The sequence below is a fragment of the Cinclus cinclus genome, chromosome 1 (genome assembly GCF_963662255.1).
Source record: "Cinclus cinclus chromosome 1, bCinCin1.1, whole genome shotgun sequence".
Lineage (NCBI taxonomy): Eukaryota > Metazoa > Chordata > Aves > Passeriformes > Cinclidae > Cinclus > Cinclus cinclus.
This window is the reverse complement of record NC_085046.1, coordinates 117,183,054-117,427,209: the sequence shown is the minus strand read 5'-3', so window position 1 is coordinate 117,427,209 and position 244,156 is coordinate 117,183,054. Positions and strand designations below refer to the sequence as shown.

Sequence of the window (244,156 nt, the reverse complement as noted above, 5' to 3'; positions counted from 1 at the left end):
CTGCATCAGCTTCTGCATGAAGCTTTGTGCAACTGGAAATTAGACTATCAAATAACAACTAACTCTCCAGATTTCCACTGATAATTTTATTCCAAAATCACAAATATGAAGATGTGAAGCTTTTTATGGGAAGCAGGGCAAAAGCCCTTCTTAGGGCAAGTAGAAATTGGCCACCAGAACGCTCTGGTTGGAATGCAGCAGTATTATAAAGATTTAAGGGCGTGCATGGAGTCTGTGCCATTAGAAAGGGGGAATGGGCTGCTGCAGAATGCATGTCAAATCCGGGCAGAACAGAATCCATATTATGTATTACTTGGTAACAGTCAGTATATGCTGCTACTGTTGGTTCACATCATAATCTCCTTTGCTGGTGCCAGGCAATAGATTTCACCAATTTTCCTTCTCCCATTTCATTTGAAAGTCACATGAAATTTAAATTAATGTAATGTTACAAATTGCATACAAAACAATGTTTTTTTTCTACATTTGATAGGTAGCATGAATAAGTTTGCATGATGAACATTTGTTTATTTTTTTCATAAGTAGTATTTAGAAAGATCTATTTCATCAATTGTTTCCACAAATGGACATTCATGCATACAGACATAATAAAGTGACAAGAAAACAAAAATATAACTGAAAATTGAATTATAAAGCAATTTAAGCGTTGAATTTATTTGCTGTTTGGGAGTATAGATTCACATTGTACAGTTTTTCCTCATCTTGCAATAAATCAGGCACTTGTAATGCAAATAGTATTGATGTGCAGTGTATTAGTATTAATTCTGACTTCTAACAAATTAAAGTAAATTCTTCCATTATCTGGGAATTGATTATTTGGCTACAGATGCAATGACATGTCATTTGCCAACAGATCATCTATCTCAAAATCACAGCAAGACAAGCAATCTTTCGCCAAATTAAGCTTTTTGGGACTGTTCTCAATTCTTTGTAGTCTGCAGAAATGTCAGCCTTTGTATTGGGGTTTTACACTCACTCTGTCTTTTAAGACATGGCTTTCTACTTATTTTGTGTAGTCAGAAGATAGGTGTGAAAGTAAAACCTCCTGCATAGAACTAAGCACACATCACGGTTTTTCCTGGTTTTAGGTGTTCTAAAAAACATGCTGCCTTGCAGGTTTTGATCAATTTGAAGACTAGTACATTTGTCAGATTTTACACATTTCAGTATGAAATTTCTTACTTAAGAATTATATTAACAAACATTCTGAGTCCAAGGTATGATGAAACATTATAAAAGCTGCTTATTTTCTTAGGCCTATGCTTGTATAAAAGCAGTCTACAAATTCCTAGTCATGTAATTTAATCTAGAAAACTGCTGACATGGTATTGATTTATGTATATTTAACTGATGTTCTAACACGACTAGAGGGTGCTCTCCATAATCCCAGCTCAGCAAAGCATGTAAGAACACGTTTAAAATTAAGTGTATGCTTTGTACCACTAACACTGTATGCCACTTAACCCATATTTTTACCACAATTTCTGCTATGTTTATCTTGTATCATAAATATATTACATAAATATTAGACATATGTAATATATTCCATACATACATTACATATCACTCTTTTATATATTTCAATGTGCTACTCATATATTCCAATGAATATATTTCAGTGAGATTTTAAAACTAGATTTTCTAAAATGAAACAGTTTTTGAATTACATAGTATCTGAGTAATTCCTTACATAATGCTGATTTATACCACGTAGGTCAATTTTTATGATACAGATGATGTGGTCTAATGGGGGCTGACTCCAAAAGGGGCACTCCCATTGCTAGTTACATATCTGCACCTTGAACCAACTGTGCTGTTTGGCTGGTCCCACGTTTTCTTGGGGGAGAGGAAGGGGGGGAGGGGGGGGGGGGGAGTGAGGCTAAGAGTAATTTTTTGCCAGCTTAATGCTCTAAAACTCTCTTGGCTTACCCTAGATGTGAGCATCAGTCCTGGTAGGAGCAAACAGCCAGGAGGAGTGAGATGGAGGGGCATGGCCTCTCTGCACAGCAGGATCTAGTTTAGCACAACACGTATTAGCAAAATGTGTGTTTTAAAACCACATTTCCAGTATGCTCCACACCATTATGGGTCTCAGCCTCTGTGTTTTACTGCACTAATCCCTGCTTCCCCACCCCCTCTTCCATTCAGCTTTTAAAACATGAGTCTTGCCTCTAATTAACTGCAAAGCTGCTTTTAAGAAATTGATCAAAAATGTTCTCCTAATACTCAGACTCCCTTTTATCTAAATGTAAAATTTTATCAGAGCTAATCCTTTTAGTATGCCCTTGTCTTACAAGAACAATTTTCTTTCATTTGGTCAAGACAAAGGAGTTCAGGAATTTCTGTAAACTAATCCATCACTTTGTTGTATTTTTGTTGACATATTGGCAATATTCCTTCCAGTTTAAATTGCATTAAGCACATAGAAATTTAGCGAGTTGTAAATGTGACAGGATGCCAGTTACCTTTTCACAATTGTTAAAAACAAAATGTCTAGCAAAAAATAAACCTAAATAAAAGCGGAGCTAGTCTTTTGGAAGTAATGAAATCTTTTCACTGCATTTGCTCAGGTAGTTAATGGGAAGACTGGCAGAATGACAGATGTTTTTCCAGACTTGCAGGAGAAGTCAGGATAATGCTAACCCTGACACATTCTTTCCTTCACAAAGAAATGTCAGGATGCTACATGGTGGAAAAACTAGAGCAGCTTCAAATATTTAATTCTCATACTTCTGTTCCTGAATGAGATTACTTTCTACTGTTGTAGGTTTTGACAGAAGAGCAATTCCACTAATGAGCTGAAAAGGAAGGAAAAAAAAAAAAAGAAAATCCTGATTAATTCCTGAAGCAAGCTCAAATTTAAAGCAAAAATGGAGGCAGTATACTTAAGCATTTTTTGAAAAGAAAAATAACTGCTTGGAATATAATGAAGTAATTTTATTTGAATACTAATTAGTATGCAGTTTTGCTACTAATCTGATCCTCTGAATGAGATTGTTAATTCTAATAGTAGTTAATATTTATTTCAACGTAAATCTTTTGTGAGGGAATAATTGCATACAACAGCCCTTTAATAAAAATAAAATTGAATAGAAAAAAAAGCCAAAATGCAAGAGGAATATAGGTGTAAGAGAAAGACTGTAGGTTCCTGTATGTAGTCATCCAAATTATGAGAAGTGCAAATGCTGCAAGTTACTCCAATTCCCATTTCTGATTTGTTTCATACACCAAAGGGAGACTGTTGCTAAAGTGTCCTTTTGTTGCTAGAGACTTTTCATTAATTTTAGCATATATAAAAAAGCATCTAGTCTACATTTTCATACAAATATGCTTCTGCTTACAAGCAGAGTATACTGAAACAAGGGAGTGTGCTCATCTTTAATACAACCAGACATAAATTAAAATGTTCTTTGTCTGAAGAAATTCTAGTGTTACTGCCAGCACTGGTCCTATAAAAACCAGGACCAGTTAAAGTTCATGCTTGATTTATTTATTTTTTAAGCAGGAATTGCATTAGCTGCTTCTTCTGTGGGCTCATTTCTCTACACAACATTCTGCAGAAATAATTCAGTGGAAAGCCCCTTCTGCCCTAGAAGAAGGAAGGACGCCAAGAAAGGTCTAAATTTTGATCTATAAAGAACAAAGTGCTTTCCTTTGATTTTTAACAGCACAACACAATGAGATAAATAAAACACTGCTGCTTCAGCCTAGCTGGTAAGCAGCAACTTTAGCTCATTATTTAATTTCTCTCAGTATTTGATAGTCTCAATTTTAATATTACATGACATCTTTAGTATATATCAATAAGCCAGTAAAGGATCAGCTGTAACATTGGTAGTCTTTTGAACTTAAACGTGACTTCCAAATCCAAACCTAACTCTAATGCCTAATTATGGAGAAATTTTTAAAAAATAAAAGTCAAAAATGCTTTAGAATATCCTTGCAAAGACTGTGCTAAAAATTACACCTTCATGTAAAGAAATTTAGAAAGGATGTGCAATTTTAATGAGGTACTAGGGCAGTATATAAAACATTTAAAAAACACTACCAAACAAAATCAAAATAAATCATTAGATTATCTAAAGATAGAATGGGAGATTAATGCTCTACAGTTTATCGTGGGGGTTACCAGGTACTGTACACTGAGTAGCATGTTAAGAAATTATTCAGATGGTGAATGAGCAATGAATTTGTTACATCTGTTCATAGGAGTCCAAACCCACCTCCATTAGCAAAATAAAAAGCTGCGAATTTTCAGATTCTAATAACACCATTAAACTTGAAAGCTGCACCTCAGAAAATGCACCTGGGGTTCTCATATCCTCCCACTCGGATATTAAAAATATTTTGCACATCAGCTGTTATTAATCATGTAAAAATGACACAAAGAGAAGCTTTCTCCACAGGCTTATGCTGACACCAACACCCTTAGTCAATTAAACTGTAGTGTGAGGATTTTTTGTCCAGGTAACTGTAATCATTGAAAAACCAGAACTACAGTGGCTGAGACCAGTTAAGCTGTGTGCACTCTAGCTAAGGCTTTTTAGAAGTGTATTTAGAAAGAATGATTCCAAATATCTTCAGTGGGGTTAGAAAAAGCTTGCTTTGAACCCATATTAAACTTGTGACAGTCTTTAGCTGTGTTTAGAACTGACTTTTGTTAGCCTGTTTCCACAGTCAGTCCTGTTTCTGGAGGCTATAACTTGTCAGTGAAACTTCAGTCTTAAATTAAGCATAGAGGATGATTCTTACAGCTGGAAGCAAATTAAAACTTGAAATGCTCTGGGATCACTCTTCAACTTTCTGCTCCAGCTTGCTGATTTTGGCTTAGAGTTGGTACATATCTATTAGCCACTGTCAGTTCAGTGAAACTGAAGTTATTACAAATACTGAAAATATTCTGAACAGGTTTCAATATAACATTTAAAATACCAGAAACTGAAGCAAAAACAAACAAGCAGTCTGCCCAGACAAGTCAAACCGACTTTATCTGCCTCTCCAGCTCAGTGACAAAACCTGTAGCTAATGGGAACACAGCACACTTAGGTGACTTAGCTTCTCTTTGCTGACACTGTCCTTTTCCATGGCCCACCCTGACACTGCCATAAACACCATCACATAATCCCACTTCATCTGATTGACTTCACAGACACTAGCTGAAGCACACTTAAATTAGGAGAAAGGTTACACCATGTTCCTTCCTTTCAGAGAAGAGAAAGGCAACCTCAAAGAACAACTTGAAGGGCCTGCTGTCTTTTCCTTAATAATTGACTAGGAAATTAGCCTTAGGCAACTGTTCTCCACGTTAAGCCTCTAAAGTTAGGAATGATGAACCTGGGCCATGGAAAAGATAAAGCTACTGCAATATGGGTGCAAAAAAATGACATTCCCAGAGGAGTTAGCATGAGTTGACAGGATATACTAAATACCATTCTTCAGATCTCTTCCAGGTCTTAGACTAACGCATTCATAGAATTTTTACTGCTGAGCTGTTTTGAGAGCAGCATGCTTATTAAAACTGCAGATGACAGAGAGCCAAGAAAGTCTGGAAGTATACTGAAGGACAGGACCAGTATTCAATCTTGACCAACCAAAAAAATGGGTTGAGGAAATCACAATAATACACTCAGGCAAAGGCAAGTGCAAGTTATTGCACTCAGGAAGAATGAACACACTGAGGGGATGAAAGTTCTGCAGAAAACATCCAGGGTACAGGGGATGTCAAAACAAAGAGGAAACAAGATTGTTGTATTGCCCAACAATTCAAAGAAGCCCAGTGCAGACCCAGGGCTAGGCAGAGGGGACACACCAAATAGGGAGAGAAGTACATTTCAACTGAGCTGCCAGGTGTCTGACATTCCTATGGAAATATACAGTATTCACTCAGAAAATAACTCTGGGTAGAAAAAAAAAAATCTGGTCATGTGCCAAAGAAATGCCAAAAACTACATCTAGAAATTAAGTTACTGGGGATGTAACAAACGAGGAGACTTTTTACTTGTCTACAGAATAACCCTGATTTTTAGACCACATAACACCTTCAGGTAAGAAGAAAAGTTAAGGTGTCTTGTGCTTGTTTTGATCGTGTACCTGTGCAAATAAATATTTCCTCTGTTCTTAGGATGTTTTCAAAGTACAAGCACATTATGCCTTTGACAATCTCTACTTTCCATTTTGTACAGAGAACAAGGGGAAAGCATCCTCTCCTGCTCACTGTTCAGTTCTGCTAGTGTTAGCTGGGTGTGCCCCAGAGAGGCACTCTGTGCCATGCTGCTAACTTTGCAGAACGTCTTGCTGGAGTACCTGTGTGATTTCATCTTCTTTTCACAGTAACCAGGAAACTAAACTGACTCTGATTTTGTGATCTTCCATCTCTCCAGTATCACAAGTGCTGTTCTTTGTAATAAATGTGGCCATCAGTAATGCTTCTTCCTTGCTAGAAGCAAGCACCCTGAAAATAATCATGATCGGCAAAAGCCATTAACTGCAAATGTGATAAGAAACACTGGAACATTGGTAATGCTCCCTAAATGTGAATATTCTAATTAATAGCTGTATCTGCAATGATGAATTCACAAGACACAGGGCTTACAATGCTGAACTATGGCACCTCACGATATCCTATGATGCATTTAAGACATGCACCACCATGGTAGTCAAAGAAGTCCATGGTTGAAGTTAAATTCAAACAAAATGCTCTGAATAAACACTTTGGTGTTGTTATACCTCTAAGACAAAAAACAATAAAACCCTCTTTCCTTTTCTACAGGCTCTTAGCTTGTGGCAAATGAAGACAACAGACAGAATTGGCAGGATGTAAGTCACAGAATATGTATTCTTTTTGCAACAAATGTATTTAGGCTGAAAATATGTGACTTACACCATAATTTTAAGACTTTGTCTGTCATCCTGAGATAAGGTTGGGGGTTGGAACTAGATGATATTTAGGGTCCCTTCCAACCCAAATCATTCTATGATTCTCTAAGAGTCTTCCTTGTAAATTCACTCAAGGAATCAACATCGACCTAATATTCATAACTTTAGTATTTATTAAAAAAGAGCAGTTTGTGTCCTGAGAATATCACACTTACGGAAACAGTTACAGCCTGGAAAAATCTATGCTTACTTCATAATAAAATATTTCACTTTCCTTAAAGGTGTTTATGTAACATTAATTAGAGATCAAAGATATTCTGAAGGACAACACTGGTTATGTTATTTAAAGCTATACTGTCTCAGACTGAAAATTAAAGTGTCCTTAAAGAACTAATTTCAAAAAATCAGATGGAAAGTATGCAGAGCTGATAGGAATGACAAAACACACTATCAATAATTTTCACTTATAGCTTGACCATATAGGACTGAAATATATGCTACTTGTGTTATGCTAATAAGAATATATTTTTCCCTAAAATATTACATATTTTTTATTAATTGAATTTCAGATTGACTAGAATAAAAATCCATTCTACCCAAGTACAGAAAACAAATTCATTAACAGTAGAAAAAAGTAATTTTGAAAAATTATTGGGAGAGGTAAATCCTGACACCAGTGAAGCTGGTGGGGTTCTATCAGCAACTCAAATGCAATGCTGATTTAATGCAACCAAGCTAAATATGAGTAAACTATCAAAGAATGCAGAAGAAAACCTGGAATGTTTTAATTACTAGGAAAAAAAAAACCCAAAAAATGCTAAGTATGTGATTTTACTTAGAACTGCCATGTTCTTATTGTATCTTGAACTATTGCATGCATGCATGATAAAATCATACTGAGAACGCTTGTGAGATTTTTATTTTTTAAAAAAGGGGAAAAATAGCTGGAAAAAGCTCTTAAGACACAGCATTTGATCCTCACGTGTCCATATGTTCTTCTGGCTACCCATGAGACAAGATGAGATTACAGTTCTGCAAAAGAATGAGGCGCATTCAACTTCACAACTCAAGGTGAAATGGCCATCAGTTCACATCTATAAAACTACTTGCTTCTAGAACTAGTTCAAACAGATGAAAATCCTCCGTACAAACCACCTATTCTTTCCAAATGGGTTCCTCCAAAGTTGTGTCATTGCCTATAAATAACCACTGTCATGTGAAATCTAAACCTTTCTGCTAGTAACCAAGCAGTGAGAAGAACAATGTATTATGCAAAATTAAATCATATGAATCATTTTGCAAAATCTGATTCTTAAGTGGGTACAGGCACATCATACATTACTCAAAGAAACGTTCCCTTACCTATCATGCTATATTTAGGACTTTTTTAATGATGGAGAAATAAAAAAGAGAAAGGATGAAAAAAAAAGCAGTTGCAGAGACAAAGGGAGGCTCAGTCCTAAAAAAAAAAAAAAAAACCAACAAAAACCAAACAACAAAGTTTATTTCTAGGTGTCGCAGCTAATGTGATGTACATAGATATGGATAAGTAGATCATATAATGAATAATTCCTTTTCGCCCTTAAAGGGCAATTCCTGGAATTCTGTGGCTTGCAGGAACCTATTTTTTTTTTTACATTAACAGAAATTGCATGGTTTTACCTCTTTGTCTTTCAAAAAATCCCACCTCTCCCCACTCTAAAAATGGACCACAAGGGCTCAAATGCAAATACTAACTCCCCAGCATATTACATTTGACAAATGATGCATTTTGAAACAAAATGATACTTCCATGTTTGATTTTTTAAGCAGCTGCCCAAACTGGGTGTTCAAGGCCCAACTGTACTGACCGGTGCCCAGCCTTCCGCAGGAACAGCCACAGAATCCAGATCTGGCTGCGGTGACACCACAGTCCCCTCAGTGCTGCTCCCGCAGAGTCAGGGCACAGCCTGTGGGAATGGGGAACTGAGGGCTGGTGGACACAGAATATTCTGAGTTGGAAGGGATCCTCATAGTCCAACTCCTGTCCCTGCACAGCAGGACCATCCACAAGAGCCACCACGTGGCTAAGAGCACTGTCGAAACACTTCTTGAAACATCAGGCTGAGGCTGTGACCAATTTCCTGCGGTGCCTATCCCAGTGCCCAACCACTCTTTGGGTGAAGAGCCTTCTCCCAGTATCTGACCTAAACCTCCACGGACACAACCCCAAGCCGTTCCTTTGGGAATGACAAGTTATGACACGGGGGTTATGGCTCAAACCCCTATTTACCCCCTGTCTGACCCAGGGGTTCCAGGTTCCCTTGGGTCCCACCCAAACTGTGCTGTGCCTTGGCTACTGTGCCCAGTTTTGGGCCCATCAGTTCAGGAAGGATATTGGGGCAAGTCCAGAGAGGGGATATGGAGCAGCTGAAGAGTCTGGAGCACAGATCTTAAGAGGAGCAGCTGACAGAGCTGGGGGTGTTCAGGGCACTGGGAGAGAAGGAGCCTCATGGGTGACATTACAGCTCTTAACAGCCCCCCCCAAATGAGGCTGTAGCCAGGTGGGGGTCGGCCTCTTCCCCCATACAACCAACGAGAAGATGAGAGGACATAGCCTTAAGCTGCATCATAGGATGTTCAGTTTGGACATTAGGAAGAACTTCGTCACAGAAAAGATGACTAGGTACTGGAAAAGGCTGACCAGGGAAGCAGTGAAGTTACCGTCCTTGGAAGCGTTTAAGGAGAGACTGGACGTGGTACTTCGTGCCACAGTCTAGTAGATACGGTGGTGCGTGGTCACAGGTTGGACTCGATGACCTCTGAGGCCTTCCCCAGCCTCATCTGTTCCGCGACCCAGTGACTAACAGAGGAGCGGAGGGAGGGAAGGAGGGCGGTGCCGCCCCCCGCCCCTGCCAAGGCGCGAGGGGGAGGGCGCAGGGCGCATGCGCGCGGCGCGCGGGGCCCGCCGAGCCGCCCCTGCCTGGTGCGCGCGGACGGGGAGAGTGTGGGCAGCGGTGACGTTATGACGCCGCTCTGCGCGTGTCGCCAGCCGCGCGACCCACGCACGGTCCGCCGGGCTCGTGCCTGCTCCTCCAGCCGGGCCGCCGCGCGCGGGCGGGGCGGAGGCGCCATCCCTCCTCCTCCTCCTCCTCCTCCTTTGCTCCGTTCTCCTCCTCCTCCCCCTCCTCCTCCCCGGGTCCCCTCTCTGACGGCCCGGCCCCTTCCCCTCGGTAGAGCAGCGCCTCCTCCTCCTCCTTCTTCTCCTCCCGCTCCCGGCTGTGCCGGACAATAGGGACGAGCGCGGCGCGTGTCTCCCCCAGCGCGGCCCCCGGCCCTCCATGCGCGGCGCCGGGCAGCGGGGCTGACAGCGGCTCCCGCCGGCGGCAGCGCGCCTGAGGGAGGGAGCGGCGGCGGCCGCGGGCTGCGGGCCGGGACTCGCCGCCCCGGGCGCTGACAGAACCGTCCCGCTCCGCCGCCTCCCCCTCGCTCCCGCCGGCGGCTCCCGCCGGGCTTTGGCGGCGGCGAAGCACAAAGGCGCGGGGCCCGGCGCGGCCCGGCCCGGCCCCCCGGGGGGCGCGGGGGCGGCGAGGAGGCGCCGGGCCCCCGCGGGGCTTCGCCGCCGGTCCTTCCCCGCTGCGGCGAGCCCTGCGCGGGCAGGTGCGGCGGGCGAGGCCGCTGCCCCGCGGCGGGCCGGCGCACGGAGGCTTCGTCAATGGAAGTATGTTACCAGCTGCCCGTGCTGCCGCTGGACAGGCCGGTGCCGCAGCACGTCCTCAGCCGCAGAGGGGCCATCAGCTTCAGCTCCAGCTCCGCGCTCTTCGGCTGCCCCAACCCCCGGCAGCTCTCGCAGGTAGGCACTGCCGTTGGGTCCGCCGCCCTTGTCCGCCTGCCCCCGAATACTGGCGGCGGTGGCGGCGAGAAGATGCAGCGTTTAATATTTTTATGACTGGTTATTGCCGAGGTTATTTATTTAGCATCGCTTGCGATGCGAGCGGTGAACTCCGTGGGGTTTATTTCCACAGCCAGTGGGTTATTTGCTTCTCCTGTAATTTTTAAGCTAGGGCTGTTTTTTAAGTCTTTTATTAGCTTGGGCTTTTTTGGGGGGGGTCCAGATTTCCTACGGGGTTGGAAGAAGCTGCAGCGACTTTACTGAAATGGTGAACATGCACTGCAGTGTTTTATTTGGGATGCTCTGCTTTTTCTCCCTCCAACTATTGAGGCTTGGCAATTTGTCTAGAAGGAGACAAAGATCCTTGGCTTTTTCGTTTTCACGGTATTGTTCCCAGCCCATATTACATCAGTCACAGTGTGAACTGTACTGTATTTTGTTTCATCTGATCGTGTTGGAAATACTGTGAAAAAGGTCATTATAACTATCAGGACAAAAGACAGGTTTTTCTTGTGAACACTGCCCTAAATTTCTGGATATGCATTAGTATGGTTTCCCAGCACCCAGTGATAAAATTATATTCTGGCGGAAGTCTCTGGAGAAAATCTGGAATTATGGTGGATAGCATATGTTTTGGTGGGGAGTCAGCCCGTTTTGGCTTCGAGGGATTTCATATGTCGAGATTGAAAGGTCTGTTTAAGTGCTGTGAAGTATGTTGTCCTTACAAAAGATGTTGTCTTTGCATGTGTAATGGTAATTTTTTGTTCTGTCCATTTTTGGTGTATCTTATTAAGTCATTCTGCTTCATGGCTTGTCGTGCTACACATATGTCTTTGTAGAAAGTACAGAGCTGCCAGTTGCTTTTGGCTTTGTCCCCTGTTTGGTAGCAGTGGAGCTCTGTGTATGTGTGAACATTAGGCACATGTATGTTTGGACAGGAAAAATCAACAAAATACTCTGTTAATGATCAGGAACTTGAATGCATGTGGAAATAATTATTAGCAAGCAAATGAAGATGAACATATGTTGACAATGCTTCCTTCCCTGAGTAGAAAGGTAATAATTGACAAAAACTTTGGTTTTATGGTAAATTAATTTGCCATGTAGCAACCGGGTTAGGGTATTTTCCATTTGTACTGTTTGTTCTGAGCTGTACTTGGTGATGGTGACTTTTCCATATGTATAAGTCGTCTTGAAAATCCAACCTAATATAGCACGCTTTGTTCTGTGCAGATAAGAGTCTCCCTTGTTTGAAGCATTCCTGGTTTTCTGAAAAGGAGTAGGCAAAATGGTCATGGTGATACACTGTATTCCTTTCTTTATGTTCTCCAGAACAGGTGATGCATGAAGTGCATGCAAGATTACCAAATTAGATCTGGTGTTGACATTTAAATTGTCTTTTTCTCTTACTTTCAAGCTGCTCAATGGAGTCCTTATTTTCTGACCAATATGATGCAGCTATATTAGTGAGTTCCGAGAAGAGGTACTTGAATAACTTGTAAAAAGGGAAACTATATGTGCTTGAGCAAGTATTTTCTCTGCATAAACCAACAAATAACTAAGTTTTGGCATTAATAAAAAGGAATTAGGATATTTAAGTGAGGAAGCTGTTGCTGTTATCAGACATCTGATTAGAGTGCAGCTTTTCCTTTTTTCCCCCTTTCCCTGAAGTCTCCTGCAAACAATAGGATGCAAATAGATGGACTAAGAAACATGACCAGTGAGATTAGTGATTCTGTGTAACTCCTGAACTTAAAAATCTCTTGTAAGACATTCCTGTTTCATTCCTGTCCAAAGAGAGGTGAACCCCTAGCAGTTTGTAATTTTCAGTCTTCTGCTCCAGCTAGCTTTGAGCTGTAGGAGTAACACTGGAGATGTGTACCCAAGGAGCTGGTATCTACAGCCAGCATTTTACAACTAATATGCATTTAGCAGTTTTCTAGAAAAATGTAAGGTCTTGAAAATTACATGCCCACTTAGAGATTAAAAGTGACATGGTTGAGTCATAAGATGTTTTAGGCTTATCCTTTCAGCAGGAAGGTATTTTACATAGGAAACATACATGAGATAAATGCACACTACGTTAGAGATACCATTTAATTGGAAAGTCCTAAGCAGGATATTTATCCAAATATTTATCCTTTAATTTATTAAGTATAATTTCAATTTTGTTAAAGTTTCTCTACATGGGCTCAAAATGGGCCATATGTTGTTTTTTTAAAGCTGAAATAAAGTGATGCTGGAAATGACCTCGAGGATTCTGGTCTACTCCTCTCAGCCTCAGGAAGGATAAATCGTGCTTGCAGCATTATTGGCAGATGTTTGTCTAATCTGTTTGCTTAATCTCTTTTTTCAGATATAGTATTATGAGATGTAGTGAGTTGACATTAACTCATTATTGCTGAAGGTTAAAAGCCCTGACATTGGGCACGTGTTATTACTGCTTCCTCTGTGCCCTCTCTGATGCTTGTCAGGTGTTAGCTCATTCAGTTCACTAAGACAGCAGAAAACTAACACAAACAGGAAACTTGGTAACTTCCTGCCATCACTTTGACTAAAACAGCTTTATTGAAGTTTGTCAGTACTGACTTAAAGGAAAAGATGGTACCACTAGGCTTTTGAAAGTCATAAAAGCTTTAAATAATAGAAATTATGCAATCTCACTTGTCAGCTGTTCTTAATAGTTCTTAACTGTTCTTGTCATAAAAGAATTATTTCTTAATACTGAAGCTAAAGTCTTCCTTGTGGTGATCTGCATCTTTTACTATACCCAGTAAATGCAGAGGAAGGCTTTTTCCATTTCCCTTGTTGTTTTCTTTTATGTATTAATTATTTCCCTATAGTCTTAATTGTTGTTAATGTTTAAGTTTTTACAACAAAAATAATAAAGGTAACATCTAGAGGTTATTTGTGGTATTTATTCAGGTTCAAGTCCAGTCAGGTGAAAAGCTGCTGTTGTATGGGTATATACAAACGTTTCAGTTAATAATAATCTTTAAATAAGAAATAATTTTAAGTGCTAGTGTTAAAAGCTGTTTTTAAGGGTGATTGAATGTATAAGTGTTGAAATTACCAGGACATTTCACACTGATGAGATTTGAATTTAGGTTCACTGTGAGAACGGGTGAATGTTAACTAGCACCTTGGCTCATACATTCAGGGTGTTCATTCCATATACTGCAAAATTATGTTTTTCAAATTAAAGCTGAGTTTTCAGAGAAGAATTTTTGATTTAGTGCCTTAGCTAGTTTTTAACTTGGGTTGTTAATAGCAGTAAAAAAGTTTCTGTACTTAGTGCAAAAATTCTTAGTCTTCATTTTTCTGAATAAGGGTTTATAATCAAAACCATTTCACAAATGTGGCTGTGAGCTACTTTTAGATTGTCCTGTGTTGCACTCCCCCTCACCCCATGTTGAATTGACATAAACATATCACAAATGAGTAAGAAAACTTTGGCCTAACCTACTATTTCTGACTCATTTCCATCTCTCTACTTTGTAACTGGTTCTGCAGCCTCTTCAGTTCTTCCAGAAATGGCATCAATGGTATCTAGTAGCAGTGTCTAAATAGAAGTAAAGATCTAGCTTTAGCCTTTCTGTCTTTAAATGTTTGAAATTGATGATGATAAAGGTGTCTCCTAGTGATGAAATTGCATGAAGAGGGAATGGAGCAAGTAATAGAAGACTCCATTTGAATCTCAGAAATGTAGGCGCCATCTCCACCTGAAGTACCAAGTACTACTGTGTACCAGGCAGTGCCATGTCCTGCTACCTGGTATTTGACAGCCCAGTTCATGATCCTTCTTCATTGCATCTCCATGTCATGCCTTTAAGCAATGTAGCGTCAGACTCGGTGACTCTCATACCTGAAAAATAGATTGTGGATCACATATGTGGAATCCTAGATTTGGGGGGATGAAGTGAGGGGAGAAGTCACTAAGAGCAGCTGGAAATATACAGCATTGGTTGTTTCTTCAGTGAAAGGTGTGTACTTCCTCTTTCCCAACATTAGCAAAGTGCTTAGGTCACCTTTTGCTGTGTATTTTTTCTTGTCACTGTCACCTGATGTGATCCAAATGTGTTTTGCTCTGCACTTAGCATGATAAATTAAAAGATGCATTTGAGAGGTGTATTTATATGGTCTAGACGTAGACATTGGTCTTTAATCCCATGGTTGCACCTTTTTGCTGAGAAGTGTTGGCATGACCTATTTTTCCCTTGCAGCTGCTCATTTCTACTCCTGCGTCTTCCTCTTAGTTATGTCAACTTCTTTTTTCTTTTTTTCTTTTGATCAGGTTATTTTTCAGCCTTGGCTGACTCATAGTACAGTTTCATAAATGATTGTGACTGTTAGTAAGGAGGAAGCAGCACACCACATTGCTAGACCAGGAGTAACGAGCAGTGGAGAAGCAGAAGGAATGCCTTACATTGGCCCTACTACTGAATGCAAAACCTTGCCCTAAACTCCTTTCTTTTCTCATCCACCATTTTTCATAACTTTACTTCTATACCTTTCTTAATCCTTTTCATCAGTGCTTCTCATTTGCTGGCTCTTTCATTAGATTTCTCATGCCATTTCCTGTATCTCTACTGCATGAATTATTAACGAGTTAAAATAATGAAATAATTTTCATGTTGTGATTCCTAGCCTCTGGAATTAATTCTGTGTTGCTGCTATGCTTGCCATTCCCTTCATCTTGTATTTATTGTGTCTGGTTGCTGAGATTGCATCTATTCATATGAGAGGGAGAGACTGACGCTGACTCTGTGCACAGCACAGACAAGTTCTGATTGAGGCTTTCATACACTACAGTAATTTTATGTGGCAGTTCATTTTTAAAATGCCCTGAGTTTTATGACCAATTAACTTTTTCATATGTTCCAGTGTAAAGCAGTGTTGGTACATCATTCAGCAAAAAGGTCATAGCAGCTTATTTCATGGCCTATAATTGTCTGTGTAAGATCTAAACAGAATAATAGTTTGAAGTCCCCATTAGTTAGATTGTCTTAAGTCACTAGAAGTCAATTCTTCTTTGTCCAGATTGTGTAATAGTATGTTTTGTGCTTTGTATGAACCTCAATTTTTAGATGCTATCTTTAAAGAGAAATTGATTTGAAAAGAGAGATTATAGCTATGTGCCCAAGTTGGGAAACAATAATTTTAACCATAAAACAATTTTACAAGGAGCCAGCATTAGTATATGAATATTCAATATTGTATATGAGCTAATTATGCAGTAATAACATGCAAATAACAAGTTGTTGGAATTTGGAGTGTTTTCTGTGGGTGTCTGTTTCAGCAGCTTTCCTGAAAAAGCCCCTATTTGCTAGGTAAGTCTGTTTTTCTAGGTTGCTTGAGAAAAGCAACAGTATCCAAACTTGGTGAATTCTGAGTCAGTAAGTTCAGTTTTGAGTTAATAACATCATACAAATAACATAGCTTTTCTCACATGTCTGTTCTACTGTTTTGGCATGTGGAAAACAATGCTGAGGACATCTGCATTGTGAATCTTTATTTCTTCAGTTCTTCCATTTTCTGAAAAGCCTACAGTTGAAAAATGTGCTGGTAATAGAATGGTGATTTGTTAGAACAGTTCTCCATCGTGTCAGTGTCTGTTGGCTTCTTGTTTTCTTGTGTTTCCCTCGTCCCTCAGTATCTGCAACTTTTTACTGGTTCTCTGCTAAAATTGTAGATTTCTACATCTACTCAGTAATTTTCTTGTATCAAAGAAGATTCAGATTCATGACTGAATTTCCAAGTCAGGCTTATGGTTCACATATAATAAACACCTTTTGATTTGGACTAAACCTGTTAACCTGTTGTATTCACTTTCATTCACTGCACTTGGCATGGGACTAATGAGTAGTTTGACAGCTCAAAAATTAGTTAAGTGGTTTGCTTTTTTTTTTCTAACATGTGTCAGTATTTTCCACATGAATTTATACAGTTGTGTGTCTGAGATACAAATTCATGTGTCTTCTGATTGAAGGAAATGTAGTGTGTTCCACTGGAATGTCTTTTCATTGTAAATGAAGGTGTGACGGTGGACATGCTAAAAATTTGAGTCTTAATCTCAGTAATCATACTACATAAAGCATTTAGTGCAAATAATCTTTTGTGTGCAGTCACAGCTGAATGAAATGTTCAGTTCTGCTTGAAAAAAAGTCTTATATAAGCAAACACAAATGCATGGTGTGGGCATGCACATGCATGTAGTGTCTTACAAGAAGCATGTGTCTAGGACCAGGAATTGAACACAGACCTCTCAAGTTTTAGTTCAGAGTTATGTACAGAATCCTCGCAGGAAACCTTGAAAGAGTTTGAGTTTCATCAGATTTGAAGTTTTCTTCAGTTTGTTCTGATTATGTCATTAACAAGTAACTGCAGTGTAAATAAGCACCCTGTGTAATCCAGCAAGGCAGCCTGCCAAAGACAAAATATCTTATTATAAAAATGCAGTTCTGGGAAACTAGATTTAGGGGTTAGTTGGAGTGTTGTTTATTTGTATGTTTGCGTCCTGGCTGTATTGTAAGGAATTTGTAGCCAAATATTTTGTTTTCTTTCTGGTTGAAAATAAATTTGTGGCTGTTATCTTGCTTTCCCTGCCCTCCTTCCTTCCATACCCTGAGAATTTTTTGCTTCTATTACAGAAGCCTGGCTCTGGTTTTCCTCCCACTTCCCCCCTCTTTGTACACCTTTGATATGGCAGTCTGATTTATTATCTTCCTGACCACACTCCCACAATAATTATAATTAGAGATCCCTGGAGTCTGCTTTTTATCGCAAGGTAGAGGGTGAATTCTTTTCTCAACTCTTAGCTGAAGTTGTGAAGGAGCCAAGATTTGCAGTAGGCCTTCTTTCTCTGTCTGCATGAGCATCAGAAAGAGTATGCAGCAATGAGAATATTAAAGAAAGGTCTGTATTAGTAGAATATTTTACTGTTTCTTACTTACTTTCCTTTCTTTCAGATGAGATATGTGGAAAGAAAGACACTGTTTCCTTTACCAGTCATAGGGATTTTTTTCCTGTTTCTCCCCCCATGACAGACATAGCTGGAGGCTACTCTAACTAATAAAACTGGATATTTAATACATGTGAAATACAGTCTGTTGCCCCCTTTAGGGCAAGGGGTCAATTCTATCCCATGGGGTAAAGAAAAACCAAAGGAAAATATGCAGAAACCTATCCCAAAGCTGTGAGGGGAAAAAGTTACAATGGGAACTCTGAGTCTTCATTAGGTGGATCAGCCTTGGAACAGAAAGGATTTAGCAACTCTGTGTGAAGAAGTTTCTGTATGATGTGATGGTTCTTAGTTGTCTTAAGAATGGAGGTACATATGGTGTTGGGATGATAGCAAGCAAGTAATTTCCTCAGGGACTTAGTTATACCTAGATCAGAAAAAGTGAACACTCTCACAAAAAAATACTTGGATTAGCATAGTCTGGTGGTGGAGGAACTGTAGCTGTCATGACAGGAGTGGCACTGGCCTGTGTTATTTCTTGCTTAGTGTTTGTAGCTAATACACCCCATGTATTGATGCTGTAGTTGATGGCATGCTGAGGAGGAGGTTTCATGTTTAGTCAGGCATGAACTTGCACTTCCATTTTCTTAAACTTTCCAGTAAAGTTCAGGTGTCACAGTAATCTCCTGAAATGTGTATATGTGGCAGGGGTGTGTCTTATCAGTGGTGCCTTGTCTTTTCTTTTGCAACGGTAAAGTACTATAACCAGTTTTCAAAAAGCCTGCAATACTTAAATTTCTTTGATTATTACCTGTGCAATTTTAGACTTCAGGGGCAATAATTGAGCTTTTTCTGGTGTTTGGCAAAGAAAAATCTGTAGTTTTTTATAGCTGCATACATAGTGTGAAAGTTCTAAATAATAAATAGCTATATATGGCTAGTAAATGTTAGGGGTTTTTTATGTTCTTGTTTATTATGAGATCTAGACTCTACATTTGTTATGGAGTTCTGCCATTGCTCTGTTTCTTCTGTTGTGAAGTTTGAGCTATGTTTCTTTTAGCATGCTGATAATAGGAATTTCTGCACTTTCCACTGAATTTATACTTAATAAGCTCTTCCTAACTTGTTTTCATTTGGTCAAAATAAACTGATTACATTTTTGTCCAGATAAAGCACTTAAGTATTTAGGTCACAAATTGGCAGATGAAATGGTAAACTTTTACTGCCTGAATTAAAAACAACAAATAATCTTGAGATTTTAACCTTGAGAAGCTCATAATGTCTCAAATATTTTAAAAAAATTGTTGTCCCCTCAGTGTTTTTTCCTTCTCCTTTCAAAAAGGGTAGTGATTGTCCTCTGCATCTAGTCCTTCTGCTTATATCTTTCTCAATTCAGATTATTGCAGGAGTTTTGCAACCTACTGTAAGTGAAGACTAGAAGTCAAACCTAGAAAATTTCAGTTACTAAATTCCTGAAGTTTTGTGTTGGGCTTGTACTTTGTGATCTGTCTTGACTTTCAGGCTCTTTTAAGGAGGAGAATGGCTTCATCTCCATAACGGTGTTAAATGGCTGAAGCTATGGTTACCCTGTGTTTATGCTTTTCTTGTGATATTATGATGTTATTTTTGCCATGCCCTTCCATCTTAAGTTGAAGCCTGAAGGGATTTTTTTTCCTTTTTTGTTTGTTTTAATCAAAGGCCTTTGGTTAAAATTCTCTACCTATCACCTTTTGATACAATAGACTGTAAGTGAAACAAACAGCTGTGCACTACAAGGCTAATCCATTTTCACGAGCTTTTTAGGAAAGATGATTTGAGAGGATTAGTCAAGGAGCTATTATTCATGATTGACTGAATAAATAGGAAAGACAATTAGGACTAATGAAGTTTAAGACATTTCTCATAATTCTTAATATTGTTGTATTTATATGAGAACACAGGAAAGAAGCTACATGCTGAACAATATGATTTTGTTGGAAGCAATTTGTTAGTCAGGAGATCAAATTTTTCTCTTATGTGTGGGTGATACAGGGTCTGGTTAAGGTAGGAGAGGAGGAAAAAGGTTGATAAGGCTAAAAAATACATCTTAAGCTCGTTTCTTGGTGTAATAATCTGTGTTACAGAAGGTTTTTGTTTCTGACACTCCTGAAATTAAGATTGTTAATGTTAAGTGCAATGACTTTTGTGTTCAATGTGTCTTGAAAAACAGGAGGGCAGTTTTTTTAATTCTGCCTTGACACGTTGTAATGCTGTGCTTGGTACTTGGAGAGGCTTTGTGGTTGATGATTATTGTTGACAGGAGCCATAGTTTTTATTACTAATATTATTTTAAATGGAAATTCTTTTTCAGGTAAGAGTTTTATTTAATGTCTGCAGTCATAGTTCCAGGGTGCTTTTGGTGTTAAATGTAAGCAGTATTGCTTGCACAGTAATTGCTTTTAGCTGCCTATCTTTACTCCTGCTCTAGTGCTGACAGTTGCACTCTTCTGACCCTGTGGAAAGCTGGTTTGCTGAGCTGCAGCAGCAGAAAGCCCTTTAATTTTTGTAGCAGTAATTTTCTGCTCATTTGTCTCTCCCTGGTTTTCTTGCAGGGTCTGAGGAGTGTTTGCTGCAAGGGAAGGAGCAGGGATATGCAGGCAGAGGCCACCCAGTGTGTGGCAACACTGACTCAAGTTGTTTCCATTGCAGTTGGAGGAATGTCCAGAACAGCTGAACTGTGTGGAATTGTTTCACTTTCTCGGCAAACAAGAGTGGGCTGATTGATACCATGGTGTTTTCCAAATTAACTAATGTGCTGTATTCAGGTATTTAGTATTTCCAAAGAGGCGTTGTGCACCCTGTGTCTTTTATATGTTATTATTATTCACACGGCTTCAAAATCTGTAATTTCATCTCTATTACCTGAGTCCATGATTCTGTGTGTTTCAGATATTAGATAGACTTGACTTGATAGCACATTTTAAAAGGACTCTTGATAGCTTTTGAACAAATGCTTGATTAAGTACATTTAAGTCCAAAGAACCTATATTCTTTTTTACGTGTAAAACATCTGATTTCAAAATTTGGGTTATTGGACTTCAAAATGTGAAAATTTTTAGTTTTCTTGTCTGTATGAGTAGTGATTTAGAAATAATATACAAATGAAAGGTTGTTTTAGTGCGAAATTGAATGTGTCTTTCCTCTGCATATTTTTAATGAAAAGTAGCTATGGTTGCTACAGTTTATAAATGAAGTGTGTGAGAACATGGGGCTTAATCCTGTCATTTGTCTTTGGAGAATTGTTTAGCATACTTAAAAGGCTTGCTAGTGTGTGTTTGTATGTGGGAGTTTGTGTGTATATATAAATATATAGATATATATGAAAATGTGGTAACTGAATAAGTATATGGCAGGTGCTGCATAGATTCAGAAAAGTGTAAAAACCAGTATTCATTGTAGCATTTCCTTCCATGTTGGTTTTTGTGCATCAAGTCACGAGACAAAATAATATCCTAAAGTTAACAATTTTGGGAATATTTGTTGCTCGCACTTGAACTTTCTAAATAAGAAATTTTTACTTATTAGATTGCTAGCCTTTATCATTTATAGTGAGGTTTTAGAAGCTTTTGGTCAGAATGACACATTAGTTTTACAGTTGGGAATGCTTCAGGATGATGTCAGGTAACTGTTGGGATTCTTCTTAGTCCTTTTGGTTTTCCTGTTTCCAGGTTACATGTTGTTAGATATCTCCTTCAAACTTTTCAGAGTTTGCCCTGAAGCATATCTTATGCCAAGGGCAGTCATACCATAATAGCTGTTCTTTATGTTACTGAGTTGCCAAGTCAAACAAATCTGGATTGACTGTGTACGTGTGTGTGCAGTTGTTCAGCCATCCATTTCTGCTGAATTTAGTAGAGCACACAGTATGCTGATTATGTTGATTGGCAGAATTATTTTGAATCGTGTCCTGAGATGCATTCAGTCCTATGGAGGTATTTGTGTGTGGGTTCATTAGGGGCCTGTGGGGAACTCAAGCCCTGGCCTAGGAGTAGTGCCTTGAGTGAGTTGGGATGCCTTATGCCATCTGCCCAGCGCAGCACCAGGAGAGCATTCCTGGAAACTGTGAACAGGAGATAAAATAGGCCGTACTGCTGATATGTTTGCTGGGTCATGATAGAAGAGAAAAAGCTGCAGCAGTAAATCTATTAGCTTCATTTCACGCATGCTGGCATTTGAGAAGAGAATGGATCCATAGCAGTTGATGGCTCCTCAGTTGAAGTATTACTTGAGGATGGAAGAGGTGATGTGCATGGATCTCCTCTCCTACTGGTTCTTCATATCTGCTGTAGAAGCTACCTCATGAAGGTTATGCCTGAAATTTCCTTTGTAGTACTTGTGATAGCAAAGACTGAGGACTGACAAAAGGCAGTATGAGAGATGTGCCACCAGTGCCTTTTGAGGTTTGTTCCCCTTGGGAGAAGGTGAAGATCATAATTGTGTGGTGTGTGTGATAGCAGAATATTATCCCTGCATGAGATTGTTGTGAAAACAATGTGGTCTTGTTGAATGCATGCGTTGATCTGCATTTGTTTCATCCATTGTATCTTCTCCCCTCTGCTGCCTGCTTTGTAGCACTGCTTTCTTTGTGTTCCTACATGGTGGCTTATGCCCAGATACAGCCTCTCAGAAACCTTCTGTGAAAGTTTTACGTGTCTTTATGAGGCCCGGTGCTTCACTTCACTCTAAAAGTGCCAATGAAAATGTTTGGTAAATAAAGAAGATGGATCTGTTGTAAAAATATAGATTGTTTTATAGAGTAATATGTATAATTTCCATACATGTTAATATGTAAAAAGGTTTTAAGCAAGTCTCCGCTCTTTAGGGCTTCCACTGATCAATACTTTGGGAAACAGGAGGAAGTCCCTCTTGTCAGGAAGAGAAAGCTGTGAGCTTTCAAGTCTTCTACAGACACCTTGGGGGGGCGGGGGGGTGTGTATGTTATGTAATGGTGGTGTATGCTTTGATCCCTGCTTCTTGTGACCCAGTATTCTTTGCAGGTGGGTATGGGCTGTACCACTAATTCTCTGCAGGGAATGAAAAAAAGATTGCATGCAGGGTATGGCAGCGCCTACACAATAGAGGCCTCCAGTGAGGCAGTAGTTGCTGAGTTACAGTTTCCAACATTGAGCTTGCTTCTCGGTTGCTTCTTCAGCACCTCTGTATTCATTTTCTTGTCTGTGTTGAAACCATATAGTAGCCTCTAGCACTTTCAGAGCAGTGTGACAGATTTTACTCTTCTGTTCCAGTTGTCTTTTAGGCCTCCCTTGGATCCTCACAAGGATGTGAACTTCTTCACATGTGTCTGGTCCATGGTGTTTTCTTATAGGTCCTGTTGTTATCTGTGCCTTTGGTTTGGGCCCCTGTGCTGCTGCCTTGTCTTGAATTCCAGCAGATCCAGGACTGCTGCCTGCATGCAGCTGGGTTAAAGGGGCCATAATAATTCACCAGCAGCTTCAGCAGTCCTGCTTCTGAATGACAGCTGACTTTGGGTAGGTGCATGTGTGACCAATGTGCTCTGACTATGGAGTGACAGCATCTTGCAGAGTGTGGTTGTTGAAATACATAGTAATTTGGGAGGATGGGTAGTTTTTTAAGTGAAAATTCCTTAGTGCATTCAAGAATGTAATGTTTGGGTTAAACAAAGGTGGGAGATTTGCAGTTTGCAAGGCAGATGAAATGGTTTTGTAGTTAAAATAGATAATTAGTGATTATGTTCTTTAGTTTTCTGTTTTGCAGGTCTAAACCTTATGTATCTAAATAGTTTTTTTTCAGTTTGCATTTCTGAGCTAGCTAGTTGCACTTGGCTGAAATGTGCATGGGTTGTGTGCATTTTAAGTCTTTCTCAGTACTATTCTGAAAAATAATGCTACAATAAAATTAGAAGTCAAAATACTGTTAAATCTGTTCTGTGACTGAAAAATTGTACAAGAGTTGTAGATGAGATAAGGGACTTAGTTTTCTCTACCCTAAAAGCAGTGACCTCTCATGTCCTGTGTCATCTGGTTGAAAGGCACTGCTGAAGTGTCCATCTTCTCCAGTTTTCTGTTCTAACCTCAGCTATGCAGACACATATGGGTGCATCCTGTCACTTAGACGTTTTTGGAATCTCTTCTCTTTCATAAGTTCCCTTTCCTTGTCTTAATGGCTCTCCTATGGGCTCTTTTGTCTACTGTAGAAAATGACAGTTCTGCTCTTATACTTTTGAGGGAAAGAGGGACTCGTGCTTCGGGAAGAAGAGACTGGTTAGTCTGTAATCCTTGATTTGATGCTGCTGTTTGAGATGGGAAAGGGTTGAGAATGAAGGCAAATGCTTAGGAATCTGAGCATGTAAATGGGGGCCCAGAACCAGTAATACAGAATTGCTGGTGCAGATAGTGCAATAGGCATTAGTTCTGGACTCTTTGGTATTGCTTTCACTTTTAACTGCAATGTATTGCTTTTTCACTGAATGAAATTAATGTGTTTAGGCTTATTTGTGAAAAATCGCTCTGTTGGGTAAGGACATGTCTTTGATGATAGCTTTTTAGTGCTTTGTCTCCAAGATTTATTTAGGCCTCCAGCAGCAATCATGGGTTATTCTGGTTACTGGGAATGTTTTTTGCTGTGGAGAGCAACATGATATCTTCTTCTGTTTTAGACTAGAAAGCATCTCTGGTTTTAAAACAAAATGTTTTCTTAGTATTCCATACACATTAAAATGCTGTTGGCATGATAAGCAACTGCATTTATCTTTCATGAATGTTCACCTTCCTGAGTATATTTCAAGTCAACTTATTTTTGACTTATTAGTAATCATTTTGAGGACAAGACTGCCAAACTGCTTGTTTTTAAGGTTCTCAGGCAGTGTTTGAATGAAACTAGCTAGTGGACAAATGTGTAAGGTCTGTGCTTGATAATGCTTCATTATGTGTGTGAAAACTCCAATAATTTGTCCTTCTTATTCACAAGATGAAGCGCATAAATTTAGCATCTCCTACTTTCTTGTCTAAGAATGCTGGTTTGTCTTTTTTTTTTTTTTTTTTAGCTTCACAGCTTCAACTAGAATTCATGAAGCAAACATGGTATTTAGAAGTGTGAGCTGTACTTTTTGATATTAAAAACACAGAGGTAAAATATTTCAACAGCAGTGGGAAGGAGAAAAAAACCTGAATGTGTAAAACTAGTAGGAAGGCCAGGCAAAAGGCATAGCTGAGTGTGTCATTTAAAAGGAAAAAAAAATAGGTGTGGAAGAGCATTTTCATGGGTAGATGTTTCAAGTATTTGAGATAAGAGATCCTGTATAGTGGTGTTGAAGAACTACGCATTCTTTGCTCTTGTTCTTTGATTCATTCTAAGAGTACAGAGGTGGCTCAAGTGCAGCCCTCTGGTTTCTGCTGGCAGTAGTAAAGGGACAGACAAGGTTATTTATTAATTGTCTCTGTCAGGCACACACTTCAACAAGAAATTAAAATATGGTATTAAAATATGGTATATGTGAATAGACATGCTTTGAAATTAAGAATTTTCAGGTTTGCTACTTTAAATTGTCTTACAATAAATTGTCTTACAAAAAGGTACCTTCTTAAAGATGATTAAGGAGTTTTAAGTATTCCAAGAGCAGCTCTTGAGGCTATGAGGCACAAATTAATTCTAATTAGCCCATGGTGGAATGTGTCATTGAGGTTTTTAAAACCTGTTCTATATGGTAGATATACCAGCATGTTTTTCGAGATGTTTCACCATGTTAAAATCCACACACCACCTGGAGCATTCTTCTTTAAATTGCCAGTCTGCTTTGTGATGTGTATCTCCAAATCCAGCTGACAACTCAAAGTGTCTGAACATCTGCAGTGACCACATTACATAAATGTGCTGGCACTGCTGTCGGTTCCTCCCACGCATTCAAATGAAGCTGGTATGGATGTACTGTATCTTTTTAATCAGCTTTGTCCGGCCATCTAGGTGATTTGTCTTTGGAAATGATGTCAGTTACTTAAGCGTTTATGGTATCTCATATACAGCCAAGGAAAGTGCAGTTATAAGAAATTGAGCAGGAAGAATGAAAGCTGAATGAGCTGGTGATTAAGGCCTTTTCTGGCAGATGAGATCTACAAGATGTTTTTAGTGTTGTCTCTTTCTGAAAACTGTTTTCAGGGTATGCAGGTACGTGAAAAAAATAGTTTTTTTCTGAAGTGAACTTCTAGGTGTTTTTGGTGGTGTCTGTTATTTGTTGTTTGGAGAAGTGAAGTAACTGATTTTATAGGCAATACTGTCTCTGTTGGTGTTGTCTGGTGTGTAAGTATAGCTGTGCAGTGAACGTTTACAAAGCAGCCCTCCAGAAATTGTATCTGGACTGACAAATGTTGCAACTTTAAGTTTTTGGGTTTTTTTTAACTAAGAGTTTCCAAGGTTACATAAACTAGTTAAATGCTTTCCTTAGAAGTTAAATACCACTTATATAGTAAGATGAATACATTATATTTGCAGATAATGATTTAAATAATTTGATTTAAAAAATGCTTTGTGTATCATGGCAAATAAAAATTATTTCTGTATCCTATTGCCTTCATTCAAATACAATAGGTGCAACATCATAACTGCAGCTATTGGAATTTACCTTTTTTTGTGCCTAGGCTTTTATTCATAGTAGTTGAGGTGATAGTTTTTATCCAGTTGCTCATTTTTTAGCTTTCATTCAAGCTTGCATGTTCAGTAACTTAATACTTGAGGTAAAATTCTCAGTATTTCTGTTACAATTAACTTTTGTCAGGTTTTTTTTTTTAATTAGTGAAAAAAGTGGAGGTGTATCGCCATTAAATTACAAACTCTGATAGATGCTGTGTCAGAAAATTAATGGGTGATTATTATGTTTTCAAATGTTTTGTGCTTTTTAAAATAAGTTTTCATCTTAGCCATTCTGTTGTGGCCAAGTAAATTATTCTGATATCATTTTGGCATGGGTTGGTGCTATTCCTGAAAGCAGGCCCTTGATAGGAGATTTCTAAGAGACTTTAAGGATCTTCACTTTTGGGGGTGGCCGGGGAATGGAAAGAGCCTCACTAATTAATACCTGACTACATTTTTTCTGTATTGTAATGAAAATCTTTTTGTGGGTATTAATGATGTCAGTTCCATCAGCACACAGAGTGTTCTTTTGCCAGCACAATGAAGAGCCTAATGTCAAGTCATCACACACCTTCAGAATCTGGCAGCCTTGACATCTTGGAGGCCTTCATTGTGTCATATGAGTTCAGCTGTGGGCTGTTGATGGTTGCTGAAATCTTAGACAGGAGTGTGAGAGAAAAAAAAAAAATAGATGTCCTACTTGAGTGGGATTTTGTAGTTTTAAATGGCAACTATATCAAGATATTAAAGATAGTTTTATCAGTTTTGTTAAAAATTATACTGTCTTTATAGGTACTGAATTATCCTTTTATATCAACACATATAATGGCCATGCTACTTCACTGGTAATAATTGATTTGCCTTTTTAGAGGTATTATAGTTCTTTGATTTGCAAAGCTCAGGATACAAATCTGTGTAATACTTGGCATTCTGCTTTTTTTTAATATTTTTTTCTCTCTTGATTTGGTAATCTATTCATACTTTATTGTTGAATGCTTTTTTGTAGCTTACATGTCAGTATTGACCATAGATAGAAAAAAGTATCCTAGAAAGCAGGATTACCTCCCTCCCAGCTGTTTGTCTGTATGTCCTCCAACCCACCCCATAATTTTTTCAGAAACATGTATTAGCATCAAATATACCAAATTATTATTATTAGCAGGACTGTTTTCACTTCAAGGCACATCACTGGTATGGCATCAATTTGGTCTGATGGAGTTTGACACCACCTGCATTTTGGAAAGAAAAGGTCTCTTACCTACATTGAAATCCTGCATGTGCATACCAAGGAAATGAGTCACCTGGTATTATTCTCTGTCGGAGAGAGGGGTTTGGAATCAGAGCAGCATCCTGCACACGTGTAGCAGGCTTTGACATGAACAGATTTAGCACATGGAGGCAGTTCCCATATTCTTAAGCTCAGAGGCTGTTCTAGACTTCGTAGTATCAAATGATCTCAGTGCCCAGAACTTGCTTATAGTCTCAGCATGATACCAAGTTGCCTTCTGAAGGATTTTCATATGTCTGGCACTTCAGATTGATAAATACAGGAAAATCAGATGGTTACTTTTAAAAAACTTTACCCAAACTGTGCTGTTGTGCTGTTGCATATGCATGCCAAAATGGCAACTCAGAGGTGAAAAAAGCTTGCTGCTTGTTGAGGGAGGAAAGAGTATGCCTAACTTCACTTCTGGTTCCCTGTTGGTGTGAGCTTTGGAGCCCAGGTTTCTTCTGGATTAAGGTGGTGGTGATGCTTAGCTCTGACCTGCAGGTAGTTAATTGTCCTCAGCTAAAGGAAAGTCCATGAATGTTGTCTTTCCCTTTCTTAAAATACACATGCTGTTGACATTTATAGATTTAGAAATTCAGTCACTTCTCCCAGCTGCTGCAAAGAGGCAAGTTACTTTTCTGGCTTTGCAGAATGCTTGCTCCTCATTTTTCAGAAGTTCTTGTGCCTCACTACAAGCCAGAAATGGGCTTCCCCTGCTTCAACAATGATGCAAATTCAGATGTGGTTCCTTGAAAATTATATTTCTGTCTCAAAGATTTGTTCAGACCTATCATCTCCTTTTTTTCCTGTCTTAAGAGCAAACAAAAATAAGTCATGTTGGTGTTAAGCTTTCTCTCCTACTTTTAGTCTTATCCTCAGTGTAGCAAAGAGGCTTTCTGTTCAGTTATTCATTGGGTCTCTTACATTTCACCCTTTATGTTTTAAATAATAAAAATACTGTCAATTATGGAAATCACCACCCTTTTAGTTTTAAAGGGAGATTATCAAACTGTGGCACATGATTTATACATAGTTGTTAGGATGAAAAAATAGCAAAGTAATCCATCAGGGGAGTTTGTTAGAATGTATTTTAGGTATAAAATGTCTAAGAAAAATTGAAGCAAATAAGTATCCTGTGATATTTACTTAGAGAGTAAAAGCTATATTCCTCTTTTAAGGGGTTTGTGATGTAATTTAAATTATGGAGAGGAAGGGGTTGGGTGTTGCTAAGCTACTTGCTTAATATCACTATAGAATTCCATTTTATATGGAGTGAATACCATGAAAATATTGTGAGACTTTCCAGTAATCTCATTTGCCAGTGTAAGGTAGCTTATTGTCCCTTCATGTGGTTTTGTGGGGGATATTGTTGTGACCTTTTTAACTTTGCATTTAAAGACATTTTTTAGATTCTAGTTGTCTTTTTTTTTTCCTACACAAAAATGGAAAAGTATTAACATATAAAAGTACTGCTTGATGCAAATGAAAATTTATCCTGTGCATTTCACATATAGACGCTGCTTTTCAAACAGTATTTTTCTGTAATACAATAATAGACTTGGCTTTCTAACCCTTATGGAAGTTACAATTCTGATTTCAAAGCTGTGTTTTTGTGGTCTTCCAACATTACTTGCAGAAAATATTTTTTTTCCTCCAGTTCCTCATTTCAGGAGCCTTGCATTTGTATGAGCTTGTCCCACTCCTCCACAACATGTCTGGATTGAGAAAGAGGTGGAATAATATATATTGCCTTAGGACAAGCTATATTTTAGTGAAAGGCTGAAAGGTGTAGAGCTGAAGGGCAGCAAGCCTCCTGTACCATGTGCCCTTTCCCATCCAGGAAAGGAGATCTGTTTATTAGTCATACTTCTGCTTCTCCAGTGTTGAGTGTTACATTGAAACCCATTTTGCAGAATTTGGAATGAAGATATGACGATGTCCATGCCCTGAGTTGCCAGTCAGTGCCAGCCCTGGCTGTTGTAGCCCGTGCAGCTTTGCAATCTCTCAGTTCAAGGTGGGCTGGAAGTACTTACCTGAGGTAATCTTGTACCACTAAAAACAAGCCATAACCTGAGGATGAGAGGCATCAGTTTTTCAGATAAATGGTGCTGTACCTGGGGATTTTTAAGACATCAAGAAATTACTTTTATTAAAAAAAGGAAACTTAAGTAATGTTTAGTCTCATTTCAATTGTTATAAAGGAGGTGGCTCTCAAGCACTCTGCAGTGCTCTTGTGGCTAACCTGTCCAAATCTTTGTACAGTGTTCGATTTTCAGGATCAAAGGCATTTTGGCATGAGCTGTGCACTTGAAAACTTACTCTGATCATTAAAGACAGATTGTTTATGGCTAATTACCTGCTAACACTTATCCCTGATTACTACATTACTTAAATCCCTAGCAGGCATTGTGTGCCTAGAGGAAACTGCTTCAGTCTACGTCTAAGACCACAGTTTGAAAAAAATTTTATTGAACTACAGGGTTTGTAGATAACAGAAACAGCCAATCCAGTGTTGAAAGTTAAGTTGTTCCTGGAAAAGTGTAAGTATCTCAGGTATAGAGATAAAAATACATCAGTTTACAGAACTGCCTTAATTCTTTTTGCATTGTACTGTTTTCTGGAAAAAGTTTGTACTCACTGTTTAAGAATGATTGCTTTAAATTCGTTTATTTGGTTCCAGCTTACATGCTGAGTGTATTTGTATATGTCTATATAAAGATTTATTTCTATATTGCTCATGATACATTTTAAATGTGTTAATTTTTGAAACAGATTTTTGTTTTCTATAATTAGAAATTATGAGTTATGTATGTACTTTATATCCTAAAACATCTGAAGTGGTCTCTTAGATTATTTTAGAGTTTTAAATTTCTCTCAAGTTGAGGTATGTTATGACCAATAGTTTCATAGTTTGGTTGTTGGTTTGGTTTTTTTCTGGGTTTTTCTGGTTTGACTGTCTTTTGTGTTTTGTTTTGTTTTGTTTTTCTCCAATTGAAGTAAAACAGAAGAGCTGTGAAATAAGTTCTCTTCCCTTTTGGATGTAAGTCTAAAGACAATCACAGCATTTAGGAAATAAGCATTTCAATTGCCTCTGCAATCCATGTTAACATCCTTACATGAATGCATTGTGAGATTTTAGGGTTTTTTTATGTTTTACAGGAAATCTTTGTCCTTTATTGCTAAAAATGCACTTGCTTTTGTTGAGAAAAGTGTTTTAACCATACCTTGTGTTTTTGTCTGAGAAGAATGTGAAGGATTGGATGTATTTAAAAATGCCACTCTGGAGAAAAAGATACTTCTTATACTTCCATCTTGTAATTGCTTATTAGTATGGACCTGTACATCATGATTGCATGCTTCTCATTTGTTGTATGCTTGATGTGAGATCTTGCAGCCTGATTTACACTCTTCCTCTCCTCCACCCACTCTCAAAAGAGGGAGATGCTTAGGCTGAGGAGCCATGCTTATGTGTAGGCCATATGTGATTAAAAAAACCTAAAGAATACAATTCTAGCAGTATTAAATTAACATCATAAGAACTGATGTTTGGGCTCTGATCTTGATGCTGGGCTGGAGTTTGAGAATGGAATCATAGCATTGGTTGGGATGGAAGGGGCCGTAGTTCCATCCCCTCTGCCAGGGAAGGGACACCTTCCACTAGAGCAGGTCACTCAGAGCCTTATTTGACCTGGCCTTGAATAGTCCCAGGGTTGGGGCATCCACAACTTCCCTCTGCAGCAGTGCTCTGATAGTTTTGATTAATTCTTTAGAGAAGCCACTCAAAAAATTAATTCTTCCTTTGGAGTTTGAGCCCTTTGCAGTATGTGAAGCCTGTTGCCATTTCATACCTTCCACTTTTTAACTAAAGGAGTATGACTTAGTTATGGGAGCAACAACTTATGTGCATAAATTAACTTGGGAACGCTGTGAAAAAACAGAATGCACTCTTACTCTGGGTCTATTAAACAACAGCGAGTATATGCTGTAGGAGAATTGCTAGTAATCTTTTTTTAAAATATTTTTTGAGGTGAGTTTAAAATTGCAGGCATCATAAGTATGGATTATAATAAACTGACTGTTTTGGCTAATGATTTGTTGCCAAGTATACCTTCAATGCAGGATATTTTCCAAAATGTTTGTATTGCTTGTGTAGAAGGACATTTCTGAAACTTCCTTGAAAGACATAAAAACTACTTAATAGAAATATTTGTGTATCTCAAAGCAGAATGAAAAGTTCAGTGTTGAAAACAAATTGATTATTTTTAAGATTTGAGAATTTTTTGCTCTTCACAGTTTGGAAAGTAAGTGAAAGACCGAGAGTTGGGATTTTCACTCGTGATTTCAAGGAGTTCTCTGGTGTGGTAGGTGGTTGGACTTAACTGAGGCTAATGGATTAGCCACAGTATGTGCTACCTTTCTTTTCCTGTTCTCCTACACTATCTGGTGGAATATGATGCAAAATAGGGGACAGCAGAATGACAGTGAATTGTTTGGGAAAATTTTGATTAGAGGCATGAGGACAATTTGTAATTTTGTGTAGGAAACAATAAGGAAGCTATTGAGGTAATTTTGATGGAGGTATGCTGATTTATAGCATGGGAAATGAGGTTCTGTTGTGTGTGTCACAGGTTGGCTCCCCATGGCACCTCCAAAAACCAAGAGATCTTGAACTACAGGCTGGGTTGCATTTCTTTCTATATTTCTTAGCTACATGTTTGGGAGTAGTCTTTTGCACTTCCAGTACTGTTCCCTTTAGGAGCAATAACATCCATATTCATTGACTTATTCTAAAGCAAAAAATGGTTTTAATGTTTTCTACTCTTCTTTTGTTCTGCATGATCATCTCTATTTCCATGAGTCTTAAAATTCTGTCAAAATGAGAAAGGCTTTAATTATATTGAGGTCTTGTGTCTGCCTTCCATCATACTGGGAGAGGTAACTGACAGCAGATCCTCCTTTCCCCTGGAGAACGGGGCGTGGGGCGCTGTGCGCCTCTTGATCTGTGAACACTCAGCTCTGGCATAATGATGAGAAGCCTGGAATTTTGCTGCATCTCATATCTCATACCTCATTTTCCAAATGTGTTTCAGGGGTTGCTTATCTAACTTAATTGTTTTGTCCTTCTCCTCCTTTCCAAAAGTTCCTCTGTAAAATTAGTTCACTACATTAATAAGTTAATTATGATCCAATATAACAAATTTTACTGCCTAAATCATATAACATTAAAGAAATTGTCTTGATATTTTTAGTTTGTTGTGCAGATAGCACAAGTTTAGTCCTGGAGATAGTCCTGTAGCAAGATGAAATGGCTTCTTGCAGAATAATGGTTGATTAGTGGTGTGGATGATTAGTGATGCCAAATTTAAAGACAACACTGGGATCTAGTATTAAAAATGTGCATGATTTCCACATACATGAAATACAGACTGCACTACTGGTCATGATTCTTGGTTAAAATGTAAGGTTTTGTCATTAGCTTGTGTGCAAACAGCAAATATAGCAAGTGGACTAAACCCCAGACTTCAAATAACAAATTCACCCAGAGTAGCTATCTGTTGCTTCAATTAGATACAGCTTCAAAGTATATGCTAAGATTTTTCCACTACAGCTTTTTATCTCTTCCACAAGTTCAGCATGCCCTATACAGATGCTTAATTTGTATGCTGGGCCCTGTGATAAAGCTATTTCTGTCGATGAGATTCCAAAATTGTAGGCACTGATGTCAATGCAGATGAGGTTAGCCTAATTTGGTCAAGAGAGGGCTACGCCATGCAAAATCTTCTTTACATGGGCACATAAAGGCCAGTGCCAAGACTGACAGGTGTCCAGTGGGTGGCAAGGAGCTTCGATGATAAACATTCTTCTTGGTACTGCTACAATTCTTACTTCTTTAAGAAACAATGTAATAATTATGTAGCTGTTTTCAGCATCCTGCAGGTTAACTAAGTAAAATAGAAATGGAACATAATTTTACAAATTAAAATCTTTTAAATCCTGTTGAAATAACTTATTTTCTATGCTTAATTCAATTTCTATTTAGTGTTACAATCTTGACAATGAAAGTAGCGTCTTCTTATCTTCAAAAATGGCATAATAAATTCAGAGGTGTACTTCTGTGAAATCTATTTAGAGAAATTACTTGAAAGTGGTTTTTAATTGTAGGAGGTCTTGGAATGTTGCAAATATGATAAAGTACACACTCAGGTTGAATAATGAGGAGTGTGTACAAGAATACAGGACTTGACAGAAGGCTGTAGTAGGATATTAGTTGTAGTTGGAGAACTCCCTAGATTTTCTCCTCTAACTTTCCACCTTTTCTTTTCTGTGTCAATGTGTCAGCAGTGAAGTGTATCAAAAAATGTATTAATCTATTAATAGAACACTTTCTTTGTATGCTTATTTCCATACCTTCTTCCATGCCTCCCCTAACAGGATTGCAATTATACATTGTTTTTTGCCTTGGAATTTTTTTATATCAGTTTTGAGCTTATAATTCTTCTGTTCCTTTGTCAGCTACTTCTTTCTTAGGACTGACCTTTTAGGAAAAAACCAAACAAAACCAAATCCTCTTTCCTTATGTTTCTTATACTGACATCTCTTTAATGGAAAGCTGAGTCTTTTTGGTGTATTTCAGTCTCAAACGCAGTAGTCTTTTTTAGTGCAACATCTGCAGACATGAGGTACAACACTACTGAAAAGCTCTCTCTGTTTCAGGTTCAGCTTTATCTGTATTGGGTGAGAATCTGAACTAAGTAGATTTGGATTTTGATGAAAAATGTTTGGGTGCTTGGATTGCTGGCACCCACATGCTGACAGAATATTCATGTAAGGCAATAACTACGTTTTTAAAGCTGTGTAAATGTCTATAAAACATAAAATTTGCATGAAAATACATTTATTAAACTTCATTAGCAAGTTTTAAAATAATTTGCTGTAAGAAATCTGCATTGGCTACAGGTCAGAGAATGAGGATTTAAAAGTATGTGAAAAAGGGTTGTGTTGGTAGCCCAATAAAATGAAAGGTGGGAAGATGGCAATAATATATTATGGCCTGGAAAGTGAGGTAAGGTGTTGAAATGGCAGATGTGTGGAATGGGGAAAACTAGGGTTTTCAGCTTACTGTCTCATTAGAGCTTCTTCCAGTTTAAGGGGAAGGGGTTCAGGTGAAGTTGGTGTACCTACCAAAATCAGTTGAAATTGGTCAGTTTATCCTTAACTGGAAAACTAAAAGCATTTTTGGTTATGGTGGTCAAGCACATTCTGAAATAAGTGTTTAATGTGGATGCATCTCTAGATGAATTGCCTTTAGGATGAACATTGAAGCAGAAACTGTTAACTGCTGTGGCTTGGGTTTGTATACAGTGTGTGTGGAGTTTTTGTTGTTGGGTATTTGTTTGTTTTGGGTTTTTTGTTAGTTTCAGTTTGGGTTTTCTTTAAGCTTGAAATGTTAGTGTTTGTTATTTTGAGGTGAAAGAAGTTGAATGTAGTTGGTCAATCTTTTCTGTATTCATATACTATGATACCATGTATGGCTTCTTTTGTGCTTTGCCTTTTTGTGATCTTACTTTCACATCCTTTTTTCTTCATAAACTCTGTGATGATTTGAAGTTAATTATTATTTTCATTTAGTATCATATTGTAAGTTAAATAGAATATTGATTTGTGAATTTGACAGCAAATGGTTTAACCAGTTGTAGTGTTTGTCCTCTGTAGTTCTTTAGTTACTTTAATGGGAATAATCAAAATAGAATGAAAGCCAGACTATTTATTTCAGATGTTCTGTTGCTGTCTCTGCTTAATTTGTGAAAGTAAATCTTCCAGCTTTCCCCTTGAAATTTAATCTTTTTTGACAAGCTAATATTTTTGTGTGATGGCTAGCGAGGAAACAAAAACAAAGATGATTTTATTACTGCCTTTCTAATATTTAACATACTGTTGAAGCTTTAGCCTATGCTGGTGTGCCTAGGGGGTTGCTGAAATGTGTTGGGTTTCGCTTTGTTTCTTTTTTCCCTGTGGTAATTGTTAATTTTTTAAAAGTGAGATTTGAAAATTGAAAATCCTTGCTTAAAGTAAATGGTAGCTGTGTTGCCTGGGGCATCTCAGTAAGCATGAATATTTTAATTTTGTGTAAACTGTTCTTTAAATGCTTTCTACAGGGTGAATTGAAGTGTGCATGAAGGGGTTAAAGGTAGCTTTTAGCAGTGCTGGATTAGGAAAAACTTGCTAGACGAGAACCAGGCAGGAAGACATTACTCTAGGCTTAGAGAAAGGTGAACCCTCATAGCTATGGGAGTACCCATCACTTAGTCAAATAGAGGCTCTTAGTTGTTACTATAAATGTTATTTATTTCCTTTTGCTTTTCACGTGTGAATGAGACAGAAGCCCAGGGAGCAAGGGAAGAGGAACATCTCGCATTGTACCCTGCTTCTGGGCCTTTTAGCCTTCATTTATTGCACTGCATTGCTCTATTCTCTGAGTTCATGTGCTGGACAGACACATCTGTAGAAATTAATACATGAGCTGCTGTGTGGGGAAGGCCCTGAGTGCTTCCTGTGCTCCCCCTTTCCACACACACACACACACACTTCTGGAGGCTCTGAAGAATCGCGGGTGAGCTAGTAGTGTTCACATAAGTATAAAAGTTATTGGGAAAGCTTCTGTCCAAGGCAGAAAGCTTGAACCTTCAATTTAGAAGACAGACTTGTTGTGTCCTTTTTGTCTTCTATTGATAATTTGTAAAGAATTGTAAGATACAACTTATGTGACTTTAAGTTCTGTAATTTTCTTTGCTGGTTGTTGTGATGTGTTGACAGTGTTGCTGTGCCTTTCTATGAGATTGTAAACTCAATGTTTTTTATTTAGATTCCCATTTAAATATAGCACAGTAAGATGATCTTTCACTGTTCAAAGGATATGCTTTAGAAATAGAACATAATTATTTTATTCCAAAGTCTAAAACATTGGTAGCTTTTCTTGTCACACATAACTGTTCAACTGTTCTCACTTACATAGCTGGGTTGCCTGCAATATGTGAAGTACGTGGGAATTGAAATTACTGTTTATTTGCTTCCAGCATACCATTCAGTCTTGGCTGAAGGTGTATTTAATAGTGAAACATAGTAACTTGGAGCAGCTAAAAATCAACTTCTTGTATCTCAGTTTCAGAATAGTCTACCTTTAATGAGTGGGTTGCAGTCTTGAGACCCTGGTGGAACTTTGTCTTGTAACAAAAGTACAGTTCTTTAAGTCTTTTAAATCAGAGATGAGGGCATTTGTATTGAACCCTAAAATTGGCCCAGTTTCTTGCTGTGAGTGAGCAGGTGGCAGTACCTGCCAGCAGGTGTGGGCAGATCAGTCCTGATTCACCATCCATACAAATGCTAATATGTTCTCTGTCCAAGGTGATAAGACTCGCTACATCCAAGGGTTAAAAAAGAGTATTTCCTAAAAAGTAAACGAGAAATACACATGTCAACTTTGTCCTAACTTTTTCGTACTTTTTTTATTTGTTTCTTTAAAGAGGCTTTGAAAAAGATGGTATATAACTTCTTTCCAAAAATCTCTTCTCTAGACAGCAGCAGAAATCTTAGTTCTGTGAATTTAAACAAAGGCTTAAAATGCCATAGTAAGTAAATGTTCTTTGAAGATGTGTGTCTGAATAAATCAGAGGAAGAAAATTGTATTTTAGTGATGGGATTTGTTTTACCTAAAACAGTAATTTCAGAGTTTCTGCATTTAAATGACCTAAATTGGATTGTTTGTCACTGAGCCAGTTTATACCATATAACACCTTTTCTTATGAAAACGCATCTATCTAAAGAGCTGAAGTTCATGATATGACAGAGACACTGAGTGTTCAAAGTTGTATTGCAAAATAATAATTTTAAAAAGAAATAAACTATTTCAAGGTGTTTAATCTATGCACAGAAGCTAAAAAAGTGTTCTTATATACCCCTCAACTACAATATGTATGTTTTTGCCTTTTTCAGTGTTACATGTCCATTTCTGTTAACCTGCAAAATCATGATGTTGAGCAAATAAGAGGAAAGATATAATACACCCAACAGAAAAATGCAGTGTTTAATAATATGCTTTTTTGGACAAAGATTTAAATGATTTGTTTTTAAAATACAGACTACTTCTTACCTCTTTTAGAAATAAAGGACACATAGCATGATCCTGATAGTTTTCTGTTACTATGTTGCAGTAGCAATAGAAAATTCACAGAATGGGTGATTGTACAGAAATGCTAGTTGTTGACTTCCTTTATTCATTGGGATTATATATTTTCTAAGGGGGAGGTTTCTTTCCTTTTCTGTCTTGCTGAGGGCTGAAATGGAAGATTTGTAAAACTGATAACTGGTTTTTAAGGGTATAGTTTCTCCCCTCTGGATCCATAGCTATCCTTGACTTTCAAAGTTCATGTTTTGGAGTTCTCACCTCTTGGTTAAGATCAAGCAGCCTTTTGATTTTGGTTGCAATGAGTTAGGCAGTTGTAATGGTGATTTATATATGGAGTCATGGTCCTGAAGGTGAATTTTGCTAAGTTTCTTGATTTTCATATTTGCTTATGGCTGGCTAGCTGATATGTAGCTGTATGTTTGTCAATGAGTCACTGTCCCTGGCATTATTCAGAAGATGTGTAGATATGGCATTTAGGGACATGGATTAGTGGTGGACTTGGCAGTTCTGGGTTAGCAGTTGGACTTGATGTTCTTAAAGGTCTTTTCCAAGCGAAATGATTCTATGATTTTGTTAATAAACAGCTAGAGTAATTGGAATCTTGTACCTAGTTGCAACTAACATGACAAATCTTTTGAATAAGTAGCTGAATTTGAAGTAAAATGCTTAGATAACATTTTAAATTAAGATATGAATAGAAGTAGCATTTGTAAAAGCTGGTCATTGTATATACATTATGAAATTCTAGAAGTTCTGCTCTCAGAACTCAGTATCTATAAAAATAATAGTGACTTTTCTTCCTTTTTTCCCTTGAATGCAGTGTTTAGTGGTTGGGTTGGGCTGCAGCGGTAGCTACCCACACTTGTTACAAGAATACTCATATATTACCATTTAATTATTTTTTTTCAGTGAAGTCTGCTGGAGAGGGAGATCACACATGATATATAATGAGACAGGGAGAAAAGCAAAGACAAGATGGAAATGAGTTGTGGTTTTTTTCCCACTGTGTGCTGATGAATTTGTAAATGACAGGCTTATTCCTCTACTGTCATTACCTGCTGTTAATATAGTAAAGTTCCCAGACTGGTTCACAGCAAGTAATAGGTCAGTCAGGAGTGTATCCTAGAAATCAGTGTGCACAAGCCTCTGTTCTGTAAGGAGGTGTTTGAAGGGCAAAGGAGACTCCATGGGGATTTCTTTTCTGGGCCAGGTGTGCAAGTGCATGCACATAGAAATCAGGTCATTCTGGCAAATAGGAGTGATATGCAACAGGCCTCCAACTTTAGCATAAAAAGTCAGTGATGGAGATCTACAAAGCCCTGCTGTATTTAAAATGGAGCATCATTTAAGACCCAGTTTTGTTACTGAAATCTGGTGCTCTTGCTTCAACTCTGGATTTTTTGTAGGTGTAGGCATTACTGAAATGTTTTTTTTTTGGGGGGGATTGGAGCATTTAAAGACACTTCTGCACAAACAGAAGTTACTAAGCTTTGTAAGGCAGCCCTGAGTCATTCCTCAGGGCTGATGAACTTCAGGAAAATAAATAAAAATAGAAAAATATTGGAACAGATATGTATTAGAAATATACAAGTAAAATTGGGATCCTGTACTTGGTGCTTCAAATACAGAGTATGTGATAGGAAATAATGGTTTTCCACATGGAGCCTTGCAGATCTCTAGGAGTGTATGTGGAAAATAATTGGAGCCTTACAAATTATCATGGTGTGTTAATTGGGGAACTACTTTGAATGGGTAGGAGCTGGTCCCTTGTGATGGCTGTTTCCCGATGAGAGCAAACTGGTAACTTCAGCAAATTCCTTGGTGGAATCTTTGTATCAACTGTTGCAAAACCCCAACTGTTTTCTGCTGCATTGATAACACACGCTTGTCTTACCAGGAATAACACAGAGATGTTCGTTCAGTAAATGCAAAAATTGTGGCAAAACATGCCTTTGACTGCTTGAATGCATCTGCATATCATTGTGCTGCATATGCAATGCTGCATATCATCAAGTGTACATTGAAGACTTTGGGGGTGTTTGTTTCTTTAGAAAGGGTAAGAGACAGCAATTGCACTTGGACATGTGAGCTGATGGTAAGGAGAGAGGAATAGGTAATGACTATGTGAATGTTCAGGACTGTAAATCTTGCCTTACCAAACATGGTATGTCTGCAGACATCAAGAAAATGGGTTTTAGAAAAACTGGAAAAGAATCTGTTAGAAAGCTGTAAAGAAAAAGAGAAGAAAGTAGATGAAACAGCATTAGCAACTTCCCCAATTTTTAAAAAATACAATGCAATATGCGATAGCTATTCTTTTTGGTGTGCTTCTTAGTTTCAAGATGAAGCTGAGACTGATGGGTGATGTCCACAGCTCAAGGGTCCCTGCAGTCCCTGGAACTGAGGGAGTATAACAGGGAGTATGTTAACACAGAGGGAATTTAGTATTACCTCATTTTTATGTTGCCTTCTGGCTGTGGGTTTACCATACTTGTTAATAACCATAAATAATTTCTTCCACGTATTTGTAAAACATGATTTCTTTCACTTTCACCATGGAATTATTAGTGGGGTTATTCAAAGCAGTACTTTCCCCAGAAGAAGCGCTTTAGCTTTTGTTGATTTCTTAAACTTCTCATGCAAACCAGTGCATTTTCTGATCTTAATGCTGTCTCCAAATTCAGAATTGTATTGCCAAAACATGCCAAAACAATCTCTACATTTTCAAGCCATAATTAAAATGAATAATGGTGTAGTGGTGCTTAAAAGGTGTTCAAATACTTTTATTTCTGTGTTCTCATATTAAACTTATGCATGAGACAGTTTTAAGAAAACTTTCAGTAAGAGAAGGCTTCTTTAATTAAATCACTTAATTGTGGAAGACAAAAGAGGAAAGGGTGATCACTTTGTATATCTCTGTTTGCTAAGATAACGTTTTATATCTGAAATTGGTGGAAGGAAGTGTTGCTCCACGCACCTGGGGCATGACTGTGCACACACTCCAAGAGCATCTTCATGTGTTTTGAGATGGGGAAACAGAAGACTTGTCAGGGATTGGTAATAGTGATGACAGAGAGGAATGCTTGACATTTCAAAGACTATAAGGCTATTTATGCTGGAGTTTTATTCAGAGGAGAGTTCCATCTTGAAGCAAATCACCTCATTGTTCCTGTTTGCTGTGCCCATTTGGTTGTTTTCTGGAGTGGTTTTGGTATATGCTAGCCAGGCTTCTTCCAAAAGAAATTAACATTTCACTCATTGTGTGCACCAAATGTGCCCTAACCCTCAATAGGGTGGTAGAGGTTTGATGAGTTACTGGGTCATTTTTTGGCAGCTTTGAACCTCTTGTAGTAGAGTCTCTTGCAGGAAGTTGGAGTAAATATGGCCTGCAAAAAAAATTAAAACTCCTGGGCTTCATACAGAATAGGTGTAAAGATCCAAGCAGCAGCTGTGTTTTAATCTGCTCCAGTTGTGCCACATTGTAATGCAAATATAGCCTGATGCCATTTATTGTGTTTTTGTTTTTTTAAAGAAACATCAGACTAGTGGTGATTAATTGTCAGGGTGTTTTAACCTTGTCAGCTGTTCAGAGGTGGTAATGTTTTTAAATATATATTTTTTTACAGTTTGTATTTTATACAGAAGTTAACAGCTCTTTAGAGAAGTGCTGCATTCATTAAGTGAGATAGCACAAGGCCCATTCTAATATTCTTGATTTTGGGTTTGATCTGACTGGCTTTCTGGGGCATGGAGACAGGGCATAAATTAAATGGTTGGAATGTAATGGTTCTGTAGGGATTCACAGGTTGTGCTGAGACCATGATTATCGCTTAAAAGACGTCATAAATATTTGGACTCATGATATAAAATAACAAAGAGCCCTATCCCACTTAAAAAATCTTAATTCAGTGAACATGCACTGTAGTATGTGTCCCCTTTTCCTGTGGAGGGGAGGAAATTAGTTTCTTAATGTTAAAAAACCCCACTCCTGTGGTGATCTGTGCTAACGTTTGTGTTTTGTGCACATACTGGAATTTGCAATTGATGTTTTGCAAAAGAAAAAAAAAATGGAAGAGCAGACTCTCCATATAATTTTGCTTTCAGTTATTCAGCTTCATCCTTTTTAAACTCCTCATTATCCTACACTGTTCATTTTTCTCCCCCACTGTAGCTCCTTTTTTTCCAAAGTATTTGAGATTCCTTTGTATTTCTGAAATGAAACACTTTTGTCAGTTTAAAATGACAGGCTGCACCAAGCATGTAGGACCACTTTTGCTGCACAATCAGTGTTCTCGGAGGAAATTAGACTGTTTTCCAACCCTGGAAAGGGCTAGGGAGGCTGTAGCCAGGTTCAACCCTTGGAGCAGTAAATGAAAGCCCCATGCCAGATCAGGCATGAGTGGGAATGGCTAGAAAGACAGTATGAAGGATGGCCTGGTATTTAGTGGACAAAAGAAGTTAGACAATGACCATTGGTTTGAACAATTGCACGTATTTGGTGCATTAACCTTCATTAACACTATTTACAGTACATTGCTATAAAAGCAATTTTGAAATATGTTTTGAAGCTCAATTCTTAGCAGTTCTCCAGGTGACAGAGATAAAAGGAACTTGTGAATATCACAAGTGGTGGAATCTGCTGGAAACAGACTCTTCACAGCATTTGAAGGAAGGGCAGTATCCTGCCTTAGCTCTGGTGTTTTGACTACTGGAGTTTGATCCTATTGTCTGGCACACATTGCTGTATTTAAAAATGATGAAAGGATGTAATCGTGGTTTTACATTTCCTTTAGCATTTCTGTGGGATTTAGCAAGGTTTTACTAATTGGCATGTCCTCTGGTTGTAAAACTTGCTTGTTGAGTCCAGCGTTGGCAGCGAGAGGAGTGGGGCAGAGCACATTGCAGGGGCTGTCAGGTGACAGCTGTCGCCTGCCTTGTGCCTCGCTGCTGTGCCCTGCTGCTTTCAGCACTGGCGGCCATCGGGGGGAGATTATGCTTCAGGTATTTGGGGTGATCCAATGGGAATTGCATTGATCTGGTGTTTAGCTCTGATCCTTATCAAATGGATTACTTCTAAGGTAGGCCATTTTTAAAATCTGTTTTGACTAACTGGCTTTATAAGTAGTCTGAGAGAAAACAAGTCATTAAGAATTTCACAAGTGCTTATTTTTCCTTTTTAAATCTAATCCGTCTTGGAAACATCATTTGCCATTCAAGATTGTGTTTCTTAAGTGTTCTTACATGATTTTGTATCTCTTGACTTTTGCTTGCCTTGAAGTGGGAAGGAGTATGTTTGTAGCAGTGCCAGTTAGGAGACTGAAAGAAAAGGATCTGAAATGGCTTCTGAATGGCAGGAGTTGGCTTGTCCCTGTTACTAACAGATTTTCAATTTTTATAGCACTTTAAAGCCTTTGTGAAAATAAGGAAAAACAATTTTAAACATAGTGAGAATAGTACAAATTAGTGTATTTTGCTTCCTGGACAGGATATCCTTTTTGTATTGTTGATTTCAGAGTTGCAGGAGTGGAAATACCAGTTTTGTTTGCTTATGTGAAATACCTGCTTTACTTAATTTGTAGCCTTTCCATTTGAGATCCCTATGTTTTGAAAAATGCATGCTAATGTTAGGATCAAGTTTTTACTCTCTCATTCCAAGCAATCTAAGTATCCTCATAACGGATATTTGTGCTAGTAAATATAGGTGAAATTGGTGTCTGGAGATGAGACCAGGCTCCTCTCAGCATAGTTTGCTGCATAATCTAGAATTAATTCCAAAAGGAGGGATAAATTTAAGTGTAGGATTATGAAGGAGAGCCAGAATCACTGGAGAGAATGAAGGAAACTGAAAAAAAAAAGTTCCTGCATTTACAGATAGATGATTTTGTTGTTGTTGCTGATACACACTTCTAAAATGTTTGTACAATTTACAGGAGAATCTGAACAAGCATGAATTTGAGTTTGTTGTGAAAACAAGCTTTGCCAGGCATCCATGCCTGTACTCTTCAGTCATTGCCAATAGCATGTTTCTAAATTTATTAAATGCAAAAATGGTCAGGCTTAGTTGCTAGCACTTGTGACAACTTTTGTCACATCAAGAAAAAAACCAGGATACCCAGTGGATGTTCGCTTGTGACTGAAGGTAGATTGTATGTGTTTACAGCCTGTGTGCTGGACCAGTACATCATCTGCATTTTACTGGTATTTTGTTGAACTGCTGGCTTTTTGGAACTTGACATAACAAATGCGTTCAAGGATTATGTTTAGTGCAGTTTGGTCAGAGATTGTTTTAAGGTGGGGAAAAATAGGAATTCCAGGTAGCTGACATAATACAGGCATAAAATCCCTTGCTATTTATGATTGTGTTTCTACATGTGCTAGTGGTGGTTTCTTTTGAAGAATTAATACTTTTGTGTTCATCCTATTGCCTATTTTGCCATTTCTATTGAGTCTTTCTGCTATTCTGACTTAGTTTCCTTAGGCAATACCCCTGTGTGTTACTGTCCTCACTTAAACCAATTGCTTGTGGGTTTTTGGTCTTTCTTTCTGATCAATTCTCAAGCTTTTATTTTGTATATTTTATGTTGATAAAGCTTTGGATAAATCTTATGCTGCATGATATGCATCTGAGGTATATAAGAAAAAAGAGCTTACAAATGCTTGTGAGATGTATGTGTCACTAACAATGATAACTATCATTCAAATGATAGCCAAGTTCAAAAATGGCTGCCATCTGTCTTGGGAGGTGATCATGTGAAATAGCTTAATATGGAAGAAAACATTAAAATTAACACATTTGACTATTTGAAGGAAAGGTGTGGTTCTTATTGCTGATTAAATTTCAGGAAGGCAGTATTAATGATTTATTTTACTGATGGCTTGATAAACTTTCAGGGTAAGTTTTTAACTGCAGCAGTGTTTTTAAATAATTGTAGGACCATTTTGCAGTGGCTTAACCTGAATTCAACCTGAGTGTCAATTTAAGTGCTTGTAAAAGAGCATTTTTCTGTGCTTTAGTGAGTTAAAAGCTTGATGGTACCTTTTAGAAAACTGTGAATCTTAGCATGGAACTTCTAAATACTTGGAATAAATCTAAGATACATGACAGTTTTGCTTTCGAAATCTAATAATAGTTGGAGAAATAAAATCTTAACTAGTTTGTCATTCCCAAGACTTCCAGTTCATAAGCTGTCTTATGATCTTGAATGCTTTCCAAGTGTGTACGTTTGAGGCAGCATAACCAGTACATTGCAGTTGCCATGGTATAACAACTTCTCCACATGTCTTCAGAGCAATTGAGACTAATGCTCTGATAGTTCAGCAAAGAGCTTGGACTGGAAAGTCAGGTGGGTAAAAACACCTGCTTGGCTGTGTTGCTCTCTGTCCTCTGTCTTTTCTTTCCCAGCTTCTGAATAAACAATTGTGTAGCAAAATGAGGGTTGTGTAGTCCATCAAAAAGCATGGATGGTTCTTTCTGATGGGTGGTACAGAATTTTGAAGGCCAACAGCTCTAGCAAGTTTTGTTAGAGAATGAGACCAGGAGTTGTTTTGCTAGGCAGTCCACAAGACGGCCTTTGCCAAAATGTAGTGCCCAGCAGCAATGCTGCTGCTGGGCTCTCAACAAGATTGGGAAGTGCATGTGATAAAACTGATACATCAATGGAAACATTTCTGTTTGACACAAACAGCAGCAGGTGCTCCGTTTCCAAGTGGTACATGCAAATGCTTGTACTCCCAAGCATCACTGAAGCGGTTTCCCTTTGAAGATGTATCTGTGTACTATTTTGACATGTTGTTCCCATTGCATGGTCTTTAATAGCTTTCTATACTCTGTGAAGAGATGTTCAGAGAGATCTGACTTAAATCTAAGTTCTGGTAGATACTCCCTCTGCATGTTTTTGCAGAGTCCTTGTATCAGTGTTGTTCTTAGAGGAATAATGGATCTTCCAATTCCGTTTGAACTTCTTCCATTCCCTTGACATAAATATGTCTAAAAATATAAGAAAAAAAGAAGCTTTTTTATGGTATTGCCCTTTGGAAGAAGAAATATACTGTAGTGTGAAACTGAAGTTTAAGGTGAGGCGTTGAAAGTGGAAGTCCAGTATAAACAATCCTTTCCAGTCATCTTTCTGACATCCATCTTCACTGCTGAAGCAAAACAGCTCACCCAGTTCAGGTGGCTGTACTCATACCTGGGAAGGAGCAGAGCAGTTGAGAACCTCACCTAATCATTTGAGGAATTTGTTGAATCATTTAGGGTACATCACAATCCCATCAACCAAGTTGCCTTTGTGCTTGGAAACGCCTAAACACAAACATATTAGGGCTGTCTTGTCTTTGAGCATTAGTAATTCTGTCTGCTTGCTGGAATGATGCTTATTTATTTGATATTTGTACTGAGGGTCAATATTGTTATTAACAGGTACAAATCTTCAGGTAGACTGAAGAGGTGGCACAGAGATATTTATAAATGAATTTTTACACAAAACAAGTTAAAAATATTGACAATAACATGACAACAAGTAATATTTCAAGGTGCCAGAAGCCAGTCTTAATCCATGAAGATTTCTAATCCAAGGTGTCTGTAGGGTGATTCAGTGTGTGCTATGGTTGTCTCAACTGTATAAGTAAGGTATATTTTTAGGATGAGTCTTGGTTTCTTGGCATAGGCTACAGAGAGTGGGCCTTTGAGTAGCAATGAGGAGGGTGGCATTTTTGGTCATCAACAAAGGTAAAATCCTGCTGATTAAATTATTTGAATGGTTGAGTGCTTTGCAGTAACTTTAGTTCTTCAAGACACGTTTGCCTTCCTTCTTATGAATTTGCTGTCTGTCAGATCATATCGCAGTAAAAGCTGAAGCATTAAATCTGTTTTTTTCTGTTTGCTGGGTTTAAGTAGTGGAATCTGGGCAGTATATCTTAAAGAGCCACACAACAGAGTATTTTAAATTACTTCTCTCTTTCCGCCTTTTTCCCTGCATTTTTCTAGAGTACTGTAGAGGGTAGAATAACAAATGCACTGACAGTATTATTTGAAGTGGGGAAATAGGTGGTGCACCACAACCTGCAGTAGAGTGTGTCTGTTTTGTATTTGCAGGGTAAGCTGACACAAAGCAATCCATGTCTGAATGAGTGCAATATTATTTGTTTATTTATCACAAGTTGCTAAAAAACCTCTGTGCCGTTAGCTTTGTCCTTTGTCTCTGCCCACCACAGTGCTCAACTCTGTACTTCACTTGTTTGCCAGGTCTAAAGATATAAGATCTGACCGCTCATCACCCACCCAGCATCTGCTGGTGGAACTTGCTAATACGTGTTTTCCTCTTACCTATTTTTTTTTAACAAATTTCAATGAATAAGTATCTTTGAGACCTCAGTCCTCTTAGCAGAATTAGCTGAAATTGTCCTACTATTTGTGTAGTATTGCTAGTGAATATAATCAGTTGTCTCTGTTTTTCCTTAAAGAACCAAACTTTCTAAAGTAATTTTACTAGATTTGATTGTTTCAAATATATCCTTGCAGAGCAAAATCACTTGTCTGTATAAGCAACTACAGTATGTTTTTAAAAATGTGTTTTATTTGATAGCATACATGGTTGCACTACTTTATATATACTGCTTTATTTACAATATTTTATTTTAGGTTGCAAGTAATATTTTAGAATCGACATATCAAAAGGATTTATTTTTCAGTAAATTTTTGTGTATTGTTTTCTTTCTTGGAGACTAATGCTCCAGTTGTACGTGGGTCTTGTAGCTACGTGTGCTTAGGTTTCTCCAGTATTAGATTACAGAACTGTACTGGACATGTCCAGAAATCTGTGATAGACAGGTGCAAATTGCAAGTTAGCACTAAATTACATCACTGATTGTGCCTCGTCAGTGAGATGAAATGTTCCAGGCTATGGAAAATATATTCCGCTGAGATTTTCTGAAACTCAGAGGCAAGTTTAATGGAAAACATTGAAAATGTTAGTGAGAAGTCAGCATCATTTTCTGGCTGATGAGTTGTATTTTTGCCTTTCCCATTAGGACAGGCATAATGCTGTGAGAAACACTGTACCAACACATATTGAGGAATTATTTGCATAGTTTATGATCTTCCAAGGAAGTATAGAACAAAAGCTAAGACAACATATAAGTTCTGTACAGGGAATTCTTCCTTTTAGTCTTTACAACAGCTGTTATTCTTGGACCACATTTGGAGCTAGGTCTTTTGGTCACTTCTGTAATTGCGTTATCTTTTGAACTTGCATGTTTTCAGGCTGTTGTCTTTCCATGAGGTAGTGTTGTTCCTGGTGCACAGACGAAAAAATGGATGACTGTGTTTGTCACCAGTTCTGAAGTTCTCAAAGTCATGTGGTGACTCTTGGTGGCATCAAGGACTTCACTGTCCTCCGTGTAAGAAAGAAGTGTGGTGTACAGAGAAAGGTCATAGGAGTTTCTAATGTGCACCTCCCACAAAAAAAATCTCATTTCTGTAACGAACGAATGTTCTGAACTGTCAAAATGGAGGTCTGATTGTGAAGGTGAGCCTCTAATCCTGGGATTAACAAGTAACATTAATGAAGGCCTTAGGAAGGGACAGAAGATGGTCAAAGTACAACAAAGCCAAAATGTGAGGCTGGGTGCTAGGTGGAGTCATACTTTGCAGACTGTGTGATGCCAGTGAGGACACTCCTCTGGTTTTCAGCTGTTGGAGAATCAGTTCACCACTTTATGGGAGAATTCCTGGATTTTTCTACAGCAGTAGCTGAATATGTATGAAATACATGTGTCCCATGTAGATAAGAAATGCAGCTTATGTGGGAGTATCTCAGTGTTGTACATGGATAACTTTATGACTCTTCTGAACTTTTATCATCAAATTTGAAATACTACTTTCTGGCTTTCTCTGAAATACCTTTATGTGTAGCATCTTACCTCAGTGATATCTTGCTTTGCCTACAGAATATACAGGGTCGAATGAAAGTAGCATGTGGCATCCTAGAGCTGCAGTAATGGTGTAATTTCAGTTCTTTTACATCTTTTACCTTTGGAAGATGGAAATACCCCATAGGTAAAAGTAGATACATAAGCCAGGAACTGCAAGTATTTCTTTCAGGTATGGTGTTCTAGAAGGCCATGAGAAGTGCTTTCTCATGTCTGCGTGATCTCATTCTGTGTCTGTTCTGTTGTGAGGAATGATTGAGGAAACATTGGAAAGAAATATATGGATGTGTTTTTTACCACACTGATCCTGCTTTTCATGATCTGTTCACTACCAATTCCTATCCTTCCTTAATATCCTCTTAAAGCAAAATCAGTAGATATACATACTTCAAAGATGAATTTTGCATGAAAGACACAATTTCTGAAATTAGTGTGAACAGTTAAAATGGAAATGGTTAATTAATACTTTATTTTAATTTCAATTAAAAAATTACTTGCCTCTGACTTGCTTAAAATGCACTTTTTTTCAGAGACGTGGAGCAATTTCCTATGACAGCTCTGATCAGACTGCGTTGTACATTCGTATGCTAGGTAAGCATACAATTTCCTATATTGCAAATTCCAACATTTATGATTGATTTAAATAATAACTTTTTATATGTCTGTTGAATTAATAAACTTACCATTCTCTTTCTCCTGAGTAATATTTTGGTTAGAATTTCTACAAGAGTTTGGGTTCTTTTGTGTTGACTTAGATTCTTTTGGTTGTTTGCCCTTTTTTTTTTCCTTTTTTCCTGAGTTAAACATTGTGTAGGATGTTTTACTCCTATATTAAGGAAAAACGAAAGTTCCTATAGTTAACTCACTGTGTTTGGTAGAAGTAAAGTTTTCTAAGTGACTCATGATTGATCTTTCTGCAATGGAATTTGCCACCTCTGCCTGGTGTCTTTCCAGTTAAAACTGTAGCTTAGAGAACATTTGTTGTAGAGTTACCACACACTCTTAAAAACTTAAGTACTGAGGCTATGAAATGTGTGAGGTGTTCTTGAAATAATGATACTATTTTAAACAATATTTTTCTCATTAATCCTAGAAGGTGACTTGAGAAGGGAAAGGGCACTTGACAGGGCAGAGTAGTTCAGTCAACTTACTGAGGAGTACTTCCAGGATAGCAAGGAGAAAAAGGGTAAAGGCAAGTAAAAAAAAAAAAAAAAAGGTATTTGGAGGGGAAAGCATCCAGGGGAGACCCTCTGTGATAGTGAATGCACAGAAGGAGTTGAGGTCACTTGTTGAGAGGAGAAAGATGCAGAGCTCTTGCGGATCTGGCTGCCAGATTCAGGATTTCCCGCTCCTCTTCTGGAGGCTGCTGATGGTGCAGATGGCATGGGGATTGTGTACGTGCTCTAAGTCTGTTTCACTGCTAAATGATGCCATTTAATTTAAGTCACCCTGAGCTATGAATTAGTGTTGAAATGGACTATGATGGCTTGCATGGTGTCTTGCACAGCTCAGTGAACACCAACAGCTACTCATTACAAATTCTTAACCATCTCCAGCTAAATCAGCCAGAACATGTCTTTTTATGCCCTGAGTCTTTTCAGTTTAATTGTATATTGTACTTGTTAAAGTCCCCAAGAATTCATAGCTGCATTGTCTAGGAATTTAAAGTTGTAAGCTACACACCTGTATGTATATGAATTTATAGTCCTAACCTACATTTGTAGGAATACATGGTCATATATATATATATATAAATCCAATTTTCATTTAATAGCTTCACATTTTTTTTCCAGTTATTTTGATTTTTTGCATTTGTAAAGTTGTTAATGCTATAGCACTGACTGTCTACTGAAGGAGTTTTGATCAGAGAATTTAATTACTTTGGGGATTTGTTAAGATGAGAACAGAAGATGATGGGTTCTAAATGTTTATTGAAAAAGCTGCTGGATTTTTTTTTGTTGTTGTTGTAAATAGGTTTCTTTTATTTTCAAAAGTTAAAATGAAGTAGTTAGGCCCCTCACTTCTGCAGAAGAATTTGTGATAATGCTCAAGTAATTCTGGAGAGAAGCAAAGCATGGCTTCCTCTAGATTTTGGTATATACATCTGAATGGAGAGAAAATTCTAATTTGTCTTGGAAATCTTCCACTATTCTCATAGGTAGAACTGGAAAATATTCAGAACATGATGTTAAGTAAATTAATCTTTCACTTGTACTCTCATTGGAATTAATTATTACATAATGAGATTGGTGCTTGTAATGAATAGCATAATTCTTGCTGGCATAATTCATTCATGCTGTTGTGCTATTCAGAAGCAGTAAATCTTTTAAAGGACTTACTTCCAATTTAGGTGGGGGAAGGAGGGTACCAACAAGCAAACAAAAAATTACTCACAGCATGTTTGAATCATTATGTGATGAATTTGTGTTATTTTCTCACTTAATAGAGATGACTTGGTTTTTCCCAAATGTTAAGTGTACTATACTGTGCAAGTTTGCAGCTATTTACATATTTATTATTTTTGTACTCATAAATGGACTGTAAAAAAGACCAGCCTGAAAGCTGAACAGTTGGACTCATCGGTATGTAGAATCATTAATGTCAGAGTAGATTAAATTTTTTGCAAGAAATGTGAAGCACTGCATTTCCTACAGTATTGGAGAGTTTTGTTTTTGTTCTGTTTAAGTTAGTACACTTGAGCAGAATAAGCTATAAGGAATCCTCAGCTGTAACTTAATGGGAAGTTAGGCACAGTCCTGAGAAGATTTGCCTTTTACTTGGTTGGTTTTATTCCATACAGGCGATATATACGAACAAAATGTACCTTAATAAGGTGTTTATCTTAGCAGACCAAAAATACAAGACTAAGATTATCTACAATAACTCCCTCTGCCTTTGTTCAGTTGTGCTGGCCATGAAGTTGCTTCATTCAATGTTTTCAGGCTGTTCCAATGGTAATCCAATGGAAATTAATTTACACCAAATAAACAGGAATTCCTGTGGTATAGCAGTTTGTCCAGGTTCAATTAAAAATATCCTTTTTTAGGGGTATGCAAAATAAAAATCTAACTAACTCCTCGCTGCCTTCATCAGTGTGTCGATATAAACAAGCAGTGTTGACTGTAATGACTCATCTGTCATACCCCATTCCCAAAATATACACTAAGCCACTCCCGAGTGGCTTATTTACTATTTTAAAATATAGATACAGATGCAGCATTGTAGAATTTTTCTTTTAAGACCTTGGAGAGGCTAAAACATCTGCATCACCTCAACCACTTTTCTCAGCAACTATGAGGAATTCTCAAAATATCTTGTAAGTGCTTCTCTGTAATCTTGATACTTTCTTGCTTTTCTGGTTTCTTTTTCTTGTTGCTTTATATCGACTGGAAATTTTTCTACTGTGCATGGGGTAGAAAGTGTGGGGTACTGACTGCTTGTATTGATGAGCGTGCACCTCTCAGCTACAACTTGGAGCATCCATCTTCCTTTAGAGGTCTTGATCATTTCAGATAGGAAACATTGGAGAAAAGCTACTGTGTACTGGGCATGCTCTTCTTTGGTAGTGGTTTTTATGCTGCATTCTGTTTGCTTTAATTCTGGCACATTCAGCTTACCTGTCATCTGTTTCTCCAGCAAATTTAATAGGAATTTTAATCTGTGAAGTTAATAATTCTGTCTGAAAATCCTGCTCTGCACAACCTCATGGCTTTGACTTGAGTCCTTTACCTTGAGGTGGCTGTTGTAATTTCTGCTCCCAGCTGTCCTCCATGATCTCTGAGGTTTCTGCCCCTGCTCCGGATGGCCTCAGCTCCCCAAGCAGCTGCTGCATTGTTACTCTGCCACACTGCAGTCTTATGGTAGCACCAAGTATGTGCTGGGTAACCCTAACACGAAGGGATATCAGCTGTGCCATTTCAGCTGCCTCGTAAGTATCAGAGCTGTCCTTGTGGTGTCAGCAGGAATCTGAGAGAGGGGCAGGAGCTAAACGATCTGTTTCAAGGTAAGTTTTGTTACAGCCCTAATTTCTTTTCAGTTTCCTGTTATAGCTGCAAACCTCCCTCTTACATTCCTTCTTCCATGATTTATGTAGTTGTCAATTAAATTTCTGCCAGTGTGATCTTTGTCTTAAAAATGCAAGTGATCCTGATCATGCAGGACTATTCTGGAAAAAAGTTAGCTAAATACTCAGCCATCAGATATTGTATCATTTTTGTGCTCAGAATAAAGTTTGCGAAGGAAGGCTTCGCATTTTTTAAATCTATCTCTTTTTTGGAATCAGCAAAACTTTCAAAGAGGGAAAAATTTGTTCCTGGAAGTCCAGTGTCATTAAGATTCTGGACTTGAATGTGTTCCGTAAATGTAACGCAGGAGTCTTTCCAGTGTGGCTGAAAGTGGCTCAAGAAGAGACATTTCAGATAAAAGCTGTCAGTCAGCTTGCTGCCACTTCTGTGCCCTCTCCCAAGGAAATTTACATATAAGCCGACTGTGGAATCTGATGGCTTAAAAAGATTGTGTAAGCATTTTGATATGTTTGTAAAGGTCTAATAAACAAAAATTATTCATAAGTACTTTTGTTTTCCATGTTAAATTTTAATTGTCTTTCAGCTGCCATGTTAATGATTGGCTCTGAGGTTGGACTTGTGCTGCTGTTTGAAGGAATTATGTAACAGTGTCCTTTTTGTTTGATGAAAATAATCTCAAGTCTGAGATATCTTGCACTTTTTTGTCAAGTTCCCTGTGAAGAAAAAAAAAACATGTTCCTTCCTTAAAATTAAATTCTGCTTAACTTCAGAATCACAGGGTTGCAAAACACTTGTGCAGGATTTCCCAAGCAAACGGATGTGAACATGTTATGTGATGTGAAGGTACAATGAAGTGGGTGCATTTGGGATCCATTAATCTTCTGCAGGTTACATTAACCAAGGTGTGAATGCATAATGATGAGCCAGTATTTCTGGATGTTTTGGAACTAACTATACATATGTACTAGAGATTAGTTTCACTGTGCTAACAGCACATTGTTTCATAATGTGTATTCAGTTATTCCTTTTTCTCCTTCTGTATATTTAGAAACTTCAGATGGATGGATGGTATCATCAAATTCCACTTGTACCAATATTTTTCAAGTACATTTATTATCTGAAATCTTGAAAAATGCAGCAGTTCTGTGCTATAATTGAGATGCCTCTTTTGCCTTTGTTCTGGCACAAGAGAATTTTCTTTGTTTGCTGTAATGAATTCCAGGCCTGTAGAAGCGGTATATTTCTCCAGAATAAATCCAGTTGTATTCTAAAAAAAATAATCCATTGTTGAGATTTTTTTTTTTTTTTAAATAGGTTCTTTTACTGTGATTAGGGAGGGAGAATTTTGCTCAATAACTATATAAGGAAAATGTTTCACTTTCCTTGCTGGGAATTTCTCATTTTATATGCATATGAGTAAATAAACTCATTTTAGCTTTATCTTACTATAGTTGCTTTTCCTTAGTTTGCCATATACATTTTTAGTATGCAATTCCTTCTTTGGCTAAATATACCTGTAAATAAATATTCTAATAATAGCTTTTTAAAGTAATGTAGTCAGTTGCACTTCTTTATTTTACTTACAGGCCGTTTTTCTTGTTTTCCTTCCTAAAATTCTCAACATTGCAGGCATTTCAAGGGTACCAGGGATACTACTCTGGCTATACTGTTAGTCAAGGGTACTAGTAAATGAAAAAGAACAAAACAGAGAGAAATTTTCTTGACGTCATTTTTCAGATGAACCTGCTCATTTTGTTATTTGCAGAATTCCATGTTGGTCTTCAGGTGTTTTTCTGTGAACTTTTCTTATTCCTGACACTTAGAACAAATTGTTTGCCAAAACCTACTTATACACTGGCTGAAACTATTTGCAATTCATACTGTGGTTTGTAAATTCTAAAAGTAAAAAACTGCATTTTAAACAAAAATAGATCACAAAAGCTGTATCACATTTTCTGTAAAAAATCAGCTCCACTGAAAAACATTTTATTTTCTTTTAATTTAGCTGGTGAGCTCATTCACACAGCTGTAGCTATGCCTGATTACCCAGATAAATATGAGTGAAAGGTAATGGAAGTCAAATTTTCCTCTGTATACACTATTATTTTCATATGCAGCTACTAATGCATTTCCCCCCCTCTTCCAAAGTTTCCTCTTTTTCATTTTTATTAATTTATTTTGTAAACAAAATTCACCAGTTGCTTGTGCCTAACAGAAGAGTTCTACAATTTGCTGCCTCTGTATTGCCTGGAAGGAGACAAGTCTCTTGCACTGTGCTCAAATGAATGCTTGAAGCCTTTATAAGTAATATCTTGTAAATGGTCTGAAAAATAATTGCAGATAGTAACCTTGCAGCTCAGTTAAGGTTTTCAGTTAAAAAAAAACAAAAACAGGATTAATAACTGAAAGGCACATGTATTTACTATGTTTTTACTGATAATGTAAACTTTAGGGGAGTCCTGGGCCTACTTACCCTTTTGTAGTCCTTCCAGCATGGCTCACAAGATAACATTCATGTTAAGTGCCTCACTGTAGATGTGTCAGTGTTTATAGATATGTATCTCTGGAAAGATACCTGCTAAGTATTAAAAGCATACTACTGAAGTGTGAGTCAGTACCTTTAGCTATTTTCTGATAAGCTGCCTGCTTCAGCAATTACACACCAGCAGGTTAGGAAAGAAAAAAAGGAAAGAAAATGATCTCAAGATGTCTGTCACTTGATGAAAAATAAATAGCTATATTTTTTTAGTTCTTATAAACTCAGTCATAGTGCTTTTTGTTAATTACTTATTTTGTTTTCATATGGAAAGTGCTGTGTTTGAAGTGAGGAGAATATGACACTCGACAGATTTTTCATAATTAGAAACCACAGCATTTGCACATCTTAAATTTATCTTTGTTAGGGTTTGAGGAGGGAAACACTATTATGTTTGATCCTCAAAGATTTCTCCAAATTTGTAATTGCAAAAGGATTTTAAGTGAAATCTTTTAATTCAGGTGAACTGCTTGTATTAATATGTACATCTATCTAACGAAAGAATACTGATCAGCTTTCAGTTGGTAAAATGCATAAGTAGAAGTCAACTCGCATGCTGAAAGATTCAGGTTGAAGCTAATTACAGTGCAAAATAGTTTGATCAAATTTTAATACTGAGTTTTGGTATTTTAATAGGCTCTTGTGTAATATTCAAACAGCTGAGCACAAGTAAGTAAATGCTAGTGGGAAAATATTACATAATATAAAACCATATTGTAATTAGCTTATTTGCTAAAAGCTACCATTTCTAGAAGTTGAAGCTTTTTTGTATCCTACAAAATGTTATCGTCGTATGTGTGTTACTGAGGAACAACAACTTTAAATGTTCTTGTTTTCTGTCATATTAAGGTGCATTTTTACCATACTGGTGTAGCAAGCTCTTCCTAATTTCATCTGAATGCTTATCACATGCTTCTGGCAAGTATGCTTAGGCAGGAGAGATTTTGGCAAGAAAGCATGTGATTGCATGTTTAACAAGTCTTCAAACTTTGTTTTGAATTTCACCTTTAAAACAAAAAGCATTGAAGTAGGCCTATGTTTGAATTACTCCCCTCCATTAAGTACATGAATCTTTACCCCTCCAGGCTATGTTCATTTGCATTTTATCTCTGCCACTCTTCCACACTTTTATTTCACTCTTGACCCTGTTTCTAGGAGATGTGCGAGTAAGAAGTCGGGCAGGATTTGAAACAGAGAGAAGAGGTTCTCATCCATACATTGATTTCCGTATTTTTCACTGTAAGTATTTAAAAGCAGATAAATGACAAATAAACAAAGGCGTCCATCAATTTTAATTACTGAGCCTTTAAAATACAGTTAGTAGCTCTTATAGCAAGACTATTTTTTTTATACTTCTAGGAAAATCATTCTAGCTTGTTATCAAAAACAGAAGAGGAAATTCTTCACTGCTAAATTTTATTTTTTAAATTATGATTTTAAACTCATTGAATTTAGACCTGAGTCCGTATTGAAAGGAAGACTTAACTTCTAAACAGCTACTGATGTGTGTGCTGTGTGCTTGGCAGACACAATCAGTTGAGAATACTTTTCTGTTTTTGTAAAGCACTAGAAAGGCCCTGTCCAGGATGATGCTTGAACAGAGTTACAGTAATACCAATATTCTTGACCTCATCATGATGAATTAACATTTACATCTACTCAAATGTGTAGCTAGGACTTACATTTTTGGACAGAGACAAATCTTAAATAAAAGTTAAAGTGTTAGAAGAAAGCTGTAGCCTAAATTTTTTTTATATGTCTTTGAGGCATCTTTTTTTTTTTCAGAAGTGTTACTAGAAGAATATTTTTGTAGAGAAAAAAGTAAAATTATCCATCTATAGTGTTACAACTAAATTTGTCAGTAGTTGTTGTAATATAAAGTTTCAACACCACAAAACCAATATGAGCAAAAGTGCAGGGGAGATCTGAGTCTTAATTAAATTATGCTAATAATGAATGTATTAAGTGTCGTAAAGCACTATATCAGCACAATTCCAAGTATTCTGAATGCAATGGAGAGATTTAGTAAAGCCGATTTCATGGTAGTAAGTGTGGTTGTTGTAATTACCTTATGAATAAAAATGAGTGGCAGAAACTAGTCTTATGCTCTGATCTTAACTGAAGTTATTCTTTTAAAAAGTAGATAATTTCTAAAACTCTTAAACTTCTAGTTTCATTCAAAAATTTCATAAAAATAGGTGAGAAAACAAAGTTTGAAGAGTGTGCTCTTAGTGTGCTCTTAGTAGATTTTTTTCAATAAAGAGGGTAAGATCTTCATCTCAAGTCCTGATTGAGTATAATAAATTCTCTGTAGAAATAGCATGCAATTTATGAAGTACGTAACTGTCTTTGTGTATATATGTATGTGGCATTTCACGCTGGTATAGGAAGATATGAATGGAATTATTAAAAGAACTACCTGTTAAAAGGCAGTCAATGTATGATATTATTGCTGTTGTCAAATTAACTATTTTCTATGATCCTCATCACGATGTTTCTTTCCTTCCTGATGATTGTGCATCAGGCAGATCATGACTAGTCAGGAAAAGGACTTTCACACTCTTCTCCTTACCCCTACTTGTTCAGACACAGCCACCAGCTTTTAGCAACATCACCTGTGGTGTCTGATGACAGCAAAAAATACTGCTAGGAGGCCCAAAAAATTCTTTGTCTTTAACTTCTCTCGCAAGCTAGCTGCTGTTTTAGTTTTCAGAGTTGTCATATTATAGTCAGATTTTTTTTGCACTTCCGGACTGCAGCTTGTTGCTCTTTGACTTGTGGAGTTTCTTTCAAAGTTAGGAATTCAGCACCATGTCTCACTGTATCAGTAGGTTATCTAGTAATTTACATAAATATGGGATTCTTTTTTATCCATAAAATATTTTCTTTCTCTCTGCAATGATAATTTAGTCCTGAACAGTGTTTACTTAATTGTTTTAAGCCAAAGACATTTACTAATGCACTATAAGACTGACAGGAGAGAGAAGTTGCAGGAATCAGACTTGACCTTGTTTTTAGGATATTCTCCCTGCCCTCTCCTAGTTACTTCCGAAGGAGTTGGTTTCGCCACATAGAGGTAAATGAAAAATATTCACCCATTTGAGCAGTAACATGTGAGAGGAGTCAGTCAGCTCTTCTTTCTTTGGGGCAAATACGGAATTTGGAAGGGTCTCTTCTGCAGCTGAAGCTGACTGCACCATCTGAATGCTGCCTTTTATTTTTTTTTTCTCCCCACCACACCTGTATCCTGAACATCAGTAATGCATGGACATGCTTCCTCCATTGTGTTTGTGTGGTTTCACTGTAACTTACTTGTACTACCCACTAGCTTTATTCCGTGGTTCTAGATATTTTGTGATGATCATTGCTTCTGTGTTTTGCAGAGGATTTATATAGTGGCTGTCAGTCACAGTGCTGAAGCATTAGTGCTGTTTTGTGTTGCTTAGCTAACTTTGGTTGTTCAGCATTGTTTTCTTTTTCTGTCAATGATGTTTTGAGAAGAAGTTGAATGTCTTTCAGGAAGTTTAGGTAACAATATGCTACTGACCAGTCTCTAATATGTTATTGATAGGCTCTTAACCCAGTCTTTTATTGATAGGTTGGAAGAGTACTGAATTTTAAATGCATTGCTTTCCTTCATAACACTATTTGATCTTGCAACTTCAACCAGTGTTGCTGAAATAAAGTTTGTCAGCACTTATTTCTAAAGATCGCTTCTGTATCTTCCTTTGCATTATAAACTCCTCATCTATATCTTCATCCCAGAATTCTGTAACTGATACATAAATAGACATGTTAGAAACTTGAATATATGTATTCTCAACAGTAACTTTTAGAAAATTTGATTTTAGGAAGATGGTTGGAAAAATACTGTTGTTAGAGTCAGTGGAATGGGAATCATATCTGAGGTTTAATTAATGCAGGATTTGACTGATGATCAAGCTAACTTTGTTGGACGGTAGTTTTCCTTCTACATTATCTGTTATTCCAGAAGTCACCTTTTTATAGGTAAATGCAGGAACTACCAAGAGGAATAGCTCAATAAACAAATTTTTGTTTTAACAAGACTGCTTTCTGGTGAATGGGGAAAGTCAGGATTATATTCTTCTTGTTGGCTGGCAGTTGGTTAATGTTATCAGTTAGTAAGTTTTCTGTCACTGTGTTCTGTTGGTTATGCCTGTGTGGAATCAAGGGCATAAAGTCAAGATTAAATTCACCATTTCTGGAAAGGAGAGAGCAGCCACACAACTTTTTTCCTCTGAGTTCACTGTTGCACAGTAAATTGCATACACTGTACTGTTTTATTGAATTGACTGTAGAACACTGGATCTACTTTTCACTCCATGAGAAACAAGAAGGGAGTTTTGCAGTTCACTGTGAGAATGCAGTATGTACTGTTTGATTTTCAGGGAAGTTATTGAAAAAGCAATTGCAGTGGTTATAATCACTCTTTCTGTCTTCTGGTTTACAAGTAGGCAGGCTATGGCTTACATGAGTACTTCAAAATTTTCTTTACATTACTCGAGACATCACAGACAGTAATTCATTCTTTAATACAGTCAGAATATGTTGCTAAAAACTACTGTGAAACAAAATTTTTGGTAGAACAATTGGTAGGTTATAAGATAAAAATATTCCATTTCTCAGAAATAGTAAATCAGCAGTAAAGTTTTAGGCTTTGTGTTCTTGCTATTGAGAAGTTGTTAATAATGTCTATTTTTTTGTATATGTATATGTGTGTATACACACACACACAACTACACTTAAGAAATTTTGATTGTCTGAGGTGTTTCTAGCATGCACAAACAAATGGCATATATAATGTGCCTTAATCACTCTGTTTCTCCTGAAAAAAACCCCAGAGAGTGAGTGTGGACAGTGATACGTACAGTATGTTGTAGTGAAGCCAAAATGAACGTAGATCAAATGAATAATTAAGATAATAGAAAAAAATACTGAGAAGTGTCATATGCAGATAGAGCTGAAATTAATGCTTTTAAGCTTTCTTTTAGAGGGTTGTTGGATATAGTCTGGAGGAACCAGATATAAAAATTAATACTTTGGTTTTGTGGAGAAGAAAGATGTTTTTTTTTCTTGCTCTTCCTGTTGTGCCTGGCCCAGAATAAGAGAGATCTTGTCAAAAGGTTTTTAGAATTCCCTTGTGCCAGTCTCATCTGAGCATGCTTTTACAGGGAGATGATGATGTTGCCAACACATGGGGCTCTGTTTTGTGTTTTGTAGATAACAATCTGTCACATCTGTGAGTTAAAATATCTTAGAAGAAGGGATTTTGAATTAATCATTATGTGTTTGGTGACATTCAGGAATGCTCAGTTTTGAAGAAAACAATTGCTTGCCTACAGTATAATGGTACAGTATAAGTCTTCATTGAGACTTAGATGGTTCTTTTCCTTAGCTTTGTATAGAGCCTTTTTAGTGGGGAATGGAAAGAAAGGAAGAGATCTTTTTATAGGTGATGGATAGGTCTAATTCTTTCTCTTGAGAGTACAAATATGTGATGAAATTTCAGCGTTTACCTATATTCATACAACTTTCAGACTGTTTACTTGGAAGTTACAGTTTGTGGAACACATTAAAAGCTATTATGATATCTGGCAGAAATGTCAACATGTGCTGTTTCAATGATGTTTTTAACTTTCTAGTTCTTAGCTCATGAACCATTGGAAAGTGTTTACCTTGAACAGTGAATTTAGACTGCCCTTGGCTGAGAGGCCAGAATTTTAAAGAAGAGACAGGAGTGCAAATCCAAATTGATTGCCTGAAACAATTTGAAAAATCCTTGTGTAGCAGCAGCTAATGATGCTTTTGATGATACCATCTAGAGATTGAGATAAACTAGGCAGAGTCCTGAATTTCAATGCCCTTTTTTATTTAAAGAAAATAGAAGAATTACCTATTTGGTTATGTTTAACAGTAATTGTCTTCACGGTCTACTGTGAAGAAGTTTCACAATGAATAAAGTAATGCAAGAAGATTTGTGTCATCCTAGCTGGAAGTATTTGTTTCCTTTTGAAAATGCCATCACTGAGGAATAAATAGCTTGTACTTCAGAGATTTCTTCAAAAGCTGTCTTTCTGTGAATGATGCAATTCTGAAATTGTCTTCTAATTGTTCACAGTTCAGATTATTCAAATAAATTGTGTTCTACAACGTGAGAGAAATTTTGACTTTGATTTAGTTTGGAGAATGTAGTCACACAAGGGGAAAACACAGGAAATGCTCTAAATGCAGTTGTATTGGCCAAATGAAAAGAGTGAGCTTGAAATGAGCTTGGTTAAGGAAGATTTGGGGATAAAAAGTGCCAATTGAGAATACAGGGCAGGTTTGTTTTTTTCTTTTGTTTTTCTAGATGTTTGTTGTATGTATAATTTCTTCTTTTCAAGCTACTGTAAAACACCATGTATGCTCTGGAGTTTTGCACAGTTACAGGCCACTCTGTATTTCATTGCTGGCTTAAGTTTGACCATAGAGGAAGACAGATACATTATATTATTTTTCCCATTTCTTTTGAACCTCTCCGGTGTGTTCTTTCTCCAAGTACCTTATTTGGAAAGGTTGGAAGGTTGGGAAAGGTTGGCTGCTGTTTTTTGTGTGTTTGTTTTCTGGACAATTTGGTAGAAAAATATGTGAGAATTCTTTTGTTTTCATCTCTGCTCCCACTTTGACTTTCTGTATTGGCCATCATATAGACTGGTGAAGGAAATTCTTTTTTCTGTTAAACATGATGGGTTACTTTTCAATTTTTCTTCTATTTTTGGTGGTGAAAAAGTGACCAACAAAAATGGGTTGAAGGTTCTGTCATTCCTTTACTGTAGAACTGAAGATTTCTAGGACACTAAAGAGAGGTGGATTTTTCTGAGAAGACAGCAAGAAAATGATTTGGCGATGATCTGGAATATTTTATCCTTTTGGGAAAAGAGTTTTGAATCACTGTATCACTGTATCGTGTTCTTCAGGAGGATCAGTATCTTGATTAACATGACATAACCCATTTTGTAAAGGCTATATTTGTGTATATTTTATATATTTGTGTTCTGATTATATTCCTCTAAATATTTAGTTTCAGTGAGGTTTCTTAGTTCACAGTATGTGGTTGTGAATTGCAGATTTGCTGTGCCCAGTGAGTGCAGTCAGGTTAAAAAATCCCCAAAAACACAATTGCAGGATTGCTGGGCTTATGATTCAGTAAATTGGTATGGAAAGACTGCCTTGTTTATAGTTTCCTCGTCCTGAGATTATTGCAAGATGTTACTCATTCCAGCACAGAAATGACATTGTTTAATTCACTTAATTTTGTATCTTTCCCGAGGCATTTACAGAAATACTAAGATGAGCCAAAATTCAAAAGAGATAAAAAATAGTCCTGTAGATACCTTTTCATTATGATTTTTTTTTTATTTTACACTTATGCTGTGCAGTGACTTACAGTGCCATTGGAGAATTGGCACTTATTTCATACTGAAGTAGTCTAATCCCTTCAGTTTGAGTAACTTCTCTCAAATTAGCTCTGCTTTGAGCAGAGGATTGGACTAAAGGACTTTAAGAACTCTCTTCTGTCCCTTCCCACCTAAATTATTCCATGGTTCTGTGGCTCTGTGCTTTGCTAGGGCAGTGAGATCCTTTTGCTCTGTAAGATTCTTCAGGAAAAATTATCTTTGGTGGTGGTAATGCCTAGCACTTCCCCTCCATCATGGAGCATCTGATGAAAAACACTAGTTTTTAGTAGATACTCTATTGTTTCTTGAAACTTAAATTATTATTTTTTTCTGATTCCACTCAGGCAGAAGCCACTTATAAAGCCATGTTTATTTCATTCATCCTTAACCGACAACATATTTACCAGCAGTCATTATTATTTGGGAAAAAATGGAGAATACTTGGAAAATAAAAAAAAAATATATGAATGTGTATATAATTATATATTGTACATTAAAACCAAAACAGTATGGCTTAATGTTTTTTTTTTAAGCAGAAGGAGCGTAGTGCCTTACAATGATGCTAAACGAGGCTTCTAAGTGGTTCTAAGGAAGACAGGAAGTATAATGAGGTAATTTAGACCCCAATAGTCTAAATTAGTCTTTTTATGTAACTTTAAAATCCTTGCTAAAATTATGTCTTCCAAATGAAGTCCTAGTTTTATATAATACTTGAGTACTGAATGTCATAAAGATATTTTAAATTCAAACCATGAGTGGTAAACATACAGGAGAGTTAAATAGCAGGACTTAATTTAAAAAAAAAAGTTCATGGATCTAATATAGTGCGTTTCTTAGCAGTCTGATGGGAATAGCTGTGAAATTAGAATGCTTATGGATCCCTCTAGTGGTGCGAAATGCTCGATAATGCTTTCAAATTATTCATAAATTGAAAATTATTTGTGTTCTGGAAAGATGCATCTTTAGAAAGGTGGTTTTAATTGGCATGTGGAATGGAATATTTCTTTCCACCAAATATTTACAGATATTGGGAAATTTCAGATGATATGTCAGGCTTAATGATAGTATCTGCTATGTACAAATGAAAAATGTGTACTTGGGTTAATACGGAAAAATCATGAGCGATCACTTCCATTAAAAGAAGATAATTACTTCATATTTTTGGGGGAAAAACCTCTGATAGGCCTGTGCAACTCAAAGTTCAGGTTTTACATTCAAACATAGGAAGGATCCATTGTCTCAACCTTATTTTTTAAAAAAAATATATATTTTTTTTAGTGGGAGTGATACCCAAGACCTCAATTATGCTTTTTCTATTGGTGTGTAGCAAAGCTCTGCTTTTTATAATGGACAATTTTCTATTTGCCTTTTGGGCTATAGCAAGGAACACATGGAGGTAAAGTTCTTATTACTGGATAGCCTTGTTTTGACCAGATTCCCATCAGTGGGTGTAAGTCTATCTTTGCATTACAAGAAAATTGAAAGTATATTGCTAGGATGTAAGATTCCATTAATAATTAAACCAAATCATAATTGTCATTCTTTTTTTTGTGGACTGTCATTATACAAAAGATACAAAAATATTGAGAGTAAATCCATCAGTATATTGTGATACTTTAAGTGATTATAATTTCTCTTTACTTTGGATTTTTGTATTGGCATGAGAAAAATAAATATTTAATATCCCTGGGAAATGTGTTAAAACTTTTTTTTTAGGTTTTCATGAAGTTAAAAGATTGGGAGTGGGAAGAGATTAAAATTAGCGTCTCAGAATACAGATGAAATCTGTTGCATGAAGGCGACTTGTGTTACTTTATTGCTATATATGCATCACATTAGCAAAATAACTGATATTAATAACCAGAATTACTTCTTTTTCTTTATTTTAGAGAAAGGAATTTTTTATTACACCAGCATCTCGCTTACGATGCTTAGAAACAAGAATATAACAATTTTAATCAAACAAAAAGCCCCAGAATCTTGTATTGATACTTTGGATGATACCTCTAACTTACAAAGGAATGACAAGAAGAATGTCACAGGACAGCTGCTGTTGAGTAGGCACTAAGGCCTACAGTTTGCCTTCTGGTTCCTTGCATCAAAAGCACTTTTCAATGCTGTAGTGTCCTTAATGTGCCCAGCATCCCAACTTTGCTCTCATTCTCTTTCAGTTCACAAGGCTGTCTGTAAATGTAACATTTATTTTATCATTCTAATACATCCTTAAACTGTCCTTGGCAGTAAATGCTCAATTTTTGATATTAGAATGGTTTTTAGCACACTGAAGGCTACAAATGAAAGATGTTTGGGCTGAGAGGAGAGATGTTTTTACAGCATGCTTATTCATTCCTCAAATGCAGTGCACTCTTCATTCCTCACTGTCTCCTTTCCATGATCTATACATTACTGAACCATGGTTTGGTAGGGTCTCTGAAATTAGCATCTCTTTTCATGACTCGTGATAGAAGGAGGGAGGCTGACATTCTCATATTAATCATGCATCTAAAGGGAATGAATGTGCCAGGAGGGAAATGCCAGGTTTTCATTGCACAACTGAACCAGTCTTTTCCATTAACTGGGCTTAGCTGGTCTGCCAAAACCACAAAGCACTTGGCTTTTGTATCCTTAATAATAATTTATCTGTGAGGGAAAAGCAGGCACCGCAGCTATCAGTGTTCCTGCAGCTGAAGAACACATCTTCCCTTAACCCCCTTCCTTGAAAGCCAGCTATTTTCTGTTTCAGCCTCTCCTTTAAATTAATAACCTGTCAAATCTCTGCATCTGACTCACTTATTCTGAATTGTTCTGGGATAAATGTTTAACTGTTAAAGAGTGAAATCTAGTTTTTTTTGTTGGTGTAGTCCCCCAGATCAGGTGCTCTGGAGTTGCAGAGGGATGGCAAGGCTCAAGATCTCTCTTCTCACTTGGTAGTTATTCTGATAATTTCAGATCTAAAGAATAAAGACATTTAATCAAGGTGTTATTACCTAGCTTGGACTATCCATGTGCAATAACTAATAGCTCCAAGGAAAGGACAAAGCCTGGCCCATAGGGAGGAACAGCCCCAGACCCCTGCACAAGCAGGGGGCAACCATCTGGAAGGAGACTCGGCAGAAAAGGAGCGGGGCCTCCTGGTGGCCGCCAAGTTAAACATGAGCCAGCCATATCTTCTTTCTGCAAAGAAAGCCAGTGGTGTCCTGGGCTGCATTCGGAGCAATGTTGCCGGCAGGTTGAGGGGGGTGATCCCTCTCCTATATGCAGCACTGGAGAGGCCTCACCTGGAGTCCTGGTCTGGGCTCCCCAGTTCAGGAGAGAGACATGGACATACCAGAGAATGTCCAGCAAAGGGTGAGGAAGATTAAAGGGCTGGTGAAAAAAGGCTGAGAAAGCTGGGACTGTTCTGCCTACAGAAGGCTCAAGGGGAAACTTGTCACCTGAAGGGAAAGTGCAAAGGGGACAGAGCCAGGCTCTTTTCAGTGGTGCAACAGGCACAAACTGAAATATGGGAGGTTTCTTCTGAACATCAGGCAGCACTTTTTCACTGTGAGGGTGGGTGACCAAGTGGGTCACTGTGAGGGTGGGTGACAGAGTGCCCAGAGAGGTTGTGGAGTCTGCATCCTTGGAGACGCACAAAACCCTCTGGGAGGTGGTTCTTGGCAGTGTGGTCTAGGTGACTCTTCTTGAGCAGAGGAGTTTGACCAGATGAACCTCTGGTTCTTTCCTACCTCACCTGTGATTGTGTGATATGCAGCATTGCTGCTAGGAAAGCTGAAATAATGTAGGCTTTTCTTTTTTCACTTTTAACATGAGTTAGAAAAAGTAGGATTAAAGTGTCATAGTAGCGGTTTGCGAACTATGGAAATTGGTGATAATTTAGAGAGTTTACACATATTTGTAAGATGAATAAGTGTCAGTCATGTATTGTGAAGAGAATGATGGTTTGGCTTCACAGAAAAACAAGTAACTCATTTACCTCTGTATCTATCATCAGAAAAAATCCTAAAGCAAGAAGATGTGCAACCTCTCCTAAATGACTTACAAATACAAATATAGGTGGAACACAGGCCTGTACTGCCAAATTACTGTATTTCTGTGTTCTGTTGTGTACTTTGCTGCCAGAACCTGCTGTTCCACTTGTAGTAACTACACCATACTGTTCTGTCCAAGATTAACGGGTAGTACCTGTGACGGTAAAACTTAATTTGTTAACAAAATCAAGTTTTTGTTAACTGTAGATCGGTAGAAGAGTACTTGAGAACAGGAAAATTATCTATGCTTCCAGAAAAGTGTTCATGTTCCTACCTTAAATATTTTGTTTTAATGAGATTTAGTGAACTTTCTGGATTTTCTGTGTGACTTTGTGGATATTTTAGATAATTTTATGACCTAAATACCACCATTTTATATTATTTTATTTTCAACTCAATAATTTCGGTTTTGAAATTTGGCTCTTAAGGAATTGGTTCAAGATTGAGGGGGAAAAACTGCTTAGCTGTAGCATAGACTACATTTGCAGCAGCATCTGTATCACTCCCTGCTTCTCTGTTCTGCAGGCTGGCAGTGCTCAGACTGTAACCTCATGGTCACAAATGTGCTTAGAGATATTGGTAGAGTAATGTAGCATGACAGAATATTTATTTTCCTGTTGTACGCATGGATGTTGCTTTTTAAGCAACCTTTATAATATGTAGTACAACTGTTTACTTAATATGTAAACTGGGATATATTATAGGTACCAGTGTCTTCAGAGGAAGAGCCCTTGGCCTCAAGAATGGTAGCTCGAAGGGTATTTCATGTGGAGATGTCTGTGTTAGCCCTGAACTTCAGTGTCTTGATGAAGTGTTTGAGGCATGCCTGAAAGAACATTCATTTGTGTCAGTTAAATCTCTGTCCACACAGACAGTTGATAGGGAATGGTGCTGCATTTGATTAGATACTCTATGATCATGCCACTGTCAGCTCTATTTTATTTAGAGGTTTTTTATTAGTGTGGTTTGGGAATTAATGTATTAATTTAATATTAATATGTTAATGAGCTAGCATAGAACAGAAAGTAAATTGGAGCTTCTGCAGGGAGAAGAATTTAAATAGATAAAGATTTATCTTCTGTAGGATTAAGCTGCTGTCACTAGGAACCACTGAGGCTTTTAATTCAGATTGTCAGTAAGGCCACACTTTCCCACGTGCAATATTTTAGACTGACTTTAAGAACAAAAGTTGTAACTCCATAGTTCAGAAACTTCAAATATGCCTTGTTTTTGGAAAGACAAGAGATATGTGCTACAGAGTTCTGATAATGTTGGTTTTGCTGATCTGTATTTTTGAAAAAGAACATGTTGGCATTGAATTCTTTACTTAATACGTATTTTTAAAATGTTGTAATTTAACATGAGTCATTTCAGGCAGGTTGAGTGAATATCAAAATAAGATTATTGGCTTCCTGTTGGTTATATAAAACTGCTACTGAGGGGCACTGTTGAAAAGAAAGTAAAGGCCAAGTTTGGTCTAGTGTGTTTCAAAATGAGAATATCTGGCTTCTACAAAGCAGTTATAGCTCTGTGTAGTTTGATCCTGGGATTTCTAAAACATTTCCGGCATACCAAATGGAATTGGACATAAACTAGTATCGGTAAAATGTATAAATCAGTTAACCTAATAAAAGTAAAGCAAAATATTTGGATTAATTTTTGAAATAATTTTATGTTGTGTTTTCACCATACTGGGAAACAGAATTGGATATGCTGTGAATGTAAATGCCATAATTGCATGTCAGAAGAGTGTAGTTATTAGCAAAACCACCAAAATTACTTGAGCGTGTTTAAAACTTCAGCATAGTAGAGTTGAGGTTTTCTGAGCTCTAAACTGTGCAGAGTAATTTGAATAAGAGTAATTTGTACTTGCTCAAAGCCTACTTGTATCTCCTGTATCAGCACTCAGATTCTGATACTCTCTTGCTGGTGTACATATCATCTTAGGTGATTTGTTAGGGACATGGATTGGATGTGTATACATGACAGCAATTTTCCAAAAATAATTTGCAGTACTGTCTCTGTTTTCAGACAATATCTGTAATATTTTTGTGCTTTCAGTAAGAGTTCCTTAAGAAGTTAAGTTGCAGCTATGATTTAAGTATTTGTTTTTCTTCACAGGATGCTTACACAGAACATATTTTTTTTTCTAATCCATGGTTCTGTATTTAGTATTAATAAAAATATCTGTATTTGTGCTGAAACGTTTGATTCTCAAAAAAAATGCATTATCTTTGTACCAAACTTCCCTAAGCACTTCTCTTTTTGATAAAGGTTTTTTAGAGAGAGTGTTTATTTTCTTGTTTTTTGTAGCAAATTCTGAAATCGAGGTCTCTGTGTCTGCAAGAAATGTGAGAAGGTTGCTTAGTTTCCAGCGATACCTGAGATCTTCCCGTTTTTTCCGTGGTATCACTGTTCCAAATTCTTCAAACATTTTAGATGATGATTATAATGGACAAGCAAAGGTTGGTTGCTTGAGTTTTATTTTTTCCAATATGTTTTGCTAAATGCTTGCTAGTCTATATAATTATATTAAAATAATTATAATTATTATATAATTATATCACATACTAAAAGTGCAACCAAATACCAATTTTAAGCGTATTTTTGTACATATGCGTGTATGTATTTTTGTGTGTTTATATGTATGTATATATTGTAATGAAATCCAAAATTTCATGGTTTGGAGCAAACTCATATACTGCCCACAGGTTTACTCGGATGATTCTTATGTGGCTAGTGGTTTTTCTTGTTGTTGTTTTGTTTCATTGTGTGTTTTGTTTTTTTTTTTAATAACTGGTGAGTTAAAGATGCCCTTGAATATTGAAGAAAAAATTGAAGAGAGGAAAATGTATCTGTATTTAAGAAATGTAATGGAGTAATTTAGACAGCTTTGATTTTTAGGCTAACCTCGCTGGCGAACAACTGGAAGAGTGACTGCCGAAATTCAATAAAGTGCATTAAATGCATTTCTCAGGACATGCTTATGTCAAACTGACCTTTTCTTTGATGTTCATTTCTAGAAAAGAAATGTGATAGCTGTAATACACTTGTGCAGCACTAAGGCAGGGAAAGCAGATACTGGGAAGAGAGTTGGTGCTAGGGGAGCAGCTGCCTGGATGAAAGGTTGCTGTATTTGCAACAGAGGATGCACAGTGCTGAAGGGGGCTAAGCAGGCAAAAGTTATTCAGGTTATTCAAGATCTCAAAGGCTGTGTCACTGCATGTAGTGCTTTTTTGTCATCTGACACAGGAAAAAAATATACTTATAATACAATGGATGTATCAGTGCTGAATTTGATCAGGCTGTGGTGTAGGAAGAAATCTGATGACCTAGAGAAGAGATCTTAAAAATGTACATGTAATTTAGTCATAAGAAGATATTGTTAATGCTTTTGTTTCTTCTGATAGCAGAGTTTTAGCAGCTGGTAGAGAAAAGCTAGAACCTATAACTGGATCACAAAAGAGCTCTACCAATCTAATGAGAGTAGGAGAAGGCAGAAATCTTTTGTAAAATGTGCTGGAGGGGTATTTCTGATACAGGTAAGAGAGGCAAAGAATGGGACTGCTCAACTCTGGTGAGGCCTCTTGCACTGTTTTCTGTTCTTGCTCATCCCTGTTGTGGGAAGAACAGTTCATGTGGAGCAGCTGTGATAAAGACAAGCTAGTTCAGTGGGGTGAAAAGTCAAAAGCCATGTTCTTAAAATGCTCATTCAATGCTCTAATATCTAGTGAATCATCTAGATACTGTTCTGATAAGCAGGGGAAAAAAAGAAAGGTAAAAGACTACAGAGATTAATTTGCTAGTCTAAATGCACAGTTACTCTGCCATACTATTTCTGATTTGAACCTAATTGTTTTAAATTGTCTTTTGAGAGATTGACTAAAGAATCCAAAAGGAGGATCTCCAGCCAGTTCTGTCAAGGAATTTCTTGTTTGGCTTTTTTCCCTCCAGTCTTTTTATTTGTAAATGTGTGATGTTTTTCAGTTAACAGACAAATTCAGTTACTCTTTTGCTACTATTTGTTTTATATGTAGAAATTCTAAAGACTTGATCTGTCTCTGAAATATTAAATACTCCTCTGAGCTATAGGAAGATAGGCATATATTGATTAAAAACTGACACCTTCTGTGTTTCTTTTCAGTGTATGCTGGAGAAGGTTGGAAATTGGAATTTTGATATTTTTCTTTTTGATAGACTGACAAATGGTGAGTTTACTTTTGGTATTTCATTTGTGTTCTAGCTTCTGGCTTAGCTGTTGCACTTGTGTTGCAGTGTTGCATGTGATTGTTCACTAAAAAGCACAAATTTAGGTAGTATTTTTGGATTTAGTAGTCTTTAATCTGAGTCCTTGTTTGCCCAGTCACTCCATTAAAATAATGACACTGTCAGTACTTATACTAATCATTGATTTTTAGAAGAGGCCCTTGATATACTTTATAGGTTGTTGTTCTCTCTTAGTGATTTATAGTGGTAATTTGATACAAAGTAAAAAATAATTTTATGATCTTGGACTTTTTTTTTTTCCAATTATGCAGTGCTGGTAATTTTTACAGTTCTGTCCAAAAGGCCATTTATATTGAACAAGTATTTTTCTGATAAATGTAGTATTAGATAACATATTTCTATTAAATTATAGTGCTGTAAGAGGCATGTTGGTGTTAATCCATTATAATTGTGACTTAGAATACCTGGAGAATTGGGAGTTGAGCAGAGGGAGGGTGCTGTACACATAGCTTGCACAACATAGAAGAAGGAAGAGAACATTTTGGTGACTTTTATGTGCCCATTACAAATAGCAGTAGGAACTACAGGAGTAGTTGTTTAAAAAAAATCCCTTAAGTTCAAAAATGCCCCTAAGGCAGAAAGGAGATCTGTAAATGTACTGGGAAGAAGGAGGGAAAACTGTTGCATTGGGTAGAGTGAAGTTTTTCATTATAATCTCAGCAATGGCAGCTGGGTTTTGAACAGAATGGAAGGAGGAGATGAGCAAGTCCAGCATGACAGTGGCATTTGTGCCAGTGTGGGAAGACAATGAAGGGCAGCTCTTGCAGATTTTGCAGCAGTCATGTGGAGTAGGTAGCAAAGTTGCAGTTGAGAGAACAAAAAATTTGAGAACAAAAAATTAAGTTCAGAAATGAGAATGTGGCACCAAAAGATCTTTTTCCCTTCTGTTTCATTGAAGGGCTGGTTGGCTTAACCAAGTGTAAAAGTAGTAACCTCGCAGTTATATTTAATACAGAAAATGGACAGAAAAAAATTAAAATAGCAAGGTCTTGTAAAAATAGAATGCTTATATAGATAGTGATAAACTTTACGTAACTGAATGAGAAAACGATTAACAAGTTAACATGTAAGCACAGCTTCTTTTGGCTTAGTTTATCAAATGGGAGAAATCTGAAGTCATCCTTCTCACAAGAGCCCTCTCTACCTTTTATATGTGCTTTTTTCACATGCATTGAAAGTACTACCAGAAGAGCTTCTATTGTGGAAGCCTTATGATAACACCATCAATTTTGCATCCTAATTCAATCATTTTAGGAGGGCATTTTGATCAGGCAGCCTTCTTCTTGGAAGTTTGTAAGGGCAGAATGTTGTATATAAATTGCTGCTGGGTGAGCTGCCCATGATGAACATCTACAGAAGAATTTCTCCAGTAAATGTTGTTCCAATAATTGCATATTTATTTCATTGTGAGGATGTGGCATGTACATGAAAATACATTAATTCTAGCCTAGTAATAAGCTTGATATAGAAAAAAATTCTTGTCTTTTTGTACCTCAGTTTCTGTGTGCTAGGTTCTGTAATGCTAAACGAAGATTGTCAGCCATGACATTGTTTGCAGAGCAAATAATGGACAAGCTATTTCAAATGAACATTGTGGACTGTCTCTCTTGCAGTTTTTACTGATTTTGCCACTGCAAAAGATTATAATCAAGCTATGAGTAGATGACATATATTATGAGCTTGGTAGAGTGTATGTTTTTTGTAGAGTGCCGGGTGAAAGTAGAAGTCCAGCAAAATATATGATGAAAATAAGAGCTAACATATTTGCAATGTCCTCTAATCAGTAGTGTTGTCTAGCTTTTCTCTTTGCCTAATTGTATTTGTGTTTGTATGTGTGTTTGTGATATGCTGTATAAATATAATTATAAAATGGAATATCATTATAATGGATTTGCATGTTGAAATGGGGTTTTTTTTAATATTCAGTAACATTTTCTTTCTATCAGTTGCCATGGGACAGTTGGTGAATGCATTACAATTAAGCAAAACCACTGGTTACTAGAGACAGCTAATGGAAACTTGTAATGCAGTAAGATTTAAATATTTATGAAATGGTTTAGAATATCATGACTTGGTGTAAAGAAATTTGCTTCTATAATTTTTGTGACCAATTTGTTTGAAATAATACATTTCTTATGGAAGAGTCACTGATTTCATGGCTTCCAATGATTTAGTATTTTCATCTTATTTTCAGGAAACAGTCTAGTCAGCTTAACCTTTCATCTTTTTAATCTACATGGACTAATTGAACACTTCCAGTTAGATACGATGAAACTTCGTAGATTTTTGGGTAAATACAGCTTCTTATTTTCATGAGTATTGCTGTTTATCTGCATTTTTATGCCTTAACTGAAGTCATGTTTGTAGTTAGCAATACAGTTTGTATTTAGCAATAAAGTTTGAAGGCTACTGGTGTACTGTATACTGTGCAGTGATTTAAATTATATTGAGACGATATCTCAAAGTTTTTATGAGTATAGAATTTTCCATGTTAAATTCACACAAGTATTAAAAAAATTAATAGTTTCATAGCTAATGCTGTATTCTATTTATTAAATCTATTTAGTATCTATTAAACAATCAGGAATATATGTGATGTGTGATATTTGTATTGGAAAAGGCTAGACAGCTCCTTTCTTTGTTCTGATTTTCAGTTCTGTATTGGTCTTTACTTTTTCCAATTATATATTATACTATATATAATTATATATTCCCTAACTGCATGGAATATTTAAAAAATACTTTCTGGTGCCAATTTGGAGTTATCTCTGGCTTGCTCAAATTCTCCTGTAAGTAAGCATTGTACTGTGAACATAGTTTCTCCCTAGACAGAGTACAGGACAATTGTAATTGTTTGTCTGGGCCTGTGTCACTGGAAAGCTTCTTTGGAAAGAATTGTAAATACAATATAGAATATTCAAACCAAGGGGTACATTCACTCGACAGAGCTGTCTGCATCCCAGTACATAGACTGGTGCTGGCATGAGACCTCCTTCCTTTGGTTCTTCTGTGACAGTATCTTTAATTTTGTAAAGTGGGATGATTTTTTTAACTGAGTGGGAGAAACAAGTTTCTGGTCCCTTTCAGCAGTTTTTCACCATTTCAGAGAAAACAATTCTGTGGTTCCAAAGCTTGTCACTTAACAGGGGAGCAATCACATTTGGAAGTCTCTTCTCCCCTTTCAAATAAGAAAATGTTTTTGTTTTCATAATTTAGTTCTCTTTCAGTTAAAAAAAAATCAGTTCTGTCTTGCATTTGATGTTGTTTTAAAGTGGACTAAATTTTCTCCAGTTTCAGGAATGTTAATCAGCTGACCTTAATGACTGATATGTTGGAATGGAGGAAAAGTATTGTAGAAACCTGGTTTTAGGCTTCTTGAGCTCTGTCTGAATGTGGTCTTATCTGGTTAGTTGACATTATGCAAATGATAATATTTGAAAGATCAGTTAGAAATGACTGGTCTAGTTAACTGGTTATCAGAAGATGAGAGTTTTAACTACATATGACTATTCAAAGTCATAATCCATTAAAATGAGATTAAACTTTGAAGAAGGCAAAATTTATTCTAAATTTGGAATTCAACACCTTTCTCTTTATGTAATGCCTTCTACTTAGTATCAGTAAAAAGCTCTTATGTAAAGTAAAATTGTAAAATCTAAGAACCTTTCTTCCAAATACAACTTCTTAGCATGAACAAAATTCATTCTTTTCTGTTGCTACCTCTTATATTCTAATCCATAGCAATCTGAAGATCAAATTCCAGAAGACTAGGACATCTCAAATGGTCCAGTGCCACACAAAATTCCCATTATATGAAAATCTGCTGGAATCTTTTTAAGTAGAGAAATCTTGATTTTAGTCCCCTGTAGGATCCTAACTTTTTAAATGTATATATGTATACATACATACACACACACAGAGTCTTTCAGTGATTTCCATAGTCTTACTTAGAGATCTGCATCTTCTTACTGTGTCTTTAGAGGTTCTTATTCCAGACCAGAATCAGGGCAGAGAAGATGCAAAGTACTACATTCCTGAAAACAGGGTTGTTGTGCTTTTCTGGCTCGGGCAAACTGTCATCAAAATGTTGGCCTAGGTCTGCTTTAGTAAAATAAGTAAGTTAGGAAAAATGTAAAGTTCAGGTAGCTGGATCAGCCTATGAAGCCATAAAACATAAAGATAGCCAGGGATATATGTATTCCTTCACTTGATGTGAGGAATAGATGGGAGAGAGTTCTACTGCAGGTTAATAAACCCAAAGACATTTATATTGATTTTCATTACTTTTCATATGAGCTGTCACCTGTCTGTTGAATACTAATGAGATTGCATGGTGATGACAGTATTTTGACTTTTCATTAACTTCAGCTCTTCACAAATACCATGTCAGTAATGCTGTAACTTTACATTCACAATTATATGGATCCTTTGGACATGTAAACTGAGTAGAAAAGAAGCTTGTGGGCATGTTTGTTTGGTGGGACAGACAGACTGTAGTCAGACAGGAAAACGTTCTTTTGAGGTTTGCTTGGAAGAACTAATGTGTCGTGAAAGGCAAAACTTCACAATATATTTTGATTGCTGTGCTTTAGATCTTCTTCCCCTCCATCCTTTTTAACGTTATAGTTTTTTTCATTCCCTGTACTTTAGCTAATGTTGATGCCCTTTGGAGAATTCTGCCTATAACGTTCAAAGACAGCCAGGAAGATGGAGAAAAGAGGAGGAAAGCAAAGAAGAAGTTAAATGGGGACTATTGAGTCTAGGTGTAGTTGTTCAGACCATCATCTAAATGAGATTCCTTCCTAAATTGCATATGGGCCTGAGTACAAGTATGAGAAAACGCCTAAAAATATATAGAGTGGACTTTCCATGACCACTTTCCTAAATGGGAAAACAAACCACTTCATATGGCAGGAAAGCAGTGCTTAATTCCTCTAAAATTCTGTCTGTTTTCAGGTCATGATATGAAGTCATCCTGATGGTTTGGTGAATAGCATAATTTTCATTTTGTGTTGCCTCACCATTTCAGACAGATTATCAAAAACAGCCTTCTCTGGGAAGTTCTCAGAGTCAGAGTATCTCAGATTATATATTGATTTCAAGTTGTTTATCATTGCTCTGAGGTGACTTTACATGTAGTCGATTTCCTTTAGCAAACACTTTCTTTGCATAAAAATCTTAGAGCTGCATTGTGGTTCAGCTGACTATTTATTGACTCTGATGCTTTTATGTGTATGTAACTTGTGATATTGCATATTTCTGTGCCTAGTGGGGCATATAAAATGGCCCTTGATAAAACAGCAATTTTATTTAAATTTGGATATTTGTTATTTTCCTGCAGTTATGGTTCAAGAAGATTATCACAGTCAAAATCCTTATCATAATGCAGTTCATGCTGCTGATGTGACTCAGGCCATGCACTGTTACTTAAAAGAGCCCAAGGTAAGGCAGCATTCTCACTTTTGCATCACTCATACACACAGAAATATATGTGTTTGTGTGTATATGCATATGAATGGATTGTGTGTATATATCACAGGATCATTTAGGTTGGAAAAGACCTCTGAGAGACTCCAGCCTGTGACCAAACACCACCTTGTCTACTAGACTATGGCACTGAGTGCCAGATTTACTTAAAACACCCCCAGAGATGGTGACTCCACCACCACCCTGATCAGCCCATACCAATGTCTAATCACCCTTTCAGTGAAGAAATTGTTCTTAATGTCCAGCCTAAACCTCCCCTGGTACATCTTTAGACTGTGTCCTCTATTCTGTCACTGGTTGCCTGGGAGAAGAAGCCAAACCCCAACTGGCTACAAGCTCTTTTCAGGCAGTTCTAGAGAGCAGTATATATGAGCCTACATGCGTTCATATATGTGTATATGCACATGCAGGTTTTATGAAAAGTAAAGAAACCTAAGAACCCAACAAGAAACACTTCTAAACTCTCCCTTGCCCACCCTTGTTGCTGAGGCTGTGGATTCAAACTTAGCATGTTTTGTTTTTATCCCCCTTCTGAGCTGACATTGTCTTTTGTGTCACTTCCCATTGAACTAGAGCAGGGAATTAAAGTTGCAGCTGTTTAACATAGTGCTGTGTCCCAAGACATTTATATAGAATTGCAGCCTGAGTCAGAGCTGGCAACAATAAACCTGTGTAGTTGTCATCTGGGGTGGTTTCTTTCTTGCATAAATTACCATTACCCTTGCTTTGCTCATCTTTGCTGTTACTGGACTGTTTGCTTCTATGAGAGGCAGTTCATAGCAATACATAGGAGTTCTCTTTGGCTTTCTTTTTAACAAAGGGTAGAGTGACAGACCTTTAAGGACCTAAACTAGTTGAGTGTTTGTTCCTCACTACTTGGACTGCTGTCAGGCTGTTGTAAGTGATGTCTTGGACAATTTCAGGCAAAGTCCTGTCCTTCTGTATTAAATTGAAAGCTGTAATGCTCTGTAGCTAGATGAGAGGCTATCTTCCTTAATGCAGATTATCACCAGTCTGATACTCCCTTGAATAGTGTAGCTCCTTATTCTGCTTCTGAGGCAAAACCAAGTAAGTTTTGGCTCCATAAAGCCTTTTTCAAAAGCTCCTTGCCCACTCCTCCCACTCAGTTTCACTGCTGCTCTCAGACCAATTGGTGCAGTGAGCCTGATCACAGCTGATACATGATGAGCTTTTTTTATGGAATTTAGTTTGGAAGCTGAGCATTTTTAATTTAATGCTCGTGATGGAAGTTCTGTAAAGCTTCAGATACAAGTATAGACTTTATATTTTTAGTAACATATACAGCCATAATTCAATGTGCAGCTCTGTTGCACTAAAGTACAATTTAAACATGTGAGGTGTGATAGGGAACATAAACTTGTGTCCTTATGGAGTGTTTGCTGCAGTTCACCTTTGTATGGGCAGAACTGTCCTCTCTGTTTTAGTGCAAACTACACTTTATTACTGAGTTAAAACTTTCAAACCTCTCAACCACAAGCTAGAACAGCTATGAACAGTGAAAGTAAGTCCATTGAGTTAATTGACATGCACATTGAAAATATTTATTTGTGGCAGATTTTCCTCCTTTGGTTCTGTTCCTGGTAAACCTTGAAATGCAATTTTGCCTAAGAGTAGAAATACACATTAATTAGTTCTAAGTCTTCCAGAGCATTAGTTTCTTCTTAGAAGGAAAAGGTTTTCATGCTTTTTAAAATATAATATGAATTTGAAGAAGAACAGACACATACAAATTGATTTGGTAAATAAGAGGGAAAGCTAATTTTAAGAATTTGCTGCTTTTATGGGGTCTGGTTAGGAAAAGTGCTTTATTACTACACATAAAGGATTTTTTGTGCTGCCATTTTTTTTTAGAATGAACCTTGTCATTCAGAAAGAATAATGCTTAATCATTGTTGAAAATTTGTAGCTTTTGGAGGGGAAATACTGTGAAAAGTCAGTGGAATGTTGGTTTTACATCTTCAAGGTTTTCTCCAAATTACTATTGGCTGTTAATTACTGAAAACCAAAAAAGCAGCACTCATGCACTTTTTCTAAGGCCATATTAAATTACTGTCTTTTGTTGGGTTTGCCTTGCAGCTTTCCAAATCTTTAACTCCATGGGATGTCCTGCTCAGTTTAATAGCAGCTGCCACACACGATTTGGATCACCCAGGTGTTAACCAACCTTTCCTAATTAAAACAAATCATTATTTAGCAACTTTATATAAGGTAAGGATAAAATCAGTTGTTCTGTTAAAACCAGGTTTGGAGATAGAAAAGGAGTATAAATTGTGATGTATTTAGCTATTGGTAGGATTGAATGCAAATCTTGTTTCCATGTCACTGGGATAAAAAATTGTGCAAATTAACGAAGTATTCAGGATTTGTGGGTTTTAACCTCTGGGGAAAAAAAGAAGAAGAAAATAAAACACCAACCCCAAAACACAGCCAAATTGTATATAACTCTTCAGTTCAAGAAAAAGGCATTGACTGATGTGTTACTCCCTTTTAATTCACAGAATACCTCAGTATTAGAAAACCATCACTGGAGATCAGCTGTGGGGTTGCTGAGAGAATCTGGTTTATTTGCACATATGTCATTAGAAAACAGGTATGTTTATACCACATAATATAGATTAGTTTCAGATAGAAGCAATCTGTCAGCTAAGACAGCCCTGCAAAACTAGACAAGTTATTGCACAGCACTTTTGAGTACAGAATATGGAGATATATTTTAAGAATTCCTGGATACTGTGCTGGTAGAGTAGAGCAGTTCATGGTGCAACGTGATACTCAGAAAATAACATTTATTGCAAGCACATTGAAGGAGTGTATTCATGTAGTCAAGCATCTGTTCAGACTAAACTTGGCAGTCTTTTCTCGTTCTGCCACCACAACTGTAGTTTAAAATAGACTATCTTCACCTACTCTTGACAAGAAATAGTCTTGAGACAATCAGTTCGTGCATTTTTAAGAAAAAAAACGCCAAAACTGAGGGGGAGGGGAAAAAAAAGCTAAAATCTGTTTAGTCTTCCTGAAAGCTGCCTATGAAATATTCTGATATTTCTGTGAATGTTGCAAGAATTTTTCAGGAAAAGTAAACAAACAGTTCAGTGAAAATGCTTATTATATATATAGCTTATATTTGTAATAAAAAGCCATGTACATCTCGTGATGACTGTTATTTTTAAGTGATATACTTTTGAATGTTTGGTGTCACTTATTCAGGCAGCTGATGGAGAGCCAGATAGGTGATCTCATTCTTGCCACAGACATCAGTCAACAAAATGAGTACCTGTCCATGTTCCGGTCCCATTTGGATAGAGGAGATCTATGTTTAGAGAATGCAAACCATCGTCACTTCATCTTACAGGTGATCTTGCTGCTCACGTTTTTGAAAACAGCATTTTAGTGTAAAAACTAATTTAAATACTAAATACTACTTCTGCCAGACCTTCTACTCCTTTCAAAATGGAGCAGAACTATCTTTTAGTCTTTCTGTTCCTTTGGAGCCACAGAACAGTGAAATGCTTTGTCAGAACATATTTTGGGGAAGGAAACCACTGCTGTTGTGAGTCAGTTTGTAGTTGTGCTAGTGAGCTTTAGCAAACCTTAAAAACAAACACCGTGAGAATCTTCTTAGGTTTGTAGGCATTTTCTTACTAGGTTCATATTTTGGGCTATAAGAGAAAGTGGACAGATGAGTTCTGTCTTGTACAAACTATTGCTAAAAATACAAGCATGAGAGCCAGAAATGGAAAATACTGCTTGCTTGCTTTGATGCTTCTTTTTCTGAAGTTATTTTTGACTCCTCTACCAGTGAGTATACTAAATATAGTGGCCCTGAAATACTTTGAGTTGACTGAATTTCCATATTACTCAGGGATGATCGTGACATCTCACAGTTCCTTGAGTGTATTTAAATATTACAGAACATAACTTTGGAGCACAAATTGGTAGGTAGGTTTGTTATTAACAAAACCAAAAATAATCTGCTATCAGGAATTAAGCAATTACAGGTACTTCTGTTGAAGGAAAGGTGATCTAACACTGTGTGTTAACTTGTTAGATGGCTTTGAAGTGTGCAGATATTTGTAACCCCTGTCGGACATGGGAGCTGAGCAAGCAGTGGAGTGAAAAAGTAACAGAGGAGTTCTTCCATCAAGGCAAGTAAGAGTAGAAGTATCTGTTAGTATTTAATGTATTTAGTGTGGACAGAGTGTCCATGAGCCCTAGTCCATTTATATTTAGCACTAATAGAGATGTAGTGTGGGATTTTTTTACTTTCATGGGTTATGTTTCCTGCAAAAGGTCAGAGTTACCAAAACTCAGCAGAGAATCTGCTTAGAATCTGAACATAGAATGGCTGATGCAATACATCCTTCAGCTGAAAGGGGCTTCAGATTAATAATTATGGCCACTTTAAAATTGCCCTAGAGGTTTCAGCAAATTATGGAATATGTTCATCATGTGTTTTCAATATTTAAATTTCAGCTGTGAGGCCTGTTGGTAAGCAGGTAAGAGCCAGGGAAATTTTTAGTTATGGCACAGTTTAGACTACTTATGTAAGCAGTTAATAAAGCCTTCAATTGACAAATGGAGTGAATTTGCTCCATTATTATTAAATTGCTTTATAGTAAAATTAAGGCTAGTTTGGTGGACTTGAGACCTGCTAATTTGCATGTGAATATGGTAAATGTGGAACAGACTGCTTTATTTGGTGCTAATCATGTGAGACTTAATCTTAGATAAAGGTGACGGGGAAGCAGAAACACAAATTGCCTTTAGTGATCAGTTTCTGAAGGCCAAGCTATCCTCTTCCATATTGCTGAGGGGGGATTAATTTGTCATTTCTGTGACAGTGTAGGAGGTTTTGCAAGAAAGGATAGTAGTAATCCTTCATGAAACCTGTGGTTCTCTGGAGTTTCTGTAATAACTGTTTGATGAAAAATGCCAAGTATTTAAATACAGCAGTTGTAAGTATTATTAGTCTGACAGACCTACTTGTCTTTTTGGGAGATGGGAAGAGAAATAAATGCATTCCACCAGCTGCAGGGTAGTGTCCTTGTTAACCAACACTCACAGCTCACTTCTGTTAGTGTTTGATTTGGTTGGGGCTTGATAATTTAATGGTTGCATTACACTTTTGTTTCTTTAGGTGATATTGAAAAAAAATATCACTTGGGTGTGAGTCCACTTTGTGACCGACAGACAGAAACTATTGCCAACATCCAGATTGGTAACTGCAATTCAGTTCATTTTAGATTTCTTTCAGCATGCAATCTGAATAAAAGCACCTTTTGGATACATTTCCTAGAGGCTGAACATACGCTGCGTGTGTGTGTGTGTGGCAGGACTTTAGTATAAAGAGCAATTTTATTTTCACTTGTTGTATAAAATCTCTTGAATTGTTTATGAACGGTGCTGCCCTGGAGCCCCTCTGTTGCCCCACAGAGCAGGTACAGTGTGAGAGGCAGCTGTGTGACTTCCCCCACACTGCTGCCCAGAACTTTCCTCATCTAAAGGGTATTTTGGGAAGGCAACAGTCCCTTCTCCTTGCCACGTGGTCTCAGGTGCCTTTTGCAGCAAGCTTGTCACAACTGGGCATGCCGGGTTTAACTTTTTGGCATGTCAGCATTCCCTTTAAATGCAGCCTTTAAGGAGGGTGGGGGGCAGAGATGTGATGGAGAATGATGGATAGCCATTATATTAATAGATTTTGATAACCTGGCTTGGATTTAAACAGTAAAATGTCTTTTTATAGTTAATTTTAATAAAAGTTGATTAGGGAGGTGAAGTGGGACTCGGTTAAAAACATAGTAAAAGAACAGAATAAATTTAACAACAATTACAGCATGAATTAATGCTTTAGACTGACACAAAAGCTGATGTGTTCAATCAGCTGCACTGTTATAATGTAGAATGCTAGAAAATCATATATTTTTTTAATTAAAAGATTCAATTTTAGCTATCTTGCCACTGAATTTTTGTTTCCTGGAAGTAGACATTACAAATAAATGAACATGTGCACACCAACAAATACATCAATGTATTATTTTGTGGCCTTGTTAAAAAAATTCTAAAATTTATATTATAAAGTATTTTTAGTCTTTCTTAGTCTAATATTTTTGTATTTTAGTATTTTATTGTGAAAAAATATATTCTTTTTTCCCTGTGTAGTATAATTCAGACACTCTGTGGGGCAACTAATTATAAAATCTCTCAGAAATTTAGGTTTTCTAAATTGCGACTTAATTGTTGATGTTTAGATTTCTCTCCCCCTCCATATTGTCCAGTATTTATCTTCATTTTGACATTGCAGTGAAAGAAAAAAGTTAATTTGAATTGCTGTTCTTCTGACTGATCAGGAGAATCTTTTACATTTTGAGAGATTTTTTGATAAAGATGTCTGAAATATCTAAATGAATAAATACACATTGGAGGATAGTAGTTTGACACGTTTATTTATTTGCTACTAAATGCTATTTAAAATATTTGGTTTGAGTATTTTAATTTTTGTCTGTACTGTTCCTTCATTTCATCTGCCTCTTTTTGCTTGTGTTTGAAGGTTTTATGACTTACTTAGTGGAACCACTGTTTGGGGAATGGGCCCGGTTTTCCAACACAAGGCTGTCACAGACAATGCTTGGCCACCTGGGACTGAACAAGGCAAGCTGGAAGGGAGTGCAGAGGGAACAGTCAGGCAGTGGTGATGATGTTGACCCCACTTTTGAGGAAATGGACTCAGACATTTTACCTCAGGAACCTCGATTGTCCTGACCTCAATCTCCATGACAAAACTGCCTCTTCCCTTGGTATCTGCACGGTTGGATTAAAGGAGACACATGCCAGCCCAAGGTTTTGGTAAAACGGTAAAATGATGCCAGCATTATTTATTTCCAAGTTTTCCTTTGACACAGACCATTTGACCCAGAATTTTTTTAAGCCACCAGATCTGAACATAGAGCAATATGCACCCGCCTCAGTTGGTTGTCATTCGGAACCTCGAATATGCAAAGCACAGCAGTGACTGAGCCTTGGAGCAACGGGACGAAAGCTTCATTGTGCCCCATGGCTTGGGTTTTCTCATGATATTTGGAATACGGTCTTCAAATCTAAGACTTGACATGGATTGTTCCACTCCCTTGCAGTTTAGCAAGACTTGCATAAATGTGTTCAAAGCATACCTTCCACTCAGTCCCTGTTTTAATACGGAAATGTGAAGTGCCCATCCTCTGCTGCCTCTGGCAAGACTTGATGTTTACAAATGTACTCTGAAACTATCGGTTCTAGACTTAACCTTTGCGCATGGCTGTGAAGGAACCACTAACTTGGGTTTTTTTGCTTTTTTTAAAAGAAAAAGATCAAATCTGAGACTGCAGCTCTTGTTTCTTTGGATGCCAGAAAAGCCTCCCATTTGCCATAATTTTGTTTGTGCACTGGGAACTGAGCATTCATCGTAGAGCACAGCCAAGCTTTACTCCAGTGCTATATGGGAATGCAATTTTTTAACGGTGAAAAAACACTTCTGAATCTGGGAAGGGAAGGGAAGGGGTGGGGGGGAAGCGTCCGAACTGCATTGCGATTCTGCAGTGGGAACATCGCATGTTGTTCTCACTATTGTACACTTGAACTGCACATGCAAGAAAAAGGTGGAATGTCTAAACACCATAATCAGCTCAGGGTATTTGCCAATCTGAAATAATGTGGGATGGGAAGCGTGTCCTTCAGAACAAGGGTACAAATGCCCCTTTCGCTGCAGCGTGTGTGTATGTGTGGGTGTGTGAGTACGTTTGGGACGGGGGAGGGAGGGAGGGCTCGGGGAAGGGTTTGAACGGCAACATTTTTCTTTTTTTTTCTTTTTTTTTTTAATTTATTCTTTTAGAATGTGACAATTTCATTAACAGCCACACTGGGGAGGAAACTGTAACAAATTGCTACAGATGCCTTAAACTATGCACAAAGCTAAGTGACCAAATTTGTTTTTGATTTGAAAAAAAATAATTAAAAAAAAAAGTGCATTGTTTACGTATTCCTCCCTCTACTGAAACATTACCCACTGATGGGTTTTTGATGGGAAAAGGAGAAAATGTTTTTTAGGACAAAATTAAAGGACTAATTTTAAACTTAAAACATTCCATTTTTGTAATTTGTTTTACATTGTTTTAAGTACAGTAAGCACAACTGTAATCTAGTTTGAGAAACTGGTGCTTTCTTTTAGTTCATTTGTATTTCCCTATTATTATTGTAAAAGACTGTTTATTATTCTGTTTACAGTTTGTTGCAACAGCCATTTTTGGAAGAGAGCTTCAGCGTAAAGCCATTTGTAAAGGCTTTGCCATATTCATTTTAATATGTGCCTGTTGCTGTTAACTTTTAATTAATAAAACAAAATCTTTTCACATTATGCTCCTGTACATTTAAGTTATGACTGAGTCCAGTGCTGTGGAAAGGTAGCTAAGGTTGCAGTCAGCTTCCACTGTAAAACTAAGCCAACTTTTGAATTTGAAAATAATACTAGTCCTCAGATGCCAAAATTTATTGCCTCTTGGAGCTTGGCCTTTTACTGTTTGAAAAGCAAATCCTGACTTACCTGATTGTTTCCCTTCTAAATCTGTTTATTATTCTTTCATGTTCCCTGAAGTAGTATCATTAATCTCAAAGTGGCCATGTTTAAAGAAATAAATTTCTAATGAAACCATTCTTTTGAGCCTGCGTGAACTTCCTTCCTTCGCTGTCAGTGCAAGTTCTTGATGTTGACTCCAGCAGAGAAGGATCAATGGGACAATGAGCTCTGGTTGTAATTTTCAGGAGAGAAGAGCCATTTTCAACAGGTTGCTTTTGACATGGTGTTGAAAGCTGGGAGAACACAGAGGTAACAACTGTGTGTAGCTTACTACAGAGAAACTGAGAGAAACTACAGCACAACACTTAACTGGGTTAAATGTGGAAAAGTACTGATTCCTCTTGGACCTTTTTGAATGAAACATATGCCAAGCCTGAAGCTATTTTCAAAATGACCACTGAAATCAGTATCTTATGATGCCTTCTGTGACACATTTGTAAAAACTGAACTTGGCTTAAAGAGCATCAACTGTATTTTAAGTTTTGCTACTTGTTACAGGCAGAGGTTCATATGTAATGCTAATGAAAATTAAGATAAGTAATTTTAAAAAGAGGTATACAGAGTATTTCAATATAGTAGTTATAAAGAGGGTGTGATTTTTAACATTGTGTAAACTTGCTGTCCTTTGCTCTGACAGGATCCAGAAGAGCTTGTCAGAGTGTAAAATAGAAGGTAGCTTTGTTCTAAGCCACCCTTCCTGGAAAGTAGTCTCCATCCATTTTCCATCCAGACATCCTGCCCAGCTTCTATGGCTGACCTTAGTCTGAGCACTTCAGGTGGTTTTTGGTGGGCAGGGGCATTGTGTGTAATTTCAAGTAAAAAGGTGCAAAATAAGGCACAATATAAGTTATTTGATGGCAACTTTGTGATTTTATTTTCTTGCACAGATGACATTTCTTTTGCAGTAATTTTACATCACTGCTAAAGCTCACCTAATTTCTGGTGCTGGATACCCCAGTTCAGATGGGCAGTGTCTGGTGTGGGCGAGTGTCATGCATTAGTCTGGTTTAATAGGTCAAGCAACATCCTGAATTTTACAAGTCAGTGATTTAACTGGACTGCCAGAGGAACTGAGTGTACCAGGGGATGGAGAGGCTGTTGGACAAGTCCCTTCCTGCTAGTGTTGTGGTGAGGCATAAACTCCTCACTGGTTCCTGAGAACCCTTTTTGTTTAACCAGCATGCACCTGCATTCACTGTGCAGGGCTGTTTCACAGCCACCCCTGCTGTTACTCCTGCTGCACAGCAAGGTAACCAAACCAGCCCTGAAGGAGATGCAAGGAGGTTGTCACCACACTGAATTACAGTCACTGTAACAGAAGAGAAACTTAGGCTATCAGTTGTACAGTATAAATCACATATGCCATGTTTATTTTATCTGTTTTTAATTTCATACAGTGGAAATAGAGCATAAAATACAAAACTTAAAACCAAAGTTAACTTTCACAAAGGGGTTTTAAAGGCACTTAAAAGAACTGAAGGATTGAATGACTAATCAGTAGGACTGATGGCAGAGCACTTTGGAAGGAAGTTACACTGTGTATATATTAACACAAGTTCCACACCACAAAACAAAGCTCCTCCATGTACAACTGACATTCCAGTTATAAGCAGCAAAGCTTCCCCATCTTCAGTAACCTTGTCGCAGCCATTCAACTATCTTTATTAAAGAAGTGCTGCTTTTGTCTTTTCCTAGGGAACAGAAGCTCCCAGAGGCAGTAGTACTTGTCCCAGGGAGCCAGGCTCAGCTTAGGGCACCAGAACTACCACCCACTGCTCAGCTTTTTCAAAGCTCATCCATGGTCATGGCAAACCATGGCTTTGTCTCACAGCGCACCTAAGCTCCAGCTCCTGTCCCTGAACAGCCGTCTTCACCCTGGCTTGTACTTTCAGCTTGAGCCTTTCTACACCTGTGGCTGGACACATGAGCTCAGGTCATGGTTATGGGCAACAGCTTATCCCATCTCTTCCCTGCAAATGGCTTGTGCAAGCCCCATCTGCCAGAAAGAAGATCCAAGGAGCCAAGCGGGGGAGAAGGTGTCCATGAGCATCTCTGAGAGCAGCAGAGATGAGCTGCTTTTGGCAACTTGCACCCCACAGTACTTTGTACCTTTGTTTTCCTATCTACAGCACTTTATGCTAATTAACACATACTCTTTATTATCTTAATCTGCTGCTATCTACTGCCTGTTTCAAATTCCCTTGACTCTGCCTTTTGACAGAGGCTCCCACAACATGATTTTACTCCTTATAATGGCCACAGGATGATGCAAGCAGGTTTTAGTCTCTTACCCTTGCAAGCTCATGTGAAACAAACACAAAGCCCTGCGCACAACTGTACTACTATGTAAAATCTAGGTGACCTCTGTGGCAGGTTCAAGTTTTCACTTTGTTTCAGTAAGAAGCAGAGTGCCTCCCGGTTTTCTTTGGGCTAAAATTTTGCTAAAGTTCAGTTTAAAAGAAAGACTTCAACATGAAGATCTCAGTATCAAATTACACATTGTAGTGCAAATTATAGGTAAACCTCACATAAAACTGATATTAACTTAAGAGTGTATCACCATCATTAATAACATACACAAATTTTTAAGCTGGTCAGTTATGCACAAACAATGTTGTATATATAACTTAGTGTTAATAAACTAAACCCATCACTTAAATCTGAGTGGAAAGCCAAGCTTGAATACAACATGAATACCTGAGCACAATGGTCCAATTTATTTCCCTTGATAAATCACACACGTACAAACATGTTTAGTGCCTCATTTCTGCATTTCACATTAGGTCTTTTTGTGCTGTAAGAAAGAGACCTCTCAGTACTAGTGCTATTTGCAACATAAAATATTTTATACAAAGCAGCTTAACAGTCTTTTTGCAGAATAATCTTTAACACTAAGATTTTTCAATTAAAGTCTTCATTTTTCCTGTAGACTTCAGCATGTGTGGTCCAAACTGCAAAGAAAACCAGAAACATGTTCAGATTGCTTTCAACAGAACCCTTGCTGGACTATTATCTATCCAAGTAGTAAAAGCAAAACTTGGGCAGAAATAATTTCCTTTATGAGCCTGCTTCTCTGCATGTGGATGTCACAAAGAAAAGGGAAACCTGTGTCAGCAACAGCTGAAATTGCTCAGAGGAGGGAGCCAACAACCTGCTGGAGCAGGGCTGGAGGCAGCTTGCTCTACCACAGTAAAATAAGGAGACTGACTCAGTTATTGTTACACCTTGACAGCCAACTGCTCCAGCAGCAGTTTAACAGTGCTTCTGCTCTTACTCTACCCTGCATTTCTGTGCATGTCCTTTTCAAAACTGTCATGCAAGTCTGGTCTTAGAAAGTTAGACACCGGTAAGTAACTGATGGATGGATTTTATTAGCTCACTATGGATAAACAATCTATCATTTAATGAAAGCCTTCAATTTTCTTAGTTCTTGAGGACTTGATGATCCTTTACCTCAAAAGGCGGACTGTAAATTTCAAAACTGGAAAGTCATGAAAAAACCTTGTGTAAATAAACATTGCCAACTTGTCTTCTTTTCCTTAATGCACCAGAGATGCTGAGGAAATGTGATTAATTCTTGGGGAATATCTAGCCTTTTAGTTGAGAAGAACAGCCTGAACATTACAGAAGTATACCATTAGAGGCCAAAAGGCAAGTAAGCCAACATGAATTAGCTAAAGTAGTCAAAAGTCCTGAGATTTGTAGCATGGAAATGTTATTTTCCTTAAAGCCTAATTCAGAGCAGAGACAGATTTTTTTGGACATTATGTGCATTTTTTCAATTGCACAAATGAAAAAAAAAAAAAAACCTCTTTACTCTTTCTCCCTGGTTCCATAGCACAAGGCTTCAAGGATTGCTGACAAACAGAACTGATCCATACCAGGCTCGCTTTTAAGTGTACAACATTGATAGAGACCTGTATTTTGAATGTTCACTGCTTAAAAACCAAATTAAAATCCATCTGAAATAAACTAGAAGCCCTTAATAACTTGTGCCAGGAGGTGGACTTTAAATACAATTTCATTTTAACATTCTCACACTACAAAGAAACTGCTTTTGTATACTCAGCATTTCCAATTATCAGAAGAAACTCCCCATACCAAAGAACCATGATCTAGCAGGTATTCTGAACAATTTATTTTCCAAATTCCTAGGAATGTCTGATCTGTTTTAGGATTTGGCTTTGAAGTTTCACCTTCAGCAGCAGAATGGTTAAGGTTGGTAGTTACAGGCAAACTCAGTTCAGACTGGATTCAATGTGAGCCCTTAGCAATGGTTTTCTGAATATCAGATGCTTGTGGCAACAGAAAACATTTTTGTTTTAAAAAAATAACAAAAGTGTAACAGGACTTTTTAAAGCTAGGGCCTAGACAGAACACAATCCTAAGACTCGCCACTAAGAATGTACAATTGCCACAAGGCCTGGCATATCAGCAGTACTTCACAGGGTTTTGTGGACCTAGCAAATGACATGCTAACTTGTGTAGCATCTACATGTATTAGCAGAAAGATGTAGATTGGTTTGCATAACTATAATTTAGTCCACAGATGTGTTCAGAACCACAGTACTCACCAGCACTACCTCAGTCTGCGTCTTGGTTTCAGCCTTTGGAATCACTTTTTCTGTTTCACCTTGGCTATCATTTTGGTATCGATACGCAAATTTCTTTTTGAGAGCTTCTGCTATTAATGTCGCAGGATCTGCAGGCTGAGACACTCTTGATTTTGTATCTAATGATGATCTAGAAAAGAAAATGGCATCAGCATCTGTCTCACCCTGAAATCGTTTTGAGTCATTAAAACAAATCATTAATGCCAATCTTGGTACATTGACATTTATTACCTTTTCACTGAGCGTAGTTTCACGCTGTTCATGTCTTTGAGGATTTCTAGCATGTTTGGTACTTCAGGCTTCTTTGGCCCATTCTCCATCACATTCTGGCCAGTGTTTATTTTTTTGTTTTTCCTCTCTTTAATGAGATCAATTGCAGAGTTTCTCTGATCCAGACCTGAGGGAGGGGGTGGAGGCAGAGGAGGAGGTGGTGGTGGTGGTGGTGGTGGTGGAACAGGGACAGCAGCTGAAGCAAGTGGACTTGGCCCAACTACAAACAAAACATGCATTACAAGTCAGTTTACTTGTAACTCCCTTTCACATGGCACACTCAGCTAAGAAAATCACTGTAGTAACTTCAGTTACTACCCCTCTGCCACCTTTAGATTGTCAAGTAACTTCTTCATTCATAAACCACCTATGCAGACTCAGCTAAAAAGCCACGTGCAAATCCTCCTGGAAAAGTTAAGAGGCATCCTTTGAAATTCCAGTCCTAATTCTAGATGCATTTGTGTCTTTACTGCAGTGGACAGATGCCACGACATCTTTTAGTTATGTTCTGCCCCTAATGTTATCAGTATTTCCCTTTGTTCTCAGGCAGTTACTGAGCTGGAAGTTACAATCTGCCACAGGAATAGTCTTTCTTCCTACTTATCATCACAAATAAGAAATTACCATACAAGATTTTAAAATGTAGATTTCAAAGCTCAAACAGTGCTTAAATTGAAGCTTATTCCAGCTGTCTGAGGTTGAGGATTTTTAGGCAAGCTACTCATCTGTCTCTAATCATAGAAATTCTCACAATAATCTTAATTTTGAGTTCCATGTATATTTTAGGTAAAAATTGGTGTCATAAACATAATTTCAACAATAACCTGACAAATAAATGAAGAAACCTGTTTAATTGCACCTTTAAAAAAATGAGAAAAATCAGATCAAACCAGAATTTTGAGGCTTGGAGTATAAAGTGTGTAAAGATATTTATAGAAATAAAGCAGAAGAATCTTCTCTGGGTACCTGTGGGCAAACACACAGCGTCATTACAACGTTCTACCAGAAGAGGGAGATAAAGATGATAAAATAAAAATTTAATTTCCCTAATAAATAGAGGTAAAAGGAAAAATTAAAAATAAGTTTGTTATTTCATATGCCCCCACCCTCCCCCAACAATAATTAAAATTCAAGAGTGAAACCAGGTGATCCTTAAAACTATTTCATAGTTTTGAATAGGAACAGTTCAGGAAAAATAAAGAAACTCCTACCAGTTAACAGCTAAAGGAGCATCTGAAAAATCAGAATATGATTTTATACACAAACACAGGCAATGCTGTACTTGTTAAGTGACCTTAGGAACCAAATGCCTGTCATCTGCAGCTGACAAGGCCCATCTCCTGCTAATCTCTGAAGACTTAAAACTGAAAGGAGTCAGAGGTGATGGAAAGAGGAGAAAGAAATTCAGGAAAAGAATTATTCTGTTTACTACCAGAAACAGTGCACCACTTTTGGTTCCATATGGACAATGTGTCTGGTCCCAGAGATGATTGCAGTAAACAATTAATTGCCTTTTCTGTTACTTGAGATGTATATTACATATTCCAAAAGCATAATTAGCATCATGTATGAATACTTAATTATATCAGAGAGCCTATTTCCTTACTGAATGGAAAGACTTCAGTGTCAGTAATTAAGTTACATTCTTTTAGTTTGGTTTAAGCCATCATGTTTATCATGAGCTTTGCTCTGAAAGCTGTTTAATACTTCTTTATTCATTCACAGATTCAGAACTCTGGCAGATTTACAGACAAACATGAAGACTTGAGGAATACTAAAAAATACAGAAAATCTGGCAAGTCACTTGTCTTCAAGACCTATTCTGTACCCCTTGGTTATTGTGCCAAACTAACCAAAACAATACTGAGAAGTGCTTGGTGTTGCAGTATCTCACAAAAAAGAATTAGCACAGTATTGATTATAAAAGGGACACATTCATTAAGTAATTTTTGCTGAGAGTACAGCAAATTTAGTACCTGCTGTCAAGTTCTGCTGTTCTTGCAAGGTTACAATTTTGGCTATCTGTGCTCTTAGGGAGGCCAGTTCATTTTCCAGGGCACTGATCTTCTGCAGCGCTTCTTCGTTTGCCATCACTGTGCTCCTGGGCACTGGTTCCTCTCCCGGGCTTTGCAAGGACCTTTGTCTGTGTGGGGACTTCCTGAAATGATGTGCTTCACCTGCAAGAGGTTGGGTTGTTTTTGACCAAACTTCTGACCTGTGACAAAAAGATCACAACACATTTTTTAGGGCTTTGACAGAGACAAAAACTAAACCAATGTTACGTTACATACAAATCAGTGGTACGAGTGACCTGACTTCACAACTGTCTTTATACAAATCACTTCCATCAAGACCTTAAATAGTTTAAGGTAAATAAGAGCTTCACATCCTTTCTGTTTGCACCATGAGCTGTGTTTCCTCTCTTCCCCCAGTGTTTTGTAGAATCCTTGATTTCAGAAAAAAAACAAGGAATATATTTCCCCTTATCCCAAACTATTTTTCTGCCTCAAACCTATTGTATACTTTATTTGAATTTAGATTTAATTTTTCTTCCCTTAAATGCTACCATTTTTTTCCCCACAGGAAGCAAATAGCCATTTGCAGTTGACTCCTTTGAGAAAGAAAGAGTTTCATAGTTCCACAGGATATTTTTTTGTACCGTTTGGATTACTTAAAGGATAATCCCCAATTTTAGCAGCATTGGGAAATATGGAGTACATGAAACAGCTTAGTGATGCAGAGATTGATTCTCAGTTGATGGAAAAGGGTCTCATATCTAGCTTTCTAACACGATAATTAGAACTACAGAGAAGAAAATTTCAGACAGTTTTAAAGAGTCCGTGACCTTCCCTCCACTTCTCACAAGGAAATGTAACTCTATTGCCTTAATACCCACCAAAACTCAAGCCATGTTAAACACTGAGGAATAATTGAGCATCTGCCCAAACAAGTCCAATAAGCCCTTACAAAGATGCCAGCATTTTAAAATAATTTGTATCAAGAATCTGAGGAACCTGATTGAATTAAAGATCATTGCAGGGGGCTCAGACTAAGATGGCTTTTAAAGGTCCCTTCCAATGCAAGCTGTTCTATGATTCTGTAAGTAGAATTGATAAGAACTGATGACAAGATTATCATGAACTTTAAAATACAAAACATAGCCACATACTTTACTCCTCAATCCTCCTTAATGTCAATCCCCAGACTTCTCAGGCATGCCAGAATTCCATTGTTCATTTAAACAGGAGAGTGAGAATAGGGCCTGGGAAAAGGACTTTCTGAAATGGGTAGAATGGCTCCAGACTAACTCAGCCCAAGTGCCCCATCACTCTGGATGCATGGATTAAACTACTGTGGGTGCTCACCATGTTAGATCTGCAGCTGTGCTAGACCTAAAGCAAGAACCAAGATTTAAGGCTAGAACAAGCCCTGCGCTCTGACCACATCAAACCAGGATTAGATAGACATTTAAGTCTTCTATGACACTGACAGAAATCGTCAGCACAATATACAGAAATTTGATCAAAGAGAATTGAATATTATCATGGATGATGAAATTTAGGTGCTGTTATTGAGACAGGAATAGAGTGCAACTAAAGCTGAGAACAGGATACCTCCTAGAGCAACCACCCCCCTGTGTGCCCTAAGTAAGGTGGAAGGAGCCACTGGTCACTCCACTCCTTAAAACCTGCCTTCCAGAAACTCTTTAAAGGAGAAGAACAGCTAAATAACAAAGGGTATTTTCTGCTCAGAGTAGTAATAGAGTTTTAAGGAGATGTCTTGTTTGGAATCTAACACTATGGGAAAGTATTACGCCTGAGTTGTCACTACTGCTCTGACTAGGGGTAGAGGAAAAATGATTTGTCATTTAGTTCCTTCCTCTATAAAACTGTGTTCACAGAAAAAAACCCTATGTCTGCAAGGCTGTTTACTAAATGTTACCGTAGATTAATATTTAACAGTAACACCTATGTGATCCTGTCCAAACGGAGAATTTCAAATGCCTGGAAAACACCTAATGCATACCAGCTCCACTACTAATACTGTGCACAGACATAATAAACAGTGCACACTGAAATACTCATCTTTGCTAAGTAATTCACTTCCCGTGCTCCATCATAGGCTGTTTGCCTTAAGGTCACTATGTATCTGCAGGATTATTTTAGTCCCATCCCACATCCATCTGTCCCTGCTCCCCTCTTCCCCTGCTGAAATGCAGACGTTTCAGCAAATATGCAGTCCTGCATCTTTCCTAATAGGTTCTTTGAAGCACCAATGAGCCATTCTCCCTGTTGTCTCCATTAAATGTAATAGCTTTACAGTTCAATCCTTAAACAAAATACTTCTGTGCAAACAAAAGTAGTATCGGACAGTTAATTTCCTTCATATCAAACAGACTTTAGGAATAGTGTTTCCCAAGCAAGTGCTGATTCTGTGACTCCCCTCCGAGTTTGTGAAATTAATGTGGCAGTGCCAGAATGTTTGTTATGCAAAGCTTCACCGTAGCAAGTCATGTTGGAGGGCATCTAGGTCATTACTAACCTATTTTATGCTTTCAAATTAAGAACAGCATCCTCCTGTAATCTCTGAAGCCAGCAATCTGTGCCCTTCTCTGACCAATTAGTTTGTTTAGAAGAAAAACCTCCTCTGCACTACAGAGCTGTACTTTTGTTTCTGGATAGTTTCTGAGCAGCAACCTGAGTAGGATGGACTACAGATCTTCATCCCTTCAGCCAAACTGTTTCATGTAGTGACAGTGCTGTGTAGAACCCTTGGTCCAACACAACACAACACTCCCATCATTTTGGACACAGGTGCTCACGTGTTTCCCTGCCAGTTTTTGTTATGAAGATTAAAGATGTGAAACACAAACCACAATTTTTTCATAGTACTTAGCAGACTGTGGAGCTTTAACCAGAAAGGTGAGAAAGGTGAAAAACAACATGCCAATTTTACTAGATTGCCAGAATGACCATTGCTGCTAATGAGGAAGCTGTACAGTTCACTGCCCCATGGTAATGACAATCTCAGGAGAACTGGAGAATCACTGTTAGCAATTGTGCCATAGCACAGCAGACATTTTCATTGCTTGAAACTATTGTATGCAGTTCTTTGCAATACAGAAATAAATAAAATCCAAAGTCTTCCTTGTATAATGCCAGTCTCTTCTATGTTTTCCAACCAGTCTTGGTTTCATAATAGTCTTAGTCTAACCTCTACTATTTCTTCTTTTCCAGACCCTACCTCTGTCTCTTCTCCCAGCATTCAAGTGCTGTCTGTTAATTGCAATGTACAGTAGACTCCCACTGGAGAGAATCGAGGTTTCTTCCTCTTAGTTCAGAAGCTCAGAGAGATTTCAGAAACATACCTGAGCCTTGTAGAGACTTCACCTTCTTCTTCAGCAATCCATCCCACATCAGCAAAGGAGGCCACTGCATCTTCTCTGAGCTGAGCAGGACTGTTTCCTTCCGTGACATGAGAAATAAGCTAAATTTTAAAGGCAAGATTGAAGGTTTTAGAGTCAATAGTCTCAGCCCAAGTCACATTTATGTTAACCAATACTTCTACAGAGGCTACTATTAACACATACATGCACAAAATACATCCACAGACTTGAAACACTTATTTCTGTCCTGTGCTCAGTCCAGAACCATCTCACTGACTTCAAACTACATAATCCATTCTGCTGAACACTTTGCAGAAGTTCATGGCTAACCACATACACCATCACATGATGATAATGAACACTAAAAATCCAATGCAAATTGTTGCCTTTAAGACCTCTAAGCAAACATCAACATTTTCACACGGTTTTCTGTATTAACTCAAAACAGTATGTTTTTAAATTATATTCATGACCAGTAGTTAAAAAACACGTTAAGGCTGCTACTACTTCTTAAGTGCTTTGCTCTGACTTAGGATTATTTTTAAAGTGAAATTCTGCCAAAGTTTCCCTTTCCCTACAACTTCCAAATTTCTGTACAAGAAATACATACATTGCACAAGGGGAAAAGCAAACAAGCAAAACAGCCCCATAACCAGGCAAAAAGCCAATTCTACCAGCTCAGTAATCACAAAAACTTTGAGTGAGAGGTAGGATGCAATCATAACATAATACATTACGTGCTAACAATCTTATTTACAACATGCCAAACAAATGGACCATTTTCCAGCATGATTCTGGCCATTAGCTTTACAGCTGTTTGAAGCCAAAGGTGAGCAAGGCTTAAGAGACTGGAACCTGTCTTCAATTTCCATAAAGTGATTTGAATGCTGATTTGAAAAGTTGTTTGGACCATCAATAATTGCTCCATAGTCACAACTCCACAGAATGGTTTCAAATCTATTTTGAAATACTGGCTGCTCCCCCCCGGTCAGACGAGGGCATGTGTTCAGAGCCACTGGACTCCTGAGCAGCCTGGTGGGCTCAGCATCTCAGCTGATAAAAGCTACTGAAACAACTTTCAGTAATTTTGTTCTGCTCAGTCTTTCGCCTTGAGTTCTAGATCTCCAGTGCATAAACGCCCCAGCTTTTGCTTGTATTCCACAGAACCACACAATGGTTAAGATGGGGAAAGCCCTCTAAGATCACTGAGTCTGCCTGTTAACCCAACACTACAGACAAACCCACAGCTAAATCTGCATGAGTTGTTGCAGCTGTTCAGGTGCTGCCTGTGGCCTGCAGTGGCCAAGAAGCTGGGAATACTGCCAAAGATGGTGGCAGTGGGTGACAGTCTGTGAGGACAGTCTGCATCCAGACCATCAGCACTTAGGTCAGTTTTCAAGGCAACCCCACTCTGTAAGAGCAAACTACTACGAAATGTTAGCATTAATCTGAATTCGTAGCAGACCTATCACAGTAGGACTGCAGCCTGGATGAGGTGAAACCATTCCAGAACATCCACACATATTTTAGTAGTAGTCTCTGATACAGAAGTCTCAGGAAGAGAGAAGCTGTGGGCTTGGGGCTGTTTTTTTCCTGGGAGCTGTTGCAAACAGCCTTAGAAATTGAGATTAGTTGCCTTCACCTCACACTCTCACTTGTATGAGAGTCTTTATCACAGCTCCCAGGAGTGTGTATTGGCACCATTAGATCATTTGGAAACAACAGGGTTTTTTCCAGGTAGCATCAGCACAGATGGTAATATGTTTATCACATTAACAGTTGTGCCTAATACCATTACAGTCTGCCTCTCTTTAAAGCAGTCTAGAGAATACTATACTGCATGTTAGGATTTTTGCTGTTTGAGGTTTCCTTGGCATTTTTCTTTCTAAAAATGAATAGAAATTTTCAGGACCACAGCGTTTGTATTAATGCTAGTGGCAATTTTAAAATCCATAATACATTAGCCACTTCTTGCAGATGATACAGATTTTTCTGGCAGTAATATAACCATTAAAAGATTGACGCTGCTTTTAAATAAAGGCACCACGTATACTTGAATCAAAAATAATTTTCTAAATCAACAGTAAGGAATATATTTACCACTGCCAGAATTCCTGCATCATGAGATAAATAACTTCTAATCCAAGATTTAGTAGTAAGCCTTCTGTTGTATTGTGGTACAAGTTTCTCCTTAATTTAAAATTCTCCTAATTTTAATTCATATTTATATGCAAACAGAATCTGCTTGTTACCCCATATACAGATGTTTCTTTTCTCTATTCCTAAAAACAACAAAGCATTCCTCAGCAGTGGAATTTCAAGTTAATGCAAGAGTTTTACTTTAATTTAAAGGTGAAAAGCCAAATCTTCAAACCCTCTCAAAACCTTCACCTGCCTGTGAACACCTCTGTGACTACCCTACTCCTCCAGTCAGTCTGAGCAGAAAAAAACCTGAATAACTGCTCTGCCAGCAGCTAAAGTGAAGAACAAGAGTAATAAAAAGAGAGACCCAGTTCTACTGGATGGCAGGAACCAAACGAATCAGTGCCAAAGCCTGTTTTTCTTTCTCTGGAAGCTGTGCAGTTGCTTCCCCCACTTCTTCCTTCGGAGCTTTTAGCTATCTTACTGTGTGTGTAAAGCAGCACACACACAGACACGTCTGAGGGCTGCAGAACCAGCAAGTATTTCTGAAGATTACACACACGCTGTTACTGTTGTGGCACCTCAGGCTACAAGGGACAAATAAAGAATCACCGAGTCCCCCTCCAAAAGAAATAGTCAGCCCCAGCAGTGTGTTTCCGCCCGGTTTCGAACCGGGGACCTTTCGCGTGTTAGGCGAACGTGATAACCACTACACTACGGAAACGCTGCAGGGCAGGCAGGCACGGCAGGCTCCCTGCTCTTGTGTTTGCTCCACAAAGTGCAAACCAGAACAAACATTGCTACACACTTGAGGACAGAGTAAAAACCTCGTTTCAAATTACTCACAAAGCTATGTATTAAACATTTGGAAACACTCAAGTAAGACAAACTTGCTGGGATTTTTTCTAATTAACCCGTAAATTCAGATGCTTGTTACACACACACGAATTTATTAGGAGACTTCTGAGTTATCAGGTATCCATCAGACAGGCAGGAGAAGCATGGGATTAAAATAGAGATGCTGTAGCTGAAGGATGCTATCTTGAGAGACACTACTGTAGGTTTGGTTGAATCTACCTAGGCTATACTGGTAACTTTATTTTCTCCTAAAGATTACATATAAATCTAAAAAATATGACATATAAAAGATCTCTATGAACTATTTTCATTTGTTTATGCCATACAGAGTACATGAAGTACATAAGCTCTGCCACCTCTTACTGAATATGCAAGCAGCATTTTAGTATTTAGCAGTTAATTTAAATGTTGACTATGGCAAGATCCACAGAGCCAGTAGACCTCAAACATCAAAATGTTTGTCTAGGATTCTTTTTTCAGACTAGCTGAACAAAAGCATGCTAGAAAGTAAGTGTAACATAACAGCGGTAATTCTTACAATGAGTCTCATCCATTTATCATAAGGAAAATGCAGACCTGTGGAAAGCCTGCTTCTCTGGGGTTAGAAACCGATTACATACATGCACCCTCAGATGATGCAAGTAAGATTTGATCTGTTTTTGTAAATAGAATGACTTACAGCAAGGTTCAGTTCATGGTCCTTTCATAATAGAGCTAAAGCTGGCAAGAAAGAAAGAAAGACGAAGAGACAGCTATAGGAAAGCATCAGTTGCAACAGCATGAAAATGATCAAGATCAGTATTGAACTTCACAACAGAATCTTAATGCTGAGATAAAGACATAAAAAACACATGTTACTAACACACTTAATATGTTCAGCAGTTCATATATTAAAATAGTTTAGAGTCTGCACAAACTATATAAATTTTAATGTGTTTCAAGGCTCAGATTTTGAAATTCCTATTTCTAATTAAATCAATTCTCACAACTGTACTTCTGTTTTCAGGAACCTTTCCCTTAATCTCATAGAAGATGAATTCTTATACTTAGTGTACACACAAAACTGAATGAATATCTCTTTAAGAGGACCAAAAAGGCAAATATTATATCTATTTTAATAGAATCCAGACCAAAACATATTTATGTATTTATTTATTTATTTGCTTAAACTCTAAAAATAATCAGGAACAGATTCCCCAGATATATCTTACGATTCCTTGCAGAATGGTAGAAGAATATAAACCAGAAATGTCTTCTTTAATGTACCATATTAAGAGAAGTCAGCAAGAGGCTAAAACTATCTGCAAACGAGCATCATCTTCCCTTCTATGGCCTTTACAGTACAGAAAATCAGACACATAGGAGGACTTAACTACCTTTTAAATCTGAGGCAGAGGGAGCCTTCTAGCTGGCAAAACACCTACTAATTACATATTCAAAAGTTTAATCCACCATGCCACTTGTTGTCCTCACCTACAGAAAACCCCACATCCCTTTATTTTTTTTTTTCAGCAAACCATTAGAAATGTGAGATGCCTGCCCCCAGCTTTCTCTGTATAATTTTTTAAGAGAGGTAAAACGTTAGCATGGCTTTAACTATCACACCAATAAGGCTTCTACGGTAATCTGAGCTATCTGGTTTTCCTACTGTAATTTCAAGTCTAAATATTGTTCATACATTTAATTTGTGATTAAAAAAATAATTTAAACATTGAAAAATTTAGCAGTGTGGCAATTACTTTATCTTAGTGTGGCAGCTGATTTCTTTCATTCATCTTTACACTACCCGCCCTTGCTCAGCCCACGAAACATTCCTCTCTCAGCTTGAATTTCAAACACTAAATTTCTCCAATTCTATACCCACCCCCAACACCCCCAGTGTTGAAGAGATTATGTGTAACAGCTACCACTTTCCCATCTGTTCCTGAAAAACTCATTATAGAAAGCATGGATTTTCTCATCCTTAAGCTTTTACACTTGCTCTTTACCCTACCCTCTCACCTACACAGTGCTAGCCTTGTATTTTAAACAAAAGCAAACAGGGTACTCATGTAATCTTGTTACCAATTTTTTGATTTCTGATAAAGTTGTTTATTTTCCCAAGTATTTTTAATACTGTTCATTTTTACATGCCTCTTAGGCATGTAAAGCTTAGGCCTAGATTATAAGTATTGTTTATATAAATAAGTTTAAATCATTTTTTTATTTTATGAATATTTTTTTCAACTTTCTTATTTAGAAAAATCTGATCTGGAAGCAGAGAGAACTTAAGTAGGCTAATTCTCCTACATCTAGTTTATCATATGCTACTTTTACAAACCCTCTAGTCATGAGCAAATCCTTTATCAGTATAATGGAATACAGATTCTAAACTATTGAGAACACCTACCTGAAAGTGAACTCTTGGACACTGAATAAGAGAGAGGTTAGTACCAATTTTTCTTACAATACTTCGAGATGAACCGTAAGGCTTGCTTGACCAAAGTACCTGCATGGGAAAAATAAAGAAGCCAGCTGTTAAGGGAACTGATTTTTCTATCATATTGTAGTAGTTCTCCCTTATTCTTCCATACCATGCTTTTGCTAAATGTATTTAGTAATTCCTTTCATGCTAGAGTAGGATATAGTGTTTATACACTGAATTCTGTCTCAGTGAACTCCTTACATTCTATCCCCAAACTGTCACAAATACATTATACATCATCAGTACAATATAGCTAGGGTTGCTTAAGGTCAAGACAGCCTTTGTATTAAGTCTAAAGTCAAAACAAAAATCAGGTAATGTAGAAGACTTCAGGAGCTGAAAGTATCTTCAAAAACAAGACAATAAAGAAACTGCATTCAATCAGACACCTCTTTTTACAGAGTTCAAGAAAACACACTCAGTCATTAAAAATCCATAAAGTCCCATAATTCTTCTTTTCCCAAAATACCTCTTTTCTTTTTTAATTAAGAGCTCTTCTAAAACAGGAATAGTGTCTACCATTCTTAATGAAAATAAGTTATCAGCTACAATAAATAGGAAAATGTAACTGTGAAATTAAAGAGAAAATAAGACAAAATTTTTGGAAGGAAGAAACTTTGTCCCACGCCCCAAAACCTAGATTCACCTAGAGATAACTGCCCACAGCAGCTCAACATGCCAGGCTTCATTATAACTGTGTTTCTACTGCAATACACATTTCCTCTATGTTGTTTCAACAGGGATTAAATTTGCTTCTTTTTGTTTTATTTAGTATTTACAACAGCCTTATGAAAGGAAATAAAATGGGAGTTTAATCCTAGGAGAATATTACAAAATGAGCCAGAACAGAAGCAAACGCCCCGGAGAGAAGTAGGAAAGATTTCAGCACAGGCAAAGGCAACAAAAATAATGCAAAGAAGAAAAAGAATAATGAGAAGACTAACACAGGGTACATTGTTAGTAAACAATAAGAACATCGTATGGTAATTTTAAAAACTTGGTCAGTGTTGAATTATGGCTGTAAATATTAATTTACTAGTCAGACCTTAGTTTTGAAAAGATTGCAGCTTCAAGCAAACTTGACATCCTGGTAGAAGGTTCCCCAACAAAGAAAACAGGAAAAATCCAGGCTATTCTGGATTGGCAATGGCAATATTGCCTGTATGATGACTGTAGTGGTACTGTGGGAGTTGCATAACACACAGCTGAATATTTTGATATGCTAAGCAATGATCCCTACTTGTAGATGTTGAAGGTTCTATCAAGAAGGAAAATTTATGTAGCATGGTATTGATTCCCAGATTATTTCACAAACCTCACACAAACATTTTTCCTGTTTCTAATTTCTATCCTTCCTTTCTCTGGCTTGACTGGAATTTTTTTTTTACTGTGAAAATTTTGACAAAATAAATGTGTACTGCACATATGCTATGCTACATCCTCACAACAGAGCTGCAACTTTGCTATGAATCCACACAATCTATTTTGTTTCCATTCCATAAAAAATGCATTATTTTGCTTAATACACTGCTGAGATGAACACTAATTTTTCAGTGCAGAGTAGTCTATTGTTGCTGCAGTTTGATTGCCTCAACAAAGACCTCACATTTGTGCCCATCACCTGTTTGTTTACACGTCTGAGCAAACAGCAGGTAGATCAGTGGCCTTCAAGAACAAGTCAGCGACAAACAGCACCACAGTAATACAGTCTCATTAATCACAACTGATTCTGATTAAAGCAGAACTGCTGGCAAGACACTCAAAGTGTTGGGGCACTTGAACAAATAGTGCCAGTCAAAGGAAGGCTTAATTAGTTGCAGAAGTACTTCCACAACAGCAAGAGAGTCTACACTACATGCTCTATTACCAACACAAGTGCAATGCATTTTAAACAAGCAGCAAAACTTGTTTAGACATTGCTCAGACCACAAACAAGTTGTTGACTAGCACTCAAAAATATTTGGTTTCCAAATGCCCTTGGGGTTCTTCAACAACAGTGGTTTGGTGCACCAAAATACTGAATGACTCAGTTTTGGTAATACAAGATATGCCAGGACATTATATTCAGAAAACTGCATGCAAACTGTGCCAAAGGGATGCAAGTAAAGTCAGTTCACTGCTCAGCTGAGCTGAGGTCTCAGCACTGCTCTAACCAAGTTCACACAACTTCTTGTTGACTTGAAGCACTGGCTGAACAAGTCTGCAAAATGCTATTTAATCATACACTCCTATTGCATCAGTGTTTTGCTGTTGTCCAGAACAGCTGACATTTGGAAATGTAACTACATTATCACAATCTTGATACAAGCAAGAGAATGGGAAGAAACAGATTAAAAACTTGTTCCTCTCCCTATTTAGGCTGAAATTGCTGAATTTACCAGTGTCATAATGCAACATTCTTAAACTTTGAATTTTCAAGGTTACGTGGATCCTCAGATCAAAACTCAAATAAAATCCTAAAATACAGATTCTTGTTGTCAATTTTAATTTACACTGTATAAACAATTTGCTCTCCACAGATTCCCAAGACTGATAAAAGGTTCTATCACAACAATACTGACTGAATAGCTGTTTAGGATTTCCCCATTCTTAAAGCATTAAAATATTTCAAAAATTCACAGGGATTACTGCACTGAGTTCAACATTTGTACTCAAAACAGCTTCCTAAAGGTCCCAGTGACAGAGCAGTTGATATGCAGCAGCTCTCGGTTTCTTTCTGCTAAGCTTTCAAAGAAAACTCTCTATACAGTCTCCTCCAAAAGGAGAGCTATGCAGGCCTATTCCTCTGTTTACACAGTAAAGAACACAGCTGTATTGCTCCCTTGTACTGTTACACCTCCAGAAGAGGTAACTATAGCACAGAAAAGGTAAATGTAGCACAATTATAATAATCTCAGTTTCATGGGGCTTTTTGTATCTCCAAGGTAAGAACAAGAAATAAGATTCTTTTTCAACACTGTTAAAAATAAGATTAAATTCTCCTTCAGCTTCAAAACACACACGGAAGTCCAGTATAAAAAGCAGCATTTACAAAGTAAACAGTTTATTAGAACAAGAAGGAACTGCATAGTACTTTTAACACATTTATGACTCAATATTTCAGTGTCCAAGTCATAAAATTGATGACTTTCCAGCAATTTGGAATCATGCCAGTATTGAGTATACCTCAAGTATTCTTCTAGATAAGCACAAACTAAAAAACATGAAATGCTTTCTATACCTTATTTTATGAAAACATAAAGAATTTTGAAACACTTACTGATTCCATGCTCAATCCAATTTGTTCAAAAGCCATCCTAATTAAGCGCCTCAGCCAGCAAATCATCAGGACTGGAAAAGGCTTTTCCGAACTTGGACTTAAGCCTTCCAAACCTACAAGGCTGCCAAGGTTCCATAGTAGTTCTGAAATGAGACACACAAGAATTTTAGATGCATGATGTGGAACATGTACAGAAGTAAATTGCTACATTCCTAAAAAAACAAGCTTTAGATACAAGACATGTTAGACTACACCAGTACCTTGTGCAAAGCAAAGGCGTTCAGAAGGCATCTGCTTAATACAGGTAACAATGACTTTTCAGTAGTGTCATTTTTACAGAATCACAGAATTGTTTGAGTTGGAAGGGAGCTTAAGAGTCATCCAGTTCCAACCCTCCTGCCATCTGCAGGGACAGCTTCCACTAGATCAGGTTACACAGGGCCCATCCAGCCTGGCCATGAAAACTTCCAGGAATGGGCATCCACAATTCATTTGGGCAACCTTTTTCTGTGCATCACAACCCTCATGGTGGTATGCATCTAATCCAAACCTATCCCCTCTCAGTTTAAAGCCCCTTGTCCTGTCACTACATGCCCTTGTAAAAAGTCCCTCTGCAGCTCTCTTGTAGTCCCATTCAGGTACTGGAAAGAAATACAAGCTGTTGTTAACAAAGTTGGGGAAACGACTGTTCACTTGAGCTTGGACAGATGATGGCGTTCAACAGCTCTAAGTGAGCATCAAGCCCTGTGGAATGACTGCAGATGGGGATTAGCACTAAGATTGAAGTGCCATACCCATATCCAAAATTCATTTCTATGTAGGAACAGACTGCAGAAAGCTGATCACCTCTCTTGATTCACATTCTCTGACAGCTTTGTTGTCCCTTCCCTTTTCCTACAACTAAGGAGAGAAAGGAAACATGGAAGAATGACTAATGCAGGAAAATGACACGAAATACTGTAGATGTAAGACATGAAAATATTCAAACAGCTTATAAAATAAGGCAGATTTCAAATTCTGTCTATTTACATACACTTCCATTCAGTTGACTGGATATGGTTTTATTGCTCCTCTAGTGAAAATAGTGTACTTTTTCTTTAACAGTGTTCTACACCAGTCATAACCTGGACACAACTGAGGAGTGTCACCAAAACCAAAAAAGGAAGCCACACATTCAGGTTTACATTTGTTTTGTGTATCAGGCTGGACACAACACTGTTGATCCACCCTGAACAGCGTATTTCTGGTATGAATAACAATGTTCCCTAAGCCATTCCATATTCAGACAGGGATGACTAAGGCAATGCAGCAGCAAGGAAGACTTGGGAAGTTTGAAACTCAGGAGATGGAAAAGCTCTGCTGTTTGGAAGTGTCCACAAGCCCTACAATTAAACCATCACTGTTTCCATTGCAAATATTTTTCAACCGTTTACAGCTCCTTAGTAATAACATACTTCTTGTGGAAACTTGGCAGAAACAGTACAACCTTACAGTTGTCTTTTTTTAGACAGGCTTAAAAAACAGTTGGTATTAGTTTCTCATCATCACAGGATTTTCTTTTGTTTGTGACTAAGCTTAGAAGAAACTATGAAACTACACCAGGAGATTAGAATGAAAACTGCAACTATTACAAGAAAAACAATAGGGAAAAATAATGGGCTAGCTACCAAACAGCCATCAATACAAGCTACAGTCACTCATAATAAATAAGTCAGTCATGAACTTCTTTATGGAGAAGTCTATTAGAGAACCATTACCATCTGCCTGATCTATTACTCCTTCAGGCATCTGTTATTCTTCCCTTACACAATCTACTGTATGGATCTTGGCTCTCACTGCACACACTGTATTCAGGAAGAACACAATACCTCACATTTGGCACCATATCTGGCACTGCAGCATGCAGTGACATTGAAGAGAGAGGAATGCTCCTTTAAAAGGGGAAACCTATTCCAAACCTGTGATTACATATGATATACTCCACCTCACTCCAAAGTCCAGACTTGTTCAACAAGCAGTGTGGAAATCAAAGGAAGGAAAACGAAAGCTGTATCAAGACAAATTCAAACAAAAGAGAAAAAGGTAGAGTATTGCTGAGCAACTGCAGAGACAGGGCTGGCTGAGAAAAGCAAGTGATAGGACTAAAAGGAATGACTCTACCCTGATACACTGGTCTTTCAGCCAGCACACGCATAGGTTTAAAAGAAGTCAGTCATGTTTTCTTTCAGGCAGAGAAGAAAATGCATGATTTTGTTTCTGATCAAAGGAGAGGCCTGAGTCTAACAACCAAGACAGTTTGGACCAAAGTGAAAAGTGAGTGTTAGAACTTCCTCCAAAGAAATCAGAGCAGGTCTAGAAAGCTTCCATGAATTTAAGAAACTTAAAGGCAAGCAGGTAAAAGAACAACACAAAACCAGACAAGATAATAAATTAAAAGCACAAAACCAGATGCAGAAAAAAGGAGCAAGACATGAGGATGACAGAATAGCATAAATATGAAGTAGTAAGCTAAAAAAAGGCAAGCTACAAAATGGGTTCCATATTATAGCCATATAAAAGTCCTACACATATTAGCAGAAAGGGACAAGAGAGACAAGCATGATGTAACATGAAAGAAAGCAGTGAGCAATGTGGATTATCAGTATTTTTGTGGATTATCAGTTTTCAATGTTTTCACCTGACAATGGCAGATAAGGCAGACAGGTGTTATACAAAAAATGCTGAGAAGCAACAGGTATACAGGACAACAGTATCTGGTGAATTTCGTCTTGCTAAGTTCAGAAACTTGTCAAAGCAATTTTTGAAATATTGATAATTAATTTCAGAAACTTGTTCAATAGAATTAAAAAAACCCAGGAATAAAAGAAGGATCATGATGACACAAAGAACTGGAAATAGTCCAAAACACTTATCCTGCCCTAAAATATTAAGGTGATCCTTTATAACTCCAGGTTCCAAGACTTTGATGACTGAACACAAATGAGCATTCACTCAACCAAATAACTACTTTAGTAACATGAATATTTATAGTTCACTTTGTAAGTAATCGTTCCCTCTTGTAGCCAAAATACTTAAAGTACCTGAGACTAGGGTCATCAACGCCTTGCTATCCTCAATGACCTGTCTGTTTTTGCAGAAGAAAGTGACTGAAATCAGTCTGTAAGAAAGCAGAGTACCACCCAGTTCCTGGATCAGCTTCCTTAGTTTGTGGCATTAAGGAAAACCACCACGTTTGAACAACCTCCAACTAATTGGTTAACTAAAACAAAAATGCTTCTAAAGTATATCAGATTGATATTTTCATATGAGTTTACAGAATTATCACCAGGCAAACTTCATACTTATTTCTTTCAGACTACGTTGCACTCTACCTTTCTTCACAAAACTCAGCTATTTCACAATTGGTTTATTTGCCAAGAACAGACAGGGTTCATTCCAGAAGAAACTGCTGGACAGCAAGAATGAAAGCGTTAGCAAATTCTTCTCTCACACTCTTAATACATGCAATTTTCAGAAGCAGGAGTTAAATGGTTGCACCTTTCAGTAAACAGAATAATACCTCTTTTAAAATATTGATCTTTGTGGTGTTTATCCTCTGTCTTCTTGGTATTACATACAGTAAAAATAGTTGAATTCCCAAGAAATTTCCATAACTCAGTTACTACAATGAAGATCCCTGACTGATAGTAATGTTGCCAAAAAAAATGGTCCTTCTGCTCTGCCTCAGCAAAACTATCACAAGGATGAGCAGCAGCCACAGACAAGATTACCGAGGTGTCCAAAGAGCAGTAACATAAAGAATTACATTTCACTGCATAAAGCATTAAGGGGTTGGAATTTCACAGGTTCATTTCAATGAAAGCCAAAAATCAGCAATGCTGAAGAACTTTCTTACTGATACAGAAATATGAAGGAATTCCTTGGTTTAGAAATGAGGAGGTCTACATGTCCAAGTCCCCTGGAGCTTGTTTGCTCCTACTTTTCCCAACCACTTTTGCAGGCTCTGCTCAGTACTCCCATATCAAATATCAAGTCTACAAAGCTGAGAGATAATACCACTTATAAATTACAAGAAGTTCATTAAATAAATATAAAAGCTCTGCAGTCTGTACACATAAGGCATAATATCCAGTAATTATGAACAGAAGTCCTTCACCAGGCTTTCTAGTGAGTCCTACACATGAAAGATCAAAAGAAAGAGAAATCAGATGCAACTGCTTTCAAATTGAAATTCTTCCATGAGTTTTTGCAATGTTGTATTTATCCAGGTCCCTTTCAGAGCATGAGTTCTTGCTCTTTAAAAGAAATATAATATTCATATTTTTTTTTTACTAAAGGTTTCTCTCATGCACTTAAGATCCATACAAATGTAAATGAGAATGACTTAATGGGATTGATGGAGCAGATTAGCCTTAACAAAGAACAAACAAAGGCATAAAATCTGAAAAATGAAAGGTGCAGTCTCTAAATTGAAAAGGCATAACATTAAGAAGTATATAATTTTCAAAGAAGCATGGGTTCAAAGGAATACCAACCACATAAAAAATCAAATGCAAAAAGACCAGGCTCCTCCTTATTTTACCAAGAACTAGGGCAAGCATATCTCTTCAGTCTTTTGGATTGCCACATGACCCAAGTTCAACTAATAAAATTACATCCACAAGGAAACTTTTTAAAAGTAATAAAGGAAGATAAAGAAAAAAAACCAAACAAAACAACAACAACAAAAAAAAAACAAACCAAACCACATTATCACAACAGGGCAGGAAGAATCTTTTGATTAAGGACCAGACTCTGTCCCAAACTGACACAGACCAGCTATAAGTAAATACTCGTTTGGCAGAGGTCATATAGCCAGAAAAAGAAGTCTGTTTTTTGGTGTGGAAGCTACAAATAATGAAGTACCTCAGTACTAACAGAAATACCTGTTTGGAAAGATATGAAGAGAGAGATAAAAGGCAGTGAATACTACAGGGACAATCTTAAGCTAGTATTGGTATGAAATTTAAAGCAGGAATTGAAAATCATACATGCTTGCAACAGAAATTGAAAAAGCTTCCTTTAAAATAGAGCCCAATCATATTTACCTGAACATGCAAAACTGTATTAATCAGATTTCATTCATGCTATCCTATCTTGCAAACTAAGGTCAGAGAAAAAAAAAATCCATGTTTCAGCAGTAGTTTAAACAAAAGTCTTTGCTCAGCAATGATTATACCTGCACAGTGCACTATGATACCACTGAGAGGTAAAGGAAACCCTTCAACACCTACAGATCACAAGGTATTACCTGATAGAGACACAACCAAACACCTACACTTCCCTGCCAGACAGACAGACCTCGTCACCAGCTTCTGTGAATGTCAGTCTTTCTGCCACAGCTTTGAGAGACAACAGCAGGTCTTACAAACAAAAGGGTGTGTTTGTCTGAAAAAGCATTTAAAAAGTACATTTTCCCCTCCCCCCCACCAGATATCTCTCTGTGTAACAATGGCAAGTTCCTACACACAGCAATCATATTTCAGCTAGTGACCCCTATGAAGCACATTATTTGCATTCTGCACCAAGTAATCAGAACTTTTAGACCTGATATGCAGATAAATCAGCTGCCTCATTTTTATCACCTAAGTAAAAGCCAGTGGGGATTAGAAGACATAATTCCTATTCATTTACTTTTTGGAAGTCCTGCCTTCACAAGAGCTCCAGAGCACTCTGAGGACAGCATGTTAGTATTAATGAAGTACGGCTGACCACGTCAGGCGGAGATCAATGCACTACGATTGATTTCAGCATTCTAACTCTACTCACCATCAATATTTGGAATTTCAACAGCTTGTTAAACAAAAGGGAAACATGCACCCAGCAAGTTATTTATTTACGATCACTACAGAAGAACCTGAGCAAGGCAGCAATATCATTAAAGGTGCACAAAGCAAGCAGCGCAAATTTAGAGAAAAGAGAAATAAAACCACCATGCCCCTCAGGGCTCATTCTTCCTCCTATACCCCAACTCTCTGTTTTAAAGCCTCCTTAAAAACCTCCCTCAAACTCCTCCATATTATCTCCACATGATCTTGTATTTACATTATTTCTTATGACCTGTCACCTGCTCATCACAGCAGTTCCCCTGCAGGAACAAAAGCTTCGGCCCAGCACCCCGAGGCGCTTTCACGGTCCTGCCCGGCACGGCCCTGCCCGCGGAGAGCGGGGCCGCCCCGAGCGGCCTGTACGTGGTTTCAAGCAAGCTTCCCCGCCCCCCGCACCCTCGCCCGGGATCGGCCGCGCCAAGAGGGGCTGCTCAGGGGGAAGCGGCTGCCCCAGAGGAAAGGGGAAAACCATGGCCACCACCGCCCCTGCCTCGCCTCCCCTCCCCTCGCCTCACCCGCCGCCGCGGCCGCCGCGCTGCCTCACCCGCTGCTCGCGCGGCCGCTCGCCACTCTGCCCCGACAGCCAATCCGCGGCCGGCTCGGCGTCGCCCCGGCCAATCGCAGCCCCGGCGGCTGGCGCGGGAGGCGGGACGTGGCGCGCGGGGAGGGGGTGAGGCGCTACCCGGCAGGCGCCGAGCCGGCAGCGGGTGGGGGCACCGCCCCGCCTCCCGGGCGGTCACGTGAGCAGGACCCGCCAATCGGGGCGGGACGCCGGGAGTGCAGCCGGGATGCGGAGTTTCGGTCCCGGTGCCGCAGCCGTGTAGGGGTCGGTCTCGCCTCCCTGACAACTGGGGAACAGGATAAAGGGCACAGCTTCAAGCTGTGCCAGGGGAGGTTCAAGTTGGACATCAGGGCGAATTTGTTTCACAAAACGGATGATAAAACGTTGGAGTGGGAGGTGGTGGAGTCACCATCCCCAGAGGTGGATGTGGCGCTCAGTGCCCTGGTGTAGGTGACGAGGTGGTGCTCGGTCACAGGTTGGACTCGATGCTCTCAGAGGTTTTCCCAGCCTCGCTGATTCCGTGATTCTGAGGCGGCGGGGAGCGGCAGCGGCCTTCCCTTGTCAGCTCCGGGCCAGCGCTGCAGTGCCCGCCTGCAGCCGCGCTCGTGGTGCCTGCGGGGCTGCCCCTGCGCTCCTCCACACCCACAGCGATGGCTGCGGGCGCTGCCCGGCGGCCTGCGGCTCCCTGAGGTGCGCCTGTCGGCTGCGGCACCGCCGGTGGCTCCTGGGCCGGCGTCCGCTGTGTCCCATTAAAACCTTGTGGGAAGGAGGGCCGGGACCGCTGTGGGAAGCGGGAGGCGAGTCGGGAAGGCAGTGGGGTAGAGGGGGCTGCGGGATAGCGGGGAGCTCAGGAACAGTTTCTTCGTGCTGAATTGATTTTAAGGATTATTTAGCGGTTGTTTAGAGCTTTAGGATCTACTGATAACTTACTCAAGAGCTTCAAAGTAATGTGCGAAGGTGACGTGGAGGAACGAGGAAACGGAAAGCCTTTGCGACTTTGAAGAGATGGGGACCCAAACCATCGTAAAGGATCAAGAACTCGGTGCTATTAGGGTTTTTTTCAGCCTTAACGATGCCTTGATTCTATATTAAGCCAAATTTAATTGTCGGTGCCTCATGGGGTTGGGAATACCCACTTCGGGTTTCGACCCAGGAGATGGGCACTCTCTGTCCATACAGCATTAGGCATGGTTCACACTGGATTGTTTTACAGTACACGCTACACTTTATTTGAGCAGTAAATTCAACTTCCGGTGATAACCGTCCTTGGAAGGGAAAAAAAAATATCCGAAACAAATGGAGCTGCACTACGGGCACGTTTCTGCACTACTGCCCTCGGACTACATCTCCCGGCCTGCACCGCGCCCCTCCCAGGAACAAAGAACTCCACGATTGGGGGAGAGCCACGCTCGGTACGCGCCAATCGCGCTGCGCGGTGTTGCGCGGTGCCGGGTCAGAGCGGGCTCCGGTGGGTGGTGCGGTCGTTCTCGTCCCGGTGCTCTTCCCGCGGTTCTTGCTGAGCCTCTTCCCGTGCTTCTCCCGTCGCTCTCCGCTGGTCGCCCCGCCCCGCGGGACATGGGGGCGCGGGGCTGAGCTACTAGCCCGCCCAAGGACGGCTTCTGCGACGGTACGGCCCTGCCGGGGAAGGGAACAGGCCGCTCGGGGAAGGGCCGTGAGGGGGCGGCGTGTGCGGCCGAGGTTCCCCCTGCTTTCCAAATACATCCAGGAGCTCCCGTTCCCCGGTGGGTGCGGAGCTGAGTCTCCGCCGACTGTGGAGGCTGGGAACTGAGTCCCGGGGCCTGGTCCCAGCCGGGCTGAGGCCTCTGTCGCCTAGGGAGGGCTGGCAGCGGAGCTGTGATGATTCCTCTCCAGGGCCCCGGCGAGAGCACCGAGCGGAGGGGGAAGAGTGGCAGAGAGATAGGGGTGGGGTGCTCATCTCAAAGCTGCCAAGAGGAGACAGGATCAGGCACCTGGCTCGCTGCTCTGCCAGACTCCCGAATTCTAGATAAAGATATCAGGATTACAACCTAATACTTTTAATTAAAAAAACTCCGGGAAGAGAGCGGGGGTGCGAGTTTTGATGGAATTGATCGTTGCAGGTTATGGAGAAGGGTGAGGATTTCAGAGTTCTCTCCGGAGTTGAGGGTTAGGAGAGATGAAAAGTCCTGGGATAACAGAATCACGTAATGGTTTGGGTTGGAAGGGACCTTGAAGACCATCTAGTTCCAGCCCCCTGTCCTGAGCAGGGACACCTTCCACCAGACTGGGTTGCTCAGAGCTCCATCCAAGCTGGCCTTGAATACTTCCAGGGATGGGGCATCTACAACTTCTCTGGGCAACTTGTTCCAATGCATCACCATCCTTACAGCGATTTCTTCCAATATCTAATCCAAACCTGCTCTCTTTCAGGTTAAAGCCTTGTCCTATTGCTATGTGCTGTTGTAAAATGTCCCTCTCCATCTTTCTTGCAGCTCCCTTCAGATGATTGTAGTCTAATGGAATAGGAGGAGGTAAAACTTGATTTAGTGGGTGGGTTTTTTCAGAGGATTAGAAGGAAAAAGGCAAGAGGTGATCAGTATGGAAAGAGTTACAGGAATGATCTGGTGCTTGGGACACAGACCTGCAAGTCAGACTTTGATTAGCATCAACTCTACACCTGACTTGATTTTTAAGTCTTGAATAATAAGTTCCTTTGTGTACTATGGAAAAGAGTTAATAATACTCAACAGAGTTGCTTTGGCTTTGTTTGTTTGGTGGTTTTGTTTGCTGAGGTTTTTGTTTTAATTTGGAGGTTTTTTTCCCTTTGGAAACACAAATTTGTATTGATTGAGCTTCTGTACTTCTCAGTTGATGTCTTTTTGATTTCTGATACTCAAGAGAAATAGTCTGGAGACTAATCATTGACCTGTATTTTTCACTCTAGCACTCTCTTTCCTGAAGAAAGAGAGGAAGCATTGACTTAGGAGTTAACAGCATTTTTTTCTATATGAAAATGTCAGAAATTATCATAATCCAAATGCATGTTTATGGTTCATTGTTTTTGATGATTGTGATAAATCTATGTTCCTGAGAGGCCAGCCTTCAGTGAGGAAAAACAATGTGATGTTGGCAAATTACGTTAAAAGAATGTGAGCACCTAAAATTTGTATTTATTCTTTATTTGGGGGAAAATGAGTGATTTAACAAATCAACAATATGTATTCACTCCTGCTTTTGTGCCTTAAGTTACTTGGCTGAGCTGGTACTGGCAACAACCAGGGCTGCAGTTAGCATTTATTAGTTTCAGAGGCACAAAGAAACTGTTTTGTTCTTTTTTCACCAAGATTTTAGCATTTTTTTTTGAGCAAACCTATGCTTTTGTTGCCTGTGAAGTAGTTATTATTAAACAACTCTGCAATCTGATACTCTCAAGCTAACACATGTCTCCTTTGAAATTGATCTGGTGGCTTGGACTTCGACTGGAGCAAGGCGTGACCTGCTTGCTCTCTTTTTGTCAAGGGATCCTTGTGAAAATGAGAAAAAGCAGCTCAAGCCCAGCCTCCAAAGCCCTTTCTGCCTTTGAATGTATGGCATTACATTAGTTATTTGATATATAGATAAAGAATAAAGCTTAATGTTCGCTGTTCTTGATGCACTGTTAATATTTTGTTGACTTTTGTGGTTCATTTTACTGTTAAAATTTTTGATTGCCAAAGCCACTCTGAAAACTACTTTCATTTTGCACCTTTATACAGAAGGATTTTTATAGATTTCTAGGGTGCCTTGTGAGAAAACTGGATTTTTTCAAAACATTTGTCACTAGTTTAAGGAAAAAAACCCCAACACACTATGCTCCCATAAAGATTAACTGGTCTGAAATGACATATAGGAAACAAATAAAAACCTCATTAACCAAATATATCTGTTCTCTGCATAGCAAGTTTAAATTTCCAGTTTAAATTTCAGGACCCACATCCTTACCAATTCAATCTACCTTCCATGAATTCTAGTCCTTGGGGGTTTTTATACCTTTTTGTTTAGAACAAATCATTCTTTTCATGCTTTTTTTTTTGGTCTATGTTTTAATTGATGATAAATGCTGTGATAGTAGTAATCACTTTTTTTTCAGCAGGTATTTTGAATGAATGGTGCAGAAAAGATGAATTCTGCTATGAGTGAGGAGCCTGATGCACTATCTGTAGTTAACCAACTCCGAGATCTAGCAGCTGATCCGTTGAACAGACGGGCCATTGTTCAGGATCAAGGATGCCTGCCAGGTCTTATTCTGTTTTTGGACCATCCCAACCCTCAGGTTGTTCATTCAGCTTTACTAGTAAGTATTCTGGAGATAAATTTCTGTGTTGGTAGGGCTTTAAATTTTGTTAAACAAGTTGTTTAAACAAGCAGCTTACAAATGAAACTGTTTAAACAATTTGTTTGAACAAGTTAAAATGTGAAAATTAATGCCTGGTTTTATGTTACGTTGATACTCATTACATGTGGGTTTTGTTTTTTTTTTTTTTAAACCCATGTATTTAAAAAATGACAGATTGTTCCAGGGGATTTTTAAAAAGATAACAGTTTACTTTGCATTTTTTCCCTAATACAGCTGTTTCACTTTTTGTGTGGAGGGAGGTAAGGACCCTTAAATCTCTTCTTTAAGATGAAGTCATAGAGCTTGGTAAATATGGACAGTGATTTAATATTCACGTTACAAAAATCAAAATCCAATCATACGATATCTTGGGTTAGAAACAACCTCCCAAAGTGATGTAGTCCAATCCCATGACAAAATTGGGTGCACTCAAGTCACAACTCATGATTGATCTTGATCTTGAACACCATGAAGAATTAAGATCCACAACCTCTCTGGCACACTGTTCCAGCATATGAACAGCCTCATGATATTAAAAACAAATAAAACTCTCTCAAAACTGAAAGAACCAAGCAACCCAAAATCTGTCAATATCTAGTACAGTACGTTTCAGCTTTTGCCTGTTTCCTCTCATTCTAAATTTTAAGTGCAGAAGTCCTGATTTCTTACCCTGAGTTGCAATATTAGCTTAAAAATGTATTTCTTGCCTAGGAAAATGGGAGAAACAAAAGTCAGAATTCAAGAGTTGAATTAGACTTCTAAGATTAAGTTAACTGAAATTTATGTGCTGCTCTTTTTTTTTTTTCCATTTATCTCATTATTGAATTGTAAAGAATGTGAAAGAATGAAGAGCCCTGGCTTTTACATGCAAGTGTAAATTACTCTTTATATCACCAAGACCTAACTGTACCATGATTGTTTGTTTTTGATTTGTATTGCTTTCATTGTGGATATTAGTGGACTTCTTGAAATTACTTTAGTGACAGTGATTTCTTTTGGGTTTGGGGAGGGAGGTCCCATAACCCTGTGTCCTGCTCTTAGTTTTTTAGGTTAGCCTTGCCGTAGCATTTGGCACACTATAATTTTCTTCAGCAGGAGAACATAGATTTGCGTTTACTATTCTTGGAAATGTGTTGCGTTGGTTTTCTTCCCAGTGTAGTTTCCTTAGTCTGTGAATTTAAAAGATGATCTTGTTTGGATGTCCCACTGTCTTTTTCCTTCCTTTCTTATGTTTGGCTGAGTATTCTCACTGCCTGCATGAGATTCAGAAATCAGGCTCTTGGTCATGTTACAAAAATTAGTTTTGTGTAAAAGGAATGGTTTTGTCAAGAGTGATGAGGACTAATCCGGTTTGCGGTGTGGTTCCACAGCCTCTGATAGTACTCAGGCTGTGTTGAAAGGAAATCTCTTTGGCTGAAGATGGGAGGCAGATGGGTTGTTCCATGTAGTGGTAACCTATAGTTAGAGTGAATTAAGAGTCAGGGTTTAGAGACCAGGATGTGGCTGCAATGAGAAATGGATCAGTTTATTGTGGATATATGTTCTGGTCTGCTACTCAGACTCCTTGTATCCATAAGTTCTTGATCTGCTTTGTTTCTGACTATTTAAATATCTTTGCTGGCAACTTTTTAGATTTCATGTTTTATATTTTTCCATTCAGGAAAGTCTTTCTGGTTTTGTAGTCATCCTGTTGGTCAAAAAGTGCTTCCATTTGAATGAGAATCATTAGAAGTAATGATCTTCCATTAATTGTGTACTTAATAAAGGGATGTGCAGCACTGATTTTAAATTTCTTCTTATACTGCTCAGCAATTCCTGTACCTGAAACTGTAGTAATCTCTATGAATCATATATTTAATCAATAAATAAATCCATATTTAATTTTTTGTGTGTTGTAGAACTTTTCAGGGAAGGTGTTTTCTCCCCATATTCAGTTTCAGCTCAGTCATTTCTTTGTGTCTGATGAAGAATTGATATATACTTTCTGTGTATTTCTGGTTTTCTCTAGTCTTGATTTCAGCAGTTCTTTATTATACACTTCAAATGTCAGAAGTCTTGAATTATTTAAATTAAAGAAATCAGAAGTAATGCAGGCAATAGTACTTTTTTTTTTCTCCTCTTAAATTTGGACTAAAATTTTATAAAATAGGACCCTGAAGTTAAGGAACTACTTTAAAATTTCATATAAAAAACATCAAAGATGTCTTTTTATTAAGACTGGCAGCAGTGTATTTTGCATTAAAGTATGCACATAGTCCTATTCATTATGATGAGCTTACCTTAAAGCTAGCACAGCTAAGTGTTTAGCTGAAGAGAAACTGAGCCAAAGTTCATAACACTAACTTTCCCTATGCTTTCAGTATACTAGATTTAATAAGTGTAAATGATTTCATGTCTTTGAAGGTTCAGACCTTGTGTCTCCCATGGGAGGCATGAGGAATGGGAATTTCCTAGTGTTGAAAAGTTGGGTCAATTAAGTTGGTCTCATGACTTTGGTCTTATTTGAGCTGTGACTCAAAAAATTAGCTGTTAAGATAATAGGCTTTTCTTTGTCCAGATGAGTTGTGCCCCTACTAAATTGCCAGAATAAAAATGAGAAGCTTGTTACACCAGCAAGGATACATTTCATAGCATGCAAATTAGTTGAGAGCTATCCTTTAGGTATTTTCCCATAGTTGAAAAGTAAAATAATAAATGTATATATAACATCTGTAAACGGCAACTGTTGCTACTGGCCTGCATCAGGAAATAACAAAAATATCATCTAAAGTTCTTACCGTGCCAGACAGCGAGTCAGAGTTTGTTGAAAGGCAATAAAATGATTTTGTGACTTTACCTGACATCTGCTGAAGATGACTTGGAAAAAATAACCCCCGATGATTAGCCCTCTATTTCTGAAGGGATTAAGGAGCATGTTATTTTTAAAGCAGTTGCTGTGCAGTGCAGCTACTACATGACTATATATATAAAGAGTTATATATTATGTGTATATATATATATATATAACTATATATATATAAGAGTTTTATATATATATATATATACAAGAGTTTTACATATATATATATATATATATATATATATATATATATAAAGAGTTGATGCACTTCTAAACCTTGTCACAAGCCCCATTTTATAAATCACTGTGTTTGTGTATTTGCAGGATTTTTCAAGTGCAGTTCTTGTACCTACATCAGTAAAACACCTTTGGAGGCTCCTTCTAAGAAAACTTTCTCAGCACAAACAATAGAGAGATGTCTCATGAAAAGAAGGACTGACATTTTAATTGGAAGGGTGTTATGTTAGGAGCATCATATGAATGTGCAGTTACTGACCGGGGTCAACAGTGTAAAATTGTACAAAGAATCTACCTTGAAAGTCAAGTAAACAAAACCTCAGGCAACAAATAAGTGTAATTTCCCAGTTTAGGTCACAGTAAGATGAGAAGCTTGCTGCTGCTTGTATTCTTATTCCTTCATGGAATGATGTTGTAATTAGTCTTCAATAGCTTTTACAGGTGTTAGACCTCTTTTTGTGGACAGTAGGAACGTGGTAGTTGTGAGATTTCTTGTACTGGGGAGCCCACAGAATTGATGGAAATTATACTGGAAGCCATGTATAGAAATTATTTTAGATCTCAGGTCACATAAATATTTATTGGAAGGGATTACTGGAAGTCATTCACTTCAGTTTCCTGTTTGAATTGGGACTTTCACCAGCACTCAAATCAGGTCAGTTGTAGCTTTGTCTTGTTCATTCTGCAGTTTCACTAGGTCACCTGTACCAGTGTTGTACTACCTTCGGAGGAAAAAAGCTTTTTGTAGTACCTGACTTGAACTTCTCAGGCTATAGTTTGTGGCTGTTCCCCCTTGTCTGCTGCTGTAGAGGAAAGTTGGGCTCGGCTGTCTTTGTAAAGGCTTCTTGCGTAGCTGTAGACAGCTGTTAAATCATCCCGTAGGCTCTCAGCTGGTATGAGCAAACCCATTCTCTCAACCTTTTCTCATAGATTAGATACTTTGTGCTTTCTGTGTGTTTATAAAAATAAAATTTTTTGATGTTCATAGTAGGTGATAATTCTTTCTCTTCCTACTAGAACTGCCTCTGTGACTGTTTTGCAGATGTGCACTAACAGAAATGACTGATAATGTACTGGATGTATTGCTAATTTGCTGTGGCCCTCTTTCTTTTAGGCTCTCCGCTATTTGGCTGAGTGCCGTGTCAACAGAGAAAAGATGAAGAGTGAATTGGGTATGATGCTCAGCTTACAGAATGTAATACAAAAGTAAGTTCACAGTGGGATGTTGTATCCAAGCAGTGTAAACATGTAATTGTGATACAAAGTAAAACTTGGACTGAACTTGTATACTGAGTTTCTGATATTTCCTTGTTGAAATCATGTGGCTGCAAACAATTAATGATTTTCATTTTATGGTATTTTGAAGTAGTCACAGCCTACAAGAAATATTAATTTGCAGGTCATGTGCTAAACAGCAAGTTTTCTTTGCCTTATTACAAGATAACTAATTCTGTCCCTTCAGGTTCTGTTATAATCCTTCTCATCATTGTATAAGGTTGCTTTGCAGTAGTGCATTTAAAGAAATTGCTTGGCATCTGCTACATTTATTCTTCAAACCCCACCTTTGGGTAGGGAATTTGTTTCAATATATTTTTGGAAGTAAGTATTTGCAGTTTTGTGTTGAAAACATCTTGCAGATGGAGTAGAAATTAATGAGGGCTTGTAGTGATCTCTGATGTCTTTGTATGAAGTGTCAAATGGGTTATGTCTCTTAAAGTTTGCGGTTGTTGGATTTTCTCAAGATTTGTAACTGGTAAGTCTTGAATACTGGAAGATCTCTGTACACACATAATGGAGGTGATGTTCGTGTGGATTTAATCAACAGAAATTTATATGATGAACTGAGGTGAATCACTATTCAAAAGAAACTCCAACAGCCTTCTTCAAAGATTAGTCTGTCATAGCAAAAAATTACCTTGCCATCAAACTGTCTGAAGGTGACTGTTTTACATGCAGCTTGGTAGTGCTCTGTTGGAGCTCTGGACTTTGGAGATGTTAGGAGCTGTTCCATGAGCATGGAGAAAAGCCATGTTGCTGCATTGAGATGTCTCAGATGACTGTTGAAAACAATTATTTAGAATAGGATGAAACACGAGTAAAACTGTATATTAAATATTCATGTATAAATGTTTTGAATTTTTTAGTATTTTAGTTGAACCTGTGTCAGTTGTGCTGTAGATACAAGTTTCTTTTAGAAAAAAACACAAGGCTAGACTTTGCTGGTTCCTTCATCCCACAGCAGTGCCAGTTCTTGGCAGTGTGTATCCTATTATCATAGAATGTTAAGGGATTGGAATGGACCTTAATGATCATCAAGTCCCTACCCACTAGACCAGGTTGCTCAAGGCCTTATCCAGCCTGGATTTGAGCACTGCCAGGGTTGGGGCACCCACAACCTCCCTGGGCAACATGTTCCAGTGCCTAACCACACTCACAGTAAAGAATTTCTCCCTAATATCTAACCTCTTTCAATCTGTACCCATTGCACCTTGTCCTATTGCTACAGTTCCTGATGAAGTGTCCCCCTTTGGCTTCCTGGTAGACCCCTTCAGATACCAAAAGGTTACCATGGGATTTCCACTCACCCTTCTCTTCTTCAAGGTCAACAGCCCCAACTTCCTCAGCCTGTCTTTGCAAGGGAGGTGCTCTAGAGTCCTCTTAGCAGCTTTGTGGCTCTCCACTGGACATGCACCAACAGTTCAATGTCCTTCTTATGTTGGGGGAGCTGGAACCGTGCTCAGCAGTTCAGGTGGGGTCTCGCAAGAGCAGGGTAGAGGGGCAGAATCACTTCCTTCAACCTGCTGCTTTTAATGCAGCCCATGATTCGGGATTATTCTTGGATGTTACAGGATTGTTGTATTTCCCTCTGTCTGACACTCCTTATCTATATGTGTGAATCTGAAGGAGGGGAAGTTATGATCTCTACTCAAGTTCTGTGTGATCTAGGAAATACTACTACTGTTTACCTTTAAATCCTTCGTTAATTGTGCTAAAGACAATTCCATGTGTTGGCATGGAATTCAGCATTGTGCCTGAATGTCATCTTGTGACCAGTTACACAAAACACAAGGATTTAAAACCTGTCAGAAAAAGAAAAACTAACAAAGTTACTAAAATTTAAAGAGATGTCAATTTTTAAAAAATAGTGTAATAACTTCTGAAGTGATGGGTGTTCTAATATGATGTATGGAGAGAAAAATGGAATTAAGTCTTAAGATATCCTTTTCTAAGGACAAGCATAATTAAGTGAAATATAAAGAAGTCTTTGCTACTTGTGTAATAACAATGAGATCTGAATCATTTAGGTAATAGCAGAAGCACGTGTTTCAAAAGATCTTACTTTGAGTTTAGATTGTGTGCCTATTTAGAGTGGAGAGATATCCTGAAAAAGTTGTTGAGAGGGGAATGGTACTTCATTATCAGTCTCTGTAGCTTGCAAATATGACTTGGGAAACATGAAGAGATTTCTATAAAATTCTTTAAACAACATTTTTTTCTAGGTTTCAATTTCAGGGGCCAAAAGAGCGAAGTTTAGGTATGTTCAGAAGGTGAGAGATAAGTCAATGAAAACTGGGAATCTTGTAGGTGTGGGTTTTTGTTGTTTTTTTTTGTTTGTTTTTTTTTTTTTTTTTTGTTTTTTTTTGTTTTTTTTCCTAGAAGGCTCTTTGGCAACAGTAAGAACATACGTTTGATTTGTATGCTGGTAACATTTGGAAAGTGTGATATCATGAAAATTTAAATACATAGCATCTTCAACCACAAGACTTTGTCATGTGCTTGTCAGGATTTTGGGTTTTAATGCTGACAGGAAATGCTGAAGTTAAGTTTTGTACTGCCTGCATAAATACGGGGAAAGATGGTAGAAAAGTGCTGAGAAGATACATGTAGAATTATTTTTATCACAATTAGGTTTTGGGTTGTGGGGTTTTTTGTTAGAAAGTCTGTAGGGCAGAAAACAAGGGCTCTACTGTCTTCGATTTGCTTTGCAAATGCAGGTTCTAGCTTTTAATTGATTTCAGTCTACCAGAATATATTGTAGTCTGTTGAACTGAAACTAGACATTAGTAGGTGCTTTGGTCTAAATTACTCCATACTCTCTGTTCCCATATGTTTTCCAGAATCTGTTTATTTAACTCACTGCTCTATCTAAAATATTTTTTTATTATTTTCAGAATTTAGTTTAGGATTTAAATTTATTTTTTGTAATGTGTTACAAAAATGCAAACAAATTATACAAAAAAGATAGGAACTTCTGTCAGAATTCTGCTTTTCCAGTTTTTGTTTCTTTATTTCAAGTGAGGCAGAACCCAGCATCTTCTGCACCAGAAGTTGTAGTTACTGGCTTTTTGCTCCTGACAGATGAAGCACATCCTGTCATCTGAATACTTCCTTTTCACCAAGGATTTTTCAACTCTAGCTGTCCATTTTCTCACTTAACTAAATAATATTCAGTGACTTTCCCTGTTCAGTCTTGATTTATGACAAACTGTATTCTGCCACCTATAAAGCTGTGGTATGTCTTCTCGAGCAATGAAATGGAGCGCAGGCAAATCACAAACTGAATATTTGTCATATTTCAAACTGACGCTGTGCTAGGAAGCTGAGGTATTTAGCATTCTAGTTCTCTTTCACTTTCTGTTACACAAATCCTGAAATTTGAAGGCTTTTCTCATCATGTGTCTTTCTATAAGCCTTGAAGGTTTCTCTGTTAGAGACATCAAGTTCAGATATGGAATTTCTTGTCATAACCTAAATGCAGCTAACAAGTCTATCAGACCCTTAAATGGTCAATGCCATCAACTGGAAAGTAGTTGGAAGTGGTTTTCTACTGGTGGTTTCTTGTAGTAGCACATGGGAGCCTGAGGCACACGTCCAACCCTTTTATTGCAAGGAATACACAACCAATGGAAAAAGACTATACCACTTAATATTATGATGACAAATTACTATTTCTTTCATGAAGGCTATAGAGGACGAGAGTTGAAATTGAGTGCCACCTGTTTATCCAATCACAGAATCATAGAATGGCTGGGTTTGGAAGAGACCTGAAAGATCATGTAGCTCCAATCCCCTGCCCTGGGCAGGGACACCTTCCACCCAGCCAGGTTGCTCAGAGCTCCATCCAACCTGGCCTTGAACACTTCTAGGGAGGGAAGTGTTCCACAGCTTCTTTGGGCAGCCTGTTCCAGTACCTTACCACCCTCACAGTAAACTTTCTCCTATGCTAGGTACCTCAGTGATAAGCAGTAAATTGCACTGCATTATGAAGAATGGGTAAGAAATGTGTTGGAGACAACTGAGTTTGTTTTTTGAGGTATCTTCATGTCTTCTTCCATGGATTATCAGTCCTCTAGTGTTATCTGATCAACTTTTTGGTGTTTTGCTTATTGTGAGTGTTAAAGCTCAGTTGTGAAAATCATGCTGCTGATCAAAACTGATGTCTCCCTGACTCCTTAGTTGATGCTGCGCTTAAGGAACAAAGGATAGGTTTCAGGTTCATTGTGACTGATTTTCAAGGTGTGTGAACAGTAGATTTGGCTAACAAAAGAGTAACAAGTTTAAATGTAGATCCTGGAGGTTACAGGTTCTACAGGAGAAGTATGGAATGTCAGCTATAAGGAGTATGGAATGAAAATTTGATGGCAGCTAGATATTTTTATGTTTAGGATTTGTTTTCTGACTGAACTTGATTTGGAACACATGACTTTCTAAGCTTCTTTATGTGAAAGACTTTATATACTTTCACATTTTCTGGGACATATGAAGAGCTGTTTCAGCTTTCATGGAATACTTCAAAACATTTTTCAAGTATAGAAATGTCTGGTTCCCTTGTCTTTACTTGCTGCTTGTTTTCCTTAGCAAGGGAGATACTTTTTTTTTTTATTATTTATGAGTGAAACTTTATGCATTTCTTCCATATTATAAGCTAGGAGTAAGTAGCTGTTGGAGAGATATCAGACTTTTAAAGTCTCTACCTGGAGGTTTCCAGTTCTCTATTGGAAATAATCTCTAGTAGGAAGTTCCAACTTTTCCATTTTTTTATGGCTGATATTACAGAAATGTTGCATTCCCTTGTCATGTGTATGTGCAGAAGTGTTTGCATAAATAGGTAAAAAAGAGAGAAGAGATTGAAGCTCTTTGAATACTGGTGTTTCATTGTAGTCCCGCAGTCATCGGCAGTTATATAATACTGAAAACTGGTTTAGTTGCTGGCTTTATGAATTGTGTAGAGGACTTAATGTGTCCATATGGACTTTCTAAAATGTTATTAGGGGTTTCTAGAATTAAAATTAATTAGGATTTATTGCCTACAAGGAAATACACTAATTTGTGTTCAGAGTAAAAGTGTTTTTTGATGGACAATAAAGGTCAAAGTTCATAATTTTTCATAATCTTTATGAGCAGCATAATGGTACTGTTCCAGTATAACTAGTATGTATTTGAGAAATCCACTGATGAAGAGTCAATATACTAAATAGCTCTTATTATGGAATGGCAAATTACTGAGAGTAAAATTCCAATTACTTAGCTAAAAGAGCTTTTCAAGATAGTCTTCCTTTGCCAGGTTGTCAGATTTAACAAGCTGAACTAAATCCAGTGCATTAATCAGCTCTTCCAATTTATTACTTGCCTAAGAAGATTAGGGCAATTAATATGTGTTTAATTAGAGTCCCTTGCAGATCTAGTAAAATACATGCAGTCTATAATTGCTGACTTCTTACTCAGTTTTACTTTTTGGTCATCTTAATTACCTGCACTTTTTGAAAATTTAATTATTCATTGGAACCAGCAAAGTTTAAATTTATGATGTCTGACAAAAAAATGGCAAAAGCCAAGCATTTCAGATAGTATTTGTGAAATTAAAATGGTAGGGATGTAGCATCACAATAGTTTTATGTTTTTTTTTGTTGTGTGGCATGCTATATTTTCTTCTTTGTTAAAGGATGAATGGTTGGGAAAAGACAGAGCAAAGGTCATGTATTAATTAGGAAGCAGGCAAACTATGTATTTAAAGGGATATCTGATGATTAAAGGGAAGTTGCCATATAGCTAGCTTCAAGATAATACTTTGTGAGAAATTATGGTTAAAAAACTGTAAACTTCTTGCATTTAATGCATTTATGTTATTAATTGGAATACTTAAATTCCGATCTGCAAAGGAGAAGGAAGCAGCTTTTTAGAGTCTGTAGAGATCTTATTTTTCTCTGCCTGAGTCACTTAGTAATGCTGTTTTCATAATCCTTGGCATGTGGGGTTTCTTTAACATGTCAAAATTGAGAAACAGTTGAGATTGGGTAATGGGAAGCATGATTCTGTTGCGTGAGTATTTTTGAACTCTACAGTACTTGTGATTCTGCACTGAGTAGTTGTGTTTTTGGAGAAAAATACAAATTTTTGGATTTTCATGTAAGCAGTAGAGTCCAAAAACTTTGGTTTTAATCACTGTTTCCAAATTGTAGTGTATCACCTGGAGGAAGAATAATACACATGTCTCTCTCTGTTGCATGTTAACTTTCCTGGCCTTCCCTTCCTGTTATTTTTTCCAATAAAATGACACCCTTGGTTTCTGGTGCATGGCTGGGCTGTGGGGCTCCAGTGTATTTATTGCTGGAGCAAAGTGTTTGTTAGTAATAGAAGGTCACAGCAGGAAGATGCCTGCAGGCTGTTTTGTTCAGCATTGTTAAGCAAAGTAGCTTAATATCTTCCTCTCTCCTAGATACCCTGGGTTTCTTTAAATAATGTTTTTATTCTGTATTTTCTAAATGTTACAAGTTTTGGAAATAGATTGTTTCTTGAAGTTATCTTTGAAAAAGCCTCCTCTGCTGCCTTTCTCCCAAAACAACAATGAACCATTACCAAATGTAGGAGACATCAGTATGCCTCTTTAAAAGTACCACTTTATTTGGTCTAAATAACTGAAAGCTCCTTTTGTCTGTCAAAAGCTTTATTTGAAGGAGGTTATATCTAGGGGAGAGGGTTTAATGTAGTGAGCTACCTCAGTTAGTTAGGCATGTTCTCAGTACAGGTTCCTGCTCTTTTTGTTTGTGGACCATGGCAAACAAAAGTTCAGACTTTGGTTCAGCAGTCTTTGGTTCCTCTAAGAGTATTTCAGTGTTAGTAACCATATAGGAAGTTAGGATCTCAACACAGGGGTGCACACACAGGGACAAATGATGACAAAACACAAAAAGTGTTAGTTAAAATCCTACTATTATGATATTGGTGTTAGCCTAGACTTTAGTCATAAAGTAATAGGTTTTCTGGGAAAGTTTTATGGCTGTGTGAGGTACGGAAATAAGGTTCAAAGTCTTGGAAAGATGGATGTAATTTGTAAGGCTAATCAAAGCTTGGATCATCAGCAATTGAAATGTAACTAGCAATTTACATGTTAAAATACTACTGTGAGTTTATATATTGCATGGGTTAATAGAAATTAGCAGTCATGTAAACTGTTCTAAAGGTTTGAGACGTACAGTTTGGGATAAGCTTACTGGTTGTGTGTTTAGAGTTGTAAACAAAAAAAAATACGAAAGCATGACCCTCTGGAAGGGTCTCCTCTGTGCCCTTACAAGATGTATTTTTGATGTTAGTGGGTTTTTTTTGGATTTTTTGTTTATTTCAGGACCTCTCTATAGTCAGAGACGTTACACAGTCATCATTTCTACTTGCGTGCAACTTGCTTAGTGAGCTCTACATGATCAGTACTGTTTCTGTACTCAAGAGTTTAGATGTTTGTTAATCTCTAGTTTTGGATTTTGTGTTTTCTATTTCTTTAATTCTGTCATGTGTGTATGTAATTCCTATTACAATATTTTCAACACAATCAGAACTACAGTTTAGTTTTGTTCTTTGTTCTCCAAGCTACTGCTTTTACCTCACAGTGTTCCCCTTGATGTCTGGCACTTCTGTCAGGATTGTTGGCTGTGTAGCTTTACAGGGCCTGAGGTGTGTCTCACTGTAATCCAGGTACTGTGCTTCCATGGACTTGTCAGAGTACCAGTTCAATACATCCTGTTTTTTTTACTACAATACTACAATAGAGCAGCTTTTAGTGTGCTATGTCAAAGATTTGCATGCTCTGTGAAACAGCAGAACTTTTGTTACTGGTTTCTGTGCTGCACTTGCAGTTGATGGAAAACTTTCTCTGACACAACAGTGCTTGCTTTTCAAGAATTTATTTTGCATCTTTTCTTTGATAGAAATACTCAATTTTCTTGGCATTTGGAGAATTTCATATGAACCAATTGACTAATAGTGAGGTGACAAAGTAAATAGTTGTTACTGCAGCTTTTTTTATAAAGAGTACCTGCAAGTTTTTCAAAATCATGGCCTTTGGCTGGCTTACTTGGTTAAGAATATGATCACAAGCAATGAAGGTAGTTACCTCTCCGATGAGATGCCTAAATTCTACAGTGGTGATTTATGTGCAACTACCAAATTGTAGGTTCCTAAACCTGGAAGAGAATTTTCAGTACCTGTTACTGAGGAAATAGGTTTTATTCTTGCTTTTCTGACAGAGGGAGGGACACAGTCATAATTGCTTTGAATGCTTTCTGTTTAAATGGGGAAGAAAATCAATTGGGAGGGTAAAAATGATCTAATTGCTTTTCACTGTAGGCAGGATATACTTTTGAGTATTCCAGAATTTTAAAAATAGAGAACTTAGAAACACTGCGAGAAGGTAAGTATAAAATAACTAATAAAAAAATTTGAGTGTCATTTGTGCAGTGTTTTATCCAGTTTCTTCTTTATTTAGAAATTGGCTAAAACATGGAGTTAAGTATTTTAGGAAGTCATTTAAACTTAAGATGTTTTTACTTCCTTTAATAAAGCGGACTCTGTATTAAAACAAATACAGAACTCAGAAATGTTGATTATAAAAAAAAGAAAGGGTTTACAGAGCGAGACAATATTGTAATATGTTAAAAAATAGTAGAATTTGAGTTGGTATTTAAATAACTGCTGACTGTAGGATAGGTAACAAATACTATAATGCTGAACTTACTGCCTCAAGATCTGCCTGACATGGTGTGCCAAAAGGCAACTTCTTTTCTTTTTGTGGTGCATGTGGAAGGGTAGAGATGTAAGTGGATTGGCAGAAGAGTCAGGATTAGTAATGGCAGCGCAGGATGCCTTTAATGCTCGATAAACCTTGTCATCAGCTGGTGGTGAAAGCATTTCAGGAATACAGTGACCTTCTCTGGTTACTATTGAGTTCACAAGAAAAAGTGCTGAGGTAGATTCTTCAATATCCTTTTACTGATGCTTACTAAAATTAAGAGCTAAGAAAGCTTAAGATCCTTTAAAATCAAAGTAACAAATTGTGTGGTGAAATATTTAATACTAGTGCAAGTGTGGATTGACAGTATTGTAGGCTGGAGTAATTTACTTATGAAAAGGGAATTGATACATGCTTAACACTCTGTGAGGTTTCTCATCTTCCTTTGCCAGTCTGCATTTGGTTTACAGTGACCTTGTCCACAGGTGGTATTTGTCCCTGGTCTTTGGCTTTCATGGTAAGCATCCCAAAAAAAAATTGCAGATTTTTTTTTCTAAGAAACCATATGTGGATTACCTTTTATTCTTTTTTCCTGAGTGCTGCTTGATCAATAGTAAAGCATTAGTGTGTGATTAGAACTTACATAGTTGAAGATGGATATTACAGGCAATAAATGCTACAAAGGGAAATGGCTGTGAAGATACTAATGATGATACAGCCTTCGTTAGTAGTTTCTGGATGGAGCTATTCAGAAGAAAGTGAATTTTATTCTGCAACAATTAATGTTAAAGTATGTGGTTCTCAAGTGGTTGTATTTCTGTCCAGGAATATGTTTTGGTACTTTGTTGACCTGCTGTCAAAGACCTGCTGTCTTTGTAGTATCTGATATCTTTTGGCAAGGATTTCCATTGAATTTTGCAGTAGGAAGTCCTAGCTAATAACTTGAAACAATTTGAAATTGTTAGCACATGCTGTATTTATACAGTGCATCAAGTTCCCACAGCACTTTTCTTAAATATTGTTGTATGTTTCAACCTGTTTTGCATGGGGACTGCAGTCCCTTTGACTAGAAATGAGGCTGTTAATACTGGCTTGCTTAAAAATAAAAGTCAGTTCCTTGCTGATAGACAAGTAGTTTAAGAGTAGGGAAACAAGATGTTAAAATAGTTACCTACTTTGAGTCTCTACTGAATTGATATAACTATATTAGCAAGCCAATCAAAAACAAAGCTCAGAGATAGATATGCCTACATAGATTAAACCTGTTTTTCTTTTTTTTTTTTCCTCTGAGACAGGTTGCTACTGTACTTCAATCTTATTATTCATACAGACTTTGTTTAGGGAAGCTTGTACCTTAGAGCTTTCAAAACCTTTTCCTTTTTTTAAAAAAACTTTTTCTCCAGTAAATTTCAGGGAAATAATCAGATGAACTTTACTTTTAAAAATGAAAATAAATGGTGGGGATTTGAAGATACAAATAGATTTTACAGGTAGGTATAGATTATAATCAGCTAGTTAGCATGCTGATAAGATAAGAAAGTGGTGTTTGGCTTCCTTAAGGATGTTTCTAAAATGTTTCTGTGCTGAGCCTGATTTTTAGCACTACCAATACTTATACTTAGTCACCACAGCATCATTCCCAGGAAAAACTGGCTTTTTAATGTCAGTATTTTATAGCTTTAATTGTAAAGGAACAGAGACGGTTGTTGCCCTTAAGATTTTTTTTTTTTAGCCCTGATGCAATTTGTTGAAACCCTATAATGAACATGATTTTTGTCATCCATGAAATAACTACTGTTCATTAGCAGGTAAGATGTTGGAAATGACTACTGTGAAATTCAGCATGGAGGTTGTCTGTTATGTGGACTCTAGTCTAGCAAATGCTGCTGTAGAGCCTTTTGAATTTAGTTGAGTTAACAGGCCCTGTGTTTAATTTTTTTTAAATGTAGAGTATGTCCATATGGTAGATACCGGGCTGTGGGAGATCAAAAGTTGATTTTCCATTTAGTGTATAAATAGCAAGAGTTAAACAAAATTGGATGAATAGTTGGGTAAAGCATATGGCATATGTTCAAATCTGTTATCCCATTCTTGAAAGTTCATTCTCTTCTTTGTGATCAGAGGACAATAGAATGAATTAAGAAAATTCTCAAAATATGGGTAATTAATCAATTTGCTAAATGTTTAAATTATAACAGTCACTGATTTTTATAGCAGTTAATGAGATTGTAGTGTGATTTTACTCCTACTTACAACTCATTAAATATTTAATATTTAGGCTTTTTTGTTTGTATTCAACAGTCTTCAGAACATCCCAGCATGGGGTTTCTGTACATCTTCAGAGTCAGTAGGTATATTATGTAAATCGAGCTGGAAGTAGCATTGGGAAATCCAATCCTTGCTTCTAATTTCAATGGGGTATGTCTTGTTAAGTACAAAATCATCCTTAAGACATCAGATTTCCTTGTTCATTACAAGCTTTTTAGTTTAGTGTCTCCTGGTCAAATTGTCACAGCTATCAGCATGAGTAGTGTCTGGAAGGCTTGCCAAGTGACAGGCATCTTGCAATTCTAGGGAGTATTCTTGGAAAATCTGTGTGACCTTGCCTTGTTTCCATGGTGCAACCTCCTTGGAGCACGTGGTTGATACGACTGGAGTGTAGGTGCACAACACTACTGTGCTCAGGCTGTGCATAGGTTCATTGAGCACTCCACCTGCTTGGTTTGGGGGTTTGAAGATCCACAGTGTTGCTTCTTACTCTGTCACTTAAGGCTTTCCCAGTCCTACAGTTTCTCTTATTTTTCCTGTTCCACACCTACAAATTGTTTTTCCTGTTGTTAACCCATTGCTATGCATACTATATTGTTATTGACCAATATAGGGATGCTGATGTCTGCATTCTTCTGAATTTTGACTTTTTTTCTTTTCAGAAAGCAGGTGATAATCATTTCGTCAGCTGCTCTATAGTATTATCTGGTCTTTGCTGTATTTTGGGGCTAGAGGGAACTGAGGTGTAGCATAGTTATAGCACCATACAGCAACTCTAAGAAGGTGTGCACTGAAGTAATGCTGCTCTTCAAGTTGTTTTCAAATAACATGCCTGCTGCCCGGAATGAGTTAGGAGAGCAGTCATGTGCTTATGAGTGAGACCAGTGTATCATTGGGTGCAAGAAAGAGCAGCATTCTTGGAGATAAGAAAGAATCTTGCCCTGGCACTGGAGCAGAACAGGCAGAAAAGCAGCTAGATCAGATAACTGTCTTGAAACAGATTGCTTTTTCTCTAATACCATGCTCTTTCTTTAGGCTTGTCATTCATGCTCAAGTTTTCATCAAAACCATGTCAATCACTGTGTCTCATTTCTAAAATCAAGGATTAGTCATTTCCCCCCCCCCCCCCCCTTTCAGAATGTAGCAACTCTTTGCAGCTTACTGCTCCCTTTAGTTGATGGAAACAATTTTTGTCTTTAGGTATAGGAGCAGTGTATTCCGAAAGAAATTGTTCACCTGGAAACAAATACAGTGATCTTAACGCATAGTGATGATATATGTTGATTAGCCATTTGTTACCCATCACTAAATGATAAATCTCTAGTGTGTGTATATACTTTAAATGATCTGATGTGCCCAACAGTGATTAAAATAGAATGATAGAATTCATGTCAATCCATGAAATTTTTACTTGTGCTTTTTGTGTCATATGGGGCTACTATATGCATTGCAATGAATGAAGTTTGTTACAAAATAAAATATCACTACTTAGGATCTTAGGGAAAAATACAGGAACAGTGCTTGCATGTATGGAGAAAATTGGGATCAAATGACAGTATCTGCTTCTATGTGATGGTAGGTTTTCTCTTAACTTTTTGGAAAGGTGCTTGCATTGCTCTGTAAATGAGGACTCTTCATACTAGTGTTTAGAAGGAAAAATCATGCATTCAGTCCTTTGTAACATTCAGGGATTTAGAATTCTTAAGTCAGAGTTTTTACTTTTGCATTATGAGTAGGTTATTAGGATAGCATTCACTGCAGTCTTGCCAAATATTGAAGCCTTAACTTGGATGATGAAGGTATTTTTCATCTTCAGACTTCATATTTGTTAGACTTGAATTGTGTAGTGGATTCTTTTTTACAGATCTGCACTTTTAAGGTACTACTTTCCATTGCTATGTAAATCCTTGAGATGTCAATACAGGAAATTTTAGCTGAACTAACTTTAAAACGTCAAGAGCTGTTTTCTTAGTCTTGTGTTTAGAGTTTATCTTTCCTACACCACTGTTAGCTACTTTTCTTTTTGCTTTTACAGAGCTGCTCTTTTATTTGTGTTGGTTTACCAAGTATTAGTGAGCAAGAGCACAGTGATGAACCATAGAGTGCACATCCACCTCTTCTGTTTGGCTGTACCACAGCTTCTTTCTGTGATTTGTAAAGTTGTATGTTGTGCTCCCTTACTTATGGGCCATGCCAACTGAAAATATATATAGTGCAAACACCCTCTTATGTGAAAAGTAGTAAGTGGTGTAAGTGTACTGCAAGTGTACCATTCTCCTGTATTGTTTTCCTTGCTTGGATCTTAACAGAGTTCTGGAGCTTGAGTTCTATCATAGTCTACCTCTTGTTGCCCTCATCTCACAGAGGTTTCTTAGTTTAGACAAATGAGCTGTAGCTCTTCATGAGGAGGAGAATGAGCTGTAGCTCTTATTTGTATTCTTGAGAATTGTAAAATATCCTGAGTTGGAGAGGATCCACAAGGACCATCAAGTTCAGCTCCTGGCTCTGCACAGGACAGCCCCACAGGTCAGCCTTGAAATGCAAGTGATGCCCAATTATTCTAAACCTAGAAGCTGACAATGGTCTCACTGTCTTTGGTTTGCTTGCTCCTGAGCAACCCTGGGGAAAAAAGGCCCATCACTACAAGGCTGAGATTGGTCCATAGATTACAAATTGAATACTCTTGAACTACATCAGATTCAGGTAAGAGAGTAACAGTGTAAACTACTGAGTGAACTTATATACACTGACTTTTTGATCTATCTTGTGAAGTTACTTGAGATTAAAATATTTATTTAGTTTGCCTGTGTGAGCTCATCTTTGGCTTTATACTCTTTATATTCTATTTACTGAATGCAATTACTGTGTTAAGTAGAGTTAAAAAGAAATTATATATTTTCAATGAGAAACCAGGGAGCAGTGTTCTCCTAAAATGAGTGTTGCGTTTGAACCAGTGAACTATTGGATTTTTAAGTTCTGTATTGCAAGTTTCTACTTTGTTATTATAAGGTGTAATAATCTCAATAGTTTTTCCATGTTGACTGTGTGTAATAAGATCTTGCTAAAAGCTAAGGTGGAACAGATTGAGTTGGGAAGTTTTGGATGCACCATCCCTGAAGGTGTTCAAGGCCAGGTTGGATGCTGTTCTGAGCAGTCTGGTCTAGTTGAAGGTGTTGTTGCCTACAGCAGGAGGGTTGGAACTTAACGTGATCTTCAGGGTCATCTTCCAACCTTAACCATTCAAGGATGATTCTATGAAGGTGAAAACATCAGCAATACCAACTAGTTCTAATAGACACATTCTAATGACTTTGAACTATGCCTTCCTTTTTGCTTCTAGTCTTGCCTTTTGTTCACGATGCCTTAAGATAAAATAATTTAGGACTGAGCACTGTACTGTAAGTCTAAATATGAGAGCAGAAGTTTCTGAAACCAGTCTTTCTAATTGTCAGATGCATTCGAATTATGTAAGCTGTCATGCAGGACTCTTCGGAAGACAATGTGTAAGGAAGATAGTTGGCAGGAGAATTAAATAAATTTTTGCTTTACTTACATAAACGCCTATCTCCTAAAATATTCTTAACCTGAAAGATTAGAGATCCACATGTAGGTAAAAATGGATGTGCTCAATCTATATTGTTGTTTGAATTTACTTAATGACTTCTCCATATGTGTTCACAGACTCACAGGGTGAGTGAGGTTGGAAAAGACCTCTGCAGGTCATGGGTCCAGCTCCTGTCTACTTGGGCAAAGACACCTAAACCACATTGCCCAGAACCATGTCCAGGGCAGCTTTTGAGTATCTTCAAGGATGGAGACTCTGCAACCTGTCTGGGCAGCTTCTGCCAGTGCTCAGTCACCTTCACAGTGGAAAAGTGTTTTCTGATTTTTCAGTTTGTGCCTGTTACCTCTGCTCCTGGCATTGGGCACCTCTGAAAAGAGTTTAGCTTTGTCCTCTTTGCACCCCCTTCAGGTATTTATATACATTGGCAAGCTCCCTCCTGAGCCTTCTCTAGACTCGACTGTCCCAGATCTCTCTTCCTTCTCTCATCAGCCTGTAATCATCTTCCTGACTGTTTTCTGGACTCTGCAGTGTGTTCATACATCTTGTATACTGGGGAGCCCATATCTGGACACAGCACTCCAGGCGAGGCCTCACCACTGCTGATGAAAGGAGCAGGATTGTCTCCCTCTACCTGCTGGCAGCACTCCTGCCAATGCAGCCCATCATAACCAGTAACCTTTGCTGCAAGGATACTTGCTTGCTGATGCTGATCTTCATGTCCAACAGGTTCTTTGCAAAGCTTCTTTCCAGCTGGTCGTTCTGGGATTGTGCCTGGTCTGAGTGGTGCTCGGGGGTGTTCTTCCCCAGATGCAGGTCTTTGCACTTGCCCTTGCTGAACTTGCTGAGGTGTGTGTTTCTCTAGCCTGCTGAGGTGTCTCTGGCACAGCTGTTGGATGTATCTGTCACTACTTACTGTTTTGTGTCATCTGCAGACTTGCTAAGGGTCTGTTGTGTCCCAGCTCATTAATGAAGATGCTGAACAGAATGACACTTGGTGTTGATCCGTGATGTACACTGTTAGATACTGACCTCCAGCTGGATTTTGTGGCCTCAGTCACCACCTTCTAGGCCTGGCCACGTAGCCAGTTTCCAATCCACATCACAATCTGCTCAGCCAGTCCATCCTTCATCAGCTTCTCCATAGGGATTGTGTAAGGCCCAGTGTCAACAGACAGTACCCATTTGCTCTCCCATCCCAGTAAAGCCAGTTGTTTCATTATAGAAGGCTCCTGGGGCACTCAGGCATGACTTTCTCTTTGTGAATCTGGGCTCACCCTTCCTGGGCACTTTCAGATTTGTTCCATCACCTTCCCAGGGGTTCAGAGATTATCAGAGCCTTGAAATTTCATGAATGGACAATTAACTTTGTCATCTTATTGTGGGTAGTGGACAAACTGAAAAAGTACATCTAAAAGCAAAATTACTACAGAAGTGGAACTTTTGGAATTAAATTACATTAATCTCCTTTTGATAAAGTCTGGGATGTAATGGAGTCTGGGGTAAAGGAAAATCTCCACTTTTGTTTGGAAACCTCCTGTATCAAGGTTATAAACTCAGTAGAAACACAGTAATGAAATGCTGTTGTAATGTGTTTAAATGTTTGGCTAAGGTGTCTTTAGAGCACAATAGGTACCACTAAGGAAAGGCAAGTAATAGTTCCTGTGCTTGTGCACAGGGTCTGCTCTACTTTGACCTCGGTTACAGTTGTATGTTTCCTCTGATGCAGGACTTTATATGTAATTTGCAAGTATGTACACATGTTTATTTTTAAAAGGAAGCATAAAATATAGCTTAAAAAAGATAAGATTCTTTTACACACTCATGCCCCCATGTATATATTTATAAACTTACTTATGTCTCACCCTTCTCTAAAAGGGGAAAATCACTATATTAGTCTTTCTCAGTCTTGGTGCTGCTTCTAAAGGAAGATTCTAAATCTCTCTTACCTTTGCATCAGATGAAGCTATTCTGGGAGTGTTGTCATGCCCTTCTGTTATCATTTATGATGCCGTGAGTGTACTTCAGTCATGTGCTAGTTGTACAACCATAATGCTGTATACTGCTTACATATTTTTTTTCAAGCATCTGTACTCTGCCCACATCACACACATCTTTGGGGTTGTAGCCATTAGTTTTCATGTCCTTTAAGGTTAGCTACAACTTGAAAAAATGTCTTGCTATGCTAATAAAACCTCTGCAGCACTTGGACTGTGTTTAAAAAGTTATTTTTAATAGTAGAAAATGAGAACTATTTCTTGCATCCTCTTCTGACAGATACAGCATGTGTCACTTGGATTCTGTGTTCATATTTCTTATGCAGCCAGCCTTGGGTGAACATAATGGAAGGACAAGCAGCAATTTAGGATGACAGGAATTCAGGAAGACAGTGAAAACTAAAGGGTTTTGGTTTTGACAGGCATCTTCTGAATCTTGCTGAAGTATCTTAAGATGTTACTACCTCTGAAAGAGATGGTAACCAACTTTTGCCAACTGTTACTCTGCTCTAAGTAGATGCTACTATTTCCCTAGCAGGGTAGCAGAACACTAGTCATGGAATCACAGAACAGTCCAGCTTGGAAGGGACCTCAAAAGATCATCTGGTCCAACCTTTCTTGGGAAGGGGGACCTAGATGAGACCATCTTGTGCCCTGTCTGACTGTATCTTGAAAGCCTCCAGCAATGGGGGCTGTACCGTGTCCCTTGGTGAGATTGTTCCAATGACTGATTGTTTTCAAACAAGCTCTAGCTGCACAGTGACTATGCACCTACACCTTCAGTGGTGACTGAGGTGCTACACTGGAGTGGGAGAGGGAGAGACAGAACAAGAGTTCCCTTGTGCTGCTCTGGTGCTGGCAGGAGACTGTGGGAAGTGTCTGAAGCTACTGACACACAGGTGCTGGGAGGGCTGGTGTCATTGGTGTCATTGCCCTCAGAACTCTTCTACAGTTTTTTCATTTTAGGCAACAAAACCACAGCCCATGAGTTACAGCAGTTAAAAAAAAAAACAAACCAAAAAAACCCCAGCTTCCACTGTTCTATGGTTTAATTTTATGTGCAGTTTCATTATGTTTTTTTTTTATTAGCAATATAGTATGTAAGGAAACAGACTCACCATTGGACATCACCTTCGTTTTGCAACCAGGAAGGTTTATTATACTTGTTTCTAGATAGGGTTTTGTTTTTTTGTTTTTTTTTTTCCTTAAAGATTATAGAATAGTTTGAGTTGGAATGGACCTTTAAAAGGTCCTCTAGTCCAAACCTCCTGCAAAGAGCAGGGATATCTGGAACTGAATCATCCAATTTGACATTGAATAGTTCCAGGGATGATAGGTCATCTACTGTTTCTATGGGCAATCTGTGCCAGTGTTTCACCATGCTCATCATATAAAATTTCCTTTTATCTAATCTGATATTAAGATATAAAGGTTTCTATTATTTTTACAGCTGTTGCAGAAATTGCTTTAATGAAAGAATAGCAGGTTCCTGAAAACTTGTATTTACTCATTTTGCCAGTATATTTAAAATTGTAGAAGGTTTTGTCAGGAATTTTGGGCATCTTTGTTTAACTGAGTTGCTGAAAGTGTATTTTGTTTCTGCAGAGTAAAACTGATGTCTGCCTTCACTTGGGGTTGTTTTGCAATCTGATATTTTTAAGTGGCAGCCATTGTCCTTGTAGTGTAGTGTCTGAGTTTCTTGCTGCTTTTTATTGCACAGTCAGTTGTTTATTACTGATTCTCTTTAAATAAGATTAAAGTCTTGCATTTGTTTGTTCGTTTGTATTTTTAAAGGTAATAGGGGTAACTTAGTGGTAGATAGTGGTAATCCTCTGTTAGGAAAAATACAGGAAATTACCCAAGTATCTTGGAGTGTGTATATATGTGTGTTCTGAGTATCTTGCTTGAGTGTGTTAATATGTGTATATACACATAAAATTTATCAGGATAGACTTGTTTTGGGAAGGTCGTGGAATAACTGTGTCAAATAAGACCAAATTTATATTTGTGTTTTAAAGTCAACAGGTTGTTTCAGTTGTGCAGTTAATAGCACGTCATTAGTTTTCAAGAACTGTGCCAGTTATAATGTTGGCCAACTATAATGTTGGGAGAATAAAATAATAATGTGAATAATAATGCCAACTATAATGCTGGGAGAATAAAACATGTATGAAAAATTACTGATATTTTCCTTCTAGGTGCTTGAATACTTTATCTTTGCTGACATAGCATCAGCTTTAAATTCTCTTTCTTTTATGTAGGTGTGTATATATATGCATATATATAACACATATCTATATTAAGGCAGATATTAAGGATACTTTATTTCTTATTTATCTTTCTGGCTTTTTTTTTAACTCCATGATGCAGCAGTAGAATTGTTTTGAAGCAAAACCCCTTACCAACTGCATAGTGGGTGCTGTATGTGGAATAGTGGCAATAGTTTGCTTAGTGAACTGTATTTAAATTTACCAAAAAATAAAACTCCTCTGTCATAAATCACTCGATTTGGGTAGGATTGTTGTTGAAAAAAATTGGAAAAACTAATAGGTGGATTAATTCCTTAATCTCTTGTTAAGATATCACTTTAGCAAAAGCTGATTTATTACTACCTCAAGGCATCCAGTTGCATGGCTTTATCATCAGTTCTGTTACTTTATCTAATAAATTATGGAAGGATAAAGTTGAAGTCTGTGAGTTCCCAGCACTTGTTTCTGTGAATTAACATAAGTGATTTTTCAGTATAGGAAAGCAGAACATAAGCATGTATTTAAAACTGAACATATGTTGGAATGCTTTCCCTTTCTAGGTCTTGATTATTTGCTTATTACCACTTCTTTTTTTTTTTCCTTTGAATGTTGTTGATCTACTGAATTATCACAAGAACTGACATTTTCCTTTCCAAATGAGTGCTGTTCAAAACAAGGTGCAGAGAAGTTAAAAAAAGGCTAGCTGAGACCCCCCACAAGCCAAGAACTCCTAACATGGTTGCTTTAGTGTTCTCTCTTGTCCATATGGTAGGATGGAAAATGTGTTTAATGTCTGGTAATTAAGGAAGTCAAATGGAAAAAAAAATAAATCTAAAGGTACTTGTTACTTACTTAATGTTTGCTAAACAAAGCAGCAAAGCTGTCATTCATCATTTTAAGATTAATTGCAAGTTGATGCAGTAATAATTTTGTTTCTACACAAAGCTTTAAATCACTGGCATAATTAAAACAGGGCTGAATTTGGAAAACAGATTTGTATTAGTACCTTATTAAAATCAGTTTAAATTAATCATAAGAATTTAGTATATGTTGAGTCTATTATCTACTTTTTTTTCTATCTAAAAAAAATGCTATCATATAATTCATACAATAAATTTTAGTCTAATCAGGAATAGCCCTTTGGATTCCTCAAGAAAATTTGTGTTTCTGCTGTGCTGCTGATGCTCAGTAACTTTGGGGAAGAAAACATTGGGAAAGATGCCAGTTCTACAGGGAAATTATTTTTATTAGGTAGCAGGGAAAGTGCGAAACACAGCATGTCACAAGGCAATTGGAGAAGTTTTGCTATTAAAAGAAATAAAGCTCAACACAAAGTAGCCCTTGGAACACTGACCATGTACTATCATGTTTGGCTTGTAGTTGTCAAACTGGTGCAAACTGTGTTCATGTTGTTTGAGAACAGACCTGTATATAATGAGCACGGAATCTACAAACCTACATAAAAATTGGAATCAGGAAAAGAAGATAGTTTTACCCAATTTCTGCTCTCCCCACTTAACACTTTTGCCGTGTCTTCACTGTACCACATGGAGTATTCCAGGTGCAAAGATGTAATCAATAGGTTTTTGCAGTACTAATGTGAAAACAAATACTTGGAAATCTTAGCTTTTTTTTTTTTTCTTTAAGGACCACTACACCAGGAGAGACTAAACTTCTGGCTTCTGAAGTCTATGATATCCTTCAGTCTTCCAACATGTCAGACATGGACAATGTGAATGAGATGAATTATCGTCGGCGGAAAGCGCAGTTTTTCCTCGGCAGCACAAATAAGCGTGCCAAGACAGTGGTTTTGCATATAGATGGCCTTGATGATTCGGTAAGGGAACCTTCAGAGTTTGTGTAAATAAGGCATGCTGTACTGAGATTTATTTTAACCCCAGAAACCCAGACAGGCTCCTTGTGTGTCATCATCAATTGTCAGCAGTGAGTTGTATTTTGAAATGTGAAATATGTATAAAGTCTTGAATGAATTGAGCTTACTCAGAATACCTAAAGAAGATGTTCTAAGGCAGTTTTCATGATGGTTTTTCAAGAAAGAACAGAATAAACAAGGTGCCTTCAGCATTTTTCACTTAAGGATCTCTTGTGGTTGTGTGTGTTTATCTAAAAAAAGTTTCCCTTTAGTTATGAGAGATTTCAGACACTAGGGTGTTTAATTCCTAATTTAGAAATGCTGTATTTTCTTTGAGTTGGTTTTGCTGCATCTTCTCATTGTCTGTGAGATCTTTTCTACTGTAGTGACCAGAATGGCATTTGAATTAATGAGGTCTCACTGAGTCTTTATGTAATGTCAGAATAACTTCTACAGATTTATCTACCATACCCCTGTAGATAACACCCCAGGGCCATGTTTGCCTTTTTACGGCTGCCAAACAGCATGTAGGCTGTTTAAGCACGTTATCCACAAGTGCCCTCCGGACTCTGTATCTTTCAGTTTTGTACCCATTTTCAATGATCAAACCTGATCCTTTGCTTTGTTGCTTTACATTCTGCCAAGTAAGCATGTCCACAGGCCCAGTTTACCAGCAGCATACCCACTGTTCTGTTTTCATAAGACTGTAGTTAATTCCTTTAGAAGTAACATGCTGTTCTAGCTCACTTTATACAAATATTTTTTACAGTTTTGGCCTTCCAGCACATGCTCTGTCTAGAAAGACAGGGCTTTGTCAACACCATTGGCTTTTCTACTCTTTGAAATTTTTAAAATTCAGTCCCGTTGTTGTTTTTAAGCTTGTAGTTGATTTGTTTGTTCACAGGTATCTTCAAGCAAAAAATTTCATCCACTTCTACTTAGTGAGTTTAGATATTTTGCCTGTAGTCCAATTCTGTCTTAAAAGCATGTCTTTCTGTACAACAAATTGAACTTAGGAGTATTTGTGGAGTTTTCTCTCTGCAAAGCTTAAAGGTATTTTGAAAAACCATAGAGTATTTAGGTAGTCATGTCTAGACAGCAAAACTGCAGGTAGATCACACCAGCATGTTTTCCTAGCTTGTTAAAGGAAAATCTGGCTGTGCAGAGGCTGATTTAGCTGGCGTATGTAGCTCTGTATTTCATCAGATGATTAAAGAAACATTAAGAGGTGCTCACCAGAAGTTAAACATCCCTGTAATGCTGTTTTAAATGTTATGATAAATTGGGACTGGGAGGGTGATAAAGCTTGGGAGCAAGAAAAGCCATTTAGTTTCTCCAATAGTTTATTCCTGACTTAAGTAGCAGAGAATAGTAGGTTGCATGTATGAGTTTGAGAAGGCATAGTGAGTACACACAGAGCTTTAGACATGGTGTTCTCAGTCATTTACATTTGTAAATGGAAGCTGCTGTTAGGAATGGTTGCAGATCCTAGAAATGCTTGTGGATTTCAAAACCTCAGATAGTAGATATTGATTGTTTTAGGAAGAGAGGGGAAAGGTCATTTGTTTTTTAATGGGATGTCAGGTGTTTTAATTTTAAGATCTACTAATCAAATTTGGTGATAAAGGTAAAAAAGAAGGCAGTAACTCGGGAGTTTGTGGCATGCCCCTCAAGTCAGTTTTCTAGTCTGTACATTTTAGTATTTGTGAGGGGCATGATAATCAGGGTTTGGTGTGTAAGGAAATAACCTAAATTTTGCCTGTGCCCATGCTTCAGGAGTGCTATGCAGAAAGGTGTTTAGTTGTGTATTGCTGAGGTTTGTGGCTACCTGCCAGTCAAATGTCTTTTGCAAAGTATGTCTGTGCAGAAAAGCTGGTGGCTGCCAAGCTGCCACCTTTTTAAGGAGTTTGTGTGGACCTAAATAAGTTTTGTCTTTTAAGAAATGATTCGCCAGTTATCTGATCACTGAAAGCCTCATTTTGAATTAAACTGAGGTGCCTTTGACTCACCTGGGGTCTTAAGAGTAAAAAGCTGAATTCTGTCACAGAATTGCTACACACCCATGTATGAATATATTTTTTTTAGGCTAAGAAGCTATGAAATTGTTGCTTTCTGTGTCCAAAAGTAGGTTTTGACTTTCACTTGTGTAAGGCAGCCTATCATCTTTGCATCAGATGCTTCCTTTGTATAGTAAAGGTAGCCTATATGGCAAAGTTATTTTTTGGAAGACGCAAAAGTATTAGCAATTTCAATACATAAACTTACACAAATGAATTGTTTCAAAATATATGCTAAACTGCTAAAAAAACCCCAAAGTGCTTCCGTTCATTCTTCCAGAGGTTAAAAGAATTTAATTTGCTTGTTGTGCATACAGTGAATCCCATCTGGTGATTATTTGGTAACTAATGCAAATATACTTTGAAATAACATATTATTTAAAATCTTGCAGGGAAAAAAGTTAAGTATATAATTATTTTAAGCATATGTAAAGGCTGTCAGTTTATTTCTGGTACAGTCCATCTTTTTTTATCCCCTTCTGTGCTAGCAGTCTCTCCAAGTAGACTTTAATTCTTTTTGTTGCAACCATCTTGTGCAAATATTAAAAGGGGAAAAAAATAGCACATTCTAAGGTAATGTAGCAGATGCAACTAGTATGGGTCAATGTAATGTTACAGCACAGAAGGTGATGTCACTTGCTTTAAACATAGCACTCTGTAGGTTATCAAATAAATATTTTCCCTTTAAAATAAGAATTAAGTGTATGCTGTACCATGATGTCTGTGAGCTGCCACAGATGAAGCAGCTGAAAGATACAACAGCTGCTTTGATGCATTCAGTCAGTATGGAGCCAAGGTGTCTGATAAATAGCAACTTAAACACTAACTACTCATCAATGAGCACTTCAGTCAATCAGAACTTAACCAGAGGGGACTGTTTAGCTGATCACATGAAGAAAAACATTCTTTGCTTTTCAGCACTTTTCTCTAATTATTTACAGTTGATTCCATCCTTCTTTGACTTCTAAAGTGTAAGCAAATTTTTCTTTTGTGGCAGGAGTCTAATATTTGTGCACTAAAACGCAAGTCTTAGTCTTTCTGTTACTCAACCATATTTTTGTAACCATGTGCTTTGAGACATTTAGGAATACCTTAACAATTAACTGTGAACATTTTCACATGGTATGTTTTTTAGCTGTGGGACTTTTGTTTGTTTTTCAGTCTCGAAGGAATCTTTGTGAAGAAGCCTTGTTGAAAATTAAAGGTGTTATTAGTTTTACCTTTCAAATGGCTGTTCAAAGGTGCGTGGTCCGAATTCGCTCAGATTTAAAAGCAGAGGTAAGTGCTTTGTAACCCTCCAGATCCTCACATTATTGCATTCTGTTGCACTAAGCTCTTGCATTTTTTCTGTGTATTTGTAGGCGCTGGCAACGGCAATAGCATCAACCAAAGTTATGAAGGCACAGCAAGTTGTGAAAAGTGAGAGTGGTGAGGAGGTAGGATCTGTATCTTTCTAAATACCAATTGTTACAGCTCAGCTGTATCTTGCATATCAGCTCCTCTGTGCCCATAACATCTGAGAGTAGGCAGATTTTTTTAAGTGTGAATGCTACATATCCAGTACAAGGAGATTCAAGGATATCCTATGTCAGGGTATGAATCCATAGAACAGCTACACAGAAATTATTGTTCAGAAGAAGGACAAAAGTACTGTAATTGATTAGCTCCATAATGATATGAAAAGGATCACAATGAACATGGTGGGTTTTCTTGGTTGGAATTACTCATATGCTTTTGTTTCACAGCTACACTAAAAGGTAGTCTTCATCAAGTATTTATTTATATATTTGGTACTTTCTCTTCCCTATTAAGTCAAAGCTCTTCTTGTGTATCTTCTAAGCATGGTAGGTTCTGTTTGTGTTCTTGCTCTGTAGGGCAATGGGGAGGAATCTCACAGTGTGCATGCCTGTCACCCTGAACATGTATACATTTATTACTTTGATTCATACTTTTTTAAGTTACAGCATTTGACATCATTTTAATCTGTTGTGTTTTACCAGATGCTAGTTCCCTTCCAAGATACTCCAGTGGAAGTAGAGCAGAACACAGATCTACCTGAGTATTTGCCAGAAGATGAGAGCCCTACTAAGGAGCAGGACAAAGCAGTGTCTCGTGTTGGGTCACACCCAGAAGGTGCAGCCAGCTGGCTCAGCACAGCAGCAAACTTTCTATCACGGTCTTTCTACTGGTGACTTGTATTTGGTGTTGAAAGACTGTTGTAAATGAACCAACAAGGGGGCCAGTTTTCCATTGGTGTGGTGAACTGCCAAGTGCAATTTGCAATAAATCATCATGAAAATTTTAGATTAAGCAAATGTATGCTGCATTTTACATTTTATTGGACGTTTAGCCTGATAGGGCAGGGGTCAAAGGACAGAGGCTTCCAATCAAATTGTTCATTCATTAGTTTTTCATGTAGATTTTATTGCTTCACTTTTTAAAAATGGGTCCACTGTTATATACCAAATGTTTATGCTATTCCTATAGTGCTTTAAGTTAAGTTTGACTTCACATGAAACACATGGTAGAGAGAATCCATTCAACTCGTCTCAGGGCCTCTGTGAAAGAAAATTCTTAATAGCTCCAGTTGTACATTGAATGAAATGCCCTTTTAATTTCTACATCCCTTTGGACTAACATTGTTTTGTTCAATTTTCTAGATTTTGACTCCAGAGAAAAATACAGTCTGCCTCATTTTTTTGGCTTTGTTTTTGCCAGCCATGTTCACAGCATGAGCACGAGGACCCCCTTTTGCTGTTAAACTAGAATCACTACAGACTTGAAGTGTGTAACCCTTTTATGTAAATTGATTTTTTTTTCCCAGCCTGCCCTTAACCATTGGAGTACTTAAGATTATAAAAAGGGACTGAAATAACACAAATATGTATACATACATTGTACAGTAAATAAACTAGAACATATTTGTAATGATGGCTGTGACTGACTGATATATATATATATATAATACATATATATAACTAATAAATTCCACTGACTGCTGTTTGGGCTAGCTGGGAAGACTAGCAGAAAAAGTTGTGGTCTAATGTAGTGATGACAAATTGCAGCTCTGCCTGCAGAGAATAGAGGAATGTAGACTATATTTGATTAAGAAATGGTGTTTACTGTTAGGAAATATTTAATGGTAACTAAAACTTTAAACTTGAAGTATAAAGCAGGACAGAATGCCTCTTTGCCACAGTGCCACACTTGTAAATTTTTACTCCTTTTTTTTTTTTGTTTGTTTGTTTGTTTTCCCCTAACAATTCCGATATGCAATTACTGTTTCTCCTAATGTCTTTCAGACTCCCATGAAAATACATCAGCTTGGCTTAAAAACATATGCAAACAATTGGCTTTGCCCTGTAACTTACAGACAGTATAAGTTTAAAGATGTCTTAGTAATTCCGGTGAGCAGAAGTGATAATAAAAGCAAAACTTCTGTAGGTAGAGAATAACATATCTGAGCTGTTAGTAAACACTGTGCGTGAGAGGATTCAATACACAGTGCTTGAAAGCTGCAATGTCCCTGCTTTGTTGCCCCAGAGAAATACAGCTGAGAACTTTGAAACGTGTTACAAACGTCATTATACAGTGCTTTTTTGTGGTAATGTATTTGCTATAATAAGAATCATATTACCACTTGGAGACTCGGAAAAGAAATTTAATGCATCAAAGTTATTCTCCCCTGCCTATGCACAAGGATTAAATAAAAAAACTCACAGGCTGTCACAGTACTACAGAAATGCTGAGGATATGATAATGTAAAATAATAAAAATAATAATGCAGGTCAGAGTTCACCCACCCAGGTTAATTGTCATTCTAAGAAAAAAAAAAAAGTAACAAAATCTTGTTGGCAGACTAGATGTTTAATGTTTTTTAATATATCTAGTTTATTTTTGATTCAGGTTTACACGCACAGATTGAAAATACAGGCTTTTCAGGGCATGTATTGCTTTAAATATGTAATGCTATTCATATTGCTGTCTAGAATGTTACAGTACCAAATGTGTTTGAAAAGTCCTCTGTTCTATAGCCATGAATGCAGAGTTTTGTTTTTCTGCATTAACATCTGTTTGCATTTGCATTGCTGCACATCTATTTACTAAAAGACTACACCCTTTGGATATTAATGGTTCAATACCAGTGGGTATTACAGTTTGTTTGTGCATTCAGTCTGTAGGTGTGCTTTTTATGACAGTATTGCAGCTCTTGTAGAACAATTTAAGGCATCTGTAAAAGTTTTTGAAATACATTGTAAAATAATAAAGGATAATATAACTAAACAAAGCATGACTGGTGCCTTTTTAAATGTCTAAAGATAATCTAGTGCCTTCTTAAATATTCTGGCATTCTTTTAAGCTGCTTGTGGTTTTAGAAGTGTATTCATCTTTAATTTGACAGAGAGGAATGCAGATGTCCAATCACAGTGAGTCCTTTGCTGTATGTCACAGCAGGGCTTTTATATATGTGTAGAACATGCTTACATTTCAAACAAAGGTTTTTGTAAAAAGTGGGTAAGCAGATGATTCTTGAGGATATTATCTCAAATTCATTCTTAAGGGGGGTGTTGGACATTAGCGATTTTTTAATGACTGACGCTATGTATATCATATTTCAGTAGGGAAATTAAGAAAAATCAACGCTTCTGGAGAAATTTCTTTGATAAAATGGGTGGGGGGATTCATAGCACAGCCTCATTAATTTTAGGCTTGTACTTTTTCATAGGTCAGATGAAGAATGAGAAAACCCTTTTGCTCTGACCTAAGAATATGACAAAAAAAATAATTACTGCAAAGATAGAGGTTTCTAAACAGAAGCTGAACTGGAAGACACGGCACTGGTATTGCATTGTGAAGTTGCCAAGGAAGTCACTGCTTACATCATGGTGGAAGTGCCTGAATTGTCCTAGGGTTATTGTGTACAGCAAAATGGAATAATCACCACCATGTTTCCTCATAATAAGAGTAAATGCTGATGGGATAGGTAGAGGCAAAATTGAGGCTCGTAACTGTGCCTCTCTGAGCAGCTGTCAAAGCACTGTAAACATTCTGCAGTACAGTGAAATACATGATATTCTGGCTTTCCCACTCCAAATCACCTATGGCTTATTCTGTGCAAAAATAGCTGTTGTGGCTGAGTTCTGCCACAGGCTTTGTAAGCTAGTGAGGGGGGGTACTGTGTGGGGCTAATTTGGAAGAAAACATTGCCTACCTAGGCAGATGCAAACTGGCAGGTGTGAAGTACTCCTGTAACTGCCTGCAATGTAAAATAAAATGTGGGTGTGCCTTTTTGCCTCTGACAACGTTCTAGCTGTCAACTAACAGAATTTAAAAATGCACCTAATAAAAACTAGCAGCACCACTCCTTCCTGTATTCCTTTGGGAGAAGGCTGGATCAAATATATTCTTTCCTGTTCCTTTGCCTGTACCTAATTGTTCTGAGTTCCTAAAACGTTGACAACTCCTATCTGTTAAAATTAAGGGTTGAAAATGAGAATAATGTCTCAACCCCATCTCTGATGCTGATCGTAATTCTTGAGGAAAAGTTGAAAGCATATGCTTTGGCAAAAGGGAGTGAGCAGGGGGGTGGTCACTGGAGACTTGTTCAGTGAGGTACAGCATCTAATTGGCCCCAGGAGTGACTGCCTGTTGAGAGTCCTGCTCTCAAGTTTAGTATAAAGCTATTAGAAAAAGAAATTGCCCTATTTGTAGTTTACAGAGGGCAGGCAATGGTCTTTGTTTAGCCTGCGTTGCAGATTTTGAATAGGGTTGAAAAAAGTTGATACAAATTTACAGACTTTGCATGTATATAGATAAACACATGGAGAGCAAGGTCTGACACATGTGCCACATCAGAATGAAACTTTTAAAGTTTCTTCAAGTTACTGTTCATTTATGTGCATGTTGCACTATGCAAGTGACTGCAAGAGTTTGAGCTTCCTCTGTGGAATAAATTAAGATCCCTTAAAGCAGTTTTAAGTCTCAAGATGCAAACACATCTCAGAGGAGATGCACACTGTAAACAGATTTTTGTGTCAGTTGTCATGGTAGAAGTTGTTTGTTATGTTAGGATCTGAAGGCTGCTATCTGGATGAAGTTCCCAGCAGCTCTCTCTCTCTGTGGCTACCAAGGTATGTAACTTAGTTGCTAAATAATTTCTGTACTGTTTAATGCTTGCCCAGTGGCTACAGTTCAGATTGATCAGCCAGCACTGCTTGTGCTACTCGGACTATTGTTTCTAAGGAGTGGAATAAAATCATAAGCGAAACCAAACTTCTTATGTCAGAAGCACTTCTGTGCCAGCAGTGCATGGCAGTGTGTCTGACTGGCATAACAAAGGTCTGTTAAGTAGCAGTAATAGAAATCTCAGTACCACAAACCCACCATATGACAGGAGTGTTGTTTTCATTTCCTGTCAGAGCACCAAGTTCAACTCCAGAAAGTAAGGGGGTACTGTTTGAGGTAATACTTTGCTGTTTTCAAACATCTTTGAGATCCTTCAGGGTCTTGGCATGCTAACCCACTGGTGCAGGGAGTTACTGTGTCAGCTTCTCAGTGGGAGCTACTCCTCTGGATGTTTACTGGTGGAAGGGGAGGGTGAGGTCCCTTGTGAACCCACGGTGAGGTAGTAGGGAGCAGCTGGCACACTGTTCACACCTAAGATCCCACAGACACATGAACATACATAACACAAGGTCTTTTAAAAAGGGTTTTTCTACTGGCCTCATTTTACAGACTGCACAACAGAATCTGTTCACCCAAATTGCTCAGGAATCCTGGGAAGTGCAAAATTTTGTGAGCTGTCTCTGATTCTTAGTTCATGCTTCATAAATAAACTGAAATCTTTCCGTTTTAAGAGGGACCTTTGTACTGTCAACTTCTCTGGGCTGGAGTAGGAAAGTCAAACCTTTCACAAACAACTTTCCGTATTGAGTTATACGTTTGCTGCATCAGGATGTTGAAAGGCATTGTCAAAAGCCAATTTTCATCTCAAAATAATCCTTACTGATTTATTGAAGTTCTAGGTCACAAAGAACTTTTGGTAACAAATACCCTTCTGAATTGTTTTTAAAAAATCATCTATCTTTGCATATAGTATGTTTCAAAAGCTTTGCACAACGTGGTCTGTTTCAACAGTGCTGCCTGCATAAGGTGCCCAAGGCATCTGCTGCTTTCACGGAGTTAACACCACTCTGACCGTGGTATTTGTGCTCTTTCCAGCAATTAATGTTATTAGTGGGTTTTAACCTTTAATGTTTCTCTAAGGAGGTGTTGTCTCCTTTCTAGACTCCCCATATACACCGTATTATACATCTTATATAAATGTGGTGTTTCTTTTCAATTGCTTGTCAAGCGCATGTTTTGGTTATGCTCCCTTCCTGCCCCTGTGTATAGCACAAGTGGAAAGTGATAGGACACCGAAGTGTCTCTTTTGTGTTGTGACCTTTTGGCCATGCTTCCTTCACTGGGCAAGTATCTATGGTATATTGTTTTGTATTTAACATTAAAAGGTAGATAGATGCTGCAGCACAGGCAGTCTTGGTTTTGGGAAGGCTTGGAGGGAGTGGACGGAAAATGGAAGGCAATTCACAGGCAAAGAGACTTTTCATCCACAAAAGGCTGCTCCTCCTGGCCAGAGGAACAGTGCTAATTTAGCTTTACAATAGGCTTCCAAAGATGAGGATTTAATTTGCATTACTGCAAGGTTATTTTTTTTTCTGAATAAAAAACTGACATAATGGATTTTTGATTGTAAATCCCTGTACTATTCCTGTGGAAGTCCGACATTCAATATTGACAATGCCATTCAGGTTCATAATCTCAGTATAAAACTGGAAGCTTATACATTGTCCTTGGGTTTCATGGCTTTACCTCCTTTGCTACAACAAATATGTGCTGTAATGTTTTAGCAAATAACCATTATTGTTTATGCACTGTAATTCAGTGGGATGTAGTAAATGGTATATTTTAAGGAGTCTATTTCTTTGTATATAAAATACCTGTAAAGCTTACTGAAGGTGAAGAGTGGCTACTACTTACTCCTCAATTGTTGGCTACATTACTGAAACAATGAAGATATATCACCCACTATAATAGGGAAATAGCAGCCGTTTAACATAGGTGAGCATTAACTCTGTAATTTAGGCTGTTGAAGCAATCTTATTGTTATAGTCAGTGTAGCAGCTTTTGTTTCTCCATATGTGTAGATGTTCTGGTGTATAAAATGCATTGCTGTTTGTAACAGTAAATTATGTGTGCCTGAAGGATGCTCTTGCTGCTTAAATGAAGTTATGTCTGTACCTTTCAACAGGCTAAGCAAATATAAAATAAATTATGTCTGGATTTTGAAACCTTTTTCACTGTTGCAGCTTCAACAATGAAAATTCTCTGCCATTCTGCAAAATTTTGTTCTAAGAAAAAAAAGTAAATAGTTTTTTTTGCATATAAGCCTTCACTGTGAAAACAGCTTCTTGAAATGTAATTTCACAGTGATTATTATCAAATAGGTGTGTGTTATCCTCTTCAAAGCTAGGAACCTGTAAATGAGAGCAGGCAATGGCTAGTTCTTCACCTGGGATGTCTCAGAATGCCCTCTCTTAATATTATGTTTGTAGTTTATATTTGTGTGACTGGCTAAAGAAGAGTGCTATATTGTGCTGTTTTCCTTTTTCTTCAGCCTTCCACACACACCAACCCCATTACAATGAACCTGATACAGGTAAAGCTAAATAGTCAGTTGCAATTCAGTGAATCAAGGGTCTATGATTTTATTATGAAATTACAAAAAGGAAATGGTAGTTATTAGGGTAAAACAGCAAAATAGCTTTGGAAATTTTAAAAATTGTTATGTATCTAAATTTTAAAAAACACTTCTTTGGGACACTGTTCATAATATGCATAGAGAAGCATGATGCAGACCTGTCTGTAGAATGGGTGGATATCTGGTTAACTACAGTGAGAGTTACACCTATAATTTGTGAAGACCCTGAATTGTGTAAGAATTTCCTGCATCTTTTAAATTAATTGAGTAGGAAGCAGAGAAAGAAAAACCTAATGCCACGAAATGAAACCTTGAATGTAGCCCGGCCCTTCCTGGTCCTTTTCTGTCCTTCATCCCAACACCACTAGACTGCAGCAGGGTCTGTAAACAGAGATGTGGGAAGGAGCAGACCCTTTGCTCATATGAGAGTGGCACTAAGAGGAAAAAATTGTCATTCCCATTAGCTCTGAGGTACTTCAGTATTCCAGCAGTGGTATCTCATGAAGATCCAAATTCTGAAAATTAGCTTCTATCTTTAGAAACCCCTTTTTGACCAGCCAACATGCTCTAGGACCAGAGTTTCTTTTGTGAGGTCAATGTCATGCTCTTTTGGCTAAACAGCAGTGCAGTTGTCTGTGAGTCTGGCTTGCTGGACAGTCAGCCACCATTGGGGAAGAGAGAGAGGGTGGTCTTTAAATAAAATTTCCTTTTGGCAAGCTGTAAGGATACTTAAGCTTAGCCTTCATCTGTATGCTGTGTGCCTTCCTCTAAAGAGGTGTGTACTTAAATGCCATTCCTTCCTTCAGGATAGGAACACCCAAACCCAAAATACCCTCACTGAATCCTGAACCCTAAGCCAGCTCTCAGCTGCTGAGTGACGGGTTTAGGATCATCTAAATGGATGATAAGAGGTACCCAGCAAACTTCCAATATCTGGTCCCAGTGACTACAGCCCAACTCGAGTACCCACCTACTCCTAGACTGAAACGGCAGCTGGCATCAGCTACTCAACCAATCCAATTTACTTTCAATCACACCATTACTACAACCTCCCTCCTCCATCTGTGTAAACATATGTCTTTGTTAAACACCACCATTTGTACAGGATAAAAATTGTCAATGCTGACAAAAAATGCCCCCACATAATGCTGTTGTGATTGCAATGTTGTCCTTAAGCTGATTTTCAAGAAGTCTGTGAGCTGATCAACATCTTCCACTGCTATTAGTGGGAAACTTTCTTTGATGGGAATAAATAATGTAAAAATGTTTTTATTTCATCCATGAAATCCATATGATCTGTATGATTTCATCCATGTGATCTCACTTTCCTAAGACAAATCTCTTATAAGCCACTGATTAATTATCAGTAGCAGTTTGCAGTGCCACAGTAATACCCCAAAGCACCGGCTGTTCCATGAATAGTATTTTCTAATAATAGTGTCTTGGCAAGAACATATTTCCTTCATACTTTACTAAGGCTGGCCCTTAAATCTGGCAGGCAAAAGTTACAAATCTGAAAAAAGTTACTGGTGATTGCTCCTCACACCAGCTTTTAAGAAATGACCAGTACTGGCGATAAATAATAAAGAAAGGAGATTTTCCTTTTTTCTATAGCAAAGTGCAGTACTACTAGGACTGTCCTACAAGGTAACTGGATTCCAGCATAACCAAGGGCCTCCACTCTCTAAACCTGAGAATTACAAAATCATATAAAGTGGATGAGGGTATCTGTTTACTCAAAGAACATTGCTATGTGAGACATCAAAAGGCAAAACTAAGAACAAAATTTGTCCCCTGCCAAGGGGAGAGCTGTTCAGCAAACTGGACACCCACCAAAATTGTGCAGTGCTTTTTGATGGGCCATTCTGCAAAATGCTGGCTTGATCAGCATGAAACAGGGAAATTGGTTTGGGTTTTATAACCTGAGCTTCTTCAGAACCTTAACTCCAGATGCTTAAAATTAACAGTTCCCTTCATAGAAAAAAAAGTAAGTCCAAGGATGTCAGGAGTTCCAGTCTTGGTGCATCTACCAGCAAAATGTGAAATCCTTAAGCAAGTAAGTATTTTTCTTTTGTCTAAACATTTTAGTACACATTTTGTTTCTTGCTTTTGCTCTTATTACAATATTCCTGTGGTCATCATCACTGTAGTCTTTCATCCATTTAGTCTTTTTAATACTAAATATGAAAATGTAGTTCCTACAAGAAACTGGACTTAAATTCCCTGAGGACTCAAACCCATTAATTTTGTTTCTTGCTTGTTTTATCCTCCTGTTTGGGTATGCTGAGAGTGCAGTTCCATGGTTCTTTCCCCTTCATTTCTGCAGCTGTGAGGATTAGGGGTGCTTGTTTTTTAATGAAGATCAAGGCTTTGTAGAATTGCTTTCCTTACAAATTAGGGCTTCGCATCGGAAAAACAAAACAAACCAAAAAGTTAAAACAGTTTTCCACCCTTCTTACTTTCTAATTCCTCAGTGGTTTCAGCTTCATTCTGCTGCTTCATGCAACCTACTCCTGTTTCCCCAGCTTGGTCATTTTGAAGCATTCAGAGTCTTCTGGATTGCTGATGTTTTGCTTTGTTTTCTTTTGCCTGCTTTGCTTGCCATAACTCCGCATCTCACTTTTCAACCAAGCAAAGCAGGATAACAGGGTAGACAGTTTCTGCTCCTTTGGGATTTGGTAAAATGAAGTATTTGAATCAAGTTGGAGAGACTTGACTGAGCAGCACTGGACCAAGATATGAGAGGGATGTTAGTAAATCTCACCCCACACATATTATGAAATCACAGAAATTGTCTCCGGGATGTGAGGATTATGAAGAGAAGCTGTTCACCTCCCCTCCTGGATGATTCTTGTATAAATGAAAATGTGGGAACTCCTTTATTCTCTGTTTGAAAGTATTGGTCTCTCCTCCTGCCGGGGCCTGGGTGGCTGCTTGTGCAACTCACTAGTGCAGGCACGAAGGACTCCTGGACTTCTACTACCACCAGTTCAGGTGTTCTTGGTAGTTGCTGCTCTGGCCTTATTCCCCAAACTGCTACTTAGTGATTGATGACTGTGTAAATGTTATGAAAGTTCTAAAGAGGCACTTTCTAAAAGGCACTTTTGATGCAAAGGGAAAAGTCTCCCCAACTCCTCCTCTTCCAGTCTCTGGAATTGCAATGCTGGCTTGGCTAATGCTCCATCTCCTCAACCACACTGTGTGAAAACCTCCTTTGTGAATGGGAAATGGGAAGGAGGGACTGGCGAACTCCCCATGTAAATAGATGCTTGCAGCAACACCTAAAATTAACTGAGCCTTTAGAGTCCTGAAGTTCTAAAAGGACTGCATGTCCACGCTGGACTTCTGCTGCATGGGAAGAGGCTTTAGGAAGAAATTCCACTTGTGTCTCAGGTGTTTGCAGATCTTTTGGCTGCTGCTGCTTGTGCCCATTCCCATTACTCGTGGACCCATGTCAAACACCAGAGTTGTATCCTGGGCCTCAGCAATGCCACTGAGGGCTGTTTGCCTTGGCTGGCGCCTGGTACTGCCAGCTCTGAGAAGATGTTCGGTCATCCTGTTGAAACCCATTCTGCACATAATAAGTCACAGAATCACAAGTTGGAAAAAGCCTCGGAGATCACCGAGTCCAATCTGTGACTGAACACCACCTTGTCAAATAGACCACGGCAAAGTGCTGTGTCCAGTCTTTCCATAAAGCACCTCCAGGGATGGTGACTCCACCACCTCCCTGGGCATCCCATTCGAATATCTTTTCACTCTTCCTCTGAAGAATTTCTTCCTAATGTCTAACCAGAAGTGCAGCTTAAGACTGTGACCTCTCGTGCTCGCTACCTGCCTGTGGAAAGAGGCCGAACCTCCCTGGCTACAGCTTTCTTTCAGGGAGCTGTAGAGATCAGTAAGGTCACCCCGAGCCTCCTTTTCTCTAGGATAAACACTCCCAGCTCCCTCAGCCGCTCCTCATTAGACTTGTGCTCCCTTGCCCGGCTCCGTTTCTCTCCTTTGGCCCCGCTCCAGCTCCCGGGTGTCCTTCCCGAAGCGCGGCTCCCCGCGCCTGCTGCGGTTCCGCGGGCGGTGCCGGCGCGGCGGGTGCGCAGCGGGGCGGCAGCACTAGATGGCAGCATGGACGTGCCGATGGCCGGGAGGAACGGGAACGGGAACGGGAAAGGGAACGGGAACCGCCACGGGGAGCGACAGAGGGAGGCAGGGAGGGAGGCAGGGAGACAGGCAGGGAGCGAGAGAGCGGGCAGCCCGCCGGGGGATGCTGGCACCGGCAGCTCCCGGAGCCTTCCCGGCTGGGGGTGCGACGATCTAGGTGTCTTCCCATCTTTGACTCCTTTGGATTTTTTTTTATTTGTCTGTTTCTTTAAAACGCATTCTTTCACTTTTCTCCCGAACTTCGTGTAGTTTTCATAGATGGAGCATTACACTTTCTTTGTTCTCATATGGATCTCACTTTTCTTCAATTTTTTTATTTTTTTTTTAACTCCTGGAAGTGGGTTTTGTATCTAAATAAAGACCACTGTTTGTATTTTACAATTAATTTATTCATAACTGCATATAAAGTGCTACAGATGATCTTAATGACCCATGAAATGGAATGGATAGTGGGTTTTGTATGTCTGTGTGTAAATATCCTCAGATTTATGCCCTGTGTACCACCTGCTTGAGTGGCAGAAGCCCTGAGCTGATCTACCTGACAGCAGTGCAAGCACAGGATGACCTAATCCTAGTTGTATCCCAAATGCAACACAAATCAGAATTCTGGCCAGGTTCCTTGCAAATAAATGCCTCCTTCTAGGTCGTGCTTTGGTTCCAGAGCAAGGGATGTTCCTTTTGGTTCAACCTCCAGACCCACATTGGAGCCAGGCCCCGGATATTGCCAAGGAGTTTGTAGGTTTGTAGGTTTGGTTTGCATGAACAGTCACAGAGGCTGATGGTTTGCTCTCAGAGCTGCCCAGGACATGGCTAAGGCTGCTGTAGCACATTTTCACCCAATGCCCCATCACTATCGTTGCTTCTGTCTCACTTTAAATACAGCAATGTGAGCAGTGCCCCTCTTCTTCATCGGTTCTAGTGTTTCTCATGGTGACACATGTCGGAAGAACGTCCATCTAAATAAGGAATTAGTGAGAAACACAAAAATGTGTTTCCTGAAAACAGCTAAGATTTTGTCCTTGTGTGTTTATTTTTCTTTTGGACTGTGTTATGCCTCATTCAGTGTTGGGAGCAGGGATGGCAGCCTGGCTTCTCCCTTCCTAGAGAGAGCTGATTCCTCTGCAAGGATGGTGCTGGCACCACAAGAGCCTCCTGGCTACTGTGGCTGTGGGCTTGACCCATGGGTGTTTGAAAGGCTGAGTGAGGCTAAGGAGAGGTCTTCACCCTTTAACTACGCAGCTATATGTGAAGGTAGGCCCAGGTTAATGCAGGCAAAAATTGAGCTCCAAGTTTCTTCTTTAGAAAGCAATGCCCTTCCCCTCTGTTTGGCTTAGCTTCTAAAAAGTAGAGGAATTAACCGTGAAATTAGAGGAAACTAGTGCCACTGTTTTCAAGACAATCAATATAGAAGGGGCACAAAAAGTCATTTTAATTTAGAACCTAGAAGATCTTTTCTACAATGCCTTGTATGCACTTTATTCCAAAGGACAGAAAGCAGAGACAAAGATTTTTTCCTGTTGTAGGCCTTATTTAAAATGTATTTCTGGAAGATAAGTTGACTTGGTGGATATGGATGCATGTATGTGTAGGAGAGAGAAATGTTGTGCGTATTCGTTCAAAAGGCTCTTCTTGTTACCTGAATGTTTCTGAATAGACAACAGTCTGTTTATAGACTTCCTCCTGCCACCCACATATTCATTACCATACCCTATGTTATACAGAAGTGAAATTTCATAAAATTGCTGCAGGTGTAAAAGCTTTGATATTCTAGCAGTGTGTGATACACAGGACACATGGTCATGGTTACCTCCCTCATGGAGCCTTTCCAACAGAATTCAGCTTGGTCTGTGGCCACAGCTGCTGACCAAGAAGACCTGCCCACAGGAATTTCAGGAATAGCTTTGTGTTATGGTCCTGTCTGACTTTATGTCAGGTTATGGTTGTAAATGCAGCTGAAGATGGTGTGAAATCTATTGATGTTTGTGTCATGATTAAATTCCCTTCTCATGTCTCTAGAATACTTCATTGAAAAGAGTGTGACTTATTAGTAGAATGGACTGCTTAAAACTAGGAGTCACATCAGTGAAATAGAAAATAGAGATTGAATAATGCCATTTAAAAGTGGATGATGATACCAGTATTCCATAGAGAGAAACAATAAATGAAAATTGTAGGTGTTGCTGACTATGCTACCAAATATTTTCATACCAATTAAAATGTAGTGCCACTAGAGATGTTTTCTTCATAATATGAGACAGAAGTACAAATACTGACTCAGAGAATGACAGTGGGGAAATGAGCTTGTGCCACAACAGATGTGTAACAGGAGAGAGGCACATATAGCAGAGTGATTCAGGAAAAAAAAGACACAGGATTGCTTGTTATGGAAAAGACAGAATTTGAAGTTTGTGTTGTGGGGACAGAAAAGAGAACTTCTCTTGACAGCCAGTCAGTCAGAAATGAGAATTCAGGCTAGGCCTTTAGATATGTTCCAAATGGCAAGGCCTCATGGCAAGCCTAGATGGTTGTGATCCCATGACTTAGGCTGAGTGCAAAACTTGAGGGTTTTCTATCTTTTCATAGTAAGTCAAATATAGTTGTTATAGGAAAACCTCCCAATTTACTACGGGGTATTTTGTCCAAAATGAGGTTTGCAGTTTGAAGCTCAAGTCTGCTGTGACTTTGGTTCATACAGCATGGAAATAATCAAAAGGAAATTTGGGGGTTCTGAATTCAATCTGGTTTCAATCGGACATGTTTCCAAGGTGCACTCATAGAGGAAAAAATGTGTTCTTGTCAGCCTCTTGGTTGTCCTCTTCACAGGGTACATTCAACAGTTCAGTGCACAAAGACTATTAGTTCTTTGTTTTTGCCTCTTGCTGTCTTACCAGTAAGATGAGGAAGCAACAGTGGGAACTGGAAACAGGAACAAGCTATTGAAGAGAGGCATTTTGTGAATCCAGAAGCAAAATGAGCATGCTTTCATGAATATTTTAGGAAAACTGGATTCTCTCCCCAGTTAAAATAATGCTATAAAATCTCACAGATCCAACATCTGCTGGATCTTCATTAGTTTAATTGTTACAGTTAGATTTCATGGAATTTTAGTGACAACACTTAAAACTGAAGTAGAGGGTGCTTTTTCTACAAATACCTTTGTGCAATGGAAACTTGTACCCATTTCCTGATGGTATTAGTGATATTACTTTGGAATTAACTAATTATTGCTTCTTCTGTCTCCTGGCAGAAAAGTTCTTTGTTGTGGATAGTGATTTTTGGTTGGTGATCCCAGGGCTATGCTCCCTGCTGTACCTGTGTGACTTAGGGAAGTGATCCAATGTTTCACCCTTTAGCTCTAAGCTGGGCAAATGAAGGCATCAGGTTTTGCCCCAGGGTGGTTAATGACAGTGTTCCAGACTGGATGTAGCTGCAGAGGGAGTTGGATGCTCTGTGCCATCTCAGCTGAGGTACACACACCAAACAGGGAAATATCAGCTGGAGGGCAAAGCCCCTTGCAGCAGTGATCCCATAAAGACCACACATAACAAAATGAACACATACTTGTTCAGCTATGCAGATCCTGTATAAATTCCTCTGACTTGTGCTTGAGGATTTATCAAAGGTTAATCTACAACTTTTTGTTTGTTTGTTTCTTCCTTAAATCCCTGCTAACTGGATCAGACCAGTCTTAATCTTCTTTCCAATTGACCCTTGAGATGATTAGACACACTAGATACTTCCAGAGACTAATCTTTTTAAGAAACTGCAACACTAGTGACCTCCATAGGAAATATCACTTCCTTTGTTATCCTAAATGGCTATTTAGTGTCTAACAGGGACAAGCAAATGATGGTCTTGGCACTGAGGAGCATGAATTCCATTGGTGTGACTGTGTATCCTTCATGTTGTGAGCAGAGGAAAAGGAGGATGATCACACAGCTCTTCAGCCAGACATGTAACAGCTTCTCCCTCCTTTTTAATCATTCATGTCTTCCTTGCACCAAAAGCTCCAGAAATAGTGTTTTTAAGGTGTTCTTGTGAGTTAAGGTAAAACAGATTGCTAAGATCTGGAAATCCAGACCAAATCATGTTGCCATGAGAAGTCAGGGGGAAAGGGAGATGAGTAGCTACCACTGGGTAGCTGAAGGAGGCAAAGTGAGTGGATCAGGATACCTCAAGGAGTGTTAAAGATGACAGGCTGATGTGAAGTATGTGTCAAATCCCAGCATTACTAAGTTCAGGAATGCTTGGTTAACTTAATGTACAGTCAGCTGCAACTTGGAGAAAGGAGGGGTCATTAGGTGCTGTCAGTTCTCTCTAGACACACTTAATTTCACTATCAGGATCAACTAGTTCATTGTGGTTTCCTCTTACTTAGAATAGCCTGTGAGGTTCTATTAAGAGTGCTACTTATCAGAGTAAATACATGGAAAGGAACATCAAACATTGCCAAAAATAGGACTAGGAAGTTCAACCTTATGGAGCTGCGAAGTAATGGTATACAAAGAAATGTCAGAAAAGACAAAAGGTGGTGCTTTAATGCATTTCTCTTCAGTGCACCACAGTCCAACTGCATATCTGCAACCATTAAAATACACAAACACCTTAAAATAATGTGGAATCAAAAGAAACTTAAACTGACCTTTGCACTTGGGAGACGAGGAGATGCCTGAAATGGAGGATGGGATATTATCATACAATTATTGCTCCTTTTGCTAACTTTGTGCGTGGATGTAAGAGATTCTCAGAATACCAGAGTCTCATTAACTGCTTGCTGATAAACTGTCTGACTGCTTGCTTCTCATTCAGCTGGGAGACAATTTGTTTCCCACTGCTTGGTTTGAAATGCTGAACAGTTGAGCTTATTAATTTTTGTCAATATACCACCAGTGGCCTGGAGACCCTTTCTCTCAATACCTTCTCTTTTTAGAGTCTTGACAAATGCTGCTGCTCTGGCTTGCACAGCCATACATCACAGGGTCAGAGGTCTTGGGCTCATGTAGGGACAGGATTTTAATAAACACAGAAAGCAACACTAGGCTGTCAGTAGGTGGTGTGCCAGCATGGAGTTGGGTAAGACATGACACAAGTGAAACCCTTTAGGTTTAGACTCTTCACTACCCTTTTCAAAAGCAGAAATAGAACCAGTATCCTGGATGACAAGCTAGACCATGGAAATAAATTGTATGCGCGTGCACATGTGATTCCTAGTGTAGTAATGCAGACCTGATCTGCAGAGTAAAGGCTTTCATGCAGCACACACAGAGCCCATAGCCATGCCTCTAATAAGTGGAGTGTTGGACCACTTGGTTGAAGAGTCCTGTGCATGTGTCATAATCACATAAGTTAAATTCAGCTAGCTGCTTGTAGAGCTGTCAGCCTGAATGCTCTTGAAATTAAGCTTTCACAGTTTGCCATCTGGGTCCTGTATGAAGGCAAAAATGTTTCCCATCTCTAGTACCATGTATTAAGAGACAAAATTTGAAGTTTTCTACACACCTGCCAAGCCCACATCTTGGTACCAATTATGGTTGAGAGTTTTCTTGGAAAAACATCCATATTACAAAAATGAATCTCTTTGATAGTGTACTGAACGCATTGAGTGTAGAAGTTTATGTTCTGTGTGACTGGAATTGCACACATGCTTTCACGACTGTAGTCAAGTCTTGATCTCTTTACTCACCCTCATTCAGGCAAGAACCTCACTTACCTAAGTGGTCTGAAGGGAATGGTGACTGTCCTACTCAGCCCTGGTGAGGCACATCTGAAGTGCTGTGTCCAGTTATGGGCTCCTCTGTACAAGAGAAACACAGAAGTTGTGGAGCAGGTCCAGTGAAGGGCTGCAAAGATGAATAAGGGTGTGGAGCATCTCTCTTATGAGGAAAGACTGAGGGGGCTGGGCTTGTTCAGCCTTGGGAAGAGATGAATGAGAGAGGTCTTCATCAGCATATACAAGTGTCTGAATGAGGAATGCCAAGAAGCTGGATTCAGGTTCTTGGTGGTGCTAAGCAATTAGGACAAGAGGCAATGGGCAGAAGCTGATGCACAGGAAGTTCCACTGGAACACGGGGAACCTCTTTTACTATGCAGGTGACTGTGCACTGGAACATTAAAATTGTAGAGTCTCCCTCACTGCACATATTCAAGAACCATCTGGATGCAATCCTGTGCCACGTACTCTGGGATGGCCCTGCCTGAGCAGAGAGGTTGCATCAGATGACCCACTGTGGCCCCTTCCAATCTGACCCATTCTGTGATTCAGTATTTAACCTTCCAATCATTAGGACACATTTGTTGATGAGATTTAATTCAAGATGACTTGGCCCATAGTGGTCATTTTAAATGAGCTTAAGAAAAATGTAATAAGGTAATGACTTTTATGAGTTTTTGATAGGAATGGTTTGCATGTAATAAATAATAGCATTTTTAAAAATGAGATAATTGGCAAGTGTTTTGTTCAGATCATAACTCTTCTTCTGCATGAGTCTCCATTTCCATCTGCAGGTGAACTAATGAATAGTCCTGTGTTTGTTTTGATTATGTGACCGGCACTAACTTTTTGAGATTGCTGGGAGATAAGGCCTCTTCACAGCCCTAAGGTGAAGAGGAAGGAGGTAGCTGCAATGGAGAATGGCATAGCACTGTGCAGTCCTGTTGATAACTGTGCCAAGATGAAAGAAATTCTCAGAATATTAGTGTGTCATTAACACAACTACAAAAGTTAGCTAGGTAGGAGGGTGCATATAGTCACTGGAGAACATTGGAGTAATAAATTTCTTTTCTTAAGTTAGAAACATAGATATAGCTCTGAAGGGTAAGGCGAAATGTGTGTCTTGCTTCACCCCAACCTATTTTAGTCCCTCCTTGCAGACCTTGCAAGCTGAAAGTCCCCTAGCCTTGGTGAAGATAGATGGGAACCACATAAATGAACGGATGGTTAAAGAGACACTAAATTCCTGATTTTGGCTGTCTTATGGCTGTGATTTATGTAGAAGTTGCTTTTGTGGGTGCCACAACACAGCACTGACACTCTAATAGTGGTACCATGTCCTCTGCATGACATCAGCTTCTAAAAGCTCATACTCTTCTGTATCAAGCAAGCATCTGAAGATAATGAAACCATTGCTGGGGTGTTGTGATTGTTTATTGGAAATATTTTGATAATTCTGCAAGGGACCTCTCATTTTTGGTCAGTGAGTTTGTTTTATTATAGGGTTTTTTTGTTTGCTTAGTTTTTAAAATTGTATCTTAATAACTGTATATCTGAACCATTAGCTCTAATAAAATTATTCGTAATATCAGCAACTGTAGTATCATGAGAAGAGGTACAGCTCTGGAGGTCTCTAACACATCAGTGATGGTTCTTACAGATATATTTGCATCTGGGGAGATGCATAAGTATTTAATTACACATTTGTGTCTTTGCTGGTGACAGCATATTAATAAGCACTTGTCCGTTTATTAAAAGAATCCTGTTTTAAATCTAAAAGGGAGAAAAAGCAACCAAGGCTTATGAGCTTAAACTTTCTGTGCTTAGCAGCAAAGAAACCTATAGTCAGAAAAAGGAATCAGCTTGTGAATGAATCCTTAATTTAAAAATAAGGCAACATCATTACATAATTATATTTTTAATTATTTGACTAATTATTGACTAATTGACCATAATATGTGAAGACGATGCTAACAAATCATGGCTTTGGGAAATGTTTACTTTCAGGATCAGTTTAACATGTATTTGCACAAACAGTAATGCCAAACTGAAACATCTAGAGTGCCTCAAAGCTGAATATGGTTGGTAAAAACAGGATGTGAATCTCACTTGGTTTCTTTAGTTCTTTGCAGCAAATTCTTAAAATCAAAGCATAAAAACTGTGAGACATAACAGTTTTGGTTTTTCAAATGAGTATATTATTTTCAGAATTTATTAAAGTTTTTTTTTTTTCCACACCCATTCTGTATTTTTTCTAGAATTCTTTGTGTAGATAATATAAAACACTGACACTATTCTCCATTTCTTGTCTCTGGTGGAATATTTCACTGGGGTTATTATCACAACTATTTTGCTACGTTCAGTGAAATTAACATTGATTCCATTTGTCGAATTCATATGGAGACTGCAACTGCACTCTGCCTTATTACCAAGTGAGTACAGTTTGCCCTTCAATAATTCTCTAAACTCTCAGATGCCTGGGAAATAATATGCTGGAGTGTTACCCAGCTGTGACTGAAGCACCATTTGTGCGAAGTGTGACAGTGCACGAACGATATTCCACAATAAAAGTTCAAATGACATTAATCTTCCACAGAGGCTCATTGGCTGGGAAGATGCCTCAAATACGAAGTAAAGACACTGTGGCTCCACTTCACATTATTTCTGAGCAGTTCCTCTGTATCTGTCCTTTGCAAATGTGCACATCAATTATTCTGCTACATACTTAAATGTAACCAATTAGAAATTTAAAAACTGTAATAAATTATATAATTTCTACAACTGCATTAATGAAAAATTTACATTTACATTTGCTGCAGAGAAATCCTCTTGGCAGTAGTACCATTAAGAATGTAGTGGCAATGTAATCCACCCAATTCCAGTGCTTGAGGATGATGGTGTGTAACTCATTTTGTGGTTTGATTTCCTTCTGCCATTTTATATTACAACCATTCCTTGGCTAAAAAAGGCACATGCTCTGACCACTGCTGTTTTCTCACTTTGTAAGATCCCAGTACAGGGGAAAGAAAACAGTGCTAGCTAAATGGAGAATTAAATTTATGTAGAGATTTGAGTCATATGAGTCTTGGAAATGGAAGGAATAACCTTTGAGGGATTCTGAAACTTGGTGGTAAGAGTATGGGACTGGGAGAATAGCTTATTCCACTTTCAACCCCTTATCTTTTACTTAATTTTGTCCTTTGGCCGTGTTCTCTCATATTTTACTTTCCTCCCTGGGGAACTGGAGGTAAGAAGAGTGTTGCCCCTGGTGTCACACAAGTATTTGAGAATCATTTACTCAATACCTGCACAATTTTGCTGTAAAATTTCCTGAAAACTGTCTTTCAGTGTCCAGTCTTGACTTGAAGAGCTAACTTAGTGAGGAAAATGTAGACCAGTGAGGTTGCAGTCCTGCAGCATAAATATCAGCCCTTTTTTGCCTTTCTTGTTTTCCATCATTTGTTTAGCTGAGTATCATTGAGAATTCTGTACTCATTTGGAAGCCATGACCCCATCTAAACTCATCAGTGTCTTCAAAAGCCAAAAATCACCTTTTGTGGTTGTGAGTTTGCTGGAAACAGGGAGAATAAATCCTGGTCCTGGCAAGAGCACACACTGTTTGGTCCAGCAGTCCCTTGCTCAGTTGCTCAGGGCCTGAACAGGGAAACAGCCACAAGGGACCAGTGGAATCCCATCCTTATCTAGGACTAAAAATTGATTTACTTTTTCATTTATCAGCAAGGAAATTGCTTTTATTTGGGCTGCAATGAACCAACCTTCTGATATCATGTCATAGATTAATTGCAAAAGACCAGAAGGGACTGCTATGACCATCTAATCTGCCTTCTTGCATAACATAGACCTTTGGACTCTCGCTACATAACTCACACTTGAAGGCCAGTGTATCCCCAAGAAAAAAAGCCAGTCATGATTTTACTGCCAGAGTCCACTGCAACTCTTAGCACATTTTCCAGTGAAGCTCTCTGTTAACTATTTTGTGGTCCTTCCCATGTGTGATGTGTTCATTTTTGTCAATTTTTAATTTTTTTTAAATCAAAAGCTAATCAAGGAACTTCCTGTATGCTTCTCTGCCGTCCATGAGGAGAAGACTCTCTCAGCGTCATCTGCTTCCTGCTCCAAGAGGCTTGGTACTTTTCTTTTGAATTCATGAGGGCCATGGAATGACAGCAACCATGAATCAAACCTCTCTGACTTCTGGGTGGTGCAGGCAGGTTCTCTGTTCTCTGGTGCTATGAGTCCTGAACAGAAGTGTGTAGGGCAACAAAAAAGACACCGTTTTAAGAAAGGGAACATTCTCTCCTACTGTGTTACCTTGTACAGCCAAGTACTCCTAGGGAAATGGGATTTTGGTAGGGTTGATGTCTTCAGTCTGAAATAGAATTCAGATTTTAAGTCTCCTCTTCCTGGGTTTGGGGATCTGCCACCACGTTGTTGTGCAAAGGCAGGGAATCACAGTGACTGCTCGATCTGTCAGAAGAATGTCTGAACTCCTGACTCCTCTCTCAGCAGGTGTGGTGTGAAACTGCACCAAGCTCCAGTGCAGGCCTTCCAGGAACCAGCATTCCCTACCAGGTGGAGGTAGAAAGTTCCATGTCTGGGAAACTGAGAGGACCAAGGGGAGAAAAAGATATTTGATGGCCTGAATCAGATTCCCCACAGGCCAGCTAAGGAACCTTTGCTCCTGAGTCATCAGGCTGGGACAAGGCATTTGATTTTCAGGTGTTATAACCCTCAATATTAAGTTCCTAAAGTAGATCATCAGAATATAGTCGATGTCTTGGACTCCAGTGATTCTGGAGCGGTGCCGCAGTAATAGCTGTGAGATATCTGCTAGAGCAGGACAGCTCTGGGAGCTAGATGAAGGAAATCACAGAGCAAAAACAGAAGCAAGAGGATGTGAGGGTAATGGCCAGACTTGCCTGTGCATCTGCTTTTCGTGCAGCTGAGTCACTGCCCCTGTTAGGGCTTCTGCTTACCTAGGAGCCCCAGGATGTGGTGGTGCATCTTCTGCTCATTTATTGGTAAGGACCATCTCTGCCCACACTCTTTAGTCAGCTGTATTTGCTGCAACAAAGATTAATAAGCTACTGGGTGATGAGTAAATATTTAACAACATTTTTCTTTGCTTTGCTTTACATGTAAAATAAATATATTTGCAGAATATTCATTTTCCCTAGGTCTGGCAGCTTCCTAGAGTCTTTCACTTTTGACTTTCAGCAGATATGTTCATATGCTGTATCTAAAAGGATGGTGATGCAATCTTTATGTTTTGCACATAGCAAACATTATGTTTCATCCTCCTTTGAGAAAATCCCTTTCTGAGGTTTAAGCTAAATGTGCCTCATCTTCATATTCAGTATGGCTCCACTTATGCTGCATCTTCCAAATTATGCTAACCCTTGTGTGCCTTTTTTTTAGTAGAATTTTTCAAGGATTTTTCAAGTTCCATTTTGTTCATAGAAAAATATATTGATGAAACAAAAGGAATTCCTTCTGGGGATTGAAATACTGATAATTTTATCTTAATCCTTATGTTTTAGTCTGCTGCACTATTTTTTGTTCTCTAGGTTCTTCCTCTATACCCGACTATCTTCTTCAGGAAGAATCGCATCAAACAAAATATTCTGAATGCGGCTTGAAAAAGGCCTTATAAGAGATATTTGTTTTGACTTCTGAGGAAATTATTGCCCAGTACTGTATTTGGCCTTGCAACTGCTAACTAGACTTTAGCCTTCAGCTGTTATATTTGTTGTTTTTCTTCTTCAGAGTCTTCTTCAGCTGAATTCCTTGGTGATCTGGTGGCAGTTTACTGATTCCCCATTGCAGACTGGGATTTACTGAGATTGTAGGTATCTGCAATAACCTTAGCTGGGGTCACAAGTTTAAAATTGTGTCCATTGTATCTTTGTCAACTACCTCACTTTTATAAAAAGCAATTTGAAAGTGTAACATCCATCTAATGATAATAAATAGGATACCAATAAATCGTATTCTGTGCTTGACCTGCACTAGTAACATGCCCATTGTGGAGGAGATGCTTCTTGTTTTTCAGAAAGAAAACAGTAGTTTTTGAGAGCTTGATGATTCACACTTGAATACCATTTTTCACCTGATAATCACAGTCTTTCTTAACCCTGTCATTAATAGATGAAACCAACCTCTGTCCCCTGGATTTAATAGTATGGTGTAACTAGTTTGTAAATGCTACTCAACAACACTGTACCTTTTATTACATGGTAGTCATTCCTGTTAAGTTCTGCCATTTTTATCAGTTACTTCTAGCTCTTTGTTTTCTAAATCCTTCAATTACCCTACGTAATCTTCCCTCTGTAGGGAAGAGGTGGATGTGTGTCCCTTTTTACCCTTTCTGTCTCCTCACACTCTTCTCACTAAAGATAATATTTTTATTTTATTTTCCAGGGGGAACAAAGCAAAATGATTGGTGCTTCAGGTCTCTTGGATAGCAAGCAGAACACCACAGAAAAGTTTTTTGCACTAATGCAGGAGGAGAACAAAGCTTTTGAATAAGACTTAAATTCCATCTGTCATTTCCACCCACTACAAAATCTACCAAAGGCTAAACTTTTATCTGACTGAGCTGAATGCAATGATATCTAACTGTGGTGCCACTGATCACTGCAGAGCACAGACCCGACTTTTTAGCTTTTTGAAGCTGTTAACATAGATTTAATTGTAGCAGAGAGGCATGAAGCCATGAATGTTTTATTGGAGAGCTCCAGATCATCTCTCAGCAGGTGAGTCCAGTGCCATCACTTAAAAGATTAACTTCCTATCTCTACAACAGCAATTACAACAGAAACTGCCTTATTACGTAAAACATATTAGATAAATTGAAACTCTAACTCTATTGATAAATTCATTCAGTAAAGCTGACCTCATGGCTCCTAGGTTACACAGAAAAATCTGTAGTCTTTGTCCTTTCATGCAGAGGGATTATCAGCCTAATAAACAATTAGTGAGTGCTCATGTGACGTAAAGAGCTTATTAAGAATGTGTCTGTTTTGCAAAAGTCTAACCTTGCCATGTGCCATACAATCTTTGGGGTGTCACTTCAAGAGGCAAGCTCAATAATACATAACATGTGTCCCTTCCCTCTCCTAGGAGGAATTTTCTAAGTAATCATTCCGCAGAGGCAGCTCCTTCCAAGAGTCTTGTGTTATTTCTAAACTTGAATTCAGCTTCATCATAACCTGGTGTGTTGAGCAGGCACAAAATTTCTGCACGAGGGGAGAAAATGGAGAGGAAGTGTTGTTAATATCCAAGTTTTCAAAAGCAGTGGTGCTTTTCATGAGTTCTTTGATCTACTTGACTCTTCTCACAACCAGTGCTCATGGAAACACGATTTGGTTGTATTTCCAGATAAAATAGTATGATTGATTACAGTGGTAATGCTAGGTTGATGGTTGGACTTGCTGATCTTAAAGGTCTCTTCCAACCTTTATAAATCTACAATTCTATGATTCTATGAATCTGGAGGTGCTCAGTTATTTAAAGTCTATGGTGTGTCACAATGTAAAAAAAAAAAAAAAGATATCACCATGGAAAACACAGGCTGGTTTGACTAGGCTTAGGAAAGGTGAAAAGTCTTTGCCAAAGCTGAGAACCTAAATGCTCACTACCTATTCTACCATCAGACCTGTAAGATTGCATTTTCCTCTTGCCTTCAGACAAAAAAAAAGAGACAACTAAATTTTCTCTTTTTTTTTTCTGTTTATTATTCATCACCAATCATCTCCACAGAGTATTAAAAATAAGATGTTTCAGAAGCAACTTAACAATGTGACTATTTTGCAGGTTTCCTAGTTTGAGTCATAGAATCATAGAGCGGCTTGAAGTGGAAGATCCTTTAATGCTCTTATAGTTCCAAACCTGCTGCTGTGGGAGCTAGGTTACTACATGGCAGTCTGCTAGACCAGCCTCATCCTGCCCTCTGCTTCCCCTCAGGAGGTTGAAAACCACAATGAGGTCCCCCCTCAGTCTCCTCTTCTCCACACTGAGCAAACCAAGTGACTCAGCTGTTCCTGAGGTTTCCTCTCCAGGCCCTTCACCATCTTTGATGCCTTTCTTTGGACACTCATTTGTAACTTAATGTCTTTTTTATATTGTAGCACCCAAAACTGCACACAGCACTCAAGGTGAGGCCACACCAGAATGATGCAGAGTGGGACAGTCCCCTGCCTTGCCAACTGGAGATTCTGTCCCTGATGCCCCCAGCGTGTGGGTGACACTCCTGGCTGCCAAGGCACTGCTGACTCACACTGAACTTGATCCATTGACCAGGATCCCCAGGGCCTTTTCTGCAGCACTGCTCTTCAGGTCACACCTAAGCTGTTTGTCATGAGTGGAAACTTCAGATGATAAGTTTTCTAGGGGAAAAGAAAAATGTAGATGATTTATGTGGGGTTGGAAGTCTTCTTGGGATGGCTGGGGTAGAGAGGCTAGGACACTGATCAGCATAATGAATGGGAGAAGGAGCGTGTGGGAACAGGGACAAGAGGACCTGGAGTGAAGATGTACATTGTGCAATGAGTCTTTTATAATCATATAACTGATCCCTCTCCCCTTAAAGAAAAGAGCCAGTATGACAGCAGGAAAAGGGTATACACCTTTTATCTGTGCATCTGATGGAAGGAATCATTTGTCTTTGTCTTCTTGTGGACTCCAGCTTTATTCCATCAGCTCTGGTGAAACTGACATAGAAGCAGGTTTTAAATGAATTTTCAGAACCTCATTCTGGGTCTGACAGTGTTTTGCTCTGCCTGTAGGGGCAGCAAGCCCTATCTGGCAATTATTTCTAATTGTGGAATTGGGTAACATCCTATCTTGATAGGGAAGGGTTTGAGTTGCACAACCTTTAAATGACTTGCTGAAGACCAGGCATAAAACCTGTGCTCATGGAAGTATTTAGGTATCTAAGGCACATTGAAATTAATGGCACAGGACACCTAAACATGAATGTGGGTATGGCCCATGAGTTTTGACAGAAGTGATAACCAAGCCTATTACCACTTGACTGGCATTTCTGCTGTGACTATATTGCTGTGCCTGCAGTAATCTTGTCCACCTGTTTAGCACCTTGGACTGCTGGCATCCCAAGATGTTTGCACATAACCACAGGAGGGTTTAGAATGCCTTCACAATTGTTGTTCTTTCTCTCAGGAAACACTCCTTATGTCTCTGGTTTATGGGTTGAATCTATACTCCTAGTGTCTTGCTGGATTTGTGCTAGCATAAATGCCTTTTATAGGGCAGTGAACTGAAAAACTAAAGACATAACAAGTTATAGACCAGTCAAGTACCAGGCTTCTCCCTATAATTAATTTGTGAGGTGTGAGAATTACTGTTTGTGTAGGAAGATGTGTGACAGCCTCCATGTACCATGTGTCTAGTCAAGCCTGTCCTTGGTTGGTTTGTCTGGCTTTCAGAACATCTCAAAGTTTTTTTTGGTACTCAGTCCCATTGCATGAATATATCTCTCTGCCTCATCAGCTCTCTCTCTTTTCAAACCTGATCTTGAAACATATCTTTCCTCCTTTGCCTATGTCTCTTTATTTTTCTTTCCTTCGGTCATTTGCCTTACGACTGAATGGCTTAATTCATTCACCCTGCAATATCTTTATGATGCTGTTTTCTGTAATTTATATCAGATACAAGAGAGTGGACAGTGTTATTTAATTCCATAAGGGGCTTTAGGATGCCATTTCTGCAAAAAGTACTTAAGAAATAAAGTCATGAATCTGCAAAAAATCTAGTCATGCAAATAGTTACATTAAAATTGATGGTGCTGCCCATGTGAAGAAGTTGTTTCCAGGTTAGACCCTTTTGTTTTGTACCTGGATACTTAAGCATCCAAAATGGATTGTCTTCTACAAGTCCTCTTAGGAAGATAAATTTTTCAGCAGCTGCTTGATTTATAGCATGGTTTGACTCCAGGTAGCTTCTGTTTTATGGTCTCATTGGGCAATATTTACCCCAGCAGACTTTAGGTGTTCTGGGAAGGTGTGTGGTGTGGAGGTTGGTCACTGCATAGATGGCTGCCTTCAGCAGGCAAACCAGAGCATGCACATTCAAAGCTTGCTTTTCCATGGACTTTAAAACAAAATTCCCCTGATGCCTGATCTCCTTGATGGCCAGAAACACCCACATGCTTTAAATTCATTTTAGAGCCAATGATTTTTTATTTTTTTTTGAGAGAGACTTTATCTTCTATTAGGTGCTCAGTGTGTGTATATAGCACACTAGAATTACAGGGGAAAAAAATTTGTGTGGAATTCAACAGGAATAGAAAACTCTAAGACTCCTTTTCTTTCCTTTTTCTTTCTTTTTATTTTTTTTTTCCAGACTGTCCTTTCCATGTTAGACCAATCTCAGTTGTGTTAAAATATTCTGTGCTGGCAAGTGGCTTTCCCCAGAATATCTCCAGTTCACTAGGCTCGAATTATGACATGTATCCCTGAAAATGAAAGCTTTTGGCTGAGCCTGAATAAGCTTTCTGGTAAGACAGATGTTCACTCTTTGGATATGTAATAGAAAACCCATCCAACGTCTCATCAGTACAAAACTGATGATGTGATCCAACTTCAGGTGCTTTGTCTCCTACAGAAACTTTTATATCTATTACCTGGAAAATGGCATGATGATTTCAAATTGGATTCTAGATGCCGATGGAGGCTGGACCCTGCTTCACTGAGAACACCAAGTCTTTCCATTTATTATCTCCCTGTTGGTGGTGAGGGGGGCAGGAAAGCAAAAAGAAGGTGGAAACCCATCAGTTGTATCTTTTTCTTTTTTTTATGCCTTTCTTTTTCTTAATGTTTCCTTTTTCTTGAAGCAGACACCTGTTTTTTCACTCTGCTGCGTGATGGAGGGGAAACTCCATACAAACCCCAAAGCAGCTCTTTCTCCTGACCCTTGCTTTTATGTATCTGTTGTCTCACAGTTCACTTGCACTGCCTTAGAACATCTTCTTAATCACACTGATTGTGATAGCTAAAATGCATCAGGGATGGGAAGGTAAGAAGAAAAATTTAGCAGCTCAGAATAATAGATCAGGTACTTCACAGACTTCCCATTTCCCTGACCAGTGAGCCAGATATTTTGTGAACCAGGTTTTGGGGATGGCATCAAAGTAATCCATTCCATTGCTGGGCTGTTGTCTGAAATTATTTTCCCCCCCAAAGCTTTCTGTTTTAAGATAATTGAAAAATAGAATAATTCTTTACATTTTGAAGTAAAAAATATTGAGTAAGGTATGATTTGCTGAGGTTTAAGGGTTTTTATGATGTCCCTTAAAAAATGACACTTCTCCTTCAGCAAGCAACAGTGACATCGTGGTGCTCAAAAGGATGTTTTACATGGGTGGGCATTTTTGTAGTCTGTGTTAGTCCTCACACAAGGATTATATCCAGCCATGACATATAGGTATTCTTTAGAAAACTTTTAAGGAATTCTGCTTTCATAATGACTTGGGTATGAAAGCTGATGGAAAGACCAATTTTTAACAATCTATATTCATGTCAGGTAAACTTATTTTGGAACTTGTATATTTTGCTGTCTGAAAAAAAATGTTTTGAGCAATACTCTGTGTGTCTTCTAACACAATCTCATTCAGCTATTCCTTAAAATAGTTCACTGAGGAAAGGAAAATAAGAAATATTTCAATTAGGAGGTAAAAATTACAGTCACGGAACAGAATAATATTTATGGTGAATCTTTTACATTCAGACTTGGTTTCAGGGGATAAAGAAATTTGCTATAATATAAAGAATGTAAGCTTGTAATTTGATTTAAACAATTTGGGTGCACAAAGGGGGCAGAAAGCAGCTTTCTTTTGCTGGGACAGACAAGAAGACATTCCATGAGGGAAGAAGGTGACCTGATCCCTTGTGCAGGCAAGTGTGTGCCTTGGCAGTAGGGATGCTGAGCAGTGTGGGTTTGGGAGGAGTGCAGCTCCATGGCTCGGTGTAAATGAGTGCTAATAAGACCAATATACCACATGTTACCCACACCATTGTGCTGCTGTCTGCTGCTCCGAGGAGAAAAGCAAAGTGGAAGAGAACAAAAGGGTGGGAGTGACAGGGAGAAGAAAAGAGGGTTGCTGCTGTAATCAGCATTTCACTCAACTGTGAATTTTAGCAGTTTCTCTGTAGTTCAGACTGTAATTTTGTCCACTAGGTACCTGTACAGGATAATGATGATGGCTGATAGAATATTGCAGTACAGCCGAATTCTCATGGACTTTGCAAACAGGTCTCTTGTCCAATATGCTTCAACCTATATGATCACAGCTTATTCAGATTGCCACATTGTTTTTGATGCTACATTTAATTTTATGAATAAACTGGTTTCTAAATTGCTAACCAGTTGTCTGATTAGCTGCTACAGATACAATTTATTCTAAGTGCTCAAGTAAAGTGTAACTGCTGCTTTTATGACATTATCAGTACCCTTGTCATGTCTGTCTAACTGGCATTTGTGAAACCTATGGTCATATGAAAAAATTCCTTTAGAAATCACTAAAGAAAAGTATGAACATTTGTGAGTAAAACCAACTGTTATATTTAGTTTGTTGTAAATAGTACATGTTATCCTATGACTTAATGGTTGGTTGAATTTCAGTGCAGAATCTGGCAAACTACAAAGTATAGGAATAGATCACATATCTTTCACTCTTTCTCTTCAAATATCTACTCTCAATTCTCTGAGAAATCAAGGGTATATTTTTTTTTCAAAGTTTATTTTCCAGCCCCCAGGAAGTGCTTATTTTAGTATTTGTGGGGTACAATCTGAAAACATACGACTTAGCTTGCATTCAAAATGAGTTTCTGCAACAAATTTAGATACTGATCTTCTAGAGATCTGCAATTTGTTCCATGAAAGCAAACATTATGACCCGGAGTCATGCCTGCAAAGGCAAAGCTGATCACCTGGTAACAGGCTGGAATACTTGCAGTTGGAGAAGTAGGTTTTGTCACCCCATTCTGTAAGTAAAGACACAGGAAAATGAAGTTTGTCATGCATGGGAATGTGAACAAAGTACTGTAACACAATGGTAATGAGCAGGTCCTCACACTGCCCAGTTAAGGTGCCAGTGAGGTGAATTATTTACAGTAATGGAAAGAGAGAGAAGCTCCTCAGAGGAACCATTCAGACTTAGCCCAATGAAGCCTGGTAGAAGAAAAACTTCCTGATCTCATACTGTGTTGGCAGCTTTTTTGTAGTTTAGAGTTAAGGGACATTAGAACAAGAAACAAGAACCCAACAGAAACCATAAGCTTTAATAAATGCTACTGCCTGGTCAGGGAGGATGCATCCTTGAAGGATGTTGGACAGCATTGCAGCAGGGCAGCTGCTCCCCATCACAGGATGTGGAGTGTGTTGTGAACCAGCAAGAGGTAATGTGAAGGACATCCCCTCCCCTGTCCTGTGTTAAATCTGTGCCTACCAGCTATTTCGTTTCTCAGCTTATCATATGTACCTTTGGTCTTGCATGCTCAAGGTCAAAATATTGTCAGCATGTGGTAGTGCACAATGTGTGTTAGCTTGTACTGTTATTTTCTTTCAGGGGTGTTCCCTTTTCTCACTGTGTAAAATGGTTAAATGTGGTGTTTTGCCTACTTTTGACTAGAGCTCTTGTACTTGCTTTCTGTGGTTACCTGAGTTATTTTCCATCTGTTTCCTCACATCACTTTCAACTGCCTTAAACCTACTGCCTGATTGTGGCACCTTCCACGATGCAGTGTAATTAACCACAGGCAACTATTCAACATATTAGACATGAAAGGAACATGGTGTGTTTTTTTCTGGCGTCATGACATGTGAAGGCCAAAAGAACAGTTTTATTCACTCCAAGCTTCTCTGCCTTCCTTTGGTGTGTGATCAGGATATTTTTAGATGGCCATGCAAGTATGCAGGTATACCTAGGACACCTTGCAATAATATTGCTTTGGCCCCATAAATACCCCCTCCACAACAAAAAGAGGGGACTGTTGGCAGCTGGTTAATATGTAGCAGAGGAAATGAAATGCCTCTGACACTAATTGCCTGAAGAAAATTCATAAGATGAGATAGCAACAACACAGCAGACACAAAATAACTACATTAAGAGCACAATAGCCATATGTCAACATTATATTAAGAAAACAGTGCTTAAAATGGTCAGGTCAGATCCTTTCCCAAGAGCCTGACATGTGATTGCCAAACTAGTTTTGTTGGAGAAAACAGTATGTGGAAAAGATGCAAAAGCCATCTATCTACTCCTTCCAGACCCTACAATTTGAGGTCTCAGTGGTTCAAACTAGAATTGATTGACTAGGAGTATTAATGGGAGAAGGAAATATCAAAAATGAAAGCCAAGTTTTTTTCCATTGCTCAGTCTTCTTCAAAATAATGATTCTAACAAAACAAGATGGAGTTGGCTAACAAATTAATTTTTCCCCATGTAAATCCTGAGTCTTAAAATGTTTCTATTACTTTATGATCTCTTCCTATCTACAACTAACAAGAGAAATAAACTGGGAGTGCACATTAAAAATTAAACTCATTTTTGATTGTGCCTTCCTGACAAGTCTCAGTTTGCTGATATCTAAGGAGGGGATCTAGTTTCAGGCCTCCTTACCTTCCAATTAAATATGGTGAATTGCCTTATTCAGTATAAACACTGACTTCCAGGAAGCATGAATAATGAGGCCACTGCATTGGTACCATTTTTAGAACAAAGACATAGACTCATTTCTGGTATCACTGGGCATTATATGTATTAGTCAACCTCTCTAAAATTCTGGTATATTTGGTAGATTTTTAAGATATCTCTACCCAACAAGTTTATTCTTGCAATAAAGATTCAGTCAGAATACTGGGAAACAGTTTTTCATTGTGAGGATGACTGAGCACTGGCTGCCCAGGAGGGTTGCAGATTTTCCATCTTTGAGGACATTCAAAAGCTGTTTGGACATGGTTCTGTACAACCAGCTTTGGGTGGTCCTGCTTGAGCAGGGCCATTGGACCAGGTGACCTCTGGAGATGCTTTCCAGCCCTAGCTGTTCTGCGATTTTGTAGGGATGGCTGGTGCAAAGGGCCTTTTAATGATACTCCCTTTTTTGGAGGGGAGCTTCTGGTACATGTCTGGACTTACACGTCATCTGTATTAGTTTGATAAGAACAGATAAATGTGCAGCCTGCTGTAAGGTGCCATAGCTGTATAGTTTAGCCTGTTTATTCTAGCTAAATAGAAGGAAAAAAATACCAACCCAACAAAGAACCTCACTGAGGATAAGGTATCTGGGCACAGATTTCACCACATTTACTTTAGGTCTTTCAAAGGTAAAACTGTCAGCAAAATATCACACCCCAAACTGACACAGTTTTACCAGTGTGAATTTTTATATGTAGGCCAACTCTTGCTCTACTATACGTAAAATGAATCACAGGCGGCAGTCCAATTCCCTTAACAAAAAATAATTGGCAGAAACCTCTGATGCCAGATTTGGCAGTGCAGAAGCTGTACAGGCATGCAGGCTGATTTAGTCTTGTTTTCAGAGGCACTTCTTCAGGACAAAGTTGCCCTATGTGAGTGAGGAATCATTAGATCTTGCCCTGCTGTTGCCCATTTATTTACACTATTTAACTCTTTGTACACTTGACCACTCTCACAGGGGCTATATACCCTGATGCTGGATATTTTCCTGGATATTAATCCATGAAGAGCTCAGTAGCAGAAACAATATTCCCAGTCTGCCTCATCTTTTTTGCAGGTGCTGCAGCAATGGTACCACCTGGACTCCCAGCATTTACATCCTGGTGTGGATACTTTGAATATATGTATAACCATGAGCTCTGCCCACCATACAACACAAAACCTGCATAATTTTGAACATTGTATTGTTTTTCCTTTACTGTCTGTTTTCTAAGGTGTTTCTTCATATTAACTTTTTTTTTTTTATGTCAAGTACAACCCCTAGAATTGTACCTTTTTGCACATTCCCCCAAATAAAAAATGAAATTACTGCCTAATTAACTGACTGTAAGAGCTGAAGTTTTGTGAGAAAAACAGAGGATTCATTAGAATTCAAAGCTTGGCATTATTGCAATGTATGCAAAACCATTTCTGTCATTGGTTAAATTATCACTTACTCAATTTCATCTATCTTATTAAAAGCTACATTAGAACAGCCTGTTGCTTAAATGAACATACCTCCCCATGAATATGTTGTTTTGATTCCATGATCCTTTTTTTATTAAATCTGTTTATGAGCTGAAGGAAGTGAAAGACAAGTGGAAAAAATTAGCAGCTGATGTCCCTGGTTCTGACTAGATACTGCTATGTGTTTAATATTTAGTTGATTTTAGATTTACAAATAATCTTGATATGTATGCAGTACTGAAATGGTAAATATTCCTTCGCGACGTATTTCTCAATAAAAATAACAGTGAGTGTAATGTTTAGTGGTTTGCTGTTTTTTAAAAAAAGGTTTTCTTGTCTTTGAAATACGTAAGTGACTACTTGGTTTAATAAGTCTCACTGTAATTAGTGACACACACTAAGAAGAAGTCGAAGCGTTCACATTCAAGCCATGTTAAGGCTTTCTTATGTTTAAAATGCATCCATTAGATTAGGTGGAAGGGTCATAAAGCATTCTGTGAAATCCAGCACTGATATATCAGTCTTGAAGGGTGTTAATTTGGTTCTCCAGTTCTGATTTGTTTGGAAGAACATATTAATTGCTTGTTAGACAGAATTAAACATTTTCTGCTAAAAACGAAAAGTGGAATTACTGAGAATAAAAAGCTGTATCTTTGCAGAGCATTTTTCATTCTGAACACAGCAGCTTGTTTTGCAAAAGGCAGAACAGGAGGATTCTGTCTTTTTGGATCTTCGAACAGCTCTGAGAAACAAAGGCTGATAGACCTGAGAGATGCAGAAGAGGGAGCACTTTATCCCTGCCACAAAAAGAAAATAAAAATCCTTGAGGTCATATTATGTGGTCTGCCTCAGCATCTTTCCTGGCTCACAACTCAAGCAGTCAGGAAAATGATTGCAGAGAAGCTCTTTCACTGGAGAACAAAAGTGCTTGGTTCTATTGCAGTCACAGACTGTACCTGGGGCCTGATCCTGTCTCTCCTGAGCCACGGCAGGGTCCCATCAAAGATAATGGAGAATAACTTGGGCATCGGCATGTGCGTGGATTAAGTCAAGACCAAAGTCACAACCACCAGAAATCCAGGCAGAGGGGTCTTTTAAAAATGGTGTTTTGACATGACAGTGTCCATTTTAGAATACCAGCCACTTCAAGCAGGTGCATAGGCTTGTGTTCTGCATGTGACATGACTGTAGAGGAGACACTGCTGGGACAGGCAACAAAGTGAAGGATAAATGCCCTCATGCTCTTATAAATGTCTCTTTTTTAGAAAAATCATGGTACTAAATGAATTTTCTAGATATGGAATTCACAAAATTCCATAGAACATAACAAACACATATTCCCACAGTAAGATTGTAAGCATTCATTTAAAAATGACAGGGCAAGGCCATCCCTCTGTTGCATTGCCTGATGTATTCCATCATGTATTAAGTTGATTTTTGCATAAGAGCTGTATGGAAGAAGGAGCTACCCATTCACATGAACCTGTGCTTACCCCTTGCTGTGTGTGAACATTAAGTTCCCAGTGTGATCAGTGCAGCAAGGGACAGAAATCTTGACAGGAATCCTTAGTGAGTAGTGAGTAGGATGCTTTTCTGCGGAGGACCACATGAACATGAGATGTGGCCTTGATTATTTCGTACAATAGCAGCTGATTTCTAGTGTGTTATGTCAATAATATATTGATCTCATAATATACTGATCTCTTAACAGAAGGTAGTTGAAAAGGAAGCAATTTTCTATATCTACTTGAAAATGTACCAAACACCAATCTGCTTCTGGGGCTTGATTGTTGAATGAACTGTGATTCCCTAGCTTTGCTATTGCATATTTTGGAAGGTTTTTTATTTGCTTTGGTAAAAGGTGATTCTCCTGTGTCGGTTTTAATTTTCCTTTTGTTTAGTTTGAGTCTCCAGCTTCTTAGAGCACATTTTATTTAAAGCTGAAAGGACACCGATCAGCTTTTCATGATAATTTCAGTTTGCATTTGTGCTCTCAAATGGGTATGAAGAATACATGTGGGAATATTTTTAATTCAGTATTTGTATTCAAAAGATTTTACAGAGTTTAAATACCCCTTCCAAATCTGTAATATATTTGAGCATAGTTACAAAACTTGTTGTGGTGGCCTTGCCATATTTTTGCTCTCTGCCTGGATTGCTTCAATTCTTATGGTTTCAGCAAAGAGAAATATTGGGTATTTTAGAAATATCGATGGAAGGCTTCCTTTGTGTAATTTCCTTTTGCATGCCTTAAAACCAGTGATCTGAACCCTGTGCTTAGCTGCTAACAAGGGTGTGTTTTCCTCTTTCCTCCTTAACTTTTTAGCAGCCTACCAGACCTCTTGTTTTGTCTGCCTGGTGTATTTCTCCCTTACTCTCACCCCCGAGCTGCCAGAGTCAGAATCTCTCACCCAAGCTTGACACTGTCACTGGAAGTCACTTGATCTTGGCTGTGATCAGTGCTACCAAGTGCAAAAACCAACCAAAAATACAAATCCATATATCTCCATCAGGTTTGATTGTACTCTTAGCTAAGACAATGATAAGTATTTTGGGGAATGGAGTGGAGCTTTCTTTTAAGCATTTGAGATATTTGTGCTTTAAGAATGATGTTGTACTGGCCATAAGGGCTAGCTACTAACTTACATCATCAGGTCTAAATTAAAATGGTTGGCTCTAGGACAAATACTGGAAGTTCTCCATTGAAAGCAATAAAATAGTGTTTGGATTTTTCTGAATTTCTGTAACTTTGTACGTGAAATAAAGGTCATCCAAATTTTCAGATTCAGTTGTCTAAACTTGTTTTGTCCATCTGTTTTTGTCCTGGCATGCAAACCAGTAAATCTTCATGTGAGTGCTGCTTCATTGTTCTTCCAGAACAGTGAGGATGAACAATCAAGAATATTATTGTTCTCTAAATAAAACTAAATTGTTATCATTTTCTCTAAATATCTATTAGCAAGACAGTGTTGTGAAGTCCACAGCAAAATAGTGATAATATATTTGTTAGTAATCAAGACAAAATACCACTTAATTTTTAAAATTACATATAAGATACAATGAAACAATAGAGATGTAAATAATTAAAAATATTTTAACATTAATGTTTCTTTTTTTTTTTCTAAATTTCTGAGGGACTCTTTCATAGCCATCTTCAGATTTGAACACAATTTAGTGGGCATGTATTTCAGCACTTTGAAGTGAAGCAATTTGCTTAAGCTTTTATATATTTATAAAATACATATGAATTATAAATGTTGTATAGTTTTAGCACTGTAAAAAACTAAGAGTCCTTGCTTTTGTCATTGCAATGGGTAGGTGAAAATAGTGTAAAATTTATAAAGTGTCTATTGGTTCAATTTTTTGGAGTCAGATTCTGATCTATATTTAGATTTGCTAAATTACAGAAAAGTATCAGTGAGACCAATATGACTGTCAGAGAATTATATGCTGCTTCAGAGAAAGCTGAAAACAGGAATGCCTTAAATTGTTAGACACTAACGACAGAGACAGTGTGGGTGAGCACTGAACAAAGACAGAGATAAAGCACAACCAAACACTTCAGAAATATTGCTGTTTTCTGGCAGTAATACTTTTCGTACCTTTGATGGGGAGGGATGGCAACCCTGTTGTCACACGAAGTTGTCACCACAGGAGCAGCGACTATGACTTTCAAGCAGCATGGGCTAGGTCGGGGTTTTACCTGAGGTGGTGCATGAGGATGACAATGACAGGCAAAAATAGTTCAGCAGGGCAAGGTAGTGCTGCCTCAAAGAACTTAACCTTCACCTGGCAGCAGCCCTGCTGCACTGCAGAGCTTCAGCTCGTGCCGTGGCACAAGGCACAGCAGAGCCTGACTGCAGTCACTATTGTCAGTCCTTCAGGGAAACCCTAGCTGGTTTGATAAAGTATTGCTCCTTTTTAAGGAAATCATTGTATTGTCGAATAACTGGTGTTCCATATCAGCGTTCGAAGCCATGCGAAGGAAGCTGCTCTGTAGGATGCCTTTGTGAGTTCTCCAGAAACCAGTCAACTTAGAACTAAAAGGGTTACATAAAAAAACATAGTATTTGGGTGAGACTGAGGTAAAGACATGCAAAAGACAAGTCAATGCATCAAAATTATTTGTGTAATGCAGCAGCAACAATTTAACATAATTTCCACAGGAGAAAATGTGGCCTGCAAATTTTCCTTTTCCATGTCAATTAGCTTTGCTCATGCTTCACCAAATGCCTTTAGCCGCACCTAGAATTATTGTGATAATGGAAGTTTAACTTGGCAAGAGGCAGAGGAACTCAGTCAAAGCCAGAGTAATGGAACAAAGCCTTCACAGTGACAAACAAGGGAGTGAACGCCCCTCTCCCTGACTCTCCTGTCTGTGGCACATCAGGGTTCATGACCCCCCCACGCAGCACCGTGGAGATCTGAAGTGGCCAGTGGGCTATTTACAGGCTATGCTGGCCTGGGCAGACTGTCCTGCTGTCAGACTTACTTAAACTACTCTGGATTCTCTATTGTGTGGGCTCCACTACAATATATCCAGTTTTCCTTGAAAACAATTTATTTTTTCCTTTGTTTGGCAAGAAAAGCTCATGCTGCTTGTACTGACCAGGCTGTGTGCACTGGAGGGCACCTCGGCATGACAGATGAATTCTAAAGGTACAGTAAGCTTCAAGTTCCAGGATATATTTGTCTGCCTATATTTGCATAACAGATTTGTTAAGATCCATATGCATCATCTGTGTTATAGAAGAAGAAGGTGCAGAAGTATGGCAGCCCTACACACAGACACTGGTCCGCATGCAGTTAATATTCCATTACTACTGTGGAAAAACATCAATGTGTGCTGCTCCTAGGAATACCTTCAGACAGTGACCACACCAAAAAAATTGCCAGGTAAATCTTTTTGCTTTGCTATATTCAGGTCTTGCTATGCCCATGGATTGTTGCATACCAGGATGAATTTTTAGGATAGTCTACTGGCAAAAATCCCACCCCCTCTCCCCACCCCCCAAAAAAAAAAACCAAACAAAAGTGAAACAAAAGTGAAACTGCCTCTCATTTTGCTTAAAATGGAACACAGCCCTCTAACCTCATCTTGCAAATACTTTGAATTGGATCCTCAGGTGGTGCAAATTGTCTGCACTCTACAGAGGAGAGATGTTTCTGTGTGCCAGTGTTCCTGGAGATGTCAATGGGAGTTCTTCCTACAGAGCATTCACAAATGTAAACCTGTGGCAAATGAGCCTGTCTTGAATGTGTTTGTGAGCATAGATTGATCCTGCCACGAAGCAGAGAACAAATTTTATTTGAACTCTGTCCCCCTTGTAACTTTTTCTTTGCAATCGTCAATATGTTTTTGCATTTAGGGACTGTAGAGACCTTCTGTAGCTGTGCTAACACATGCCAGTTCCCCTGGGTTAGACTAAAAAGCTGTTTAGCCTGGTAAAACTCCTCACAGCTGTTAACCAAAGATTGTGTTGGATGAGGAGCATGCCCCATATGTCAGAGGGCACAGAGTTCACATGTTGATAGGGTTTCACATTTTAATTTTACTTTCCAAACCCACAAATAATGAAGACTGAATCACAAAGCTCTGTGGCAGAATGATTGCAAATAAAGCAAACTATGATTAATCTGAACTTGACAGTGCAGTACTGTTTTGTCTACCCAACCCAGGAGCACATAAGCGTTCACCAGATAAATGAGTGACCTGCCTTATCTTTTCCATTTTGGAAAAGTCATTTTGGCCACAGTTCTGTAAAGACAAATACATGCTCAGATTTTAATGTGAAGACTGTAATTAGAAGTAGCTTTGTCTATTCCTGAACAAAACTGGTCACATACACTTGGACAGAAACACAGGTTTGAACACACATTTGAACACACCATCGAGTTTCAACACCTCTGCAAGAAATGACCCATCCTCTGCATATTGTAATAGATAATGTGTAAGATCTCTATTTGTATTTGCCCACTGCTTACAAAGTAAAATGCGTTATTAGAACTGTTTTCATAAGATCTGAGTTGTATTATACTTTTTCCCAACTTTGATAGCACAGAAATTTATGTATTTTTCCCCAGGATGACAATATATGTTATAAAATGTTTATGAGATAACTGAAGAGATTTTCTTCCCTTTTACAGGTAATTTAGAAGGTTACTTACTATAGAATGACAACAACAAATCTGAATTACTGATTTATACCAGCCCAAGTGTTTTTTAATTATTAAGAAGAAACCTTGTTCAGGGCAAAACAAAATTATAAATATGTCTGTGTAGCAGTAGATGAGTTCATTCAGACTGATTTGGAAATGGAAACTTCCTTGTGTGAATGAGAAAGGCAAAAGAAAGCGTAAAGCTTTCCATAAGGCAGACAGCAGCTGCCCTGAGCAAGGCCTCTTTCAAAAGCCAGTGGCTTCTCTCTGCAGTGTGGTGACTTGACAACAAACTGACAACACAGGTAGGTGTGCTGCTGCCTTAGGTTTAAAAGAAAACTGTGAACACACCCAGTACACTGGAAGCAAATATCCTGAAAGCTTCACACAGGCTTTGTTGGAACATGTCAGGTTCTCTGCGGCATGTAAATGCCAACTGAGGGGTTGATTCTAAACTTGCCAAACTTCCAGTCAAGAGTGGGTTTTCTGAGGAAATTCACATATGTCATTACCCTACACTGACTTACAGCTTGGCGCCCTTCTCTTATTTCCACTGAAAAATGAAAGTGGTGGAGTCACTCTGCTGGTCAGGATTCCCAGCATGTTTTCAAGGTTAGTCTTTTAGATTTAGTATTGTAAAATTTTACATGCAATATTTAAAATTAAGTAAGAGATTGTAGATGCAGCAGAGTGCTATACATTGTTTTTCTTAATTCTCTTAAACTTCACCATGAATGGTAATGGTAGCTGCATAAGGAAGAAGGGTTAAAAGTGAATGAGGCAGGAGGGGAAAAAATGGTCATTTATTCTTCCCTAACTTTCTTTTCAAGCCTAAGAAGACTTATTTTCGTAGTTTAATTTAATTTATGTATCTGACTGTGATCTCATGGAGTCATCTAAATGAATCCTATGAGTAAAAATAAAAGGTTTTACTTCCATTCTTCTTTTTCCTAAAACCAAAATTATGTCTAATAAAAAGCAAACAAGATTTTAAATATTTAGGAGTTTAGTTTAGACTGGCTATATACACAAGGTTTATAGGCCAAAGTATTCAAATATTTTGCTTAATTTTACATTCCAGATTTGTCTCTTCCATAAAAAAACCACAGTAGCTTTTGGCAGTAGTGGGACATACAGGCACTTAGTGGTTTTAAGTCAAACCAAATGTGAGTCTGGTCACTTAATTATTTCTGAGTTTTGCTATAAATGTCCAACATTATAACCCTAAAGATTTCTGCTGAGAACATTATTCCAGAGCACCTAGCTTTTGGGGTTTACTGACTCCCAAAAGCCTGCAGCTCTTCCCTGGATGCTGAGAGTGATCTCCTTCCTGGCACAGCCAGTAGAGCTGCTCTGTTCCCAGCCCCTACCTTGGCACAACACAAATCCAGCAAGACTGGTTTGTGGCACTGCTTGGCTCCTTCTCCATGAAAACAGCAGGTGCATACTGAAATGTTGTGAGGCTCCTTCACACAGGGCTTAACCCCCTTTTTTTGGGTGGACACTGTAAGGTTAATGTGGGCTTGGGAGCCCAACATGGGCTTGGAAGCCTGCCACCAGGAACTGCATTTGGAAACCTTGGTCCAACTTTTTCAGATCATTCTTGGATTGCAGATTTCTGTTTCTGCTTTTAAAATGAATGTTCCTGTCTGTGCGACACATAAACCATGAAAGCTTTCTCTACATTGTTTTTTTTTAATTGTAAGTATGGCATAAACTGCAGGATATTTAACAAATTAAATTCACCAAAGGTAGAAGCGGTTGGAATTTAAGTAGGTTGTGTTCCATTCCCCACATGGACATAGGGTTACCATTGCAAAAGTAAAACGTGCTCTTCCTGCTGTACCCTCTGCATCCTTAACCTTTTAGCATGGCAAGAACAAAAGGCACAATACATTTAAGGAGGGCAAAGGGAGAAGGAAAGAATTTTCCATGAGTTACTACAAGGAACAAACTGATGGCTGAAGTTCAGTCATGATACCTATGAAGGATTGAATTCTTACCTTGAATTTAAGTATAAAGCTTTTGACCGGTTTCTGAGAGCCAAATTTTTGAAATGTCTGCAGTTCTTTTCGCTCAATTATTTTTGGATCATTTAGGTGACTAAATGCACCTACAAGCTCAGATTGCAAATGCTGATGGACCGTATTTGGTGGCTGCAATGTTACACTTCATCATCACGACTCAGATGGAAGTCAAGTTCTGTTTTAAGAAGTATTGTGAAGAATCTGTTATGCTTGCTTTTGTAAAAAAATAAAAGGCCTAGTCTGTACACTTTCTAAATTTAATGAAAAACTTTATTTTAGTGCAAATCTGCTGTGTTACCATTGAAGATCACTAAAATTCTGATGTTATAAGCTAGAACACTCCTTAGACTCTAATACAAAGAAGCTGGCTCTTAAGGTAAATAAACAACCTTAGATGTTACTAGGATAACATAATATATTGTAAACAAGAAGTAATAATCACTACAAGATTTAAGGAACATGCTAATGTGCTGGAATCCCTGAAAAATATAAGGAGTCTGATCTGAGTCAGACCAATTTACAACATTGTTTCACTTTAGTGGATGTTGTGGAATTTGATTCACAATGATTCTGAGAATTCTGAAACTGATTGTCTGGAAATATTATGAGGATCCAATTAGTTAATTAATTATATTTGTCATGTAACTTCCTCACAGTCAGGTGTTCTTGTGTTCTGTTAAGCAAAAAACCACCAATTACACACCAAAATATGCTTGGAATGCAGCTGGTTTTGACATTATTAGGATATTTTCCTATGAATTTTTATTCCCAATGAAGTGGAATTCAAAACTGTCCTAGAAGATACCATATGAAGTCTGTACCCTTGTGTGTTTGCATCAATGTGTTTGAAGAGCTTCTCACTGACCTGAAGAATGGAAACTTTATTGTTTCTTTTTTTATTGCATTGCATTTTTAATTTCTTACTGACGTACATGAAAGAATCACAACTTTTCAAGAGATAAAAAGATTTTTTTATCGAGTCTATCTAGATAAGCTGATAATAACAAGGTGACTGTAGTTTTAAGCTGATTTTTAAAAGGGATTTGACAGTCATTTAGGAAAACATTTGTCTTAAAGGGAATATAAATGATTATAAAATAAATAAAACAAGGGACATTGAAGGCAGTGACAGGTTGTAGAGTGGGAGTGGGAGAACTTCATTGCCTGGGTTCCCTCTTAAATTTTTCTAATTAATTGGTAATTCTTCTAATTTTAAAAAAAATTCTTTTACACTAAAATTTTACAGTAATTTGAAGGAAATTTTGTGCTTTCCCACCTGTTCTCAAAAAGAAGCCACCTGGCACACTTCTGACTGCGGTCCAACTCCTTTTTGGTTCTCAGCTGTGATGGAGCAAAGGACAGAGTTTGGATTCAAAGTAGAGAGGAAGCTGCAAATGTCCAGAAAACTCCAGCATGCTTTGGGATGCTTTCGGATCCTCCTGGATAAGCTGTCTTGCATTGGTTTTATGCTAAAAGTCTTCACCTGTGTTTGGCTTGTGATAGCCACATCTAGTGTAAAGCTCGTGTTAGAGGACCTGCAAAGTGCAGTGACTTTAAAAAGTTGTTTTTTGAAGTCTTGCAGGCAGAGAGAGGAGGATGATTACTGCCTTTTTGAGCAGTCACTCGTGGCGGATTTGGAGACTTTAGCTCCAAGTCACCCACGGGCCAGCCCTTGCAGAGCAGGGGTCATCATGGACCTCAGGCATAAAGCAACCTTTGCTGTCTGTGTCAGTGCCTTGAGCTGATGCTCTTCAGTGCTGACCTCAATTCCCTGTTCTGGGGGACTGGTCCAGCTCTCTTACTCCATAGCTGCATACCATGAGCACGGTATGCAGAGCCAGTCCCTCAGAGGTGTGAATGACTGTCTTAGTAGACAAAGAGAGACTGAGACGGGTCATGAGAAAGTATCCTCCAGTTTGTTTAGGGCTGAGTGGATTTAGCTTCTCCTCCTAGCCAATCTCAAAGATTTCAACAGCCACGAGGACCAGCCTTGATCCTGATAAGCCTTTCTTGAAAGAAGAATCTTAATTCATGCACGTCCCAGTGACTTTGATGGAACTGCTCACATGTGTAAGAGTCTGTAGGATCAGCAACCCTTAACTAACGAGGGAGTTAAGAAAAACTGCATGGCATCTGTAAATAAACAAAACACTACAGACCCTGGTGTGCTGCTCTGCTCCTTTTTGGACACACTATCCTATCTTTGCTGAGGCAAATTTTCCCTGCTCTCTTTGCATCACACAGATGGGATCAAAAAGCTGAAGAACTGCGTTTTCATGACGGGAGTCCATCACAGTAGCATTGCTATTAGTCTTTGCTAGCCATCAATGTCTGGAAATTTCACAGTCAAGTTGCTAGTGATTGTATTGAAAAGGTTTATGTGTGGGTGGCTGAAAATATGGTGCCTGGCCCCTGGTGCCAAACTCTCAGGCAATATCAGCTGTCTTTACACAAGTGATGAGGCAGAATATGTTACTTTAAGTTTAATATTCAGAACTTTGTCTCTCTTGCTGTCAGAGAAACTATACATGTGGAGGAGATGGCTGAATACAGAAAGTGCATAATTAAATACCTCAGCACAGAAGAAGACATCATGTAGTTTTCATGAGGAAAGGTGGTGTGAAGTAGTTTTTTTATTGTTTACACTTAAATTTGTTTCTTCAAATTATTATTTTATTTAATGTAGCAGCGATTTCTGTTTGTATCAGTAGTAACTTAATTTTTGATTCTCTGAATGTGTGGTTGACTTTCCAGTGTTTTATCATGTGTATACAGATAGCAAAGAGCTTGGCTGTGCTCCTTGCACTTAATAGAAAGTTTCTTATTTGTTTTATACTAATTGTATTACATGCTATTACTAAAAAACATGGAAAATGGTGAATTCTACCCTTGTTTTTGCTGGTGTTTCTTTTTATACAATGAAATTAAATAATTTGTATCTTAAACATTGAAAAGGAGTGGGTTTGAAAAGGAGAAAGAAAACTAAGGAAAAGGAGTTCCTGAAGAGAAAGAGTAATGCTTGTGGAAGCTGGTGATACCCTCCAAAAGATGTTCAGCATGAGGTCAACAGGACAAGGCTGTCTGGGCCACCATTCATCCTTAGATGTAAGAAAGAAGCAAAATGGTGATTGTTTATGCTTTTTATGGGAAGGGCCTCTGGTCAAGAATCAGATAATCGTCAAATGTGAAATAATCCTTTAAGATCACCCAGTCCAACCATTAACCCAGTACTACCACTGTAACCCCTACACCGCTAAACCATCACCCAGACTCAGACAGCTCTTGAACATCTCCAGGGGTGGTGGCTCCATCACCTCTGTGGGCAACCTATTCCAATGCCAGACCACCTGAACAGGGAAAAAGTTTTTCGTGATCTCAACTGATTCTCCCCTGTCTCAGTTTAAGGCCATTCTCTCTGGTCCTCTCACTGAAGGCATGGTAGAAGGGACTGGCCCCTACCTCATCACAACCTCAGGGAATTGTGGAGAGTGATGAGGTTCCCACTAAGCTTCCTCTTCTTGAGAATAAACAAACCCAGCTACCTCAGCTGTTCCCCATAGGACATGGCGTGTTCTTCCTGTGAATATCTATTTTTAAATTTTTTTAATTTTTATTAATTTTTAGATGAGATTACTCCTCTTCCCTTTCTCTCCAGCACGCTTGTCTGCATATTCGTGCTTTGCAATAATGGCTACTAAGCTGCTTAGACCAAAAAAACCCCAGGTGTATGTGCTAAATTACCTTAGGGCTTTTTTTATGAAGAGGCAGAAAAAAAATCACTAAAATCCATAGATCTGTACCTTCAAGATTTAGTGTTACCCTTCAAAAAACTTTAGCAGTGGGTAGTTTGGAAAAGGATAACATATATGTATTTAAAGATAAACTGTTCTTTATTTCTCTCTGCAGCAAACCATATTGCTGATTAACCACTGCTTTCATAAACTACAAGTGGGCCATTTAAGCTGTTTCACTGCTGGTTAATGTACTGTATTGTGCTCCCTCTTTCTACACTATACCTCGCTAGTGTTTTGTTTTTATTAGAAATTCACCTATCCTTGTCTACCGAGGAGAAAAGAAATTACACTACAGAGCCCTACAGCCCATAAAATGGCAGAGATTCCTAAATAAGAGCGGCCTGAAACTGAAACCTCTGCCTGCCTGCACTATAATGAAATGCATGACTACAAGAGATAATAATAATTGCAGCAATAGCTCGTTACAGCTCCCAGATGATTTGGTGCTGTCAGGAGTGCACTGTCCTCTGACATCCCAGGAGGCGAACAGCATCACTGACTGCAGGCCCTGATTGGTGTAGTGAAATATTGCTGGCAAAAATTAAAAGGTCTTGGTGTCAAAATAATTCATGATATGCATATCTTCCATTCTGATGAAATGGCTGATATCCGGATTAGCAAGATAATAAAACTGATCAGGCTACAGTTAAACAATTTAAGCTGGAGAGCTGTTCATTTTGTAGGTGTCACTTGTCAGATCAAGGGGTCAGAGTGGGATGAAAGGCTCTCCCCAGTAACCTTCTGATGATTTGGATCTGGAATGTTCTTCATGATTTGTCCAAAGTTTTCATCACCGTGCTGCCGGGTAGCATTACCACGGCAGGCTCTGTTCTGACATTCAAATCCTGGGAATGACAGGTTATTAGGAGAAGAGAACTGGCTGTACATACATTAAGCCCCACGTCTTTGACCTGTAATTTGAACTGATAGTGATATTGTAATTGAGTGAGTAAAAAAAGGATTTTTTATTAAAACACAGGAAGATGAAGAAAAAGTTTATTTTCAGGTGATTTATGGGTTCATAAAATACACTTTTTTGATGATGGTTTATTTTATGGCTCTTGAAATGCTGAGCTGTGTGCTTACTATTTATTTTATGGAACAGATATTTAAAATATCGTGGCTTCCCATATATTTCCAACCTGTTAGTGAGCAACAGGGCTTGTGCAGGTGGAGAGATACCCGTTTCATATGGGAGTTCATGTATTTGAATAGCTCAGGGATTATCCCAATAAAATGGACCCAGGAAAATATTGTACCCGTTAATGCTCATTGCTTCAGAGACCCCTAATGTCCTTTTTGACACCTTATTGCAGGATATTATTATACCATGGATCTTCAGTCATATGGTGGTAGGGAGTGGGGCAGAGCAGGGCTATCAGGGTAATTGACTCCTGTGCACAGCAGTGTTACACACTTGAGTAACTAATTTAATGGAATGTGTTTTCATGTTCTCCCACACAGCCCTGCCACAGCATAATTCTCCTCTCAGGGTGCCAGCAATTTGGGACAGGTAAAGAGTGGGACAAAAGCTCTTGATTTCCCAAAAATGGGACCACAGCTTCTGTGGTAAATCTGCTGCCAGTGAAACAACTGCATCTGAGCCCAGTAAGTTAATTTGAGTTACCAGGAATTCTCTGCTCCTGATGAAACTGGACCTCCAGTGCTTGCATGACTTTTTTTTTTTTTTTTTTTTTTTTTTTTTTTTTTTTTTGTTGCTGATTGTTATTGTAGGTGACCATTGGGTTTTGTTGCACAGTATAGAGAAAATGGTTTGGCATGGGTGAAGCACTTAAATGATCCAGCAGTAGCAGGAATTGGGCTGGACCTCTGCAGAATTCTGCATCTGTGTGAGAACACCACTCCCTTGAAACTTGAAGGAGTTTTGTGCTCTTTCAGCTTGAGCCAGTCCTCATACTAGTTCAGGCAAAGGTTTTAATTTTTTTTTCTTGGAGAATGCAAAGAAAAATAAATGGTCAGTTCTAAACAAGGCAACTGGATTCTTAAAAATCAGTCACAAAAGACACTGATGGTTTGTTTATGTAATTTTTGCTTCTGAACTGTTCCCAGAGATACAGTTAAGTGAGGATCAAAAATCACTGCCAACAAGTTTTTTTATTTCCCTTTTACTATGGCACAATCTTTATCTAAATACTTGGTCATATCATCAATATTAATAGAGTATATGTGCTAGAATATACTTGATTGCTGTGGGTTTCTTCTCTGTTAATTTTCACAAGCAAGATTACTGATCCCTGAAAAACTCTGGGTTCACTGCATTTTCGTGACAGGTCCTTCTTCAAAAAAGGCACCAAGTCTGGTATTCACATACCAATCTTCTTTTAAATCAGAAGGCAAGTCCTGCTGACAGTATTTTTGTAGTAGAATTGTTCTCCTGACTTTGTTTAATAATCAGATACTTGAGTAGATTCAAAAGAAAATACTCCACAGAAGACTTCTACTTAATTAGCCCCCACCCAGCATAACTACCTCTTCTTTTGCTGGTAATTACATCACAGTTGTCAAGTGAATATTGATGCTTATATAATTAAAGAATTGATCCTTAAAGCATAATAACGTGATAGTAATATTTGCATAATTGTATTAAAAAAAATTTCCAGAATATAAATTTTATGGCACATCTTTCAGAGGGATTTGTATATGCTTGCCCTTACAGTTGGGTCAAGTACAACTGAAATTTGTGAGCTTACCCTCACGAGTAAAGTTAAATAAGTAAGCACATATTTCCAGGGCTAAAACTACAGCTTCTCCCTAATGCAGTCTCCTCAGGCTACAGTGAATGATACAGTGGTCTTCAGCCATAAACTGTATTGCAGTTTTGGAAGGACACAGAGTGTGGACCTTGTAAGTAGTTTTGCTTTGCTCTGTGCCATTAAGATATATGCACAGTTTGCTTTTATGGTGTTTGCTGTCATTTAATTACTGATGCATCAAGATGATCTTCCCAATTCAATTATGTTAAAATTAATGATTATCTTGGTGCTTTTTTTTTTTAAAGTTAGCTGAAGATTTTGGGATGTTGCCTACTCCATGCACCAAGTGTGTTCATCATCTAAATTGAATGACTGTGTGCTTGAGGACTGTTTGATGGACTTCCAGATGTAGAATTTCTTTACTTGTTAGTGGAAAATTGGAACTCATGGAGATTAGTGCAGAAGTTGGTTTCTGACACGTAAACTAGAATAGTTGAGGAAGGTCTTTTATAAAGCCTGAGGGCAATTTTATCTTCTCTTTCTCTCATGTGCAAAAAACCATCATTGGATAGGTCATCATTGGTAGGCCATCTACTTTTGAGGAAGGCTTGGTGGAGAAAGTCAGAATTAACTACTGTGAGTGTTATTCTAAATATGGTGTAAGAGTGGTATCAGCCTTTTTTTCTCTTGGTTTTTCACCCTGTGCAGACATGGAGAATTCAAATTTTTCATTATGTGTTACAGTTATCTTTAAAAATATATGGTATGACAAATTCTGATTTTTTGTGTTTTTATGGGTGTAGCCTGGTGGCTAGCTTTCCATAACTTTGAGCATAATCAGTAAAACAAAAATGTGTCTTGTTGAAAATCTTTGAATTTGTGCAACAGTCAGTTGAATATTTTCCCTCTTAGCTTACCACAAATTTTCACAGGAGTTCAAATGCATTCCTTATGGAAGGCAGGTGGAAGGAGAGGCTAGGAAAGACATGGAATTTTTACAAATACACTACGATCTGGATGTAAACTCTTACATTCTGATTAAATCCAAACAGCCTGATTTCAATATGCACATATTTGATTCAAATTTATGTCTTATACACAGCATGTAAACATGGGTATCCATGCAGTTAGAAAACAGTAAATAATGAATTTTGTATGCAATATATATTATTTGGGAATAGGTGTTTATATTTTACTTACTTTGTTATGCAATTCAACCAGTTGTAATAAAGAGAAATAATTTTTTTTGCCCTACCATTATATTTTCCATGTCACCAGCATGTATTTGAGTCGACACAATAACAATAAAGATGCAAGAAGATATGAAAAACAGGGGGAGATCAGTTGATTACAGACATAAAAAGCTATGAATTTATTGTTTCCACATTAGCTGTACATTTTGGAGATACCCAAGAAATGACTCAGTAGCTAAGCTTATTTGATTCCCTTACAGGTTTTATGTCTTTACTCCATTTTAATTTTTCATTAGAATATAATAATAGCCACAGGAAAAAATGATTTGGTCTGTGATCTATTTCATTATGTTCTCATCATAAGGAGAGAATCTGAAGTGGGAGAGCATCACTAATTTTTCGGCACAGTAATTTATTCTACAGTATTTAAATGTTGTAATTTTCACACTGAGGCACATGCTGCCACATCTATCGTCCCCTGGACTAGTCTCTGTCTTGCTCTTTCCTTTTCATCTGTTTTGTTTTTGCATTTTTTTCATAAATTCGACAGATGGCCTCTTGATGAATCCTTGATAATACTGTCATGTAAAGCAGCTAAGACTAGAAATCATCTCACAACAATTTTTCATTGCAAAGAGAAAATTGAAGGCAGACAAACATCGCTAAGTCCATAACAACAGCAACAAAATATCCACTTCATGTAAATAAAGAGGACAAGCTTTCCTTATAATGCTCAAACACTAATGCCAGTATCCTTTAAAGCCTCTGGATATTTTATGCTACATTTAATTCATCTTTCAAGCCTTGGGTTTGTTTAATATTTTGTTGCTTTCATATTCAGAAACATTTTCTCAGCTCTTAATGTGTTCTCTCTCCTCCTTAGTCCCCCTCCTTTTAGGTCTTTATAATTGTGGATCAGGTGAAGTTTGCTTCCCCTCATTTCAAGGTCATGCACCACTAGGACCATTTTCCTGACTCAGAGGGCACGTAATTTCACAGCCGTGTACTCCTCATTAATCCACCCTGAGTGGGTGCTCAGGAAGTTCCAGATCACAGATTTGTTTTTGTCTTGTTCTCTGACTCAGTGCTTCACAAAAGGATTAGATTAACCCCTTTTGATTGTATTTATATCTTAGTGCATCGTGATAGAAATAAAGTGATTTCTTCTTCTCCCCATGTAACCTTCCCAGCCCTTCCACTTTTGCACTGGGGACCAACAGCATTTCTTTTTCAATAGTGCTCAGTTAAACAGAAGCTTGTGGAAGACAGAGAATTATTTGTTTTCTCTTTGCTCTCTTAATGCAACTTTAATGCATGAATCTATTTCTTCCTATTTGCAGAGACTTGTTTATTAACTTTGAATGGTTTAACTGGAAACTGACTCAGTCCCCTGGCTCTGAACGTGGTGTCATCTGGACATGAATTGCCCTGGATCCAAACAAAGAAGAAAGCAAAAAAAATACAGCATAGTGGCTACTGGAGAGGATGCGTTCTGTCTCCCTTGATATTGTACCCCAGCCAGACCCCTTCACCTGGGAGCTCTTTTCTGCTTCCATTGGTTGGTAAATCTCTCCTTGGGACCCACCGGTGGAAGGGATCCCCACTCAGTGCCCCAGGTGGGGATTGACTCCCCAGGTGGATTCTGTGTTGCTCTCAGGACTGGGGAACCTGGTGTGCTGGAGGCCTCTGGAGGGTCTTGCATCCATGTGCCACAGCTGGCCTGTAGCAAAATGCAAAGCATGTGGGAGCTCTGAGAAATACTTTTAAATGGAGCTGACCTGCTGTGCTTAACATCTTAAGGGAGGAAGATTTGGTATTTGGAGCAAGCCACTGGGAGACTTGAGCTAGTACAAAAAGTGTAATTACTTAACATTGGTCATTCTTTTCTGTATCTGCAATAGAAAAAGAAAATTCTAAGTTATGTAAAGCCATTCTGTTTTTAAATTCTTCAGGTTGGATTTGATTTGAGATAAAAATAGCCTGCGGGGTATGTGGGGAAACCAACCTGCAGCTGTATGTGGGAAGCTCACAACCTTAACCATTTCAACTATGCACTTGTAAGCATGGAGCTTAGGTCTGTGCTGCAGCTGTAAACACCTAACTTCAGGTCCCTCAATCGAATAGGAACCCGCCCTTAACATCCTTGTACTGGACCTGTCTTAAAGATACAACCATAGTAATAGATACATTTAATTTGTGACATCTCCTCTTTCAAACAATTGTGTTTCTTATGAAGAAAACAAAGAAGGCTCCTGACTCTAGGCATTGGTCAAAACTGAAGTGGCTAGTGGTCCCAGAGCCACTAACACTATCACTGAAATGGATTAGATTCAAACTGCATGTTGGGGGTAAGGGGATGCTGACAATTGTTGCAGGAATTACAACAGAGCTTCAGAATGAAAGATGGCAGAGGAGGGAGGAAGAAAAGGTTTGGCCAGCTTAGGGAAATAAAGAACTGAAAGGCAATGAAGGAAAGGAGACAGGGAGACTACACCGAAATTAATTCGCATTCATTGGTCAGATAAACCAGACTGAGCAGATAAACTAAACTTGAAGGTTAATGGGCTTTACCCATCAGCTGACTGGTGAGACCTGATGTGTGCAGGTTCTTAACTGGCCACAACTAGGCTACACTGGAAAAAGATGTGTGCATTCTGTTGGTTCCTGGTTTCTTGTTAACCAGAAGGGGATAACTTACTGCAACCCGAGTGTGTGATCCTTTATGATTTCATATTGAAACATATCAAACAGGGTGGGGAAATGCCCAGTCAAAACTGTATAAAGTTCTCAGAATGTTTCCCTGCTTTGGCTCCTTCCCGTCTTCCTAGTGGCTTAATTAATGGATCCAGCTTTAAGCATGCCAACGTAAATGAGACATCAATAAACTGAAGCAAATTCTGCAGGGGGTCATTGAGGTTGCCAGGGGCTGGAGCACCAGTCCTGTGAAGAGGCTGAGGAGACTGGGTTCATTCAGCCTTGAGAGGACATGCCTTCTGGGGGACCTATCAAAAGTGTGCCGGAATCAATGAAGAGCTTATCAAGAACATGGAGACGGGAATTTAGAGCAGTGTGTGCTGAAAGGACAAGAGACATTGGAAGGAGAGAAAATTAAACAAGGAAAAATGTATCCTGGTGAATACGAGGAAAGTCTGTTTCACCATGAGAAACAGCTTCACTTGCTCACTCCCATGTGTACAGAATTTGTTGAAATTTGTTTGTGATGAATAAACATCATCTGATCTCATAGCTGTGCCTGCTTTAAGAAGGATGACCTGTCCAAGTTGTATTGCTCTCTGCTTCACATGGGGTGAAGGAGAATCCCTACCTAATTCTGATCTCTCTAAAGCAGTGGAGAGAAGCTTTCTCTTTCTGCAACTCTTAGTCCAAGGTGATAGACAGTACAACTCCAGCTGGATCTTCTTTTGCCTTTTTACCTTTGGTGTGATCTGCAGGATGACGATGATAAAGGAACCACAGCAGAGCTTATCCCTGGGGACTGTGGCCAAACGGACTGAATTTCTGGAGGTTCTACCCCTAAAAGGGAAATATCCCCAAATACAGCAAGCTGTTCTACACAGAGAGTACAAAAAAGTATTATATGGATATAAAGCTATGGAAATGTCAGAGTACTTTTTGATGACTTCTCTGGGTTTTGTTAAGGGAAGAGGGAAAGTCTCAGATGAGAATGACAGGAAAACTTGCTTCCAGCTGAGACCTCTCTCACTCTGAGTGCCATTCACTCTGGTGCAGATGGCTGATGACTTCTTTCCATGAAGCAGGATAATTTTGGACTACCTGTAGGGTATGCAAGCTTATAGAAAATTAAGAACGTTGAGTCACTTGTTTTACATGGGAGGAGTCACTATACTGCAGTTATTTTGCAGCTGAGCTGACTGCAGTACAGAAATCCTAGCTAGATTGAAACTGGCTTGCCTGGATGCTCCTGGTGACATAAAAGGCTCCATGCAGGCTGCAAAGCCCTTCTGAGGAACTCAACAAACACTGAGATATTTAGTTCCACCAATTTCTGTGTAACAAGAGCTGTCACCCCCAGCATCCATACAGTGAACACAGTTCTCTTTGCCCAAATTTCAACAAATACGATATAGGTATACCTATAAAAGAAGTTTACCTATAAAATAACTATTTTAAAATATATTTGGACAGGATTCCCTTTGCTATAGGAATGATTTTTTTCTCTTTGCTTCTCCATCCTGTTCAGAAGCCCCAGGTTCATTCACTGAAACCAGAGAGAGAAAAAGCCATGACAAGAACAACTTCAGAATTTAAATGAGGTAATGAGAAAAAGGAGCAGAGCAGAGGAGAGCAGAGCAGCCCAGCAACCAGCCCTATGTTCCATAAGGCAACTACTCTGAAATTTGTTTGGAGACACTGAAATTTGGATTGTTGATTACATTGGCACTTCTGGGTGCTTTTAGTGTTACAACATCTAATATTTTTTTTTCCCTATGAAAGACAGTTTTCTTTCCCAATAGTACGAAATATCAGTAATTGTAGATAGTACCCTGTAGAGGGTCATATCTCTGACTTGGGAATTTTTTTCCTTAGCCAATATGCGAATATTTTAGAGGTAAGAGGAAGGTACAAGATTTTTTAGGGAAATCTTACTATTACATTGGCCTAAGCACCAAAGGCATAAAAGATCTGCAGAAGTGTTGGTGTGAAGAAACAAAGCAAGAAAAAAACCCAAGGTGATTGTTTCTACAGTAAATATGATCATTATTACATACAGTTTCTCTTAGCTTCACAGAGTGTATAAACTTGCAGCAGACAGGACTCATGTTGTACTACTCAGTGTACAAACAGAAGGCCAAACTCATAGAATTGGCACCACCTTCAAGCAAAGAACTTAAAATCAAACCTGGGATTCCAGCTCTTTGCTCACTTGCCACCCATATATCCAATGCCCTTAACAATCTGCTGTATCTTCTGATTGTATGGCTTAAGCTTTCTTATGTAGTCATTTTCTGTTAGACTAGACCTGGGTCAGATCTGTGGTCCAAACCAAGCGGAGAGATCTGTGCCACCTCAGGGGAATGTTTACACCTGGTCAGTCCTCTGAGAGACTTAGGGTGTAAGAGGTGCATTAAGACTCATTCAGTGTGCTGATTCTTGTGAGCTCCCTTCACAAGCATCTAATTCTTCTCCTGCCTTGCAAGGGGGCCCTAGCCATCTCTCACGGAGTTCTGGACTCATAATAACACAGCTAGGATAATGTTACAGTGCCTAAGTCTTCTTCAGTGAATTTGGACCATGAACAATTTGTAAATCCAGCCATTCTCCCATGGTCAGTGAAAGTGAGATTGAAGATGGAGGCATGGTTACTAATCTAGCTAAAGCTGGGAGGTTAGTAGGAATAGTATGCTTGTTAATAGCTGGAGTTCAATAACAGAGCCAGAATGGGTATGTCTGGTGTGGATTTTGTAAATGGTACATATATATAGGATATCACTGAGTGTGAATAGAATATATCCACGCCACTGGATATACTCTTGTACATATACCTTCTTACACATTTTTGTATATACTTCGTATATTAATTAATATAATCGAGCATTAGAGATGTTTTTATAGTATGATGTGTTCAAATACTAGAAAATCTAAGCAAACAGTAATCAGTCAGAGAGCTCCCATCTCACAAAAACTGATCTCAAAAGTACAAGAAGAAAGTCCTTCAGCCAGTGGTGGAGAGGTCTCTGTTTGATTTCTTTCTGTGCAGGGCAATAAGGAGCTCAGCAGAGGGTGATGTTGGCTGGCAGAACTCAAGCAAGTTAAAGGGAGGGAGATGGGAGCTGGGAAGATCTCGTGGCCCAGCCTCCTGGTGTTAGTGGCTGTAGGTTCCTGTCTCATTATGCACCTGAGAACTGTGAGTGGCCTCAACAACATCAGCATTTGCTTCTTGTTAGTCACCTTTTGTGCAAAGCCTCAATAAAGAGGAAAAATAGAAGAGCACCATGCCCCCGAATGTAATTTTTATAATCAGTTGTCATGTCATGTCCTGCATATAGAAAGATGAAGTTGGTTTGTATTTTCTTCTTCGTGGTCCTCCTTGCAAGCATGTTCATTATATGGGATTTCCTCACAGGCTTTTATGCTACAAACAGGAATGGGCACTGGCTGCACATTGGAAAAAAACAAAAACATTTTTGGAAAATTCTTTCTCCCCATGGAACAGAAGCAAAGTAGGTAGCATTGCTTGAAGCAGTTTAGGAGGTGAAATGGATGTCTGCTTTGTAGCCTCTCCAGGGGTCACACTCTTTCTGCTGTGGGAATGAGTGAGCTGCAGGTGCTGCTGCAGTGCAAATCTCAGCCACGATTTGGATCTAGGGCCTCTCCACCAGTGCTCAGAGCTCAGCCAGGGCATGCACGGAGCAGAGCACTCCTGATCATGCTCTGTGGCCACAGCCACGCACAATGGGTGGCGCAGTCGCCTTCTGGAACCCTGAAAAGTTGTGTTTCTACCTCTTTTTTGTTTTTTTTTTAAGCACTTAAGCCCAACTGCTAATGGAATTTCATGATTTTAAATAATTTACATTTCCATCTGGTTTGAAAAACACCAGGTGGAGATTGCAGATTAGGATGAGTCTAAGTGGAAGGAAATGTTTGTTTAAAATATTAAAGCTAAAACCAAACATTTATGTGAACCACATTTTTGCTGTCCATTGTGCTGTGTTGTTCTCTATAATAATTTAAAAATTTCTTTTTAATTGGATGTTATGCACATGTTGCTTATCGTTAGGATTGGGGGAGATGAGGCCAGAGTGGGGTGTGGGAGACTCCACACCAAAGGGTGAAAGAGTCAGGGATTGAAGGATTCTTCAGTGTGAGCTTTTGATCATCGCATCTGTTTCTCTGTGCTTTGTACAGAACCTGCTAACTTGCTTACTTGGAGGTGGAAATAAATTTGAACCTAAATAAAATAGGTTACACAAGGGTGATTTTAAGGGAAAACATGCAACTTCCAAAGACTGATGAGAGTTTTATTAGGGTAAAGACTGATAGTTTACTGGTGCAGAGTCCAAACCACCCACAAGGACAAGAAATTTCCTTCTCTCCCACTTGCCAGCTGGCAAGTTTTATTTAAAATGGGGGACACTTAGCTGTGGTTTCAACACTGCTTCTAATACTGGAAGCTTAGCTGCCAGATGCACTTTTCCAAGTAAAGCATGAAACCATGAACTCATAGTGAGAAGCTATTGTAACAACAGCTTTTCCTCTGTACTTTGAAAGAGTTCATTTTATGAAGCCACATCTGACATTCATCTTCTTCTCTAGCTAAAATCCTCTTATTTCAGTTCTCTGGAAATGGGATGTTTCTAATTTTGTGAAATGCACTAGGAGCTGTAGAGATGTTATGGTTGCTGTGTGCCTTAGCATGACAGTATTTAAAATCACACCTACAATTGTAGTGATAGTATGAAAGCTTGCCTTTGCTAAACAAAACTCCAAATACCAATCAGTGAAAAGCACAAGTAACACGGAGTTAAGATTGCATAAGGAAAACTGTGTTTAAATAAAACAAACAAAATTTAGACCAGAGTTGCTCACACTTGCAAATTCCCAGTTCAGAGGTGCCAAAGGCTCAGAAAGTACTACCTCTACCATCCTGTAATCTGATTTACTTACCACAAATAAAACAATTACTCCAGTTGCTCCAACCTCTGTCCTGAGATGGTAATACTGCTTTTTACTCTATGTAGGTAATTCACATTTTCATTATTCAGAGTTCTATTAGGACAGGAAAACTCTTTTCTGCTTTCATGAATTTTGAAAAAAAAAAAGAAACAGTACATTTGCTTTTCATCTGTGTACTGTGAACCCTATTGCCCCTAGACACAGCAAGAGAGGTGAAGAGTGAAGCAGACACTAAAAGTTATAATATCTATTGGTTGATCTCAAGTGTATTGTGGTAGGTCTAAGCTGAACTGTGATCCAAAAGACTAATATATATTTTTTAATGTATAGGAAACACCAGATTTTTTTTTTTGTGAGAATTTGACTCCAGAACCAATTAGTCTGAAAGCCTCATGAGCAATTAATTGGTTTATCCTAAGAGAGATGAATACTAGAGTAGATAAAAGCTGTCTGCAAAAAAGTGCATGGATTTACCATAGGAGAGGATGGATCATAAGCTGGTTTTAATATTATTAAGTTTGCTGCAGAGCAAGCTGACAAACAACGGATGTAATTTATTTAGCCTGAAATATTTACTGTTTGGAGATTTGCTTTGTACAAGAAAAACATTCAGATACTGCTCATCAAGATTCAATAAAATAGTTTGGTAGGTGAAAGATAGGTGAAGAAGTTACTGGTTATTTTTCACATCACAAGGTAATTGCAAAGGGGTGTATGTTTTAAAAATTAGTGTTGAGTAGCTCTCTATATTGGCGATTCTAAAGGTGTATCAGTGAACATTTGCCAGTTACAATAAAGTGAAAGGTTTTACTAACACCAAAAGGAGATGGAGCAAAAGTTTTAAGTGTTTTTGGCCATTAAATATACTGTAGCACTGGAAGAACAATTGAGGATTGATGTTTTCAGGGATCAGTAGGTGTTAATCACAAATCAGGAAAAGGAACTGATTTTTGTAGGAATCGAGAAAAGTTAGCAGTCAAGCCCTGAAAGACAGGTGACAACCCACACCTGTAGATAAACTGAGGGGCAGAGGGGTTTTTTTTTGTCCTGAAGTGCTGTTTGGATATTGTGTGTTATAGTCAGGGCTAGAATTCCCTTTCAATCATTTATTTACCTGACCCAAGGACTCTGCCCCTTGACTGTGAGGGTCTATGGAGGTTATCTGTAAAGATGTAAGTTTTACTCCCACATCCATTATTTTTATAAACAGCTTTTACCATACTTCATTAATAGTAATCACCTGTGCAGTCTTTGCAATTGGAGACATAGCTGAGAGCTTTTCATCTGTACACATGAAAGAACTTGCATTCTGTTGATTTGCATCTTGAGTTTCTCCAATATTGGAATGTGCAGTAGGTGACTTTAAATGACTTTCTTGTTGTTTCCATCCCATTTGGGAAAAAATAGCAATCTCAGAAAAATACCCTCTAAACAATATCATTAAAGGTAAGCAAACTAATAACACATAGATTTTAGTGTTTGCTGGTTTGTGTCACTGTCTGGTAATACAATGAATAATTCATATCAAACTAGTAGAATGTAGCATTTACATAAAATAATACTTTGCAAATTTATGGTAAGTACTAATTACTTGCCTTATTTGCCATGACTATGATATTAAATATTCATAAAAATGTGATTATTTCTTTGATTTGGCAGGCATTTAGATTTCTCTACAGCTTTTCACACTGCTAATTTTAATCCAGTAAATTATCTGGAAGAAAACAGTATGCAGCCGAAAAACTGTTCAAAATTCACTCCAACATTGAGCACATTATGGACGTAATGATCCATTACAACCAAACTTCAAGAAGATCTTGCAAGAAAAGTGAGAATTAAACAAAGAAATATGGAGACTATCATCATTATTTATCAGATTTATTTATTAATAGTTTAGAATTTTATATACGTCAAGAAACTTTTGAATAATTGGATCTACTTTTATATATTTTATTTTTGTGAAGCTAAGTTTTTTCAGTTCTTCCTGTGTTGAATCTGTTGTTCATATTTACTTTTTGGTGTATTTACATTTTAACTCATTAGAGGAACTGAATTCTGGGTTTTGAATGTGACAGACATATACTTGTTTTTTACTGTCATTTAGAGAACAATATCCAGTATTAATATCACTTTGCACTTAGGTGTAATTATGATTACGTGTATAAGTCTCTGTGTGTGTGTATGTATACATTGATTCTAAGGCTTCAAAATTACTAGTATAATTAAATCTTCATATCTGACTGTGAATGTTTAGCACCTGCTCTTGTCTGTCAATCTGTGTAATGTGTAGGCATCGAAATCTACAACATTTTAACTAATAAGAGTAAAGTTTCCAAGGCTGTGTATGGCATATATATTACATATGTGACCCAAAATGGAGAGAAGTAACAGGAATCAGAAATGCTGGTCCTTAGATCCCCAGGCTTAGTTTATTAAATTGCACTGTTTTCATCCTTTTCTGTTGTTTGTAGCAGCAGAGGAATAAACAATCAACTCAAATGAAGTAATACAATCAAAGGCAATAATCAGGAAGTGGCAGTAATAAAACAAAAAAAAAACCAGGCAACTTGAATGTCTGAAGATTTGTATAATACAATACAAAATAATTTATGCAGTATGTGTAGTATGTAATGGTAGCTGTAGAATTATCTTTGTAACTTTTATAATCATCAAAGTCTTTCCTTGTTTCCTGGTTTTTTTTTTTTTTTGGCTTTTTTTTTTTCCTTTAGAGATTTTGTACTAAATAAGGTGCATTGTCAGCACACCTACTCTCAGCTTCCTGTACTCTCAGCCACTCAGTGTCTTGGTACCCAGGGATAGCCCCAAGAAAGGCTATCAGGAAGTGTGCATCCATCCCTGAACACCTGCTCAATTAAAACTTTGCTACTCATCAAGCTTCACTTGAATATGTGTGAAACTTTCGAAGATACACGAATGTTTTAAACCCTTTGATTAAAAGTTAAACTGATGACTGATAACTTGCAAACAGCACCACTAACCATATGTAAAAATACAGAGTTCCTGTATCACTGCTTAAAATAAACATTTGGAAAAGGTTTTGAAATATCAATCTGCTTCTTTGCTCTACAAATAAGGAATGTGAAATGAAATGTAGCTCTGTTAAGTCTAAACAAAAGAAAACAAATTTTGTCTTTGGTCTTAAACAGCTCAGTCCTGTGTAAGACTTGCAGAATTTCAGCAAGCCATACATGTTACTGGAGCAAAATTTGGGTTCCAGGCCTGCCTCTGATATCATATCCTGCTCAGTAATGCCCCGAGCATAGGATATATCACTTGAGCACTTTGGCACTGAAACCTCCTGGGGCATTTTCTCCCATGGCAGAAAGTGGGGCAGAGCTGGGGCATGTGGTGTCTTCCCTCAACTGATGTAAAATGCCCACCAGAAAATCCATTGCTCCTAATTCCAGCTGTACCCAGGGTCATGGCTTGATAATGCTCCCCAGAAGAGCTCTCTGCTCTATTCCTATGGATTCATGCTGCCTCTTTCTCTCACATGAGGAATTTAAAGGGCAGAAGTTTCTGATAAAATTTCTCCTTAGCAGATCACTTTGTGTTTGAGGTGTGTTGTGTAAAGATGACTTTACTTCCTAGCTAAATCAGTTAGTTATTAAATAGATAAAATGACCAAACCAAAACCAAACCAAAACAAAAAAACCCCAAACAAACAAAAAACAACCCCCTCCCCAGACAAAACAAAATGAAACAAACCCATACACTTCAAAACTCCAGAATTGTGGTGTCCAGGAGGAGAAAGGAAATGTACAGTTCAAGGGACACTTTCTGCAGTTATTCTGCTGCTGTTTCAGTCAGCCCAGGGTCCTATGTGCTCATCTGACTGGAATTCTTGACCTTAAATAAATGTGAGACGTAGTAGACCTAATTTCCTTGTGTTGAAGGGAAAATCCTTCTGAAAGCTTGGTGGTTTCATATATAAAAAATCAGGTAGTTTTTATATACACAAATGCTAGCACCTTGTCACCTGTGAATTCACCATGTAATTAAACTTCTTCTGAAGCTGTACACTTACTGACATGTCTTTTGTAAGTGAAATGAAATCCTTTGTTTTTACATGCTTTGACAATGTGTAGTAGGGGCAAGTGAAGCAGAGTCTTAAAATCCCCGGTGCATCTCTAATGGAGCCTTTTCTTGTTGCTTTGTGCTAGTCTCAGGGGTGAAAACAGAGTTCATTGAAAAAAAAGCCACAAACATTTCCCTTGTGTCAAAATGAGAAACTATTGATTTGTATTTGTATTCTCCAAGAAAAAATCTCTGGTCCCTTCAAACGGGAAAAAAAACTTTTGCCTTGCAATTCTGTGAGCTGTTTAAAAGAGGCCGCATGCTCAAAGTCAAAGCGAAGCCAGAGGAAAATGGCATGCAGGAGGTCAAAGCAGTTCACATGGCTCATCGACAGCTGTTTGCACCATATGACAGATCTAAAGGCAACTTCAGAGCTGTCTGTACAATATGTGAAGCTTACCAGAGATATAGAAGCGGCTGCTTTAATGTCATTTCCCATAAAAAAGTTGGTAGAATTGGCACTGTGTTTTATGGACTGCAGTACCAATGATAGCCTTAGTTTATGATGTTGACTGATCTCTGTCTATTACAATGTGCCCAATTTTGTGAATGAGGGAAGGGCTGTAGACATCTTCCACCTACCTTCAGGAAAGGCTTTGACATCATTTCCACAGTAGTCTCTAGGAGAAAATGGCTGATCATGGCTTGGATGAGTGTACTGTACTGGCACAGTACTGTGTGCCAGAAACTGTGCCTGGCTGGATGGCCAGGCCAGAGAGTGGTGGCAAATGGGGTTATAGTCAGTTTCTGGCCAGTCACAAATGGTGTTCTCCAGGGCTCAGCAATGGGGCCAGTCCTAAAGGTTTAGTACCTTTATCTATAATCTGGGTGAGGGGATGGAGGGCATGCACACTTTGCAGACAACAGAAAGCTGGTGAAAAGTGATGATCTGCTGGAGGGCAGGAAGGCTCTACAAAGGGATCTGGACAAGCTGGATCCATTGGCCAAGGCCAACAGCATGAGCTTCAATGAGGCCAAGTGCCAGGTCCTGCACTCTGGTGTCAAGAGCCCTGCGAGGGCTTGGGGCAGAGTGGCTGTAGAATTTCTTTGTGGACAGGACTTGGGAGTGCTGGTTGACAACTGGGTAAATGTGAGCCACCAGTGTGCCCAGGTGGCCAAAAAGGCCATTTGCATTCCGGCTTATATGAAGAACAGTGTGGCCAGCAGTGATTGTCTCCCTGTACTGGTGAGGTCACACCTCAAATCCTGTGTTCATTTCTGGGTCCCTCACTGCAAGAAAGACTTTGAGGTGCTGGAGTGAGTCTAGAGAAGGGCAATGGAGCTAGTGAAGTTTCTGGAGCACATGTCTCATGAGGAGTAGCTGAGGGAATTTGGTTTGTTTAGTTTGGAGAAAAGAAGATTTTGGGGGACCTTATTTCCCTCTACAACTGCCTGAAAGGAGTTTGTAGTAAGGTGGGGCTCTTTTGTCACAAGTAAGGAGTTATAGAACAAAAAGAAATGGCCTCAAGTTGTACTGGGAGAGGTTTAGACTGGACATTAAGAAAAAATTCTTCATGAAAAGGGTAATCATTGGAACAGGCTGCCCAGGGAAGTGGTTGAGTCACCATCCCTGAAGTTATTTCAAAGAAGTGCAGGTGTGGCACTTAGGAACATGGCTAAGTGGTAGATTTGGTTGGCAATGTTAGGTTAACAGTAGGACTCAGTGACCTACAAGGTCTTCCCCAGCCTTTTATATGATTTTACGATTAATACTAACAAAAATACTAAGAAAGAACTGGAACTGGATGTTCACTGTATAGGATCTTCTCTGAGATCCTGGCTGCTCAGTATTAAGTCTGTATCAGCCTCTTTTGTTTTGTTTTTCTTATATTGGAAACACAGGAAATAAAAAGATGTATCACATGTTATTGCCCTGACTTGCATTTCTTTATAGGTCGCTTGGGTTCAGCTGGCTGGAGTTTTGCAAGAAATAAGTCTGATTGCATCCTAATGTTAGTTGATAAGTGTGAGAGAAGGTGGGTGAAAAAAATTCCGAAATTATGTCCATTAACCACTTAGTGCGGGCTGTAGATGCCACAATATAACAAAATTATTAAAATATTTTCACTTGATGTGATTTTACAGAATTGCTAGCCAGCTGTTTTTCATATCTTTGCCATAGCAGACAGTAAGACCGATGGAAGGAAAGAAATGACAACTTAGAAGAACTTGGAGAACTTTTCTCTTTCTAATTAAGTCTGTCAATAGCTGTTCAAATACACGCTGGTTGAAACTGTTGGGTCTTAACAAGCAAAAGCAGAACATTCCAGTCATGCCTAAAGGTCATTCTGCTAAGGTATAAAGGCTTACGTTATAAAGTTGCTTTTCATTGCCTAAATTGAACCATTAATCCCTGATCCTGCAAACTTTTTAACACAACATTTAGTGATACAAATAACATCACTGTTATATTCAGAACCACCCAAGTTCATGAGGTTTCTCTAGCATGGCGTACTGTTAGTACCTAATATCCTGACCTGCATAAAACCCCTTGTCTCATTCTGGAGGCTGCTACTTTTATGCATAGTTTGTGAGGTAGATAACTCATACAATTCTTAAGATGAAATGCTCTGTATAAATAGTTAATTTATTTCAATGTGCATTACCACTACATCTCAAGACACATACCAGAGCCCATCTTGTGCTGTCCTGCTGGAAAGACAATCTGCCACAAGTCTGGACTTTAAGGGATCATTTTGAGAAGTGTTGGAATTGCTATATGCAGAAATAGATGTGTTGCAAACTTCAATCACTGTAGGAAACCTGCTCGAAAATGTGGCTGCTCAGTTAATGAATCTGGAGAGTCAGATGGGCATAGTGAAAGAAGATTGGAATGCACAGAAACTGACTTTTCACCTGAGAAGCCCAGCATGACATTTTCCAAAGTTCATGAAGCATTATTTAAATATCTTACTCTAAAGTTTAGCCCCCATCTCTTCAATTGAAATATCTTTTTCATCTAGAGAGACAAGGTAAAATCATGGGAGTATAGCACTAGTTCTTTTTTGACAGTAGTTTTAGAAGTAAGGATAAGAATTGCAAGAACTTTCATCACAGAAATAGTTACTATTATATTGACTCGACACTGCAGAGTCATTATAATTCCTATTTAATAAAGAAACAGCTTTCAAAACTGCAGTAACCACCTATGTCTAGATTGACCAGAGCCATCCTTACTATGGAATCTGTCTTTTACTCATGGGATGAGTGTCTCAGAAGATCGAGAAGGGACTTGCCAGATCCAACAACCAGGCCCAGCAGCCACAGACAATTTTTCCCTGTACCCTGAAGTCTACTGGTGAAAATCAAAATCCTCTGCAGCTATCGAGTGCCTGGGGGGGGAACTCACCTTGGGAGGTTTTGCTGGTAGTCTACGGCTTTATGAGATGTATTCTTGCACCACTCACCTGGAGTTCCTCCAAAGAGAAGCATGGAGCAGCATTTTCGGAGGCAGAGAATTATGTCTCATTGTAATTTCTGGCATTGCTTAGTAGATGTATTGCAGAGAGAGATTTCTGCCATATTAAATACATTTTAAAAGACAATTAGCTGAGAGGGACTTAAAAATATTTATTCGATATTCCTTATGATGAAAACTGGGACACTGGTGCAAAGGTGTGAATCAGAGTCTTTGTCCATATGGATTCCTTTAAGAGCCATAAATACAAAGAGCATAGATTATAGGTCAACAAAGTGAACACTCTCTGTGCATGGATCTAACATCTAAACACAGCAGAAATTGATTATGAACATATCTATTTATAAATCAATACAATTGTAATTCAGCTAATTTAAATAGCAGCCTATAGGTAAGAACAACTGTTATTGCCTGAGAGAAAATGATACAGAAACATCATGTAATATGTTGGTGAATACAATCTTAGAGGTCACTTGTATATTTTTTGCTTGAAACAGTAGAACTAAATTATATCCCTCAAAACCCTGAAATTAAAAATATTAAAGTAGTGATAAACAAAAGATTAAATATGCTTGCTGGATGAGGGGACATAATCCCATGTATTGAAAAAGTAAAAGGGACATTATATGTATAAATGAAGATTCTCTCTGACCTTATTTTGGTACCTGTGCTAAGTGTAAGGTTGCATTAGGAAATGCTGCGTAGCAATTGCAATTGATATTCTTTCCTAGTTTCTGCTAGAAGCAGCTCTGTTATACTCAGTTTCCTATTTTTCCCTGGATGTCCTGAACTATATGGAAAAAAAAGATTTATACTATAAGCCATTTGAATGACTGGAGGATTCTGACTGGAGGATAAAGACATAGAGAGCATATTCTGCTGCAGAGGTCTTTATACTGCAGAATTGATGGCTGATTACAAAGCAGCCTGAATATCTAATTACAATTGGCAACCAGGAGATGAGGGAAGACTGCAGACAATTTTCCTCTATTTTTATACACAGTCCTTGTGGCATTCACATTGCTTTCAATAAGCGTGCTTCTGGCAAAAGCTGTCAATGATGGTAATAGTCTGGATGACTGGCTTCGGAGAGGATGCAAGCCTGACCTTTGCTACTGCAATCATCGCCGTCATCAGCGTGGGGATGCACGAAGCCCCAAAGCCAGAACAAGTGCTGTAACTAGGCAGTAATTGCAGATTGCTAATGACCATGCTATTGATGATGCTTTGTTGTTGTTGTTGTTGTTGTTTTAATTGAAAAGACATTATTCTGGGCTAAAGTCTATGGTGGTGAATGATTAACACTAAAATGAGGAGGAAATGTGTGGAAGAAAGCAAGACAAACATTTCATGTGTATTACTCTGCTACATCTACCTCATCTAGTACATAATCAAAGTACATAACACCCTTCTGTTTGAAAAGGTGGACATGAAATTCGAAGTTTGATTTAAAATTCGTTAAAATCCCAGACATAAACTGCAGTTTTAAGCCTATTGCACTACCCAGTGAGTACTATGAATACTGGATATGAGTACTTAGCAGTCTTACAGCAGTAAGTAATACTCAGCAGTATTACAGCTCACCAGTGATAGACATCACAGACTCTGAATAGGGATGAAATTCCAGTTTAGATACTTGCAAAGTACTCTGTGTAACTGGAGCGAGAGCACAGACCAAGGATATATAGGATTCTCTAGAAATTCAAAGGTCTGGAATTTTCTGCCAAAATTGTAATAATCTCAGATTGAGTACTTAATTTTACTAATGATCATAAAGCATTATATCCTATATCATGTTTTCAATCTGTAGGAAAGTTTAAATTTTATATAATGGACTGGATAGGTATTACTAAACATCATGAAAGTTAGTGTAAGACTAACATTTCTGTGTCTCTTCAGCGTTCTTGTTTTCTGAAAATTTGAAGACACAAAGAAAAAATGGGTTGTACTCTCCAGCACTTGTCTGGAGGAATTTCACAACTGCTGGACCTGAATACTGAGCAAAATAGTTTACAGAAGCCATAAATTCCCATGGAAACAGAAATTTGGGGACTTCAGTGAAGAAGAATTTTTCCCTGTGGTAGAAAAATGAGTGGCTGGAAGACTTATCTGGCACATGGGAGTTTCTTTCCCTCTGTTCTGAGTGCAAAAAAGTTTGCTGAACTTCATACCCAAATGTCATGGCAGGGTGTTTGACTTTCTTCTTCTGGCTTTTGATTTGTCTGCCTGATCTTGGATGAATTAGCACTTAGCCAAACACATGAACATTTTTCTGTTGCACTATATCATGAGTATAGACACCAAACATACATAGTGTCAACTTTATAAACTTGTCTGTGACAAAGTGTGTGGTAATTGTTCCTGCATATTTCCTTAAAGAGAAACCTCCTAAAAAACAAATCTAAAGAATTCAATAGGTTTCTTTTGAAAATTACACTGAAGACTGAAGGAATGTAATTGGAAATTAAATTTCTGCTAGAAAGTGGTATTATTTAAAACCCAGTTGTTAATGTTGCTAAAGGACAAGGCAGTATATTCTCATTGAAGGGGACACCTGGTTCCAACCAAGTTTCTAGAAGTTTGGGATATTCTTTAGAGACTTGCAGCTACATTGTTTCACTAATGGCAAGACAAAATGAGTAGAGCCAGGTATGCTGCTGAAAGCGGTAACCTGGGGAGAAATGTGCCTCTACTGCATTCATGATTTAGTTTGGCTCTGAGATTTTGTGATCTCTTACAAGGGGAAGACTTTATAATCTAGCCATGTTTCAACAGCCCTTGAAAAACAGTTGATCTCATTTCTTTTCTGTGAGCCTAACTCCCCACTGTGTGAAAAATGCTGATAAAATGATGATGGCTTTGCTGGTGAGATCTGGAAGTCCAAAGATGCTAGTGGAAATGATGAGGGGATGCAAACACTTACCCAGGAGCCTCTGTGTCACTCATGTACTCTCTAGGATAAATAAAATGCTATCATAAATGCAGTGAGTGGCTTTCAAGGGTAGTAAATTCACATTAAAATAATTGGGCCAAATAAGTTTCTCCCTTAACTCTGCTGCCCTATTCAGCTGGCACCAGATTTTAGTTTGCTCCAATTTATTTAAATCTTGAATCTGCATGATGAATTTCAATTATATTGATTCTGGTAACACAAATGTGTTATTTTGGTCTCAACAAAGGTAGGAGGATGATTGTTCCTTCTCTAATATTTAAGGGCCTTGTGGACCTATAAAGATAGTTACTAAAAAAATCCTTATGTGTTAGGTAATCTACTGAAATGAAATTAAAAGTGTGTGGTCATATATATCCACAGTTAGTCTGTTGGCCATACCTCTGCAGGTAAGCCTGAGCTGGGAGATCATCTTTGCATGGAAGGTAAGAATAGGAATAGCGATGGCAGATACTACATAAAAGGCTATTGCCTCTCACCTTGTACATGAATTAATGTTAATGACTTATTGCCAGGTCACAGAGAGCCTGATTTTCTACAGAAAACAATGACACATGGTGAGAACTCTTCCCTAGCAAAAACTGCATCCTCAGGATTAGAGCTTAATTTCCCCTTTTAAAACTGACATAGCACTTTCCTCTTCTTTGTAGAAAAAGTTTCATTACAACAGCACTTGATGGTGCTGAAACATCTTCTTTGGCCAGCAGTTCCCAAAGCCCTTTCCAGATGTAAGACAGGGGTAAGTGGAACTCAGACAATACAATACAGTTGATGTTCTTAAAACCTTTGGCTTGCACTTGCCACATACCAGAGTTCAGAATTCTGCACTCATACATTCTTCTTACTGCAGAAAATGTAAATTATTGCAGAACACCTCACCTATCTCTTGAAATGATGGTTGTACATACTTTCTGTTAGGGCCACTGCTCAAAATGGAGTAAGACCCCATAAAATATTCCATACACATCCTATGTTAATGAGGCCTTAAAACCTATGAGTACAGGAGAAGAGCAAGGTATTGTACTAAGTTAGACCATTGATTAAATTAAGCCATGAAATTACTGCCTATTATGAAAAATGCATGCTCATTTTACTGTTATCTCCTTTCCTCTCTTCCTCTGTGTTTGTATATTACATCTGTATGTTGTCTGGTCATAAACCTGGCCTGTAAAATCTCTGTGGAGGAATCTGTCTTTATTATGGTGTGCGCATGCAGCCCCAGACATAGTGACAATCCCTGTTCTTGACAGACACCTCCCAGCTCCAAGGTGACCAATAATGTACCTCTCAAAAACAGCCCTTCACCACCATAAAACTCTTGTGCCCTTCTCGTTCAAATGCTGAACTGCATTTGCTCCCAGAAGTTGCTCACGCATCTTGCCCCGGCACCTTCGACCCATCCAGCTGATCATACAGGGATCATCCTGTTGTTTTGCCAGGTGTAGCCCCACCAGGGCTAATAAGTGACACTTCAGGAGATGGCAAATACCTCCCACCATGCAGCGGGATGATCAGTGCTCTTTCAGAGACACTGAAATAGTGATACGGCTCTTTTAGTTTTTTTGTTCTTGTTTTTTTTTTTTTTTCTTTTCAGAAGAGCGTGTTCATATGAGCCCACAGCAGAGGTGTAAAATGTACAGCCAGGTCCTTTCTTCAGAGTTGCCCAAGGGGTGTTAGGAACAGAAGTGTGTTCCTCACATTCTGCTTTATGGTGAAGTTTATTCTTTGCAATGTTTTTGAATATTCAGCCAACACTTCAGTGCTCCCTACCTTCCTCTGGGTGTTTGGGAAGGCAAGCTCCTCACAAGCAGCTGTTCGTGGTGGTGCCGCCAAGGTCCTTTGCTGCATTTCCAGTGCTGGAATTCAGTGCTACCAATAATTTATGTATGTATATCTTCACAAATGTCAAAAATAAACCTCTAAAAACTAAACCTGCCCTCTGAAGGTTTAAATATTTCAAAGTAGCATCTCAATGACTTTCTGTTGAACTAAATTCCTTAGTATTTTACAAAAGTGTAGGCTTAGTCAATAAGAATAAGCATTTGAATAATAGAGATCATATGAGTTTTGCTGGGAATAAAGAAAAGAATTTTTGGCAACAGCAAAAAAATAGTTTCCTACAAAGCATTTAAGTAAAATAGAATGTTTAAATACAAAACCCAGCAGTGGATTCCCAGCCAAGAAATGTACTGCTCTGAGGGAGGACTACAATGGAAAAAAGGGTGCTAAATTATTTCCTAACACAATTTGTGAATAAGTAGGAAGAGCCTTTCGTTTAGATGATTCAGCTCTGTCTTTAGATGATATAAACTCACAGACTTATCTAATACCTGCTTTTGAAGGTGGCTACTTTTTAAAATTTCTTTTGTCATGCATAGGAAGATATGCAAGTGATGTAAGAAAGATGATGCAGTGCTTTGGTTTCCTAGCTTTGCCAGTTTCTGGATTGAAACTTTTACATTTTGTCATAAATGGTCCTAATTTCCTTTTAAAAATATTTCCCCTGAAATGTTTATCATGGGACTAGATTTCACCTAAAAAGCCTTGTTCAAATGCCTTGTTAAGAGCTGAGTTAATCGAGCAGTGGGGACTGACAGCCAGGTCTGGTGTCATCCTGGCATTGTGTTGTGATTCACAGCTTACGCTTTCCTTTTGAGGATTTCTCTCGCTTGTGGGTATTTGCCTTCCCAGAGCTGATATAGAAACACTGTGCCCTGAGCAGCCAGTCAGAAGGGGACAGGGAGCAATGAGTGATGGTGGCTATTGGGCAACCTGGGCTTGCATGGGGTGGCAACCAGCCCACCAGAGCTGGGACACAGAGGGATGTCCTCATCAGCCTGAGCACCTGGTCCCATGGCCCTCACCGTGCTGTGTGGCATCATCTGGGAAGCCACCCATAAAATATCTGCCTGATTTTCTTCAATAAGCACGAGCTAGAGGTTAATAATGTGGGGATGTTTGATTCCCTGCTGTTTTAAATAATTTCATGGGGAAACTAATGTGATAGGACACCAGTTAAAAAGGTTATTATCCTCATCAAACTACAGAACTTCTTTCCTATTATTTCTCACCATTTTCTTGGCCTTACTCCTCCTCTCCTTACAAGTACTGCAAATGAATCTTTGAAAGGCCAGCCTGTGGTGGGGTGGAGGCAGAAAGTCTGATCCCCAGCTGCTGTCCAGTCAGCATTCCTAAGGATGTTAGCAGTGTCCTCTCCTCACCCCTCTGGAAGACTGGCAGCACCCCGACTGCATTCCCTGATGGGGCTGGAGGACGCTCTCACCCCATGCTCTGAAAGGTTTGGCTGGCAACTCGTCAGCTTGATATCAGTTTTACATTGTCAAACACTGAATGGTGGTCCACCACATCCCTTGGATAATCTGCTCATTTTATGTCTTTCCTTTGTTTCTTTGCTTTTAAAACCACACAATGTTTTTTTTCCCTGGGTTATTTAGGCGATGTAACACCCTTGTTTATATATTTTTTCCTTTCTCAAACTAAGTTTCTGCTGATTTCTCTTTGGCACACTATTTTTCCTCTTAGCTCTTTTCTCTCTCTTCCCATTCCTTTTTCTTATTTTGTGTGCTCTGGCTCATCTTATGCCTTTCATCACTTTTTCTGTCTAAAAAAAAGATTTAATAGCCTGGTTGGTTTTGCAATACAAGTCTTGGGAATGTTTTGTTGTGGTTGGTAATGGGAGAAGGTGTTTAAAATGGTCCTTGCAAGGGGTCCTTGCAGTGCCTTGGCAAAGGGGTTTGGCCAAGGAAAAAACAGTTTTTGCCAGTAAAATCACAGGGTGCAATTAACAATTGATCAGTGGAGAAATTTGTCTATATATCTCCCCCTACATTTTAATAAATTCCCTTAACTTCCTCTTTTTAGTGGCAAAGGGGTAGTGGGGAAGACTACTGAAGCAGGAAAAGATTGCAGAAGTATTTTTCAAATCCAGTAAAATATTTTACAAATATTTTCTCAAATGAAAAGTGTTGCTTTTGAAAGCAGCAGAGGAAAAACTATGTTGAAGCCTTGAAATAGAAATAGAAATTGCCCTTTTCACTATAGTAACCATGTGTTAGAATTCCAAGTTGCCAGCAATACTCAAGAGAATGCTGTGATTAAATGTTAAAGAAAATAAAGTTCTCTGAACTTTGGAAATGTTATCTAAAGCTTGGTGTCATGATATTTCATGGATTTTGAGCAACTGAAGAAAGTCCCTGATTAGAGCACTTCATTTTAAGAGATGTTGGTTACATTGACCCAAACGAAAACAAAAACGGATAATGGTTTCAGTTTAGTAGAATCCTACTAACTGGATTTGAAGGGACATATATATTTCTGGATAATCCCCCTCTGAGCTCTGGGTAAACATCAAAACCTGTGGCTTAAATGCATCCTGCCAAATTTTGAAAATTTGAAGAGGTTTGTCAGTCAAACTCAAATGTACTTTACTCTTCTTCTTTCCAACCAGCTCAAGCTCATATAACAAGTTAAATTTATAAATATAATATTTGCAAAAAAAAAAAAAAATCAAATGCTTTAGGAAGACATGGCATTTTCAAGCCTATTTTTCCTTTTCTGTTTTGCATTTATGAAGCTGAATGCACTGCAGTTGAAGCATGCAGGGTCTCCGTGATCTGAGTGTGAGCCTGAAATCTGGTTACAATTAAATGGCTTGAAGTTATTATGAGCGTCTAGCTGGAGGGGGATGGGTAGGAGTGGGGCCAATATAAACAACCGTTCCCAAGTGATATTAGTGGTAGGAAAGTGGGTGAAACTCCCCCAGAACATTCTGCCTAAAGGCACTTATGTAGAGAACATCACATGCATTATTCGGCAGCTCCCCCGGTATAGTTTGAATTCACACTTGCTGGTTTCACTGGTTCTCAGGCACATTATTACCTATGAACCATATTTTAAAATGCATTCTGAGATTTGAGCTAATAATGTGAATGACATTCAGTGAGATTGCCAAATGCTGGTAATTTACTTTCATTTTCACATTAATGTGGGCCCACCTGTGATGAATTGGAAACTAAATAAGCACATCAGTTTTAATTAGATATTTCAGTGGCTCGATCTAGTTAAACAGCAGCATTCATTCCTATCTATTAAACAGTCAACGAGACTTCTGCATTCTTCAAAGTAAGTTCTCTCTCCTTCCAACTCAACCTCTTTTCATTGCTTTCCTCTCTTTCTTACTGGAATATTATAGAGGAGATGATTAAACAGGTGACATCCTACTGACTTAAAGCAGCTATCAGAGAATTGGCTAGTACAGATGATTTTCCAAACCATACAGAAATTTTGGAGGCTCTCAGTATTGTTTTATTCTGTGAGGAAAACAAAAGCCGAAGAAATTCGAGTAAGTTCACATTTAGGTTTAATAAAATGGAAACAGCTTTCTATTGACAGCCACGGGCTTCTACCATTGCACCTTTGGGACCCAGTTTCAGTTAACTGGTGAAAATCTGGGTACCAGCTGGAACAATTTCTGGTCCTGTGGGAGCAGGGACCTGCCATAGGAATGGAAATATTCAATGTTGTGCTGGAAGGAGTCAGGCCAGCAGCCTGGGAAAGGCTTCTTCCTCCTGGCCTGGGTGCTGAGTACAAAAACTGGCTTGTGCCTCAGTTTCCCCACCAATGAGTCACCTGTAAGGCTGAAAGGCAGATTTAATATGCTGAATTATCAGTGTTTTTACTGAGACTAGCAGCAAGCTGTTGTTGTTTTCTGTTTCAGTTGCCAGTCATTTGCTGAAATAATAATGCTTCAGGCTGAGGACTCTGTATGTCTTTGATGCTCAAGTGAATGCAGAACTTTTTTCTGCCTCTATTCCACCTTTTCTCCCAGAGTTTTGCAGTATGACCCTCATTTCTAAGGCAGTTTTCAATAGAAACTTAAGATCTAGGCTGCTGCCATAGTGAACAAGCCCATTTCAAGGCAGCTTTGTAAGAGAGAAAGGGCACCAGGTTGAATCTTAATCTGTTTTTCATTCTTCTGTAGCATCTTGACATATTGAGTGCCAACTTAAAAAAAAAGTCTATGCAATTGTACTTCTCTTTGCAAATAAAACTAAATATAGGTAACCACTTTTGGAGATATTAATTAATGATTAACAGTCATAGCAAATGTAGGTGAAACCTAACAGGAATAAATTTTGAACTAGGGCCTTCATTGTACCTCTAACTTCTTACTCACTATTCGTTTAAGGGGTGACATGCTTGGAACACCTTTTAGGAGAGCAGCTGGTATTTGTAAAGCTGATGTTTCAACTTACAACTAGCTTTGTGTTTTTACTACCTTTGGCTCTATTTTTCACATTTGTATTTCGAAGAAAGGTCAAACAAGTTCATAAATACCACAGATACAATGCTGATGAGCAATAGCTTTATTTGGAGACAGAAAACATGTGGAAACCTTGAAAAATATTTGCCCAAGTCCTGCTTTTTTTGCACTGACATTTCAGTTACTAGCTAAGAAATATTTTTGGGTGCATTTTGTGAATAACCATGTTATTCAGAAACAACACAAGAAAGAGCAGGGAAAACCTGAAACTAAATTCATATCCAATTCACATTTCGGGCAGCCTCTTTTAAAAACATGTATGATCTTATCCAAAAGCATTAGAGCTCAAGACTAATGGTCTAGAACTGACTGTGCTCTCTGAGCATAACCAACATCATCTCAATACGTACCCAGGCTATGGTGGTCTACAAGATGGTGTGTGAGATTCCCAGAAGATCCTCCCAGGCTTTCCTTCCCCAAACCCTCTGTGAAAGGGGAAAGCAGCTCTCTAAATAATTCTAACCTGCTGAAAATAAAATTGGGCTGACAGCTTCACAAACCCAAGGGTATTGCTTTAAGCACATTCCAGCGCATTTAAACAGACAAACACTTTTTGATGAAAATCTTACATGTAGTAGTTTTAAAGAAACAGAAAAGATGCACTAAATGAATGCAGTAGTGAGGAAAATATAATTAAGCACCTCTGGTTTTGGACTATCTTTCTGCTGCTAGATCAGCAGAGGTTTGTTTTAAAGCCTGGCTGAAACTGAATTTAAGGTATAGAGTTTAGGGAGATTTAGTACTATGTTGATGTGTCTTTTTCTGGCATGAGTAGTCATTGTCTTCAGCTAGCCCTTTTCATATTTAAAACATATAAGTTTCAAAAAACACCTGTCCTAGGTCCTAGTTTTGCAAAGCACTGTACGTAACAATATATACCAGTTGCTAGATGAGCTGAATCATCCAGCTAGTCAACTCCTTTAATTTGGGGTAGGTCAACGAAACAGTGCAATGAGAAAGAAAAGGTGGTCCAGGAATTGGAGCACAGTAAAAGGGGTCTGGCCTGGCTGTGTATGCCTGCAGCTGCCCATTCAGAGGGCCTGAACCCACAGCCATCCAGCTGAAGGCAGTGAGATATCACAGCTCTCTCCCCTTTTCTGAAATAAGGGGTGGGAAGATAATACTTAATTGTCTAAAATAAGGAATGCAATTAAAGCTAAATCTAGAAAGTACCTTGAATCCTGTGTAGAGCTGCTTCGTGGAAATGATGGAGAATAAGGCACAAGCATGTGCAAGTGCCCTGTAAATAATAAGACATCAAAGGATATTTTATGACTCAGACTGAATGTTGTTCAGAAAGGCATTTCCAGGAGCTTGTTCAAAATGTGTGTGTGAGAGAAAAATGGGTTAAATTTTCTAGGCAGATATTGACTCATCATATCATAACAAAACCTGCTAGAGCTGGTTAATGATGTGTCTGATACTTCAGCAAGTGACATAATGTTGAAATTTGGAATCAAAGCTGTCAGGAAATTGTTCCTTGCTCAAACACACAATATTCATGATGAAAACCTGTTGTAATCTCCCTCTCCTAAGCCATTATGTTAAAGGGGCAAGAGGGATTATTGCCTGGTGACATTTCTTTCTGATCCTTCTTGAAGTGCTGCAGCTTTCAGAGAAGTTTTTAGGCATGGTTTCCTCTGATGACTGCTAATATGATACGGCAGTCCTTCAAAGGAGCAGAATGCATAGGGCTGCAGCTTTTGGGCTTATTTATGCAATCAGCAAATATGACATTTTTTTTCCCTCCCAGCTATATAGCTCCATGTGCAAGTAGTAAACTGAAGGGTACAGTCCTTTCCACACTATACTGCTATTTTACCCCTCTTTTTAAGCTGGCAGCCTTCCTCCTTGGTATTCTGGTTCTCTCAGCTTGCTGCTTGGAGGTAGAGCGTGACAGTGTCAGGAAAAAATCCATTTGGTTTGTCTCTTCCTGAAGATAAAATTGCAAGTGCTCTATTGTGTATTAGTGTCTGCTAGTCAGCTCTGCCAATGAACTTATGCTATAAGAGAGGTGTGGAAGAAAAGTCATATCTCTACTACACGGTTAGTTAAGGAAGAAATGTGCTAAAATTTTTAAAGATGTTTGCATGGTCAAATTGCTAAATACTCTCTGCCTGTAATGTAAAGAGAGGTAGGTGGAAGTTTTATCTTTGACACTGACTCCCTTCTCTTTAGATCATCAAAGCTGAGTACCCTTTATTTTGATTTTTTTAAACTTTATGGTTTAACAGCAGGTAAATGCGTAGTGTCTGGGGTGGAATTCAGCCTCTCAACTTCAAGGGCTGAATTCAGGGTACTGGAACATCTATGATGGGAAATTGAGGTAAATGAGTTTGTTCCTGCCATTAATGGAAATTGCTATGGCTAAATCAAGGCTGTTTGGTTCACCCATGAATCAGTTCCAGAGCTGCCACTCCTGCCTGGGTTTGGGGTTCAAGTGCAGTGTCCCCAGGTAGCATGATGGGCATGGGGCACCTGCACATGTGAACAGCCAAGTCTCTAAAGCCCAGAGTAATCACTGTCATAATTAGGCATAAACCTGACAATGCTTGGAATTTGGGAATGTTTAAGTAGAGCTCAAGTGGAATGACAGCTAAAGCCTGGCTCATGATAAGATACCTGGCTTTTTGTCATGTGTGTTGGGTTAGGTTTAAGTGTCCAAGGATTCTCACGCTCTGCATTGAAATGCCTGATGACTTAAAACATCCAGAGTTTTGGGCATATTGATCCATCTTAATCCTCACAACACACATGAAAGGTCTATGATGAAAATATCTGTTTAAATTAAAACAACATCCAGGTTGTCAGAACAGTCTTAAAATCATGCTCCTAGGGTAAATCATTGCGGTGGTTCGTCTGAACTTGGAGGTAGGCATCCAAGACAAAAAGACAACAAAGACCCAAAGCTGGGGGCTGGGCTACAGGATGGAGGAGGCCAGAGTCCTCATGTTTCCATTCTCTGTGTGCTGCTTGGTCCAGCTGTCAGCATCCTCATAAGCAGTGCTGTGCATTGCCCACTTGTTGTGATACTGGCTCTGGCTTGCTACAACCACCACCAGCTCAGACCAGGCACTGCCTACCTCAGGCCATTTCCCTGGTATCAGCAGTATCAAGCCTGTGTTAAAATGTCACATTCTATTAATCCAGCTCTACATGTCTCTAATATATGTATTGTGAATTAATACTTTTTTTTTGGAAGAAGAAAAAGAAGAAAATACTATTATGTATGCAACATTTATTTATAGTAGTTGACAAATAGTACTTTGGGGAATTTCCTTTTAAAAAATCAGCTAACAAGGCAACAAATCCTCACTCAAAACTGAAGCAGCTTCATGGTTCTTCTATAAACATTTTGGTGCCACTACAACTCCCTTCTGCCCGTGTCAGACCATTTATTTATCTATTTATTTATTTATTAAATTGGCATTGCAGGGAAGCACTGGTAGGAGGGAGACTTTTCTGACTGTAGTTTTGAGAGAGGATCAGTTTTCAGCCCAGCATTTGATGCTCCAGTCCTGGAAAGGGGGCTGATTCTGACTTTCCCAGTCTGCAGTGTTTCCTGCTCACAGCTTGAGGTGTTTGTTCCTGGTGCTGCTGCCCCTTGTGAATTTCTCTCTGTGCTGACATTTGGCTGTTCCACCTAAGCCACTGACTATGGGCAGCTGTTGACAGAAGCTTTTGCCTCACTTTTCCCCAAAAGATAAATAATCTGCCAGATCAGCTTGCTGAAATCACTTGCCCTGCTGCCATGGGATGTTTAGATCCCATGAAAAGCTGGGAGAAGTGAAGAGAAAAAGAGGCCAGGACAACTGTATGAGCAGGGCTGCCCCTTTCAGAGGTAGGCTGCCTTTACACGAAAGGAACAGTGAAAAACTGTTCCCAGTGGCACTAGATTATCCCTCCTTGCATTCTAAAAATTTAGATGAAGGGCTCTCAGCCCTTGTGCAGCCATCCTCATGGTGATGTCCAGCCTGCAGGACTAATGGCTCAGCTGTGCCAGCCCTGGCATCTCTGGAAAGCTGTCTCTGCTGTCATTTGTGGTGGCCCAGCAGCTGCTCTGGGAGCAGCCCAGCCTTCTGGTTAGCAATGGTGTGGCAGACAGTGGTCACTTAAAAACCCTACTGCTGCCCCGCAGTCAGCCACTGGTGGAAAGGAGAACTGTAGCCCCCGGCTCCTGGCACACACCCCTATGGCTCTGGGGAGCTGCATTCCCTCACATGGCACAGTGCATCCTGTGCCAGCAGGCGTACAGATGCAATGTGAGATTTTTTTAGTAGGAGAGATGTTGGTCTACTTGTGTGGTCCTCATTGCTGGCTTGAGGGAGGCAGGAGTAGTGTGTTGGTGAGAGATGTGTCTGTGAGAATAGATTGCAGGGCTACTTAATTCAATAAATGCTTCGCTGAGATCCTTAGAGCAGCTTCAGATCTATAAAGCCACTTCAGTGAGTTCATATCCTGAATAAATATTATTCAGTTAGCTTCTCCCTCATGTATTTAAGTGTGATGCCATGTTGACAGGGAGCAACATGGGATGTAATACAGGAGGGTTAAACAGATTTCAAACAAGATCAGAATGATTACCCCATTTTTTTCAAGTTGGTTATCAAGGTATTTTTCAGATTCCTATGTCTGAGGGTAAAAAGCCTCCTGTGAAGAAGATGTACATTATTTTCTGGCCATCTTAAATGTCAAAATGAATTTTACTTTGAAGTGTTTCCTATAAAAAATAAATGCCTCTTCTCTCTGCAGAAGTATATCATATTTTAGTACACGTTGCTCTCAGGTTTTCAATTAGAACTTTGAATCACATTCCTGATTAGTAACAAGCAATCAATCATAATTAATTAGTTAAAATGTTCAACCGTTAAAATCATTACCATTAATTAAAATAATTATCTGTATTTTGGCTGCACTTCATTTCCATTTCAGGAAATGTGTTGCTTAACTCTACCTTTAGCACTCGGTATGGGTTTTATGGAGTATCATATAGGATATGCTCATTCATGGGTAAAGACCACTTTTTTCAAGCTGTATGCTGATGAAAATAAACTTAAGTCAGACACTGAAGGAAAGGAAGATGCTTCTGCTGAACAAATATGCTTGATTCAGAGGGAAAGGATTAGGATACATCTATGAAAAGGGCTTAAGAATCATTGCAGTGACTACAAACTGCTTTGTTACTACAGAAGCTCCACAGTTTTGTGAAAAACATTTTTATCCCCAAAGGAATAAACTGATTCTGTCTCTAAAAGAGAAAGAACTAGACAAGTTTCAGAAATAAAGTATGAACTTGTCTAGGTTCCTGGTACCTAGTTACCCTAACTTTAAAGGTTTTCAATAAAGGGAATGCATGCTACAAGGAAAGATTTTTTTCTGAAATCTGCAACCTAAAAGCAAGATATACAGGAAGATAAAAACCGTCAAAAAGCAGGTCTTTCAGAATTTGTAAAGGAAAAGACAAACCATTCCAGCTAAAGTGTAGGCAGATTAAATATCAGGTATTTGCTGCTCCTAATCTCCCACCATTTCTTTACCTGTCTCAACAAGGGTTATTTGAAAAAGTATTTTCCATTTTGAATGTTATGAAAAATGTTTGAGTAGAGAGTTATTTCACTGTAGCTAGATATGAGCAATAGATTTGTCACTCCAGGAATGGTGGATCTCTAAACTAGAGCGTCTCTCAATTGCAACACTGCAGTACCCCTGGTTGTCCCCTGCTCCCCAGCAGTCACTGCAGCATCGTGGTCACCTGGGTGTCTGGTGCAAGGTGCATGGAGAGCTCAGAGGTCAGCAGAGGAGGAAGCATCTTCTTTAAAACTACTTATTGTGGTTGTAAACTGGTTACAAGGATTTCTGCTACTGCACACCACGCTTAAACTTTGAGCAGCCTGAGGTAATTTCTTCTGCTTTAGGTACCATTGGATTTTTTGACCATAATGTTTGTTCTGGAGGTCATTTAGTCCAAACAAATGTTGTCACTGCAAGTTGTTCAGGGCTCTTCCAGTTATTTTTTAATTAATTCGAAGGATGGAGACTCCAGAGCCTCTCTGGGAATCTTCAGCCAGTGTTCGACTACTCTGACAGTAAAAAAATAAAGTCATGTGTTTAAAAACAACGCATTAAGTTTCAATCTGTGTTCATTGCCTTTTGTTCTGTCAATGAAATCTCTAAGAAGTGTCTGGCTATGCTGCCTTTACCCCCTCCCATCAGATTATTATTCTCCTCTTATTTCTCCATGCTTCAGTTGGTGAAGATTTCCTGTACTTATAAAAATGGTCAGCACACACTTGGGTCACTTTGGTCTGAAATATGGCCTTAATTTCCTGGAACTGTGATTTGGATAGCTGTTCATTGACAGACCCCTCTTTGCCCACCTGGGACCTTCTGCTCTCTAGCTATTTTTTTAATAGGTGTAATATCACCTTACAGGTTTGACACTCTGCTATGACAGCCACAAATCTGTCCTTTGAAAAATCTTTTTTATATGGAAGGTGGAAGATGTCTACCTAAGACACATGAATTGGAATAAGGACACTTGAGTTCTGCTCTCTGTCACAAATTTTTTGTATGACCTGAGATGTCTCATTAACAACTGTCCAAAAGCCTGTTGGGAGTCTTTTCATTTACCTTAATGGGCTTTGAATTAGGTGCTTAACTTTCTCAGACTCACTGACCAATTTATATAAAGGAGATGGTGTTATTTGCCTATCTCGTTGAGCTGTCACAAAGTGAAATACACTACGACAAAGGATTTTGGGATCACTGAGTAGAGAGTGCTATTCAAGTGCAAAGTATTCTATAAACCTTTAGAAGCAGTAATAAAAGTGCTAGTGTTTCCTTGAAAAACTGTGATTTCTTTTCACCTTTATATTTCTAGAAAGGTTTGTCATTTCATGTTTCTCCAAGGAATACAGCATCCTCTGAAGCATACAGGGTCCAGCCTAGCATCATATCTCAATGGCCTGTGCCAGAGGACAGGGTGAAAGAAGGGACTGCTTTCTCTGTGCTGTATTTAACATTTTGTGAATTTAAACTTGTAGACACTAGTGTGGTAGGGAGCCTCATCATGTGCTATGAGAACATGATGTGATGTAACAAAGGGAAAAGAGAGAAATGTCACAATTATTCTGTGTTATTTTGCAGGAGTGATCAAACCAGCAGGAGCTTCTGAAGATTTGTGGAATTTAGCAGGTGCAAAAATTTCAGCTCATCAGAGAATAGAAATGGAATAGTTTTATTTGTACCTGCTAGATATGATATAGAAAGACATAACTATTAACACATCACCGTAAATTAAATTGTAAATGCAATGGATTTCACTCCCATGCTTTAACCTTTTTCTTTCTTTCTTTTTTCTTTCCTTGTTTTTTCTTTGTGTGTTTGCAACAAGATAACTTGGTTTAAAAAATAATAAACATATTTTATGCATTTTCTGCTGATTCTGTCTGTGGCTAAGTGTGATTATAAAAGGAACTCAAACATTTTCATGCATATTCTCTCTGGCCAGATAAAAGTCTGACATAAGTTTTAAATACCAACAAAATGCTATTCAAAATTCAGATAATTACTCTTATTTCTAGAACAGGTAAATTTTAAGTAAAGCTCTACATCATGTTAAGTTCAGCCATTGCCTCATTGTTTCCATTTGGTTTGACTTCCTGAAACAATGATTCCAGGCTTCAGATGGGAAAAGACATTGTGCCATCTTTTTGTAGTGAAGCACTCATCAGTACCTGCTTCCAGTCCAGGGATGGTTTTAAACTTGTACCAGAGTCCAGAACATCAGACCGTTCTTATTCTGTTTTGGTTCTGAAAGACCTTAACAGTTTAAACAGAAGTGGCAAAACTAAGAACCTTATTAAGCATTGCTTTTGCACAAAGGAGGAAAAATCGATTGATTCAGGAGGAGAAAAAAGATTGATTCACCATAGCATATAGTGAAATAACTCTCTCTAAACCTTTGTGATTCTTAATATCTTCCTTAAGTTCATTGCTGTGTTCCCCTGCTGGCCGGGGTGCTTCAGTATCTTAAATGTTAGCACTATAAATTATGTCATTGCCAAAAAAGCATTATGCATTTAAATCCTGCTTGAAGGACCTGATATGTTGGCAGTAATAAAGAAAGCTACTTGAAGAATATAAGAACTTGCTAATCAGATTGTTAATTGAGTACGTGAGCTTCACATAATAGAGAGGCAAACTGAGAAGGTGACAATGATAACCAGACTTCATCTGCTGAGTTGGAATTAACGATGAACAAAATCAAGGTCCCTTTGTGGTTGATTCTTGTACAGCTGCAGACAAATATAAAAGACCCATCAAAGAAATCAACTCATTAGTAATTCTGTACAACTTCAAATAGAAATTCTTAACCCCTCATCAGCCTTTCTCTGACAACCCCTTAAAAGCTGTGTTAAAAAAGCCAAAAAACCCCATTATTTGCTTCATCAACTCAGAGAAATGGCCTTCAGGAACATAGCATAAACTGAAGCTTTTACAAGCAGATCTATCTATAGGTAGAATAGTCAAAGCACAAATATATTGTGACATGCAAAATCTCCCCCAGTCACCCATGTCACACAGTGTCAATAGCCTGTCTGCTTCACAGAAAAACTAACCCCAGACTTAAATAATTTTAATATTGTAACAAAAACTGACAAAAAACAGTGAAATCAGAAACAAAGCTGCCACTATGTTCTTATTGCACTGTCATTTTGTCTATAACTCTTCCCACTGGGGGAAGTTGCCAAACCAAGGGTGAATTAAAGATTATGTCTCTACAATGCTGGAAAATTATATGTTTTCAGGGCAAGCTTTCATAAGACTTGAGCAGTCCATCCCATTGTCTCATTGCCACTGCAACATGTAATTTGTCTCAAGGGGTGTGCTCTGATAAAGAATTGCAGGCCTGGACATTTAGTTTATATTTTTAAAGTTTGCTTTTATAAGATGACATGCGATAAAATGCTATTTTATTATACTGGCAAAAGTTCCTATTAAGGCTCTTAAAACTTCTATCTTGTAGGCTTTTAAATGGTCTAAAAAATGATTGAGTATGTGAGTGAGAGATTAGCTCCTAGGAAGCCTTATTTTTGGATAGTCTCATGTGAATTATGTGTGATTATACAGATATATTAACAGAAGTTTGTTAATGAAATGTCTATTATATGTGTTTTAAGATTCTGTAATTTAAGTATTGTGTATTTTAAGTTTTTGCTGCAGTAGGTCACACAGCATCTTGGAAAAAAAGTAGTAGTATAAAATTTAGTGGTAGGGAACTATTCCAAAGATGTTATTCTGATCAGTAGTAAACTATGTATTGAATACTATACAGAAATTTTAAAATGAAATGGTTTTTTTCACTTCATTTATCTCCTTTTCCACTGTTGCAATTTGCCTTCCAAACAGGTATTTTGCCATAGGCACTAGCGCAGGTTTGTGAATGAGTTCAAAAACTCAGAAACACTCTTGGTTAATATCTGCAGCAGTTGGAAAGATCTTTGTCAGAGAATGATACTGATGCTTATTCTGCAAATAGCTGTGGCTTTACTTGATGTGTCTGCTGAATGGAGTGGACTTCTTGTCGGCATGCCTGAAATTTTTTAAATAAACTGTTTCTGGTTTATCTTCGAGGTTCAGCCTTGAGACTGAAGTCTGAGGAACTCCTGAGTTTTGTGGAGTCTCTCTGAGCTGTTTCCAGGCACTCCCTTGGAGAGCTCTTGGGGAGCTGAACGTGATATTTTCATCTGGAGGTCTTGTTCTGCCATCCCACTAGCCCTGGTTCCTTGACAAACACAAAGGAGAAGTGGCAACACTGAGAGACAAGTGGAAAGTAATTCAAATGGAAGGAAAATAGGTGGGTGGGTGGGTGGGTGCATGTTGGTATGAGAGGAACATTTTGTACCGCAATGTGTTCCTTCCTGCTGGATTCACAGTCCGTGAACGAGTCTCCTATAATTAACACATTGCTATTATCAATGAATGCGATGAAGCAGGGCTGGGGAGAATTGGCAAAGTTGCTGCTGCTCACAGAAAAGCCTCCCCAATCAAAACCAGCTCCCACCACGCTAAGGAGCCAGTGGGGAGCTCAGAAAAAGGATGCCAGGAGTTGGTATTCCGGGTGTGAGCCATTCCATCCTGCAGCCCTGTCGTTTCAGCTGGCTCCTGTTCAACCCACGTTGGCATGTGCTGTCTCTTAGCAACTGCCAGACGGATGGTCCCGGCTGGCCACTGGCAACCTGCCACTCGGCCACCCAGCTTTGGTGCTGGTGGAGCCCTGCCTGGCTTCCACAGCTCCTGGAAATTACCTGCTGGAAATGACCTCTGTTTTCCAGGGAAAAAGGGTTTATTAGCTTGGACTGGTGAGTCCGACCTGTTCATGTCAGCAGCAGACCCTGGCTATGGCTGTAAAGGTGAAGCTCTGAAGATGATGAAGTATCTCTCATAACTCAGCTGGCTGGTCCTACCTGATGCAGAGCCTCACCTGAGCCTTGCAGCAGCTTAGTGCATGAGCTAACACACAGCAATGCATTGTTTGCATGTGCAGAACAAGAACATTTATAAATGTTACATATGCTATAAGCAAATACTCACAAAAGTATTTTGCTTTTAACTTTTGTCAATTGTTTGAGGTTTTTGGTTTGGTTTGGGTTTTCAGTATTTTTTTTCAATCCTACACCAGCAAAATTTCCTCCTTTTTCAGTTAATTTATGAGCTACAGTGCTTTATGAGGTGACTTTTTTGGTGGGTTTTTTTGGTCTCTTAGTTTCTCCCCAAACCCTTAATTTTTAAAATGTTAAGTTCAGCTTCACAGCTCCCCAGATAAGCTGCAGGGCTAAGTCTCAAAGCAGTGTTCTCAAATGGTAGGGTTGGATCTTTGGGTGTTTCTAGGCTTGATCTTCACTGTGCTACTCTGTATCAGCCATCAAAAATGAATGTAATCATGCTTATATAAATTAATTCCTCTAGTTTAATTTTCTAACCTTGACTGGTTTTTTATAACTATAATGATGGACCAATTTAGATATATTTTATTTTGCAGTGCAATATCTTAACGATTGAGTGCTTTCGCACATAGCAAACTAAACGTCATTTTAGCAGTGAGACCAGTGATAAAAAAACAACATTTTTTTGTTCTAGAAAGTGCAAGTGGTTGGGGAAATAAATGTCTTTGCCCCGTGCTGTGACTCAATTAAAAAAAAAGACAACCAAAAACAACAACAAAAAAAAACCTAGAAAGTCCATAGTCCCTAAGGAGTGCCTCTAAGCATCTGTTTTGGTCTACAATGTCTGTATTATTTCAAGTTCCTGAATGAGGAAAAATTATTATTGAGATCAGTGCAGTGATCTAGAATTGACTCCGTGGGCTGTAGTTTCCCCTAAGTCATGCTGATTACCATACCATCTTTCTGAAAACACAAATAAGAATATTTTCTGGCATCAGTCAACAAAACCTCATTTCTGTTCCCACTGGACCTCTTTACATTTTGATGTGGAAGCTGAAAAGGCTCCCAAAAGCTCTTAGGCTCTTTTTTGCCCGTTGGTGGAAGCTAAATCACTTAACTCACTGTTAACAATTTTGAAAATAGATAAGTGATTTTCCTATCTGAATTCCTTGTGGAAGGTAGGGAGTATTTACAGCACTTGCTATGGCAAGCAGAGGTGAGATAGGTGCAGGCTGGACACAGGAGACAGGACCAAAGGATCCTATTTATATCAGGGAAGGGGAAAAAAGAAGCCTGTAATTTATAAAGCCCTCAATGAGTCACCAAGGTTTTCCTTTATGGGCAGGATAAAGTGAACAGCTGTTCTACTACATTCCATTTGCTTGAGTCAACAGGCCCATTCTAATAGTTTGTTGATTATCTTACATTTTGTCAATATTGTGGTATGATTTCGTTGTTTGTTTTATCATTACTCAGATTGACAATGTTTTATTTTGTGAGCTATGATGAGATAGCTCATAGGGTACAATGGTAAGAATGATTTTTCTTGAATTCAATTTTTAGCAGATTGTTTTGCTGTAGCTACCACCCTGCACTAGCCATTTAATGATTTTTGCTTTATGTTCTTCTCTTGTAACCCCCAATCAAAAAAATGTTTTTCTTGGCAGTCAGCGATTTAAGCCATTGTTCCTATTGCACATGGTCGGCTTTTCTTTTTCAGGGGCAAACCATATTGTCTCCCCTCTCATGCCCTTGGTATTATGTCTGCAATATCCTCACATGGAAGTGATGATGTGGCTCTCTGGGCTGCAGCTGTTGCTCTACTTTATGCCCAGATCTTGAAGGTGCTAGAGAAGAAATGAGGGGTGACGTCCAAGCATGAAGGATCACCATCACACGCAGATTCTGTACGGGAGGCTCAAGTGGTGTACATCCTTGACATCTCCAAGGGGTAAAGCAGTCATTTCGTTATTCTTAAGCAATTATGATCTCTTTTCAATAATCAGTCTGTTTACCTGCTATGGAGTTCTTAATGAGTTCAGAAGACCAGCTATGAAGTCCCTGGCAGAAATCTAACAGGTTGCATTGTATGAACATGCAAGGGGGCAAGTGATGCAAAAGTAACCTCCACACAAGTGAGTTTGGGTTTTAATGCTACCAATGGAAATCCAAGCCAAGGTATGGAGATCAATCAGATTTACAGGGCTTCCAAACAAATAATTAGTAGGATTCTCGATTTAAATTGCACTGTATTTTATATTCAACCCTACTTATTTCAATCTAACTCCTCCCTGTATACATACTCTATTGGAAACATATGAAAAAGTTCCAAACACAAATGCCATGTCCCTAATAAATAAATGATTATGCTGGGAGCTGCAAGAATATTATTCTGTTTTCTTTCAGCTAGTATTCTGCAAGTGTTAGCAATTTTCAAAACAGTTCAGAATTCCCATACCCATCTGTGGTGATTTCCCTCAGACACCCATAATCCACTTTCTGAAATTTCTTATGTATTTTTAACTGTGCTGGTAGAAATATTCATTGGGTGTGCATAAAACATCCTATGTTGTCAAACTATTTTTAAACTTCAACAGAGAATTCAGTAGCATTAATAATCATGTACCTTGCTCTGCTATTTCAAACTGCCCACTTTATTTATCTGAGATGTTCCAGTATCTTCTATCACTCTAGTCATTAGCAAATTTATGTTGCTCTCTTACCTTTTGCATGCTTGCCAGGGCAGAATATGTAATAACGGTCTGTAATTAAATCTTCCTCAACTTACTTTATCACTGTACATCTTCTCTATACATTTTCTTCTTTCTGCTGTCCATCAGATGATGGAAATGACAGAAAGGAAAGATACTGCTTGAGCTACACAAATACCTATATGCAAATGAATCTGAAATTAATCTGGAAATGTTCCCACGTTAAATTAATATTTAATGAGGCTCTCAAATTTAGTACGTTAAACCGCATTTAGCTGAGATTTGAATAGAGCTGTTGATGTTTAGGGTTTGCAGTGAGAGTAAGTTTGATTAGGAAATGAAAAGTTCCTAGTTTAAAATAGCATACCAAAAAATTTGTATGTTATGGTGAATCATTAATAATATAGCACTCACAATGGCATCAAACTTCTCATCTTAGCTGTGGTGAAAAATGTTCTAAACAGGATCAATTTCTTCCACTTCTGTTTTTTTTTGTCCCCTTTTAGCTGAAGACGTAGCAGGTTTTATCCTTCCATCCTTGGTCTTGTATAAATCCTTAGCAGGATCCTGAAGTGTTAGTAAACTAGTGTAACTTTCTAAAGGAAAAAAATATGTGACTGATAAAAGTAAAATATATCTAAAATTTTGCAGCAATATGTGATTAGAGTCCCACTATATCTACCGTCTGGGGTGCAAAATTAATGTCTTCATTTTGTCTTCTACTTGTATATTACGTAGAAGATTACAGGGAATATGACAAGGAAAAGTAGGAATTTTCCTCCTAATTTCTAATACTTGCACTTTAAGAGAATGGTATAAGTGGGTAAGATTTTTTTATATCTATTTTTTGGGAGATTTTTCATGATGGAAAGTGGAAGCAGTTGAATGAAAATTTCTTTACTAGCTGATATTGTAAAAAGAAATTTCACTTAGACTTCCTTGCAGTAGCTATGAGCACGTGACTGACTCTCTTTGTGGGCTGTTTCAGGCTCAGAAAACTCCTTTGGAACTTCATAAAAAGATACAACTAAAATATAGATCCAATAAAAATACTATTAATTTCCTTAACAGGTACAAAGAAACACAAACAGCAAAAATTACCAATTAAAGAAAAAAATCCGCCATAGGGATTTTGGGGATTTGCATGAAAGCAAATTAATTAACAAGGCAACATTACATTATAGCTAAATTGTCTCATTTTACTTTCAGTTTTCACTGCCTTTCCCTATTTCTCTCTTCCTCTCTTGATGCTCTCTGACTTTCTAATGTTACATATGAATTTGTAAGGTCCTCTGAAAACACCTTCCTCTTCATAGAGTTTGGAGAACCATGTATCAAACCACAGGCCACTTTTAGAAAAAAATATTTATTTTTTTAATCTGGTGGAGTCAGTGAGGCTGTGGGCTGAACTCAAGAGCATTTTGTGTTTCACAAACCCTTCTAAATCCTTAAACTCTTCAACGAGGTAAGAGAGCCCTCTGGCCTGTCCTCGCTTTTGGATAACCATGAGACATGAAGCAGCAAAAGTGGTTATTAGCTGAAGTCAGAGGCCACTGCTCTGTTGGCAAATGGGATACCTGGCTGACTGAGTGGAGACTGCAGCAGTCATCACACATGTGCTTTAGGCAAATGGTTTCACAAAATCACAGTTTGGGTTGGAAGTGACATTAAAGATCAGCCTAGTTCCAGCCCTCCTGCCGTGGGCAAGGACACCTTCCACTAGACCAGGTTACTCAAAGCCCCATCAGCCTGGCCTTGAATGCTTCCAGAAAAGGAGCATCCACAGATTCTCTGGGCAACCTGTTCCAGTGCCTCTCCACCCCCACAGTAAAGAATTTAATCCTAGTATCCTAGGATTATCCTAGTATAAACCTGCCTTTTTTTCAGTTTAAGACCATTACCCCTTGTCCTGTCCCTCTATGCCCTTGTCAGAAGTCCCTCTCCAGCTCTCTTTTAGCCTCCTTTAGGTACTAGAAGGTGCCTTAAGGTCTGCTCAGACCCTTCTCTTGTCCAGGCTGAACAACCCTAATTTTCTCAGTCTGCCTTCACAGGAGAAGTATTCCAATCCTGCGATCATCTTTGGCCTCCTCTGGACCCATCAGAACATGCCCATGCCTTGCCTGTTCTGGGGACCCCAGAGCTGGACACATGTACTCCAGGTGGGGTCTCACGAGAGCAGAGTAGAGGAAGAGAATCACCTCCCTTGACCTGCTGGCCTTGCTGCTTTCCATGCAGCCCAGGGTAAAGTTGGTAAAATCTCCTGTCACACCTTGTAGCTTTCTCTACAATTTTTTGCCAATTTTCCCCTTACTTTTCTCATCCACACATGCCTAATGTGAAAGACCAAACACCCTACGGCTGGACATGGGTCAGGGCTAGCAGTTGCTGTCTGGCTGCACCTTTGTGTATTTATGGAAGACTGTGGGCAATTTTCACAAATATTTTGTGTTTCTCATTTCAGCCTGGATGTTCTGGTCATTTGCAGTCATTCTACAACCACCACACCAAAATATAATGGATTAGTCTTTGACATCTGAAAACATGTCAAGCCCTAGTGTATTCAAGAGAATCTTAATGATTTGTGATCTTGGCTGTTGTTAGAGGAAATAAATGATTGCAAGATGTTTCCTTTTCTTGGTGATACCAAACTGAACTCCACCAAATACAATTTATGATAAAATTTATGTCTGCCTGTTTCAATCTGTTAATTCACACCTTTTTTTTTTTTCTAGTAAACTGAAGAGAAAAGGTGAGGAGGGATATCTGCGGAAAATATCCAGGAATTAAATTAGAGTTCACTCTATGGTGTATTCATGATGTATTAGCAATGTGAAAGCAAATATGAAGGACGTTAGTACCTGAAAGTGTTAACCTGCTTGAAAGTACAGACAGCTGGACTCCCTTATTGAAGTGATTTAAGTGCACTTATATGGGAGATTTTACCTTATAGTATCTTGTGGTTATTTCACCAGAGAGCACTAGTTTTCCTTCCCTTGTTTATAGACCTGAACCTAGGTATGTATGTCTGCACTCTAAATAAATTTCCTACACAGCTCATTTAAGCAATATAGATGAATCATTGAGAGTGACAAGTATAATACTAAAATAATCTTCCCATCAAAGCTAGGAAAAATTGTTCTGGGGACTCAAAACATCTACATCTGGAAGCATATTCTCAACAGCAGCAAGTTACAGCTATGCTGGACAGATTCAAGTGGAGGGAAGATGTGGTGTTAAGTGATGGTTCCTTATCTTTAACATATTGGTGCTAAATCTCTGTCTCTCTTTACATCACACCCACTCCAGATACAGATATTTCCTTGTTTAATGATTTCAGCAAACAAAATGAAACCCACAGATACACAGTGCTTAGGGAGTAAATAAATGATGGTGACCAATAGAAAGGCCACTATCATGAATGTATCTGTTTATTCAGTAGCCTGCTTTCTGCGGCCCACTGGGTAAATGCCTGTTTCCAAGTGGACTTTGCCAAGCTCCACATTTCCATGGTTCTGCAGTTTTGTGCAGCATTGTACAGGGGATGCCAGTGGAGCAGAGTTGTCATATATGTTCCATTCCTCTCTATTTTAAATTTAGTTTAAATATCTGTATGCATACACAAGGTAGATCCATCTACTTCTCCCTTGAACACCATTGCCTTGAACATTTTCCACTTATATGGAAAATAAGATGTTGAATCACTTTGTCACTGCATGGATATGAAGCAATATCACACTGAGTAATCATGTTCTGTGATATCTGGTCCCACTCTAAGGTGTTTGTGGGCTTTGTTTTGCAGGTTCATAGCTGTAAAGTGGTGTTTTAGGATGATTTTGAAAGTGATCACTTTGTCCATCTTCTTTGTCACAGCAGAGAAGTGCAGGGTTAAAAAACGGATGTTAAAAGGGTCAATAGCACGGTAAGAAAGTCTTAGCCAGGAACTCAGACAAGATCCTTAGAGTAAGGATGGGTTTTTTAAGCAGTCTTCCACTGCAAATGAAGGAATAGAAAATGTGGTTTTCAAGTGCAGTGGGATCAGTGTTACATGTTTGTCTGTAATAGTAAAGTCTGCTCTAACAGGCTGAGGTCTGTCCCAGTCCTGTTTTGTGATGGAGTGTTGGCTTTCCTCTTTTTAAGTACTGCTTTAAACTGAAAAATGAGAATTACAGCTCTGCAGGTAAAAGACATAGGAGTAGCAAACCCAACTATGAAAAAGCTTTTTATAACTAAGCAAATAAAACCAAATTTACTGCAACAATTGCTATAGAATTGCTAAAAATGTTCAGTACAAATAATGGCAAAATATAACAAAATATGAAGGATTTTAAGGCAGCTTGCAGCTCCCAGTGCTGTGTTTCCAGCACAGTACTAAATGGAAGAGCAAGTTTGAGGACCATTGAACAGAGTTTCTATCCCCAATGAATCACAATTAGAGTAACACCTGGATTAATAAATTTGTGCTGATCCACTAGGGAAATTCACCTTGTTTAATAGCCCTCAAATTTCTAAATAAAGTTGTTTATCTGTGACAGGATGAACTACTTTGTCCCAGGTTGGGCTGTGGAGCTTGTAAGAGACTTCAAGACCATTTGAAGGACTTTTCAGTAAAACTATTGAGTTCAGTGCTGGCCCTTCAAAGGCTGGTCATGTTTCCAGAGCTCTGCCTATTCATTAACTGCAAGTAACTTTGTTAGGTGTCCAGCATGATTCAGACATATAAAGCTTGAGATTTCGGACCAACTTTTAGCTCAGAAAATATTTGACATAAAGAAATACGAGAGTTACAGATGCTGAGGGATTACCAAATAACTGATTTATGCTCATTAAAGGCAATGACTAAATCAGACGCTTAGAGAGGTTTTGGTGATAAAAACGTGTTGTTTCAATTTTTGTTCATCTTTTCCTGTTCTCTGTCTGATGGGCCACCTTAGTATAGTTATATATTCCCTGTTGCCAGACTGGATGATTGCACATTCACATATAAAACTGGCTAAATTTACCTGACTTTTGCCACTTTGCTAAAGCTTCATAATCCTCTCTTGCTGCTTTTCAATATTAAGACAGATACTATTATATCTTGCATAATTTCTTCTTGAAATGCAGTTTTAAATCTGTAGGAGGCAGAAGCCTGGAGCTAGATTTCCACTGCTTCTACCAGTTTGGAGACTGGAACCTAACTCCAGTAGGAGATTAAGAAACAGCACACACAGAGTGTGTGACATCCTGCATCTGCTGTGATCTGTGTTGCAGACACAGAAACTGAACTCAGCCCTGTGCAAGAGGCAGTGACAGTGGTGGGCAGCAGTGTGACTGTCACCTTTGTCCCCATCCTGTCAGCTGGTGCCTGTTTTACTGGCCTGCCACCATCTCAGAACTGTGCAAAGAATAAAACCATTTTTACACATGCAGGCAAAGATATGCATATGACATTACAAAAAAGCCCCACAGCAAAGTCTAAAAAGCTGGGCCTGGTTGTGTGAAAGACAAATCTTCTGAACCATGTTTGAGACTGGCAACATGGGGATATCTGATGAGCTACACAAGTTGTAGGACCTGCCCCGAAGAGTTCATTAGCTCATTCCTGAAAGTTATAAATCAATTAAATGTATTTTTATGATTACTGCTGAAGTTCCTTTTTCCCACCTTTTCTGCCCCTTTCAGACATATCAGGTTCTGAGGAGGCTCAAATCTCTTGGTTTAAATGACACCCGCCTAAAATTATTTATGCAGTAAATTCTCTGCTTATTCTGCACAAATAAGACATGTCAAGAATAAACAGGCTCTGTGTCAGTGATAAATGGCATTCTACGGGATCTGGGAACATGTATCATTGGGGTTTGTTGATTATTCAAGTGGCATACACTAGTGAGAGTGATTAACGCTATACTGATCAAATTCATCAGTGAATAAAAACACTGCATTACAGTGGTTCATGCTGGAACAAGCTACTAAATCAGACTCTTCCAAGACAGTGAATATTCACTTCTCTTAAGTAGTAAATAAACCTTGCATCTTTAGGTTAGAAGAAATTAGACAGATGAAGAAATCAGGGCCAGTGTTATCCCTGCAATTTTGAAAGGTTTTTGAAGAAAATCCTTGAAATTGACTGAGTTTTATGGCTGTTGGCATCAAAGGAGTGAAACTGTAAGTACTTTCTGAGAAAACATTGTGAAAAAGGACATTCTTTTATAGCTTCTAAAAATCAAAAAGTTGATAGAGAGGGAGGGCAGAAAGGTATAGGAAACTAATGCCTGCTGTTTTTCAGTGGAAACACAAACCAAATGGAATCTTAGCAAGTGTTAGAAAAGTTATGCAGCATGAAGGAAATAATTTACCCTAATTATTTTCTACTTCTATACTTGTGAAAAATCAACAGGAGCTTAGCCAGCTGAGCTGGATTTGCAGAAGTGCTTTCCAACAGCAACATCTGCAAAAAAGGTCAATGGCAATTAAGCAACTTCATACATTTGAAGGTTCAGCTTTTTTCCTTGATACAGTAAAATATATATTTAGACATAAATAAAATTTATTGATTTTTAGCTGGTCTTGTGACTGGGACTTGAATTCTTGGAGTTGGTAACAGCAGGAGGTACATTTGTGTTGTGAAGGTGCACACGTGTTCATGCACTCGTGAAAGCTTTCATGTGGATGAGAGTCATGTGATCCATGAAGGCTAAACATCTCATTCACCATAAACTAACCCAAATACTGGTTCCTTCTGCAGTTGGTCTGAAAGGGTTGGCAGAGAAATGTTTTTCCTTGCAGCTGGCTGTGTGCACTAAAAAGCTGTACTGCAGCTCAGAGAGGGAAATAGTCATGGGGTTTTGGATGGATTTAAGGCCTATCACCATCTGAACATCCAAAGTGAAAGAATGGTCTTTCTCTGTGTTTTAGAAAGGCAGGAAATCTACTTTTCAAGCATAAAAGGTTTGTGCATAGGTTGTTCTGGGAGAGCTCAGGAGAGCGACTGTCACTTTCCTGATGTTTAAAGAAGGCATCTGAGACCATTCCAGAAATTTCTTAAGTATATATGTTTTCCTGTCCCTAGGAAATAGAGGAATGTGACATTTTACAGACACACATGAAATGGAAAACTTCAGAACCAATAAAATCTTTCAGAACCAGCTTTTCTGTATCATGTTGACATCCACTGAAGGCGGGACAATGATGCCATGAAAGTTTCATTGACACACTTTTGGGCTGACCTACATATAATCTTTGTGCCTTTCTTGCAGACAAACTAACATACTAAGAAATATGCCACATCAGCTAATCAGTTGCTAGAAAGTGTGAGCAATGACAAGAAACTTGTAAGTATATCTCACTAGAGACCCGGCTTGCTAAGGATGAACAAGTAATCCTTCTCCAAAACTTAGTAGATATATGTTATCTTTTTTCTTCCTTGGAACAACAAACTATTTTAAAAATGCATAACTTAGATTTACACTCAGCCCTATCTTTGCCAAGTAGTTGGGTAAATAAGGGATGTCTTCATCTTTACTTGAAAGACTGGGGAAATACAAGAGTCTTCAAGCTGTTGCACAGCTAAGGCACATGCTGCATAGTGAATAAATCTTTCTAACCAATCTAATGTTTCTAAGGGGAATGGATAAGCATGGGATGGTTTATATATGGGAAACATGGTAGATCAAATTCTGAAGGCTTTTAAGACACGCCACTTGGAAGTGGTTTTCCATAGTGCTGATCTTACTTTTAAGCATGCAATGGGGTGTGGCACATAGATACCTGACTTTCAGCATCTCTGCTTGGACCGAGATGGGGTTTGAGATCCCAAGCACAGCCTAGAATTGCTGGCTGCAGCACAGCCCCTATGCAGGACTTAGGAATTCAGGTCCAACACTGTCGCTGTCTGCGGGGTCTCCTGAACTTGAGATCACCCACAACAGGACATTTAAGTGGTTTACTGTTCAAGTCTTCCCAGGCTGAGCACCGAAGAAGATTCAGGAAGCTGTTTTCTGAAGTTTCCAAGGTTGTTTATTCTTTCTTATCTAAGAAATTCTTTCTCTAACTAACAGAGGTCTTTGTAGCACATTGATCCAAGGCACACTCTGCCTGCCCTTGGGGCAGGACTTATTTTTATACTATAAATTACGTACTTATTGTTTACAATTACTTTCCAATACATGACACTTTTATTACACTGTCCAACTTTGTCCCAAACCATTCCAGTGATGCCATCCTGTCTCAGAAGATGAATGACATGAAGAAGAAGAAACGACATACCACACCCAAAATCCTCCATCTTAGCTTTAAACCCCCTAATATAAACATTTCTAAAAACTCACTTTTCTACCTTCTAACAATCTAATTTATACTCTACTTAGTTTTTGTGACTTGTACTTCTTCCTGCAATGTTGGTAATTTTTTCCAGGGACTAAAATCCAGTCCCCAGGGGTCTTTGCACTATACCAAGCCCTCTGAACCCCCTTCCTGAGGGGTCTCGAGGCACCCAGGGAAGCCAGGGGAGCACCCTGGACTCCCACACAACACCAGGAACACTTCCCAAATCCACATGACTGTCGCCATGCACTCTCTGAAATGCCACAGGGATATATGAGCTGTATTTGAAGAGTAAGCATGGTTTATCAGGCACAGGGGAGGCTTGAACACAGGTTTTCCACTTCCCAGGCGATTAGTCCAATCATCAGAATAGACAAATAGCTGCCTTCTCTATGATTTATATAGTTATTCACACAAAACAGCTCAATTAAGTGTTACTGCCCCATTACAACCAAGCAGTTAGGACACTAACTCAGTCAAATGAATTTCTTAAGCATTCAGGGATTTGTACTGAACAGAAATCATACCATGAACCCAAGTAACCATGCTGACAAAGCTATTTTAATGCAAAAATTGAGATGAACACTGGTGTCAATGACCTGAAAAATTGTCACTATTTTATTTATTTGAAAATAGGTCTGTCCCCCTTCCATACGTCTAAATTCTATGTTGACTAGCTTCTACCCATTTGCTATTGTTATATTTCCATGTCTCCAGAAGGTAGACTGACAAGGTTTTCCCCTTCTGGTAAATAATGATCACCCCCCCAGCCATCATGACATAGAATGTAACTCCACATTTGGGATACAAGGAGCCCTGCTTACCAAACTAAGAGCCATTTGTTACGGAGAAACAGATTCTTAAACGAAATCTTTGCATTTTCATATTTTGAGTGGAAGAAAAACCCCTATTAAGCAACCCCCCACAAAGAAAATAAGATTTCTGGGCCATTATCAGACTTTCTGGTAACTTTTCAGGCTTGCAAATTGTTTTGCTTTGTCTTAAGAACAGTGTAGTTTTGATTTATAAATACCCATGTCCTCATGCTTATTCCTTCTTTCTTTTCTTTCCCTGATAGTTTGCAGATGTAGCATTTAGACCACTCCTGGCAGAATAAGGTATGGTGATTCTCTTTTCCAGCATCTGAATACCATCCCTATCCAGGACTGGCAAAAAAAAAAAAAAAGTCTGCTTCTGTTTCTCTTCCTTAGTTGGACATTATACAAATTTCAAAATTTCATCAGGCTCCTAGTTTTGCCCAAATTATATTTGTCCAGTTCTGCCACCAATAACCTAACCTAAACCATCAGGAAATTTTGTCCACCTATACCTGTTAAAGGAGCATGGGATCTGGCTTCGGCTGTGTCCATAGAAAATTTCCATTCCCTTCAATGGCAGCTGGATGAGCCTATTAGTTTGCCAATCAAGGAAGGATTTTAAAGAGTTCAATCTCTTCCTAAATACCTTGGAGGTGTTTGGAAAATAACCAGGATGATTATTTTTGTTAGGATAGCTGAGATGAGAACTAGATTAGGAGCAGATCCATTAGCATTCAGAATAGCCAAGAATTGCAGTCCAAATGCAGAGATGCAGCTCTAGCCTGCTATTAATTAATATAGAAAAAAGTTATGACATAAGAAGTTGCTCCTAGAAACAGCCTGTACAAATGCATATGACACTGCAGGCTCTCTCATCTGCACAGGCAAAAAGGAAATAAGAAATAGCTACTGAATGGTGACCTGTAGTCCCACTGCAGTCTGTACCTGCCCCAGGAGGCTGAGCGAGGCTGAGGCTGACAGGTAACCTGTGACCCACCAGCAAGGTCTTTCCTCCTTTAGCTGCTCTATGATGTGCAGAGGAGTAAACTACTTTCTGTTGCTGAACCTAAAAGTTTTCAAAGCATCTTTTTCTTTTCTTTTTTTTTTTTTTCATTTTTTTCTCCCTTCATGACAGACTGAAGAACTCATTGGTGCTGTAATGAAAGGCAGACTGCGTTCCCTGTCATGTCAAGAACGCTGCATCGGGAAAGTCGACATGATTTCATGGCTAATGATTCACTCGCTAATATCAATGTGGGCTGCAGTGAGGATAACCAAGTTGAGCTGTCTTAGATCAAATGATTCAATTAGGCCAGCTGTCCCTATTTGTCATGGCTCAACTCGCTTTCAAATTACCTTTCCAAAGTGTGTACGTGCCTTAGCATAGAACTTAACAGCTCAAATGTTTTACAAAAAGGGGATATTTAGCCATGGTGATAAGGGGGAAGAAAAATGTCCCTTTTCATCTGCCCTGAATGCTTTTATTTAGCAGTCAAAGTATGTATTTAATGGGCTAAACTTTAAACATCACTGTCAAGTGTGAATCACTCCACTGTCCTAATGACAACGCTCTCTTAAATTTTTGGATTATCTTTTGGCAGGTTTATGAAAATAAAAAAGAAAATCTAACGGTGTGTGTGTGCACAGGGACAAGCAACACAGATAGGAAGAAATGGTTCATTCACAGAAATAAAAAAATAAACGTGTGGTCCCTCAGATGTATCCTTTAGTCTTAAACTGAGCTGAAGTCAATAGCAGCCAGATTGTTCATACAAAGTCTACCAAAGAGCTCTTCTGCAGGGTGTTGGTTATCTTGGTTAGGCTCCGTATTGCTCAGCACATTCCTGGCAGGAGAGTGACCTGGCTGTCCCTCGGCAGCAGCCCTCGGTGCCTCAGTGGAGAGCGCTCTGCGGAGACAAGCGGAGCTGGAGCCTGGCAGTGTCAGCAGACCCGGGGCTCAATAGGCATGGAAATTCAATTACCCTTGGTGGTGGTCCCTGCAGCGCTGCCTGGGGAAGCCTCTCCTGCTGAGACTGAAGCAGGAAGGAGGCAGTGGCTGTGCTTGCAGAGCTTCCACCAGCAGGCATGACTTTTGACTGACTTTTCAGTATTGCAGAGGTGTTATATTGGGCGAAGAACAACCTGGATGTACACAAACCAGATGGAAGTTATCATGAACGTAAAATCACAGCCATTCGTACAGTCTTACATATTTCCTGTAGTTGTATTTGGGTAATAATTTGGGCCTTCTCATTTTAAATATTTTAATGAGATTCCAGTAGTGCCTGAAAAATTCTCCCCTGCCATCTGTATGGCTTATTTTAACTACATACATAGATATATATTTATTTTACTAAAGTTCTCTCTGACAATCATACCAAGCTGGAAAATAGCAGTAAAATTTTCTAGAAAAATAAGAGAGTTTAGTCCTGCCCTAGATTAATTTTCTTGTAATTTTGTGATCATGCTGTCAAGAAAAATATACTGTTGATTTTGAGAAATGTTGTATTAGGGAAGTGTTTTCCATTTATCTAAGAAGAATGGTTAAAATTGGAACAGGCTGAGCCTCAGTTCTGAAAACTCTTTGTTTGCTTTTATGCTATTCACATCGTTCAGAGAATCGAGACATCAACTGAGAAAGTTTGATTGAAATACTAAAAATAAGAAAAGGTCCAAAATGCCTAAATTGGCCTTCTGGTTCCTGCTCCTGTGAGACACATCCCTTTGTGGGTGTAAAAGTAATAAGCCCATATACATTGCCTCACTCACACATACCCAATACCAAAGAGAGTCCAAGATGAAACTGTGCCACATCATCTGGATGAGATATATTAACTTTCAGGAAATAGAGTGTAGTTTGCCTTCTCCCTAAATTAATAAACACAGGTAAACAAATTTGCCAGCCTCGTTCCTGGTATTTATATTTGTTAATTAATTCAGTTAATCAAATCCATAATGCATTTTGCAGCTTGAAGTCTCCAGCTTTGACTGCAAAAGACACAGCTATGGATGGCAAAACCATGGCACTGAAGAAAAAGGAAAGATTTATTGTGCATTTTAGGTAAAATCTTTTCAAAGGTCAGAAAATCCTGAATGATTGCAATCAGGAAATGTGGCCTGACCAAGCTGATGCATTAGGGTTTTCATTTATTTCTCTCTGCTCTGTTCTTTTTCTTATTCCTGATGTGCAAATCTTGGCAAGGAGGTAGAATCTAAGAAGAGTGACATTTTTTCCAAGATTTTAAAATGCAAAGAGACTACTAAATAGTTTTATGACTATATAGAAAAATTCCCTTGAATTTTGCCTCAAAAATACCTTTCAATTCTCTTATTTCAGCCTCCCTCCATTTTGTCTTCTATTTGGCCATATCTGAGAGGGGGAGGTTTCCAGTCTACAGTCTCTGCTCACTTGGAATAATGTTTGTTTGCATGAGTAAACCAGCTAAAGTGGCTATCACTGAAGTCATAACTAGAAGATGAAACCAGTTGGGACTATTCCCATGTGAAGTGAGTCAGGTTGCTGAATCAGGCCTATGTGTGAATCTTTCTGTCTCCCAAAGGTTTTTTTCTGTCTCTTTGGAAAAAAAAGACTACTAGAGCACCAGACAACAAAAGCCTGGAAATGCAAAGTACAGGAGGGAAGAAAACATAATGTCCTTCCAGCTTCTCTCTCAATTTTCTTTCCTTCAATGTTACTAAAAAGAAAACTCTCTGGTGAATTGTATAATTCTAGGCTTTTAGCAGACTGCTATTTTTATTCTGTTCTTGCTTAAATATATGGCACATATACTTTTTTGGTATTTTTAAAATTTAAACAACCCCCTTGTGTCTAGATTTTTAAAGGCCACAAATAATTGGAAGGTGTTAATGGTGTTTATTGTACAGTGCATATTTTCGGTTCCCTTTCTACAACAATGAAGAGCTGGAGAGTGTAAAAACAGAAGAAATATGAAAACTGTAAAGACGTTTAATGTGTAAAAAGGACCAACTAATGTGTGTCAGCTCAGCCAGATGCCCAAGGCTAAATCTCTTGATGTGAGATGGTGATTCAGCTGTCAAGGTGCCTGAGTAGACTTGTGGTCATCATAATGATTGGCTGTGGATTTTTTTTTGGTGGGTTTTTTTTGTGTTCATGCATTTTTTTCCTTTTTTTTTTTTTTTCAAAGACAATAAACAGTAAAAAGGTCAAAGTTATTCAAATGAACCAACGGCCCATTTTGGTGGAAATATAGCAGGGCTCGTTAACTCAATTCACATCTTTTGTGTCAGTTTTCTAACATACCGTACATCTGGAAAAATGCAGTGATTTGAAAAAGACATAATGTGCCTATTGCCCCAAAGGTTTTGCTTACAGTATGTAATAAAATATGATACAGTTTTTCATGGAGATGGGATATGGTAATTTGTTTAGATATAATATGAAAGTATCAGTCTGTGAAATGAACAGCATAAAAAGAAAGCAAATGGTCAGGATATGTTAGCTAACAAAACAGCAAGTTCAAGAAGACTTATTCAAGTGAAAATCAGAGGCTTTAGCAACAATATATTTTCCCTTAAAATGGGTCCCTTCTGATAGTGTCTAATATTTTGATGCTGATTGCTATTAATGAGGCTGTATTTTACTGTGACAGAGACCTTTCTACTTTTAGGAAGCTCC

General features: G+C 38.4%; 3 protein-coding genes and 1 non-coding gene across 5 annotated transcripts; 2 read left to right on the top strand and 2 right to left on the bottom strand.

Annotated features, from left to right (window-relative positions):
* The first annotated feature begins 10,591 nt into the window (after positions 1-10,591).
* Positions 10,592-83,354, top strand: PDE7A (phosphodiesterase 7A). Of its 2 annotated transcripts, none has more exons than XM_062502003.1 (13): positions 10,592-10,729; positions 49,285-49,345; positions 56,471-56,554; positions 69,114-69,265; positions 70,945-71,008; positions 73,282-73,377; positions 76,429-76,529; positions 78,672-78,803; positions 79,094-79,185; positions 79,803-79,947; positions 80,644-80,740; positions 81,733-81,813; positions 83,143-83,354. In XM_062502003.1, the coding sequence occupies exons 1-13, from the start codon at positions 10,592-10,594 to the stop codon at positions 83,352-83,354; spliced, it is 1,455 nt and encodes a 484-aa protein (XP_062357987.1). The 2 variants fall into 2 exon arrangements, with proteins under 2 accessions (XP_062357987.1, XP_062357997.1); XM_062502013.1 differs by lacking the exon at positions 10,592-10,729 and adding an exon at positions 42,844-42,903.
* A 3,219-nt stretch (positions 83,355-86,573) lies between these two features.
* Positions 86,574-110,614, bottom strand: MTFR1 (mitochondrial fission regulator 1). Its single transcript, XM_062502025.1, has 8 exons — positions 110,604-110,614; positions 104,193-104,335; positions 100,859-100,957; positions 95,452-95,570; positions 92,060-92,298; positions 90,045-90,303; positions 89,775-89,943; positions 86,574-88,151 (listed from the first exon to the last, which is right to left on the bottom strand). The coding sequence occupies exons 2-8, from the start codon at positions 104,256-104,258 to the stop codon at positions 88,092-88,094; spliced, it is 1,011 nt and encodes a 336-aa protein (XP_062358009.1). The 5' UTR covers positions 104,259-104,335; positions 110,604-110,614; the 3' UTR covers positions 86,574-88,091.
* Positions 98,263-98,335, bottom strand: TRNAV-AAC (transfer RNA valine (anticodon AAC)). The gene has a single exon. It is a non-coding gene; the product is annotated as a tRNA-Val (tRNA).
* A 1,478-nt stretch (positions 110,615-112,092) lies between the features above and the next one.
* Positions 112,093-146,338, top strand: ARMC1 (armadillo repeat containing 1). The gene is made up of 7 exons (XM_062489370.1): positions 112,093-112,248; positions 114,733-114,933; positions 119,166-119,257; positions 139,775-139,964; positions 143,219-143,335; positions 143,419-143,493; positions 144,058-146,338. Exons 2-7 carry the CDS (start codon positions 114,742-114,744, stop codon positions 144,247-144,249), a joined length of 858 nt encoding a protein of 285 aa, XP_062345354.1. The 5' UTR covers positions 112,093-112,248; positions 114,733-114,741; the 3' UTR covers positions 144,250-146,338.
* The last annotated feature ends 97,818 nt before the right edge of the window (positions 146,339-244,156 follow it).

Coding starts and splice junctions, on each gene's coding strand:
- ARMC1 (XM_062489370.1), top strand. CDS start 114,742: ATGAATGGTGCAGAAAAGATGAATTCTGCTATGAGTGAGGAGCCTGAT. Junction 114,934..119,165: donor TTGTTCATTCAGCTTTACTA/GTAAGTATTCTG, acceptor TCTTTCTTTTAG/GCTCTCCGCTATTTGGCTGA. Junction 143,494..144,057: donor AAAGTGAGAGTGGTGAGGAG/GTAGGATCTGTA, acceptor GTGTTTTACCAG/ATGCTAGTTCCCTTCCAAGA.
- PDE7A (XM_062502003.1), top strand. CDS start 10,592: ATGGAAGTATGTTACCAGCTGCCCGTGCTGCCGCTGGACAGGCCGGTG. Junction 78,804..79,093: donor ATTTAGCAACTTTATATAAG/GTAAGGATAAAA, acceptor TTTAATTCACAG/AATACCTCAGTATTAGAAAA. Junction 79,948..80,643: donor ATCGTCACTTCATCTTACAG/GTGATCTTGCTG, acceptor TTAACTTGTTAG/ATGGCTTTGAAGTGTGCAGA.
- MTFR1 (XM_062502025.1), bottom strand. CDS start 104,258: ATGATTTGCTGGCTGAGGCGCTTAATTAGGATGGCTTTTGAACAAATT. Junction 100,958..104,192: donor TTGGATTGAGCATGGAATCA/GTAAGTGTTTCA, acceptor TTTCCCATGCAG/GTACTTTGGTCAAGCAAGCC. Junction 90,304..92,059: donor ACAGCAGAACTTGACAGCAG/GTACTAAATTTG, acceptor TTTTGTTTGTAG/TTGGGCCAAGTCCACTTGCT.